The sequence below is a fragment of the Oreochromis niloticus genome, linkage group LG14 (genome assembly GCF_001858045.2).
Source record: "Oreochromis niloticus isolate F11D_XX linkage group LG14, O_niloticus_UMD_NMBU, whole genome shotgun sequence".
Lineage (NCBI taxonomy): Eukaryota > Metazoa > Chordata > Actinopteri > Cichliformes > Cichlidae > Oreochromis > Oreochromis niloticus.
This window is the reverse complement of record NC_031979.2, coordinates 32,125,715-32,352,871: the sequence shown is the minus strand read 5'-3', so window position 1 is coordinate 32,352,871 and position 227,157 is coordinate 32,125,715. Positions and strand designations below refer to the sequence as shown.

Here is a 227,157-nt window from a genome sequence, read left to right as displayed (position 1 = left end):
ACTTGTTTTGATTGGGTTAGCCGCACACCGACTAAAATGTCAAACCGAAAGCGGAGCAACCTTGTTCCGAAAACAATATTTTTGGAATTTAAATTTCAAAACAGATTGGATGATTTGAAGTTAGCATGCCGTGTGTAAAGGTTGTCCCCTTGTCATTCTGAGTCAGCTTTCTCTGAAACTTACATCATACACACAAGGAGGGGGTCAAAAACAGCCTTTCAAAAAACAACCAGCCAATATCTTCATACTGCCGCTTCATGCATTCCCTACTGTCCTTCCACTTTATAAAACTTACAGAGTCAAGTATTAAATTGTCTTTGCAGCATTGTTGTTCAGGGAATCGCTTTGTGATTTAGAACTGAGCGATCCCTGTGACTTTGCTTTTGAGGCAGGTCACAGTTTAACACTCATCCTGAAATTGCCAGAGAAGAACTGCAAAGAAGGGTTCTCCAACAGATGCAGCCGCTACAGTAAGAGGTAAACTGTAATATCATACAGTAAGAGATTTTTTTCACTTAACAAAAGATCTTAAATCATACAGTTTTGGATAGATTTATCATGGGAATATGTTTGTTTTCTGAATCTTCTTTTAGGACAATTAGCAGATGCTACTAAATTGAAGAAAACATTTGGTTATTATTACAGTAGTATGTTTTTAAAGGCTTATATGTGATATAAATCTGATGTAATGAAAAATTGTATATATAAATCATTTATAAGCTGTTGAGTCTTCTTTACAGGTCACGCTGTATGTTCTGGTATTTAAATGTAAAAATATTACTCTTGGGACATCTGATTCTGCAAGCTAATTTGAATTTGTTATTCGAGGTTTCTATGATGTTTGGATTTTCAGCCTATTGGCCCCCCTGGCAGTGACAGGAATGGCAGAGAATGAGAATTAGGGAAGAATGTGAACAGAAGGATTAACGGAAGCGCTTTGTAGTGAGAGTCAACAGAAAGCATTGTATTGCATCAGTCCACTAATTATCAAAGATGTCTTTTGTCCTCTAAAATCATCCTCTTGACCATTTACTCTAAGGGAAACCAAAATGCACAGTATGTGCAATATTTTTGATCTTTACATGACATAAAATTATTTTGCTATTTTTTTCTTGCATCATAATTTATTTGTCAGATTGTTATCCTTCCTATTAGCTGTAAATTAATGTCACTTGGTTTGCCGGTCTCCAGGTTAAGTAATGTTGTTTAGATATTTGAACAAGTGTTGTTCAATTCAGAATTCAAAAACAAGTTTAGTGTATAAAGTATACTCTCTTCAGAACTAAACCCTGCCTGTGTGCTGGCAGATGGTGTACTATTAAAGGGGAACTTCTTGAAAAACGCGTTAATCTGATATACTGTGAATCCTCACTCATAAGAAATTAAAGCAAAAGGGCCCCGCAGTGAGGCCTCATTAGGGAGACACATTTAAGATTAAATCTAAGAAGAGAGAAGACAAATCCGGTTGATTAAACTTTCTTCTTGTTCTTCACGCTTTGTGTTTTTCCTCTGTTTCTACTCTAAACATTTACCACTGAAATATAGTAATGAGATATGGGAAAATGTCTGGCCCTTGCTAAATCACATGATGTCTGCCTACAAATAGTTTCCAAATATGATGTCTCATGCTGCTCAACCTAGAATTTTGCCTGCAGGTGTAATTCCTTTCAGGAAGTAAGAGTCACATATGGTGATTTGTTTATACAGATCTTGGAATTCAGCCAAATCCCTGCAGATTGGAGACGGTGGTGATTCAGTTTTGGAGATCCGAGCTACTTTTCTCAAGACCCATTGTGTGAGGAAATATAATGGGATGGATGTGTAAATCTGGGGATAAGGAAGGAGCAGGCTGTATAGGAAGATTTAAAGGTCAAGCAAGAAAGCAGTCAGCTTAGTTTAGACCTCTGCCAAGACCTTATAATCTACCCAGTTAGCAGGTACTTTCACAATTGCATTGTGCAGATAGCTGAATATATAAAAGTCGACTAAATTTGACCCAAAGGTGACACATGCATGAAGGTCAGGGGGGCACCAATTTCATAATATCTGTTTCTAAGGGAAGCAATAACATACACAATGAATTATCTGAATATAAGAGTAATGCATGACACATACATTGTTGCAATGGTCTAAGGGTAATAGTGTTCATGAGGAGTTTTGTGCAGGTTTTTCAGGACCAGTTTGAAGCTTGGTTCAAGCAGCCTGACTAAATGTATTCAGCTACACAGTTTTGTTGATCCTGAAGTATCTTAATAAGATTGTGGTTCTGTTTTCTGTTATAATTTGCTCATATCTAAAATTGGCTATAACTCTGTATGGCACACTGTCATTAAAATTTCACATTAAAAAGTAACATCGGGCAGAGGATAGGACTGATAGGAATTCAGCTATTTAATCTAGAGGCATCTCACAATATTCTTACTTACTTGTGGATTTAGCATTATCTGAAATCAAAAGCATACTCACATTATATGCCCCATAGAACTATGTTCAAGTCAATCCAGTAGGCATGCATGAAAGTACTTGACTGCCCAGCAATCATTTTATGAGCTCTTAGTTTAAACCCCAGTTATTTTATTTCTCGTTGCTTAAATAGAAATGAAAAGTAGCTTCAGAAAGACTCTCAAAAATTAGCAGAATGCCATAAAAATGTTAAGGCTAGGGAATGTAGAGTGAATCCACACGATAATATCTAATTGTATCTAAATTGCAGAACAGAAAAAGAGCAGTCATCACTTCCTTTTCAAAGAGGTAACTATTAGTAGTAGTATTTTTTTTCATTGGCCATCAATGGGCCATTCATTAAAACTACACAGGTGACATTTATTGCTGGATCTGTGGGATTATGCATGTTGAAAGTTCTACCAAAAATGATCTGAAATGTATTGTTTCCTTGTAAATTGTATGTAATTTCATTAGTATAACCTTCTGTTTTTTTGTCTAGGTTATGGGTATAATGTGCTACTTTTTTACAATCTTCATAGTAAGTAGATTCAAAGACAATACCTAATGTTTTATTCATTGCTTTTAGAATCAGATGAATCAAAGTCCTATCAGTACCTTTAATGCACTGGCTTCTTCCCTGATTGAACTGTCCTGTCCTGCCACTAAGACCTTGCTGCAGCCCCCATTCTCTATTTTCCATGACAGAAGGAGACAAAGGTAAATGTGGGGTTTATCCTTGGTCTGAAGTCTGGCTGTGCAAGAGAGCATCCAGTTCATCGCTTGGCCTTTTACTGCATCATTGCCTACTTTATAGTAAAGCCAGGTGCAGCGAACCTTTCGTGGAGCTGACATATTGCCTGATTTAAAGATTCCCTGGGTGGCAGGCCACAGTAAAACCTGGATCAGTTGAGGGAATCTGAGGGTTCCTTTAAAGTGAAACTAAGTCACAAAACAGTAAAGAGGTCACACTATTCTGCTTCTTTTTGGTATTCCTCCGTAAGTTTGAATTGGCTGGATTATCTGAAAGCTCCATATTTGCTCATTCTGCTGCTGCACTGAAACACGTGTGAATTTCCATGACTGATAGAATAAAGTTGAATCCGTGTCTGGCAGCTTCTTTCTTCATCTGGCTTGACTGAAATATATTGATTTTCAAAAGTTTCACAATGTTCAAATCTTCAGTGTACAAATTACTCATATATTCAGTTATGGAATCACTTGGGGAAGGATTTCAAATAATTTCATGTTGCACTTATTACTTCATGAGTGACTGTTAATTTCATCTGGATATTTGAAAAATGAACACCCACTACCCCTTGACTCCACCTAGAAATTCTGTCCATAAAAAAATCAGAAGAGTTCTGGCAGAGTTCAACGCCCACCAGGAACCAGCCTGACTTGTTGTTGGAAATGTGAACTAGCATCCCGATGCAGTTATATGGGGACTGCATAGCCCACAACAATAGCCCATACTCTGAAAGCAACACCTCAGGACACAGGTCAAATGCCTCCTGCATTCAAGCTTGGACTCTCCAGGTAGACTCTCCTCTTCTGTTCCCTGGCATAGACCTTCACAGGGAGGCTGAGGAGTATGAACTGCTAGAAGCTGGAACACATTCTTAAGATGAAAACCACTACCGTGGTCTGCCAATCCAAATTCCCATGCAATGTTAAAGAGGTGTGTCACAAAAAGAGGGCTCATCATCCATCCCGTGGGCTCTGCCACCATGGAGTTCTTAACTACCTCAGGGACTCTTCCCACATCCCCAGAGTCTGCTTCCTGAACGTGTAAGTGGATTTGAGGAGACCCTCAAAATATTCTTTCTAATTCCCGACTTTCCTTTCACTTGCAGTCAACAGCACATCATCCCAAATGAATATAGTGTGAGGACAGCAAAACTTCACCCCTCTGAATCACCTGACGGTTTCAGAGTCACTTTGAGGCAAAGCAAAAGTTTTGTTCCATGGCCTCAATGAACTGCTCCCACAACAAAGTTTTCAGGTTTTGTTGTTTTTTTTTTCTGTTTGCAAGCGTGCTAGCCACTCTGCCACACTTGGCTTGCAGGTACCCACCACCTGACTCTGTAGTCCCACAAGCCAACCAAGTTTTTTTTTTTTTTAAAAAGACTTCCTCTTCAGCTCGACAGCTTGATTCACTTCTGGTGGGTGTGTCCACCATCTAGTTATTGCCAGGCAAAAAAAAATTACAGTCACAGCTCAGTGCAGCAGCCTCAGCAACGGAGGTTCAGAACATGGTTCACTCAGACTGAACATCAACAGCCTCCCCCAGAGTGCTGTCCCTCAGATTTCTGCCAGAGGTTGAAGTTGAAGATATCTTGGACTGGAGTCTCTGCCAGATGCTCTCAGTCTCACTGTATATGTGGGCATACCAGGTCTGTCCAGCATCCTCCCCCACCAGCTGATCCAACTCACCACCAGGTGAGTCAGCGCATCTTTTCACCCGAGTGTCCAAGACAGAGAGTGAGAAAAATTATTTATTAGTTTAAAGTGAGTTTAAGTTCACACTTTGTATGCAGGACTTTTGTGATATCCCCCTCTGATAATTCTGCTTCCACCCAAATGAATTGGATGCTAATACATTTTGTTTGTGGTACTCGCAGTATTCAAAATCTCAGCATCAGTGCTTTAATGACAACAATGTCATGTGCTCTGGATATTTTACAGATTAAAGGTTTTTATGGGAAACAGTGTCTACTAAGAAAAGGACACACAGTCTAGTGGACCAGAACTGGCCAGCCAAAGCAACAAATCTGACCCCACTTGATGGTTTTGCAAAGTGTGAAAAGCTGCACATATTTTTTTTGTCAATAAAATGAGCTGCTGTTTCTGTTTTAATGACACCAGCTTTACTTCACAGTAATACATACATACATTTTTTCTTATGTTTTTATGGTATTGTTTACGTGTTACTGTAAAGTGACCTTGAGGGTCTGAAAGGCGCCTATAAATAAAATGTATTATTATTATTATTATTATTATTAAACATCCAGATGTCTGCAAGTTGAATAAATTTCAGTTCAATAAAGTAAAACACTATTGTTTACTTTCAAAGTACTCTACATGCGAATACTTGTGCTGTTGTAGATCATTGTGATCTAAAATATACATTTTTATCTGCAGGTAGTATCTGATCTTTATAGCGGCAAAAATTAAATTAAACTAATATAACTACAGCAGTGCGAGAGTTTATTTTAATTTAATCTACTTTGCAGAATAAAATAGCTATTGACAATCGCTGGTCATTTTGGTGTATACTTCATATGGCCTGCAGGCAATCAACATCTAAAGGGTGGCTACAACAATGATACTTGTAGAATCAATACCTGGATCAATACTGTACATAGTGCCAATACGCTCAGGGCTTAAATCATTCACCTCTGATGTCTTGCACAAGGTTCTGTCAATGCGTCTTTCCTGTATGACAGCTTCACACCATCAAAGCCCAACAGTAACCTGAGGTATAGTCCAACATGAGCGTCGACATCCTCCTAGATTTTTGAGTGAAACCACACATACGCATATGCTACAGAATCAATATACAGGGAGTGCAGCTGTTGTAAGGCCATGATAAATGAGACAGACTTGAGGTGATTGAGCATGTCTGCTCCAATGGTGGTGCATTTAAATTGGGCTGCGCGTGTAAATGTTTTCCCTTAATTGGTAGCCAGAAGAGGTTTATCACCCGAGGTGAATACAGATTTGCAACACGGCAACTGAAAAGAAATTCAATTCAGATTTAATGAGCTTAAGACTGGATATCTAAGTTCACACTGATAGGCTGAGGAGAAAGGCACGTCTTGTTTTACTGACAGTTATATATATACCTTTTCTTCTTCTTTTTTTTTTTTAACTCTGGTGATTAATTTTCTAGGTTTGACCAACTGACTTTAAGCTGAAATGAAGAAATTGCTCTTTACCCTTCATCGTGCCACATGTGTTTCCATGTGTGGTAGATTTAGCAGATTGATTTTTTTTCCCCCTTCTTCAAAACAGAAGCCAAGTTTAATTCTAAAAATGTCCTAAAAGCAGCTGTGGTGGACCATAGATCACAGCAATCACTGTTCAGGTGAACTAGACACAAAGTCTGTAGTGCTGAGGAGTTTTCTTGATTAACGTGTCCTCTCAGACAAATAGGTGCATTAGACAGCTCAGGGACTTTGGTAAGGGAAAGGCAAAAAAAACTAAAGGAAACCGGTGCAGGAATCTAGAAAGACAAGCAGAGACGAGAATTACAAGAAGCCATCAAATAATAGCGGGAGCTAAGATCTTTGCACATGGCAGCAGGCAAACTTCTCACAGTAAACGATTTTTAAAAAATGGCCATGCACAGAATGTCGATGCTGCTCATGAGAAGATATTGTTGAGAGAGCATTTGACAGTTTTAACAACTGAAAATTCTTGTCAAGAGTAGAAAAACAATTTTACTGCTAAAAGAAAAACGATTCAAGGAATTTCTCGTTATGTTAGAAAAATTGAAATAATCTGATGCTGTGGTGAAATTTAAATTATTGGGAAGGCACTGCATGGAAGCACCGACATCAAGCTCATGTACTGATAGATGGCTGCAATAAAGCGCAGCTATCATTGCATTTTTCAGCCTATGTTGATGATTCTGGAGGTAATGGGTAAAAAGGAGATTTTACATGAATGTACTTGATATCAAGAAGGCCATTTATCCTAGAAAAAACATCCACTGAAATCAATTGAGTCACTGATGTGTTTACGGTAGTGCATACTGGCATCAAATCAATATAATATGGGCTTCAGAACATCCTGCTGGACGTCTTAACTGGTGCAATTGGTGGATAATCTTCTGAGATTTCCTCTGGGTTTCTGTTTCAGCAGCTGCACAGTTTGTTTTAAAGGGTTCAGTTTCGGGGTTTTCCATGCCACCAGAGCAACTGCGTGATTACTGTGTTTTCTTCAGAGGCTCCATGTATAGCCTCCTTGGCTGCTGGAGCTAATCTCAGTTTAGCATTTCCAAACAAAAGCTGTCTTTGTGGTTAGTCAAACAATTGTAGACCAGTAGAAGCCTCTGATCACGCCGTTTGTGAAAACAAAGACATGCAGTTTTCTGTTTGACTCTTTCTCAAATGGTAGTTTATACATGTAAGCCACATCTCCCAAGTGGTCACCCGCTGGCCTGTCCCTAAGACCTAGGAACCTTTGGCATTAACACTTCCATCTTTATGAGCCAAATGTCTCACAGACATGCATCAGAATATGCAAAAGAATGAAAAAGTTTGAAGTGTTATTTGTGCATTTTAACAAAAAAAAAAATCTAAAGGAACGTTTAATAAAATTCAAGCATGCAGAAACTGTTCCCTGACCTCTCTGTCTCTGTCTTCATATTACTACTGTGCTGACTAATTCGAGCACAGGATCAGTCTGTCTGTTTCTTATGATATTATATATAAGCATATTATGAAAGATTTTTCTTTTAGATGCAGTCTGGCCTATCTACATAGATAGACCTGCTTTCTGTGTCAAAAAATCCCTAAACTGATTAAATATATTTTCACTAAAATTATATTCTAATATTACATACATCGTTACTAGATAGTATTTATAGATTTTAATAACATTTTAAATGTTTTATTTAAAATGATGAATAAAATAATTTTTAATGGAACACATAAACTGCAAGCTAATTTACCCATTCTCTGAGAAAGACAAAACTTAAAAATAATTTTAAAAAGTGGCTTCTAAGGTTGTTTATGATGTCCTGAGAAGGTAAAAAAATATAATTTAGATCTAAATAACTTTATTGCTTTGTGACATTGAGCAATGTCACATCACAGCCTGTTTACAATCTGCAGATGTTTTATGACAGAGGGATTTGTTACACCTGAGCATCCAAATATCAGATGTCCCTTCTTCCCTCCTTCCTATAATACCTTGCATTTAACAGGCAGAGATGTTTGGCAAATCACATTCCACATGAAAGCTATGGGTATAATCTGCTTTCAAGAAAAAAAGATAAGTGAGATAAAACCAGGCATACATGAGCTGAAAGTTTGGGCTGTGTTGATAGTGTGGTAACTCTGATGCCTTATCTGTGTGCAATATATGTAAACATCCAAGTGTTGAAAACAGAAGTTATTCCTACCCTTTCTTCATAGGGGTAGCAATTTTTTTTTTTTACCTTACTGTAAATAAATTTTGTTGTGAGATGCTAGTATAGAACTTGACACTATAACAGCAGAATACCTGAAGGCAACCTTTTAGAATTAGAATAAATCTTTAAAGTGGAAGCTGTCACTCACTTGGTTTGACTGACATAACTTCTGATGTGAGGCAAACGGAAAGTGGTTAGATAAGCCTTTTGTCTTTGTCTGTTAAATGCCTCGACCTTGGATTATTGAGCTTCTGTCAGCTGCAGTCTCCAATCCATGTTGCTTATTTGCCACCATTGTGCTTGTGTAAGGACATTCTGCAGAGGAGATAGATGGCACTTTTGAAAGTGTCTTTACAGACACTCAAGACAGTCATTAGTTGTGACCTCACCTGGCACGCAGGCGTAGGCTGGGAGGCTTATTTTGTGATGTTTAGTGTTATGTTTGTGAGTGTGAAAATAATAACTTGACATTTGCAAGCAGCATCTGCTGCACAGTGAGTGCTATGATGAAAAATGTGGGAATGTGGTCTTACTCGTCCATTTTGGGAAAGTGTTTTGGACACATTGAGAAATGACTCGGTCCAAATGTCACTATGGGTAGTTTACTGAAGTTATGCCTGCTTGGATACCAAACTAATTTAACTAATGTACCAAAACATGACTGTGTGCTCATAAATCTGGGGATTGTTGCAGCAGCCTGTTGGTTTCCAAGGCTGTGGAAAAAGTCCATGATCTCCAAATATTAAACACTTCATTTGCACATTGTTATAAATGGCACTACATGAAGTTTGTGTTTTAAATGTTCATTTAGATCATTTCTGCTAGGTAGTGAGTGGGTAATTTCTGCTTACATATTAGGCATTTTATTATGTTTTAAAATTTGTGTTTTTTGTTTTTTTTGGGGGGGGGGTTGCTTTTCATTGTTCATTATAAAACGATGATGTATATTAATTGCACGGACTCATTGTCATATGTATGGCGTGTCCAACTGGCTGTCAGACAAAACCTTTCATCCTGAGTGACACGGGGCAATAACCCTTTGAATTAGCAGGGCATTAAGACCAGACTGTTTAACTTTTGAGAATACACACATCCATCCAGTTTCTTAACTGCTCACCCAACTTAGCAGGACACACACATTACATTTGAATCAATAAGTAACAAAGCATTTTAGCTCAATTATGTGCACTTAGTAATTTGGCCAGTGGTGGGTAAACAGAGCAGACTTGACACAGACATTGCTTAGTTTGCTGCGTGTATTATTTGTGCTGCTGTTACATGGCATGCTTACTAATCCAGATTGTCTAATAATGACTTTTTAAAGCAACGGAATCTTTGCTATTCTTGTGTAATTACCATATTTGGCCGGTTTTACTGCTATTCTGTAAAAGTTACCTAGTCTTTATCTTTATTTATTTTATTTTTATTTTCCATTTTTCATTATGAGCATCTCAGTCTCATGTGGCCTTTGTGGCTGTGCACAATATGTTGATTTTGCATAAACACAAACATGTAACTAATGGCAGACAAAAGTACCATCCTTGAAAAGGAATTTCAGTTAGAAGTAGTATAAAGTAGTATAAGCCGTTGTTGTTGACTGCTTGGACATCATAACTGTATGCGATTAAATTTCTTTTTCCTGGGTCTCATAAAATGTCCGGAGAAGCTTGATTGCATGGCATATTGAATATGGTCTGTGAGGCACGAGTCTATGAGCCCTTGCTGAATTATATAATGGTCGATGAGGCTGGTACTGTTTTGGATGTGTTGTCTCTCATGTGTGCCAGTGCTCAGGATTTGGCCTTTCTCTCTGCTCTGTGGCAGCATTTAACCTGTCAAATGATATTCTATGCATCATGCTGATGGACTGTGAAAATCTTAACTTAATCTTAATCCATTATAACCATGGAAACGTGGGCTATATTAATATCGTTGCCGAACATAAAAACAGCAGTGACTGGTGTTCCTTTCAACCATACAGTGTTTTTAGTAGTGTGGGATCTTTTTAGGTATGACCCACACAAAGACTTTTTTTCCCTTTTCAATTACCTGGCACAAAGCTTTAAGGATCCCAGAGAGAGCAAACAAAGCTTCTATCACTCAATCACTGTGTGCTTTTAAAATGGAAAGCCACGCAGTTATTAAGCCTTTCCTTCAAAACACATTCCTCCTCGAGAAAAGTGATTTCTTCTGAGAAAGCTTTCCTCAACTCACTGGTATTTTCCAAACATGAAATTGCCCCAATAACAGTTATTCAGCCTGAACTCTACAGACATTTTTGTTTCATCTCCAATAGACAAAGATTGCCTTTATACTGAATGTGACATACACTTAGAATGTGTTGTTCGCATTTATATAGAAAATGCCTGATAACTTGGACATCTTAAACAGCGTGTTGCTATGAGGTTACAGAAGTAGTTTATCTTATGGGGAAGAAAATAAATACTCAGCAGCTCAGTGACACTCAGTGTCACCAGTTGTAACTGCTCACTTATATTTACTCACTTATATGGAGTATATTGGTTCACCGAAGAACATAATACTCCTTCTTTGCCTCTGGGATCTTGCCATATCACAGTGAGGCAATTTAAAATTTTCTAAGAATTGTTTGTGTGATTTCTCCTTTATAATACGCTCTGGGAGTTAATCTCTTTGGCCACTTTCTCCGTGTCAGCAGAAGAAATATTGGCTAGATTGAATAGAGAAACTTCAGGTGACATCGGACTAATGGGCTTTAAATTTAACCATGAGAAGTGAAGATGATTGGAAAAGTTTTTGAAGGAGGTAAAATTATAATACAGCCTCCCTGAGGATGAGTCAAAAGCATCGGAAGACCTGTGTAATTCTCTCTCTGATGACAACCCTTAATACTGATTTATCTGATCAAGAATGTCTCAACAGCTTTCTCAGTTCTGCTCATGGAATACTAATAAACCATTTAATGAAGGCTAGTACAGCAAGAACTGAACAGGACTGGGGCCTTACATACAGCTGTGACCTCTTTTCATTTTTTTCTCTGCTAAAAATGTGCTTATTTTGTAGTAACTTTAAGCCATAATTATTTCTATTAAAATAATACATACTGTGGGAAATGGTAATACCACCGCTCACATTGCAAACCTTACTTAAATTCCCTCAATCCACAAAAGTTACTAAAGCCTGGTGTTTGATGAAAAACATATAAGCCGTGGCACCATTTCCAACCAAAATGGCAATCAAACAGGATGTCTGGTCAAAAGCATTGGGTCCAGATGGAATAAGCTGCAAAGAGAAAATTATCCAGTTTTACATGCAATCTGTTGTTTTCTGGTGGGACTAGAATATTGATGGGATCCTATGCTATTTCCTCCCAGATGGTTGAAACGAATTGTCCAATAAATTACACCAGTTAGTAGATATGTCTCGGAATTTAACCATAGTTCTCTGAAAGTGCCATTTTTAAAAGTAATGAACAAGTATTTGTGATACGGGGTTTCATGTTTTGCTACAGATAGCCACTATAAAAAAAATGCAGTGGAAGAGTTGTGTTTTCATATTGTACCATTATAAAAGCTACCTCTCATTTTGACTTCTGTTTTTTTCTTTCCTACAAACAGATTTGGAGTTTTCCTGGTCAAAGGGTACGTGATAAGAATATAAAGAGCAGCGGATCCTTCATTTTTCAGTGACATATTAGATGCGAACTATTCTTCTTTGAGCTAAAATAGAATCAAAGTCTTTTCTCAGATATGGAGGAAATCAAAAGCAGCTGCCAGCACTTGAAGCTCTAACCTGCATATATCTGGTTTTAAAAATAAGAACAAAGGTTTCTCTTTAGTGTAGTAACACTAAAATCTTTTAAGTACTATTCTCTGCTCCAAAGTTTAGCCACAGATTTTCATATCCACCGTAGTGATTGTCGAGGTACCAAAACATCTTCACAGTGTGGGGCGAGATGAAGTTTTTCAAAGGGTAGTTTATTTGGCTCGATGGAGGCATGCTGCGGCTGAGAGGCTTGTTTTTTGAATATCTGCTGTTCCAAATTAAAGCCAAAGTCCCAGCGAAGCACACAAACTGTTTGCTTACAAAGCTGGTGGAGCAGCTCTTGTAATTTATCACCCAGACTTAAATTTGTGCCTGGGGTCTGCCTGGACAAGTATGACCTTATGAAGGTCAATGAGGTAAAAAATAAAACTGCTTTGCTCCCGAGAACAACCCTTCTTATGTATACTGAGAAGATTTGTAAGTCAAAAGCTACACATGCAGAGACACAGAGGCAGCTTTCATGTGTGCTGGACTGTATTTACTCTTTGGATCTAACATTTTCCAGAAGATGTGTCCTTTACCTGACACCGGATTCAACTCATATGCGACCGTGGCATTTCAAGGTAAAAAAAAAAAAAGCTTACCATCCTAGTTTTCACTGCAGAGAAAAGCAATAAATTGAATCCCTGTGGACACTCCATGCTTTAGAGATGTCTCTTTCTGTAAAGAGGAGGTAATCACGCATAACTGCTCAAACATCATATGGACACAGGAGTCATAAATGAGAGCCTGGCACTTGCCACTTTGGCAGATTGCATTGTCAGGAGGTAAACAATGGAAAGAATGAGGAAGGACTCATCTGATAGGAAATGTCAGAGCATGATTGGATTTAAAAAAAAAAACCCTTCTAAATTAGGTTCATTAATCACGAGCTAGGAAAACAGTGACAGGTCTTGTTCTCAAAAGCTCTCCTCTGGAACTAAGCTGAGTGCCACCCGGAAATTGCACAATTACCTTAATACCTGATTTAAATGAAGAGTATGCATGGTGGTGTCAATTGTTAATTGGGGAAAACAGCTCATATTATTTAGAGGTAATTGCCATCACAAGAAGTCTAGTTATCTAATCCTATCTTTTTTGCATAATTAACAAGACAGCATTGCCTTAAATTCACTCAGATCTGATGGTTCCCTTTTGTGCAGGAATGTGACTGAATGTTTTCTATAGCATAGTCATGAATGTAAACTGCATCCCAACCAGTAATACACGTCAAGTGTGACATCTTAAACTCTATCATCTCTGCACTTTCAGATGGAAAATTGAGAGCTGGGTATTGAGCAGATTTTTTTTTTTCATAGTCCTTCTCAGTTATCATATTTCACCCAATAACCCAGTTCAGTACTGCAGAGTGCACACAGCAATTAACTTGAAGCAACAGGGTTTCCACTAATGTATCACATCTCTCTGCTCACTGTGTCAATGTAACAAACTGCACCCCCGAGGGCTGCTGCTGCAGAATGATGGCACAAGAGCTGGAATTGACGGGAGCATGTTAGGACCCAACAACACCCCCCACCTCTCCCACCACAAGGAGACCAGACAACTTCTCACAGCAACTGACTATCCCGCTGTGCGATGCAGCAATATTAGAGGAAATCTAATCAGAAGGCCCCTGACTTGTGCATAATTTATTGCAGAGCTAATTCACGCTTATTCTGCATGGATTAATGATATTTGTTGTGAAATCCAAGTCTTTTTTTTCCCCATTTGATCTGCCTATTCTCAATCAGGCGACATCATTGTAGTCCTGTTTAATGCAGTGAGAAAAAAGATGAGGATGTGGGAAAAGAGTGTCTCACATATAAATTCTTTCCCCACTTGTATGATATGAGAAAGATGTCTCACTCACTAGTGTGTGCAACAAGCTTGTATTGCTCAAGCATGTGTGTTTTGTGTATGCGTGTGCAAATGCTCCAAGACTGTCCTTTAATGGTTCATAGTTGGTCTCCTTAGGTGAATTCACGGAAAACGATATGTGCACCGCCTCTCAATAGACTCATGTTGGCATGACTAATATGAATGTGCGAATGCCTTCATGAGTGAGGAGTACAGGGGCACAGTTCTCTATTGAGTCTCATCTTAATTAAACCAAATTTACCTCAAAGACTCTACAGGCGGCTATTTTAGATTGCAATTAGCCATGCTTCATACAGCTAACCACTCGTCCTCAAGTCTCCACTGGTGTGTTGTTAAGGCGGTATTTTTGACCATTTTTTTTTTTTGTGCAAGATTTCTACAAATGCAGCATATGGCTGGAAACCAGTACATATTTATCTTTATTTTTGTGGAATTACTTGTTCATTGAACCACTTGCTTTCCTACAACAATATACCAGAAAACGATTAAAGGCATTATTATAGCTAATCACATATCCCCAGGGAAACTGGGCTCCCTGGAATTTTTTGTCACATGCAAATGAAATATTTTAATGCTAGCCACAATGAGTGTTACACCTCTAAATGAATCCCTCCAGGATCATGTTGAGTTTCATTCCCAGACTTGAGATTTCATCACCGTAAATGCACACGTGTAAGGACACAGATGCTCCCACTGTTTTTGATTCCTCAGGTGCAGCCAGAGGCCAGTCCTTGCTCCAGTTCCACATGCTTGCAGCTGTTTGAGTATAACTCACTTCTGCTATAAATGAGGCATTTTCATCTGTGAGTTGCAGTCAGACGAAAGTTAACTGTCAAACCTACAGATAATCACAGGTGAAAGAGCAACCCACAGAGGGTAATAGGGATGGATCTTTTTCAGGTGGTAAAAGCTTGAACTTCTATCGCTCACCTATGGATTGTAGTGCATTGTGCACTTTAGTTGTATGGTTCTCAGTGAAAATCTTTTATATTAAAACACTGCAGCTTGCTCACATCTCAGAAACACTCGTATGTATCATTTTGAAATTGAGATTAATTATTTTTTTATCTTACTGTATTTGAAAATATAGTTTGACTACAGAGCTACTGGCCATCGCTGGAATCTGATGGTAACACACAGTAACAATTCAGCTGCAATCACATGACTTTGCCTGGAAAGGTTATCTGTCTCTGATGATTTACCTCACTGCTACCCAGAGTAAGATCAGGTGTGTTGTTAGGAACGGTTGCTAGTTAGTTACCAAGGCAGAAATGTACAAGGCCACAGGGTGAAACTTAGCAAAAGCTTGTCTCTACTTACAGAGCTCCAGTCTGCTCTTAATTTTGAAGCATTACGTTGTTATTGCTTTTTCAGTTGTGGGTTTTGATTATAGCCATTGCTGCAGTATCTGCGTCTTCATGTAGTTATTACTTTAATCTTTGCTCAGCGATAAAGCCTCTTTCTCTCCCTCTGGCAATGTAAAGCATCAAAGGTAAAAACAGTCATCCAGAGGATTTAGTGTGACTGGTGACAAAGCCTGTGCTTCACACCTACCAAGATATTTACCTGGAGTGTGAAATCATTATTGCTAACCTTTAGCATGAAGAGAATGTGACAAATTCCTGACTCCAACTAGGCTCTAGTTTAATTACTTCCATTTACCATGGTATTAGTTTAGATCCCTCTTCTTAAGCTCTCACTGATGCCAGTGAGATGCCATGGACATCTGCAGAGTTTACAGTTCACAATATTAGAAAGCAGGACCATTGGCATAATTTGACCAAAAACAGTATATTTCGTGCAGTACAAGCTTTAAGTGTGTGCTACGATATAGTAAAATAACAGAAGTGACAGGGGTCATTTAAGACATAAACTTGGATTTTTTTTAATGCAAAAGATTTGTATAGCGTTGTATAGTGTGGTTGTATCTGAGGCGAAACAAAAATTTGTTACAAAATTCTTTATACTTGCTTTATACTCCGTTTCACAATTCTTGTTTGTATTCCCACAGAAACTGAATTCAAATTTTAGCCTATACGATTTCTTTCTTTCTTCTTTCTTTTTCTTTTTCGCTTGGGATCTCCTAAACCTCACAAAGCGAACTCACAAAGTCGTCATTATTATCATTATTATTATTATTATTATTATTATTAACGTAAGTAGGAGGTTAAGTTGAAATGCAGAAATCAGTTTAATTTTTCAAAATAACTTTTTTCGATGCATAATTTAAAGATGCACCTACCACATTTGTTGTAATCTGTCCAGAATTAACCAGCAGGAGTCATACGACCACTGTTTTTTAAGGTAGCCGACAAAAAAAAGCGAAGAAAATCAAAGCGGAAGTGAGGAACTCAGCGGAGCAGGAAAAGTTTTTAGGGGGAACTTAGAAGTGGCTATTACATCGGAACTACGTGATGAAAAGTAAAAACCTTTGTATGCCTAGTTACAGAGTTTAAAAGCCAGCGTTGCCGTTGAGGGACAATGGGACTCCCCACTTTGGAGTTCAGTGACTCTTTCCTGGACAGTCCGGACTTCAGAGAGCGTCTGAAATGCCATGAAATAGAACTGGAGCGGACAAATAAATTCATCAAAGACCTCATTAAGGATGGGAATATGCTAATCACTGCGCTCAAGAGTAAGTAGCCCAGCATGGCCTTTTTTATTCTTTCAGTCCACAAATAAAACTACCTAAAACCTAGAGGCGACTTTCAATTAGCGGACACATTCATTATATCTCTTTTAAGACTTTTGTGCTAGTGTTTGAATGGTCCCGTCCCTCTTTGAACTCAAGCCACCGGGAGCTGAATAATTGTTGTCTCCTACTGGGAAACATTTATATTACTAGTGAAAAGCTTAAATCTATAAAAAATAAATAAATAAAAAAGCCACACATAATTCATTATTAAGGTTGTTGCAGTGCAAGGGATTTGTTTGCTTTGTGTCTGCTTCCCTGGCTTCAATGCATGCATGCAGAGGCTTGTCTAACAAATCCCAGTGTAAAGACCAGAGTCAGAACTGTTAGTGTCATATAAGTGAGTTTCCTCTGCTTTAATATGCAATCATAAAGCCACTTTCTGACATATGGATAACAATACTGAAAGTTAATTCATTGATAGAAAATGTTTTTTCTCTGAAGAGTCACCGCTCAGAAATAAGGAAAATACATATTGTGGGCTTTAATGTCTGCATGCGGATGTCAGTGAGGATGCCAGCATTCAATTTGAGAGGTCACTGTCCTCTCAAATTCCAAGTTAGGTCTCAGATTCCACCGTGCTGATTAAAGTCGACTTCCTGCTCTTTCCCTGTGGGGATAGGAGTTTGGTCTGTTAACGTCAGAAGTGTGTCTGTGAAATGGAGAAAGATTAGAAATATAGGTCTAATAAAAATGGAAAACAGCTGGGTTGAAATAGAATGGGAAGGGCGCAGCATTGTGCCACAGTGCGCACACTAACCCATCACTCACCACTGTATTTTTTTTCCACAGTTAAACTCAACATGGGTCCGTCAGACTTTGCTGTGAGAACGCATCATTCTTGTCACGCTCTTACTTTTTTAATCACCATTCCTATATGTTTTGCTTTTTGCTGCTCTTGTGCTTGAGGCGGCAAAGCTGAAATTGCACCTAGGCATACAAGCATTAAGCAGGGAGTAAGGTTGCAATATCCAAAATTTTACACATTTAAGGAGACCTATTACGCAATTTTCCAATTTTTATGTATTTCTTCTTGGACTCTTTTAGAGTCCAAGTGTGATTCACAGTTCAAAGTTATCTTGTACTACTTGGTGCAGACCCCAAATTCAGAATTCTTTTTTGAGAAGATTTTTACCCTTCCTTTTAGCAAACCTTCTTCTGACTAGGTGGCCCTGACAAACCGAAGGTTTGAATGGCAAGTGAGCGGTGCTCCTGTGCTCACAGCCATTGACTGTTAATATACCATACTATGGGATAGTAAGTAAAACTAGGCTTGTGTCTGCTGTGTATTGAGCACTGAACTGAATTTTAATAAAGCACATTCATGGCCTAAATTATAATAGTCCAAAACAAATTAACTTGATCTCACAAATGACACGTCTTGACTTAATTAACTCTTCTGGTCTAATCAGCCAATTTGAAAAACAGGACACTGATGCTTATAATAACCACATCTTTGTTTTTTCAGTATCTAGTCTGGCAGAATGAGTATAATGGAAATTTATATTGATATATGAACACAAAGGCATACAGTGTTTAACAAAGTGACTTTTAGGTTTAAGCTCTTTGTGGTGTTGTCCTGTATTTCTTCCTTCTGGTTTCAGTTCCATATATCTGTACTAAGCGTACATCTGATCAACAAAAGTGAGGAGCACTTAGTATTTGTATCACCCTGCCATACCGTTGTATTGCTGACTCTACTATTTCTCAGGGCAGCTGAAGGCCAAACCTATTTCATAGCTTTTTTGCAGGAAAACTGTTCCGTCAGTGGACAGGGCATCATAGGTGGACAGTAATACTCTTCTCAATGTTTTATTCATAACAGGGAGGATATGTCAAAGGCCTGCCCAAATTGTTTAATACCAAATAAGACAACACTTCAAGATAGACTATGCATGCAAGACAGTGGCAAGTGGTTTGAGACTTTGATTGCCTTTGATGGGTTTATTGATGTAGAAACACTGCATAGTTAAGGTTCTACTAGATCCCAACCTACACACCCCTCCATCTAGCTGATCTGTTGCTAAATTAAAGTTTGAAATGGGAATTACTTATTAACCAGTGTTTCGTGTTAGTGCGTCATCTTTCACAGTAAATAATCTTTAAAAATGACCACAACATTACCAGTGTTTGAGCTACTTGGAAGGAATTTTCCATTGTGTTTGTCTTTCCTCTGTAGTCATGAGTGTCTCAGTTCTTTAACTGAATGCCCAGTTTCAGTCAGGGGTAGGGAGAGAGTGCAGGAAGTGAAGAGACGGAAGTAAATTATTGATGGTCTTTAACTTGGGACGCCACAGAGGTTTATGACCCTTTATGACCTGTCATCAGCGGTGACATTACTGGAAGATATTTAATGGATCTTTTTTCCTAATAGTTATCATCTCATGTTTCACAGCTGTAAAGTATCCTATAATGTATTTTTCTTTAAATACTGTCTGAGTGAATGAGGTCTGTTTAGCCAGGTTGTTAATGTATTACCTGCAAAGTGGTTGGACATGTACTGAAACTGCACTAACTGGCTCCATATAAAGTCAAGCATATGTTTGTTATGGGTAATTAAAGGGGGTGCTTTTCTGGCTTTTAGGATTAGTAAAGAAATTTTGTGACTTACCATTGTTGCAGTAGTGAAGGAAACACTTTTGTCTGGATTCTGTGTCGTTTTCTCATTTTAGATGCACTCTATTAGTTGGGCCAAAGTTTAAGTCATTTTAAATGTTTAAATACTTACCTCACACGATATCTTTAACTTTTCATCATCAGTTGAAAATTAATTCTGTAATCTGATAACAACCCCAAACATCCAGCCAAAGTCGTAAAAAAACTATTTCTAGTCATATGTAGAACAAGAAGACTAACAGATGGTATGGCCCCCTCAGAGCTCTGGTGGTCTGGGATTACATAAAGAAACAGAAAACAGTGAGACAGAAGGACTTTGACTAGTTCTCAAAGATACTTGAAACGACATACCAGCCATATACCTTGAACTGCTTGGAAATGTGTACCTTAGTCAAAAGTTGGCTTTAAAAAACGAATCCTGTACATGTACTGACTAAATTGTGTACACACAAATGTATAATTCTACAGTCTAAATTAGGTTTTTCTCTATGTAAACCTAATTATAATATAGAAAACAATCCTAATAGACCATATTTCTTCATATTGCTTTTTATCAGGCCGCATTAAACTTGGTACAGTTACAACTGAGAACTTTTATAATTACTAATAATTTGGACATGAAATAGGAATGTGGAGCTGAACGTGTTAACTCCTTGTAGTATAGCTTATATGATTGCCAGCTATTTGCACTGATTGTTACACATATATATGTTCTGTTATTTGTAAACATTGATTTACCTGTAAATCATGAGCATAAATAGCTTAATTACTTACTTACTTATAACTTCTTTTTGCTATCTGTGGTGACCGTCTTTCACCCTTAGTTAATGGTGTAGAATGGTAAAGGCACAACAGACAGGAAATAAAAACTTTCCAGTCGCTACATCTTAATCTTTGTGATGACTGTTAAAATATACCTGTAATGTGCATATGAATGTGCAAATGTTTCATTCAGTTTTAATGCGTATGCTCAAGAACCAGCCTTGATCGTGCAGTTACTTTATGCAAATACACAGATAAAAAAACTGTACCTTTTCATGAATCAATCACCATTTAGATATTACAAATCTCGGTACCTTTGGTACTTTATATAGGCTAAGTTTCATGAAGATTGGAAAGGTTGTCTAAGCTGAGGTCAGGAACAAACATGACATGCATATGTTACGATCATTATGGTATGATATGCAAGATGCAATCAAAAGGTTCTTTGACTGTGAATATACAACTCAAAGACCTTACCAATCATCTCTAACTAGTGACTTGTTGCAGGGATACACAGCTCCCAGCACTCCAGCCACTTTTGAAGCTATTCTTGAAGTCCTGTTCGTTAAGCTCATCAAGGACAATTCGTCATAAACCCTGGATCACTTCCAATCTGACAAAATGGAAATACTTCAGCATAAATGTTATTTTGGGGCAGTCGCTGAAATCTGATGGGATATGACTGCATTGTAGGAGTCAAAAGGTTGCCATCTCACCACAATTCAGATTCCTTTAGGAGCCTGAGGACATTACAGTAAAACTTGCTGTTGATAGTTTAACTTTGTAAAACCCTGTTAATGTCCAAGAAAACAAAGTAGATTCTCGTCCTACTCCTAACCTAATGTGCCTTCAGTTTTAGAGATTGTGACTTCTTCTATTTTTAAGCTCAACTCTCGTCACTAGTAATGATTCTTGACGTCAAGGTTGTCTCAGGATCCATGCTCTATTGTGAAAAATCTGTGTTACACAAGTGGTGACATTACATTGAATACATGCTGACACATGTTGCTTGCATGTGTCAGTGCTACTCCCAGTTTATCACTAACAGAAAAAAATGTAAACTTCGTTGTCCCACTTCATATTAATACTAATGATGAAGGTTGTGGCTTAAAGATTTCTGAAACACGCTGTTTAAACAGTGTTATGTATCAACAGTAATTTGGTCAAGTGGCTGTAAGTTGCACGGTTTACACCTGTTGTAAATTACTAGTTTTTATTATTCCCTCTGCTTAACTGCATTAATTCACTAATTATCACTTTGGGGGAAGGGTGGGAGAAACCACAGAAACAAGGCAAACAATCATACATTTAACATGTGGTTGGCAAGTTTATTTTAAGGGTATAAGAGCAGAAAGCCACAGAATTGGAGGCTAGTGTCTCTTATATGAAATCTATTTGGTACCTTCTGTAACTTGTATGATGACAGTGTCTTTACTACGCAGCAAATTGTTTGATTAACACTACAAGTTCCACAACATCCTTTAAGAAAGTTGGACACAGATACTCTTGTTGTATCTTCTATAGAATGATTTAAACTGTACTGCAGTAATAGAAAAAAGTGATAAAGGTAGCATCAGTGAACCATGAATAGTTACAGTTACAGAGAACATACTCATGGTTGACAGCCTAGTGACATTTATAAATATGTATGAAGAACGTGAAAAACGATGAGCCATAGCTGGTCTTACTTTGGTAAGGGAATCTCTAGAGACCTACTTAGACATGGGCACACATTCTTTTGGGTGACAGCTTGTGTCCGTCATACATAATTTGTACGTATTTGTAACACAGTGCACAAACAGTTTGTTCCTTGCACTTAGTGTCATCAGAATGTACTTTGGTTAATTGTGCATCACCACCCATCCTCCAGATATCCACTGTTCTGGCCCGGAGCTTCGGGTTTCCAAAAGATTCAATCCAAAATTCCAGGTGTTCCAGATGCTGTCTAATGTTATCTTCCAGCAAGATAACACGTTCTAATTGAAAGCAAAAACGATTTCTAAATCTTAAGTATTAACTTTTGTGACATCTAATATGTTTTCAATGAGTGGAGACAGATGAGTTTAGTATAAAGTGGAAGACAGGGTTTTATTATGCTACCTGATAATATGTCTCTGCCACCGCCCCATAGCCATGCCTTTCAGCAGTGACGGAGTGATGCTTCCTCCTTAGGATATACAATAATGAATGGCTGACACGCACGGGGGCTGTTATTAAAAAAACAATCTGTATTTAAAAAATATGTAAACAGCAATTCTTCCAACTGTGCTTAAATAATTTAATGCTTTTATGTAACCTAATATAGCTATAATTAGTTGCTGCTATTTTATTAAATAAAAAGATGACTTGTAGGCTTTTGTCAAAAGTGATTTCACAATAGCTTTCAGCTTTGGGAACTCTAAGTGTTTGTTTGTCTGAGGACAGATGATGCTCCCAAGGCTCAGCCACAGGAAATGTCCTGTAAACATGCTTGTATAACCATCCCCCATCCTCCCTCAGATAGCATTTGGCCTGACATCATTCTGCTTCACTGTGTGGGTGTGTGTATCTGCTTTCTCAGTGTCTGTGTCTGTTGGACTGTGACTAAGGCAGACTATGTGTTGCCGGATTATGCCATTTATAATATATTGGTGCTACTTTGACTACATTGATGAATTTTAACTCATGTAATGGAAATGAAATGTAGAGGTAAATTATGCGAGTTGTTTAGCAATAAAGCTGAGAGAAGCGGTAAGCATAGCTGCTGGAGGCGTGGATATTATGTGAACAGATTTTGATAAAAGGATTAGACGTTGTATTCCTAAAAGCTGCTTCCCTTCAGACTGTGCAAGAAAATGTGTTAGACTTCATATTGAGGTCTGTTCTGAAGCACTCTGTTGTTACTCTGTCAGTCAAACTGATTGTCACAAAGAGTACACCGTTCTCAAGCTTACAGTTAGCTGACTTACATTGAATGCCAGGTATTGTGGTGCATATGTATTTCACCTCCATAACACTCAAAATTCAATAATTAATCAGTCAATAATTTTTTGTGTGTATCATCCTGCATACAGAGTGAAATGTATAAATGTATATATAATACTGTGTAAAATGTTTCCAAATCCTCACACGATTTAATATTTTGCTTGGAAAATCTGAAAGTAGGTGCAGTGATTTATTCAAATACATGGAAATACAGTATAATACAGTGAAAACAGAGTTTGTACAATTTTAGTGAGCTTGAAAGTCAATATTTGGTAGGGCAACCTTCACTCCTCAACTCAGCCTGAACTCTCTTAAACAAGCTTTCTGATAATTTCTTGAAGTAGCATTCAGGAATAGTTCTCGAGGATTCTTGAGGAAATTCAAAGCTTTTCTTTGGATGTTGGGTGCCTTTTGTTCCATTCTGTCAAGAAGGACGCACTTCGATAATTTTGTGGTGTGGGCTCTTAAGAGGCCAAGAGTAGTCATGACTGAGTGTTCCATTGGGTGTTTTTTCTATAGCAAGTGCTTTTAATGCATTAGCAGTGTGTTTGGGATCATTGTCACACTGAAAAAGGAAACCATTTGGTCACAATTTTTGTCATTCCCACTGTGTCAACTGAAATGCTGGTTTAGGGTTGAAACGCAGCCCTAAACCATTACAAAAACCACCGTGTTTTACAGATGGTTCAATCAATCAATCAGTCAAAATTTATTTCTATAGCACATTTAAAAAGACCACAGTACACCAAAGTGCTTCACACAAGTGCCGCAGTGCGGATTACAACAATAGACAAAGAAAAGAAGATACAGTAGTATTTACAGTAACAATTTCAGTTATGTAATACAAATGTAGACCGGGTGGAAGTCCGAACTAATTTGCTTCAAAGGCTAGATTGAACAGGTGAGTTTTTAAGCGTGATTTAAGCAATTCAATGGATCTAGATGGTTGTAGATACTCACTGCTACCTCTTTTATTCGTGACATTTTGAACCAAAAATATCTTCACATCATAAGACACTTTGCCATGGATTGTCATGTGTAGTTTGGTATTCTTCAGCATTTTAGCACTTCCTTTTCTTAAGACTGAGTTCTTGACCGCCACCCTTCAAGTGAGGCTGCTTCTGATGGGGCTTTGGTGAACAGTAGATCAGCTGAAGAGAGGGATACATCTCTTGGGGCCTGTGTCAGATATTTGCTGGGGGGGGTTTTCTTAAGGATTTGACTTTCAGATACTGTTCATCTGTTGTAGATAGTTTTTTAGACCTGCCATTTCAATTTCTGTCCTCTACTTGTCAAGTTTTCTCAAAATGTTTTGTCATGTTCTGAAGGACTAACTGCTCACAAATCACCTTGTTGGTGGAAAAATACTATTTTATGCCTGTGAAACTGTGCTTTCGTTGTCCTTTTTCGTAGAATGAGCTAAACAAATGGGAACCAAGTATGTTTTTTGAATAGGCTGCTTGTAACAAATTGTTTTTAAAATATAACTTAAAATTGATGCCTGTTATGTGTTGACATAACACTGGTTCATCCCTGGAGTTAGGTGTCTTTTATACGCTTGAATCGTTCATAGGTCAGTGTTTAGTGACAAGGCCTAAACTGAAAATAAGTAAAAAAATATATATATATCTAAAAATGTCCTTCGGAAAACTTAGAGGACAACTGAAGACCGCTTTAGAAAAATGGCAAGAAAGTCTGACTCCTTGGAAGCAAAATGTAAAGAAATGATGGATGGCAAATGTATTCTAAATGTGTATCAGTATATACTGACTAAAAAGATTTTTCCTTTATAATTGTGCCCAGTGGTTTGAAATAAAAGATTTTTGAAAAAACTGGCGATAAATGATTTTTTGCAAACTGAATAATCTTTCTTTAAAGTCTGTACTTAGCTGTTCTTTTACTAAATGCATGCTTTGTTAAGTCTTGTATTGTAAAAGGTCTTTGAGAACTGTTACTACTGTTACTACAAAGTAGTAATCGAGCTTATTTTATCAGAACTTTTTCTTTTTTTGAGAAATAAGTTCATCTCTGTTAGAATTTGTACCAGATGTGTTGTGTATGTGTCTTCTGAAAGAAAATCTCTCAACTCAGTCTAAAGGCAGTAGACCTGGTGATAAATGGTAGATGCTGGCCTGTCTGCTTTTCTTTTTTTTTCAATCTGGCAGAATTGCAGGGGTAATAACTCTGATCTTTTTCTTTGGCGCTTAAGAATAGGCTGTAGCATTGCGTCATCCTCACATCAAAGACTCAGTGTCAGTATCTTCCATCTTCTAAGTTGTTTTCCCCACATATTCATGCTGAAAATGATGCCAATGTGTATTCAGCATGAATATGTGGGGAAAGATGGTGTTTGTCCTCTTTCATTCTGTGAACCCTAACACATTAAATTTGTTGAAAGAATTAATTAGCCAATACTTAATAGGCATAAAAGCAGATTTTTGTATATAAGTCATTGTAAATGACAAATTCACTTTAGTGCATAAAATAATTGAGACATAACGATTGTTAGCTTCACAATAATGATGTGCAGTTCTTCTAAAAAATACTAAATTGCTGGATTAACTTTCTTTGTTTTGAAATGAGAAAACAACTGTTGTAATTGGAACACACGGGACTACCACGTGGGATTTTAACTGTGAAGTATTTTGTAGATATGCTGTTGTTTCTAAACCCAAGATTTCAAACTGAATCTCTTCCATTAGTGCTTTATACATCCATATTAAGACCTCCCATGAGTTGCTAATTTATTATCCCATCTTAAACCACATTAGGGAGTTGAATCTGCTAAAAATACTAGAGTTGCTGTGGACAAAGTTGCCTACTACAAATGCAAGGTACAGTCATTGCTGGATACGTATCGCTGACGATGTCATTAATGGCTCATGATGTCAGCATTTGAGAGGTATGTTTTTCACCATTCACCAGTAACAACAGACTATCCATGAATCCCATTTATCTCTAATGAACAGGTAAAAGTAAATAACAATCTTCTGGAAATTGGTATTGCATAGCCATGTGTTGGTGGAAATCCTAAGCTCTCTATTAGTGTTTTTACTGTTTTGTTACATAAATAAACTATTAAATTTTGGTTACAAAGCTATATGGTTAGGGAGGGTTTATTCTAAGTAGGCTAAGCTACAGCTGATTACCATGCCATGATTATGACTTAATCCAAAAAGTCCTGAACAAAAACTAGTAGTAAACACTTTAACTGCCGAACTCCAGAACTGAGTAAAACTGCCTGTTAAAGGTATTGCTTGATACTACAGCTGGATATATTAGATGAGGCTTTGTTTCGAACAACAGCTTGCGGTGGGAAAGTTTCGGTATGCTCCGTGAGTGCAAAGGACTGTCTGCTGGCTCTGATGCACTATCTCCCCTGCTGGGTGACTGACAGGCAAACGTAATAGTAAGCAGGTGGAGGAGGCCTTACCTGAAGGGCCGCTCTTCCATTACAATCCCTCCAAATGGAATCAAAGTGGCACAATGCACCCCACTGTTGCATCAAAGAGATCTCCCCATCTCTCATTAAGCTTGGTGCACAAAAGCTTTCCCCTTTGAAGACCTTCTCATCTAAAATCAGCAGTGTCTCACTGACAAGATAAAGTAGCTATGGTGTTTCTCATTGCAATGTTGATATATAGGCAAAGAGTGAGCTGTCTCTACCAAAAAAGAACATTATTGCAGATTGCTTTTTTCTGTTTGTGTGCCTCAAGGAAGGCAAAGATGTATAGCAAAGTCAAGGAATGTAGCTTGTAAATGTGACACAGAATATCTTAAACTCACTGTGAGTCATTTGGGGGAAGTGTAAACTTGTAGCTATTTAGCACAAACTGGAGACGAGTGCATAGTAAAGCTTTTTAATGGAACACATTTATTCCTGCGACTTAAGGTTTTAAAAGCTTTTCTGCATTCATTTTGCGTTAAGGTACTTCATTAAAACCCCAAAGAATTATTTAGAGGAGTGAAAGCACAACAAGGATGCTGCTGTGTAATTAGTGTTATAATGAGTATGTCAGTCACATCGTACGGTGAACCGGGAGTGCAGCAGACAGATGTTCTAATATGCCTCAACATTAGCAGGTCAATTGGATAGTTTCTAAGATTCTTTTGATATATGTTTCCTGAGCTTGCAGGGATTTTTGTTTATAGGAAGTCTCTCAACTTTAAAACTTATTTTGAACTTAGTGAGAGCTTCAGAAATGTAATAGTTTCATAACCACCATCTTTGCAATTTGGGTCTAAAAGGTTGACATACTAGGAGGAAGTTTCTTATATTAAACAAGCCCAGATCAACTAGAAATTGCTAAATGGAATTCAACTTAGTATCAGTGCATTTTACAGAAAATGAAGTAATAATGTTTGATTTCCTTTGTTTATTTTTCATGCTTTGGATACTAAAACCAAGGAGGGTGTTAATTTGGTACCTTACATATAAAAGTACCATAATCATGATAATGTGGTTTAACCAGACATAGAAACTTTATGCTTTATTGACTGAGATGTAGTTGCCACCCCAAAACTAAAAATATCTGAATTGCTCTTGCAGAACGTATGACTGCTATGACTATCCGTATTAGTCAAGTCCTAATAGTGAAATAAGCATGCAGTGTTTGCAGGAAGACTTTCAGTGTTCCAAATGCAGTGTTGTCTGTGTTTTGTCAGGCGCTGTCAGCAGATGGAATTTGGTAGTATGTGGTTGCCCTGGAGATGAGATAAAGGTTGTACCCAGGGGGTTTTGTTGTGCGATGACTGACAGCCATAGTCCTTTCTCATATCTCTCACACTGGGCACTAACTGGCGTAGCTTTTCCATCCAGTAATGTCTTGCCTGGGTGGTCAGACCTCTGCTCTTTGATTAAAACCTATACAGGATGGTACACAATACTATTGTTCCTTCACTTACCTCTTACTGCATTCCCACTCTGAGAAGAATCATTGCTGCAAGTTAAATACTGTAATAGGAAAATTCAGTGCAGACTGAGCTAAAATGTGTGCTGAGTATATAATTAGACAACAATATTTTAAGGTGCTGAATGTAATGAAGTAAAATCAGAAGTGGGTTGCTTCCTTTTTTCACCTCTCTTACTCAGGCATCAGTATTTTTTTCTTATACCAGTGTTTCACTTCATGTGGTAACACTTTCAGATTCACGCCTTATACGAGTTAGGCTTGTTCCTCTCATTACTTCTGTGAAAAAAATGTAGCACCATTTCACTACACATATTGAAAGCAGAATGCACCAAATTCCTGTTCCTGACAGAACAGGTGTATAAGAATAAGATGAAATATTAAGGGAACCACAGAGACTGTAGTTTCTATATACAATGTGTCCTTTGTTCCATATTTTCTTCTTTTCTTACAGAATGAACTACTGATGTTTAGCAACAGTGTTACATGTGATGTATATAATTATATTTTCTTGATATGGCCAATACAGAGACTGGATTGCTTTTTGGAGTTGTAAAGACTTGTATTTAGTGATAGTCCATTATGCATTGGAGGCTACAACTGCCTTAATTATTCATAGCATGCATTCAACCATGTGCTGGTAGCATTCCTTAGAGTTTTTGATACTTACTTCATGATGGATCTTGAAATATATGGTAAATGGTTGCTTTTCTACTCTACCTGAGTACTCAAAGTACTTTTTAAAACTTGTCTCATTCACCCAAGCACTTCTTTCTGTGCTTTCTAGTACTTTCTATCTAACATTCACACACATTCATACTCAGAGAGCAACTTGAGGTTAGTATCTTGCCGAAGGCATGCAAAGTAGAGCAGCCAGGGATCGGACCACCAACCTTCTGATTAGTATATGACATGCCCTACCTCCTGAGCTACATTCACCCTAATCTAGTGAGTGTGGAGGACATTTAAGTTGCAAACTCTGTTTAGACTATATGAGTTATGTGACACAGCACATTATCCTGCTGAAAGTGCCCATTAGAACATAACAACACTGTAGTTATAAAGGGATGGACACAGTCAGCAACTGCCCAGTTAGGCTGCTGTGTGTAAATGATGTTCAAAGTGACCCAAGAGGCTTAAAGTCTACCAGAAAGCAGCCCTTGCCATTATACCACTAGCAGCAGCTCGAACTGTTCAAGGTACATGTTAGGAGAGATTCGTGCTTTCTACCTCCACCATATGAATGTTACAGCACAAATCAACACCGATGCCATTACCCATATAACAAATTAACATGATTCCAATGTTCTAATACTACAGATATATATATATCCTGGCCAAAACAGACAGCATGGCGGTCTATTTACCAGGATGCCTTACCATTAGCCATTATGCAGCCAGTAGGACTACCCTGCCAATTTTGTGAGCCTGTGCCCACTGTAACCTCAATTTTTCTAATCTTAGGTGACAGCAGCCTATTGGGCACCAGTAGCTATGGAATGTTCATGAAGTCTCTTGACTGGTCTTTTAATTCTTTAGCAGGGTGGAGAAGATTTTCTTGACCATGCTGCATGCCAAATGCATTGAGTTTGCACAGGTGTAACAAATAAACTGTCCAGTGAGTCTATGCATTTAGATGCAGATTTCCAACAGTAAACATTCACATTCAAACCAATAAAGCCCCTGAACTGTATATTTCCCTGCAAATATACAGAATGTAAATCCTGGAAGATGTTATGCTGATTACACCTTTACTGTTTCCCTGAGGATAAAACAATTAAGCTGTTCATTTATCTTCCTTTATACTGATCCCCCTGCCATTTATCTTTGCTGCTGCTAGTTTCAGTGGGGCAGTTGCTTTGTAAGTGGTTGTGCTATATTTTCTGGAATATGCATTTGATGACCAGCGGGTCAAAGTTATTTGTGCTAATTCCTGATCTTAGTAAATAATGCATTTAAATAGAAAATAAATACATAATTGTTGCGCTAGCTCTCGTTTAAACATTGCCCAAAGTAAAATGTGGTACATTTGTTTTCCCATTGAGGTATAGTTATAACCGAATCTTACCAGAAAGACTCAAATCTTGTTCTTCTGCTTCTTTGAGCTGCTTCCTTTAGCGGTTGCCACAGTGGATCAATTGCCTCCATCTCACCCTATGCCTAGCATCCACCTCTGTCATACCAACCCTCTGCCTGTTCTGCTTGTCTATATCCATGAACCTCCTCAGTGGTCTTCTTCTTTTCCTCCTGCCTGGCAGCTCCTTATTCTATATTCTTTGTTCAATATATCATAATTCCCTCCCCTGCACATGTCCAAACCATCTCAGCCTTGCCTCTCTCTTTGTCTCCAAACCGCTCAACCTCAGCTGTCCCTCTGATATACTCATTTCTAACCCTGTCCGTTCTGGTCATTCCTAGTAAAAACCTTAGCTTCATCAAACCTGCTACCTCTCTGCTAGCTCAGCTTCCTGTCTTTTTGTTATTGCTACTGTCTCCAAACCATAAATCATAGCAGGCCTCACTACCATCTAGTAGAGCAGGGCGATATGACCAAAAATATTTATCACGATATACATTTGAAAATTTGCGACAACGATATAACTGACGATATATTTGACACTAGACAAAATACTTTAAAACTCCACAACTTTATTAGTGCAAAAAAAAAAAACATCAATGTATTTTCACTTAAACAAGCAGCTGTTTTTTATGTGCATTAAAGTTATATAAAAATGTAACAGTGCAAATGCAAATTCCTTGCTGACAGTTTAACCAAAAGGCATTTCCAGTGGAAATTGGCCGACATATCCTCAGCATAACCATGTATAATATCCACAAAACTTAAAAAGAGGTTATACACACACAATATGGTAATATTATGTTGAAGCACAGTACGTATCACTCCGCGAGGCGCCTGCATACGATAGCCGTAATGCTCTGACAATCCATCAAGCGGTGCGGGTTCGTAGCTTAGCAAAATCATACTGAAACATTTGACAGATTTTCGAGCGCCGTGTACCACATAAAATCGTTTCGAGGTCAGTAAGCACAACCAGAATTCATACATAAGGCACACGGGATTATAAGGGACACTGTCGATTTTCAGAAAAATCAAAGGATTGATTTTAAGTGTGCCATATTTTCCAAAAAACACTAATAACGACGGCCCGCTAGCATGCTCTACCAAAAATAGTGCTTTGTTGTGTATCTGACGGACGAAAGCTAAACCAGTTCCACACCACTGAAGTTGCAGCATTTTTACAAACCAATTCTGGTTCATCTGTTTCATTTAACGATCCCCTTTCACCCTTCTCATTCTCCGTCACCGCCATGCTTTTTCGGCCATGTGCGTATGAAAACAAAGGCACTGCACATGCACGTTTTGCCCATATTCTATCGTGATATTTCATTTTCTTATCGTTGCCCAACATTATACCGGTATTACCGTGAACGGTATAATATGGCCCAGCCCTACCATCTAGTAAACCTTCCCTTTCACACTTGCTGCTATCCCTCTGCCACAAATCACCCCTGACACTCATCTCCACCTTGCACTCTCGTCTTCCCTTCTCTTGTGCACTGTCCATCTCCACACCTTGTACCTTCATGGTTACAATTACTCATTCACACACACGTATGTATATTAAAATCTATTTTCACAAGCACATTTATAAAAATATATAATTTATTATAAGATCTAAAGTCTAAATCAATCAATCAATCTTCAGATCAATCTTCATTATATGTGGGTATAAAAAACTCAGTCACCTCACCTATAAATATAATACAGAAGTACACACAATCACACATATTACACTCTGGTTTCAAAAAGAGCAGTGAAATCAGGTTTATTATATAGACCTTCATTATTGTTTCCCTAGTCTTTACTTTCTTTGTGCCCACGTTTTTCATAACACAGCTGCAGAAAGCTGCAAGTTTGACTGCTTTGCTAGTAATAACAATAGTTTTTAGAGGATATTAATCGCCCACCAGTGGTTTCTTTTCAGTACTAATTAGAGTGAGTGAGTAATGAACAAAAGTATTGTAATTTTTATCAGCTATTCAGGAAAAGAGTGCAAAAGTATTGACCAACTTCTGAACCACTGTGCCAGCTACATAGCTCATGCATAAATAGTGTTAATGCTTATTATGGGTAATCTAGTAGTTTGAAAAAGGTTGAAATGAAGGAGATTTTTTTACCTTTTAGAAAAACCTTAAAAATTGGGAGCTGATTTATTTATTAACTTTTCTGCTCATTTGCTGAGGTATAGTTTTGAGGAGATGCTTGAATGCTAATGTTGAAAGTATCCCTTTTTGTTTCAGTTTCATAAATATATTTTTTCTACAAAGCTCATTCAACTCCCTTCTTTTTAAGAAGAGCACCCAATCTTTTTAACAGTTTAATATTTCCCATGAGCAGCCCATAACTCTGTGATTAAAGAATAGGAAATCAATACAAACTGACTCCGTCACATTTACTTTTGATAATATAAAGATTTCAAGTCTGTGCCGACTCTTTCATTTGTTATTAAGCTGAAGTCTGTGAAGTCAGCTCAAGTCAATTTATTTGTACAGGGCAAAATTACATGCAATGGTTTGCAGAGATATGAAACATAAAAATACATTAAAAACAAGAAATGAAATAGAATCATCAACATATCAAAGAGAAAAAAATGAAAAGAGAAAAAAAATAAAGTACAATGAGCTAAATAAAACCCGCTAAACAGAGACACAGAGAACAAGAGAGAGAGATGGAATGAGAAAACATGCCTGCAAATAATAGTCACTGCAGCTGCATAATTAACATTTCTCTCCACCATTATGAAACCATTGGACTGAGTAATAGAACATTACCTTTCTGAGCAATAGAAACGCCACCATTTCCTAAACCTTGAGCTCTTCTGAACCTATATTATTTGTAAATTCAGTTCTTTTGAGGAGAGAGAAGATTTATATTGTTCAAATAAAAGTACATTTGTTCTATAACTATTAAGATTACTCAAGATGTGCCTTATAGTACTAAGGCATCAATCACTTCAATTACCTGTGCAAATATTATTCAGCTATCAATATTAAGCAAAACGCTTAAAGAAGAACCTCTCTGAAAGTTTCTTTAAAGTATCCACGACTTTGCTTCCTTAATATTTTGAGGTAGACTGAGTTTCGGGGCAGATTTAATGGATGTCTACCAATTTGGCAGTAGAATATCTAAGGGTGCAGATAAGGTGATATTTTGGTAATATTGCTGAGATGAAAGGAACAATTAATGCGCGGCTTTATGCTCAGTCACTCCTAAATAAGCATGACTCTTGACGTCTGGTTTTATCCTGTATGTTTACTTGCCAAATGAGCGCCTTCCATTTCATCTAAAAGTAAAATCATTTACCTTTTATCTTCATTAACTTTTATTTATTTATTAATGCCAGTTAAATCCAGGGCTAGACTTCAGCATATATAGTTGTGTGTCATATGCGTTACTATGGCAATGAATATTGTAGCAGTAGCAGACCAGCACACCTGAATTTTTCATCACCCCAAGAAGTGCCATTAGATTCCTGATCTCCACAGCTGGAAAAGAATTTCCTACTGGAGATATTTAATCCGATCCAGGAAATAGCATCATATCAGAAAAACCTACAAGTAGTCATGATGGTGAGTAAAGTAATCAAATGACCAAAAGCTAAACATAAAATAAAAACAGCCTTAGCATCATAGTTGAGTGTTAAATCTTTAATTATTTTTTCATTTTATTTATTTTTATGTGAGGACAGGCTTGAATGCTGAGACAAAGCCTTCTGTTTAATGATTGTTGAGACAAAGAAATACAGTTAAAAAAATATACTTTAACCTGGAAAGTGAAGGTTTGCGTTTTATTTCAGCCACACAATTATATTAAACACAGGAGGGAAATTTGAGAATTGTCTTAAGTGCAGATGAAGAATGTGGTGGGGTTAATATTTTTCTGATATATATATATGATTTTCTTTTTTGTAACGGGATGGAGTATTCCTCACATTTTTCCGAGGTGTGATGTTCCTCATCTCAAGAGAACAATAGTCTAGGGTTGCCTTCGTTATCAGCAATAATTTTTCAGAAATAATTTCCTCTGGCTTTGCTGACAGCTTTGTTATAAGATGCAACACTTTCTTTACAAGCTAGAAGATGGACTTCTAATTGAGTTTTTCTCCATCTCCTCTAAGCTACTCTGCAGACCCTTTGAGCTCCTAGATAGAGGTGCTCAACCATGGGGATGATTTAACAGAACACTTTTTTCCTACTTTGATTGGCATAATTAAATCTAGTATAGTAATTAAAGTGCTATTTCTTGTTAGCCATATCATCAACTGAAGAGTTAGTATTAATTTTGATGTCTGAGAAAATGAGTTCAGATATATTAAGTTTGGTGCTGCTATAAAAGGCCCTTTACTTGATACTTTTATGTGTTTTTGACCACAAGGAAAAAATAGCACCAGAACACTGTAGAGCGGTATCAGAGAGTATGTTGTAAAACATGGATTAAAAACAGAACTGTGTGACCATGTTCAGTAGGCTCATTAAATATTAAATTAATTAAAAAAATTAAAATATCCCATGACTTTTGGTCACTTGCTTTTGCCGTAGATATAAAGCAATATCAAAAATAATTTTTTGAGGGTATTCTGATATGCAGTGAGTAGCTTTTTGGATTGTGGTTTATTAATTTTAGAAAGAGAACCTTGGTTTTGCAAATGAACTAAGAATACCAACATCGATGTTGTTAGACACAAGCTGAAGAATTAAGACAAAAGGTAAAGACCACATCCTGTAATACCAAAAATTTTGTTGTAAGTTGCATTTTCCTGGGTTTTGATAAAGGCCGTTAGGAGACATTACATTCAAGTGACTGCAACATTGGTAGGTTTTGTAAAGGTGGGGTCAGTCTGAGCATCAGAGTAAAAGATCATCCATTATTGATGGTCCTGTGGGCACACCCAGACAACTCCAGCATGGTATTGATCTGAAATCTGCAGTTTTAGAGTCAAAGTGGGAATGATAGGAGCGCATCAATGGCACAATACATTTTCTGAGTGCTGTTCATTGTAGCTTCTGCAACATTTACAAGTGGTCAGACAAACTTAGGGCGGCATCTCTTTATGAACACTTCAGTGTGTGGTCTCATTGAGAAGAAAAGCCTTGCTATTGTCTTTCTTAAATATTGAAATTGAATTATCAGTGCTGACTGTTAGGGTTAGAATAATATCAGACCTTTCAAGCAATTTCTGTTCCCGTGAAGTTTAGACCCTTTTAGTCTGTGTACTTTTAAGGCCTTTTTATTATTTTGAGGATAAGCTATTTTGTCCTGGATAGCCACTGTATCTTTTATAAACTGTCAAGCATCCTCATACAGCCAATTTTCAGTATAAAAGAAACTCAAAGGTTTGCAATTTTGTAACTTGATGGTAGTTCTTAAACTGTTTTTATTGTATTAAAGATAATTTGGATCCTTCTTAAGGAGAGAATTTAAAGCTTTTTCAAGTATAAGAACAAACTGTATGCAAGCATGTAATCATAAACCTACTTTTGCCATTTACACTTTAAACCTGTAAAACAGCTGGTACTTAATAGTACTTAATGAGTCTTTTATATTTTTAATGAGTCTATTACATAAACACAGTTTTAGTCCTATATACTGTATCTGTGTCGATTTTTTTTACTTTTGAGGGTTTTTTTAGGTAAGGACTGTTGAAGAGAGAATAATTAAGGTGAGAAGCAATTAGTGAGTCATTGTCAACAATAGATATGAGAACACTGCATACATTTGAACTGAGTGGGCTGGCAAATAAAAGGCGAAAGGCATTTTAGAGTCTTTGCCTTGTTTTGTTTTTAATTATAAATCCAAAAGAAAGTTGAAATATTCCCTTACATGCCCGATCTTCACTCATTATTAGAACTTCACCTCAGCAGGCCCACACGTTAACCTTTACATAACTGAGATATGAAACATATTAGCTTCACTTGCACAATTAAGAGTAAAAATAACAACTGCAAGCAGGAATGAGGAAACCAAGTACTTCAGCAAGGCTAATTCCCCATAACAACTTCATGTGATCATGTCAAAAGTAAGGCTTTTTCAGTTGGCTGCATAATGCTTCTAAGGCTTAACTTGAAGACTATCAGGACTAGTTATGATGGCAAGTCAATTAGGCTGACATGACTAGTTGACATATCTTGACCTTGGCACCCCCGCACTTTTACCAGATGCCAGCGCCTAATTATACGCAGAAATATTGAACATTATTTGGCAATACCTTTTTCCTCTAAAATATATAATATGATCACTTCCAATTTTCTTTGTGCTGTTTGTGCTGCTTGTTAATTTCAGTGACAGGGCTACAGTTTACCAGATTTCCTTAAATGCTTGACTTGCATGCTACTTGTTCTGGTGGGGAGCAGAGCCAAAGTTTAACATGTAATGGGTGAAGTAGATTAGATGAAAAGTTGTTGAAAAATGCAATAAACACTGCCACATATATACAGATATATGCGGCAGTGTTCATTGCCATATATGGCATACATGAGATTGCATCTAATTATAACATGGCTGTGCAGTTTAGCGCAGCTATCAGGTTCCTCCACAGTCACTAATCCTACAACACAAGGGAGTGACTGAAGTCGTTCTTTACAGAGCATATTCAAATACAAAATATTGTATTCATGTCTTTTGATTTATTTGTTCCTGTTTCATTTAGGCATTCAGTCTGAGAATTTCTTCACTGTTTTCCTACTTTTTATGGATGCACTTCCTTTTATCCTGTCTCCACTGCCTGTGTCAACCCGTGTGTAATTCCCTCCCCCCGCAGAAAGCGCAGAGTGGAGGAGTACTGGTTAATGAAAGATTTTAACCAGAAATACTTTTTATACTTAAAAGTCGACTGACTTGGGTCCACAGGAATGTCCTCAGTCTGAAGAAGATCAGATGAATGATTATTAAGTAAACCACAGAACACACAGATAGAAGTTACTGAATTCATTGAGAAGTTAAGTTTGACTTTGTAACTTGATGTGCATCTTGGCATGCTCAAGAAGTAGACATTAAAGGTGATGAAAAGAATGAAGTGACTGCCCCCAGTTGGCGTTCAAATATACAAACCAGTCAGTTTGATGGACGAGAACTGTTCTGCTGTCTATGCAGCTTCGCTACTTGGCCCACAATTATAAGTGAATCATGCACTCGGTTAGCTATATAGACGTCATCACTGTAGTTACTTTGACCCTTTCATTAAATGCAAAAAAACTGCTGCATTTCTTTCCTCCTTGTGATTTCAGTTGTAACTGTAATTAGATCTTCTCTTGAATCAAGGACCTGATTCCTACCATGTATATCATTGGTTTATACCGTACATCTGTGTTTCATTAGGCATATTAAAGATGGAAACCAGATTTCAACTGAGTACTGTTTATTTTTGTCTTGTCCAACAGTTTAAAACTCCCTGGTGTATATGTGAAGGTGTGTATGTCTTTTAATGTGTGAAAATGTGGAGAATTTTTGTGTAGCTCTCATCCAAGCTGTTATTTGAGGGAGGAAAAAAAATGAAACAATAGTCAGTTGCAAGTTGATGTTGCCTAATTGGGGAAATTAAGTACATTTTTTAATATCCTACATAAACTTTTGAAAACTGTTGACAAGGCAGGCAGAAAAATATAGATATAAAAGAGCATTAATCAGCTATTAAATAGTTCTGTGCAACTTTTTTGTAAGCAGCAACAGAAGTTAAACTCATGGTGAGGTGTCTGTCTGTTCCCATTTAGTTCTTTTCTTTATTCCATGGATCAAAGAGAAAGTGGGAGGTTTTATATAAGGCAGGTAGGGTTCAGGAAATGATAACCTAGTCATTTTTTTCCCATTGAGCGCATTAGATCAGAGACTGTTGAAGCACCTCTAATTCTTGAGTGGACATGTTACACTCTGGTTGACTCATCAATCCAAACAAAGAGAAATTGCTCTTGGCTAGTTCTGGCTCATTGCTATTAAGTCAAAGGTATAATACTTTGTATGAAGAAGACTTTACAAGCTAAGTAAACTTGTTCATAAACTTGTATTTTTATGCATACAAATTTTAGAGACACAGACAAAGAGCTTACTACTGTGCTGCCTGTGGCTGTAACAATGATTGCAGCAGGTCAGCCTTGTAACTTTCTGACTGCAGCTTGAATCAATTTTCTTTGTTATTGGATCATATTTGGACCAGTTCACGTGCTATGCTGCAGTGTTTTGTTTCTGATTGCCACATTTGTAAATATGCCTCCAATCTTTATTGGACTTTAGCTTGCTTCTATTCATCAGCAGTTATTACTAAGGCTTGTAAATACTGTTGCCATACAAAAAATTACTATGAAATTCTCCTGCTGTATTGTTAAATTCTTGTGACTCATTTAAATCTTTTAAAAAATTTCCACTGGCAGTCACATGCACTTGTGTTTTCATAGCTGGAAGGTTTTGGAGTACAAAAAATTACAGTACTCTCTGGAGGTTGTCAAAAAAGACATTTGATCACAAGTTAAACTGTAGAATACAATAAAATCACAGATTTATACCTAGCAGTGGGGAGTATCCAAGGGTGGAATTGTTCTAATGATTTGTATTTTCTGTGTGGGCTTTATCATTTTTGAGACAAAGGTTAGGCAGTTCATCTGGGCTTATTTTTTCAGATCCAGGTATTATGATCAGGCACCAGTAAATATTGCAATTGTGTGACTGTTAGTGGGTGTGTACATGGACAGACAGCAGTTCATAAAAATGCATTATTTTGTTATCTGCTGTTACAAATTATCAAGCTTTATGCTATTGTCAGTTTTCCAGTGTTTAAAAGGAAAATGTCTGTAGAATTAGTAGGGCTGCAGTGATTTATCGAATAACTTGAATAACTCAATTACAAAATATCCTTGACGCAGAGTCTTTCCTTTGGTGACTTGGAGACTTGCAGTAGAAATGTATTTAGAGGCCCTTTTTTTGCATACCAGTAAAAATGTATATGGGTCAGTAAAACTCTGAGCCACTGACCTGGGCTGTTAGGCTGGACACTGAATTATTGTTACCATTATTATTAATAAGGACACTATCAGAACACCTCTTTTCAGCAACATGAAACATTGCATCAAAGCACAGGTCAATCCTCAGTTGTTGGAATGTTAAGATGCTCACTTTTCTTAATTGAAGGCACCACATGCTATTTTAAAGGCTTACAGACCATACTTACTCATTCACTAACGCACTTCAACGTGCAGGCATATGGTATAACCATATGAAATTTCTGTCATTTGACTATCCACGCGTCAGTCTCAACTTATAGAACTTGTAGCTGTTGTCCTGGGTTCTGCTTTGTTTCCGCTTTGACAACAAGTTCTGGGAGCAAAATTTTGGCACCCTTTACCAGGTGTTGCAAAATCTATTTCCAGTTATTATGTGGGAAGGGATGGGGCACAAGGCTGTTGCTCATAATTGGCAAAAAGATCTGTTATAAGAACTGCAATAAATGCAGCAACAGAGCAGAAACCAGTAATTTGTCTCTGTGTCCACTAAACTTTTTGAATGTGGAACAGCAGAATATGTTTTGCCTGAAGTGTGTCTTGTTTTCAGCAACATGCATCTGCTTGTTCCCATTTTGTGAAAGTGGAAAAGCCAAATAAAGTAAAATCTGGTGCAAAAGCGAAGTCTGCAAATTATATATGGTTATTGTGTATAGTCCAAGGAGGTTACATTAAATTTGCATTAAATTACATTACATTTTTCTTTATAATGCACAATAAAATTTGATTCATGTGTCTTCAGTGTGCTTTTCATCTGTGGTATGCCTCATCTGATGCTCAGCCCATCTGATTTTCCAGATCTTTCTGCTGCCGTCCAGAAGTTCTCCCAGTCTCTGCAGGAGTTCCAGTTTGAGTGCCTAGGAGATGCAGAGACAGATGATGAGGTGAACATTGGTGAGTTCAGTAACAAGGCACAGGAGAGTATTCATCTCCTGCTAAAGTTTATCTCTTGCATCACATCAATCAAATTTTTTTATCTGATTTTTCTTTTGTTTTATTTTTTAGTTTCTCGTGGGAAAACAGTTGCTATGCCCACATGTATCATGTGGGCTACTGTCTTGTAAATGTCACGTGCTCAAATGATTCATTTATAGTTAACCTTTATATTAGTAAAAGTAATTAACGAAGAAAGAAAATGCTGTAACACTAATGCTGTTCATTTTTTCAAATAAAATCCAGCGTGATCTTGGAATGGGGTTTGGCTTTGTGTATGGATGTTAAGCTTGTCTGCTGTGCATGTATAATTAATGCTATTGATTTGCTTATGATGCTTTTCCTGTATCTTTTCAAGCCTATAAGAGATCAAAGGGACTAATTGTGATCAGTGTCAGAGATTAATGGAGGTGCAAACCTCCTAGCCTCCAAGAGGAATATGAAAGCAGCTGTGCAGAGGGCCTCGTTGGCTCTAATGGGCATGACTCCCAGTTTGGCCTCCTCTTCGTCTTCGTTTTTTGCACTGCTCATTATCCCCAGCTTGAGTCCTTCGCTCTGTGGAGCTGTAGACTGCTGAATTACTGTCCATCTGTGAGGGCTAGACTAGATATCGACCTCCTCTACAGGCTGTAATGTTCATCTGAATGCAAAATGAATAGTCCTTTTTTCCCTCACAAAGCTGTTGTTACTGTGTGATGGCCATGGGTGCAGGAGACCAATTATATTTATTGGAAAAATCCACATCCAAATCTAAACCTCATTAGAATCAAGCACACTTTAATTAGAGACCCTTCCCTTGACTTCCCTTGTAATTAAGAATCTGATGATCTTAGACTCAACAATGGATGTTTTAGCAGCACACCTGTAACTGAACCTTTTTGGCGATGCATGAAACTGGCACAGCAGAAATGGTTCTGATGAGAGTTTCGTGCAACGTGTTGGGAAGCATTCGTGGACTGTGTTATTTATAGATGTTGGCAAATTTGTTTGGGCAGTCTTTAATCAGGATCAAAGTAAAAATGAAAATGCAAAATAGTGTTTGTGTGATTTTGTGTCCACATCTTCAGTATCCGTCCTCGCACTCTGTGCAATACTACTCTGTTCATTCACCATCTCAGGGAGAAAAGGCCACGATTACTATTTGAGGAAAAAACAGCCTGTTGAAATCAATCTAGTCATCAATGAAACTGAACTTTCTGACTGACATAGCTAGACCCTTGTGTGAATGCCAGCCATGATCTTGATGCAGTATTGGTATAGTTCACTTTGATGCTCCTTACTTCCCCACATAACATTGGGATCCTGTATGTGCTGCCAGACAGGCTCATCTGACCTTCTATTGATTTCAGTCTATGACTTCCTGCAGTGACATTCACATTCCAAGCCAGAATGGGGCCAAAAGATTGATGTGGCTATAGAAATTTAAATCTTTAGAAAAGTTACAGCCCCAACTCTTAGAAGGTCAGTCCTTTAGTCGACAAGAACTGTTCAAATGTGGAATAAGTGAGATGAGCACAAATCCAGCTCAGAAATGTTAAATATGGAACAGAAAAAGCATCATTTTAAGCACATAAAATTGATTGCAAACATACAGCTCTTGCTGTTGTCTAGTTACAGTGTGCAGAAAAATATACATTTAAAAAGCTTATCTTCCCAATTCATCCGTTCCCAAGGTACTAAACTTTATTTAATTTAGTGATTCATCAGGTTTATTGCCTTTCCTCCACTTAGCAGTGAATGATATGCAAGTTATAACCCCACTTTGACTCCCATTTCCTTTCTTCACAGTCTAATCTTGTCCCATCAGTGGCTCCAGCTGTGCCCTTTACCCCCTGAGAGGTTTTCACCGTTGATAGAGGAGCTGGTAGCATTAATAGGAGGCCAGCCTGCCTGCAGGATCACTGGCACAAAATCATTGCTCCCCGGTCTTTAAAAGCTTTGGTGTGTAAATGGACCAAAGTGTCTAGGATGATGCATGGGTCCCCATGCCAGGCTGTCGGGGTTGATAATGATGTTACTGTGTTGGCAAGCAGAGCAGCTCGACCGCTGCTAAATGGCTAGACATAGGGTGACACAGGGGCTGACCAAGACAGGCCACGTTGTATCTGGCCTCCTATTTAATGAAGCTGTAAAGCTATCAAGGCACAATTCTGTGTCAGATAAGCCTCGATGCATTGTATGCTGAATTCATCTGGCCCTGCAAAATGTAATATAAGCCACTGAAGTATAACCCTGATGGCAGGAACATATCTCTATCACATCAGTCTCTCCTGTATTGTGACAGTATATTGCAAACCTTAGCTGTGGGAGAAAATAAAGGGAAGCAATCAGTGAGTTCCATTCAATTGAAGTATTGTTTTTTGTTGGTTTATTATTCCTTTCTTTTTACTGCTGGTCTTGGCTTAAATTGGACAGCTGCATGCTTTTATTAGGTTCTAAAATGTACTGCACTGAAAGGTCTGAAGCTGCAGTGCAAATAAACATTTTAGCATCATGCCTCTCCAGTGCTCGTAGGGTGCCAGGACCAGCTGATGTTTAACGGCTATGCCACTATTGTTTTGATTTTTTTTTCCTGCTTAAAATATTTTTTAATCATGTGACTGTGTCAACAGCCCAGTTCACTGTGTGTACTCTCTCCGCTGTGAATATATTGTGAAATGGGGACTCATACATACTGATATATATTGACCAAACATTTTAATATGCCGATATGTCTTATTCTGTTTCAGCCCAGTCATTCAAAGAGTTCTCGCAGCTGTTGAACACTGTTGAAGAGGAAAGAAGACGCTTGGTAAGAAGGCAATTTTAGACACCAAACAAAACCATAATTAAGATTTCAAACAGAAGCGCTGCAGTCTTTATTGCATCTGGTGATTGACAGCGATTTTTATAACTTGATATACAACAATAAAACAAAATCGCATTCACAAAAGCAAATATTGCCAATTATCTAGTTAATAGTTCCCTCTTATTTTATTTTGCGTGCTAAAATTACGTTTACTTTTAATCTGTTTGCTTTGCTAAATCCAAACATTTGATTTTAAACATGGATTTTGTGTCTGGAATTTATAGCAGTCAGTCAAGACAATAGAAACATCAGTGAGTTTGTGGTTAAAGTTTGGGCTCAATGGTAATGATTAGTTGATGTAGTTGTAGCTCACAAAAAGCAAAATGGAACAGTAGCTGTTTATTTTTTACCATAATGAAATCAATTTAATTTGTTACTTACACTGAGTACTTAGTAGATCCGCTGTACCCTGTTGACCAGAGCATCACAGTCTCTAGTTATACAGCTTTACTAACTTAGTTTATAAGAACATAAGCTATGACTGAATTATAGAAACTGACATTCTTTAGAGGTTTTTATTCTTGGAAGAAACATTTTTCCTATGGGTTTCAGATGACTGGAAGTCAACAGAGCATAACATAATGATTGATACAGGTAGTAATATGAAAATACATTTAAACGGCAACAGAATGGAGAAACTTTGGCAAAACAATTTAAAGCCCCACATTTTCTTTGATGGATTTTTGAACTAAGATCGTTGGCTTTTTTTTTTAGCATGGTACAAAAAGTGGCAGTTATGGCTCCGGTTGGCTGGTCTAAAGGTCAGAAAAAAAGGCTTCCAACTCCGCTGAATGCCTGCAGACAAACCAGGCATGACATAAAGGGCAAGGGCATTGGAGGGGGCTGGGGGGAGGGGCTTGTGTCCCACCTGGTGTGAGAATGTTGCAGAAATGAGCCCACACACACACACACACACACACACACACCAACAGTATGGCTTTCATTTCTTGGAGGATAAGCAGTTGACAGCAGACACAATTTTTTGTGTTTGTCATAATTTAATTATTTGGCTATTGGCAGTATAGAGATATCTGTTGAAAAGGTGTGCACAGAGTATTTGTCTGTGCACACCTCCACGTCATCTTATCCATGCATGGTTTTTCTAGTGTAGATTAGTGTAGCCTTACCCCTAAACTCCACAAACGGTTAGAAAGTACAATTGTAGAGTATAAACAGTACAGTGAAACATAAAATGCCTTGTAGTATTTTTGCTTTTACTTTTACTTTATTTGTTTTAAAGTTGCACATCTTTAAAGTTTAAGTTTTACAACTTTGTTAGTTCCCCTGAGTCGATCTTTTCGTGCAGAAAAAGAACATATCCTGTGCCTAGCATTTAAAGGTAAAAATAGCTGTTTATGAAAGTGGCACTAAGAGATGTCTCAAGGCAGCAATTACATTAGTCTACATACTTCAGCTGTACATCTGATTTAAGAGGTCTGATATGCAAATGTGACCAGCTGCAGGTTAGCAGTTATAGGTTTTGCAACTACCTCAGACATTTTCATTAGGACTGTGTTCACCGTGACGGAGGAATCTACAAACTTTATACCGCCACGTTTTTTAGACTGCAGAGAGTAAATGTTTGATACCAAAAATTTTATTTGAGATAGCTCACTGAAGTTTAAGGTACAGATCTCACATAGGTTTCCATGTCTACAATATGTGGTTACATATATACAGCTATATTGACAAGCATTCACGCTCACATTCACACCCCACTTCTCACCCTATGGTAGCTGAGATGGGCTACGAGCTACCATATCGGATAAGTGGAAGATGATGGATGGATGGATGGATGGATGGATGGATGGATCGATGGATCGATGGGCATGGCTATACTGTACCCATGCTTCTGTGTTCTTGGATAGACAATATTGCAATATTTTTCTAAAATTATGTAGAGTTTCAGTGAATGTGAATGCAAATCTCACAGCTGACATTCAAAACACAACTCAATTTTATGATGGAAATGTTAGGATGCCTGGGTCGACCCAGAGATTTTGAGTTTATTATATTATTTATCATTTCTAGTCTTTGGTTTCTTTCTTAGAGTTCTGTCTTATGGTTTATGTCTCTGTGTTCTATAGTTGCTCTGTCTCCCCTGTCGGCTGTATCCCCTTGTTAAGTTCGCGTTTCTGTGTTATGTTTCCTGTTTTACTTTGAAAGTCCGTGTTTCATGTTAGTGTATCTGGTTTTGCTTCCCTTGTCTCATTAGCCCTGATTTGCCCCAGCTGTGTTTCCCTCCTGTCTCCCATTTCCTGATTGCTCCCTCTGTGTATTTAAGCCCTGTGTTCTCATTGGTCTGTGTCGCGATCTACTCTTATTTACGGTTCATTTTGCTGTGTTTCTGTCTGTATAAGTTTACCTTGGAGTCTTAGTTTTGTTACTTTTTGGAGTTCGGCATTAAAGCTGTATTTAAGTTCACCTTTTGTCTCTGACTGTCTGCACTTTGGGTCCTATTCCTGCCTGCACACAGCCGTCACATAACAGGAAAGAGTTGCACTTTAAAGAAATGGGTCACCTCTCGTTAGACTACATACCTTTAAGGAATAGTGTGTCATCCTAATCATGTTACAAGAATAAAGGTAACATTAATAAATGTATGTCACCTGCAAAACATGTTTCTTTTTTTTTCTTTTTTTCCAAAGCTCAGATGCCTACAGATGCATTAGATCATGCGTCTTCTTCGCAGTGTGTCAATTATTGCCAATCTATTTCACTGGCATCGCCTATTTTAACCAAGGTTAACCTTTTATTTAACCAGGAAGTGAACTTTTGAGATAAAGAATCTGTTTTGCAAGCATGTCCTAGGTTGATAATGGCAACATTAAGCTAGTATGTGTTTTTGTTTGGTTTGTTTTGGGAGGGTTTTTCACTAATCTGAGCTCCCAGAAAAAAACCTGAAGAAGCACCCCAGGAGCTTCTTGCTGTGAGTCATTAGCAAAGCAACAATTGATAAATCATTATTCCATGTGCTCTTTGGATGTTGCATCAATGCAACACCCAAGGAGCATTTTCTATGCGTAAACATAATTATCATCTAATAAAGACCAGCAGGCCTTTCATTAGTGTGGTTGCCAGGCAGGCCCTGAGTCAGAAGGAGACTGTTTAAGAGCTTTGTATTTGAACTTTTCTGTATTTGAACAGTGATCGTGGAGATTTCGTCTGCTTTCTCACAACATCAAAATTCTTACTTAAGTTAATGTTCACTGTCTGGGCCCAGGATATGCTCATAGAGTTGATTCTTGCGACATTAGCTGCCTGGATAAATAATACAAATAAGCTGCTGATTCTTTTCACATTTCTAAGTACTTGGTTAGATTTAGGAGAAAAATTGGTTTAAGAAACCTACATGCTGAAGAGGGATGCTTATCTAGTGCATTTAAATGTACCATCCTTTACAAGCGTCCATACACGACAAGTTGGGAGTGCCTGACTTTTCTCACTATTGCCTTAATTGGTGTGTCATGAGCTTGTGCTTGAATAAGAGAAAGCAGTAGCTCTGACACCTGTGTCGCTCTGAGCTAGAAAGTAGTTCAGGAAGTGATGCAGAGCTTTCTAATTAAGACACCTGCGTATACAGAGCATTAATGCAATGAAGAAAGTGCCAAAGTCTTCTGTATCTTAATTTAAATTCATATACCACGGGTAGTCTTAATTGCTTGTTTGTGTGCCTGCAGCACCACTTCTAACAAACTTGATACTGAGTATGGGTGCATAGATGGTAGCATGAAATACAGCAAAATGTGTGTGTACGGTATATTAACTTGTGGGTGTGAAACACCGGTGTAACCTTAGAAATGAAAATCTTGGGCTATGATGGAACCAGTGGTGGGCATAAATGCTTCTTGCATGATTAGTTAGAAATATCTAAGGAAATAAATGCGTTTTGGATGCACTGAGAGTCTAAGGTGTGCACAGGTTATATATACAGGTTTGTCCTCTCCTGAAGAAACATGCAATGTTGTTGTTTGTTTGTTGCTTTTTGTATCTTTGTGTGTAATTCTCTTCCTCTGGGATGCTGGTGGTCATCTGGGGGCTGACAAAGAGAGTATAATTTATCTGTGCATTTATTAGGATTCAACACAAATACTAGGAAGCTGACACTAGGGCTACTGTAGACATAAAATTAAAAACTGACAGGACAGATACATTTGCATTAATATGTAAATATTATGTAGTCGTGCCATTTCAAAATGGTGAAAGAAACAAAAACAAGTCAAAATGACAAGCAGAGACAAGCTGAACTGGATAAGAGAATTTAAATGACGGCACAGCTGAGAATCCAAAGTCATAGAAGTAAATTTAATAAATCAAAGCGGCTATGACTAGGCAAAGAAGCTATGGGATGCAGCACTTCATTCATCTTTGATAGATTTAATAAGTAAAAACATATTCATAGCACACACACACACCCACTTCCCCCCCTACTTGCTTGAAAAGTATCCTCTTTGCATCATCTCGCCTCTCTTCACCTAACAGTCTTCTGTCGCCTCAGATCTCTGGAATATGCAAGAAACATGATTCTGATCTCTGCACTTTGAGCTGATTGTAATGTGATGCAGGAAGAAACGCTTTTTCTTACGGTTTTCTTTCCTTCTTTTTTTTACCTGTGTGCATTCTAAATCTCTTGGGACACAGGTGCAATGTAACTAATGCCTTAGATAAACTTTGTATTTTTTAAATCCCCATGGTGTGAAAAAGTGACTTTTTGATATCGTTTTCCAAGAAGATTATACGAGGATTTTGTTTACTTTGAACTGAATGCAGCCTTTTTTTCTCCATTGCTCCTATATATGAAATGGAAACTTTGAATGACTCACATGACTCGGGGCATAAAACTGTGAATGATGCTCCTCAGTAAGCTACAACAAGTACTTTGCTCATCGTTAAGCTAATTTTTATAGAGCCAAACTAGTTATACCCAGATCGCTAATTGATATATACTTCCTAGTTTCCACTACAATAGCATCTTGATTTGATTTGAATTACCATTCAAATGCTTTCAGAAAGCTTTGATGAGTTCAAGAATGTCATATTTGTCTTTTAATCACTCTTTTTTGTAGTAGATCAAATAAAAAACCAACTGCCCTCAAACTGTTAGCATACATCATTTTTGTACAGAGAAGGTCAAACATCCATAAATGACCACAAAACAAAAAATGAATGCTGTAGCACCCAGAAATTAAACCCCTTTCAAGTCAAGAATAAAAGCTGATTAAAAAAGGTTAATGATACCACAGAGCTTATAGAGCTTTTAAATGACTTGTTTTGCTATAAACGACATATTGGTGGCAACAAGCCACTTATTTAGGAATAAAAGAAAAAGGGTTTAATAACAAACCCTTTAGATTCTCTAAACTTGCAGTCAGTTTAGATCTCAGCTGAAAATTAATAATGAATTCATTTTTATTTGAAATGATTAAATGAATATAAAATAAAGTCCAGTTTCTACCTGATTTTTATGCTGATATCACAGCTATATAATTTTCTTGTTAGTTTCTATATGACAACTACACAGTATTTAAAAAAAAAGAGCTGGAGTGTTTTGTAAGGCTATACTCAAAAGACTGAAATAACCCATTTACATAAGCAGTCAGACCCTTCACTTCATACTTGGTTGATTCACCTTTGGCAGCAATCGCAAACTCTAGTCTTCCTTGGAATGAGCCACAAGCTTGGAACAGCTTTCTTCTGGTTTCTCCTGTTCTTGGCAGAATTCTTTTAGCTTACCTAGTTGGATGGAAAGTGTTGGTGGATAACCACCTTGAGGCCTCTCCAGAGATTCTCCTGACTCTGGCTGAGATACTCCAGGACTTTTACAGAGTTTTTGAAAAGCTGGTCCTGTGATTTCTTACTGGTATGCTTTGTTGTTGTTGAAATGTAAAATGTGTCTGACTTGCCAAACATTGGCACCGTTTTGATACTGCCTCTAAGACTATGCTTGACTATGGGGACGACTGCGAATTGTGGCCAGATTGTGAAATTATATTTTCAGCATATACGCGCTTTTCTTTTCATGGTCTGAGAGTTAGTCATGTGCCTTTTGGCAAACTTCCAGCAAGCTGTCATGTGCCTTTTTGTGATAAATGGCTTCCGCCTGGCCATTATACCAGAAGGGCCTGATTGATGGAGTGCTGCTCTAATGGTTGTCCTTCTCTAAGTTTCTCCCATTTTCCCAAAGGAAATTTTGATCTCATTTATAGCGACCATTCGGTTAATCTAGTCTGACCAAGGCCCTTTTTCCTCAGCTACTCAGTCTGGCTGCTGATCAGATCTAGTAAGTCCTTTAGTGCTTTCAAACTTCTAATATTTAAAAATAATGCACCATGTTGTTCTTTGTAGCATTTTTAGTCCTCTTGAAATTTCCCTATAGCCTTTTATGGATGTTCAGGGAGATTATATCCCTCTATCTCATTGTTTGGCTTCCCCAGCTGTGAGATCTTAAATAAACAGTTATATGACTTTCCATTTAATTGAATTAGGTAAAGGTTGAGCACAGTGAAAATCACTGATAGAAGTAGAATAAACCAGAGCCTAACTGCAATTCTAATAAAGTCTATTATAGCATTTCTAAATAGCAGACAGGCACCTCATACTGAACTACAAAGATGCAACAAAAGGTACTTAACAGCTTTTAATTCACAGTCAACTTTTCACTGTTACTGTGTGGCAATGCACAAAAAGGAAATTCCTTGAATCTCTTCCAGATCCACTGTCTCAGTTTATACATCTGACTGAGACAAACCAGGAGAAAAGTACCGATAACCAGAAAGTTTCATCTCAGTCTTTACAGCAGTTGGTCTTCAGAACTTAATTAGCACATCTCAAGCCAACACATGTTCACCAAATGTATGAAACATTTCCTAACAAGGAGACTATCCTATGCTCAAACCATGAAATATTGTGAGATATATCAGCTGAGACTTGACTCTCTGCTATTGTTAAACCACAATCACTGCCAGATGGTGTTTCTATTTTGCAGGTTTGTTTCTCCTAATAGATTACAGGAGACAGATGTGCTTGCAGCCACACATTAGTAAAAAGAATAGAAAAAAACTTGTCATGCTCAGACAGAGCAGTTGAAAACTTTCAGAAGCTGGCTGTGGGGGAAAAAAAGGAAGAACCCCTCCATCATACCTTGTACCGTTTCACATCTGGACTGAATCTGTAAGAAAAGCACAGACTGATGAGAGTGACTAAAAATGTAGATATTTCAGACTGGATATAGAGGAAATATGCATGTCTCAAATCAAGGTCCCTGTCATTTCTGGAGTATTACCTAGCGTGCTTTAAATCTAAGTTGCCTCTGGTGCTTGGACAAAACTCCTACCAGTAGCACAATTTCTGCAGGGTTTGTCAAGCATGAAGCTTTTTATTGTCTGTTGGCTCAGCAGGCAGCCAGGCCTAAAATCTTTTTGCTTTGTGGCTTGTGATTGGCTTGTCAACTACCCAAGTGTGTTATTCCTCTTGAAAACTTCCCAAATTCTATCCTGTTAAAAAGATTTCTGCTATTATTCCCCAGTTGATAACCCTCCAACCATCAGAGAAATAGTGAAAATGGTTCAAGTTCTGCATGGTTTGAGAAGGTTCAGCATTGTTGAGCATGGATGGCATTAAGGAGAAGAAGGGCAGTGCCCTGATGTTGGGGCTCTTGGAGTGATATCCATATCCCCCTGGGATAAGGCTGCGCTGAAAAACACATTGAGTTTTCATGGTGCTGTTGCTTCTGAAATGGAAGAAAAATCAGGTATATTTTTATATTTTGGTTACCTTAAGAGCAGCATAATATATTTGGGGGTTGGGAACAATTGAATTGCAGTTACTTTAAAGAACAGTCATGCGTAAACACATCAGTAGATAAATAGCCCAAATATTTTAGTCACCTTTTGCACAAATGTTCCGTTTGATTGCAGTTTGCCTTTATATTCGAAATGAAATGTTTCAGAAGATTCTGTCTCTCAACTTGTTACATACTGATGCTTCATCAGGACACCTACCAAGACAGCACAGTAACTCAAGCAGCGCAGTGGCTCAGTGTCTGCTGTCACTGCTGTGTGGAGTTTCCATGTGCTTAAGTAGTTTTCCTTTGGAAGTCTGCGTTTCTTCCACTATCAAGAACTTCCTAGGTTTATGGTTCTGTCATTGTGCCCTTTGCGAAGACACTAATCTGGAGATGGACGAATAGCAGCCAACAGACATTCACAGAAGGAGACGGGTATGTTGTGGGTAGCATAATTGCCCAACTTCCCACTGCAAGACTGGAGCTGGAGTCCTGTCTATTCTTAAATTTTCCAGACTGCAACTACTCCTCCACAGTTATTTAAAGGAGTATCAAGAGCATTAAAATGCAATGTCTACAATGTCTATACATATATATATATATTTGTGTGTGTGTGTGAGAGAGAGAAATACACTTCTCAAATTCATTTCCCCCTTTATTAATGTAAAGCATTCCCTAATAGTCCCTCAGCTGCATGTGATGCATTTATTCCCCATATTGAATTTCCTTTGGTTTACAAGTCATTCACAGACATGCAATTATACATATTTTGTGTCTTTGCCTGACATTAAATGCAAAAAGTGTGTCTGTGGTGAGCAATATGCTGCTGCTGTTTTCCCAGGATTTAACAGTACAGTAATTCTGCTATGTGGGTAGCTTGTGTGCTGGCCTGTGAACTGAGGAATGTCCCGTTGACCCTGAAACAACACAGTGAAATAAAGACAGTCATTGTTCTGAGGCACATTCGTGTGGCTTGTTTAATGAAAGTCTGAAAAGTATTTGGAGTGAACATCATCAAACCGTTGTGCTACACGCCCCAAAGCTAAAGTAAACCTCAGTTAGTATGAGCAGAAATTTCTCTGTTTATCACCCAGATACCACTCTGGTTAATACATGCTGGCATGCTATGGCTACGTTATTGGTTTAAGAAATCCTCGACATGCAGTGTTTAACTGAAATTCTTTCTTGTAATAGATAAATGTCATTTTAATTTTATATGTTTTTCTTAAATCTACTGAGGTTTATATCAAGACTTTGGGATACTTTTAGGAGATTTTCTTGGAAAAGAAAATATGTTCAAAGTAAAGAATCTGTCCTATTTCATAATTCATTTTTGTTCTTGTGACAGTCACTTTTACTTCCAAATAATGTGCTAAATAATGATAAAGCTTTAACAGCATAGCCCCCCCCCCCCCAAAACCAATTTTCTCATCAAAGCAGGCCATGTTGATTGGTACTGGTGCATGGAAGCTGTGACTTCAGATCATGCACTGAGTGACAGAAACCAGGGAAATAACCTGAAAGAGTTGAAGATTGTCACTGTTTTGAAACCAGTTCATAACACACTAGTGTGATTTCTTTCCTCTTCATTGCTCTTGTTATCTTTATGCTTTCTGCTTGTTACTGTATGTTACACTTGAGTAAAACAAGGTCACTGATTCATCTGATGGAGAGCATTTTCTCAGTGTCTGGAGACAGCTGCTTCTCGGAAAGTGTGGAAACCGAGGCAACCACCAGAAGAGCTGTTTACTGATATGATGTATTTTTCTGTTGCTGGTGTCTTTTAAGCAGACACTGAGCCTTAATTGCTTAAATGCTTCACCATGGAAAGGATTTTTGAGAGTGCAACATGCATGCAAGAATTAATACAGAATATGTTTAAAAGCTAAATGTCTGCATGTTCTTTCATTAGAAAAGTGATCTCACTGGTAAAGTATGTAATAGACACGCCAGTCCAACGTGTCAGTTTGCCTCTCCAAAGCGTGAAATGGACACACATGCAGCACCAGCAGGGAGAGAGAAGATATTTAAAGCCAAGAAGTTGGTAGTGAGCAAAAAAGTGGGAAGTACATTTCAGGCTCCTTAATCGCCAGAAACGATTAAGCTAGGCAGCTAATATGTTTTTACATGAAAATGTGTTAATAAGGTCTGTTTAAACACTTTCCTGTTGGCACGAAATAAAACATCTCCCTCTGCAGATCACCGCAACTTACTGCAACTTCTGGATGCGTGTACATTTCACACTTTGGAGAGGCAAAGCGTGAAATGGCAAAGTGTGACATGCATACGTGTCTATTACGTGTTTTGCCGTGATACTGAGATGCTCACTCAGTCATTGCCAGGTGTACTAACCTTTATAATCTTTTAAGATTTAGCATGCTAGTTAGGCTTTGACACACGGTTATTATGACGAATAAATAGTATTGCTTTTTTAATTACTAAGTAGCAATTTCTAAATTAATTTACAATAATGTATAAATAACTTTGTAAGATTTACCAAAGTGTTACAGATTTTAGCGCATTGTTTTATAAGTTCCAGGTATTGCTCATATTTCAAGGTACTGGTAAGGCCCAAATGTTACTCAGTCCTCAAGTTTTGTGATGCTGAGATGGAAAACTAGGTAAGAATATCTGTTTATCACCACTTTATAAAAATCACGAATCCAAACTTAATGCAAAAACCTTTTCCATTTTGTGGCTCTTTTAATATTGCAGCTCTTTACCTGCAGACTGTTTGATACATAGGGATAAATGTGTGCAGACAGCAATCACAGCAGCCTCAAACTCTGGTAGCAAGAAAGGTCAAGCAGTCTCTAACTGTGCTTAAAACAAACAGCAGAAAATCCTCATGGGACCCACAAACCAGCTATCTCCATTTCAGCAGTTTCTTTATATCCTTGCTTAACAGCTTACTTGCCAATCAGATGTGTAGGGCAAACGTATCACATCTAGCCTCACACTGTTGTGTTACTTTGTCTGCAGCAGGTTTGCTTTTATTTCATAGCTCATAAAAGTTAGGGAAGAATAGCTTTGCAGCTTGCTGAAGGTGCCACTGCTGCACTAGATAAAGATTTAGCTCAATGAGATTGTTACCCGCCTGACACACACACACACACCTTCTCGGCAAAACAATCTGCAGAGAGAATGACAGACACGCATATCTATTGCAGTCCCTCTTCTAATAAAGGTTGTATCCCATTGTCAGCATGAAATAGAAAGTTTTATTTTGTCATGATGATACGGGCGATAATGTTTATTATGCATTTAACGCACTGTATTAATTAGGTTTTGGGGGCTTTGCTTCCACATCTTTAATAAGTTTGACTAATTCCTTTTTGGTTGCTGCTGCTATCACTGTGGTTATTTGTGTGGTGTTATTGTTGCTGATATTTTTATTTGATGCCGCCGGGTGTTACTAGGTGTAATACGATTCAGGACAAAGAAGTACAGACGTCGAGCACGCAGTCTTTTTCATGTAAGGCACACCCACTCGTGTTATTGCATTTAAAGGCTGCGCCAGCAGTGCTTGTTAACATTCCTCAGATAGTCATCAGCACTGTTTCTCTGCTGGTTTTCATAATAAATTTGCACAATTATACATTCAAATTAGCTGCATTTTAGCCCCAAAGGCTTTAGATGACCATTTATAACTGACAGCTAAACAAAGGTGGGAACCTAAATGGGAAAATTAAATCACCTCCAAGAACGAAAGCCACTGTAAGCATGCTTAGTTAAGCCAATAACTTAATATTTATCACCAGGAGACTTATTCCTGCTACAAAGGAAGAAAGACTGCTATTCTAGCAAATAACATTATAGTATAACAAATAGATACTGACCAAAATCTGCTGATTGATATGGTTCTTTCTTATAATATATAATAAACTAATCAAACAGATTCAAATTAGGAAGTTTTTTGTATTTTTCTTGTTAGATGTTAAAAATTCTGGAAAATTGTGACCTGTTTCTGTCACAGGATTTTACTAAATTGTCACAGTTGACAGATTTTCACTTGCAAGCACCCACCGATAAAACACCTTCTTGTCAGGGCCCAGTTGGCTTTTTACAGAACTGGTTTCCCCGCCTGGAGCCACATTTTCTTGGAAAGTGTGCGTGAGGGTGAAACTGCTACAACAACAACAAACAGAAATATGCTTTTTCATTTGAAAGATAGTGCAGCACGGTGGCCGAGCAGGCTTTTATGACGCCTCTTCAGCCAGAGAAAAATGGCAAGCCCGGTGTGTATGTATGTGGGTGAGCTTGTGTGTATTCAAAAACCAAGAGATTCAGTTGATTTGCAATGAAGAAGCACGGCTTTAGGTGTATTAAGCTGGCATTTCATTGTGAGGACGCTGTCAAAACAGAACGGGCAAAAAGCCTATAAAAATTATTTACTACCCTGTTATAGACTTACATACTGAAACCAGTGAGACGGTGCAATATACAGTTTAATGCTAGAGTGATTATAAACTGCAAGTGAAATGCACCAACACAACCAAGGAACCACGACCACAAGATATGCACTTTAAGCCATTCTAGACCCTCTGAAACATAATAAATAGTATAAATATTTGCATAGAATATGAAATGGTTTTACCCAAAATGTGTTTTAGCAGCAGTTGTAAGTCATAGAGGTGAACATGAGAGGTGCTCTTCTAATAAAAGCTGACCTAAGTAATGATTATTTACAGGCTTTCTCTGCAGTAAACATAGATTAAAAAGGAAACATAAAAAAAAGTCTGATATCCAGCAGAATATTTTTATTAAGGGAAAGATGAATGATACATGATGTTTCCAAAGCATTTCAAGTCGATATTCACATTTAAACCGGTTCTAAAGATGTGTTTGAAAGGGGAAAATTTGAATTGGTACACTTCACAGTATTCAATTTGAGCTGGCCTTGGTGGCATTCTGGTCGGCCTCTGCAAATTAACCTCAGAGTAACACTTTTGATCTGCTTGATATTTAGACTGGTAAAAGCAGGAGCATGGGAAATACAGCACATTGACATTCCTCTCCCTATCTGATAATGAAATTGCTTAGCGCTATTGCATCCTTTCAAGCATCACACTGTGCTCGCTCATATGGATTTAATCCTGTTGAGAGAGGCTGTTGCTGAGGGCATTCGGCACAATGCCAGTTTGAAAGTAATCCATTGAGTCTTAAATAAGATGGCCTCTTTCAAGTTTAACTGTCTGGATCAGCTTATTGGAAGATAATAATCAAAAGTGATCGGAAATCTTGAACATTTTAAATGTATTTTCCATTGCTTTGAATGTAATATGCATTAACTGACACAAGAAGTAATCACGCTCCTATTATATCTAAATCCTGCACATAGTCAGATTTCAGGTAGCAGTCGCCTTCAAGGACAATTAAACTCAACAGTCATCGTCTCAGAAATCCAGAGAAGAACAAACTTGATATTTTTATCTTGCTTTCAGTCGCTTTCAAATATTAGATCATAATCTCAAAAGCCTGGAGTGCTGTGTATTTAATTGTCCTGTCTATTTAGCTGAACATGAAAAAAGTGTCATTCTTGCTGTTGAGACGGTAGATAACACAAAGACTTCAATACGACTGGAGGACTCTAACAGCTAAGAGGCTATATTTTTATATAACAGATCTGATGACCATCAAATGCCCTCTGTGCTTCTAGTGGAGTATTACTCGTAACCAAAGTGACTTGATTTATCTTACAGAGCTCCATTATGCTTTTAAACCCCATCTGGTGATGAATCATTTTGCAGGTTGCGCGATGATATTTTATATGTGAAGTACTTTCTACTTCAAATTTCCATCGAGCACCTGATTTTAGATGAAGGTTAAAGACTAAATAATGGGTTCAAATGTTCAATTTTGTTTTAATATAACCTGCAATTATTTCAAATCCCCCCCAAATGTTATTTGAGTCAAAAAGAGTAGTTAAAAAAACACACAAGCTCAAAATTACTGGACAATAGATTCTCAAGGTGCTCTGTGGTATCTGGCATGAAAACCTTTGCAGCAGAGACCTTAAATCCGGGCAGATGCTAGCTTGAGCCACCACAATCAGACTTATTACAGTACATCCCCCAACTCCCTTACCAGTTCATGGTTTGTCTTTCCTTCCTATTTCCAGTTGTCTCGACAAAATAATTTGGCTTACCTACTCATCCTCATCTGTTCCCTTCATGTTTAATATATGAGAGAGGGACAAGCTGTTATTCATTTATGTTTGAGTAATGACAACGTTTTGCTGGAATGCTCTATGTTGTATGAGTAATTGATTATAGTATTAAACAGTAGAAGTTTCGAGATGTTGTGGTTTTGAAGTTACGGTACTGTGCAAAAGTCTTGAGCTACTCCTCATTTGTTTATATGTTATTGGTTTCTGATTTTCTGTTTTGAAGTCTGTTCTGTTTTTGTTCTGTTTTTCAGTGTTGTTTCTATCCCCATCTTTGTTGTTTAAGCCAAAGGGGGCTGTATTTTAACAGGAGTGCTAAGTTATCAGCTAATGCTGGCAAGCTAGGTTAGAAAGCTACATCCATAAACTTATACAAATAGAGATTCCTGCTAATTACTTGCAACACAGTAACACGATAATTTCATTCAATTATTTTCAAATTAAAACACAGATTTCTCCTCTCGTTTCTTTACATTTACTGGAGGGGCAAACTGTAAAAAAAACAGCTCTGAAGCTTAACATGGGTTTCATTTGAAGCCAAGATTTGATGCCCATTTAAGAGCTGCAAAATTTGTGACTATAGTGTAATTATAGTGCATTATTACAACAAGTAAAAGTTACATATTTACTCTACAAGATTATAACATCCCACATCATAAAGGGAAAATGAAAACACTGCAGGCTAGAGAGATTGCATCTTCCTTTTCAAGTCACTCATTCTGGTTGGGTGATGGAGCTGACAGGGTTATTTTTAGACAGTGAAAATGTGCTATGATTAATGGTTCAAAACAAAAACTCCATCTCGAGAAAGTCTGTGTTCAGAGGACTGTAGCTGGGAAGCTGATAGTCAATCTGAGCTGACACCACTAAATTAGTGCTGTTATCATAGATGTATCATAGAGCCCAGCCCTTAGTTTATCACTGGACAGAATAACACCTTAAATCAACCTTAGAGGCATGTCATTTATGGCAGTGCTTCCTGTAGCGCGGCTCCACCAGTCTGATGTCATCTGGTCTCGGTGGGTGAAAGCTCATACACAGAAAATTCAGAAGTACCTTAATGGCACCTTTTTGAACTGCTCACCTGCAGTTCAACATAGACTGTAATTGACACAGTGTATCTCAGCTTTTCAGTTTCTGTCTGGAATAAAAGCGGAGTGACTCCTCCAGAGACCTTTTTTCCGGTCACAGGAGAGGTCACCAGTATGTAGAGACATACTTCAAAAATTTAAATGCATTGCAGGTTGAACTTGTAGAGCTGTGCTGCTGCGCCGTGTTGTAACTCACCAAGATTTGACAATACTGGTGCATCAAAGCTCATATAAAAAGGCTCCATTTTTGTCTGCCTTGCAAGACTATTGTTGAGTGCTTTATCTCATAGATCTGCTGCACTCATTTTGGTTCTGTGCAGTCACACATTGTTCATTGTCACTGGCTTAAGAAATATTATTAAATGTGATTGCTCTATCTTCTACGTGTATTTTCAACTGTGTTTGACTTGAGCTGAATGATTCTATAATTTCCTGTGTGGCACATTTGTAGACCAAGCCTATTGTTAAAAAAGTGAATGGCTGCCAGATTAAATTTTTCTGATATTTTTCTTTCTAATAATTCTGTTTGAAATAGTCTGAAGACTTCACTATATCTTTCCATCAAACTGACGTCTGTCTGTATCCCTGCTTTCTTTTGATTTTCATTTCAGATTCAGAATGCAGATGATGTGTTGATTACTCCTTTGGAAAAATTTCGTAAGGAGCAAATCGGCGCTGCGAAGGTAAGAGACCACCTACATGTGCAATTAGCAGCTGAACAGCGTAGGATATTTCATGTATTCTGACACGCTCACCTCCTCTCCTAACCCCCTTCGTTTTCACTACAGTATGTAAATCATTAATTAAAAGTAAAATGTGACACTACCAAGAGAAGTGCCCTGCCCCTAATTAATGAGGCTAGTAGGGGGTATAAACAAATATGTTGCTCTGCAATTGTGATCTTAAAAGGTTTTAACTCTTTTTAGTTTTCTGTAGTGGTTAGTTTATATTCATTAAAACAAGACATATTGGACATATTTATTATTTCTGTATCCAACTATGTCAGTTAACACAAACTACATTTGACAGATTCCCCATTTTGAAAACCATATTAATAATACAATACTTTATTCCATGCCATATTTCACTTCATTTTTATGTAAAAATAAACTTTTTTGTGCTGTGAAAAGGGCACTGCACGATAAAATAATAGCTGTGAACTTTAAGCATCTAATATATTTCACCTTCACCCATTTTATAATCAGATTACTTTAAACCTGATACGTATAATGCAGTCCTCACTAACCTATTGCATATAGGCTTTTGATATCAGTAGGGGTGTTGCTTGAAGGCATCCTGGTTCCACAGTGGACATGTTGTTGAGGCTGAAGCTGACTGCAAAGAACAGTGTGGGTTTGTTGCCACAAGCCATGCTTTCATTCCTGGCCAACGCAAAGGCATAAAATGAAAGTACAGCAGCTTGTTTGTGGTTATTCCCTTGGTGAGATCACACATGAACAAGCTTGTAGAATGCAAGCCTTTGCACAGCTCTCTCACACAGTTTGCGAGTTCATTCCTAACTTTATACTGAACTATGAATCATTTGCACATCTTTACACAACCCTGACCCCTGTGATGGTCAACCTAGCCTCAAAGTTAGACTCACATTTTGATTTATTTCACATGACTTGACAGCCACTGGTCTGTAAAAGCAGTCACCTTACTGTACGTCCAAAATAATGGAACAATCTCTCTTCACAGCGCTGAGGTGTGAACATAAATCATCTCCTTCTTCTGTCCAGACCAAATAACCGATGTCACTTCATGTCTTAGGCATCACATGTATCTACCATAATGAAAAAGCACATTTTGCTTCCATTTCTTTCTCTCACTTCCCCATCACAGTGTTCAGTGCAATTGCATTGACTGACTATGTTTATAAAATGGTTCCTTAAAAGCCACAGCCCCTGTCACTCCCACTGCTGCTTATTTCCTCTGACCACTTTCTCCTAATGGCTCTCTCCTCCTACGGCCTATCCCCCGCTAAACATTAGCCCAACTAGAGTGAGATAAAAGGCTGACATCACGAGTGGCTGAGCAACTTTCCACTGTTCCGAGAATCTGGAGAGATCTGCAGGCTGTCTGACCCTTCCAGTTACTGCATTTCATGTCTGAGAACATAAGGTGGACAAATTGGGAGCTCTTGCCTTATATGGGCGTGCTGCGAGTAATCCCAAAGAGGTTACGTACCACTGTATCAGCTTCTTAGGCACAAGCACAACACTTCCATAGCAGCAACTCACTAGCAGATTGACTGCAGCACTATAGGACATATTAGGCACGGTCTGCTTAGCACAAGGCTGATCCAAATGTTTGGAATGAACCCCCTCAAACTTCAGTGCAGTCTACTGTAAATACACATGCTTCCAGAACTCAAACAATCACATATTTTCACCGGAGTACCATATGCACTGGCTGCCAGACTGTGATGTAGAACTGAAATTGTTGTTACACTTCTTCTTTTTACTCTCAGGTATATGTTTCTGCTGTTTTCCCAGGTAACAAAAACAATACTTTCAGAACTGAAATAGGAATTGAGAATGATCCTAGTTTCTATTTATTTATACTGCTACAGTGACCACAGTTTACTTAATGAAGAGTAAATACGAGGAACAGTTTGCTTTGTTCACCATGTTTAGTGTTCACCTTCTAAAGCATCTGTAATATTCATTTGTGTTTAATTAATATTCATTAATATTTTATGATTTTTTTCAAAACTGGGCTTAAAGTGTCACATAGAGCTGCTGTTAAATTAGTACTAGAAAGCTTTGTGCAGATTTGGGGGGGCAATATGTGTGTATTTAGTGGTTGTCAGACCTCGAAATTTAAATAGACCCCAGGGACACTTTGTCGAGGAAATACCAGGGGGTGTCTGACTGTGGGTGGCATTCTTCCTGTCTGAAATTTTGACACTATTATATTTCCTTCAAAGATCGTCTTCAACATTAGGGGCACTGTGGGGGTCCCACACTTGCTGAGTGTGAGGAATTAGTGCAAATAGACCCAAATGGGATACAGATGGCCACCAATAATTTGCAAGGTCCTACTGTACAAAGCGTGGTTAGACATCAGATGATTCTTAACTAGATTAGATATGACATTTCCATCTATGCTGCATAATCCTAAAATTTTCTACTCAAGATGCTGCTGAGTCAAGGTATCAATTAAAGTGGCCTGGGGATACACCTGCCAGCTGTAGGCAAAACTTTTGCAATCACACAGATAGGAACAGTATATTTTTATACCTTCATTAACCTTGGAATTTTTCAATCAGTCACTAGATGTGGGTAAGTGCCTCTTTTCGTGCACTTGACTGAGAACTTTTACTTGTATCCAATAGACTTTAAATTGTATTAAAATACTGGAAAACAGAGCTGGCCCACAGACAGTATAAAAGATGAATATAGCTACAACGATGTCAACTGCTGATTTCTAAAGTCCTGTTTTTGAGCCTGAAGATAAGCGTTTTCACCGTTGGCATCTCCGTTTCAAAGAACAGGATGTAACAAAGAGGAATGGACTGACTGTAAAACTGCTTGCTCATTGGCTAATGACCTGTCAATCATAAGTAGTTAGCTAATGAGCATACCATAGACAAGTCTAAACATAGTGTGGCCAAGATTTACACAGAAGTTCTACTGAGAGCTTAAACTCATCAGATCAGTCTTCAAATCTCTTCTAGTGTAATGCAGTGTAGGATGACTTAGTGTAACGCCATAGAGTAGCCAATTATAAAGTGTTTTTTACACTAAAAATAAATTACATTTCATTTAGAGAGTTTCAAAAAAGTTCAACTTACCCCTAATTATATTAGGGATATTTGAGCTATTTAAAATCGAGAAATAGCTAGCTCCTTCCGTTAGCCATTGCTAACAACAAGCCAACAATTAGCTTTCTGTAAAAGCATGGGTTATGGCAGTGGGAAAAGATGGTGAATTCTCCTGTCAGCTCATAGTTTTGGTCCTGTCTGCCTGATTTAATCTGGCTTGCTCACCTGGCACCGGATCCCAGAATTGACAATGGAATGTTCCATGCAGTACAGCACGGAGCTGGATTTAACATGTTTTTATATTACAGACTAGACACTGTCTGGCCTTACAAGAGCCAAAGAAGACAAACTGCCTTTACTTCTACCCTGCTCTTTTAGCTCTCATCACAGCCTTGAAAATGTGAAGTGAGCATACCTCTCCCACCAGCAGAACTTTTGAAATACTTCATTTTGGGAAAAAAACATGGGTAACATAGAGTTATACAGGTTTATGTGTCACTACTTCATTAATTATTCACAACAATCAATTAGTTGAAGCACAGACAAGCTGGTCGGGAGTCAGGAGCTGTCAAACACACAAACAGATTCACAGTTTTACTGTGAAATAATTTGTTACACAGCAGCTGTCTGATCAGACAAGTCTGAATATTTTTATGTTAAAAGTCTGTTCCATTTATTAAAGTTAAAAATATTTGTTTCAGTTTCCCCCTTGAATTCAAAGTCAGTAACAGCAGTTGTGGTTATGCGGTTATATTATTGCACAGATGTTAACCATAAAGAGTGGGACCTCTCAGAATATTAGTACTTACGAAAACATGGGAGCAGGCAATCTGATAATGAACTTGTTAGGTTATTATTATTGTCTTGTTAAACTTCACAGAAGAGATGTTTCCTCTCAAACATCTAGTGTTATCTCTCTATCTGATTTATTTAAAGGGCCAGTTAATCCATTTGACCAAAGCAGACTATATTGGAAGTTGACAGGCTTCAAATATCATCATCATATCATTTCCCTCCACAGCCCACAGTAATTGTTTTTAAGTATTCTTGTAAGCCATTGTTTACTGCTTAAGTTTACACTGACCAGAATAAAGAGTAGACTATAGACTAGAGTAGCAATATAATATAAAATAAATTGGTGCCATGAGTTGGTTTTCCTTCTATCTTTAATTTTTCTGAGCCACCAGGTGCCCTTGAACCAAAGTATGATAAAATATATTTTATCATTTTCCAAAATTCTCAGGATGTTGAAGATCCCCTCCAGACTCCTTTGTTGATATTCACTTTGAATATTAATTTATGTCTGATATAGTTTTTTTTTTTTCAAATAAAAAAAATATATATAAGATATGCAGACTTCAGGTTTCCACATAGTCCCCTGGCTGTGCAAGAGTTCCCAGATCTGAATACCAGATAAGCCTGCACTTTTGTTACAGCTTGCCTGGTAAGGAAGCACCATTTTGTAGCGGTTGAACTAGCAAATTTAATAAAACCTATTAAACAATATAACGTGATTTAAATAGATGACAAAAATATAAAAATGATTGAATGTGAAAGGCAGTAGAATCTCTTGTATTGGATGTATTTGAGAGTGGATACAGTTTGTCTGAGTTGCACAAAAACAACATGAAGGAGCTAAAAAGAAAGTGAGAGGGTAAATATAGGGCAGCCAGGCGAGCCTGCCCACCTAGGTATCTAAAACACATGCCGAGTAAAGGAATGTTGAGAATAAAAACTAGGGGTCATCACAGCCTCACTCTTGTCATACTAGGACTGGACTGCAAAAGAATTTTAATGGCAGAAAGTCCTGTTTACTGGCAGAAAACTTCAGCACATCTGAGCTTCCCATTGTCAACAGAAGATTTTAAAAAGGACCTTCTGGTTTGACACAAAGTAGCAGCTAAACTCCAGATTCCAACCAAACTGTATAAACAAACACCCGAACTTACTGATGAGTATACTTTTTAATAGTTATTGAAAATGTATATTATGATAGGGTACATCAAAAGCAAGAAAACATCAAATGATGCACATAGTGACTGCAACTGATTGTTAAAGTTATAGCCAGTATATTAGCTGTTGACAGCTTAATTAATTATGCTTTGACCTTTTAACTGCATTGTGCTTATAGACTGTGGTTGTGTTTGTTCACTATACGAGAACGACAGACTCATCCCAGCTGTATTAGGTTAAAAATCCATTGTATAATCAATGAAGGAAGTGCTGTCCTAGATACTATGCATTGCATAAAAAGGTTAGCAGCCTGTCAGTTATTAGTGTAGTAGTGATTTATCAAAAAATGCACAAGGCGATAAGGTAAGAAGAACAAAACGAGCTTTGAAAACATTTCTCCTAAGAACTTGAGATGACAGCACCGCAGATGATGCAGAGACTCAAACTTTGTGGTGCAAAAAACAACAAAATGCATGAATAATGTGATGCAGATTTAACACATTTCTTTTTGTTATTCCCGTATCTGTTCCATCACTTCCCACTGTGCCCTACCCAATAAAGCAGAAACACTATTAAAACAATCTTTCTGAAAGTAATTACTTTTTCTCCTGATCATCAGAATTTCACAAGGCAGTAGACCTTGAGAGGTCGGTCTTTACCTGTTTTAAGGCAGCAGCCGTTCGCTGTAAATATATAAGATATTGCCTTTCGCAAAAGAAGTATATTAAATCAGATTATGCGCAAACAGTGACATCATCCCAAAAAAGAAGGATGCCTACAAGCAAAAAGAAAAATTTAACATGAAAGATGGCGCCGAGTGCAGCTGCTTGTCCCAGCCCATTGATAAGAAAGGCAGTAAGAGTTTGGTAATATTTTGCACTGTTATCCTGAAATACATCAGACCATCTGAGACAGTTGGCGTTGTGAAATCAACTATGTTCTTTAGTCTGAAATATTTGTAGGAGGTAACATTATATAAACTAGCAAGGCCAGGCCTGCAGTGCTTGTTTATCATGTTATTCTGCATTATATCATTGTACACAGTGTGACAGTAAACACAGCTGTTCGTAAACACAGAACAAAGTGTTTGTAACATTAGTAACTTCTTAAAATGCTAATTTGTCTAGTTTCTTCAGATTTCAATCAAACAACACCAAACAAGAATCTATGGCAGAAAAAAACAGTTTGGCATCGGCAGAGAAGATTTTGCCGAAAAGAGACGTTTTTCTTCCTGTAACCCACTTACTCAACTCTGCTGCTCAACCCACAAATGCATTTTCCTTACACATGTGGCAGCATTCAAGGGGAAATAAAAAGGCTTCCAACAGTACCCTACAATAATACATGATTCCCAACATTTCTTTCAAACATTGCATTGAATAGGGGTATTCCAATGCAAATGTCCAGATGATTCAAGTTGTTTTTCCCTATTTCTTATCTCTAGATTAGGTGGTAAGAGGAAGGCTTCACTTGACCTTGATGGGAGAGATGCCTAAGGGATCCTTGCAATACAGACCTACTGCATATTCAGGGAAAGCTTGTCAAAAGATTTTTTTTTCCAGAGTATAATAAGAAAAAGGCTTTTGCAGATATAAAGATACCAGCTTTTTTCTTGCTGCATCTTTACTCAGCCTTTAAAAGTTAGTCTGTGATATACCAAGAAAATCCCACTGTGAAACGGAAAGGCATGCATACTATATTGCGGACTCTTATTTTTATCACTTTAAAGGCCTAACTTTATATGCCAGAAAACAAAGGGACTGATGAATATTGTTTAGACTAAAGCTTTGCGTTTTGCCTCACACACAAAGGATCTTTTCTATGTTTTTTTATAAACTGTAGAAGCAGATGTTGTAATTATTTCATGCTAATTGGCCAACTTCTTGTCTTCTCAGCAGGTGGGATATCAGGTAAAGATGGAGACAATTATTTATTCATTCATTTATTTATTTTTCTGCTCTGCAAAAAAGTAACTGAACTCAGACTACAGCCATGTGATCTCTCTGTCTCTTTTGTGGACATCCAGCTCCTGTGTGGTGAAATCACACATCAAAATAACCAGCTATTGCTATTTAATCGCCATTCTGGACCCCTGGTCCAATTAGCCGTCTCTAACGAGCTCATAGAGATTTGTTTTAAAGTTTTCCCTTTCATGTCACTGCTCAGAGAATCCGTTTAAAATGAACAAGCGAAGAGATATCCTGCATGCGATTCCTCGCTAGACATTGATGTTTGTATTCTTCCAGGATGGACAGAAATGAGGAAGTGTAGAGTAACAGTGTGTGACAGCTGGGGTTCTTTCCTCTGCATACACGTGCACAGAAACGACCTCCCTTGCCGCTTGCATCTGTTACCATGGCGATGAGAGGCGTAGAAATGATGGCCCCGAGGCTCGTTAGGGCCAGTGTCAAAACTAGCGATGTGCAGCTAGTGTCCAAATATTCCTCCTGCAGTCTTTATATCTGTTCTCAGCATCCTTTCTTTAGCAAACTGAGAAGTCCTGATGACCAGAAAAAAAAAACGCCTGCAGTTTTTCCTCATCGTTTTCCTCCCTGCAATGTTACATTAGCAATTAGCAAAGTTACCCATACTACAGCTGCCATCAAAGCGCTCTTAACAGCAACATTAGACTTTGCTAGTTAGAAATTCCACTACAGAGCAATCTGCATCAGAATATTCTCTTCCTGCATCTGATTTATTCATGAGAGCGAACAAAGCAATCAGATGAGGAAATCTCCCAAGTGATAGGTTCATGTGTGTTTTGTGCACCACAGAGTGTCGGGAAGTGCTTTGACTTTATTCATTCCCAGATAGATGATTACTCTCCGATGCTGGCATTAGTTTGTGTTAGAAACTCCCACCTTGCATGTGCTTGAGGGTATACATTTATATATATATATATATATCCACCCCAATGTCTTATGCCCACATGTTGGGCTTCAAAGCCTTTTGCTTGCACTGCAACTACCTTCTCTTGAAGACTCTTTGCAATTTAAATGCTCATATTCCACTCTGATTGCACAGACATATCCAGGGGCTGGGGGGTATGATCAACACATGGACAAACCAACAAACACCTGGTGTTCTGCTAGGGTATCATTATGGTAGCACCAGTTTATACACGTCCTGCTTGGATCAAAACAAAGCAGTGCACTTTGGTGACTTAATCAGGCTGGCTCTGCCTCACATATTCACTGTAGCTCTGAGTCACTGCCTGCACTTTGTAAGTGTCAAAGAGTTAGGCCAGACATACAGAGAGAGGTTTGTTTTTTGGGGGGTTTTTTGTGAGGACTTTTCTTATGTGCTCACACTGGTCAGCAGCGCTAGGAAATTCCTGCTGTGACTGTGGGGCTCAGCTAAACCTAAAGCTCTTAATTTAATGTGATCTCCAGTGTGTGTGTGCATGTGCGTCCGTGCGTTTGTGTGCATGTTTGTGTTTGTTTTTTCCCCAGGGCTTCTGTTGTATACGTGCTCACAGAATAATGTCACATCACAGCGGCAGAGAAGACAGTCAGCTACCTTTTGTTCTCTAATAAAAAAAAACCTTAAGGGAAATTTATTTCCTGTCAGCTGACATCATTTTTAATCATATATTTATTTTCTCATCCACCTGTGTATTTTTTTCTTTGTTTCAGGAAAGAGTGCTTATATACAACAGATTTTGTTTCCCCTCCCTCATTGCAGAAGAGATTATTTCTGGGTTTGACGTGATAAGAAAGATGAAAATGAGATGCTACTATATTAAATTATCTATTGATTTGATTTGATTCTTGTTGTATGTCGAAATGTTACCATGTCTTACTGTGAATTCCTCCACAGTTTTATTTCTGAGGTTTGCTGGGGCTGAACGCTGTTCTAGGTCATATCAGTAGCTAGCAGATTAGACTTGCTAAATTTCAGGGCCATGGGAATGAAAATAAACAAGAAGGATCTGGTTACAGTGGCCGTTTCCTCACACTTTCCCCAGCCCCCGCTTATTCTGCCTCTCCGCTCCTCTTTATGAATGTTTGCATTGCGAGATGAGCTTTAAGTAGGCAAAGCTTGGTTTAGAGGTCAGACTTGCAGATGAGGCATTTGAATGTCCTCACTGAGACAGGTTTTCACTGCTTGGGCATTTTGATTAAGTACTATAAAATGGATCTTCTGTGGGGCAAAATGTTTACTTTCTTTGTTCGTATACTTTATAGATCGGCATCTCACATCAAAAGCCCATTTCCTGCGCCTTCTTCACAGTCTTCTGAAACATGCTGACTGAATTCTGGGACTTGTAACTGTTGAGACTGACTTGTGTCTGTCGGTGGAAAGCAAAGCGGAACAAGAAAAGAGATGCAAACATCAACTGGCCAGCTATGTGACAGTGCCAAATGCATTATGCTATGTGTGATTTACAGTGCTGTTGGTTTCACTGTGAAGTTATGTACCTGCCTGTGAATAACAGAATAACAGTGCATAATTCTCACATGACCTATCGATATGCCGACATTGTCTGCTCCTCTGTGCGCTTGTTATAAGCCACTTTCAAGACCTGCAATAATCTATTGACAGAAATTTTAAATTACATGTGGCAAATGGCATGAGAAACTGTAGTTAGACCTCCACCTAGTGGCAATCCATTCCCACACCCCCAGATCGGGGAATAAGTGACACATTTCTGGTAATGTTTAAGCCTTTCATGTGTCTTGTGAACCTTTTTAGGAGGGGAAGAAAAAGTTCGATAAGGAAACAGAGAAATACTACTCTACACTTGAGAGACACCTCAGCTTGTCATCGAAAAAGAAGGAAGCATATCTGCAGGAGGTAAAAAGAAAAACAAATTTTCTCATCCTGCAACATGTCTTTGAATAATGCCGTTTTATGGTCAGCTGAGTGTCTTTGGAAAATAAGCTGTTTGTGTGCTCTGCTGTGCTCCGTACCCCTCTCTCTAACAACAGACTATTTCCACGTGGTGATACAAACATTAACTCCTAGGTTGACCCTTGTCGTTGTTGTGGCACTAACCCTGGTTTGTTTGCTTGTTCTCAGGCTGACACGCAGATTGATAAGGAGAGACAACTCTTTTATGATGCGTCCCTTGAGTATGTCTTCAAGATACAAGAAGTGCAAGAAAAGAAGAAATTTGAGTTTGTCGAGCCAGTAAGTGAAGTGCCAGTTTTATATATTTCTCTGCTAAATTAGTTCTGCATTTTAAAGATGAAGTAGTACGTTTTCATTCTTTGATATATTTTATTTGTAGTCAAAATACCACCAGATCTCTGTAACTACTACTACATTTCTTTTTTTTTAATGTCTATCATCCTGGAGTGAAGGCAGGTGCATTTATACAACACTCACAGGAACATAACCGCACTTGTATATCCCACACATTTGTCATCTTCATCACAAATTCTTTGTAATATAGTTGATCCATTTGGGGAAGCTTGTGGGTAAAATTAGATGAAGTATTGGCTGTCAAACAAAAGAAGACAGAGTGCTAGTGCAAATCAAAGGCTTTATGAAAGCCCCTGCTTTATAGATATGTAGAGTCAATTTTAACATCTTTAGTGCAGATGTTACCAGGAAACATTAAACTTGCTTCCTATTAAATGTCTGGGAATGTGAGATGGGTGCAAAGTGGCTGTTTCAGACGTCCTACTCCCATTTGTTTACATCCACTGGCAACTTACCCACAACCCTGGCCCAAAAATGTAAATCTCCGGGCCCCAGGTAGTGCTCAAAATATGACAAGGCTCAACCTTGTGTGTGATGAATCTGGGCAAAGAAAAGATGGCTCATCCTTGAACATTTGATATACCAAGCCTCAGCCCAGAAATCAAATCAGTGGTTGTGTCTGAAGGTTTTACTGAAAGCAACTCCATGTTTGTGGACTACACTTGTTCACGCAAGAGATGGCATCAGTTTGTTTCTCTGTAACAGCAGATCTTTATAGCTATGCTTTATTTATGTATGTATGTATTTATTTATATATTTATATGTATCCACAATGGCCATGGATGTTTGTGTGTTCCACAGAAAACAAGATCAATATCTGTCTGCCATAAAAGCCGAAAACTTTTTTAAAATTAGATTTTTTTTCCACTAATATCCTTTTTTCAGTTTTCTGCTTGTCAGTACAAAGATGTTCAATAAATTACCAATTTAAAAATAATGAGAATCAAATTCCTTCAACATGAGATTTAAAAGTGAACATCAACAATGTAAAAAGCGTTCTGACAAAATGATTTGTAGAATAGAAAAAATGCACATATCATTGAGATGACATTATCATATTAAGTGCATCGTTATCAAATAATAATAACAATAGAAAAACAGCCGGATTACTTATATATTATAGGTAGGATATTCTATTATAAATGTTTTCGGTGTGTAGAATGGATGTTCTATTTAACAAGATGCCTTTAAAAAAATACTTGCCCATGTAAATTAGCAATCAAGTTCTTGTAATGTTTATTAACTCGATAATTCACCAATAAATATTGTTCCATTCCAGCTCCTGGCCTTTCTTCAGGGTTTGTTTACATTCTACCATGAAGGATATGAGCTGGCTCACGAATTTGAGCCGTATAAACAGCAGCTCCAGTTCAACCTACAAAACGTAAGTCTCAACACCTCGGGGGTTGTACACAAAGGCAACCAGCCACGTAATCAGATTCTGCAGCTTATCATACCCTGATATAACAAGCAGAGTTTTCACAAATGGATAGCTGTGTGATTAAATGAAATTCTTTGCTGCGCCGAGGATCGATATTTTCAGTGTTGCATTGCAGGCAGTAACTGTAGGCCATTTTATGGTGTGTCAAAAAAGACTTGGAATTGGGAGTAAAAGTCTAGTTGCTGCAGTGCCGCCTTGTTCCATCACTATGTCCTCTCTACTTAAGTCCTGAGGGTTCAAATATCTCTCTGACCCAATATGTCAGTTCTGTTGCCCTTACAGTTTCCACTCGGTAACCCTCTCTCGGATGCAGAGATCTCTAATGGTAACTGGATGAGTGGAGGCTGCTTCACCACTCTCTGAGATATTAAATGGCCCCATATTGACCTTTATGACTCCAAATAAGAGGCTGACATCTTCAAGATCGTGTTCTAATTTTAAATGACCTAAAAAGTATTATTTAAAAAGTCTAATGATAGTTTTTATTTATTTGTTCTTTGAGAAAAAATAGATGTGTTTTTATTTTGAGAGATCAGAGATAACACAATGATAACATAACCCTAAATTTCCCACACAGACACGAAACAACTTTGTGAGCACCAAGCAGGAAGTGGAGAAGCTGATGAAGAGGATAAGGTCGGCAGATCAGGACTATAAACCACCCGGCCAGTGGACGATGGAAGGCTTCTTGTATGTCCAGGAGAAACGTGAGTCTTCCTAGCTGTGCTCCCAGCCATCCAGGCCATCTCACTCCCCTTCACTTTCAAGTGAATGGTTTTACATCCATCACCATAAACATGTCTCGAGTTCTCCCAGGCCTCTGCCGAAGAGATCCACTCACACAGAACTCATAATTCATCCTGTTTACGGATTCACTTTGATGTGCTCTCAAATGGGGGAGTTACCACAAATGGTAGATTATTATCAGCAGCAATAAACAACTTTTGATTTATCACACTAAATTTGCAAATTGATTTTCAGAAGTCTTTCCAGAAGCCTGTGATTCAGTGAAAAATTATTTTGCCTCAACTAGTGTTTTCTTCTGCATTTGTTCTGTCCTAGGTCCTCTGGGATGCACTTGGACACGTCACTACTGCACTTATGAGAAAAGCAGCAAAACATTCACCATGAGCAACACAGAAAACAAGTCGGCTGGGAAACAGGTACTTTACATTCATTTTATTTCGTTTAGTTTAACGTGTGCACGATAAAAAGCTAAGAAAAGAACGAGCAGAGTGTAATCTGTGTGGAAAAAAAGAGGCTTAAAGGCATGGTTAGTCCCGGGAGGAGTAAACGGAAAAAGTCAGATTGACAAAACTGCAAATTAGGCATAGAAGACAAAAGACTCGTTACGTCAAGGCAAACAAACATGTTTTATTTTTAAATAACAAAATTAACAAACAACACCGCGGGGGAATTCAAGGAATGAAAATAGTCCGTTAAACTAAACAGTTATAGTATCTTGCTTTCTAAGTGATCTAATGAATGTGTTTACTTCCTTTGTAGGAATTTATCGCTATGACTTAATGACACTTCATGTAGATCAAATGATAACTGATAATTAGTTCACATTTTATGTATTAGATGAAAAAAAGCTTCCAACCAATATTTTTTTTTGTAAATAGTAATTGGATGATGATATGGAGTAACTTCCACAGGGAATACTGCTTAGCGCTGCTGCGTCAGGTACAAACCAATTGAAATTGTCAGCATGGTTTTGAAGTGTTTAGCTATCGCAGTTTAACCTTTTGTTATTTTTCACAAAAAAGTATTTGTAGAAATACAGGTTCCAGTGAAGATAACAAAAAGTATGTGCACTTCAATGCCACCCAGATTAAAAAATTATGAAAATATTCTTTTAAAGAACTCCAATGAACTTCAAGGGAGAAATTATGACAACAAAATATCTCCATAACTGTGAGTTTCCGTGCGTTTTTCTGCACATGTTACAGATATGGCTACATTCCGATTTACTAATGATCATGGTTTATTTTTATTTTTGAATAAAATCGAATAAAACACAGAAACCCACACACAGATGGAGAGGGAGAATATAAAGCCCAAAGCCAATGCAGGTGCAGGCGTATTTTTATCCACATATCTGGTTTGTTGCAGTTGGCTACAGTCAGTCTTACTGGCGTGCACAGGGGAGGATGTGCTGTACATGAGATATGGCTAATTCTCAGAAAGAAAAAAAAATATCCGTTCAGGAGGTAATTGAATTGGTACTTTCAGCTGACACCGAGGGCCTCTAATGGGAAATGAAAAACAAGGTCAATGATATAATGTAATTTTAAAACTATATTTTCACATGTTTAAAATCAAGATAAATGAAATAAAAGCTCTGCTTCTTGATAAGTGGATGATATGAATGCGTGCAACCAAGTAGCTCGGGCTTTGTTCGGGCTGACAGCCCAAATCAATTTTTAGGCATATGAAGATTGCATCGAGCTTGAGTTTAAAAAGTCTGAACCACCAAAAAGAAAAAACTAGAAAAACAAAAAAAAAAGAATTTTGCAAATCCAAACCACAATGGGAGATGTTTCTGTTTTTGTTGTTGTCGATGATTCAGTTTTTTTTCATTAGTTTTTCTCTTTTTTCTGTATTTCCAATCATATTTTCACAAAAGCACTGGACACTCGGCTACATAAATCTTATTCTGGTTTCAAAGTACCTTCTGTGTCTCTCACAACAAACACACAGCATACATATTAGTCATTTCAGACTTGTAGAGCTGTGCATTTGCAATTGTAAATATATTCATTTTTATTCCATATTCATTTTTCATAGTATTTTTAACTAATTAATGATGAGTGTGTTTATTTTTAGAATGGTCTTGTCGTAAATCAGCCAGAGGTGTTCAAGCTCAAGTCCTGCATTCGGAGAAAAACGGACTCCATCGACAAGCGTTTCTGCTTTGATATTGAAGTGGCGGAGAGGTCTGTGATATGTATCCCTGAAAATGTCTAATAGCTTTCATAGCCTGAAAACACATGCAGAATGTATTATGTATTGCTTTAATCACCACCTAGAGCCAAAAAGAAAAAAGAAAGTCATTGCACATCGCCTACTGAATACTCATATTAGTAAGATAGAGCAGTTGCACACACTTTTTTCTTGTTAAAACTAACTTAATATAAGAACGATGAACTGCACGTGACATTTTGTGTTATGTTGAACTCACCAATACTGGAAATTAACCCAGATTCCCCCTGGAGTACACAACGTTTGAACATGCGAGAGCTGTTCAGGTTTGATTAACATCTTCAAAGACTCGGTTTAACAGTGTTAGATGTCATCAGCTCTGTTTGTGTCCTGCATGTTTCTCGAGTCCTCTCCCCCCACTCCGTTTGCTGTATGTCTACATTATCAGTATTTTTTTTTCTATTTTTGAACCCATCCCATCTTTTCTCTGTGTTCATGTCAATGTAGAAATGACATCTGTCGTGGAACTCTTTTCAGGCCGCTTCAGTTTTTCTGTAAAGTCCGGTATGTGAACTGACCAGTGCTGCCCTTTCAGTGCAGTTGCATGTGCTGCATGTGTCCTAATCATGTTGTTCACTCAATATTAAATCCAAACCTAATGAAATCCTGCTGCTTTCTTAGCACTTCACAAAATCTGACTTGGTCACTTGGTCAAGACACATTCTTGAATTATTTCTTCTTGTCTGCAATTACTCAAGTAACACACAATATTGAACTTAGAATTAATTCCTATTTTTTTCCCTTTCTTTTCAAAGCTTTTGGCCATGTGGGAACATTCATAGTTGATTTGTTTTTAATTTTTCACTGGGAAATAGGATTACAGATTGGGCAAAGATCAGAAACCTTTAAGTAGCTGTCAGCTGATTAACACTGGCTCAATTGACCAAGCCATCCGTTATGAATGCTTGATATCAGTTCTTTATAGTGATTTGTACCCCAGAATAGAGTTAGCACATCACTGTGTGTTAATGTTGCACTGCAGCAGCAGGCTCAGCATTGCTCACACTCGGTGAGTGTTGCTGAGCATGGACAATAACTGCAATTTATTTGCAGGACAACTCATTTATCATTAACTGCGCTGCCCCAAGGTGCGTGTTCCAACCACAAGGACAATGTGGGCCAAGCTCCAGTCAGCTTCAAGCTCATCCATTAATTCCCATTATAATAAACATGCTGTTGCCCAAGTTTAATCAGGCCAGCCATCTCGGAACCTCATTTTTAACGGGTTGATTCACCCGAATTAGTAAAGAGGTATCCAGCTATGCGGATACTTTTATTTGCCCGGATTCTGAGATAGCCATCTCTGAAACATCCTCTGCCAGCCCAATAAAAAGAATTTCATTTGAGCTGCTCGTAGCAATGAAAGAAGAGTTTCATTAAAAATTTACCAGCAACGTGTCTTTCATAAGGACTTAAGGGAAAATACATCTATTAAAAAAATGATATGAGGTTGGATGAGGGTAGCAGAGATGCTGTTTTGGGAAAGAGATGTTGTTAAATGATTTGAGCGCAACACAAATATAAATATTTCCTTCTGCATTCACCTGTACGGGTTTGGAGTCTTTAATATTGGACAACTTAAGAGCTGGTGAAATAAATGCTAAACTGTCTGCATGTCAAAATAGGGGTGTCGTTAAAGGTGTAACGTTTTTTTGTATTTTGGTTGAAATGACCTTTAACACATGCAAGCTGACACAGCTCCATGCTAGTACTAACTGCCGCTACTGGGTGGGGTGAAGTTTTTTATTTGCCGCCATCATCAGATAATGTTCTATAATTGTGTTACAGCCAACTGAAGCAGTGCCACAAATCAAGGCATAATGCCCCAGATTCTCACTATGCTGCACACAGTAAGGTGAAAGCAGATAAAGCTATATGCATGTTGGGTGCAAAAATGAATCACTCTAATATTAAGAACTTGTAGCTTTTAATTGGAAGGGGAATGTGAAGCACAAAGTGAACTGAGGGCATAGATTGAAGTCAAGCCTTTGCACATGAGCTATTTTAGTTACACTAGTCCTTTTATAGTGGTCTCAGCCAATATAAACATGGTCTGTCCAGGGGCCCCAAGGAAAAGAGATCAGACTGAGACCAGCTTTTCTCTTAAATCTTTCCAGGCATGGCGTTATGACACTGCAGGCACTGTCAGAGTCCAACAGAAGACTGTGGCTCGAGGCCATGGATGGCAGGGAGCCGGTAAGGAACTCTGCCTGTTCTTCTTTGAAATATTCATTCGGTGCTGGCTGCAGTTGGTCAGGTTTTTTTTTAAAGTCCTTTGTTTGACAAGAAGACAATGCCAAAATTGAATTATTTGTCACTGGCACCCTCTTCTGGTGGCTTTCTGTAGGGTTTTTTTTGTTTCGTTTTTAGGAAACCATGACCTCACCATTTACTTGTGCTAATAATCGGACAGTCTACTCAAATTAGGTTCAGTGGGAATGACGTTTTGACATTATCCTTTTCTTTCAGCGATTTTGTTCAGTTTTCAAGCAAACCTATCCTTTATGCTATAATGATTTCTGTAAACTCTCTCTAGATTTACAACCTGCCGGCCATATTAAGCAAAAAGGAAGAGAGTGAGTATTGTTTTTATATCTTTCCAAACTCCTTCAGGATTAAAATGTATGCATTTCAGATTCTTAAAACATAAGATGAACAACATACACATATGAAAGAAATACTCGTTACCTATGACTGTACCTTTTCATTAATACTATAATTTTACATATGCCCACTCAGCAGGCATAGCACAGCCTCACAGTACAGGGCTGTGCTATTAATTTGAGCAGCGGCATAAGGGAGAGCTTATTATCCCAGATGACGGGCGGTTATCCCAGGCAGTAATTGTCCTTTCATTTCTGCTCTTGTTTTGTGTTACAGCATATCTTAATGAGGCAGGCTTCAACTTCGTAAGAAAATGCATTGACCTGGTCGAGATGAGAGGTGAGGTGCTTCAATTCCTCAGCTTTCATGTGTCAAATGATTTGAATGCAACCTGGTTGTAATCAATGATTAACAATGTGCTCGTTAGTGGGCTTGACAACACGTTGCACTGGCACGAGTCCTAAATAAACGTAAAGTCTTAGTTCCTTGTTCCAATTCATCCTTTTGCTTTTTTCACTGCCACACAGGCATAAACACAATGGGACTGTACAGAATTGGAGGCGTCAATTCTAAAGTGCAGAAGCTGATGACCACAGTCTTTTGTAAGTAACTAAAATCAAAAGTATTATCAGTGAACTAATGTACCAAGTCAAACCCCTAATTCTGTAATTCACAAGTGTCTGAATCTCCATGGTAGTGTATGAATAGTTTTCTATTGTCTTGGGTCAATAACGTGATCTTTTCCAGCAGAGTGGGGAAAGAGGTCCTCCTTGTGGTAGGACAGTGTAACAGCAATTAGGCCTTATATTATGTTGTCATTATGTTATTGAATTACCCGAGGTAGTCTCGTCTGGATATATATGAGACATTTGTACAGGAAATGTCTGAATGAGTTTGTTAAATGGCTCTAAATCTTGACCCCCATTGCTATGAGACACCACACATGTCACTATTATTTTCAATTCTCCTTTGAGTCTCTTGACACAAGAAGGAAGTATTTTCGGTCCTCGGTTGAGCAGCTTGACAGGTCATGTCATGTTGTATTGGTTTCTTAAGACAATTTGCAGCTTAAACTTACCTAGTGGTCATATAACAATAAAACATTTTTCCAATAGCATCCAAAGCACCTGTGGATATGGACCTGGACCCAGACATGTGGGACAACAAAACTATCACCAGCGGCCTGAAGAATTACCTCAGGTCAGCTCGCCCCACCATCTACCTCTCTGATGATAGTCATACATTAAGTGCTGCAACTGACTCACCAAGGATGCCAGCTGCATTCACAGGGCCTGTGTCACTCAGGAAATAAATTGCAACTGTTCTTTTTTCTTTTCCATCAGGTGTCTGTCTGAGCCTCTAATGACTTTCAAGCTCCACAAAGATTTTATCATGGCTGTCAGTAAGTTACTAACAGTTATAACATATTACATATTTTATCAAGTTCTCTATTATCCTTTCTTTTATAAAACAGATTAGGAAGATACTGGTCCAGTTCAAATCATATAGCACTAATGAATCAGGTGCATCTGATAACTAACTAATTATGTCAATTGCAAATGTTAAGCTGGATTTATGTGAAGAGATATTACATTAGAATTTTGAAAATCTTTATGAAATATTTTGAATTGATTTTAGAGATTTGAGCTTTGTGAGCACTACGTCTGGGTTATCAAAGCAGGGAAAGCAAATGAGTCAGGACGGATCTGATTAAATCATTTCTATCTGAGGAAATACTTGTATGGATCATAGTACTCTCAGGTTATCTCAAACTGTGATGTCAGAGTGACTCGAGTGTGACTTTGTTATGAGAAGAACTTTTTTTTTTTTAACTGTAAAAACCATGACCTTAAACATTTAACATGCTGATTGAGTCCCATAGAACCTCAGATGTAGGCCTTGGGTTTTGCCTTATTCTGGCATTGAGATAAATTTGCTGATATGTCCACTGCTGGGAAGATTAGCAGCTGTCCCAAATGCTTTGCAGTTTTTAACAATCTTTCTCACCTCACAGAATGATGCACATCAAATTGCAATTCTCACATTGATGGTCAGCAAAAGTTTCTTCTCGTCTTTCCTCCTTGGCACTGTTGCCAAAAATCTGAATGCTACAGACCTGCAAACTGCCAAAACGTTTATAGAAGTGGTCACATTCGCTGATGAACAGTTAATCAACTGTGTTTGATTAGCAGCTCCTGGCTGCTGCTTACCCTGTTCATTTCAATGGAAGTAGTAACGGCGTAGTTAATTGTTTACACACTACTTCTGCATTTTGGCTTAGTTTTGGGGGTTAAGTGTCAGGGTTAGAATTAGGGTTATTTTTGTTAAATAAATAATGACACAGTAATATGTCATGTATTGTTCATGTGAGGTCGTATTTACCTCATTTTAAGACCTGTGTAGGGCCAGAAGATAAAACCTTAGAATTAAAATGGGATGTACTTTCTTTTTCACACAATTACCTCTAAAATATAATTATTCCATAAGTCAGTAGTGGCCAGCATTTCTACTCTTCCCTCATTTCTATTTATTCTGTCTTTCTCAGAGTCCGATGATCAGAACTACAGAGTGCGTGCTGTCCATGCTTTGGTTCATAAGATGCCTGAAAGAAACAAGGAAATGCTGGAGTTACTAATAAAGCATCTTGTCAGGTACATGTTCTTGTAATCAATCAATTAACTTGCAGACTTAACATTACCTGAACTGCACCGCAATTGTAGGCGTCTCACCAACTCTCACTATCTCGTAGACCAAAAGATTTCACGTCATGGTTAAACATGTGAAGTATTAGAGTGGCAATAGAGGACTGCATCCTACGCTTGTATGATATGCTTGTCTTCTAAACACAGAGTTTCTGCACAAAACCAGTCCAACCTGATGACAGTGTCAAACCTGGGCGTCATCTTCGGGCCTACATTGATGCGGTCACAAGAGGAGACAGTTGCCGCCATGATGAACATTAAGTTCCAGAACATTGTGGTGGAAATACTTATTGAAAATTTCAACAAGGTGAGTCACAGTTTGACTTTGAATGGCCTGGTATGCTTTTAATTATATCTGCATCAATAAACACATTCCTCGTGCAGCAGTTTTCTGAGGTAAAATATCCATATTTCCTTATTAGAACAGATTTATAGAAAGATCTCTCATGGTGTATAATCATTTTTCATGTTTCTCAAAAAACGACACCTAGACAGCAACAGATAGCAGAAGACATAGATGAGCGACAAGAATAATGTGTTTTATAATGCTATATGAGCTTTCATATTCCAATGTTTATGTTAAATTCAATTGACATTTAGTCATGTGAATACATTGTTGCCACTAGTAGTATCATACATAAAGCACAAGCCAAAACAAATGGATGCATCGCCACTGTGTATGTGTGTCTTTCTCTGTGTGACTGTTTGCGCACGTGCGTGCATGAGTGTGTGCTCTGTGCCGTGTACTAGAGGCTCATACAGTCAAACAGTGAGCAGGGGAGAAAAAAATAGCAGAAGCTGGCACTGAGATGAAATGTAACAAGTGCTCATATATTTGTTTCATTTTTTAATTGAATTTGTTGCTTTTGAGCCAATAGCTGAAGGCACCGAGTGAGTGAAAATGATTGCATTGGCTCACAGCATTTGATGTGGCATGCATCTTTAAATACAGGATCCATGAAGAAGGTTTATTTCTTACAAGTGATGATGGTTAAGTATAATTTCAATTCAGCATAGCATAGCATAAAGACATCTGGATGGGAGTATAGGTTGCTCTAAAACCATCTATATATACCTTTCAACACTGAAAGTGTCACTCCAAAAGTGCAAGGTACCAATTCCATAGGCACTAATGCATTGCCATACTATGAAAGATGCAGACTTTTTAACTAAGTGCTTATAATATGTAATGGTTCCTCTCCTCTTTAGTCCAGTTGACATTGCAGCTGTGTTTTCCAAAAAGAATTTAGAATTTTGATTTGTCTGACCACAGTTTTCCACTTTGCTTCAGTCCATTTTCAATTACCTTTGGCCCAGAGAAGACTGCAGCATTTGTGGAGTGTGTTCAGATATGGCATCTGCTTTGATCCATAGAGCTTTAAACTGCTTTGTGGATCGCAGAGTGAACTGTGTTAAACAATAATTTCTGGGAGTGTTACTGAGCCAGTGAAGTTACTCTTAAATAACAGAATCATCCCTGATTTTAACACAGTGCTGCCTGAGGGAGAGAGTGGTATTCCCCCACCTGTTTCTTTTTTTTACCTCTTACTTTTCCAGCCTTTTGTCTCTAGCCAAACTTTTTTGAGATGTGTTGCTGGCCTCAAACTCAAAATGAGCTCATATTTTAATTAAAAGGGTATATTTTTTAAATGTTTTCTATGTTCTATAGTGAATAAAGCACAATAGACATTTACAATTGACATTTACAAATCATGCCATTCTTTTTTGTTTTTTTGTTTTTTTACACTATACGCAGTGTCCTAACTTTTTAAGAATTGAGTTTGTACAGATAGCCTGTTGAAGAGAAGCATCTCGCTGCCCCATTAAAACCACTAGGTTGGAGTAACAGGATCAAGATACACTATCAGACGTTTATATCATATCAGTTAAGAGTTCAGGACTCCTTCTATGTCAACTACCACAATATACAAAATTTTCCTCTGAAAGTGGAAAATGGTTTGACTTCCCACTGTTACCCTAAGAGCAGGTTTCATGGACCTAATTTCTCTCTCCCACACTACCCAAAATCAGGAGCATTTGGGGGATTAAAGTGAAGCTGGATTTGGGACTTTCAGGGATGGGTCATGGCTGCAAATGCATCTCTCAACTCCTTGCCTCTTCTTTAAAATTGCCACAGTTAGAAAGAAGCTCATGGGGCTCTTCTCTGCATGCAGTGAAATGTCTGAGGGACATAAGGAAACTGTCAGAATCGAACTGTAAGAATTCAACATGAGAGTATCTGGTGTTAATATTAAACATTATTCACCACAACATCCAAGTTTGATAGTTAAAGGCCCAAAACAGTCAGCGACTATGGACCAGAAGGTCAGTTTGCATAACCTCAACCTAGAAGAAGGTAAGTCAGCTACATCCTTGTTGCTATCACAGTGATTTTTTTCTTGTCTCTGGGCAGCATATGTTTCTGCAAGTAAGACATTCATACCCCTGTTTGATCTTTGATGAATCAACCTCTCACTTCTGAAGGGAGGGTGGAGGCGTCAGCATTTTTTCTTTAATTCGGTGTATGGGTTGTCTTGTGAGGTGAATAAGCAATCAGAATCAGCTGACTCACCAAGAGAAGTTGTAATGACCACCCCAACCATGTGCTCACTGTGCTCATGCTCCCTTTGAGCTTTATTGAACTATTTCAGTAGGTGTTAGGGAGAATGGATTGTTGGACCCAACAACGATGTGCAGTTAAAAGTTAGAAGTTTTAATTTATCCACAGGATAATGCTGCTCAACAAACATTGTGATGTCAGAGGTGAATGCACAGTCATTTGAAAACCTTTTCCTAGGGCATGAAGCGGGAAAAACTTGGAGGTTAACACATTTGACTTGTGGCATTTCTGTCTGTGGTCTCTCTGTGCACAGTTTAAGCTTTTCTGGCTCCCCTTCAAATCAAGATGCTTGGCTGCACCCTGAGTCAACATAGTATGCTCCATCCATCACCTAAGACAGCATAGGTATCAAAGGTCCTAATCTTGTTTCTAAGTCTTATTCTAATTACCTTTAGCGTGACTTTAGATAATATAATCTGTGGGTTCAAGTGCAACACTCTGGATGTCTGGGTTCTCTTCATTATGCCTGGATGCTGACTTTTGCATCTAAAACAAACACCTGTTTTGCACCAGAGAGTTGTGGGGAGCATGATACTGTAGTTGAGTAGGAGACCCTGTATTGGGCCCGAGGCTGCTGTACAGACTGCTGAGGTACACACTGGTATTCACACAGAGCAACGTTACTGGAAGGGTAGGTAAAGGAGAACAAATAGAGTGAGGTTTCAGTAATAATGGGTGGAGGTCAAACTGCATACAATGCGGCCATGGCCCCCTGAACTGGTGGTAACTGAAAATATGGGTCATAGGTTGGCAAACTATGCTAAGCCCCTGCAGATACAGAGGGTTGGACTTGATGGGAACATACAAAGGAACAGATTGGTGGCATTTGATCAGGAGGCAAATTATTTGGCCTTTAATGGGGACTTGAGGTGCTTGTAGAGCTGTAGATTGGCTTCTGGTATATAAGGAGAGAGAGGGTTATGTGTCAAAACTCACTTTGAAGGTGTATGAGAAGCCAATGTGGAGCTATAAGGCACACGAGGGGTAGAGACTGGATTAAATGGCACATAAGCTTTTGAGGTTTATGGTTCCTGAACCTGAGACTCCATTTGGGGGACTGCAGCAGGTCTTTTATGCTTATATGGTGCAAAGGTACAGTACCTATGACTATGAGCAGAACAGGTTTGAGCAAACTGGCAGGATTTTCCACTATCAAGAGTGGATACAGATTCAGGTCAATTTGGTTTAGATTGTATGTTCCTATAGTGAGCTTCACTACTATCATTACAGAGGCTGGTTAGATGCATATAGAATTTCTCTCTACTATCTATCTATATACTATCTCTTATTAAATCAGTCTTGACTTTCTGAAATGGGTTCTACACACTTTCTTCGTTGCTTTAGGGTCTCGCCCTGAAGTTCTACCTTTTTAGTCTCACAGATACATTGAAGGCATCCATGCTGCTCCTCATGATCCTTTGGGTTTGCTTCTGAATCCTTTCCAGCTCAAATGATCAAGAAAAAAACTACAGAGAAGATGTGCTGGTTTACTGAACACCCAGTGTCATAAGAACATTTAAACACAGAATCCCAAAGGCTGTTTTAATGACAGTTAGGTAGCTTGTTCAATGGACAAGTGATTGTTTTTCTATACATGAGATATCAAATTAAAGACAAATAAATGCAATTACAGATAAAGGGAAATTGGCAATCTTAGCAGTCCTAGCAGCCACCATCTTTATACTCATTAAGGCAACACTGTAAAGGAATCTAATATTAGATGTAACCCAGATAATGCATACATTCAGATGATCCTGAAATATGATGTAAATCAAATAGATGAAAAACTAAACAGTCTCCTTACACTTGGAAGATTCTCTTTGTTGTCTGTTTCATAATTACTTAGCCTCCTGGGTGTATCCAACAGATTGACAGATATGATGTATCATGACAGGTGTGGCGCGGTCAGAAAAGGTGAGGTTCCATCTCATCCTTTTATAAGTGTAAGTGCTAGACCGGCTATCAATACACACCGAAACACTTAGGTAATTCAACTTCAGTCGCTAATAACAGGGTTTTTTCTGGCTCTGAATGAGCCCCCGAGGGGTGGCATGAGAAGCACAATCACCCCATCTATCATAAAGGCAATGTGTCTGTCACCTTATTTAATATTTTCCTGTTTTTTTCTTACCACTTGATGAAAAAAAAAAAGTATTATTGACTAAATGAAACCTCGTTTAACAAAACTTTGTGCAAACTAAAAATTTCTCTATGTAGGATAAATATTTTACTATACTTTTACATAGCTGCTATAATTATGTTTACTTACAGAACCGTTAAACCAGAGATATAAAAAGCAAGATTTGCTAGATGTCTGGTGGTTAAGATTTGTTAGTTAGAAGTTAGTTCATCAAAATATATAAACTGAGTACTGAGAGTGTTTGAAGAGTATTGATAAAAAATCATGTTGAAATGTAAGACTGTATAGAAATACATAGTTTCTGTATTTGTATTGAGTAATCAGTGCATCTTTCTGGACCTGTAGATCTTCCTCCAGCCTCCAGATCCCAATGTGCCTCTGCCCCAGCCTCAGAGTCGACCTGGCTCTCGCAGGAGCAGGGCCATCTGTCTGTCCACAGGGCCCCGGAAACCCCGGAGCCTCTACACTCCTACACTGTGTCTTGCAGATGCAGAAAGTGAGTACCAAGGAAGTGATGAGTGTCACAATTTGTTAAACCACGCCTTTAATATCTTTTAGGAATCTTTACACACAGTCTCCTACATTTAGGCCAGCTCTCTAAAGCCAATGAATAATATAATATCGTTTAATATCGTTTTTTCTCTAAATTGCAAAGAAGCTAAAATCATTTACTTGCTAAGCAGGTTTTAATGAGGGCCTTGTGTGCCTCGTCTCTGGTCCCTGCATAGGTGATGCTTTGAGCAGCAGTCCCGACAGCACCCCCATGGGGAGTATAGAGTCTCTGTCTTCCCATTCCTCTGAGCAAAACACCTCCTCCAAAACAGCTTCCTCTAGACAGAGGACATGTCAGGACAAGTCACTCCTGGACCTCCGCCGGACACCGTCACAGCTTTCAAATGGCCCCCAGAGTGCCGTGTTTGTCAGCAGTCCCGACTCGAGCTCCAGGGAGGACACAGGACGCACAGATGGCGAGTCAGAGGATGCTCTTAGCTCATCCTCAGTCAGCACAACACCAAGGCTGTCTCCTGCACCCAAGAAAGCCCCACACTGTCGTGCTGACCTCAGGCCAGAGCTGCTGAACCGCTCCACTGCACCCTCTCTCAAATCATTGCATATATCCGAAGGTACGATAATCGTGAAGCGATGCCGTTTGAAACGTAATTTGCAGTTATTTTGACTTAAAATCAAGTCGATCAGAATCTCATGAAAGTGAAATTTCAGGACAGAATAGATAAACTGGGTAGTTTTCACTGTTATGATTTATTCTTCAAGGGCTTTCAAACACTGACAGTAGCTTGTGAAAATTTAGTTATTTCCTGATTTATTCGGTGCAGCGTGATAGCTGTTCCTTAGTGTCTGCCTTTTGTTTCTATGTGTCATTTACAAGTTATTATTTGTGTGTCGCCCTTCAGGCCACAGGAGCTGCTCTGGATCTGTCCAAAGTTTATCAACACTGGAGTCCAAAGAGAGTTTAAAGCCTACTGAGCACCCAAACCTTCCACCAAAACAAGTGATCCGCCGCAGGATGGACACTTCAGTCAGCAACGGCTACCAAAGACCTGGCTCAGTGTAAAGAGCTTTAAAAAGCATATAATTTTTCTCATCATAAGTTAGAGTTTAACATGTCTCCACAAAATAAATACAAGTCAACCAGGCTTTTACACAACTTGATTTTCTTTCAATCTCCCTTCCTCTCTGTTTGCCCTCTGACTTTTCTGCCTTCTCCTTCATCTGTTTACGAGCATCGAGAGGTTTCTAAGAACAGATGAGTGTGTGTTGTGAGATTTATGTCTTTTCTGCTCTGGTGGGAGAGCTGGCCTTAATTACATTCTGCTTGCTCTTGGGTTGCTGTGACCCAGCACCAGTCTGCACTAGATCTCTTGAGATGAATAGATAGTTTGACTTGTCGTGTCTAAGAAGCCAGTCACACTTGTCTTTCAATTAGTTTTCCCGTATAGCATCCAGCTAACTTGCCCTAGGCTCTGTTGTCCCCATGACTCTGGGGTTGTTATGTCCAGGGTCAAGTGCAGCCTTGTTATATAGTTTAACTCAGTTGAGCTTTGTGTTAAAGTTGAGTCTGCCAGAAGGAAGGAAACCTCCCATATTGTGTGGTTAAGCCTTTCATTTCATTCTCAACAATGAAAAATGCTGGCAAGAGCAAGTAAACCAACCCAGCACTGATACATTATAATAGATAACACACAGTTACAGTGTTTCATTATCTTAAAATCATCTTAACTGTCACTCATACATGTCTTTAATGGAATAATTATGGCTTGACATACTTTACACAATGAAGTGCACTGAACTCTGTTGTTTTTTTTCCGATTGTTTTCAGGGTGGCTGCCCGAGCATTGCTTTTTGAAAATGCCTCCACCCAACAGTCTGCTCCAGTTGGAAGGTGATATAAAATTACAACACCAAACAAGCCTTTGACCTAATCAATCCCACACTTATCTCCTTTACATTACTAAGCATATTTTTGTTGTCTTTACAGAGATGCCAAGGCAATGTATTCCTGCGAGGCAGAGCACAGTCATGAGCTCAGCTTCCCACAGGGGGCACACTTCTCAAACGGTGAGCAGAAAAAGCGCAAACACATACGCACATTTAACTGTATGCTTATAAGCTCACCTTCGGTTTACAGCAAAAGTGTTCGGGTTAAAGATTGCAAATGATTCGTTGAAAGGCTGATCGGAAGTGTAAATACTGTACACACAGAGGGGGTAATTTGCCTGACGTGTGCTGACAGCAAAGAGCAGGAACTTGGTGAATTTTCAGTGTTGAAATGGAAAATGTTTGCGCTTAGCGTGACACTCCCATATACATTATGAACAACCAAACAGTGCCAGGATTTTTTTTTATTGCCTCTTGCTTGTTTCCATTAAGAGATGACTTGGCCCACAAACAGTGTAGGCAGGTCACTGTAACCTGGTAATGAAAGGCACCAGTGCCAGTTTCCTCTTAGCACAGCCAGCAGAGCCAAATGCAAAAATGTCAACAAATGCTCCCCACGATTTACTAGCAGGCAGACTTTTATTGCTCTCCATTTTCTCTACATCTTAATTCAGCAAATCTCTGCTAGATTGTATTTACCGGACATTTTACAGCTGTTTCCCTTTGTTTTGGTGAATCTCCACAATAATTTAGTTTACTTTTAATGGTTTAAACTGTTTGAGTTGCTTTCACAATGGCTAAAATACAAATACTTCATAGGGACTGAATCTGAAGAGCAGGCTAGCCCAGAGCCCTCCTCAATCTAATAATAATTCATTAATTCTTGTAAATTATGCAGTCAAATATAGGCTCAGTGATTCAAATCAGCTTATTCCAGATCAGAAGTCTGAATCTGTTTTTTCTTGGTATGTTTTTCTCTCTCCTGTCCTGTAGTCTACCCCTCTGTTGAACCAGGCTGGCTCCAAGCAACATACGAAGGAAAAACAGGTTTAATCCCAGAGAATTATGTCGTCTTCCTCTGACAGGTGGTAAACGTTGCATCTTTTCATGGTATCCATGGAAAAAAAAATTCACACAATGTGCTTAAATGTCCCTATTATTATACTAATGCATATTATGCATTTTTAGCAGTTATCAAGCAGGTCAATAATTGCTTAAACAGTGCGACAAGTCCAAAGATATACCTCCCTTACTGTAACGACTATTGTGTGCTTCCGGAGAATGGACATTATTATGATTTAATTATGTTGTCTGCTGGCTGCACTGAGTGACAGCGTTCACTTACAAAATCACCAAACAATATCATATCCCATTTCACCCATTTTATTCTCAGAAAAAATATCATATTTTAACTTCCCATTATATCAGCAAAAAATATTCGTCAAGAAGTTAATGGAAATCTGCTGTCTCATAAACATTTTTACTGACTGTAATTTAACAAGCTGTGATTTAAAATGAGAAGATCTATTTGAATCTAATAGAAAAAAAAGTATAATGGGTTTGCACCTTAATTTTCATGTTTTTGTACTCTGATCATTGCTCATCCACTGAATCTCCTCACTGCTGCAGTGCACTTTCTGGTTCAGTAGCTACACGGTGCTGTAATGTACATTAAAGTTTGTAAGTCTTTTTCTCTGTAATTCCACATCAAAAGATATTTACTTCTCATGACATTATTATTTTTATTATTACTATACACTGCTCACAATAATATATATCACGTTTGTTTTATAATGTTACAAATGAATGTTACGAGAAGTGTCCTTGATACACCGGTGTACTGGTAATGACAACTAGACTAGCATCGCGTTAACAGATAAAGTTCTATTTCTGTCACAGCATTTTTCTAAAGAAATGTTTGTAATTACATAAAAAGTTAACTTCATTGATACCGTTTAAGAAAAGCATAAAAGAAAAATCAACAACAAGATCACTTTGAAGTAAAGGTTTCTCTGGCTAGCCAAATTATTTCTGGGAGTGCATTTTTAGTTTCGCTGTTGCCAAGATCAGGATGTTCTTTTCTATTCCTTTTACATGTTAGGAATGCAAAGCGGCCTTGAACAGCGACACCAGACTTGTACTCCCTTAGAGTCTGAATTTGCAGGGGCAAATTATATCACAGAAATGATATTCATATCCCAAATATGTAACATTTGGCATCCTTTTATATACTGGAAGTTTGCTGCCTTGCAGACATCTACTGTATCCTGACAGTGCATAAACATGTCTATAAATAAACTTAAGCATGATTTATTAGACCAATTGTCCAAATTTCTTTGCTATAGTTAGTGAGTGGAGATAAAGCTTTGCAGCAGTAAAGTCCTCCTCGAGGATAGCACTGTGTTCTTCCTATCCATAACGACATGACAATAAATTTTATTTTATTTTTTACATTTGGACCCTTTAATTTTGTCAAGCCAGTAATGTTTTACTTCAAGTTTGTAGCATTTCCTGGACAAAGAACTCAGAAGTTGCGATAACTCAGGAGAAAATGTGGTTATTGTCCTGAATGGTCTGGATTTCTTAACAGTGCAACATTACTGGTATTAAACATGTTTGCAGTTGTCACTTGCATCGCATTAAGATCTCATTATTTACATGTTGATGCAGATATGGATGTAAATTAAAGCTGGTGAGCTAAGTTTTGTTATGAGATTTATGGCTTTAGGTCACTTTAGTTATTTTAGTTATTTTTATTTTTTAGTTAGTTTCATCTTCCTTAAGTAGGTATAGTGAGTCACTATGCTGGTATCCTTTATTGATTAGCCTAAGTCACAAATTTCAATTTATTCTGCACCTTTCCTTGACAAATGTTAGCATTTTTGTATTTATTTTTTATTTGTTTTGAATACAAAAATATCTCTAATGGTTTTCTTAAAACCTACTATGTTCAAAGCAAGCTTTATACACAACTTGTAGGAATGGAAATGGTGGATACACCTGAATAAAACATAGGAACTTTATTGATTGATGCCTCTAAATGTATAATTTTCAAGATATGTCTCTGCTAAAAACATTTTAAGAAATGTGGTCATCCTGTTTCACCTCAAGCAAATTAGAGGCATTTTGGCAAATCAGAATGAATGAAGGCTCTGAAGAATCCAGTAACAATGGGATGAGTAATCCAGACACAAGCTGTCTTCACAGAGCTGCAGTTTCTGTGTTGGCAATGTCATTTGCTGTGGAATAAGAGGGGCCTCACCATGCCTGCAAGGACCTTGGGAAGCTGGGAGGCAATGACCTCTGACATCATCTCTGGAAACTCCACTTTCATGGCATCTGCCTGGATGAAGGTACTCAAACAGAATAGGTTGACCTTCTTTACTATCTGTTAAAAAAGAAACATCAATTTGTGTCTTGGTAGTTGTTAAAGTGGCAAAAACATATATACAGTTATACTGAGCTCTGTGGGGGAGCCTACATCATGAATGGCATCCATGAGTCTGGTGAGGTGGTAGAACCGCTGGGAACATGCCACGATGCCCTTCTCCTTCATGTGAATAGCCTTGGTCAGCTCCCGGACGTAGTTTTGTCTCATTTCATCAAATGCTGCCTGACTTTTTAATCCTTCAAGAGGCACTAAGTGCAGAGAAGATATTTGCATATTTAAAAAAAATCGGACTAAACATTTCAAAACAGTACTGTTAGAAAAAGTAAAGAAATACTGGGGAGGTGTTATGCAAGTGCCAGCCAGCAAGATTTTAAAGGTAAATGCCGTTAGTAAAACTAGGATTGATAGCAGTTGCTACATAAATCTTGTCAAGATGCACACTGCTTTTATAAAACTGTCTTTATTGTGCAGTGCAGCTGTAACTGATCATAGCTTAGTTTGTAAGTCTCCTTAACGGCGTAAGAGTCTTACCTGTGTTAAGCAATATTATGGCTTTCATGCAAAGAAACTCTTCGCGTGAAACTTGAAGATTTGCAAACTCCTGAGGAATAAACTGTATTGCTAGGCAGAGGTCGTAAATTGGAGATCTCCTCATTTGCTCCCTAATGGACAAAAGCACAAAGTGGTTTACATCTCTGGATAACCAGTAGACTCTTTCTCAACTGAAATCACTAACTTGTGGTTAAAAGAGTTCATGAGTCATCACCAACCGAAAGCCAACTTCAGTTGCCGATGACTGTGGTTACTTACTGGCTAAGAATCAGATCAGGTGCAAAGTATAAATATTCACTGGTGACATTCTGAAAGGAGCGCCACCCAAGAGAGAACACCATCAGGTTCATCCATGAGTACTGGATGAGTGTCATCTGATCATTGATGTGTAGATTACGAAAACCTAAAAAAAGAAGAACATTTCATTCATAACATTTCTTCTCATATATATATGGTTTTCCAGTAACAGTAATATTTTTGTCTCTGTAGGTGTTTACAGTCATATTAAACTATATTAAAATTTCCTGTCAAACACTTGACTCGGTGACAATATTCAAGGCATTACAAAGTCTTCTATCTTGGCGTTTAGGACTTTAGACTTCCAATAAGGCCTGCCACTAGATCCCCATGACAACAACTGCAATGGCCCTGAGTTGCAGAAAGCTGTTACCTGGGAGAGATTTTGACCACTTCACAATCCACATCAGCTGTTTCTCACACAGCCTGTTGAGACTGGTGAGCAGAAGATGGGGAACATCAGGCTGGGAGTTGTCATAACCAGAGTACACCACCTCTGGTTCGATGTTTTCAAGGATGCTGATCATTTGTTGGGAGAGTTGTAGGTCATGAATGCCTGGTATGTAAGACATGGGAGTCAAGGCTTGGCTGTCACCGGGCATGGTCAAGTGGGACCGGAACATCAGGGATGGGGTCAAACCTGTGTCTTTCAAGGCCCCAAAGCGCTTCAGTTTCCTCCCTGTGACATGAACACAAGGTCTGGTTTGATCTGATGGCAAACCACTAAATTTGTGCCAATAAGACATTTGAAAGATTAAAATATTCTGAGGGTTTTTTTTGGTTTTTTGAGTCATGATTTTCTTTTTAATCTAAACATCCAGAATATTCTCTTTGGTTTTAATCATGGTTTCTTGGGACTACATGATAAATAAAACCAAATGATACCTCCAAGCATCATTCCTGCTTGATAGCACTTTCGAAGGCGACATGCGGGGCAATTTTTTCTCCGAATTTTGTCCACAATGCAGTCATTCCGCCCAGCACAGAGATAGCTGTGATGGCCTGTTGAATGAATAGGTACAGACAATGCAAAACATTTTTAGCAGGAATGAATACTGTACTCCACACTGAGGCAGCACTCTGGCAGAAAATTAGATGTGAGGACAGAGTGACATGGCCACGGTGAGACATGGTGGCTCTAATATATCTCACACTGAAAGATAACAGGGGAAAAAAACTCCAAGTGGAAGAACAGGATGTACGCTAGTAACTGTGATACTGTTGCTAATAACTATTAACAACTACCACAAAAGGTCATTATTATTCTTTTAGCTTGTTTTTAGGAACAATTTTTAAAGATTAACATAGAAAATACATGTCTAAGTACTAAGAGAGATTTTTTATTTGCTTAAATATAGTAGTATCACATTAGTAGTACATTACGCAGCATGTTGAATGACGGACATGAGGACAGAATCAAAAGAAAGAAAAAGACACAGTAAGGAGTAAAGCAGTGAAAACAAAGTGTGAGGAATGAATATGTGCATTGAGTTCACATGATAATTTAAAGAAAAGATGGTAAAATTTGAGCTAAAATAAAAATGAAAGTAATTAAAGTGTTGTAGGCTACTTGATGACTTTACCTTTAGTAGTAGTCCAACAGAAATGTGAAGTATTTTACTGAAATACACACATATATACATATATATATATATGTGTGTGTGTGTGTGTGTGTGTGTGTGTTGACATTTGTTCAAGATTTTCTTTGCTCACCTTCAACCGCTCTTTTAAAAAATACTTTACAGCTCCCACACGTTAAGACTCCATAGTGGCAGCCAGATGCCTCATCACTACAGATCACACACAGTCTCTGGGGTGGCATACTGGGGAAAAAAGTAAATATATGTGCAGAGAAAAAATATTCAGACAAAGACTACTGAGCGCTGTGGACTCCGCATTAGATAAAATATTTTTGTTACATTCAGAAATACCTAGAAAACCGTTCGTCGCTGTAAAATGATAAAGTATTTGTTGACAGTTGTGTAATTAATTAGGCTACTTTTTGATCCTTGAGTTACACATGCCAACATTCACACCTACCCAAACTGTGTTAACAGTTTTGCGACACTGTTATGATTAATAGGATTAAGATTTTGGCGCAGTTATTGCGAGTAGTAGTTACCCGAGGAATGTGGAGAAAGGAGATGGGTTCCTCTGAGGAAGAGTCTGGGTCTGGTTCTGCATCCCATTGTAGCCACTAGTTCTGAACGGGTCCTCGTTTACCCCTGCCGACTGTCCCCAATACTGGGTCTCACCTGGAGATGCTTGCATCTGCCAACGAGGAACATCAGTCTTATATATCGACAGTTGCCCAGCTGTTTGCGCGTTGGGATCGAAGCTAATGGCAGCTTTCCCGGACAAACCACATCTGGAGTCAGCCCTTACTGGGTTCACAAGCTGGTCTGACTGGTTCAAGTCCATAAGAAAGTTTGGAGAGACCTCCAGCCCCGGTCGGGAAACTGCAGCGGCTGATGCGAAACTTGTCGATTCACCTTCGCTAAGCCCTAAGTGCTGCTTTCTGTCGGTGTCAGTATCGAGAGCAGAAATCTCGGGTGATGGATTAAAGTTCTGACAGGGGATGTCCATAATCACAGAAGGCTCCTTTTCATCTTTGATGAACTTGCAAGCCCCGGAGGTGGAGGGGAGACTTGCGCCTGGTAAACTTTCGGATGTGGCCACGTTTGTCCTCTGAACTATAACAAAATCCTCCCATGGAACACCGTCACATTTCAGATAGTCTCTGTTACGGTCATAAAAATGTTTTGCTCCAACTGAAGGCTCGAGTATGTTACAGTCTTTAAAAACTGCGCAGTCAGGGCTTGAATTAAGACCTTGGATCATTGTGTTAACGTTTCCAAAATTACGCACGGAGGACGTGCAATTTAGAGACCGTGAATCGGCCGGCAATTTTGTATTCGACCTACTGTATCCAGCTTCAATCACATCACTTAGGCTTGCTTCGGTGGAATCGGTGACCGAAGTACTGTTGGTGCCCATCTTCCCGTTTGCTTTATTCTCCATTTTGTGAACCTCTATGCGCACAACAGAGAGTGGAGAGCGCTCGGAGGTTGGAAGGTGTATGATAAACTGTGATTTGGTAACCTTCCTGTAGTCCTCCTCCCCGTGGAGAAAGGCAGTCACTTGTCTTTCTTTCACATGAGGTCTATTCCATTAATATATATCTATATTTTTTCACTTGTTTGTATAACGAAAAAAATAAAACAAAGTTTTGGCCAATGTTGATGAGAGCGCAACTCCCCAGTCGATAATCTCGGCAGATTTATAAGCATAACCTTGTGCTGGCAGTAGTCATCTTTAAAAGTCACATCGATTTTTCTATTCCTGTTTCACATATTCGCAGTATTCCTCATTCTGACTATAAACGTCCTCCAAAGGTTGCCAGGGGAAGAATCCAAGCCAAGACATCTATGTGGTTGCACTGCGCTCACACCAGACTTAAACAATAGACCAAAGAGGAGAATCAACAGTGCATCACTTCAGTGCCAAAGGTCTTTTGTCTCCGCCCTACAGTTCATGAATTAAGTAAAATATGGGGAAGGCATTATTACCAAAGGAGAAAGTACTAGAAACTCTTATCGCCATCGGAAAGACGAAAAAAAACAGTAACTCGCATTTCCAACATCACCCTTGTGATTTCTGCTAAATCACAAATAGGCCTATTTTGTTCTTGCTTTTGTCTGCTTTATTAGTTTTCTTCAAAGGAATATTTTTATGACTTTAATTGACTGTTTTCTTTTTCATATTTGATAGATTTCATAGTGCTCGGAAACTAACCCTGCGTTTAAGCATCATTTTACTGTAGACAGATGAATATAAAAAAAGACTTTGATAAAGTGAAGAATATCACCCATATTGTGTCCATCTAATGGCTAATAAAATTGCCCTTTACCTTGAATGACTTTTTTGTTTTATCTTTAGCCTTAACCTTGTTAGATATTATAGAGGGTTTTATTTTTAAAGGAAATCAGTCAAATGTGAATGTTGCTGATGCATGTCGTTATTATTCACACAAAGACCTTGGCCCCTATCTCCTGCGTCATGTTTTTGACAACATCAGAAACAATTCTCATGCTGTAATTGCTCTTCATATCTCCATAATGTGTTCTTTAATGTGCTGCAATGGCCTAGTTTTCTCACAAGTTTTTAAACTGTAAATATAGCTCCCATTGACCACCATCAGGCTTCGATAAAACCTCTCATTTAATCAAATTTCTAATATTTCAGACACATGGGTAAATTTCCTCAGAATGTTGATGTTATAGATTCTTCTGGTGGTAATTTTATCAGTTTTGCTGTTTTATAACATCCATGTCTGACCTTGGTGTAAATGCTTCACAGCTGCATTATTCACAGGCTTGACAGTTAAAGCCTGGTTGTAGTTTTTAGTCTTTCTGCCTCGCTATATGGAGGCGAGCTGGATGTCTACATGACAGGTCACACTGTTCTCAGATGCCTGACACCAAGCATGAGAGAGCACAACAGCATGTGGTGCAATGATTTTAAAAACCCATAATCTCTCATGGGATGAAGATAACCTGCAGTAACTTTAATAACATTAAATAAACATTATACTCGGGTAATTAATATTTTGACAAAGAACAGCATTTAAGAAAAACAATTTATACAGTTTTGAACATCAAGCCTGGAGTTGTGTTGATTAACTGAAGTTACATTAAAGAAAAAGCAACTACTTACCTCCAGCTACACTGAGCGCAGTTATCCAAAGAAGCTTAATTGAGTGTTGCGACTGAGACAATCAAACATATCTTTCTGTTTTATCTGAACTGCTTTCTGGTTTTCAGCACCAGATGAATTACCTCCAAAACAAATCATGCAGATGACAGCAGTCAACTCAGAACTGTAGCGTAGTCGGATCAACAGGAAAAGTTACATTACAGTTCCTTTATTGCAGCAATAAGCGAACTGTTCAGACACAGGCACAGGAATAAAAATCAAAAGACAAACAAATTCATAAGTTTACACAATGGAGAAAGCAGAATTTTTTTTATAATGAATACAAAATATGTAGTTTTATCAGCTAAGTTTTGTCTGAAAGTTGTGTGTTAAGTCTGTGTCACAGAAACATTCGGCCTTGACTGAATCCCTCATTAATGAGAACGATGGAGTGTGTCCAGTAAATACATTTCTAATCTTTATTGTTTTTAAGAAACCATATCCAGTGTATGCTTCTGCTCTTCTTTCTGCTTCACATGCATTACTTCTTCCAGCTGCCCCATGAGCTCTGTTAGTGTCTTCTTATCGTGCTTCTCCCTTTCCAGGAGCTCAAAGCGAAGACTGGAGATGTCATGTTTGATGTCTTTCAGTTCACCTGAGGAACAGCAAGTGAAAAGCATAAAATTGTGTTTTTCATGTGATCCTGCCATGAACAGTAGCCCAGAAGAACTTACCTTCATTCACTTCATCGTTATCTTTATCCCTCTGTGCTTTTAAGATGTATCTTTTAATGAGGCAATTCATTATTTTCTGTAATAAAGTAACAAAGTCATGATTATAGTTTTGTTCTGCTCTGCCAATTATTTCCCTCACAAAAGAGACAATTTGGACTGTTTGGACTGGGATGTTATAGGTCCTTACGTGTATATACAGCAAATTTTACTTTACTAAAATAAATTACAAACTTTGCATTTTTTATGTGTACTTGTTTATGTATGCAAAACTTTTATCAGGAAACACAATTTACTGACAGCTCCTGTATTAAGCAGTTAATCAGCATTCGGAGATTTAAAAAGCTTTACTTGATGACGGGTTGGACAAAGAGACGCTTCCCCAGCCAGATTATCCTGTCGTCTTAACTAAGACAAAAACAACCAAAAGAAGAAGGTTTTAACATAGGTACTTACAACCCCAACCTGTACATATTAATGTGACAAAAGAAGGCCCTGTAGACCCGCTGAGATGATATATATTCCAACTACTACATTCAACAAAATTTGTTTGGAAAACTTGATTAAAATGTTTGTTTCATCAAATGACATTGGTGGGGCCTCACATTGTTAAGCTCCATCTCATTGCGTGAATTTCTTTTGTGTCTGCCGGGAGGTACGTTCCAGATGAAATCCTTTATACTCAGCAATAGGCAAGATACTGATTTTGGGCTGGGTACAAGATTGAAGGGCACAGGCAGTGTGCCACTATGGTCAAAGTAAGAGAACCAGAGTTTAGCTCTAGCAAATTTCCACTCGACATCTGCATCATCCTGCAGCAAAAAAAAAAAAGAAGAAGAAGAAGCAACAGGTGAAAATTTAAAACGCCGATGAATTTGGCGATCGGGCTTAAAATACAGTACCAGTCAAATCAATTCTAAATTAGAAATATCAGTGATGAAGTTGTACCTCAATTTCTTGGAAAGAACTGTTAAACATGGCGATGAGCATATTCAGCAAGACGACCACCATGATGATGTTGTACACCCCGTACAGAACGTAGCCTACATTCTCAATGAACTTATGGTTGATGTCAATCACCACTGATTTCACTTCTGACAGCCCAAAGATGGCCCAAAATAATGTTTTAAAACTCTCTTCAAGCCTGGAGTAATAGAGAAATCAAAATTTAATAGTATAGTTCAACCATTGTGCCATATTTATTAGACACGGTTTGTGTCCAAAGGAAACATTTGATAATATTTTCCTAAAAACTGTATTTTTGAAATAGTTTGACACTTACGTTGTAAAGGCATTGTTGTGCTTGGCTCCAAGGTAGTATGAGTACAGATTGAACATTCCTACCATGAAAGCCACAAACACTGTTACGAAAACCACCATAAATTTAAAGATGTCTTTCACTGTCCTTCCCAGAGAGATCTGCAAAGGCCCGAAGCTCTCATTGGCGGGCAGGATGTACGCAATGCGGGAAAAACTAAGCACAACGGCAATTGCGTAAAGGCCTTCGGAAATAAGCTGCGGGTCTGAGGGCATCCAGTGGATTCGAGCTAGGAAAAAAGAGAGAGAAATGCTGCATGTGGGAACAAGTTTTATGATGTAGACTTTGCCTCTGTTATTATTATTACTTGTGTTAAGATTTCTAAATCAAATAACAACAAAGATCCTTTTTAAGTTTAATGATGAATTGGAAAAAATCTAATTGGACTATGAAGATAACACCTAAAAGTTTGTTTGTCTCTTTGTCCAGTGCAACATTAGAACAAAATAAAATCTAAGACAGGAAACTTTTTATTTTAACAATGTAAACAAATATCTAATCCTTACCCATAATACCAACAACACTTGAAATTTTTTGGTCTACACTTACCAAGCTGGAAATACTGTATTTCAAAGGGTAACGTCATGTTGGACAGGCTAGTATGGTGCTTGTCAATATAACACTGGGCTGAATATGCATGCCAAAAAGCCATTAATCTGGCAGTGAAAGACGTCATAAAAATGGTGAGGATGCTAAAGTCTAGAAGGTTCCAGGGTTCTGATATGTACTCCCGGATGTCCTGGGACCAAATGTTGTTACATTCTTCCCAGATCTTCCCTGTGGAGAAAAAAAGTGATTGGCAGTCACATTTTTGCTCTCTTATATGAAATAGTGTAATATAATCTTACCAAGTACAAATGTTATTAATAAGATTTTAATAGTATTTACATCACATAGGAATTTTTATTGCTATTATTGGTAAATCATGTTTGACATGGCTTCAGTTTGAGGGGGGATTTTCTTGGTGAATGTGGGCAATTTTTATCATAGCAGATGTGTGAAGATTAATAAATCTTGAATTATTTTGATGTTCTTACCCTGATATGCACAACAGTGTGATAATAAGAGAATTCTGACTAAAATAATGAGAAATCCATAAGTATATTGGTTTGGGGCAAAGTGTGTTTACGCTCATGACCTATGATCCAAGATATGATGAGAATCTCCATCCAGGTGAAGGGCGTGGTCTTCATACGAAAAAGCTGTGAAGGGTAATCATGGATGGTCATGTTGGGCAGCAGTGAAGTTCCCTCAAAGCGGTCTGCTGCATTCAGGACCAGTAGGCAAAGAAATATCATGAAGGAAGCTGCATGAGCCACAAACTTCAGGAAAGGGCCACCCATAAGTTTCCCTAACTGAAGCGAGAGACAATAAACAGAACAAAATTTATCAAATGTAACATGTGGAACTTTGCAGTTTTTAAAAAAATTAAAATCACATATTTTTGATATATTTCAGTGATATATTTTATACATCAAAAGCAATATAGCAGTGCTTAAGTAAGTCATAAAAACTGAAACATTGATAATCAGAAAAACTTCATAGGAAACTAAAAAAATCTGCGCGATCCTACATTACAAGTTTGTTAACTTAGTGTTACCAGAATTTGGTCGTTTAAAGTCCAGCAACATTTGTATGGCAGATAAATGTAAGCCTAAGGTTAACTCCTTTAAGCTTGGTTAAAAGTGTCTCAGATGTTTCCTAAAAGAAAAGTCTGTTATGAGGTTATGTGCAAATTTTTTTTGTAAACTAACCTTACTTGACGGTGCTATCCAGTAAATAAAAGCCAGTATAGGCAACCCAAGAGCTACACCGAGAACAAGAAGAATCTTAACTGCTGTTGTTTGCTGGTGGAGTCGAGACAGGTTTTCATACCAGATGGAGAGGAGTTGCTGTTGGCAGTTTGGATGTGCCACAAACTGCCTCATTTGAGTTTAAAGGTATGTGTTGTTTGTGTGTGTGCGTGTGCATGTGTGTGTTCATGCAAGACAAACACAGACAGAGACAGGAAGAGAAAAGGATTACTTTACACACTTTACATATTCAAACATGAGGTTGATGAATGAAGCAAGATTGATTTAAAAAGCTAAAGAGTGCTCATGTGCTTACCTTCTTAACCTCGTATTTTATTGCAAGTTTTAACCTAATCAGGTTTTGTCTGTTCGTGGTGTCTGAGCTACGATATGATTCTTTGTCCCCGTTTAAAATAGCCTCCACTTCCTCTGTGTTTCGACACAAATCCAGGAGCCCCACCACAAAGTCTTTACACTGCATGGACAGGTTCTTATAATCATTCTGTAACAGAGAACAGCAGCATATGCACTTTCATGAATGAGTGAAGCACATAAACAGATTGGAAAAACATCAATACGCCTACTGAGTGAACACTGTAATTACTGTACTTTGAACTCTTTCTCAGTGTTGGCCAGAACTGCAAGCTCATTGCTCAGTTCCAGCGCTGCCATCACAGGATCTTCACTGGAGAGACAGAGATATGCTGGGCTGGCTAGACCTTTATATGCATTGATGCGGGACTGTGAATGGCTGAAAGAGTCATGCCTCCGCTGCTCACTACAGGTCTTGCACTGACAGTAGTAGTCATGGGGTCGTTCTATCCGGGCTCCCTTGAGAAGAAGTATATGGACTATTTCATACTCTTGGCACTGGGAAGCCAGAATGATGGGAGTGATGTCATGAGAGAACCGTGTCCCATCCTCATCATAGGAGAAAAAGTCATCATGCATCTCTGCCTGGCTGGGGCTGTTAGTCAGCCTTTGACCGTCTGCAAAGGCCTCATGGCTCAGTATGGCCTCTACTATGCGAATGTAACCTTTACTGATGGCTAACAGCAAAGCATCTCCTATTCTGGCGAGGTCTTTCTTCTTTAGAAGAAGTCTGGTAAGTTCTAGATGCTCATTTGCAACAGCCAGCTGCAGTGCATTCTGTCCCATGTAGTTGACACAGTTAACATTGAGATCTGGCAGCTCCTCCAGCATCCGCCTCACTTCTGGGATATTACCATATTCTGCAGCTTCTAAAAAAACTTCCTCCTTCATAGAAAGGCAAGAGGAAGAGTGAGGATGAAATGGGTAACCGGCCCCCCAAAAAGCTTGTCTCCGGGGTTTGACCACAACTTGTCTTAGCATCGTGGCTTTCTCTTCATTGCTCCATCTAAAAACAGGTAAGTGTATTTTAGTCATATGATCTTTAACACAGGGCTACAATCACAGATTTTAGCTTTGTAAAATGTAAAATGATTTCTGTAAGCCAAAATAGACCTACCTTTTCAGCTGGTAATGCCTCCTTTGCTAAGGTAAGATTAATAATTTCTCTCAAGGAAGATAAACAATCATTCTATTGCTCTAAAGGATCAGTTTTACCTATATTTCACAAAAAGGCTGGACAATGAGACAGCAGTGATCCAACCAGTGACTGAACAACAGTGTGCACAGTGGGTCTCTGCTGATTTATAACTCACACTAAATGTGTGACACCACCCACAGATTCATCATCTGCTCTCCTTCATTTCATGGCAGGACACTGACCATTCAGTCTCTGCTGGATTCAAATGTATTTTTAATTTCGTTACTGTTAAATAATGCAAAATAGACTATACATAACACCACTTGCTGATCATGGAAAACTTAGAACGTGTTACGTCTTAACCACAGACATTAAGCTGAGGTCATACCTGATGACAGTGACTATTTTTATTGCAAATTAAATCGCCATTGTCAAAAGAGAAAATCAACTTTCTGCTCACTAATTACATTTGAATAACAAGGTTAACTGAGGAGCTAATTGCTTCAGCACAAATAACCACAATGATGACAGAAGATGACGATGTCCAGTGTATTCAGTCATAATTAGTGACATTAGTAACAAGATTTTAAGTAACTGAGCAATCCGTTAAATGCATGCAATACATGCAGAATTTGTTCTGATAGAGGGGCAGATCGTTTATGCTTTGCATGTCCTGATAAAGTATATTTGCTAATACAATATAAACTGAATATGTATCCTGCTGTTAGGCCAGGGAAGGTGAGAAAATCCTTATTTAAACCGAAGTGGTTTAAATAAGGATTTAATAAGTGAAGATGAAAATAATATTTGAAACATATTTTCTGGTGCACTTTGTTTGTTCCCTTACTATATCATCTAAAGAGCTAGATGGAGGAAACAAATGAAATGAAAGATTTCTGTAGCATCGTAAAAGTAGCAATAACATCGCTACTATGGAAATATAACAATATCAATATCTGTCATATATAGAGATAGATATTTAAAGAAAAAAACATGCTTCACTAACCTTGGAAATACTGCTCCACCAGATGACTTATTAATTGTTTAATCTTTATGACCCAAATCTGCTTCGGTAATCGAGCTCATCCTGTAGCCTCTGGACCTTCTGTCAGCGTGGCTCTAACCCTGTGATGACTCTTGAAGCTTACAGTGCTGCATTTGCACGCCCAAAGGGCGGTTTTCCTTTGGAATTTCCTTTGGAATGGGTACTGGTGTGGGAATTATATTTATCTATTATTTACTTTATTTTCAATCAATCATCCCGTAAGCCCCCTAAAGCAAGATATTAAAGGACTTTGACAAACTGAGACTTTGGATCAGCAGAATCGCTCCAGCATAACAGGTTGTGACTTAAACTGTAGCCGAGGGCAAAGGGATTATTTGTAATTGCCTGAGTGCAGGATAGCAGCAATACCATCACTATACCCATATACAGTGTTTGACAAAGTAAGAGATAAAGCAGCGCCCCACTCGTCCATAAAATGGCATACACAATCTGGAAAAAGCAGATTTTCAATAATCTTCTTAACTTCTGTTTTTATAAAAGATAAAAAGTAATACCAGCCCATCCTCATATTTTACAAGCCCTCCTCCAAGAGTAGATATAAAAGCTGAGTAAAAACATTTTTAGCTATCCCACACAAAGTTTTTAACATTAAAATGTGGATAATTTTAATTTCCAAATGTTCCTGAAGGCGGCATGCACGCCTGGAGGAGTCCTGCGCCCTCTGCTGGACATGAGAGAAACAATCACCTCTCTTGGTTGCCAAGGAGTCGCGTCCTCGGTCGCTATCATGGAGCAAGCGTACACAAACACGGCTGTGGCCGTATCAACTTATTCGGATTTTTGTTCTCACTCTTTTACATAAGAGAATGAGGCTGTTACTGGTCAGGAGAGGTCGCAACGATGTGGACATTTACGCTACAAGTTTTACCTCGCCCTGAAAATGGTTGAGTGACTTAATCCGGCGTATTGCCGACGTTAGCTAAAAAGGACAAGTTAGCAGCTGCTAGCCGATTGAACCTGTACGTCTGCTCGGTGTCAGCGAGGATCAGCAGCCTCAGAGGATGCAAGTTCTTCAAGATCACTTCTTCTACCACTCGTATCCTACATGCATGAAGTTATTTGTGTTATAGAAATGTGTGTCATGCATCCACGCCCGTTTTAAAACAAATGTAGAGTTCGGTAATGACCCAACTTGAAACTTTATTCGACCTGCTTGTATAATTCACGAGAACTTAATCATTATTGATTATTACTTTTACGCGACACATATCCTCTGACCACCATCAACAACTGCTCTCCTCAGCTGATGACTACCAGATATTCGAGGTTGAGAGATCATGCAAGTCTCGAGAAGGAGAGACAGCTTTTGGTTGAAGAGCAGAAGATATGCAAAGCCCGAGCACGCAAATTCTCCCTGGAAACCAACCGACGCAGGAAGTCAGTTGTCTAATAAATATGTATTATTTTTATTGTTAGACTAACAGCAAAGTTTCATCTAAACAACACACTTCTGTCTGATTTCTCTAACCAATAATCTATAACTCTCCCAGACACCCATTTAGAGAAATATATGCAGCCCGTTTAATTTCAGGAAAGCAGGCTGTGCTTTGCTGGTGTTCAGAATGGGCCTCTGGCTCTGTCCGTGACTTAGATACTTTACAGGATGAACGGTGCAGACAGGATTTCACAATGTAGACCCGGAAATAGATCTATGTTTCCAGAGAGGTGATTAAAGCTTGACTTCTTTGAATGCTTAAAGCTGCAAAGTTCATCCCGATGAGGTTCAGATCCCTTGCACCTTATAAGTATGTGTTTCCATAATTGGGACCTGAAGCTGAAAGGTCCTGTTTTTAAACCTAGTGCTCTAAAAGCATGTTATTGCAAGGATGGCTGTAGGCAATGGTCAGGCTTATTGTGTAACATCAAAACAAGGCGTAACCCAAGAACAAGAGGAGCCCCACAAATTAGATTTGTTCCTTTAATGGAGGGGTAAATTAAACTGTGGATTAGCTTACCCATAAACATTACATAGATTGCATGAAATACTATATCTTCACTTACAGTAATACATTTCAGTTTTATTTTTAGATAGCAGAATTGCAATCTTTAACATGATTTTTCCAACGTAAACAAAGGCAGCATAATTAGGCACAATGTTGCACATTTAAAGGACCGGTGTAACTCCAGTTCATGTATAGTTTAATGACACATTTTTGAAAATAAATTTTCAGCTACTATAAGCCTTTGTAAATACAGTAGATAGAGGTACTTCTCATGGCTATTTAATACACTACTGTTTCTGACATTTAAAAAAAAAACAAAGTGGAATTTTATTTACACTGTTACTGTTGTTATTGGCTTCACCAGTGAACCCAGGAGTGAATGGTGGCTTTAATTTATTAATGGCTCTGCTGAAAACATATCTCTAGGCAGGGACTCAGGTTTCTGTATCTAAAACATAGCCAGACTAGATTTAATAAATTAAAATGTGCCCTAGGTTCATGCTCTGCCCTTTTTCATGGCTCAGGGCTTTGGATGAAAGACGGAAGCAGTGGGATGTGCAGGAGCAACGCCTGAGAGACCGCATCCTCCAGCAACGCAGACTGCAAGTACAGGACGCAACTGAGCGTTTCCAAAGAGCACATCTACCCCCTTCTGAGAAGCGCCGACAATGTTAGTAGATTATACAGTTAGCTCCATATATATTTGGACACTGACACAAGATTTATTTTTACCTGTTTACTGAAAAATATTCCAGTTATAGTTGTTTAATGGACATGGACATAATGCGTAGACTCTCAGCTTTCATTTGAGGGTATTCACATTCAAGTTGGATGAAGGGTTTAAGAGTTTCAGCTCCTTAACACGTGCCACCTTCTATTTCACTAAACAGTCTTGATATATTTTGGTTTATTTGTATGTTTTCCTTTGTGTCTTATAGCTTTTAAAAGAAACGTTGCAAATATTGAAGATGCACTCCATCAAATTCAAGGCACCTCGAGTTCGTACACTCGGCAGTCCTCTTTCTTGTCCAGCAATATAAACATTAATAGGTAAAAAAGAAGCAGATTTAAAGTTCAACCATTCTCCTGTATTATCTTACTGCATACCAAAAATAACCAGTCACTGCTTATTTATATTCTCCGTTCTCTTTTAAAGAAGCTGCTCCCCATCTCCTAAGCCACCCACGGTTTCTAAATCCTCCCACCGCCAAGCGCTCTCTGCTGTGGAGGCCTACACAAAACTCCTCCTGGAACAGAGCAGAATAGAGAGGGAGCACGATCACAGTCCACAGGTATTTTGTTTTTGTTTGTTTTGTTTGTTTGTTTTTTTCATTTCAATGTGCAGGAAACAAAACTACTTTAGTGGGACAGCTGGGCTCAGGTGATTGGACAAATGCTTTGACACTGAGCCTCAAGTTGTTCCTGATTGCAGGTAGCTTGTTGTGTGTCTGTGTAAATACAGTACTTATGTATAAAAATATGTTATCCTTGCATATCTAACTTGACTCAACCACTTCTTCATTTAGTAGTTTTCTTTGATTTTTCAAATCTCCACTTTGGTCTTGTCTTCTGCTTTTTTCGAGGCCACAGTTTCTTTCAGTTGGCGCTTAATTGCTGTGGAAGCTGTAAGGCTTAACTTACTGCTTGTACTGCTTCTACATTTGGGTATATTTTTATTTATTAATTAAAGACAGAGTGTAATATGCCATGTATTGTAATGCTGTATTTAAATAATTGTAGAACCTGGTAAGGACTAGATTTATGACGATTTTCTTTTCATTTTTAATTTTTTTAATTTATTTATTTATTTTTAAATTAATTTTCATAATGACTGAAACTAGCACCACTGAAGGAACAATGGGCTGTTTATAAGATTGGCGAAATCTGCAGTCAGCTGAGACTGAAGAAGTCACTTGGATGGTGACAAAACGTTTCTCCCACTGAAAACGCTACCTCTAGATCAGGGGCGTCGAACTCCAGGCCTCAAGGGCCGGTGTCCTGCAGGTTTTAGAGCTCACCCTGGGCCAACACACCTGAATCGAATTATTAGTTCATTACCAGGCCTCTGGAGAACATCAAGACATGTTTAGGAGGTCATTTAGCCATTTAAATCAGCTGTGTTGGATCAAGGATACATCTAAAACCTGCAGGACACTGGCCCTCGATGCCTGGAGTTCGACACCTGTGCTCTAGATGAACAGAATCAATTTTTGGGGAGTCCACTAGGTGGCAGCATTGTAACAAACCTTTTCCTGCAGTAACAGTCCCTGTGGATGCTACAAACTGTAGCACCCTCTAGTGCAATGTGCATATATTAATAGCTGTTTCAAAATGTATATTATTTATAACAGTCTTCATTTTCATTTTGTGAGAAAAAAGATCAGTGGCAAGGACGCAGGGGAGGTCCTTCTAAGCACTGATAAGCAACAGGCATGCCTGTACAGTTGTAAAATACATTATTATTTTCCACTTATCAACTCCTCTCTGCTTCCATTTTCCAGGGTAGCCACCTGTCTGATTCTTGTCTTTCTGAGAGCCTTTCAAGTAAGGATAGTTTGGAAAATGAGGATTTCAACCACCTCACAAAAACTCTGCAGAGTTCCTATTCATCACTCTTGCTTGGCACAGAGAGGACCCATCAAGACCTAAGAAAGCAAAATGACTTGTGCCATCAAACATCAGACCTCTCAGCGATGATGCTTCTCGGTGATAACTTAGTCCAAGCAAATAAATGGCATGAACCAAACCAGAAACAACTAGATGAATCTGGCTGGTCTAATAAGAAGATAAATGTTTCTAAAGCCTCGTGGGGATTCACATCTGTTGAACAAAGACTTAAGACAGAGATCCAGCCTGCTCTGCACAACTGTAATTTATCAGCTCATAGTGAAAATGTTAGCGGTGACCTAGAGCCCTATGAGGTGAAAACTCGACAGAACAGCCCCGGTGGCAACATCATTATTGCAAATATAGCTGCTCTTGGCAACGCAGCACTCGATTCTTCCTATCCTAAACAAGAGGGCCTCTTGGCTCCCAAACAGGAGAGGATCCAAGATGACAGACAATTAAAATATCCAACTACAGAAATTCCTTTGCTTGCCAAAAATAGCAACAGCAAAGACATTTTGTTTGGGGATCCCCCAAAGCCAAATATTTTCTTGAACGACAGTACAACAGACAATTTGTCAAAAGAAGGCGATCTTCAGCAAACAGGAAAAGAAAACAGCGCTCTGTCATCTCACAAAGAATGCAGTGCTTCTACAAACAATCTCAATAAGATTACAAACTCAGAGTCCAATACTAAGAAGCCAATAAATACAAAATCCATGGAGCATACCTGCTTGTCTAATATTCAGTCAGATACATACAAGTATCTTGAATGTCCTGAGAAGGAAGTTGAGAAAATACCTTTGTCAATAGAGACGTCTGATTCTGTATGTGAGGTCAGATATAGTAAGGGAATTCTTAAAAAGCAGTCCAAATACATGGATTCCACTTGTGTGTACAGCTCAGGGAATTTGATTTTTGCAAAACAAGTAGCTTTAGCGATCAGGGATAGTGTTGAATTAGCACGGAGAAAAACAAGGGACCTGGAGGGCAATAACACTGTCAAAAAGAAGCTGCGTTGGTTTGATGAAGTGCATGTGGAAAAAGAGAAAGATAAACAGAACAAAATGAAAGGCAAATCCTCCAATCTCTGTCAACCAAAAAACAACTCGGACGACCACCAGCTAAGTCTTAGTGCGTTCTCAGAGACTCCCAAGACTGGACCCGGCATGACCCCTGCAGCCTCCACTGGTTATCAGTTTACAAAGGAAGCTTGGGCAGATGTTCAAGTCAACTTGCCCCAGCAACAAACCGATGAGGTCAAGGCACACCGCAACAGCATCAGAGCCAGTGCCCCCAAGGTCCCTCGGAAAGAGCACTTTGGCAGAGCGGGTCCTGTTTCCTCACGAACAAGAAAGGGCACGGTCATACGACCTCAGTCTGCCACCGAGGTTAGTCAGATTGCCAAAACCCAAGGGAAGGTCATGGTGCCCCGCCCACCTCCTCGGATGGAATCTGCAGAGCAAAAGACTCCTTGCATCACCAAAATTCCGTATGGCAGGGATCACGCGAGCGCCATCAACAAACAGGCCATGGCTGTTGAGCAGGTCCTGAACAAGAATAACTCAGAGGGCCATTGCTCAGCTAAAACGCATAAAGAAATAACAACAGAAAGTACTGTTTTAGACACACCACTGCCACCCTCATATGCCTCCCCACTCTCAGAAGGCATTGTGACGAGCATGCCCAGTTCAAGTCATCAGGAAACTCACCACTACAGAAGAAAGGGGGGGGATGCATGCAATGAAAAAGACTTCTGTTTAGATTGTACTCCCACAGATGAAGAAATTTCACACCTCTGGCATGGCGTCCGCAGTGCCTTAACCACAAAGGATGGTAATGTATATTTTAGCTGACAGCCCCTCACTCAGCTTAGGGTTCATTTGAGTGCCTCGAGAAATTTCAGGGTTTTTTTCTACCTGTTCAAGTTCAGATTTTACATTTTAACTTGTAAGTAGCAGCTACAGTACTTTGAGCGTAAAGAGGAACAATCTTTAATGCTAATCCAGTCCCAGGATGCTGTTTGACTGTGTTCAATAGTACAAGTATGCAGAAATAAATCTGCAGTTTTTATGACTATTTTTAATCATTATTCCACTTTTTTATTATTTGTAGTAATAGGCTGTGCTTCAAAACATCCAACTCCTGTTTTAAAATTGAAAAAAAAATTAACACGGTCTTTTAGACAGCACAGTCTGGAGCAGGGGTGGGCAATTCCAGGCCCCGAGGGCTGGTGTCCTGCAGGTTTTAGATCTCACCGTAGGTCAACACACCTGAATCACATGATTAGTTCATTACCAGGCCTCTGGAGAACTTCAGGACATGTTGAGGAGCTAGTTTAGCCATTTAAATCAGCTGTGTTGGTTCAAGGACACATCTAAAACCTGCAGGGACACTGGCCCTCGATGCCTGGTGTTGCCCACCCCTGGTCTGGAGTATGCTTGTTCATGTAGTTATGATACCGGTGCATATGTTTTCTTTCAGCAAAACCGATACTGAAAGCACCAGCCCTGGAGAGAGGGCGAGTTTTAAGGAAGCCCTGTACAGAGAAAGGCAGACAGGCTCCTGGCTCAGAGAATAAAAGACTTCATCAGATCTCTCAGGTACATGCGTGCAGTTGCGTAGTTGCCCTGTGGGGAGGTGTGAGAGTAGTTGGTAAAGATCAGTAAGTGGGTGTGTTTGAACTTGTTTTGCTGTTCCTTTTATGCTGTCCAAAGTGTTAATTTAATAATTAATGGTGCCAAAGACAAGACGTTAGGGATAGACACGAGTTAACGATACATTTTTTTGTCATCACAAATAAAATAACACTTAATTCATCTTTAGCCTGCATAAAAATTAAGGTTAATTGTAGGTCAGACTAACAGAATAAAATAGAATAGAAATCTTTGTCTTAAGCTTCCCAGACAAAGGGAACAATAACAACGAGCAGTTAGTAAAAAGCTAATAACTGATGTTGACTCAATGACAGTTCATGTGTTGTGAGTGTGTGTTGTTTTTTGCAGCAAACAAAGCAGACCGCAAAGCTGCTCAGAACGTTTTCAAGCACTTACAACTCAGCCTTTCCAAATGAAGGTATTATGTTCTCTGTTTGTGTTTACATTTATTTCATAATTAAAGCAAATGTTGAATGTATTAGTTTAAAAAATTGTAACTATTCTGTCATGTCTGATGCTTTATAAGAGCTTTCTTAACATTTTCTTTTTTGTTTTGTAGTTTTAGGAAATATATATAATGTAACTAAAAAAAAAACAGGGGGATATAGGAATTTAGAAATCTGATAGGACAGCTGCATCATCCATTGATAAGGTGAGAGTGTCTGCCTTTAATGTAATCTCAGATTTTGAGAGTGCAGCCCAGTTACACCTAGCTGAAGTGCATGCTAAAGGCCATCTGGAAGAAAAGGGTATAGTGGCTGCCATGGAGACAGTCCAAACACAGAGATCTGGAACAGTAGAGCAGTACAGCCAACAGCAGGAGCTCACCACCATTTCCTTGGAGGAGAAGAAAATTCTGCTCTGTCTGGATCGACTCAACCACCAGCTTCAATGTAAGCACTTTGTGAAGGCCGTTAAAATCAGGCCAGAATTTTTCTGACCTGTGTATGACAGAAGAGTATCAACATGATGTCGGTGCAGCGTAACCACGCCAACCTGTTACTATTTGCAGGTGTGCAGGAGCGTGTTGGGGGCAATACTAGCATGCATGGTCTTGTACTTAGTGATGCACCCTATGTAAGTATTTAGCAGGGATTTATTTCTTTCCTCAACAGAAAGGGTGACTTTGTTGAAGATAATTCATTCCTTAACTTCTGTCTCCATTTTCAGACAAGAGAAGTGAAAGCATCAAACCATAACAAACACTGTGGATCCTCAGCTAACAATCACTCTCGATACCACAAGAAGTCCTGACTTGAAGCTTGTGTTCGCCACAGCAGTCTTGAGCCCTCATCGGTGCACATTATGCTGAAACATGTTGTTGAAACAAGCACTTATTACCCCGCAAAAGGAATTTTTACAAAGTGTGTCTTTTCAAGTAACTAAGGATCTGAAATATAAACAGCCTTGAATTGCAAAGACAAAAAAACCCCATATCAGCAGCCTTAGAGCGCACGTAGCACATGGTCATAAAAGAAAAACAATTTTAAGATACTGATTATCAAGCAATTTAAGTCTGAAGTGCCTATGTAAATGAGAAAGGCTTTAATCTGTTTTTATGTTAAAAAATGCAAAGATGCTCTTGTTTCAATCAACACATGACCAGCCCTGACTACAAAATATACAAACACTATCAAATTGTATATGTTAAATGTTTAAAGTTGCACCACTCTGTATTTATTTTGTATAGTAACACTATGATTTGCTGGACTGTTTTGCAACTATATCAGCAGTGAAGTGAATAAATCTTGTTGTCAGTTTGCTGATAAACTCTGTGTTTGGCAGTGTTACAATCAGTGAATTGACCAAGGCCTGGAAATGGTTTATGAAAAGACGTTTTGCAGCGTTGAAGGTGTGTTCGTCTTTCTTTTATGGCTGTGGAACAGATGATTATGGCTACTAGACTCAACCTACTGGCTCAGCAAGCCAAGCCTCTACCAAAGAGGTTTCCACAGGTTTCTCTTAAGATTGCACCTATGCTGAATTTTATTTTTGCTTTAAGGCTTAATTTATTTAATATTGCCCTCAATCTATAGCAACATCAAAAGACAAAGGATGGTATTATTTGATACTAGTTGTTGTTTAAAGTGTATTTAATTAAAAACTTCTCTGTCTTCCTCGGCAAACAATAGGTGCATTGGGGGAAGACGCTGTAGGGATTATTGATGTGAGCTGCCCCTCCTTCTCCGGCGTGTCTGGGTTTGTCCCTCTGTCAGCCTGCTAGGACTTGTTCCAAGAGCTGAAGGAAGCCCAAGCTCATCTGAACAATGATGGGACTTTTTTATAGCTTAACTGCAGGTTTCTTTGGTGCTCCAAGAAGGAGCTATAAACAGTAATGTGACAATGGTGTCTCATTGCCACATCGAGTCGTGCATCACCTCCTTGTTAGCTTACACCAAACCTGAGAACAGCAACAGAGGGAGACAATGTATTCATTTTTAGCATATGATTATGCCCACAACAGCAGACGCACTTTGACTCATTATATGTGAAGAGATTCTCCAGTGAAACATACAAATTGTCCAATGTGGTTAATTGACAATGAGCATCAGTGTTATTTCTACCCAGTGTGCATGAGACGATTATAAAGGGAAGAAAACTACTTTTATCTGAACTGATGAATGCTGATATTTAACATATTTGAGTCCTACCTATTAACAAGAAACTGTCTAGTAATAATACTTGGACTGCCCCAATAAAAAACAACAACAACATAGGCACGCACACAAATAAACACAATCATGTAGATTAAGTGTTCATGTTCAGATAAATCACTGAAATTCTGAATATTCTGCTGTAGGTTTGCCCTGAAATCAGTTCCGTTTGGCTTGGCACCATTATTGTTCACAGTCATTATGCTATACAATGGTGAGTGTAATGAGCTTTAAGCCTTAACCAGCACAACACCCAGAAACTGAACAAGAAAAGGCAAGAGTGCTGAAAATAAGGGGAGACATTTTCACAGATGCAAGTTCAAACTTGTGCTTTGGTCTGTTGTGAAGCTTAAGCTGTCAAGTATTTTGTCTTCTTTTGTTACAGTCCATTTAACACGCAATGAATGAGTGTCTGGAAAAGCAATATTGCATGCAACGAAAAATGACTGAAACAAACCTTGACTTCTGAATCTGAATATCTTTTGTAATCAAACAATATGCACATGGATGGGAGGTTGGAAATTAAGCTTTACATGTTTAGATCAAATTTGTAATGATAACAATGGCTTAAAAGCTCAGAAAATGAGTGATAGCTAAGATTTATGCATAAAACTGAAAGACTGTAGACAATAAAAAACGTTAAAGTTGACATGCAGTATATCATTTTCATTTATTATTGACTGTATTGTACGTGGTTAGTTCATGTTTAAAGGAAGTCAGAAAGGAAGGGATAGACGCTGCAATAGTTTGGGATAAATACCGATTGTACACTGCAGGGGGCGTGCGAGCCTTCTACTCACTTGACTATAGCAACGGTGTGTCAACATATCTGTAATAGCCAAACAGAAGAGCAAAGCGCTTTACACAAAGTGGACTCATGCAGCTACACTGTAGATCACAGGTTGATTCTGGTTTATAGCGGCCATATAATCGTTTCTAGTAATATCCAATCGAGAGCAGTGAGGAGGATGGAAGGCTGACAAAAAGTGACCAAACTCGGCGTGGTGGGTGGTCCTCTTGGCGCTGCCGGGACACTGCAGTCCATCTCTTTAATGTGTCTGACTGCGTTACAATGATGTAAAAATGGCCACTTTCATTGAAACAATTGCCATTTTTTGACTGGCAGCATGTGTGCAAAGACTGTTTCCTTCATTCATCAAATTAGAGCGACTTTTAAAACAATAATCAAGTATTTCACATATATTAAAAGTTTTCTCACTGTCAGTATTTTACTAATCATTTATTAGACACATCGAAGTTTAGCAGGACAAACATGAATTCCTATCAGTACACTAGTATGGTGGATTACAGCGATGTTAAATGTTTCTAAGATTTTGAAGGTACAGCTTTGTTAAAAAGTATTATCTGTCCAAAAGCATGTGGCTTGTGACTATCAGTCTGTTAAGGAGGTTTACAGTGTCTGTGGATATTTAATAGATCTTCATAATGATGCATTCAGTGGATGTATGGGAAAAGCTGAAACAGAGCCTCTATATCCAAAGAGGGTGGATCTTGACAAAATGATTTCTCAATGGGAGAGGGGCCGCATTAGCATAACAATTGTGGGAACTGCATGGGTCTACTTTTCATGAGCACTGTAACAAAAAAAAGAGAGTGAGAGAAAGACAAAACTGTACTATTACACATAGTGATGATAGTTTTTTTTTTGTTATCTTTGCTCAGATTCTTGGAAAAGTGTTTATCTATATTGTGTCATAATGCTATAAATAAATCCTGCAAAGAAAAATGTGATCTGCCAGTGTTGCTTTAGTCAGATTTTCCGTTTGCAAATGCAATTTATTGTAAGTTATTATGAGCTTTAAGTTCAATATGAATTTGATTTTCGTTTTCTTATTTGTCCTTTAATTTCTTGTTTTTACACTAGAAAACTTTGGTAACTTTGAAAAAAAAAAAACATGTACAAAGTTGTACAAGAAAATGTCACTTTATAGCATCAAATTTGAGTTTAATTTGGTTACATTGCTGTGTTCATTCATTTTCAGTGCATCTGCAAGTTAGTTTAATGAAACTTCCTATATAGTAGTTTCTTTTTCTACGCTGCATTCAGATTTGGGCTAGCAAATGGGCCATAATTTATAAGGTGTTGCCCTGATTGTCCAGTCGAAGATTACATAAACTGTAAAGGATATTACAGTTCCATTTGCTGTCAAAATAAGTAGATGTTAACTTTAAAAGTTGTGACATGTTTTATCAAAAACGTATCTTTTGGCACATAATATTTTACTTTTAATTTCACACGTTATTTAAATTGGGGAAGGTGCCCGCTAATAAAGGGCTTGGCTTTTTCACAGTCTACCTTTAAACGCTCTTGTCCCAATCGGAGCCGTAAGTCCCGCCCTTTATTGGTCATTACGTCACTGGCGTCATAAAGTTTGATGTCTCCTCTCCAAAGTTTAGATCCGACTGGGGCTAAACTTTTTTTTTTTTTTTCTAGAAAGTGAGCTGCGGAGATTTGTACTGCTCACTATGAGCCTTGCTTAAAAGAATATCAACAACAGCTTGGACTTGGCCCGACACTCAGAAAAAGTTGGACTCTTTCACTCAACCGTTTGTGGTGTTTTTTCGTCTTTTGTGGCTGCATCTGCGTTTTTTGGGGGGACGAGAGCATAAATTCCAATGTGGAGTTTATGCGCTTTGTTACGTTAACAAGTATGCCAGCAGGAAACAACAGGAAAAGGCTGTCTTTCATTGCAGATTTCGACAGCTAACACACTTTGGAAGAATATCAAGTGCTCGACTTGTAAAGTTTAGAATGACTCCGAATAACTTTTACTGAGTGTCGTCGAGATTTTCAGATTTCTCCCGGCGTGGAAAAAAAAGTTTGGGATTGACTCACGTTTATTTTTTAACTTCCGAAGCCTAACTTTTTTGGGACATAAAGTTCGAAGACTGTTTTGGGACAATGGATCCGAGCCAGCACAACCCTCCTGCCGGACACCAAATCGTCCATGTACGGGGCGACTCTGAGACTGACCTAGAGGCGCTTTTTAACGCCGTGATGAACCCGAAAGTCAATACCGTGCCCCACTCTGTGCCCATGAGGATGAGGAAACTGCCAGACTCCTTCTTCAAACCACCAGAACCAAAGTCTCATTCCAGACAAGTAAGCCCGCCCTGGTTTTTACTGTGCCCGTACTCAGAAATCACGACTAAAAATCAGGGCCCATCTTGTCGAGCTTCGGCCTTCTGGAGCTACGTGACTGGCACTTAGTTAATAGTTACTTCATCCTTCTTCAGTGCCATTTTTAGCCTTCAGCGTTATTGTTTTATTGGTCAGTCATCTTTGAACACACTTTTTTTTTTAAAGTCTTTAAGATATAATAACTTTATTCAGGCGGACTCGTATTGACATGCTTAAATGAGTGTGCATTTCCATTGATGGGTTGTTTTTTTCCCCCCCTCAAATTTCTATTTAACACATTGCACAGCAAAAAAACAAAACAAAACATTAAAACAGTAAAGGCCGTGAGGGCTTTATAAAACGGCGGAAACATTCTCTTACAGTCTTTGGCCGTAAGTAACCAAGAAAACCGATGAATATTGCTTAGCTTAGAATAAATTGTGAATAGATAAGTGACCATGTAAAAACAATAAGGGATGGTTTGGTTAATAATTCATGTATAGCTATTTGCAGACGGATAACCGTCATGTTCGCATCATCTTAAATTTTCTTTCTAATCCGACTTTTTTATGTAAACAACTTGATTTGCTGACAGGAAATCATATGATGGTTAAATTATCCTATATTCACCCACAGCCCCTCCCCGATCCCTTCTTCCATTTCCAGCACTTCCAAGTTACCGGTCGCTCCCCATAACGCTGAGGATTTTTTGTACTAGTGCGCATGCGTGTTGGTGGCGGGCCCTGGATGCCTCCCACACCCGAATAAGTCAAAAACATGCCTTCACATGCACATGAATAGAATTTATATACACTTTAAAGTGATTATGAATTATAAGGAGTGACTCAAATATTAAATGGGTAGAAATTATTTAGACTACTACACAAGGTCATTAAATTAAGACTGTTCTGTTTTTCGTTTCTTAATCCATTATTGCACTTGTATTTGAAACGAACAAAGCCACATATATTTTTTTTATTCTTTCATAAATGTTTAGTTTGTGTTTACATTTTCGTATTGCCTTTTTTAATTATTACATGATAATTGATGTTTTGAAGTAAGGATTTTCACTCAAACTCCCCACAGAAAACTGACTCAGCTCTTGTTGTCTCTCAACCCCAACACAGGCCAGCACCGATGCTGGGAGTGGCGGAGTGCTCATCCCTCACCATGTCCGTGCACACTCATCCCCTGCTTCCTTGCAGTTAGGAGCTGTTTCTGGTGGCTCACTGTCTGGCATGGGCTCAACAGGGGCCTCTCCTCAACATCTTCGTCAGTCTTCTTATGAGATTCCTGATGACATGCCCCTACCAGATGGGTGGGAGATGGCCAAGACTGCCTCTGGCCAGAGATACTTCCTCAAGTATGTATGCTGCCATGAAGTGCATCATACAGTTTGTAAAAGTCTCAAAATGCTTGCAACCTGAAATGTTTTGAAAAGTCAGTGATATTCATTACATTACATTTTAATACCATCACAATCACAGGTTCAAAGTTTTTAGTTTGTCACAATGAAAGTTACCAAAGAATTGGTCTTGTGACAGGTCTCTATAGAGACCTCTGTACTACAAAGCAGGATTTAATCTTATCTGGGTAACTTCTGGATTACCTCTGAAGTTTAACCCTTAACCCTAACCTGCTCCGGAACAGGTTAGGTTCCTGATTAGAGATCAGCAGGTATGAAATCACCGCCTACTGACCAGGCAGTTTGTTGGAAACTGGCATCACCCTTCCTGAAAAATCCCACTGTGGGTAGAGTAGATGGTTTTTCAGTAGTGTCTAAAGTCTTTGTGTTAACCTGTTGAGCATCAGTGATAAATATAAATTCATTCCCATGTTGTCAGCAACAATCTATTCTTTGATAAGTGTTAGTCAGTAATATATGATCCTAAAACAGGACACCTATACTGCACTTTCTAACCTAATTTCAAATTTGTACATAGACTAAGCCTATATTTGAATTCTGTTGTTGTATTTTAACTTAATCTTAAATACTTAAAAGACACAGCAGCTGTAACTGTTTTATGCAAATTTGAAAATGATTGGAATACTTGATAACAGCTCATCAGGTTCTCCAATGTCTTAAGGGGATATTTTTATCGATTAACTCACACAAGTGGCTACACTTTAATAATAGCTTTCTAACCAAAGTGGATACAAATACTTACATCATTTATGTAACCTCTTCATATTTTTCTAATTTTAAAGTTTACTCTTCCTTTGTAAAATCAGCTTCTAGTACACTAATCAGTGTGATTGGTCAGACATTACCAGCACCACCTCTTTCATGTGAACTCACTCGTACCTCGATTGGGAAATCCTGGGTTAACTTAGTGAGTTAATAACCAGCTTTGTGTAACCACTTACCCCAAACGCCAGTGTTAGGGTGAGTGAATCTGGATAACGAAGGATACCCTGGGTATGCTGAACTCGCTTCGTAGTACAGGGCCCAGCTCTCGATACTACATCTCTGTTCAGCATACATTATGCTGACAGTGATTTTCAAATCTGTTACACAATAGTTGCCACTGTGTCCAGAAAGAGACAATTGCAATAGTTAAATTGTAGGTTATTAAATTTGGTGGCCTCAGCAAACAAGAGAAGTCTTTTGAGCGATGACTGCTGTATCTAGTGCTCCTTTTCTTGGTCTCAGGTTTCAGTAGAGACAATGGACCACTGTAGCTACCCCAGACAGAAAAGGACAGAGTTCTGCAAAGCTCCTCTGCTACTCAGTAGATCTTCTTCGCATTAATGATCCATAGTAATGTAGATTTCTTGTTTGCAGGTACTGTAGAGGCCCTTTAGGCTTGTCACAGGATGTATCGGTTACTTTTCAAGTTTTGAGGGGTTTTGTTCTTTAATACTTTTTTGTGCATTCGTTACCCTTTTTATCTCTTCACTGTCTGTAGCTCTGGGCAAAGACGGGTTGAATTATTCATAAAAGTGACGTGCTTGTCAACAATTTATGTTAATGTAATCTGCTCATTGTGAAGGGTTCTAAAGTTTATGAACTCTTCAGCAGCTCTTGTTTAAAAAAAGGCTTGACACTCGAAGTCCTCATTCTTTACTCTCTCAAAGGCAAAATGTTGTCAGTTCTAGGAAATGTTACACTCTGACGCGGAGTCTGGACAAACATGATAGCTTCAAACTTACTTGGATCCAAAAAAAGAGAGAGCTTTCATTACCACATGTTTTAAGGTTGCACATCTGGAGAACATCTGGCCCATTTTGTGGAGGCCAAAAAAACAATGGACAGGGAATAGGAGAATCAAAACAGTACTCTCAAAGACTCGAGATCTTTGCGGTTCTTTAGAGTATTTTACCGCAGTCCTAAAATACTGATAAAGGCAGAATAAAATATAACGTGTATAAAATTGGCAGTATAAAAGCCGCAAGTTCACAAGTCAGGTGTGTTAACTGAGAGTCTTTCTATGTACATTAGATCTCACTGGTCAGTAATAGTTTTTTTTTTTTTTAAATGCTAAACTAGCAAATTATTCATATATACCTGTTTATATAGCATATACCTGACGGCCTCTTCCTTTCAACTCGCATAAAGTTTGATGTTAACGGGATGTGAAACACATTTCTTTGCAGAGACTTAACTGTTTTTCCAACTGGCATGTTATACAACCAGAGTGAGTATAGTACACTGTGTTTGTGTTTGAGTACGGAAAACGCGAGGAGACATCTTCCATACAGATCAAAGAGCAGATATTTGATCTGGAATAAAAGCAGGCTTGCCAGAGCTGCTGGAAAAGACACTCCCCTATTTATAAACAGGGGCTGTCTGACCAAGATGTGTTGCAGAGAGAGTGAAGCAGAGCAAGAGTTTGCGTGTGTGTGAGCTAGTATGGACTAGTGGGGGTGGGGAGTTGGTCACCAGCTAGCAAAGCAGAGAGTTGGGGGTTCACATTTCACTCTGGTTGCTTGCTGTTGTCCTTAGAGATAAATGAACCCAGGGGTTGTTTTTTTTTTTTTTCAAGGTACTATTTGTTTATTAGTGCACTGCAGGATTATGCGTAACAATAACTGGCCTCTGAGTCAGTGAGTCTCCAGATTTCGATGCCTCACTCCTTCAGAAGTCATGCTCTGTTTTGGTATGAATGGAGCTGTGACTCTGTGATGGTGCCTCTCTGTGTCAATGAAGTTAAATGGCAGCCATGTGGAGATCACTAGAAGAGGGGCCAAAAGAAACTGTGCCCTCCCCCTTTGTCCCAGCAGCGAAACAGTGATCTTTATTCAGACGACGGGCCTGTTGAGACTCATGTGAGCCTTCCCGAAATAGACAAATGGCTGACATGAAGTTTGAAGATGGGGGTGAGAGAGTGGTGGCTTTGTTAAGACTTTAACCTCCTTCTTCACACCTGAAGTTCTGATTTTTTTTTTAATTTATTTATTTTTTTTTAAATTTAGTTTAATTTTGGTGTAAATACTAACCACTGATCATAAGTGACAGATTTAGCACTTTTTTTTCTCCTTTAGAGTAGCAAATGGTGTAGAAGTGATATAAATATCATTTGATAAAAGTGATGCACTTTTTAAACCAAATTTTAAAAAATGAGACATTTTTATAACTGTTGGTGGTGATCAATAGTCGCAGCCGTAATGGTAATCGGAGTCAAATAGGATGCCGTCTTTTTTTGTTGTTTTGGCTGTTACATAAAAACAAATACTGGGAGAACGTCAACAAAGTCTGTTGACCTTTCGTCTTTCTCACAGCAGTTTGCTGCGGCCTTTGATTTATGACAGCCAGGGCACAGAGGTTGGGTCACCTTGGTTGTTGGTGGGACGGGGGCAGGGATGGTCTCCAGGGGTGGGTCATAAACTAATGAAGGTTTCTAATTTAGACACACCGGTGAACTAGGAGGGGTAATCACTGTTTCCGGGCGCTTATTAAATGCAGCTTTGAAAGCGCTTTCAGTTCGTGGGAAGTCAGCTCAAAGCAGTGTAAAGCTCTGGAGGGGGGGAGGCTATTATCTGCCCTTAGGGGCAGGTAGATCTACGTGCTGATGGACACTTTTGTCTTTTCTCAACTGGGTTTTTTAAATGTTTTGATGAGCTTGGTTTCACACGAAAAGAACAGACTATGTGTCTCTCTTAAGGTTTAACTCTGCATTGGCTAAAGATGATTCATGATTAGATATGCTAGGAGATGATTATCCACTGTGAAGAACTTTGATAAATCCTTTCTTTAGTGTTATGTTTTTAAAAAAACAAATTATTTTCTGAGTTTTACACTGCTGCAGAGTCCTGGGTAATCCTAAATCGGCTAATAGTCAGCTTTTACTATACTCTGTCTGTTATTTCCTGAACATCTGTTGCACTAAATACAAGTCAGAGATTGCCTGTTTGCACAGGAAAGATGTTTACTTGGGCCTTATGCTCTTGCTGTAGTACATTATAATAACTCTGTTATGCTGATTTTAAACTATAAGATTATATTGATAAATCAATTCCAGCAGATAACATGGTAATATTTACTGCATCTAAAGCAAAAATGGCCTACTCAAGCTTTAGGCTCTCCAAACATTGCCATCAATTGAGCAAATAAAGCTGCCATTGCAGTGTTACGTTGTCTTTTAAACCATAGTCAGACTTTAACTACTTGACAGTTTTTCATCTAGTCATTAATACTGTAGTGATGTAATAAATAAAAACAATATCAATTAATTTTTAAATTCACTAACAATTTTTACCTTTATAGTTTGGCTAACACTGATCTTATAGTAAATGAAATAAATGGTATATGTAATTGTTTTGTGACTTCAAATCTCCATAGTGTTAAAGTGATAAATATGCAAATTGGATTTTATTCTAAGACGTTGTAAACTAAGACCACTTGGTCAGTCACAAATGGTGCTGGGAAGACTGGGCTGTAAGCTTGTGCAAAGCCCTCATTTGGAGCAACTTTGTGTTTGACAAACTTTTGGTTTATTGACCACACACAGACAAGAACCTTCCTGTTCAACTTTGGCCTGTCAGCTCAGTACACAAACCGGACTGTGAGAAAGTCAGACTAATGTTTACCAAAGGTTTTGATGTAACACCTCTGTTTCAGACATCAATGCCTCCACTGTCACTAAGGGCATCTCCACGGAGAAGTAGTCTCTGAGAGGTGGACCTCTCAGGTGTGATTTAGAGATCTCAAAAATACTCGGATAACCTTATTTTAATATTTATATATTATTTGACTAAAAATATGCACCTATTAATTAGTTTGCAATGTTGCCTGGTAAATGATTAAGAGAAGTGCTTACGCGGAGTACTTTGCCAGGCAAGTTTTGCTTAAACCCCACCGATTAATCTTTAATCACGACAATCCCTAAAATTACTTTCAATCTTGAAATTACTCTTAAAAAATAAACAGCAGAAAAACAGAGGAACATTCAGTCCTGGTACTTCATGAAGTAGTTTCCTCATTAATACAAACCACCCTTCAAAGGGAAACTTAAAGCCACAATGGGGTCACAAAGGTTGCCCCAATAATCTCTCTTGATGATGTCCTGCTGATAGAGAGGCAGCCAGGCATCTCCAGTCAACCAGAGTGGAGGTGGTCACCCTCAACTTAGAGGCCTGATTACATCTGGCCTCCCCCAGTGCACTCTTAAGTCATTGGCTTCAACCAACTTCCAAGCACATACTCCCAGGGTGGAGCTCCTGTGGTCTGACGATCCCATTTTTAACATTTGACAACTCAGCTGTGGGAGTGCTTCATCACTGCTGCACTTCTCATAGCTTCACTCCCCTGTATTACACCAGCGAAATGCAGCACTTGACATCTGGCTTTTAAGACATGCAATTTCAGTGGAATAAACAGTCAGCCTGGACTGAAATCGAGCTTTGATCTGGTGTTTTGAAGGTAGCAGAGGTTATTTGGAGACTTTATTTTTTTGAGTAGTAAATTCTCTACAAAGCCAGATGCAAACTGCCATAGTTTTCATGAGCATAAACAGGCAGGCTGTGTGTTTGTCATACTAGTTTATAATACTACAGTAATTCACTGCAGCTTTTGAAAAATCAAGTGGGGGAATTCAGACTTTTGCACTTGGATCTCGTAAGGGATTGTGAACCCTTTACAGTATACTCCGGAAACCTGAATCTCTTAAATCTCAGACTTTTCAGTCAGTCCTTAACGATAAGCACTTTGCATTGTATTTTTACTCCAGTTAGTCCTGAGCAGGAAACTTATAAGTCATCCCATATCATTTCAGCAAAGTACAGTTTTGCCTTCATGCCTCAGCAGGACACGGTCAAACATGACAACTTGAGCAAAAGATGGAAAGTAATGGATTGCATTTGAAAGACAGTGCTCTTGTTGGCTGCAGTACCTGGTCATTTGCAGAAGAAATGATGTGTTATAGTTTGTCTGTGATGATTCCCAGACGAACATGAGACCTTTTTTTTTTTTTTTTTTTTCTTCACCACGTTGTCCCGTCATCTAAACTAGGATTTGGGGTTGGAACACCAAAAGATGTTTGTGTTAACAAAAAAAAAAAAAAATCCCCTTAAAGGACTTAATTTGGGGGAGGACGATGTTGTTGTTTATGTAAACCATGTGACAGAAATAGAATATAGCTGCTAGTTCATTGTTTATGGATTGAAACGTGTTTAAATAGGTACATTTTTTTTGTGGCATATAGACTTACTTAATTCTGTCCATTCATGTGCTCAGTGTGTAATCACACAGCAACAGTTTGTGTGTAAAGACTCAAAAGACGCCATGTATTTTAAGCATCCTCTTAATGTTTGGGGTCGCTGCTTGATTGAGAGTTTTGAGAGCACAGTTTCACAGCTTACTTAAAAAATTGTAAACTTTTTTTTGCACTTGGATTAGGACCGACCCCAAAAATATCTTTGTGTGAGTCCGCTGCCCATCCCCGGGTATGCAGTAGGGGGCAGGGTACAAAGGCTGCCTTGCTGTGCTCGTTGTGGTGTCAGAAACATGTAAAGACAACACCGAGCAGTTGTGACTGTGGGGTTGCAGATCATCAGCAATTCCTAACAGCAACTGGTGGCCTCCAGCCGTCCCAACAGTTGCCATGACATTGTTTTGTTTTATGTTTCACCTACAGGAAGCCGTGCAGCTGACCATATATGGTTCGTGGCAGGTTCAGTGAATCGATTATCTTTTAGTTTTAAAACCTGGTGATGAATTACTGACTCTTGGTAACTCATTTACCAGTTTTCTCAGTTTCTTTTCAATATTGTTCAGCGCTATTGAACTGAAAGTAGATTTCATCACAGGCTTTTAGATCATTATTGCCTGTATTTTGAACTGAGGCTTTGTTTACAGTTGTTGTGGTTGATTGGATCAACGGAAGTTGGTAGTTCTAACTAGTCTTTGATAGAAAATTCAATATACCTTTCATCTGTGCATAACTTCAAGAATCTGGATTTTAAGGTTTTAAAGTTTTATGTTCCTATCATTTTCTTTTTTTCCCCCACTTTTAGCAGGTTTTTTTTTTTTTTGCCATTGACATGCAAGGATGTGCAGGCCTCTCATTTACAATAAACCCTCCCTTCCCTTTTACCCTAGTGCCCGTCTCCCTGCCTCCTCCCCTGTTCCCCTGTCCCCCCCCCCCCCCTCCATAACAAATGTCATAGTTTCCAGAGTGGGGAAAAAGGCAGGAAATGGGGCAGGGCGGGCACTCAGACTGTAACAGAACCACAGCAACTCACACAGCCAATGGAATTCAGGGGATTTGCTTCTGTAGATTTTTCTTTTTTTTTTTTTTAACTTTCACTTGTTTTTTTTTTTTTCTTTTCTCCAGTTATATGCCCCTCCTTTCCCTGACCTTTCTTTCTCAAGCCCCCCACCCCAGTCTGAGCAGTTCCAACTATTTTGCTTGGTTTGCGGTGCTTGTGTGGGTGTGTGTGTGTATATGTGTGTGCGTGTGAGGGCTGGGGGAGGGTTCGGTAGGGGATTTGGCAGCTCCTTTGATCAATAAAGCATAAACAAGAGGGGGCTTCAAAATGGGTTGCATTGTATCGGGGGAGGAGTGCTGAGTCAGGTCCTCTCGCTCTCTGGCCTGGGATCGAGAGCAGACAGGCAGGCTGGGATTACCGCAGAGGCCAAGAGAAACTCTCTGAATCTCTCATTTCACCCAGCTGTTCCAAAATCTGTGCTAATGGCGTTTAGGGATCAAATTAACAGTGAGTTGTAAAGAAACGCAGTGGGTGGAAGGACACCATTAGAACCTGGGGTATAATGGATAGCTGTGGGTAACATTTAGGTGCATGACAAACAAACTATTTTTGCCATGTGTGTTGAAATAACTCAGTCAAGTTACATTACAAATGCAAGATTTGTGGTGATGTATGAAACAAAAACACTTGAATTTCATGGCTTTTGGTATGAGATTAGTTTTTGTTTCTTTTTCAAAAAAAAAAGGGGATAGTTAAAAAAAAAAAAGAAAAGAAGAGAAAACAAGTGAGTAGTGGGGTTTTAGGTCGTAGCTCAGTCTGTGCCTTTGTCAAGCAGGTGAAAGCTTTGTAAATGTGGCGCCAGATTGTTAAAGCCCCTGACACTCTGTAGTGTCCGAGCCGCTTCCAGGAAAAAGGACCCCCTGCATTGAGCCCTGGGACTGACCCTCCCTCAATAGAGAGGGTCCTGCTCGGGAGAGGAGGGCTTCCTGTATTAGCTTTCCATCTTAATCAAGCAACAAGTACCAACAAAGCACTAATTATCAATGCCTTCACAGAATGAAACACAATGCCTCCTCCCCCAAGCCTCAATCCTGTTCCAGCAAAGATGAGCCAGAAAATAGATGGAGCAACATTGTTTGATGTTACAATGGGTGTTTTAAAACCAATCACAGGCCGCTACACATTTTCAAGAAGCTTTCAGCCTGACTTGACTTATTTTCATTTTTTGCAATGTGCTGTTTTTGTTTTGTCTTATTTCAAATATAATTTAATGTTTTTTCTTTTTTTCATTGTTATTCAATATACATAAATTCAGTTCCGTTACAAAAAAGTGTTCAAATCATGAATGAATGAGTAGTGTAAATCTAGAATGAATTCAAGCTGGAACACACAAAGCCAACATTGAGTTTCGCTTCCAGTAACAGTCATCATTTACAGAACGGGGGGGTAGATTCAGTGTTTTTGTCCATGAGGTTGATGAAATGGGTCTGAGTCATCATTTATGTGTTGTATTGACATAGCCCTGGTTTGACCTTACTGCTTATTAGTTCTAGTAAATCATAGATGGTCATTTCTGTGACTTATTTTTATTGGCTCTCCTATCTCCTTACAGCCACATTGATCAGACCACCACTTGGCAGGATCCACGCAAGGCCATGCTCCAGATGAACCAGCCTCCCCCTCCCAGTTCTGTGCCAGTCCAGCCGCAACCTATCATGAACCCAGCCAGTGGTGTGTATCTGTTGATTTTGTCAAATTTTGTTTTTATATCAGCTGCAGTGCATGAAATGCGTTGTGTAATTTTCAGCAGTGAATGGCAATTATTTCAGTTCTTCCTTTGCACAACGTTCATAGTGCATTTTTTTGTGTGTTCACATATGTAAAGCAAAACAAAAGAAAAAAATTATACCGCACAAGTCAGGTACAGTCTGGTTCTTACCTGTTACTACTTGGTGTACCTCAGGTCTGTCCATACAGTTGGAATTTGCCCTAGGTGAGGGAAGACTGAGGCAGAACGTTACGCGTCCTGTTTGACATGTTTGGGAACTGTGACTCAATAGCTATTTTTGCACATCACACACCGTGTGATGCCCTTTAAAGCCATGTGAGAATATAGCAGGGAATCGGTCCACTGAAATCGCAGCAAGCGAGTGAGCCTCGCATCCTTCCTCTCGCACGCTCTACCTGGCCGCCACCCCTCATCTAAACAAACAGAGTTTCCAGTATTAGAATGCATCTGAAGTGAACCATCTCAATCTGGTGCTACATGTCAGAAAGGCCAGTTTTGGACAAAGGCCAGATCAGAAACTGGGTAGAGATTAGAGATTACCGATCCGGTAACCCATTGTTATGCATCTGTCAACTGTTGACAGACAGGATTGTTTGATTTCAGTGGCTGATGGCAATCATTAATTCAGAGATGAAAGATTATGACCGTCTCTAATTCTTCTGCCTATTTATTCCTTTTGCTTTCTATATGGGAAGTTTTTGCTTTGTTTTGGTCTCTTTGTCAGCTGACTGTAAGAAGTTTAAAAAAATTATGCCGGTCAATTAAAGCACAGATTGAACCTGTAGGATCTCTTAGACTTTGTTGTTTTGGTTTTTTTTTTGGCGTCGTCCCTTTAGGACCCCTCCCTGATGGCTGGGAGCAGGCTATTACAGCAGAGGGAGAAATTTACTACATCAATCACAAGAACAAGACCACATCCTGGCTGGACCCACGACTTGAGCCACGTTATGGTGAGTTTGCCTTGGACTGTGATTGTTAGTGTTAAAGCGTGTTGTATTGATTAAATATAGGAAAGTCATTGTTAGACACCTGAAAATATAATTAAAAAATGTTCACGCTTTGGGGAGGTGTTCCTCCTTCACTTTTGGTTCAAAGTTAATGTAACCACACCAGAGTGCTTTGGGCTATCTAGACATAGCATTGGTGGTTGAAGGCAGATTTTGTGAAAACCCCCACCCTCGAAATTCACACCTAAACTTTTGTCAGCCGTTTTAGTTATGGCACAACAGCTGAGTTTGCCATTAATCCCTCGGGCCAAACTAAAGTTAGCTCCGAGTGTGTGGTGGTCGGGGTTGGTGAATTAGTGACAGAGCCAGGTACATGTGTTCGGACTACTCTGTGGCCATGGGAATAAGCTAATCCTCCCGTGTGCCAGAAAGACTTCCAGAGATGAGGGCTTATGTCACTCTGACTCATTTATTCTTCAGGTGACATGCTTTTCATCACTGAAGTGTTCCCCAGGGAACTTTACCCTGGTTCACAAAGGCAACATGTGTGAATCAGCGTGCGGCCCGCTTAAATTTAGTGTTAGTTTTTTACCGAGCATGGCCACTTAAAGGGCAATTTTTATGTAAGCAATTGTGTGTCCCTGTTCTGAAAGCAGACAGGAAAGTTCAAAACAGAGTTGTAAGGGGAGTGGGGCAGCTGGGGAGAGATGGAGGCTTTAATCGGCAAAGCTCTTTGAAGATTTATAAGTCTTGAACACACAAGGCTGCTGGGCCCCTGAAAGCGAGAGAGGGGGAGAAAGAGTGAAAGAGACAGGCTCTTAACTCATTATGTGCCATAAACATGATTTTGTTCCACATGGTATAAATTTTTTTAATAATAATTGCTAAAACGTCACATTTATACCTCTTGTATTTCTCATTTGCTTTGTACCTTCTTAGGTTTACGAAAAATTGTAAATGTTATGAACTTTGAACTGTTTTTTTAAAAAAAATTTTATTTCAAGTAGTTTTGTTTGTTATCATTTTTTTGTATGCATTTGTACTATTTAAGTAAGCTCCTGCGCTTCAGAAACCCTTATACTGCTGCTATGTAGGTCTTCAATCATAAGCCAACTGCTTTGATAATGGAGGCTAATTTGAGCTTTGAGAAGAAAAGCAGCAGAGTGCCTTTAACTGAGGGTTGTTGCCGGCTGCCTTCCCCCTGTGTGAGGCCCAGTGCAGGCACAGCCCCATTCTGCTGTAGCTCCAGACAGACTTGAATCTTTGCCAGGCCTCTTTATTCTGTGTTCCAACTCTTAATCTGTTCCAGACCTTTTCAGTCAAAGAACTCTAAAGAGGGGAGGGTATGGGAGTGGTGGAGGGGGGCAAGGCGAAAGGGGAGGAAAGAAAAACTGAGGAATAGAGAGAAAATGACGATGGGATAAACATGCATCCTGTTTAAGATCCAAAAAGGTGGTGAGCAAGCTGCGAGTCCACGGTGACGTGGGAGTTCAAAAGGGGACTGGCTAATGTGGATATCATTTCCTGTATGTGTTGCTGTGGGCACATACAGGAAATGACAGCAGAAAGACCAAAAAATTCCCCTGGGACTTCAATGTTTTCATTTGAAGACTTGGTGTAATACTGTTTGAGTACTGTCAGAGTACTAGACCAGAAAAGCTGGAACCTTTTTGAAAATGCCGCCGTCATAGGATAGTTTGGCATTTGTGATACAAACACAATTAAGAAATGTCATGTGGAAAAAGTCAGGAGCAGCTTCTTAATTCTCAAACAGCATCCCAGAGTACTTTGGATAGCTTATGTTTGAGTTTTGCCATGTTAAAAAATATTCCTTCCTATCTTTTCTTTTTTTTTATTGGTGACCGTTAAATGGAAGTGTAAGCATTAATAGATTTCTATTAGAAGTGTCAGATACAGCTGTATTATAACCTGTTAGCCTACACTCTTGATTTTCGCCTGACTTATGTTTTTTCATGCCTCTCAGAGCCAAGTCGGCACAGGCTGGTTTTAGTTTACTGAGTACAAGATGATAAAACTTTGTTTGCATCACATCCAGTCTGTTTTGCCTCTTTACTTATCTTGACGCTAGAAATACAACACCTTCCCAAGATGCCTTTTTTTTTTTTTTTTTTTTTTTCCTTTTCTTAAACTTGTTAAATCGAAAGCAGGCAAATATTTACTAAGTCTTAAAAGGGGCTGAGGCCTGGTCATATAGAGAGCTTCCCACAGCTGGCACACCCTCATCTTTACCTGCCCCAGGTGATCTTGTGGTGTAATATGCCTGCCAGTGCGATTGACTGATAAAGGGTTGTGTTGCTGGCTCGTTGTGTTGCAGGAGTGCGTGAAGAAGACAAAAGGCAGACAGCATTAACTTGTCTCTTATCTGACTGGCTCACCGACAATCACTACTTCTATGTGCTGCTTACTCAAACCACCTCTCCAAAAGTACACACACACTCTCACACACAGTCTTCTTTGCCTTGAGTGGCCTCCTTTTAAAATATCAGTCTGGCCCTGAAATGAACCTATCCTTGGCAACTATCTCACCCACAGATGTAATTCCCTTCTTTGATATCTGCATTGCTTGTGCATAGTTCCTCCAGTAACATTGGTTATTGTTGCTGTTTGGTCTGCAAAAAGAGTCCTTGACTTCACTTTGCAGCGGGAACTTTGCTCCCCTGAAGGAAACCGTTGATTTTAACTAATCACATGGTTTTGTTGTGCATAATTTACTTGGCAGAGAACTAACAAGGTTAGTAAATCTTCTGATTTTTGTAGTTTTTTTTGTAAAATTAGGCGAAACTACACGATTGTTCTGCAGGATCTTTTCACCTTGTTCTGCAAATTGGCTGGAGGAGGAGGTGATTGGAAGCTGACTTCCCTTTGGCAGTGTTCACACGAATAAAAGGTTACTGTCATAAATAGAAACTGGGGTCAAAATAAAGACCCAGGTTTTGACATTAGAACTTCTCCTTTATCTTTTGGCTTTGTGTATCAGTGGATCTCTCCATATGTGTCCCATCACTTTTACGCAACTCGTCTTCAAAGCTAAGGCCTTAACAGATCTACAGCTGCTGACATGGCCCATGCGTAGAGACTCCATCATGAGAACAGTTAATGGTGCCCCGATGGCGGAGCGCTTCAGCCACAAAAGGCTTCAATATCTGCCAAAGATAAGAAGCAGGGAGAAGTAACAGTCTCCCACGGATTCTCTTGACATGTGTGGGAGGGAAGCTGCCTACATGAGTCTGTGTGTGTGTGCTTGGGGTGGGGCTGCTGGGGAGACATTGCGGTCAGAAAGGGGAGGGGACGGTGGAAGGCAAGGCAAGGTGGGGCCTCCAAAGCTTCCCAGGGAGAGCCCTCAGCTATGGTTCATTCAGCCCCTGCAATAGTGTAAACAGACAGTGATTGAATGGTGATGAGAAAGGTGCCGGGGCGGGCAGGACAGAACAGAGAGGGCCAGACCCACATGAATATTGCGCCCCCGCCCCATTAAAGCTTTGTTTTGATTGGCGCTTCAAGCACATAAGCAAACAGCACACCTCGTTGGCTCCTTTATTGTTGGTGCAACACATTCACATTTACTCCACTGCAAATGTGTGACCTACTTTGCATGCATAGATTGCAGCATCACATTGTGCTTTACACTTATGTTTATTAGACCCACCCCCGCTACACTGAAGAATAACAAAGATTTCATTTGGGAACAGCTGTGTTTTCAGTACAAACACATTCATTCTGATATTGTAAACATGTAGTTGGCTTACAAATGCTTAATGCAGCAACATTTGTTGTGTAAAAGAGCCTTAAACATAAATTTAGAAGTGGTACTGTGTTTGCATTACCTTACATAGGCCTGTACTATATTAATGGGCACAGAGCAATCAAATTGCATGCGTTAAATCAGCTTAAGTGGACACATCAAGCCAGGGTAAGGAGGCAGTCAGTCTCGAGGGATAAGCTGCGATTTGTTTAGAAGGAAACAAAACGCACAATGAAAGGATAAGTCACGACTGATGCAATGTACAAAACTAACAAAGCTCGTCTTAGTCAGCGAGTGGGAGGAGATCAGGTCTTACAGGAATAGTGATTGTTTTAGATACTAGGTGGACAACTTGTGCTGGGACTTCCCTTGTCCTACACAACCTGCTGCACTGGATCCTCTTTTGCAATTTCACTATGTCGACAAATGCACAAGTGGTTGGTCTTGTTATGTAGTATTTAAATGCAGTGATGCATTAAAGAGGTGAGGTAGCAGGAAGTTTCTGAAGAGAGATGGGAAGATTCTAGTCTATCTAGTCTGCTAAATAGAAATCCTGTATGTTAGTTTTATTTTCCCAGTTTCTGAGAGCTGACATTGTTAAATTTGCATGTATCTCAATATAGTAAAGTCCAAAGGATAAAGGTGTCTCATAAGCACAGCACGTAAGTTTTGCTGTCAGGTCTGAATATCCCCCCGCTTTGCCTAAAAAATATTTTGAAAGTATAATGATTGTCCTCAGTATTTCCTTTACAACAAAGCAGTTAGACACCATTTTTTGCAAAGTTTATCCTTGCTGTTATAACATTTGGGGTCTTTGCATTATGTGCTTTCGACTGATATCTAAACAACCTTTATTTTGGTTTTGTAGCTCTGAACCAGCAGAGAATTTCCCAGAGCGCTCCAGTGAAACCGCCTGGGCAGCTGCCTCCCAGCATCAGTGGAGTTATGGGAAGCAACAACCAGATGAGACTTCAGCAGATCGAGAAGGAAAGACTGAGACTGAAGCAACAGGAGCTGCTTCGACAGAGACCACAGGTCAGGAATCAGAGTTAAAGCAGTTCAAAATATTTTTAAGGCCTTTTGGAAGTGCCAGGGCCTCATGGAAGAACAAATACTCTTCAGTATGTTTCCACCAGGACACTGAACCTCAAACTGTTCATTTGCTGAATGAGTGTAGCAGCAAAATGTTTACACTTTAAAATGTACAGCTTTAAAATCTTGGCAGGAATAGTGGTGGATCCTAAGCCTCTTTGATCAGTCTTTATTGTTACACCACCCTGCAGTGAAGTCTTGTGAGTCATCGTCCTTAATAATTATCACTTCCTAAGGTTGATGTGTCACAGTGGTGCCACCCACGCAGGGTGGAGCGGTAGTTTACTCAAGGCTGTGTCATAGTACCAGATTTGGCGCTTTATGATTATGAATGAGAGTGCTGGTGACTTTGTTTACCATGCCATGGGTTCAGATGGGTTGTTTAAAGTTCACTGTAGGACGTGACCTGTGTGCATGCATTGGATTATAAAGGGAAAATTATTTGAACTGTCCTTTTTAAGAGAATATGCTCTGCATGCTTATGTAACCTGGTTACTGTTGGCTTTTAAAGAAGGAGATTATGAGAGCATGATGAGCACAAACGCTTTCTTTCAGATACTTTCAACTATTAACTATTTTAAAAGTCTTAAAATCAGAATTATGACTTTATTTACAATTTGTTTTTGTTACGTGCATGACAAGTGCTCGTGAGCAAAAGTGGGACCAGGTTATTTCAGTGAAGCTGCCTGATTTCACCTAGTATCTTGTGTAGACAAACACAATTAAAATGACGGATAGAAATTCATCAGTTATGTAAGGAAACATGAGCAACTGGATTATCCAAACCTCAGACATCCACGGCCACTGGTTAAAATGGAAAATAAAATGTGGAAAGGCACTGCAGACCAGGCAAAGATATAAAGAGGGGTTCTGTCTAGCCACTAGATTCCAATAAACCCGAAACCCCTGTAACTCTGCTTTGTTTGGATTATGGTGGCTATAATTTATTTACAAATCCTGTAGTGGGTGTCAGGAGTACATTGTGTAACGTTAGGCGTGTATAGGGAGTTCAATTTTGGAGCAAAACTTGACACAAATGGTAATGTATGCACTAAGCAGTTATGTAATGAAGAATAGGTGAGTGGCCTACTTAAAACCCCTTTGTAAGGTAATTAATAGTACAGGAAATAAAATTAATTATTGATGTTGCATTGACTATGACTAGCTTATAGTTAGTCCTTCACTTATGTATGGCAACATAAATGTGAAAAACTGTAGAAATGCCACAAAACAATGTAGATTGCCTCAACTTCAAATGCAGATGAGCCATCAGACATGCCTTGCCATGTGAATTCTAGCGTGTGCTGCTCAGACAGCCGGTTTAGCTAGCTTTAGCTTTACGTGGTTTTGATAGTGTCAGCAGGTCATTTATCACACAACTGCAGCTTTTGGTTTAGCTGAAACTGTTCCAGACTTCATTGCAACAGCTGTGTGTTTGAAGAGGTAAATTTACTTTATGTACTTATTGAAAGCGTAAGCTGCTTCACTTTTGTTTCAAGGAATGCACAGATGGCAGATATCAGCAACCTATACTGCACTACATGCTACAGTGTCACTGAGCCAAGGCTATCGGTCATTGTTTGAAACTTAATGTTATTACTGACTACTTATACTTGATTTATTTTACTTGCTGATACCAAATACTAAGTAGAAAAAAAAGTATCATCAGTGCATTTCTAATAGTGTCTTTGTAGAAGTTTAATGAGAGCTGAAAATGGTGACTATGGTCAGCTCTGTTCACATCCCCTTAGAAGGAAGGGGGTGAAAAAGAAAAACATGACTTCATATCCTCAACCTTATCTGATTCCTCATGTGTAGAAAACAATTGTCTACAACTGTGGCCGGCCCCTCATGTAATATGACACCGTGCAAGGAGAGAAATGGAGACCAACATGTCTGACAGCAGACCAGCGAGGCTGTAAAAAAACGCCTCCATGAAGCTCTAGCTGTGTATAATTAGCTTTGGATGTTAAGGGAGGTGTTGACAGTGTTGCTCATGAGTTTTTGCGTCTTATTATCCGCAGGAGCTTGCTCTAAGGAACCAGCTGCCTACCAGTATGGATCAAGATGGCAGCACAAACCCTGTGTCCTCCCCTATGGCTCAAGATGCCCGGACCATGACGGCCAACAGCTCTGATCCATTCCTCAACAGGTTCGGTTCATACATAAGCCAGGCGTGTTCAGTGTGGAACAAAATAAGGAGACAATCAACCGCTACAGTCTGATTGGCACCAGCTGACTTTTGGTTCAGCCTATCAGACTTTATCCTGTTTCAGGGATCTGTGTGCATAACTTTTTGAGCTGTGGTAGTAAAAACAGAAGGCCAAACTCTGGGCCTTAACCCTGTTCACATGGTAATGACTCATTCAGAGCAGCAGATTTGTGCCTGGAGTTCAATGATGACCTCTGGTGTACAACTGCTGCAGTAAAGTCAGTCAGAGCTTAAATGGCGACGCAAGTTATGAAATAATACAAGACCACTCTTTTATTTTAAGAGTGAGACATTCCCCCCCCCCCCCCCCCCCCCCCCCCCACCTACCCCAATAAATAAATAAATAAAATAAATAAAGTAAAAATCTGCTGGTCTGAAGCTATACAGATTTGAACAACAAAGGTACAGGAAGCTTTTTATCGTGTGAATGCTGCCCCACGGTATGCTGGGAAATAATTTCTAGTAGTTCAAGCTCTAGTTCTTCTGTGAGCACACAAAGTGAGGAAAAGAGCTGAATAGCAAGCAGGCCATGAGAACATGTGGTCCAGTCAGTAGACAGGCCAACCTAATCTCCCCTCCTCCCCGTTCCCTGCACTCCTCTGCGCTCACAATGGCCTCATTCATCGTGCCTCTGCCATACTCTGCCTACATATTTTTCTGCTAATTAGTATAGGCTTGTCAAATGTCCTCTCTCTCATTTTGTCTCAGTTGCCCCTTTCATTGCTGCTCTTTGCCTATGTACTGCAATAGAGTATAGATTGGAGGAGGAAAAAAAAAAAGTGGAGCTCACTTTCAATGGTGTCACTGCAGATTAGTCATCACGTAGCCTTTCTAGAGGGTTGAACCATTCAAATGTGCATGTAGGTAGGTAAAGGGAGTTAAGGCTGCTGATTTCAACAGTTCACTTCTAAAGTAGAGTTAAGTATAGGCCATTAGAGTTCACTGGTAACAGAGCAGCGTTTCTAACCAACATTTCATCATTTCTGCGTTTCCAGCGGGACCTACCACTCCAGGGATGAGAGCACAGACAGCGGCTTAAGTATGAGCAGCTACAGTGTCCCTCGCACTCCAGATGACTTCCTGAACAGTGTGGACGAGATGGATACAGGTGAGCCACAGGGACTAATATTTTGACCAAAGTGGAATAGAAGTGCTCAATCAAAATAAACAGGCTGGAACCATCTCCTGCCGAGGGGTGCTTAAACATTTTCATTAACCAGTCAGATAAAGGTTCTTCAGTGTGAACAATTTAGCCGGATTCCTTTCTTGCCATTTGCTTCCTGCAAACTTAGACATGAGTCTTTAAAAAAATGGCAGCTTTTAATCTGAAAGGCTTCATTTTTAATATAAGAACAAAAAAGATTTTTATTGTCCTGAAAACAGAATGTCCCCCTATTAGGGAAACGGATCATACAAAGGCCTAAGAGATGAGGAGATGGACATAATGACATTTGTATCTGTTTCACATGTCATACTGTTCTGATTAAATGCTCGATGTATGTGCACATCAAAACATATTAAATCCTAAACAGATGCAAACATCTGACCTGAATTCTCGACTCTGTCGGTTTGGCTTTAATGATTTGCTCACGGCTGCTGATTATTATTGTACATATTTCTGCATTCCCTTCATAACCGAAAGCCTTTTTGTTCACAAGTCTTTACTGAAATGATTTAAAGTGAACTATTTTAATACATAATTAGCATAAGATATGCCAGTTCATTTTGGTTAAGTTACATCTAATCATACCTTCTTTTTTAACTAGCTGAAGTTGAGGTTAAAAGTGACTGGTACTGAACTGCTGTAGCCCTGAGAAACTTTTTCACACCTGTTCTGGAGCAAGTAACATCAAACAATATCGACATGTTTTGTTGGGTTTTTTTTGGTTTTTTTCCCTCTTCATCAGGGGACCCACTTGCACCCTCCATGGCAACACAGCCCAGTCGTTTCCCTGACTACCTGGATACCATTCCTGGAACAGACGTAGATCTGGGCACCCTGGAGGGGGAGAGCATGGCGGTGGAAGGCGAGGAGCTGATGCCCAGCCTGCAGGAGGCGCTGAGCTCAGACATCCTCAATGACATGGAGTCTGTGCTGGCAGCTACCAAGCTCGACAAGGAGAGCTTCCTCACATGGTTATAGAAAAGCCGAGCTGGCCACTCCTTCCTCGCTCCTCTACCTACACTCTGAACTTCTGCCTGCTCTAATCTGTGAAGGAATCATAGATGCTTTTATCAGACATTTCAGCAAGCCTCTCGGGACTTCTGTGTCTGTGTCAGCATGTAAGGCCAACCTTTTTTTTTTTTTTTTTTTTTTTTTTCTGGCAGTATTGTTCTGTTCTCTTCACTGGTTGTGTTATCTCTGTATTTTGTCTGTGTCTTCAAGGCTGGCCTATGAACAGACAATTATGCAAGGGTCCCCAAATCTTTCACAGGCCTGTCAGTGAATCTAGGGCATATTTACCCACTGGGCAGGTGCTTCCACTCTTCTGCCACGATCAGTTATCCCCTGGAGTCTCTGGAGCCTCTTTCTTGCAAAATAGCGTGACGCATCACTACTTAACTGTGTTTGGGACGTTTGCATCTAGCTAGTAGCTTTATATTTGGCCTCATGTTTTTATTCTTTTTGTTGTTGTTGTTTTTTTGTTTTGTTTTTTTCAACAAGCCTGAAAAACCAAAAATGATGTATTTGGAGCATAAAGAACAATACTGATTTGGAGTAAAGGTAACGTGAGGCCCATGTTGCTTGGGGTGGGGGTGGGAGGGGTTCGAACCTGGGGATTGACTACACCGCTGCTTGGCTGTGCCAGCAAGTCTAAGTTAAACCTTTGATAGATCAAGTGCCTTCAGTTGTATTTTTTTTTTTTTTTTTTTTTTGAGATGCGAGCGACACGAATAAATACCCACATTTCTATAATTCAGCAACAAGCACACCGCCGTTCCCATAAACGGCAGGCATATTTCCCTCTAATGTTCAATGATCAAAATTGTATGTTTGGGGTTTTGTTTTTGTTTTTTAAACAGGAGAGGGTGGTTTTAAACGCCTAGCTTCTTGCTATCTCAATTTTATCCCAGCCTGATTCACAATCCATTCATCGTTTTATCTTTTTTAGTGTTCTATTTTTAGATAACTATATATGTATGATAGTTTAGATCAAATGGCATTTTACTTTCTTTTTTTTTCCTTCTTTCATACATTGATTGATTGAATAATTTTATTTTTTTTTTAAACAGGGTCGTCTGTTATATCACAGCACGTCACTTCAATGAGATCAAACCAGCCAGGACTTAATCTTGGTGGTCTGATTCTGTTTGGACTCTTTTTAAACCCATTTATCTGATTCTCTCGTTTCTGCTTTACTGTATCCACTTTAATGTTATTGTATTTTTGATATTCACATGCAGCTTTTTTTTTTTTTTTTTTTCACTGTCTTTACTGAACATTAACCAAAAAGACAGGTCTCTTGGCTCAGAACAAAGTATAGCTCTTTGATCAATGAAACCTTATGACCACATACAGTATACAACAGTTACAATGTTGGAACCCCCCGCCCCCCGTCTATGCGACGCTGTGTTGAGTGTTTTATATGAAAGGTTTATAGACTGCAGCCAGGACAAGTTTTAGCAGGTTTAAGAGTCATGTCAAGGGGTAGAGTAGAGGATCAGTGTGTGACTGATGGTGGTGAGTTTTTCCTTTTGCCTGTTGTGTGTGTTTTTTTTTTTTTGTTTTTTTTTGTTTTTTTTGTTTTTTTTTGGTGGCATAATAAAGAAACAATCAGATATCTCAGTCAGGAATTGTTGATGCAGATTCCAAAGATGTTTTTGTAATGACACTAAAAACTTGTATTTTGCTTCTATCTTTAGAGTCCAGAAACGGTATGATTTGTAAATCAGCCTGTGTTTGAACAAACTGTATAAGCTAATAATGAGAACATGTTTTAAGTGTTAATGGGCACGTCTAGCTGAGAGAGATTCTTTTTTTTTTTTCCCCCCTCCCCTTCTGTTTGGGATGGTTGTTTCGAGTGACTAACCTTGAGATTTTTAAGGATGAGGTTTCAGAGCAGAGAAAAGAGCGATTCTTCTACAAGCACTCACATGTTTACATACTCGGCCGCAGTTGAGACAACACACTGACAATTCTCACATAATCACGTTATTTTTTTGATGTTTACACAATGACTACATATTTGCATTACTGCAGTAACCTTTGAATAATCAGCCTGCTGTGCGTGCCCTTGGTTTAGGCTTTGCAGGATGTCACACTGATTCTGTTGCCAACCAATACTAAATGGGTAGCATTTGGGGGGTTTTTTTATTCGTGAGAAACCTCTTTTTAGTTTTGATTTTACTGAATATTAAATCACGTGTTGATGGATTTTTAAGATGGATGAACAGTGTTGGTGAGAACAATGCAACTAAAATGAGTGGTACACCACAGTGCTCGTATTGCACGGCTAGTTTTCGTTTTAATGCATCAATGCATTTTGTCACACAGACCTGATTTTATGCTTAGTGTGTAATTGTCAGAGCATATTAGCTGTTGACTCTCATTGTAGCAGTAGAACTAATCACAAGTTAAAGGATTTTGTATTTAGAGTTTTCTAAATGCACATGAAATGAATTTATATTCAGTAATGATCTGTTCTGTTTTGTTTTTTTTTTGTTTTTTTTGATAGAAATGTGCATGTGTTTTAGAACAATAAATTCTGTTACAGTATATCTTTCTTCATATGATACTTTGAAATTGGCCTAAAATAAAGTATATACTTTGTGGTAATATTTCCATGTGTCATATTTTGTTTTTTATCGTTTGAAGCATGGATTCTAATTGTATTATACAGCACCCACCACATACCTCACACACATTTTTCTAAAATGTTTGGTTTCAAAAGAATTGATTGATTACTGATTCCACTGAAATATGTCAAATGTAGGGCAAACTCTGTATCCTTGAGAACATTTTAGTTTAGTTTGGCAACTATAGTTTTCCTACAATGTAGTTTGCTACCATGAAGCTGCTCTGAGGATGCAGTGTAATTCTTCAACGTGTATTAATTAGCAGGTACAAGTATGAATTAACGCGGATTTACCTTAAAATAGCGGCATCCCCGTGACCAGTAGAGGGTGACTTGACTTAAAGTACTAAACAAACCTTTTCCAACAAGTAAGTTGGAGTTTAGGCTATACCGGAAGGAACTGTTAGCCCTCTAGTGGTCAAACCGTGGAACTGTTGGGAAGCGGTACTTCCGGTAAATGTCAAAATAAAAGTCATTGTTCATACCAGTTTAGCACCGGACTAGGCACTGTGTATTTCGATTAATGAATTTGTTTAAATTTTTTATCAACTAACATTTTTATGCAGTTTACTTGAAGCTTCATACCCATTTTACTGAATCCAGTTATACATAGTGATGCCAGTTTCAAACCAATACTTCGAAGGTGGATACTCTGAAATATATAGAGAAATGCATTACTACTCTAACTAGTGAGTTATACACACTTTAAAATAATAATTACATTTTATATAAACCTATTACTATTATTAAAATGATTCAAACTACCACTGAAATTAAAGAAAAAATATAGGTTAACATTTTCAACAACAAACAATAAATTTAACTGACACAAGCAATTTTATTTCAGCATTCACCAGAAGCTGGGGGGCCTTTTTATCTTATGGCTTCATTTTCGATAGGAACAGTGAAGACTGACAGAAAAGCGGAGGAAGAAGAGGGAAAGACATGCGTCATAGGGCCGGGGATCGGACGCAAACTACACAGCGCGTTAAACCGACGCCCACCTAAAGGTTTTTGAAACTTTCACTTTCAGCCTCAAATTAAAAGCCTTGGAAGTGAACATTGAAAAGGTTAACTTGAACAGAAAGATATGTTGATTCCCTCTTGTGGTCACAGTAGGTAACTACAACGCACACCATCAACCTCAAAAACATGAGAGATCCCTGACTGCCCACGTTTAGCCCCGCCTCGAGCGGCATTATGCTGTCAGGGGTATTTTGGGAAAACACTAGCATTGTTACCAGTTATTACTTAAATAAATGCTCTTATGCTGATGTGTTGTTGAACCGCGCGGTAACCTGTATACTACACACATCAGTTTTCTATATTTCATTGTATTTATAAATGTCGATATATGAATTTTTTTTCACCAAATTAATAGTTTAGCTACTGAAACTCTGGAAAGATAAGTCTGAAAATAGCAAGACAATGACAATAAACAACAACAACAAAAATCAAAAACAAAGAATAGAGTGGACCCAAAACAATTCAAATTCCCAAGGAGGAATTGTTTGTGTTCTTTATATTATGATAATTTTTCACTGTTGATGTTCACGTCTTTCAAAGCAATCGGTAAAGTATACGTGGCTCACCTGACCGAGAGGCGGTGCCAGATACTGAACAGGACCGTTACATGCCAGTGCATCATCTTATCATAATAACATCCAATTTGGGTCTTACAGCAGGCCAAAGAGTTTAGATCAATGCATGAACCTTACACTAATTACCTCCAATGCAAAACATCTGCATAAACTCTGATGCAGAGAAAAGCCCAACAATCATATGACCCCCTTGGGGGCAGTGGAAAGGAAAAACTCTCTTTTAACAGGAAGAAATCTCTGGCAGAACCAGGCTCAGACATCTGCCGCGACCAGTTGGGGTGAGACTTACTCTCTGTAAGTTGTTCATTTTGATATATTTTTTAATTATTATATTTGTTTGTGCCTTTACTTCAGAGAAGACTTACTGTAAAGAAATTTCCAGGCTTCTCATGTTTTATTTAGTAATCATGAGCGTTATTGGCTAAAATACATAACCAGTATAATTTCTGCTGTGTAGAGTTCAATGACATTTTGTGCAAATCATCATTACATAACAATATTACAGTCCCTCAGCAACACTCGTCTGCAGGTGTAATTATCTAGAATAATGGTTGTTTCAGTTCAGCCAGTGCTGAACATTTTGTTTTAAAAGCTGATGTTTGTATTGGGGAAAAAAAATCATACAGGAATCATCACTCGCTTTCTTTTCAGTATCGCACACTTTCGCCTCACTTCTCTCAGTGTAGTACTGAGACACCCTAATAAACAATAGTCCAGAGTAGAAGGACTATGTGTATACATGCAGTATTTTTCTTTCTCTCACTCTTAGATAAGTATTGTCAAAATTAGGAACATCTTAAGATGAAAGAAGGCTGTCCTCGTTTGATTTATATGCTCAAAAATGACTTCCAGAATATCTTGTCTGTCTTTTGGGGATAAAATGAATATGCATAATCCCATTTTTGTCAGCCTGGAGAAAACAGTTTAGGTTTTGTTTGTGTGTTTAATTTGGTTCTTTGGTATTCAGTCGCTCTGCTGACTTGTTTCCATCCATCTTTCACTTTTGCTTTTACTTGCTGGTTAGCTTTAGGTACCAAAAGCTGCATGGACAGATTTGGGCAGTTACAAACAAACAATCAAGAAACTTCTTTAGTGCCTTAAATATTTTTTTTAGGCACTAAAAACTATTTGGTTAAGTTTAAGCACTGAACACTACTTGTTTATTTTTATGAGAAGGTTGCCATTTGGGTTAAAGTGTGCCATTTCAACACATTAGCCCTGTAAAGTGGGAAATTGCCTTACCTGGTGTGTTTAACAATGTAACATCAAAGCATCCTTTAAGAGTATCTACATGCGCTGAGTTGGAAGTAAGATGTAGTAAACCAAACTATTCATTATTAAATAAAGTCAACAAATGCACAACTTGAGTCAAATAAATTTTTATTAATTACATGTAATATAATGTCTAATTACTATTCCAATAATTATTAAATATAACATGAAAAAAATAATGGTTACATAATTTAAACTGTAACTACCACAGATGAAAAGGTTTGAACAAGAAGGAAGTAAAGGAGAAAAAATGCTTTTGCAAGCTCGCTTGTGTCTGGCAGCAAAACACTGGAAAAGCTAATACCACGTGATGCTAGACTTTGAAACACAAACCAGGATGAAAAGGAAAATAACGGCAATATTTTCTTTTCACAGTGTGAATTTTGTATTTTACTCTATAAGACAGCACAGAGCACAGACCACAAAAACAGTGACTGCATAGAAAAGCAATTTCTTGGCCAATACACCAGGAAGAAATACGCAGAGTACTTGGAACACAATTGATTTTCACAGTAAATACAATACAAAGCAATTCAGTATATCTGGGTAATAATAATGAGTCTATAAAAGTCCGTTTTAACATTACTTACAAACGTAATCCTTTTCACCTTACATACCTCTACGAGCTCTAAGCTGTGGGTCCATTTTTAGTCATTTGTGACCCAAATTCACGAGTGGCTACCGAGAATCTCATCCAAATTTATATCTTTCATCCAGTCATCATTTCCAGAACCCGATTTGAGCAGGGAATCTATGAAGTCTGAGTCTGCATTGATTCCCGGAACTGTGTTGTCCCCCTCTGGGAGGAAGTCAAAGGTCAGACGGTTGGTTCTGTTATTATGGTAGCTGCTAGAGCTGGGACTGGGCTCTGTAAAGTTCCCTGCTGGTATCCTCGGTTCAGGTGAGGCCTGGTTAAGGTTTCCCACGGCTGAGGGAGAACCCATCATTGCCTGACTTACTCTCTGACCTATGTCTCTTAGTGGAGGGTTTAGAGTGTGCATGCTGATGTCTGGTGCTACCTGGTTGGGAGGGGCAATGTGTCTCTGTTGGAATGGATGGTTCGGCAAGTCCTGCACACCCTGGGACTGTAGTGGGTGTAGCTGCCTAATACAGAGTCCAGGTGTCACTTGCTTGTTGGCTGAACCCCAGCCCATGTTGACATTTGTCACCAAGCCTCCGACACCCTGTCCTGGCACAGAGGGACGCAAGTGAGGTGTCGATCTCTGGTGCTGTACACCTGCCACACTGTTTATCCCAAAAGACTTTCCTTGTGTGTTTGGGCCCTGGAACCTGGGTTTACTCGGATTCAGTCGAATTTGACTGTGACTGTTTTGCTGCTGGCATTGGCTGACACAAGAACTGGGGTGACAATCTGTCCCAATAGCAAATCTGCGTTCTGATGGTGAAGCACTCATCTTTGAAGCAGAACCAACTGCAAGGTGACAAGACTGCAGGGTCTTCTCAGGGCCACTGTTAGGACACTGGGAGGAGTTTTGACCTGAGGAAACATCAAACAAAGAAAAAAAGTGTTTTTTTTTAATCAAGATTGTTTGTTAGCATATAAAGCATTCCTTAATCACTAGAAATTTAAAGTACCTGGGAAGATGTTTCCCTGCTGAACTCCAGCTATACTTCTTGACTGCTTGTAATCTGGCGGTGGTCTTGTCAGGTGACGACTAAACTGATCATGTGTGTTGTCTTTATCCTTGAAAGTAAAAACAGTGTTCTAAATATTATATACATATGATTGATCAAAACAGTCTTAATTAATCAGTGAAAACGGTATGATGTAAACGCAGCTTACTGAATTGCAGATGGTGTGCTGCGGTTGGTTGAGCTGTCTTTGCATGGCCTGTGTTTTTGGAGGCCCTTTCTGCTGGTTGTTTGGGGCCGGGGGTCGTGGCTGTGACTGGGCTGACATGACTCCTAAGCTTCCATTAGTGGGCAGCCTTGGACCAGCAGGAACACCCTTTGAAAAAGAGACAATAGGATGGTTTTACATTACTCTCAGTGAAAGCACAAAATCAAAACATTGCAACAACACAGGCATGCCACTAGGGGGCAAAACTCTACAAGACATCATATATCTGTGTCAAAGATGCTATTCAACCTCCAGAATGTGGTCAAGGCTACTCCCTCTGCAGATGAAAAAGGGAAAAATGGAGGGGGCTTTTTTTTTCTGTTCTTCTTTTTTTTGTTGGGGGTGGTGCGGGGGGGTTCAAGTCGTCCTCAAGGCCTGCCTCTCCCCTGATAATTGTGTCTAAAGAGAGTGGAAAGAATCCCTGAGACAGCAGGAAATGTGTGCCGATGGGAAGTTAAGCGCCAGCACCATGACTACCTCCATTTAATAAGCTCTCCCTTACTGATCACTGTGTTGTTTTTGGCAAGAGGCATTCCATCCTCTAGAAACCCATTTGGCTCCTGACACTATCACTGATTAAAATGTTGTGCAGGAATTGAGAGATCCAAACTAGCTTTTTGTTTAAAGTTTTGTCCTCAGTGTATGCTTTTTTGTTGTTGCAGATAATCTTTCACCATGTGAATACCATGGTGCTTAAGATGTTACAGTCCTTGCATTTCATATTTTCTTTAGCTTTTTTAGACAGCTGTGGCGACCATCCAAGCGCTCCAAATAAAACTAGCCTTTCATGTGGACACCCTCACAACACACAAGCTTGCAGCAAGTGCGAACATTTGTCATGAAGGAGGTTAATGTGCACCAAATCCAAGTCAACACATACTGTGTATACAGTGTCAGTCATTATGTTGACTTAAAATGTTTCCCAGGGTAAAATGGATTAGAAATCCAACAGTGCATTTACCAGAAGCTACTACTTAAGGACAGAGTCTTTGCAGAGAATGAATATCTACAGGGTAGTAGCTTTGTGATTTTCTGAAGAAAAAAAAGGAAGAATATGTATGTGTGTGTGTGTGTGTGTGTGTGTGCCTCCTAGTCTTAGTGAATGATAATGAATGGACTGAAATTTGGAGAACTAACGAGACAGGATTAGAGAATAAGGGAAGCCGAAACTCATCAGGAGTCACAAGCCACTTCACGTAAGCTAATATTCGCCTTCTCTGCCCGAGTTCAACCCACACAGCAAACCAAGCATGGCAATGAGGTTACACAGGGACTGAAACATCAAAACAGTGGTTTCTCCTCTTACAGTAGAAAGCAGAGTCACTGGTTTTGATTTACTTTATCCATTTACTGAGTCTATAAGAAAACGTGACCTTCAAAGACTTGTTCCCCACAGAGGTAAATTGAAGAGAGCTTGATCCATCTTTGTTGTAAGAAAAGACCCAACGAGGGGTGTTTTAGCGTGTACAACTGAGTAATCCTCTGTCATCCTGATGTGTCATAAAGCTGTTTTCCATGTTTCCCCCCCTTCCATTCTTCACAAGTTTTTTGTAAATGAATACCACATGTGGCTCGGGCTTGAGAGAAGGAGCGGAGTGATTTAGTCTCCCATCCTGCGGCAGCGCAGGCAGCTGACAGTGATCCAGGCCCAGCCTCGCCGGCTCTCACACTGCACTTCCTCCAGTCTGGTCTCAGGATGCTGTCCCTGGGGAGCGCCTCGGCATCTGGACTTGGCCGCAGCTCCCTTTCCCAGGAAACAAGTACTCCCTTCACAGCACTGCTGGAGTGACCTGGTAGGCTCAACCCCTATGGCCCCGCTCTTATCCTAACTGAAGGATCTGGTGCCACAAGATCAACAACAAAACTTGTCCTTATTTACTTTGAGTAAACCTTTATTTTTAGATGTTGCCTTAGTTTTGAGTTCTACTCCATGTTTGCCGTTACTAGACAGTTGGTGTAGTGATAAAACAGAAAGGAAATGTGGGAGACTGGTTATGACATCCAGCTCAGGTCTGCAGCCAGATTATGTGGCATGCACTGTGAGCATTCAGCTACTGTGGCTACTGGGTTCATGCATTTCAGTAAGGACAGTATTCTCCAGAAAGTTTGTGTGTAGTATTAAAATAGCAACTGGTTTTAGCCGAAACTAAACACTATGGGATGATGAAATCGCTGTCAAATGTCTTCATTTGATCTAATGCAGAGAAAATACAGATGTCGCTTTGGATAAGACTGTCTGACAAATATTTGTAACGCATGTGTACACAACTGAATTTGAAATAATAAAAAATGTAAACATAGGTCATTATATTGCTATAAAGATATCTAATATGGAAATATATTCAGTAACTATTTGACTTGAGTCATTAAGGAACTAAAAAACTTAACTTTCACTAACATAGTTTGTGCTAGATTTTTTCTTTGTTTCCCTGAAAGGTCTTACTGAAACCAAAAACTCCACACAGATCTTTTTTCTTTTTATTGAAGCAGTACTTTTTCCACTGCTGCAATATTTCAGAAATTAAAAATAATAAAGACCTGCAGGATTGCCTCATTCTTTATTAGCACTCATATTACACCCCAAAGTATTTTTTCTTTAGAAAAAACACACAACACAGCTACACAACTGGTGAAACTAGCAACACAAAATTTTGTCCTTGAGACAGCATTGCCACCAACCACAGTAACTCAGGTTTCATAATGCATTAGTGTCCTCTAGTGTATGCTGCTCCAGAATGTACTCGTATGAGTACTTTAAGTGGGTGAAGTGAATATTGTGCAACCTCAGAGGTTTATGCAGTGGTGGATTTGAATTTTGTCAGGTTTGATTCAGAAACTGATTATTAGTAAGAAGCTTCAAACATGTTTGGACGTGCATGCTTTAATAACGGTCTCCAGCTTCAGGCAGTGGAAGGAAGCCCACTGCTAGTTACTTGTGTTACACAGGGGATCAGGGCACTCTTTCAGGACCTTTATTTCTCTGGCATTACTAATTCAGTTCACTGTGGGAAGAGACTCCACTCTTTTTCTCCTCTCTATAAGCTGTCCCTCTCTCATTAGCTGGACTTTTAACCCTGTCCATGCTGGCTAAAATTTACAAAACACCATTATCAGCACTTTTTAGCTCGGCTGGAAATTATAAATAGTGTCCATAAATTATAAAGGTCTTTTTTATTATCTGCAATTCCAACCCTATCATATTCATGGAAACGTGCTGGTTATTTGGTCACATTAAAAAATAATCTCTTTGGGAAAGCTGTCTCACCAAACCCTTAACCCCTCACAAACTTTATAAAACTGTAGGTGAAAGAGATTTTACTTTAAGGAGCTCTGAAATAATGTTTAATAATTCAACAAATTCACAAGTCTTTTTCATTATTTGATATCCAGCTCTGTTAAGTGTCTTCCCCTTTTCTCTCACTGCGATCCTTTTTAAATTACATACCACATCGTACATATTTTATTAAAAATGCTTATTATCTCTAATGCAACACTAATACTACTGTCACTATTACGACAGCCAGTACATTTGCTTGAAATGATGCATTGTGTTTATAAAAAAAGATTTGAAATGTTGTGAAATGGGGTCAATCTGAGCCCAGGAAATGCTTTTTCTTTGCCTATTTAAATCATCTACCAATCTTAAAGCCCGTGTATTTCTGCCTCAAACATTTATGTAAGGCTTCTGATATCAGGAATATTTGTCAAGTAGTTTCAAGGCAACCATGAACAGCCACTGTTTAAAGTGTAAATAGCTCTAGCAGTGGTAAAACTGGTCCCGTTTTGATGTGTTGATGTAATTGTCATGATCCTACCTCGTTTACTTCCATGTCTGCATAACTCCCTCCCTCTCGCCTTCTTCCCACCCTCTCCCAGTCACCCAAGCACTTCCCTTGATCTGTAGAGGTTATGAGAGCTCTGTTGCGGGGCTCGCATTATCATTTCACACAAAGGCAGCTACAGATATTGTTGGTGCAAAAAATGAAAGAGGGGAGGGTCTAAATCTCTCCAATCATAACAAATCAGTGATTCAACCTCCGGCACTAGGCTAAGCAGATTACTGTCATTTTCCACCACTTGTCCCTTGTAGCTAACAACCTCCAATTAGCAAATCCCGCTGTGCATATCTGTGCCCTGACAGGGAGCCACCATGACAAGCAGAGAAATTAGAAGTCCTGCATGATAATCTACCATGCTCTGGCAATCTGTGTCATCGTCAAACGCACACACACAGACATTAGCAAGAACAATAAAGTCGCAGAATAAACAGAGCTGCATTGTAGTTGTTTTAGGCAGCAGGTTGGCTGCTGCAAGCAAACTGAAGATGCCAGCAGGACAACTAAATGAGTACGTTTGATTGTGCTTTGGATTATGTTACTAGACTTTCGGTAGAAAAAAAGGCAGTCTGTGCTGTTATTGACTTTGTTTATAAAGTGCAGTAAAATAGAAAAATGAAACATTCTGTGGATCAAACAGAAAATATTTGACCTTCTGATACTACATATAAGTAGCCATACTGGTCTCAGTATTTCATGGCACTAGCTATGCTTGATATGCCGCTATGGGCACATTACATCAAATCTCTTAATAGTCGAAGCCGTCCTGCTATAGAGCTAAAAAGTTAAAATTGTGTTTTCACATAAGGGCAATCGTGTGTAAAGGAATTTTGGACAGAGACCTTACCTGCCGCTGCTGTGACGGTCTGAAAGGCAGCCCTCCGTGAGCAGTCTTGGTTTGCAGACAAAGGGCTCCTGATGTGGGGATTTGTTGGTTCTGGAAATGGAGACCTGAATGTGGCTGATGTGGGCCCGGTGAAGGTGACTGTTGCTGCTGCTCTGTCTTGTTCACTGGGTTTGTCATGATAGACATGGGCTGGCTGGCAGAATGGGGTACTTTGGGGCTGAAATGCAGTGTAGGCTTGGTGCTGAGAACCTTCATGTCCAAATGATTGGAGCCATTGTGGCTGGTTGATTTGAAGAGACAGTTGTTGATCCCTTTATTGTGAGAGCCAATCCTCTGCTGGTTGAGTGGGAGTGGGCTAGAGACATTGTCTTGAGGGAAGGTGCTGGTGGAGGAGTGGGTGCTCATGGAAGGAGCCCAGCTGGTCAGGGCCACAGGTGGGGTTTGGTGGTGGTGATGGAGAAGAGAATTCGGTTGCTGCTGGTTTGCTGCCATCTGCTTTAGCTGCTCTGCGTGAGATATTTCAGGCCAGCAGGGCATCCTTGGGTGTCCTGCCTGAGTGTTAGCTTTTTGCGATGTGGTGGTTGAAGACGTGCTGGTCAATGTGAAAGTGGGCCCTGCAGAAGCCGGTCGAAGCTGTGGTGAGCCACAATGAGCCTGCCCAAAATCTGGTGAGTGCTCTGTCTTTATCGGCTTCTCCAGTGGAGAGCAGAGACTGGCAGCTGCTCCCGCCGAGCTTGGCCGTCCTAGATCCAAGCCAAATGTATCATCCTGCTTTAGCATCTTTTCAAACTCCAGGTCATTCAGTGTAGGCACCGTCTTTGTCAGCTCATCAAAGAGATCCTGGAGTTCTGGATCAATCTGACCTTCATCTTTGAAGTCAAACATCATCTCTGCATTTGACTGGTCACAAGACTGGATCTCACAGGGCTCTTTCTTCATTTCTTTCAGGGTCATGTTGAATATGTCTGACCCCAGTGCATGAGGCATCATGTAATTCTTCCTCTGCATGCCCATGGTTGAGGAGCCCTGCAGAGAATGGGACTGGGTTAAGTTGTGGTCCACACGGACCCGCTTAAAGTCTGATCCAGGGAAACCACAGGAGAGGCCATTTTGCTTTGGTATTTGTCCTGGGGCATGCCCCTCAATCTTCCTTCGCAAAGATCCATGAATCTGCAAAAAACAACATATAGAAGTTAAACCCAGAAAAAAAAATATCAAAGGCTTTTAACATTTACCCTTTTTATCACCAGGTAAGCAACCCCATCCCCTCAAAAATGACCCCAGCAGGTATGCAGTTCAGATAAACCCAGAGTTAAATGATTGTACTTGATGGAAAATTTGTCATGTGAGAGAATTTAAAGCAGTTCTGAAAATGAATACACTAGACAGACATGAAGTGGCACCATGTTTTCAAGACTAATTTCACACATATTAATTAACAAATGTTAATCTTAAAGTTAAAAAAAGCAGTGATTTTTCAAACGGTTCATTCTGGCATCAATCACAAATTAGGGTAAGACCATGCACGTCCAGATTGTGCAAAATTTGAATACACAGTTTTATTTAAACTCTTCCAATGCAGCAAGAAGGAACTGGAAAAATGTTTTGATATAATGTAGCCTGAGTGCATTGAATGGGATGAGAAGATAGTTAGGAATCTGATATAGTCGACAGACTGCAGAGAGAAGAATAAGCTCTTTGTCTGTTTCCCTCATTTGCATACATTATATTTTCATCCATTGTGCTTCGTTAGATATACAGAGTTTCTCCTTTGTGGCTGAGATTCTGCTTAACATGCTGGTGCAGATATCTGATTTCCTTTTGTCCTCTACCCATGTCTTCATTTAAGGTAATAAGAACAGAGGTGGAACTAACTAAGCACACATCAACACTCTTAACACCCTAACTGTGCATTTTACTATTCCAAAAATGAGTCATATTTTTAGGAGAAGATATCATCATGTCTACAAAACAATACAATCTCCAATATGAGTCTTTAACAACAGTGAGAAAGGCTGTCTATTAAGGAGCGATCTGTTGTGTACATGTATTCATACAAATGGCTGATTATCTGACCATGTTTTAATGCGACTCCTGCATGGAAACAAAATGGTTTTAATTGTACACCAGCCTGATCATAGGAGGAGTATCAGTGTGTTGCATATTTCACTGTGGAACAAATTTGACTCATTTCCACTAGCTGGCATTAAGATGATTCATAGCTTGAGGCTTTGGAGCGAATCCTGCAGTTCACTACATTTCTACTCTGTTCATGTCATATTATTTCTACTAATGCTCTTAACAATAGTTCATGTTAATCAAGGTACAAATATCTCTGACTCACCAAGCCTGTAAATGCTAATACATGTCCATGCGTGCTTCGACACAGTAACTGGATGATGACAATAATGCAGATGCACTTAAAAGCAGAGGGACATTGTTTTGTTTAATCGCACTGACTTTGCATTTAACTTTATCTCACTAATGTGAACCATATTTGTTAAACCACAACTGCAAAACAAAGATATCCAGGAGAAAAATTCAACATGCAAGCAGCTAACCCTTACTTTTGCTCCAGTTTATGATGAGTATGAATCCACTCAAAAAAAAAAAAAAAAAAATGCTACGGTCAGTTTTCATTCTCTTGGATGTTTGCCTCCTATTGTGCAAAATAATGTACGTTAAGAGTTTGCACTTTCAAGGTGCTTAGAAAAATCATCTGTTTTCTTCTTAATCTAAGCTCATCCAACAGCCCCAACAGGGCTTGCATGTGCAACATTTGCCACATCAAAACTCATTTGGAGGCATAACCCAGTGCAGTAGGTTGGAATCTTGAAATCTGCACTAAAGATTCTTTCAATAGTAGAAAAAAAAAAAAAAGAGTAAAAAATGTTCTCAACAGGGACAAATAAGCAAACAAAGTAGGCTGGTAAGTGATGTAATGTACGTTTTATTGGTTTGCATCTAAAATAAAAACAAATAATAATTTAAAAAGTAATGAAACAAAATAAAATGCAACCCAATACCAAACAAAAAGAGAGGCAATAATTTAAACATGCTTTGCTAGATAAAGTAACCTCAGTAGACAGTTTCTTAAAGTCTAGAGAGGAAAAAAAGCTCTTATCTTAATGACAGTCTGGCTGCTTGATTCCTGCTTAATACAGGGAACTCTGGAGTTGCATATAATTTTACACTGGAAATGCTCCACGAGTTAATCAGCCATATGAACTTTTTCCATCTTCAATGAGAGCCACACAATCTACGACATGTGATTTTCTCCAAAACCAGATGAGAACAGGCTTTTTTTAGTGTGTGCACCTCAGGTACACGTTCTCTCATTCCACAGGGCTCTTTCTGGAAAAGACAGACAGGAGTACTCCTCATGGTTCAAGGCACTGTCAGTGAAAACACATCATGAATAATGGAAAGGACAGTGCATGTGTTGCAAAAAGCCACTGTGAGAGAAGGTTGCCTCATTTCTGTTTCTGTGCCATTAAAAAAAAAAAAAAAATAGCCAGGAGTAGTGTTCAGTTCAAAATTCAAGGATGAAGTGTCTCAAGACTTGAGATTGCAGTTGAGATTTTCTCACGGCTTCAATTGGGACAAACCCCAACGTCAAGTGCAAACACTTCACAGCAAAAAAGGACCATCCTGATCACTCAACTCTCAGTACTCGGATGCAGTGGCCTCACAGCTGACCTGAAATCCTCATGACTGATCTCCTAGTGATCTCAAAATAGATTTTTTGATTAACATTTAATGAGCTCAGATGCTCTGAATCACTTTGAAAGAGATTCCTTCTGCATGAGCGGCTTAAACCTATATATTATATACTGATCATCTAAGAGAGCCATGCACAACTGCGCCATTGATTTTCTGTGTTGACAAAACGTTCAGCCACTGTCAGTCCCAAGGTTATAGTTTAGTACAGTGTGTACACCAGGATTTTATTTTTTTTTTAAATGGATTAGTACAAGCTGGAAAATCAAATTAAAAGTTCTCGCAGCTATAGTAAACAGAAAAGGAACCCAGTACGACACAGTGCAGAGCTGCTGATCCAAGCTTGGAAACAATTTTCCAAAAAATTATTTTCCTGAGGAAATTAAGAATGATAAGTTTGGTTTTGAACATATTTCGGTTCACGTTTGTTGATGATCTTTGACTGGGTCAGCGAGGAACCTGACCTTGGCCATGTCAACAGAGCCTATCTGTTCATGTGAGCTGGAAGGCTGTTGGCTTGTGTGTCAAGCTGAGCACTGCAGTGATGCTGAGCAGTGTGGATGGGGCTCCGGGTGAGCCATCACAACGGCGCAACACCAAGCCTCATGGTACCATCTGTCAGTCCAGTGGCACAGCCCTCTGAGCCATACATGCTTTAAGGGTATAGGTTTTAGAGTGTTTGCAGGTTTTGTGTCTGCGCATGTGTGAGTAAGAGAGTGTGGCTCAATGAGAGATCGAGCTTGCCAGCCTTTAATCTATTCACCAGAGCCTTGAAACATGTTGCAATCTGCTCCTAAGAGAGCTAGAGACCTCCCTCTCGGCATTTGACATGGAAAAAACAGTCCCAAAATAAAGGAATAAATACAACTATTGTGTTCCTAGGGAGACATAATATTTATGCAGTTCAGCAGGTTGCATACTGTTGCAAGAGGGGATTTCAGCTCATTTATTGCCAGATAAGAAATAAGAACCTTCAGACCAGTGCCAATGATCAGCTGTCACACAAAATTCATCTGCAGGCCCAAATGTGGAAAGTTCCGTCGAATTATAAAATTTGAACTAGCTGAATGAAGCTGCAAGCTATGATACTGTAGCCAAAAAACATCCATGATAACTGGAACATTTTCATTATTTTAAGGCTCAGACTTGGTATGTATATTCACAAGGCAGTATATAGGCAATTCAGACTGTGTGTGTGTGTGTGTGTGTGTGTGTGTGTGTGTGTGTGTGTGCGGTCATCGAAGAGGTGGGGGGATCCTTGTTTGTTTTACTCAGCACATTTCAGTGAGTAGCGAGGTAAGCAGAGTGTATTTGATACTATGCCACATAACAGAAAAAAAAAATCTCCAGGATAACGGTGATATCATAACAACCACTAGAAAACATACTCAATCACTACCCACAAGTTTGCACTTCAATTTGAATTTAAAGAGCCATCTTTGGCGTTCACACACATACAAACATTTCATTGAACAATAGGATTTGCATAGAAGTAAGAATAAAAGGAATTTAACTTTAGTAGAGGCAATAATAAGTCTTTTTATTATAATTCAAGTATGCTGCTTTTATTGGATAGTTACATTGAATTTAATTCTTATGCCGTAAGGTTACACAGGAATGTGAGCACAGGTTCATGGTGTGCTTCCCTAATCAGGCTTGTGTGTGTTGGGACGAAGCAGCACACTGCAGAGGTGGGCTACTTTTGGCTCATCAGCACTTTGCATCCCCATACTTCCTGACACAGTTGTATTAGATTGAGGATGCCCTCCAGAGAGCAGGCAGGAGAGAAGGATGAGCAGCGGCAGCAGCAGGAGGAATAAAAGAGGCAGCTTTGTGGCAGCCTCTGGGAAATGGGAAGAGATGATAAGAGCTCCTTTGAAGAGAAATCATCCATTATGTTTACTGAGGGCAGACTTTTTTTTTTTAAACAGTTACTGTATCTCAGTTCCAGCATTCCATAGAGAAACTTGCTATTTTAATCAAAAGCAGCTTGAACACTAAAAATCCTGTTAGACATTTACCTTCCAAAGAAGAGCTCTCCACTGTCCAAATCTGAAGATTACAGGGGAAGATTATAGCTAGTCCTTGCTTTGGCATGTTCACAATCCAGAAATATTTAATGCGATATCACCAAGGTTAAAGGACGGGAGAACATTCTCCAAAAACATGCAAGGACATCATAAGAACTCATATAAGACAAGCAACGCAGCTCTCTTTTCTATTACCAGGCACCCTATGTAATGAAATGCAAAACTCTGGATGAGTGGACAATACATAAAAGGTCTTTTAGTAAATCTACCATTTGTATTGATCTAAAAATACAAATTATTCTTCCCCAGGGCAGTAGTTTCGATAGCCTATATTCAATATGTATATTCTGTCAGATACAATGACAGAGTCTAAGCGCTGCGACTAAGGCATTACCGCAGCACCAGCTAGGCCGTGCCACTGCAGACGTATCACAGGTCACCGACATCGCAGTGACAAGCCGTCACATCACATCACCCATGGCCATGTGGCTCTCAGAGCTCCTGACACTGCTGTCGCCTCTCATCTATATGTCATTCTTAACCACAGAGACACTTACTGAGGAGGACTGAGGGCTCCCCAGTTTCAGGAACAATCCTATGCATCGCATCCGACTCTATTTTCTAGTAAAAGGTATCTGTGTGATAAATTTGTGCAAAGCAAGAAATTCTAGATTCAACTGTTCTGATCATAAAGTTTGTTCACAGCAAATTTAAAACACCATTAAACCTCCTTCTGTGCAGCACAGGATCCATCCATTTAACAAACCCAGAGCTGGTCAGCAGACACTGAGCTTTCCTATCAACTTGGCTAATTGCTAAGGTCCTTCAGCTTAAAGTCTCATTGGTACAATACCAAGTGCTGTAAGTGTGCAATTTACCTTACCTTTATCTTCTTTCAATAGACGTACTGCACGGTTTCTGCTTAAGGGCAGAAAGTGAGAAACAACTTTCACTCTGAGAAACAGCTTGAGGGTGTGGGTGGGTCGACATACTTTAAATCAGAACATAAAAGAAATCTTAACAGCCAAGGTTTAAACATGCGATAAGTTTTATACAATTCACCCCACCTGGGCTCAGCAGAAGCTAAATGTAACCTTGTTACTTTTCTGCAAATTGGCAGATTAGTCGACTACCAAAATAATCTCTAGTTGCTGCCCTACCATTCATGTTCCTCTACTTGTGTTTTTGATCTACACTGGACTCTTTAGCTTGTTATGTAGTTGCCATCTGTGACTCTCCATCGTTGGTTCTGTGAGAGTTGTGTACAATGGGTTTTGAGAGGTTTTCTTTTTTGGTTTAGAACGCCTATTGACACCCGTGACATTATGTGAATAGTTAACATCTGTGAATTTGTCATCTTTAAATGATCATACTATCACATTGTTTTAATAGGGTCATGTCACACATTGTTCATGTAAACACTCAATTTAAGGATAGCAATATTTGCAGACAGTAGCTCATTTTGATGCACAGCCTGTCACCACAGAAGAGATAAACCAGGACTGTGAAGCACAAAAACATAGATCTTTAAGCAGGACTGTAGTGTATATATAACTGGCTAAAACAGCTTCCATGCATTGTTTTGGTTTAGCTGTAACAGTACACAAGAATGTAACTACTGCGGAGGTGGAAATTTGGACACATGACACGGTAGATAATAAGATGTTTTTAGTTTTTCTGAAAAAAAATCTGTCCCTGAACAAGTTAAAGGCTCTTCTAGTTTGTGCTGTAACACTTGTACCCGTAAAAGGCCATTACCAAACAATTTCAAGTACCTTTTCCCCAGCAAACGCCAAACACAAAGCCTGCCTCCGGTCATGCCACAGGAAAAGGCACATAAGCAGGGAACAAGTTCCCTTCCTGTTTTCAAAGATGATTCCTATGGCATGCAGAACCGCTTCCTGCACACTAGGCTCATTTCACCATCTAAAACATCTGGCTGCTCTTTAGCATGCAGCTGCAGCACAGTGAGAGCCAACACTGCCACTACTGAGTTGAGCAACACACTCCTGTGCCATTCCAGTCATATCTCTGGCCACTACAAAGAAAACCCATTATGTAGCTTCACTGGCTAATGTGCTAACTGTGTATATTATTCAGGACCTGCAGTAAGTTTTGATGAGATAATCTTTAATTGCACCATATTTTATGCCCTGCTTATGCAATATCATTCATCTATTATGATTATGAATTCCTCGATGCTCCCTTTCAAGTGCACTGATTGCAATTCCCAATCAGGAAATAACATTTGTCAATATCTGGTGTGGCTACAGCAAAGTGCTCTTCGGCAGCATTGGTATGGCGATTTCCTAGTGAAACAAGGATCCATTTTATATCCCGTGGGAAACCTGGGCTGAGTGGTTAATGCTGTACTAATGCTGCTTCACTCAGCCAGGCCTTGATAAGCCTCATGCTTTTAGAGAGGAGAAAACACATTTAGTGTTTTAAACCGCTTCAATGGAGAAAGCTTTGAAAAATCCACTAGTTGAAAAGGGTATACTTGTTGAGTTTTGCCATCTCTCTCAGCTTTCGCTTAAATTACACACACATGCATTTGGATAGGCGAGCAGTCACACTAATCTGCACTCATGCTACGAAACAATCCTCTGCTGATTCGCTTCGAAAAGGGACTAAAAGTAAGAGGAAAAAATAAATGAGTGGGAAGCTTTGTTTCACTCCCACTCCTATCAGTTCTGTTCTGACATTCCAAATAAGGTCTGTGTAGCCCTGCGCTGGTGGAGACGGACACAGAAAACACTGCAGAGCTCACTGACTCCAACCAAGGAAAATGTGTGTGTTTTTGGGAGGGCTGGAGGTGGGTGGGGGGGCATTAGGGGATCATGGTGCAGAAAATATGTGACCGTTGCATAAATCTATCATCAGACATCTGACATTTCCCAGAAGAACAAAAACAAAACATTACTTAATACCAATATGAGACATATTAGGCTTATACCTTCAAAAAATAAAAAAGCTGTCCAATTCCAAACTGCTTTACTTGATTCATCATAACTGTGGCCATAAAAAGAGGGGGAGGGGCTTTTTTATATGTAAAAACCAAATAAAAGCATAAAAAACAAATTATTTGGAAGGACTTTTCCACAATAAATAAATACATAACTTATCTGAAATCAGCTGTAAACAACTCAAATGCAAATCTGCAAATGTTGTTATGAGCTCTATGATCAACTCAACCGCACAGACAAAAAAAAAAAAAAAGACATTAGAATTTGATAAATATCTACACTACTGAGAAAAACAATTTTAGTCTGTGAGATAACTACTGCAATGCACTGCAAACACAGGAAACAGTGGACGGCAATGAAGGAATGAAGTCGAGGCTGAAAATAAGCTAAAATGCACTTTTCTTTTGTTTGCTGAAACTTTCAGATCTTAATCCAGATATTCACTCTTAACCCTGCAGAGATTCAGTGTTCTTGCGTTGCCCATAGACAGTGGTTTTCAAGAAACAAGCTCTGATATACCTTTCTAACACCAAAATATCAGACAAATTAAGGAACTACCACTGGCGAGAAACACTTAGCAGCTAAAGCTAGACTTTTTGTGCAGTTTAGAGATGAAAGAAAGCTAAAAGGAGAGATAATACTGGAATGAAATTAGTTAAGTGCCCAAAAACAAATTCTAATGACTGCCTTTAAAGCGAATGAGGTAGAAGTGAATGTTTAAAAGAAAGACAGCCTCAGATCTCCGTTTGAGCATTTCAGGACTTTTTTTTTTTTCCAAAGGTAAACAGGAAATTGTCCTCTGTTGCTGTCCCAACTTGCAATTTAGACTAACAGTGTGCAAAATAAAACATTTCTTTGAAAGGTTGCCTAAACTGCCTTCCTATAGAGCCCTGCAGGTACTATCACTGTCTTGTGTGGTGGCTGTCACTGTGGAAGGGAGAGTTCAAGATTGCAGCAAAGCCTAGATCTCTGCGCAAGTTTCTGCATGCAAGCTGCTCTTGAATGTGTGCAGTCACAGGACTGGTCTAGTAGGCCTTGTATACCAGTGCTTTAGGTCTTGTTACAAGTCAGCGCTGGTGAGAGACAGTCTAAGGTAATCTGTCCAAGTGGGAAAAAAGTACTTTCCCATGATGTGATAGCAGAGGTTCATTCAAAAGGCAACTGTTGTGATTTTAGGCTGATTAGGCAGATTTATGCTGATTGTGACAATTGTGGGAAGCTAAAAAAAACAAACAAAAAACCCACCACTCGGCATCCTATCAATCTATTGTCAAAACAGTTCTTAGAAGTAAAATGTCTAAATCCGACTACAACTGTATACAGTACATGTTTACACAAACACAGGAGCCTGGAGACTTTCTCTTAGCCCAACTATAAATACCACTTGTCAAGCCTAATTCTAACCTTGCAACACTGTATGTCCTCACCTTACAACTCAATGATTTACATTATTAGTGGTTGCTTTTTGTCCAAATAAGTAATACCAGAAACACTTTCAGATCCTAAAAACACACAAGCTGCACCCTACAATTTTTATCTCAACGACACAGTTGATTTTCACTGTCTTAAACTGCAGGTAACTGCAGCAGTATTTGTTCTGCTTGATGGGTGACTTGTTGCATATAGAGTACATAAAAGATGGACAAGGACACTGTGGTATGACCCTTTGTTAGTTAAACCTCAACATGAGGATTTTGGTTATTGCCATCTTTTTGTTTTGAAACTGGATACGACTGACAAGGTAAGGAACATTGTGTTCCCACAGTATAGACTGATCAGTCACAAGGTAGTCTCACCTCACAACAAACCATTCTTTATCACTTATTGAACTGGGACAATAATTTACAAAATGAACATTGTGCTGTATTCATTAAAACATAAAAACTTGTGACGTGAGGTGTCCTTCCTTTCTGGCCATTAGAAAGAATGCAGGTGTAAAACATTTGCCCACTGGCTTCACTCGTTTTCATTTTCCACACGCTGAAGCTACATCCGTCACTGTCTGTGACTGGGAGTTGGAGAATCAATCCAACCAGTTCCCGCAGCAAGTGGAGAACTGGTCCCTGTGCTGCCACACCAAGCTTATGAGGGCGTCAAGATCTCTATTATGTGATAACAGACATGAGCCCATGATAGTGACACCTGAGTCTTTCTGCCAGACATGAGATTAAATAATGAAAAGCACTGAGGACTGCTGTAGCAGCGATCTGCCAAATTATTTTGTAAGCAGGAGACAGTTTGGTGGTGCAGACAAAATTCCCAAAAGCAGCAGAAATTTGAATACTGAGCCTCCAGCCTCAAGTTGAAGTGGGCTTTGGTAACAAGGCAACCACACGCACAGGTAATCATGTGATCACATGTGTTTGACTAAATCAGTGGGGAGAATTGCGAGTCAGATCGTAGAGTGAGATTCTACTCCAAAAGATCATATGATCATCCTTAGGACAGCTTGTTCTTATTCTGATGAGTGTTGCAAATTAGATTCTCGTAAAACCTACAGTTTAACTGCTACTGAAGTGGAGTTCATCAAGGGCAAATTGCTTTAAATGTTCAAGCAATATAACTAAATAGACTGAACAATAAAAAAGAAAACACCTCCAGCAAGGGAGCCATGTGGCATTTGATAAAAAGAGCTGAACAGAATCTGCTCCCTATGCCAGCTCATAGGCAATATCATAACAGAAGCTATTACGTGGAAGATAAACTAGTAAATCATAATAATGCCCTGCTACCATAAAGTTGACACTAGAAACATTTTTTGCATTGTTCCTCCTCACACAGTTATGTAAATATGTGACAATGCTGCCTATATACCTTTATATACTGCAGGTGGAAAGTGACAATCAAACAAAAGGCAATACCTACCGAGCACCAGTGTGATGAGATTTAGGATATCTCACCGTACCTTATGCTGCTGTCACATGAAATTACACCTTGATAGGTCAAGGTTGTGTGCATTGAATGATTCAAATTTCCATCACAGGATATAATATTTGGTCTGGGTGAAAGAGATTATCCTGCTTACTTGTGGATTTCACAGCTCAACTGGCAAGGCGTCCCTTCACTGACTAGACAGCTGTTTTTTCCCTCTTCACTTTGACTACTTCAGGCAAAACAGATGAGCCTGTTGGTACAAACTAAGCCAAGGCAGCACAATTGTTTGGGAAATTCCTTCTTGGCAGGGGAATTAATTCAATGGGAATGACAATGGGATAAACGCAAACAGACATGTGTGTCAGTATTTTAATCAGAGCTTTGAAAAGTAGTTCCGAGATAATGTACTACTAACAAGAGCATTAGCAAATGCAGTAATAGATCAGTGTATATAATAGTATATCAATGTATCGGTGTATAATCTGCAAGTCAGCAGTGCACCATGAGGGCTGCTTTTTTGACATTAAAAATCTGTGGTAAACAAAGACTGTATTGCGAGCAACATTTACTGTAATACGGACAAAGTATTGCATTGGTGTCATTTTATCATCCTTCAGATGTAGCTCTGCAGCTCGAGTAGAGATACATCTGAAGTTACATCTATCAGGAGGAGAGAAAGTAGCTCAACAGCACGGCCATTATGTACGAGAACATCAGCCACACAATGAACAAGACGTCCAGCAGAAGACCCCATGGACCCCTAATCCCAAAATCACATCAGAGGTCTGGGATTACGTGAAAAGATTGAAGATCCTGAGACACACTAAACCTAGAGAGGAATTGTGGTAAGGACTCCAAGACACTTAAATGAACTACCAGTGAAATAACCTGAAAAACTATGTGCAATTGTTCATTTACTTTCTATTTGCTGCCTTGTTTTTTATTTTGTGGCTGATGCCAAAACCAATTTTAAGGCAAAACAAATTCCGGTCAATATATCAGTCGATATACATATATCTTAGGATTCCATTGAAAAAGGAAAATTATGGGGTTGTTTTCTATACTGAACAGCATACACCCAGATTCCAATATCTATATTGGCCCACAATCTGACAAATACAGTAATTCATTTATTTCATAATCCCCTCCCTTTTAATACCATAAATCTGTACTGTAGCACTGTACAAGTCACATGATAGTGATTACAGAATACATTCTGCAGTAGTCGGCAAACTCTTCTGTTCTCTAAGAGTCAAAGTCAACCTTGCAAGGCTACCTAAGCAGTCTGGAGTTAAAGTTAGGAAACAGTGGTTTATTTAAAGTCAATGAATTTATTACATTTGACCATGCCTGTGTATAACTGAACCGCAGAACACCATGCTGTTAGATTATGGCATAAAAAAGGCCGGCTTTGTTGCCGGATGTGGGAAAAACATCCAATAGACTCTAAAAAAAGCACAGGAAGGAAACTGGGGGTGGGGTGGCAGCGAGTAGCGATGGGGGTGTGGTGGTAGAGAGTGGGAGTGAGAAAGGAATGTTCTCTTCACTCTCTCTTTCTCCTCCTTGTTATCGTGCATGCGCACACATAATAACCCCACTTTCTCACTATCAGCTATGAAAAGAATGCAGCATCACGGTTTTTCTCTGCAAGCAGGAGGGCAGGAGAATGAGCCTTTACTTGCTAAATGATCACTTGCCATGTTCATTTACAAGAACAATCAACCTGCCCTCCGCACAAAAGACAGAAAATGAGAGCGAGCTCATTCTAGTTATATTCTACTAAGTGAACTATTTCATGTTTTGATTTTTTAACTGTATTTGGATCACATTCTTTCATCTTATTAGAATTTGGTTTGGTATGCTCTAAAGTGGAAACAATAATACTTTGCATGTAAAACTGATCCAAAAGTTTAATAATTGATTGATTAATGATCATTCTTAGGCAGCACTTGACCTAACCTCCTGGTGCCAAATGCAGTCAGAAATATTTAAGAACTTTTTAAAATGGCACGTGTGCCTCATAAACATGTTTTGCTTTATTTGGATCTACTCTACAAATTAGTTTCAAAGCTAATCATATGGACTTACAGGATACACTTTTCCTGATTGCAATCTCATCTTCTGGAAGCAACATTCACCACCTGGCTTTACCAGATTAAATACACTTTGTAATTTTTAGAGTGAGAACGATAGGATTCAAATTCAAATTTTATTTGTCACACACATAATCATACACACTACGACATGTAGTGAAATGCTTATTGCTGTACAATGCCCGACCATTAACCTACACTACAGAAATTAAATAGATTTACAAACTTTAAAAATTTAAAATTTAGAAATTTGCAGTACAAATTTTTTTTTAATCCGCAGTTAAATAGAAAATTTAGAAATTTATAGTAAAAAAATTTACAGTTAAATAAAAAAAAGGCTAACAGAGGTAAACAATAAATTAAGAATTTAACCTAAGAAATAGAGACCAAACTAAGAGTTAAAGGTAAATTATAAAGATAAAAATAGAATGTGCATATAAACAATTTAAGAAAGAAATTATGAGAAGTGTGCAGATAAACAGAGTGTGTGAGAGTCCAGTCAAGTCCTACACCTGGTTCAGGGCCCGAATAGCCTGGGGGAAGAAGCTCTTCCTCATTCTCGCTGTTTTGGTTTTAAGCGAGCGGAAGTGCTTCCCAGACCTCAACAGTGAGAAGAGTCCATTGTTGGGATGGGAGAGGTCCATCATAATCTTCCTGGCTTTGGTCTTGCACCGTTTGGTGTAGATGGACAGCAGGTCAGGAAGCTCTGATCGAATGATGCGTTCGGCTGAGCGCACCACTCTTTGCAGATCTCGTCTGTCCTGCTTGGTGCCGTTCCCAAACCAGGTGCAGATGTTTCCCGTCAGGATGCTCTCAGTGGTGCAGGAGTAGAAGTTCTTAAGCAGCCTCAGCGGCAGATGGAAGTCTGAGTCTTCTGAGGAAGAAGAGACGCTGACGGGCTTTCTTGGCCAGGGTGTTGATGTCACATGACCATGATAGGTCCTGAGTGATGTGGACACCCAGGTATCGGAAACTGTCCACTCTCTCCACTGGTGCACCACTGATGATCAGGGGCTTGTAATTCCTCGCCTGCTTTGTACTGCAGTCCACGATCAGCTCCTTAGTTTTGCTGATGTTTAGGAGGAGGTTGTCCTCCTGGCACCTGGATCAAAGCTTTACAGGCAAATGCAGCAGCACTGGACCGTACAAAGTACCCTTATGGAGAAGAAAATGAAAATACTTGCTTAGACAGCAGGAATCCCCTTCCTGAACTTCCCCTTTTTTTAAAATTCCTTTTCATATTTCTTTAAGCAGTAAATACACCAAACTGCTGTCATATTATATATTTTGTGGAAATCAAGGCAATGGCCACAGTTATTCTACATGACTTGAGCAATTTGGCTGACATTAAGCAAAGTCCTACACAAGAATTGAAGTTTAAAGCAGATGTCCTCCAATCCATCATCAAAGTAAGGCTCTTTTATGGCCTGAGTGTCCATTTTAGTGTGAGATTCCAGTCTCTGTTCATAATCCTTCCAGTAGTCCTTTAGTGGAAAGAAAACAGATTTCACTCACTAGTTCTGCAAACAGCAGATATAAGAGTCTCTTTGGTAAACATATTATACATTTAATCCATTTTTAGAATCATCTGCCTCTGGACTAATTTTTTGTAATAGACCTACCGATGAAGCAAGTGTTTAAGGTATGTTAAAACAATACCGTGATGGCTTTGACAGGGCAGGGCAGAGAGAAATCAGAGATCCTCCCCTGGTTTCACATCTCGTGTATGCTTTAGATGCAACAGCCATGTCTGTGCGCCTCTAGGCAAGGTGGAGAGCATGCAGGCGCCAAAGCATAGCTCAGCACCGTGACACCTCACCACAGCAGAGCAATAAGGCAAACATTCCAGCTGCCACTTCTCAGCTTTATTGGTGGAGCAGAGGCAAGAAACAAGGCCATCTATGTTCCTCCTCTAAACCTTTATCTGATGTGCTAGTCAAGCTGGTCTAGCAGTCTGAGACATTGTGGGAAAGTCAAACATGTGATGGGTGTTAACAACAGAAAGTTTAGTCTTATATGTTTGTCTTTGAAATAACTGGCTAAACTTATAGGAACTAGTTTGAACTCCAAGGTTTTGGTCTTTAAATGCCGTTAGACTTTCTTTTAGCAGTTTTACGTTCCCAAAACCACATCCAAACAAAGTGTTCTCAACGATGAATAATATCCAGGGAACTTTAACCTTAATGGTCATGTTTTAAAGTTCCCACAGTAATTATACTGTTTTATCTAGCTGGTAGCTCCATAACACAGGGCGAAGTAATAATGCCAAACATAAAAATTCTCAAATAAAATCCTGCAATACCACACTGGAATGTCTTAACAAGCCAACTATCCTTTATTTCAATGCTAAAATTTAAACCATATGTATGTTTTGCTACATAACTATGATCTAAAAGAGTGTGATATTAAATAAAAGTTAAGTGCATAAGCTAAGTAACTGGTTTAACTAAAAAAGAAAATGTAGCTTTCCTTTGTTAAATTTGTTAAATATTTTTATGAAAACTACTGAGAAAAGAAAATTCACATTTTTGATTAAAATAAGGAGATAAAAATGTAATGTGCTGTTTTTTGCATGTGCCAAATTTGCTTTTAATTCTTGATATTAATATCTAACACAATGCTAACAACATCATTTAAGTTGCTGACTTTCACTTCTCGTGTATTTCACATGTATAATATTCCCCAAAGGACAGCCATAGCAAAGAACAGAACATTAGCACAATGCAAATGGAGTTGAACTATGACTTAGACCCCAGAGCACAGGAGAGTGAGGGATAGAAGAATAAGTGAACGCTTGTGCCTCTTTTCAGCACTCTGCAACTCTGGAGCCTGGGAACTTCAGCAGCTTGGCCGGGCTCTGAGAAATATCCTGAGCTGTAATGTAAACATGCCTGAACTCTGATCTAGCATGGCCCTTCCCCCTCCCAGTTTAACCCAGCATTCTGTGTAAGGGGTTTGCCAGTGACATCAGGAGCCCACTTACTCAGTTCCACAAGAGGGTAATGACCCTGGGGAGAATAGACTCTTGCTGAAAATATAGCTGTTTTGCTCCGAAAGCAACTGTTGCTTAGCAAACGAGTGAGTTTTGTTCTTTTAGTTCAGCTTCAAATGATTTCATCCAATAAACAGACTTCGTTTTAAACCTATCAAGTATTTTAAGGCTAGACTAAAGAGTTTCAGCAAGGTGAAGAAGAACATATTGTGTTAAGCTGATAACATAAATGGACTTCCACACCCAGTTCACTCATAGCAGCTGAGATAATCAGATCTGTTTACAACAGAAGCTAGAACAAGTCCAGGAAACTCTGACATATCAGGTGGCTGATTGTCAGATAAGTGTGAGAACAGTTGTAGATAAGCTCCTGTTTATCCAAACACAGAAGTGTCGACAACAAAAGCATCACGCTTGTTAAAGTTTGCTCATAATGTAACTTCCAAAAACAAATGCTAATATTACTAGGTTAAAGAATACTCTTTTATTTTTAAGCCTTGTTCTTTTGTAAACAAGGTAACAAACTACTGCTTGTGTTTCGCTTTGAATGCAATTCCTCCCCTCAATTCACTTTCAGTGCACTGCACATGAAATACACCTGAACAAGCTTGTTCCCACAGGGTTCCAGTTTCAGCACTGGGTAGCAAAGTATTGGTGGAAAGACACTCTGAGGCATTACCCCCAACCCCCTCTCTTTTTTTCCCCCCCCACTCACACAATCCTACCCTCCCTTCAATTAAGTCAAGCAGGAAAAACTTGACAAACCTCAAAGAGCTCTCTCAGCAGAAGAAATCACATCAGGCATGAACGGATACCTCTACAAGGCCCCTCTGAAGATACAAAAGCACATAAACATGGTCCTTGCCTGCTAAGTGATTGCCCTAAGCTGGATACTTACTCTTATGTCTAGATTCCAGATGATGAAAAGCTATGAAATATTTGTTTTCATGTGGATTTAATAGCTACAACGTAGCACTAATATATTAGTCCTTCTAAAATTCCCCAATGACTTCAACAGCATAGATGAGATTTTTTGTATCCCGAGGTCGGCATAATGCTTGAAATTTAAACAATGTGTTGGTAACAACTGGGAGCATGCTGAAAGCAGAACTCAACAACAAAGGGATACAGTGGGGACTCTCTAATCCAAACCCTTTGGGAATGGAGGTATTTCGACTCAGTGAAATGTTCACTTGCATGAACACAGTCAGTACCGGGGTAATTTATATTCAGAACATGGAACAAGTATCTACACAAATTCACAAGGGTCTATTGCAGAGTCTAATTTGCTGTTGACATATCAACAAGAAAAATTAAAACAACTATGAAAATGAGATCCAAAAATAGGGCAAAGTGCAGTTTATGTGAATGCATTATAATGCAAGTTATATTTTTGAATAAATATAAACATAAAAGCTGCACCAGGGCTGGGGTTAAAAGGGTGGCTCAGGGTGCCTCCGTTATATGCAGGGAAAGATATTACTTTGATTACAGAAGGAAAACAGCAAGTTTGGAGGTTTTGAAAGATGAACAGTGTTTTGCACCACTGCCACTGTTCAACTCCTTTGCTTTACATACTGCCAACAAAGGATATGTGAGATGCAGGTATTTACTTCTGTGACTAAGCAAAATTAAACATATTTACTGTTGTAATCAGACTGTATTTTATTAGTGCCATTATTTTGCTGTTAAATCTTGCGTGGCTAGACTATTATGGGGAGCTGCGTCTTCTAATGTATGTTTATTGACGTAGGAGGTCTGTACACTGAGATTATTATAACGATCTGATTTTTTTCCTCATGTGCATTTATTTGGCTTTGATTTCTAATAAAATTTACTGATTTCAACTGTTGGACCCCCCCCTCCTCCCGAGCCAAAAACAAAATCCTAGAAATGCCCCTTCTTTTGCACCAAACTGTGAATGCTGCAAAAAAAATATCCATTTAATAGTAAGATGAGACTGTGGGGGAAATTTGTCTGTTCTGAAACTTATGGGAAAGCACTGACAATTTCTGCTTAATCGATTATTTAAGCACATATGAAAAAATTACCATGGATTAGTGTTCTCTTAAATAAAATGTTCTAATTGAGTGAGATCCACACGACATCACAGCCATTTCTGTAACGTGAAATTAAGCAATAGCAAACGCTTCTACTGACTTATTATTTATTACTACTCTAAAGATAAATTAGTAGATTCAACACAACAAAAAAATATGCCACCAAGGAGCTGCAAGGGTGATGCTTATCATATATATATATACACATATATATATATATATATATATATATATATATAAATTCTACACTGTTTGCATGGTGACTGAAGGTAATCATGTTACCTTGCAAGCTCTTCTTGACACTGGGGGCCACTTCCAAGGACAGGAAGCACATGTCTATGGAGGAAAGGCTTTTAACCAGCAATGGTTCCATTACAAATAAAGGATACATTTATCCTAAAAGGTCAGACATTTATGAATCTCAAACAGCAACCTGGCCTACCTGGACTTTGAATGGAGCATGTTCTTCTGAGCATGTACACACTTACATTGAATCAACCATTGAAAAGGATGAGATGGATTTAGTACATGATTTCTGCAGCACTCTTCAAAGACAGGCACAGCCTTCCATAGGCTGCTGAATAAAACATAAGGACGCGTGCAGCAGAGTGGGTTTTGTTTGTGTGTGTATTTGTGTGTCAGTGAGTGTGAGTGGAAGTATGTAGGAGAAGGGGAGTGGGACGAGATAGCGAGAGTGAAGTTCGCTTAAGACACTGCTCCTAGAGATGCTGCATAACCCATGAGCCATAAATTTCTTTGATCTGACACACATCCTGGCTGCCCCGCTAGGTATTTGGAAACTTCTTCCTTTCTTTATCGATAATGTTTTTTTGTTTTTTTCTTCTTATTATTTTTATTTTCTGTGTGCTCTCTGGTAGCATGGAACTGGATAACAAAGTATAAATTAGTCCAGAAAAAAATAAAAGTGTGCTCATTTAAAGAGTAGAAGGTGCTGCAAATGTTGCCAGGTACAGAGATGTCCCAGATTTACACGCAACTATTTCCAGCACTTTGCTGCTGCATGATACCAAGATTCGGTGAGCCTTCTCTTGTTTTTAAATCTAATTATACTTGATTTTTCCCCCTGTTTTAACACATCATCTAATCAATGGGAAGCATAAAGGAATTTTCAGTTACTCATTTATGGTAATAGTCAGGTCATGGTAACAAAAACAAGTTGAATTCTGACCAAACTCTGAAAACCTCTTAAAAATGACAAGTTTTTACCTTTCACCTTTCTCTCACACTAAAGGAAGTAGGAAAGGGATCTGATACATATGCCAAACACGAAAGTCTCCTTTTTGTTTGTTCCTCATCACTTCCCATCTTTACCATTACAAATATCACCTTTTTCTCTATATCTGCACTGAACAACTTAAAGTGATTTGGTTGAAATGTTCACTGCTCTTCACAATTATCTGACACGCTAGCAACTTACACTCAGCTCACTCAGCTTTTACTGCATCTGTTGTCATAAAAACCTGAGTGTCTCATAGGGCCTTTCTGGGAAAAATCCACTGGTGCACAGGAAGTGATGCATGTTTTCTGGCATTAACAAGATTATTTGAAGCTGGGTAGTCAGCAACAGCTACCATGGCTCAACACACCAGATAGAGCAAGCAAAAAAAAAACAAACCCCAAAATACTACTAGATCTCCTGGAGGCAGTGACAAATCCACTACAAAAACTGCTTAGCACTTAACACAAAATTGGATGTCTTGGACATCCACTTAAAATTTCATTTGACATATCCAGACATCATCATACTAGAACTAGAGATGTGCTGAATATCTTGACATCATGACACTGTAAGATATTAAAATCTGCAGCTCATAAGGCTAGAAAGAGTCTTCAATAAATACACTCACAAAATCAAAGGGATTAATAAATAAAGCTCCTCTGAGAAATGACACTCATCTGTGAACTTTCTTTGTGCCACTTAGAAATCCGGTGTCTCCATGGTCTACCAGAACAGGAACTTGTTGACGCTTGTATCCCGCTCTCCCTTGAGGACATAGCAATCACGATCACAAAATTTATGAGTTGAAAGTTGTTTAGAATGTTTGTAAGCTGATGTTATCCTAAAATATTACTGCAGACTTTAATCTCATGCACAATTTAACCAAAAGATGATACACTAGCTATTAACTATAAATATAACTACAAATGTCCTATATTAATACCCCCCAAAAATGGGAAGCCACAGCATTAGCCTTGTTTGACATTAACATACCACATCCCACTTCCTTGAGGACAAGATGTGCCTAAGTACCTCTACTTAGTGCTGAAAATTTATGAACGGTGCTCTGGAGTGTCCAGAACATAGTGTTACATGTCTGAACTTTTATTACATAAGACAGTAAATCTGACTGTTTGACTGTAAAAAGGCTGTTTTAATATTTTTCTATGCAAAAACGTGGTGATCTCTTCTGTACAAGAAGAAACAACACATAAACTTATATAGGTCATACATTTGAAAAGACATTACTGTCTGTAATGAATCGGGAAACATTTGAGCATATCAAACTCAGCAATACAAGTATATCACTTTCTACTCATTCTTTCTTTGTTAGATTAAGCTTTTACATCAACCCAAAATTCCAAAACCTTTCAATCCTCCAAGTTTTTTAGCATTTAAACAATAAAAAGGTACATTACCAATTTGTTAAATAAATAACATAACTACTCAGTAAACACCCCACTGACTAAACTGCTTTGTCTATCTTTTAAGAGCATAATAAACATTCTAAAGATAGGCATTTCTTGTAGCAACAAAAAAAAATGTAATAATAGAACATTTTTAATATATTTTTAAGTATTACACATAAGTAGAATTGAACCACAAGTTGGACGGATGACTAATCCCAAATAGAAAGAGGAGATTAACAGATGGCTTTACTACAGTATATGGAGGCCTATCTTAATGTCTTTTAATCAGAGCACTATGAGATGCTCAACTCATCTAGCAGCTAACGGTCTGCACAATGAGACAAGCGTAATCACATCAGGCTTAAAGTGTAGCCGTGCTGTCAATAAACAGCACCCACAGAATTTCCATTCTGCTCTGCAGGGGACTTAAAGTAATTCACCATTCAGACCAACTGGCAACAAGCTATTTCTAAAAGAAGACTGTAACCTATCCATGACAACATGGAAGTGATCTGTGGGATGAACACGGATCCCTTTCTGCATCCACAGAGTTGGGTAGAGCTGTGGGCTTCACAGTGGGTGGCCCCCATGGACCTGGGCTAATTGTTTCACATCACTGCCGAGCCAGGCTGAGATCAGACCACCGGCATCTGATTCAGGCTGTTCAACAGCCAAACAGGGTATGCCAGGAAACACAGCACACACCCCACCCCACATTCACACACATGCACACACTATCCACTCCATCATACATGACCACAAATAAGTGCAAGGTATTCCTTTTCTGTGGGATTTTTTTTTTAGCAAGCTGTCAATCCACTGCCCCTCCAGAAGTTGTGGTCTTGTGTGTCCGTGAGAGATGGTAAGACAATATTTAAGCTTTCGCAACTCAATAAATTATAATAGTAAACTCGTAAATTTTAATTCTGACCCATGTAATAGTGCACTAGTAAAATAGGCGAGAAACAATTTCGCTGCAAAACCTTCGATTGGCATTCGTGATATCCTAGATGATGAAGTCAAAAGCGCAGTGTTACGCAAGCATTTGCGCAAAAGCTACATTAGTTCAAAGCCTAAGAGAGCAAACAAAATTTTGATTAGTACTTTTTTCCCCTTTCCTGTCCTATTAATCACTCTCCAATCCTTCAGATTAACCTTGCAGCCTCTTTGAGGGGGCGTCGATCTTCAAGTTAAGAACATCATGAAAAGTGCAAACAACCAGTCTTTCCAACCTCTACCCAGCATTCCAATAAGCCCTCATGTTTGCTATTTTCATAGTAAAAGGGTTTCCCTGAGAGCGGAAATTAGCTTCCTTTCCAAGCTTTAAAAATGTCCAAATGACATGGTTTCTCATACCCCTCTATCTTGTAGAATAAATGTCATAAATTTAAAAGTCCAAACAACTACAACTGCCAATTTTTATTCAGTTTGCCAAAGCAATTGTGCCAAATTAGCACACAAAACCAAAATAATATTTTGGCATTTTGCCTTTATTACAGGACTCCCAGTACACAGTCACAGGAAATTGATAGATAACCAGCACTCATTGGCTAGATCTGGCAGTGGTTACATGATTTATGTTTCAAACCACTAACTGACCAGTATGACTCAGGCTACAGTTTTTACAAAAGACCTGTATGGTAGACAAACAGGGTCACAAGTGCTTAAAATAATAGGAAAACAGCTCAGCATATGAGCACTTTGTGTGCATGCTGCTCTATGAGTATACTTCCCAGATCTGTCACTACAAGACTGAGTAATAACAAAATCCTCCCTGTGCACATAGCGCTGTTAATCACCAGGCATCCTTCGCCTACTGCTTTTTCAAGGCCTGTTTGACTTAAAGTAAACACATGCAGGAAATGTATTCAGTGGCTCTAAACATTTATATGGGGACCTTGTGGTTCAAACAGTTTCATGGCCGGCAAATCTATCAAGAAGGTGCTTAGTGAGCCATTTGTTAAACACATGATAATATAACATGGCAATACATGGCATGCTAGTATGCTTCGAGGCTGTATCGTTGTTTGTTAAGCCTTTCATTTTTGTGCTCACTATCTGTATCGTTGACAGACAATGTAAGATGATTGTTGGATCCTGATCTGATGAAACTGAATGTCTGTTCATTGTAATATGGGGCTAATGTTTTGTAAGCTCTACTGTGTGACCTATTTCTGTGCTGAATACATTTTCTGATACAGGTATGAAGGGAACGATTGAAAAACTGGCCATGAAAAGAAACAATCTAAAATATGAATATCCAAAAGCTTTCAATGAGTTCATCCACGCATTAAGGAAAACGATTTTCCGAGTCGATAAGTATGCTCTCGTCTCTTCCTTCAAATTTCTCCAATTTCATCTAAAAGAATATCCTTTGTTAATCTGGTCTCAATGAGCACTGTTGTTAAGTGCTACTGCTCACTCTGCACTCCCAAGCAGTCATAATCCATTGTGCTGTTTGCCCCTAACTCGGTATACATTTCCATTGCAAATTCCAATGTGAACACTCAATAACACGCACAGATGTGGTCATTTGAGAGGTCTTACTTTTTAATTCTGAAGAATGAATTATGGTGAACTCTGCAGAACCCCCATACATATTTGAAGCAGCTTTCAGTTATTATAACCAAAGATGATAATAAATTTAAAAAAATTTTGGTTGCAAGAGTTATAGGGATATATATAGACTACTGTATACATGTAACATATTGGCATTAAACAGGATTTCTGCAAGAGCTGCTGTTGTGCTTCACCCGATCATTATAAGTTGCGAAAACATTAACCTCAGGGTTGATATAAACTTGTACGCCAGGACTTCATTTCCTCCTCACCATCTTGCTGCACTCATCAGTTTTAAATAGAACATGTTACTCCAGAGTCAAGATCAGTAAAAATGAAACGGTACATGATAATGATGTACCCTGACCTCTTTTAGACAGCCAGTATAATCCATGAAGTTGTGTCTTGTCTCTCATCGTGTTCCACTGCCATCGCTCTAGTGAACCTAACAGCATGAAAATGTAAAAGCTGAGAGGTAAACTGCATTTTAAACTAACTCTATAAACCACGGAGAATCTGCTTTTCTTGTACGTGAAACATTAATGCTTTTTATATTTTTGTTGGTAAAAAATAAATAAAATATTATATGTATGAAATATTGTTTATTTCATCACATCTAGAAAAAGAACGTCTGCAAGCTTTCACCCTTTGACATTATTGCTTGGGAAGTAATAGGCTAGAAGCTAAACTCCCCCATGCCCAGTGAAAGAAAACAACTAAATAAATCTCACATCTCAGTGACTGCTCCCTTAACAGATGCCATACAGGAAGACAGTCCTATCAGCACTACCAGGCACACAGAAAGCACAGTTAAGTTTTCCTATCCTGCCTACCTATGTCCTTTGTGAAGCTTTGCTGTTAGGGGAGAAAACACTGTCCTGTACCCCCATGGCCCACAAGGTCATGCAACTACTCAGTTCTCAATCTCAATAGAATAACTCAGAAACAAAAACAATTTTTAAAAAATGACATAACAGTGCATATTAAATGGGTTAAACAAACCACAAAATGCATCCGCATCCCTCTGTTTGGATCAGCTGCACAGTTGTGATGTTGTCAAGGTTTGCAGTAAATGCAAAACATCCCCATGGCCCAATGACCCCAAAACCATTTCCTCAAAATGGATTGCTTTGCAAACAAGCGTAACGCTTCTGTATCATGTCATCTACCTTAAGGGCCCCCTTAATCAGGAACTTAAGAGTTTTAGAACACTTCCTGACTGTTTTTGACATGCATTTGGCTGCCATCTAATTTTGGAAAAAGCTTGGACTTTTTGTACATGGATAGTGACAGCAGAGTTATTAATGTAGAAACATTTACTGATCCATTATCGCCAAGGAAAGCTCCCAGCTGATTTTTCACATAGCATTAAAAAAAAATCTCATAGTCTCAATGTTGTGGTCCTTGAGTATGGCCATAACTTTAGGCGTTTGACCCCCATTACAACATATTGGTACCCTCATCATTGTTACCATTTTGTCATCGCTGCCACAAGCTTCATTGTAATAGTCCTAATTATTTATGTTAAAAAACAAACAACACAATGATATCAGCAGTCAAGGAGCCTGGAAAGAAAAGCGTCTGGACTTCTTTAGGTTTCCTTGAAGACATTTCTGGACGCTGAGGATGCCAATGTTCACATTTTGGACAGAGAAACCAAATGGTTTGAAAGAGGAGTGAAAGAAGCCATCTATGTCCACTGTGAACAGTCATCTTTGAACATAGGCGCTGGCTTACCAAACCAACTGTCTGTCATCTATAATCCAGTTTTGAGATCCCTTCCCAGACGCCTTAATGCCCACTCACATCCTGGGCCATTTGACCTCAGTAAATCACATGATAGGGTGGGGCGAGGTTTCACATTGGGTTCACCCGAAACATTGGCTGATTGTGGCCCACACCCGTTTTCACACCTTGGCTCGTGTGATTAGGTAGAGGATCAATAGGCGCTCCATGACCCATGTCCCCAGGACACTCCCGTCTGGCTTAAAATCTGGGACAATCCACCAGTTGCTCGTAGAACTGATGAAGCTTCTCGGATGAGAGGTGAAACGTCTTCAAGGAAACTTAAAGAAGTCCAGAAGCTTTTCTTTCCAAGCTCCGTAAACTACGATGACCTGGATGACTGAGAACCTTCACAGACAACATTAACAGCAACTCACCGCTATGCGTGTGGGGATCTTCTGCTCGCCATCTGACCCCTTTTGCTCTCCGTTAGCCCTGCTGTAGTCTGGAGGTTGCTGGTTCGATCCCCGGCTACCTTTTGCTTTACGGTTCCCAGGACCTTGGTGGACTATGCTGAGCAGCTGAAGCGTACTCTCGTGCTCCCGGTCTGTGCTCTCGGCCTGACCTCTCTGATAGCGGTCCGCGCAGGTAGAATGGTGCCTCCTGCACGTCTCTAACCGGGCGCGTAAACGCTCAACTATGGCGTTGTGCAGCTGTGGCACTGTGGAGCTCCTCGAGCTGGCCACCACCGGCCCGTTGCTGACCCCACCGGGCATAGCTCCTAAACCAACACCCAACATGGGTACGTATGTCCCTGCAGCAGACTGAGCGGGGGTCGCTTCTCCCATGCCCGCAGGTCCCTGATAAGTTTATAGACTGAGGTCCACTGTGCTTACAGTGGACCACAGAACGGGCATGGAAGAAAACAAGAAAACGTACTAAAGACTTGCAATGATCCCATGTGAAAAAGAAAAATACTTGGCTGTAGTCTCTGGAGAGAGGGAGCCACTATGGCCTATGATATGTGTTGAAATGTGAGCCAATTATCTTGTCAAACTGGGACTATGATATTATATGATATAAAAGATTAAAGTAAGATACTCTCCATATAAAATCATGCTATGCTCCACGTGGATTAAAAACATGCATTAAAAGTCTCAAAGTTACAGAATTGTACTAGTTTTTCCTCGGGGGATAGGCTCTGTCAGCTTATAATTAAACGTGAAATGATTTACAAACATAAAAGGCTCCGCAGCTGGAATGAATCCGCTCTTGCTTAACGTCTGGAGCTCTGCTCACAGATAAATAGGTTATATTCAATATGAATCCCTTAGATAATTCAAACCCACGGCACGCACAACTTCGGTTTCAGTGGTGATACATTCCGAGTAGCTACATTTTCAGCCTACTTTATCTAAATATTGTACCACTCTCGTTAAAGCCGAGTCCAAGAGTACACTATCGACTATAAATTGAGTGAGAGCAACCGGCTGCAAAAATAGAAGAACCGACAAACACACGAAATCCACTAAACTTCAAGACTCACGGCATTTTTTTGTTTGTTTCGAAATGAGTCCTTTTCTTTGTTGCTTTCCTTTCAATCCGGATAGGAATCTGGTTGCAAACAAGTAAAAAAAAAAACCCAGACCCCCTAAACGCAGGCAGCCGTCGCAGAAGCCGACTGAAATCCGTCTCAAATAGTCCATTGACAATCGTTTGTCCGTGTGGTACACGAAGGCAATAGCGGAGCTACTTACACAGACCCTTATTGTGCGAACATTCTGCTTTTGACATGAACTCGTATGATTAAAAAAGGGGGTCCAGTGGCACACTCTAGTGGAGAAAAGCCTGAACTTGTCTTGCAAGATGTGAACGGTGACAGGAAGGAAGGAATCTTATTAATGTATTTTAAATTTGAACACTGTTGTCTAACCGAAGGAGCACTGAAGGTTCAACCTGTCTGCCAGCTGGTCAAGCTAATCAACTAACACATGTTACCGAACATCTATTCATCCTCTATTTAAAGACACAATAAATCAAAAACATATTCACATCATTAACTAAAGCATGAAAAGAATAGTTAAATCCGGAACTATTCTTTGATCTTTTTTGAGTTAACACGCAGAGTAATTAACCAAGCGAGCCTACAGAACCACTCAAATGAGCCGATTGGCTGCTGACATGTTCCTATACTGTTGTCTTATGTGTCTAGGCCGCGCTGCGTCAAATCTTTGGTAACTTTCAGCTTTCTGTAAATCTTAAAAGTTGGGTAAATGTACTCAGTAGCTTTCAAATATAACAATCACAAAAGTGAATTCGACTATATTTGCTTTGATTTTACACCTTCTCAAAGCAATTTATTGCACTTTCATTCATTAACCGGCTGTTGTTTGAAGTTAATCGTATCTGGTTCAGGCGGAACGAGATATAGGAGATTAAGATACAGCCACAGAATCACGCAGAAACTTGCTCACACAGGATACATGTTTCTGTAAAGCAGAAGGAAGCTGCTCGAGCACCCAGAGGAAAACCACACAAATATGGGGAGATCGTGCAAAGTCCACACAGAGTTCAAGAAGAAATCAATTCCGTTCAACACTGAAGCCTTTTCCAAGTATAATTAGTATAATAAATTGACTATTTGTCTTTGGGGCTGCTTTGATAGCGGAAGACTATAAGACTAGCGGCCACCAACTTGTTAACCCATACGCATATGATTAAAACCTAAGACACTCTCTCACGAATCTGCCAACCCACACTCTCCCCTCCCTTTTAGGCCCTTCTTTATGATGGATATTTCATTAGCTATATGTATAGATGCCTCCCTCAGTCATTCAGTTAACCAATCTTCATCAGGCTCTTGGCTGACTAAGAAATGTTTTGCTTATTAATCATTTTTATTCTCTTTATGGGAAATGGCATGGCCACCCAGTGGTCATTACTGGAAAATGATCCTGAAGCATAATAACAGTCATTATTTAATAAGTAGCAGGCTTATTAAATGACGAGGAATACTGTAGAAACACTTTAAAAAATGATCTGTATTTCAGTACGATAATCTGCGTTTTCCAATTTTGTTCCAAATGCAGCTTTGGGCATAACCCAAAGGAGCTTGTCATCTAATGTTTTATTAGTACTTGACTGCAGCTGCTTTCTTTAACAACAGAGGACAGCATACATTTAACTTCTGTATATTCTGTTTTGGAAGATGTGCTAAGGTATTTTATTTTGGTATTGGTAGCAATTCAAGATGCTAGTGAGTTCTGCTGTGATTTATGATTTGGAGATAGTGGCACACACAAAAGGAGGTAAAGCTGGAGGTGTGAGAGTTGAAGATGCTAATTTCATTGGGAGTGACCAAGCTGGACTTGCCTTTTACAGTGAAAGCATAGTGGACATATTGGACAAAGGACATTGAAAATGGAGCTGCTGGGGAGGAGGAAACAAGGAAGAGGACAGAGAAGGTTCACGGAAGCAGTGAAAGAGGACATGCAGGCGGTTGGTGTGATAGCAGAGATAAGGTGAGATGGAGACAGATAATCCACTGTGGTGACCTCCTAAAGGGAGCAGCCACAGTTTACTGTTTGTGGACAGTAAGATCTCCACCACCGTGTTCAGTTTACAACTAAATGAGAAAGTGTGGTTGAAAGATGAGCTTTGGTTTATATTTAAAGAAGAACTTTAACACCAAGCTTTCACTTCTTGCTTTATTCTACGTCCACATTGTAAGCCTACCATTATACAGGAATAACAAAGTATGGTATTTTTGTGTATTCCAATTTAACTGTACCACAATACCACTGTCATTGTTTTTCTCATATTGCTTCAAAAATCAAGACAGTTTGTATACATCAGTGTTAGTAGAGAGAAGATTCCTTGTTTGATGGTTGTTTTTTTCTTTTTTTTACAATTATCAGCTAAAAAAAACCCACACACACACAATAAATTAATAAATTAACACAAGCAATCTGCTTTACAGTAGTAGCAATAATAGTGGTTAAAAAAAAAATCTTTACAAGTACAGTACGTCAACCCAGTGACAGCCTGACAGTATCTGAACAGTACGTCAACCCAGTCAGGCTGTCATTTAACATACTACAGCTTACAATCTACCACAACACATACACAACTCTTCTGCTTACACATGATCTCTCTAGATAATAAATTACACATCCATTTCATTAACAAAAAAAAAAAAAGACAGACAGGGAGACAGGCTTTTCTTCACTCTTTCCTTTCCTCTCTTGCTCTTTGTGAATCACAGTTCACCTGGGATTTGCCAGTCCAACTTACACTGGCAGCCTTTGCCTTTTTATGATTAGATCATAAAAAATGAAATTTGGGAATTTAAAGAAGAATAATACACTAAACAAACTTAGTTGACTTTAGCCTGTTCCTGTCATAATGCATAACACTTGCTTACATGTATCAGTAAAAAATAATGATTAAAAAGAATATAAAAAAGCTGTAAAAATGGTAGAAAAACATTAAGAAGTAAATCTTAATGAAATAATCCATACCATCTAGCACTCCATGGCCACGCTATTCTTATTAAGGTCAAGAATGGATTCTGTGGTTCCAGCCCACAATGAAATACTGGACTTGAGTTGAACTAGAAACTGATCATTCAGTTGTCCTTACTATAATATGATTCTTCCTGTTTATTCTAAGAATATTGTGAACATTTCTTCAAGGCAAAATGTACGGTCTAAACCGAAATGAAAATATAAGGCAAATTGATCAACAAAAGAAATTTAGTAAACAATATTTCTCAACTGTTGTATAGTGACTACGATCACTGGCAAATATCCACTGTGGCAGATTTCCTTTGCATTCAAAGCACTATGTTACATTATTGTAGTGCTCTTTATGCCTCATACAAGTGCATCAAATTTCTAACAGTCAAAAAGATGCACTGCAATATGTACATCTATTAATAATTTACATACAGGAACAAAAGTACTCCTCAGGGACAAAGCTGTAGTGTGTGGCATTTCAAAGCCTAAAGGCAGAAATCAGTGAATGGAGAGTTCTGGAAAACAGAAATATGCTACTCTTTATCTACTAGACTTTTGTTAATGGTCTCGAGAGACAGAGTACTTGTAAACTACACCTCTTGTCTTATTTCTATTTTTTAATCAGCACAACACAATAATTTTGTTTTTTTCAGTGCACGTTTACATTGAAAATCCATTTGAATATTAACTCAAGTCAAATGTAACGAGGTTTTGTCATCTTGCCTTTCCCATCTTCTTCATTTCACAGATTTGGATGTAACCGACTTTGTTCCTGCATTGAAATAATTGGCCTGCCATCATGCCTGACAGCTTTTAAATATAGTTTGGGCTCATGTTTAATAGAAACCCAGGCAACAGTCATGTACGGTTATCATTAGGGGTTCTGACACAGGCCTTTGCATATTTGTATGGCTATATTTTTTCCCTCTCCTCTTACCAGACATGCACTGCTAAGCTGAAATGATTGCCCGCAGTGAAAATAATCTCTTCACTGCTTCTGCAAGACTCAGCACAAATGATAGATTAAAGTGAAAAGAGAAAGTCAGCCTGCATGCCAAAATTGAAGTGCATCTTGGCATTCCTGAGACCAGCAAGCATACTCTTACAGTATATTAATATGGTTATTGACCAGTTAGCCTCTGCTGCTCTTAAATGGCAAAAACGAAATAAATTGGCAACTAGATGCAAACAAAATTAACTGCTGCAGAGGGTTGAATGGAACTGTGATCAAACAGTGCACTTATAAATAACAGTTTGACAGTAAGGATGATATTATTATCTATTCACTGTTCTAACAGTCTGCGTGAGGAGCTTTGGCAGGGAACTTCACCTGTATGGCCTGATATTCTGCATGCTTGCAGTACACTCTAGTAATAATCATCACAAAGAACAGGCATAAATTAGTTATGGCTTTAGGCCCAAATATTTTAGTTTTAAGCAAGCTCATCCAGTATCCATGGTAATGGTGGCAGAAACGTGACACTGGAGATGGCTGACCTAAAGTGCCCCTACTATGCTTTAAGTTTTTCCTCAACTCTTTAATCTGTTACACAGCCTTTTGTGCATGTAAAAGGTCTGGAAACTTTCAAAGGCCAAACTTTCACTTGTAGCCAAATGAAAGCAAAATCTCTGCTGCTGTAATGTCTGGAATACATTTTTTACACTGCAGGGTTTTTTCTGTATTGCTACTTAGTTATGTCACTGTGACACAATGTTATGAAGTTCATGTAATTGGTTGGTTTGACATGCTCGCTAATAAAGAATGAGGAGCAGCCTTAATTCAATTTAGATGTAGTCAGTTGCTTTATTTCCTATTAAAGTCACTTCTACGAACTCTATAATTCCTTTGCTGTGAGGAACACACACCTACTGCTTTACTGTTGAGTCTTTGGGCACTTCCTGGATCTGAGGAAGTGACCAAGTAAAGTACTTTTAGTTTTTCATAGCAATGTCCCCACAACAATAGGAATATTCTTAAATCTTTAGTGTTAGCACTATGCTAATATGGCTAACTTCACCATCTGTTAGCTTCCCTCCTATAAAAGGAGCAGCTGCAGCAGAATTATGTGAATGTGTGGTGTCTTTCTAGCATGTCTAAAGCTAAAACTGCTACAACTGGGTTAAAAGCTAGGCGAAAAAACAAAACACCCAAAACAAAAAAACCCAACCCAATATCCAGACATGGTATTCAGAGGCGGACAGTGGGTGCTGGAGAGCGTTACAGTATGTTTTGGGTGTGTATATATGTGAGTGGCAGTTTGCTAGGATTTCTGCATAAATAAATGATTTAATATAAAATAACCTTTTTTTTAAATTAAATGTTAATTCAACTATTTCATGCAAAACGTATGTAGCAAACCAGTGGACAAAAGAATTAAACTCTTTAAGGTCCTTAATTCAGCAGGAAAACCTGGTAACACTATCTTGGAGGACTACGATTATACATCTGTGATCAAGGATGTCTTCCTTTTGTCAACTTTTTGGGGAAGTGCTGTAATGGAACCTGTTAGAGGGTGAAAAGAAGTGTCACAGCAATGAGAATCAGAAAACTGCTTGTTGTATTAGAGTTTAATCTATTTTAATTGACTCCCCGAATAAAATGATGAACCTGCATAATAGGGACACTTTAAGGCTTGTTTGTGATGCATAGGTCAGTGTCAGGACTTGACCCCCTTGGCAGGTTCAGTAGACTGTCGCACATCAGTCCATTCCTGCATTGTGTTTTGCAGAGCTTGAGTCTTTTCCTTGTCGACTTGGACATAATCCACCTTCTCGTCCGATGTCACAGAGGACGTAGAGGGCTGTGGAACAATAAATAAAGTTTAATTGCATAATGATAGAAATGAGAAAAGTTAATTTAGTCTATAAAATCCTCTGCTTACTTTTCTGTGTGGGTTGGGTGTCCCAGGCTGGAATTCCAGTGCTAGGTAGTCCACGTTGCCACACTTCCTAGGGGCTGGGCTGCTGGTGCCACTCACGGCTGGGGAGGTAGACGCTGGGTTCTGCTAATGTAATAGGAGGGAGGTTTCACTCACACAGTATGCAGTGAGTTAGCGGTGCATACAAATAAGTGAATCGTTAAAACAAAGAACACAATGTACTCTCCCCAGTCTCCCCATCCAGCTCGCTGGACCTACCATAGCCACATAATTCTCTTCACTGTCTGCAGAGTCGGTGCTGGTGATGCTTTGTGTAGAGATGGGTCTACAGTGCTGGGAGGATGTGCAGTTCATAGCAGGCCTAAAGAAACATAAGGGGGAAAAAAATCTGTAACATCTGTACTGCCTGCTATGTAATGATTCTTGACTGTGTGTGTGGAATCCACTGATATAAGACTCACATGGGTCGTGTCCAGGACATAGTGACTGGACTCTTAAATGGCAGCTCATCAATGATCCCATTGTTCTTCAAATCAAGAGGTGTTGGCTTTGCTGCAGAAAAACAAGAACAGATGTTATTAAAAAAAACATCATGGTCTTCAACAATTTACAACAGATTTTAGAGCTGATTTGAAGCATGCTCTTAGTGAGAAGTGAGAAGCTAAGTGTCAAAATCTCACATTTTCTGTCAGGTTTGAGGTCGCGATAGATAGGCGGTGGTGTAACATCACTGAGACGACTGGGCCTGTGGCACAAGGAGGCACTGCTCGCCTTACGGGCAGGTAAAGTTGCAGAGAATCCTGGGAAATCAAAGTGATGCGGCCCTGGGCTCATAGGAATGTAGATATTCTTAGGACTGTCAGCCTGGCAAGCGCTGAGTGGTGAGGAGCCAGGATTCATGGGCACGTAGTTGTCATCTGAATTGCCGCTGTCTGAGCGAGTCAGTGGTGTCTGTCTCTGCCATCAAAAGAGACAGAGGGCAAATGACTCTCACAATCTCTCTGGACTTGCAGGAAAACTGAGGCACTCAGTTGGAATAAATATAGAAGTATTTCCTTTTCTATCTCTGCAGTTTATGATTGACTGCTGACAGGATCTATCTGAGGAGGCAGTGCAGTTCAAGGGAGGGTTACTCACCAGGTAAGAGCTGAATCCATCATTGACTGACTCCATAGACTGGCCTGAGTGGTTGAAATGGATGAAACGATGTTGATTGTTAGTTTCAAAGGAGGATCCTGTGGAGAAGGGTGAAGGAAATGATCAATATTTACCACTGTCAGAAATTTTGAAAGCGAAAATGCTGCCCGAGTGTAAAAGTAACATTCCATGCCTACATGACTTAAATACTGTATAACAATGCAATAGAGATCAATTTATATGTAGGAAGGGCCTTTTTAATATTTAAAAACAGTGGTCACACATCAGCTCTTGTTTCTACCTATATGATGGCTAAGGATGGACTTTGCAAAGCAATAACCACAGCAAGCTAAGAAGCCATGCATTGTGTCTACGGAAGCTTTTTTCACATGGCAGAAAAAAGCCTGGAATGAAACACTCTGGAGCAGGCTGTATGGCTTGAATTTCATTAGCATTGCAACAGGACAGAGTTTGCCAGACTGGGCTGCTTGTTTCTGCTTAGTTGCTAACTTTAAATCACCAAAATGAAAAGCAGAAGAAAGAGTCAGTGAAAGAGAAGCAGGTGAGTGATGCAAAAAGTGTTTGCTATTTGTCAAAAACAGAGAAGAAGTGAAAACGTATTAGCAAAGCACTCATAGCACTAATTGTTTCCTGCGTACCTCTGTGCAGTCTGATGTTCTCGACAGCAGGGAGAGTATTTCTGCGTGGGATGACTGACACTGCAGACATTACCTCTTCATTCTGGCTCCCTACTGACTGAGGACTCCCCCACTGACCCTCAGACCCTTGACTGGGTTTAGGGGGTCTGGGAGGAGGATTATATGAGGATTCAGAGCTAGAGGGTGTCAAGGCGTTGTGATTTTTATCAAATGTCCTGGGGATCTGATAGAAGGAGCCAGGTGGTGTAGGCAGATCATAGTTATCAGGCAAGCGTTCATTGCTGTGCATTGTGGCAAGGGCATTGCAAGGCGTTTTGAAAGTGTAGACCTCCTCATTCTCAAGCTCAGGATCACCTAGACCACTGTGAGCTGGCGCCTCGGAGCTGTAACCCCTTGGAAGAACGTAGCAGGCCTCCTGGTTCGAGTCATCGTGCACTGGCATCTGGTGTTTTCCTGGCTTGGGAAGGCTGTAAAAGCCATGCAGCTGCGCACTCTTGCTTCGTGTGGACTGGGAGAAACTGGCACTTCTGCAGCACAGAGAGGATACACACAAACACACACACAAGTTTTTTATTCTGGAAACTTTCTTGCTGCTTTTCCTTTATCTACCTTTCTTTTTCTCGTGTCTTGAATTAAGTACTGCGCCAGCCTATCTAAACAAAAATGAACCATCATCTCTTCTATTACAGTGTTTACTGTCACTTTAGTGTAATCACCAAAATAGCCACTAGATGGTACCATGGCACTACAGAGGGAACTTTACCTTTATAAACATTAAGCACACAATTAAAGAACAATATACTTGATATCCAGTTAATGATACCTATGGAGCTAAAATACCTTATTTAGTGATTTAGTTATTTTTTAGATGGCTCAATGAACAATACAAGTATTGTATCCAATGCCACAGGCAACATTTTTGCCTCTAATGCCTGGGGGGACGGGCTTTTTTGAATTCAGTATTTTTAATCATTCTTTGAAAAGCTTCTTTATTTTTATGTTTTCAGCATTGACAAAAGAGGGTTTCCCTGTCAAGGGAGGGGGAGGGGGAACTCTATGACTTTCCCAGAGTTTCTCAGTCTCGGTTAGGCACCCTAGGGACATGCCTCATTTAGTCTGGCTCCTTTGAAGGGCTTGACCTTGAGAGAAAACCAAAGCAACGCTACTCCTTAGAAATTTCGGTCTAGTTAGTGGAGCAATGCAACTGAAAGTTATCCTCAGTTAGTTGTTTCTGTATGTTTGCTGAGGAGGCTGTGTGCAAATATGCAATTTAAATTGCAGGCTTCTAATGGTTACATGAACTCTTTATTGCAATAAGAGATAATGCATTAATGCCACACCATTAATATTGACATAACATTTTGCTCTCTCTAATCTAATTTCTTTTTCATGTCAAATAACACACTTTGTGCCATCAATTCTTCTTCTTCTGTCTCCTGTGGATTTTCATAATCAATCAATAATTTTGCTCATTGCTCGGTATTCCATCATTGTGGCTGATTTGTGGGCTTTTTACACAGATTAATTCTAGTCAGACCCATGGAGTTTCATTCTGACATGAATCATACCCTGCCACCAGATGCCTGTCTTAATTAGCACAATCGTGAAACAGAAGCTAGCGACATAAATATCTGCATAAAGCTGATGAGATGGATTGTGAGGTTTGATTTCCTGGGTTTTGCAGAGGTCCAATGCAGCAGATTTATGTGCAAATCGTGTGGCTGAGAGGGCAGTTCTTCCCTGGGTGAGTTTAAACCTATAGGAGTGATGAATTGCTGCCTCAACCTCATTGATCATCTACTGTGCCGGCTATCTGCTGAATGGCATCATTATTAAAGCTGACTTTTGATTCTTAAAAAATGGGCACGAAGGCGGTAGAAAGCGAGGTGCATGCAGATGCAAAACACAAGAGCGCATTTAATACAAATGCCTGGTCCCTTTTTTTCTCCTGCTCAGCATATAGCTGACGCAGGCATTTATGTGCCTACTTCTAGTTACCCCACATGTATTCACACCTCTGCATTTGTTCACATTTTGTTTTACAACCACAAAGCTAGGGCGTTATCACATGTTACAAAATCATATAAAGTCTAGCATGCTGTTGTATTTTTTAGATAAACACGTATTGACCTTTAATTTAAGGCAAGCAACATGTTTCAAAAAAGGTTGAAATAGAGCAACAAAAGACTGTAAATGCATAACATGGAGAAAAAAAATACACCTAGTGGAATAACTACTTTGTTTAATTAATAACAGGACATCCTAGAGTGGCTGAGACTTACGCAAGTGTAGATGGTGAGGGTCTGCTCCTATAAGAAAGACCTTATGGGCAAATCGCTCAGCATTTTAAAAATAATGGTTCTTAATTTAATGCTGTCAAAAATATGGAGATCAGGATCTATGATGCATATTATTAAAAAGAATTCAGCGAATTATGATAAATGTCTATTAGACACATATTAATCTGTAATGGAAATCCCTGAATAGCACTTTGCAAGAGGATTTTAAGTGAATGCATTTTATCACTACATTTGCAAGTATATTTTAAACCATGAAAAGAAAAAATAAATCAATACGACAATACAACCAACAGCAGGCTCTGGTTGCAAAAAATGGCCTGCCTGCAGTCCAGACCTGTAAACCCACTGAAACATTTGGCACATCATGAAATGCAACAAAGAAAGCTGAAATCTGTTGAGCAGCTGGATCCTCTATCAGCCTAGAGTCTGAACATTTTCGGCTTTCAAAAACTGCAGCAATTGTTCTCTTCAGTGTTTACAGACAGTTAAAAGAAAAGATGATGCAGTACTCTGACAAATATATCCATGTACCAATTTTTTTAGATGATTAAATTAAAATTTGGCAAAAATCAAAAAGAAATTAAAATGTATCACTTTCAACATTTGGCAATTTGTCTTTGTAGTACTTTCAATGAAACACTTGATTAAAGAAATTTGCAACTAACTGCATTCAATGTTTGTCATTTTTCAAATGACTGATTAAGATAATTAAACACAAGCCTGGGTCATGGCTGGATCTTGTTTAGAGCCTTTTTGCATTAATGTGACAAAATACTTTCATTTTTATAGTATTTGCTACACTGAATAAACCAAAAAGATCCAACATCTGATTGTTTATTCTAATAATTATCAGCACAGCAAACCAAATGTTTATACCATGTTACAAAATGCAATCCACTATACTTTTTCTCATTTTCAAATTGGATATAATTTCAGTGAATAATGAATACCTTCTTTGTTTATACTGTTTGGTTATGCTTCATCATATGCGCTTCCACAGCACATGCGGCACTCACACGAACACACACACACACACACACACTTGGTGACATCACAATTCTCAACCCTACGATGTTACTTCTAACCCTCAGAGGCTTCTAAGCTGAGGAAACGCTGTAAACCTGTACGTTGACCTGCATTAACGGAAAACAGGAAACTAACACAGGACGCCTGAAGGTCGTGACCTTTACCGTGCACTTTCTGTCTTCCTGCTAATGCACTGGTGGAGGAGGAGGTAGTCCTGGGGAGCGCTGTTGGACATGGAGTTATGGTGTGTGTGGCGCACAGGCACATCAAATGTGAAGAGCACTGGCTGGCTGGAATGGACGGGGGCAGAGGACTTGCGTTCTCCGGTCAAAGGAGCCATTGAGCTGGTGACATCTGCTCCAACAGAACGGGGCATATGGTGTAACCTGCCATCTGCAGAGAGGAGACATTGGAATAATTGATTATTTCACTTAGGTTAGTTTTCTGTTGAAGTGATATGTTGCACAGTATTATGCTTTAGAAATTATGAGCTTAGTAATCATCCCTTACAAATTTCACTTCTGCTGTCAAAATCTTTGCACTAAAGGGTGAAAGGGTTCTAGGTCTTCAGATGACCTAGTCTTGTAGTTAGGCGCAATCAGTCTACACTCAAATCAATAGAGAACAGGGATTTATCTCTAGGGAAGACAGAAAATCGTATCCTCTTGCCTTTTGGGATGCAGAGAACAAGCAGTTGAACAGCACATGATCCTTTTTGACCAAGGTCAATGTGCCTGTTTTTTATTTTTATGGAGCAACCTACTGTTTTGCACAGTGGGACTATGTGAACAACATGATCTCACAATCTTATTGCTTCTGTGTGACATCCCTGATATTTTCCACTGAAAGACTATAAAGAAAAGACAAATCTGAGATGGGGATGCTGGAAATAGACTGGGCAGAAAGCCAAAATGAGGAGGTGCACACTGAGCAGAAGGAGTAGTGAGTAGGCAGCCCACTGAAACATCGACCTATGGTGCATTGTGCAACACTAGCTGATAGGCGAAAGAGAAAAAATCTCAGCTACTGCTGACAGTAATCTCTTTCTTTCACTGTACAGTAAATGAAAGATTTTGCATAAGCAAGAATCTTTGAAGCTTAAAAAGAGAAAATAATGCCTGACAACAGTCTTGAACCAAAACATATAAACGAGGACAAAAAGAAAATCTTTCCCTTTTTAGAAGCAGGAGGGAGTGTAAAAATCAACTTTCCCGTCAGACAAATGACTAGTATTGCTTTTCACTTTTTCGTTGAATTTGTCTGTCCACTGTGACTCTCCTCAATCTTTATCAGGCCTTTACAAAGCAAGCTATGGGTCAAACTGCCCTTTAAGAAGAAGGCAATGTTCTGTGAGTCATAATATGTGCTGAGAAACAGATACAAATGTGGTGTGTGAGCATGTGTGTATGCATGTTGGACAGTTGGAGGGTGGGGGTTTTCTGGAGTCCAATTTGCTGAATGAGGTCACATCCATGCCTGAGGGGAAAAAAGGGCTATGCTATGAGGACTCCAAGCTAGTGGACACAAGCGAGATGCCCAGGCCCACAGCAACACAGGCGGGGACTCTCCCCAGTGATCCTCAATTACACCATTGTTCTGAGCAATTCCATTCTCCCTAGGCTGGTTAGGCATCATCTCCTTTCTCCACAAAAAGCTTTGTAAAAGCTTTCATCCAGTGCGGTGAGTACTAGGCCCATGAATATGGGTAGATATATTGATTTGTTGTCGAAAAATAGCCCCCCCCCCTCGCGCGCACTAGAGCGGAGAGATGCAATGAAAAAAACAGAAGCAGGCTTGATGACTTTGATCCTGCGGAGACAACAAAACTTCAACTAAAGAGTAACATGTGACCGCTGCACAAGATAATGTTTTTCTCTATGTTCTGAGAGATTTTTGATTAACTGCACATATCACTGTCAGAATCAGAACAACATGAAGGATGACTGCTTCAGTGTGCTGATGGAACAGCCTATATGGCTCATCACTGACACTAATGGACCTAATGATGTATGTTGCCACTGGAAAGCAATTCCAGCAACACAGAACAAAGCCGCAAAACAGAAACAGAGAGAAGAGCAGAAAATAAAAACACTCATATGTCCCAACAGATGCTCCTACAAATTTTTCGCTACACTAGCTAATGTACTGGGACGCTCAAAGTAAGGTGGAAAAATGCTTATTATTTACCAGAGTCGTATAAATAACAATACCACAGCTTAAAAAGTAAGCCAATAAAACTATGAGGAAGGAGTCAAATAAAATAAGAGGTTAGTAGTGATTTTTGTTTCTTTTTTTCTTCGGTTTTTAGTTTTGAGGCTGATTTCATTACCCAAAACGGTTTCTTTTCACTGAATTCAAACAGAAGCACCAACATCAAAGGCAGTTTAAAAAGACAAAGAGTTCTTTCCATGCTTGAAACAAATATCAGACCATCAACAGCAATGCATTGAAGGACCCTTTTGGTCGGTGAATGACACATGGCTTTGCTGGGTCAAAGAGCTCCTAAGTTCATGAGCAATTTTCCAATTATGTTCTATAATACATCACCTACTGTCTCATTGAGTCTGTGGCCATAATCTAATATAAGCTGGCTGCTGCTCAGAGGGCCAAAATTAGAACCATGCTGGATCACTCATGACAAGAAGGTCTTTGTAGCGTGCTCATTTCCTCCCAGTCCAACCAGAATAAGACATAGACATATGATAATTTAATATGAAATTAGAAATAAAAATAGAAAGTACCACTGACCTATTGAATTGAAATATACAGGAAGCAGCTGAATTTTTCATCAGCGTTGCAACTGCAACCCTTAAATACTGCATAAAAGATAATGATTTAAGGTACACTCTAAACACATGCCTTGAATGTAAGTACTTCAAAATTATTTCCTTAATGGTTGTTGTCAGAGATTGCACTTAACAATACCATCTTGTGGCTCAAACAGCTGCAGTAAGTACTGCACATTAACCTCAGATACATCAAGAGTCTACACAAAGGCCTGGCAGTGGTCTTGGTTTTGGTGGTGGTGCTGATGATTGTGGGGGTTGTTGTGTGTGTCTGTGTGCGAGACACAATAAGGTGACACAATATGTCTGAGGTCTGTGTGCCCTTGAAAAGGAGACCACTACTTTTGGACGTTCATCTGAAAATGTATTCGTTACATGAGCACTAAACTGTTTCTACTGCTGAGTCCAAGTGCTGAACATAGCTACATTATTTGTTGTCCAAATCTGCTTGGCAGTCTATAAAAAAGCACTGTGTCCCAGTAGGCTACATACTGGGTCCATTTGGATGTGTGGTTGCTGAGGGTATGGGATGTTTCCATGACAGTGATATAATTGGATGAAGAAGAAACTAACACCAGCAGTGAAGAGAGATGTTTGCATGGCATTCTTACTCTGCTAGAGCAAGGTTTCCCTTGAAAATAGTTCACAAGAGTATTACGCAGACTAAACACGCAGGAGCTGATCACATTACCCCCCGTGCCCACTCAATACCATGTGAGCATCACCATCTGACCCCACAGTAACATCAGTTCTCCCTCAAAACACTGCACTCATCAATCAATTAAATGGCTTGTGCTATTCTGGGCCGCTGAATTATAGAGTCTGGCTAAATTATAAAACTGAAAATAATTTTCAATCTCATGATCCACTTCTATAAGGTGATGGATAGATATAAAAAGAAATAAATAGATATAAATAGACTGTAAATAAAAGATAGACACAGCCGCTGGGTTTTTGGATTCCTCTTTCAAAACCTTGAGTTTGGCATTTTAATTGTCAACATTTTTTTAAACCAAACACCAAAAGAGGGCTATGGATCTAGGAGACATGGAGAGCACTGCATACAGCAGCATCTTATAAATCACAAGGTAGCAAAGCTCTAATTTGTATCCTACCATATTGAATTTTACCTTAAAAATATAAAATATTAACATCATGCCGCATCAATAAAGACATAAGACAGGCAAACTGAGATGAGCAGGCGTTACTTTTTCATAGACTTCTATACGGTAGAACTGAATTTCTTTTTACAACCATAAGGAGTCGCCCCAAAGCTTTTAACATAAATGCACATTTAGGGGTCCAACTTATAAAGAGTGTGTATATTGCTCTTGTCGCTAGTCATCTTAAAAACTCGTTACATCCATTTTTAACAAGTGTATATACTATGTACTGTTAGATCTAATAATTCTTGACAAATACAGCTTTACAGTATAGAAAATGGATAAACTTGCAAAAAAAATTTTTTCCATGAGGTCTCCATTTGTACTGTTCACAAGTTTCTCTAAAATGAAACTTGTAAATCAACAGTCACATGGTGCTAATGAAAAATTGCAAGGCAGAAGGGGGAAAAGGAAATGGTCAGACACTAATACAGGATGAATATAACTTGTTCTGATTTTCTGCTTAAAAAACATATACCTAATAAATGCATGTGCCACTTTTTCCTAATTGCTGTTTAGAAAAAGTGTAGGCATGAGAGTTATGCAGCTTCTCCTAAGCAAGGTTTGAGCAGAATATCAGTGCAGCAAAGATTGCACTGTGGCTCATGTGATTATTCTGATTCATCTATGCATTTGAATTAATTTGTAAAATGATACTCCTTTAGTAGTAGCTTGCCACCACTGTTTCTATAAATGCGCACATCATCCCGTCTGTTTTATTTGAACGTATTTTGATTTCATAAGGACAAGAAAATGCAAAGATTATCTTGGTTTCATAACTTTCACTACTGCTTTCAGTTTGCTGCAATAAGTTAAATTCCTGTCTTGAAATGGAGCTTTACGTCTTGCCATTTCCTGCCACAGCATAACTGACTTTTCACGTTTTTTTTTTTTTTTCACGGTTAATGTGCAAGAAAAAAAACAAAACAATGACCAATATTTTTTTTTTTTTATCTTTATATCTTTAAGCAGGTTCCTAGTACAAAATCTCTGCCTTTATTTATGAATGACCAAATGGGGAAGTTTCAAGTAGATCACAATATTCCCTCGACAGTAACAGTTGCATTATTCTTTTCAAAACTGGCCACATCCCTCCATTCATCCATTTTAATGCCTCTACAATTCAAGCTGCTGCATTTACAGTTATTAATAGATTTTTTTCATTTCATGGCTGCTAACATGATCCATCAAAAAACAAAAGAATGAGTCTTATCATGTAAAAGATGGACCAAAAAAAGTACTGCTCACAAGAAAGAAAAAAAAAATCACCCCTAACTGGAGATTATCCTTGTCTCTGAGTTCAAACAGCCAGCCGAGAGCAGAACAAAGCCCATGATTGACGAGACGATGTTCCATTCATTAGATTGTGCTCGGGGGTGGGTCTCCCCGGGTGCAGGCACACGCCACACACCCAGCCATCAGCATCTGATAACAACAACACTCATCAACAGATTGGAAAAACATGCAATTTGGGATGTGTCTATGTAAGGAAATCAGTTTCAAAATTACTCTTTAGTAATCCTCACTTTTGTCTAGTTAACAACAAATTGGTGTTGGACATCAATACTTGTTCAAAATGAAAATATTAACTGTAACATGCTTGTAACTGAAAACAACCACTAAAGTGAAAACGATTCTTTCTTTATGCATCTTTGAACATCCCAAAGCTGCTGAAATTCTTTATTTTACAAACAGAAAAGTCAGCCCCTTCTATAACAATTTTGATGACGAGTGTGTACAATACATTCTCAAGTCTCTGGTTTTCAGAAATGCTGCCACTGATATTGTGGTTTGCATGGCATTGGCAGCAACAGAAACCTGTCCTCAGACTGCTCTTTGGCAGCAGAAACCTGACCTTCCAGAGCCATGGAGTCTCATTGTTTCAACAAAAATCAATGCAGATGAAGGGCACTTTGGGAGGGGAGAAGGCAGAAATGCATTTAGAGATTGTAAGACATGAAACAGGGACTGTGAAATATGGTTTGCATAATATTTAAGCATATATATATATATGTGTGTGTGAGACGTGAGCATGGCCCGTCTCTCTCTCTCTCTCTCTACATATATATATATATATATATAAATATATATATTTAGAGAGATATTTACAGAGCAACAGCGAGAGCAGTAGAGCAGTCTGCTCTTAGAGTAACAAAACTTTAAGGATATTACATAACTGAAAAATATATTTGCACAGTAGTTCCTCTAAAGAAGAACAATACTAAGAGTGTTAGCACAAGTAATGTGCCAAATGCCATACTGGAACTGACTGGAAAATGTATGAATGCAAGTGTGAGAAAGTGTGCATATGAAAGGGAAACAGAAAAACAATGAGTCACATTACAAGATAGCGAGACAACAAGAGGGTTGTGTAACAATGAACTGTTAAGTGCTACAATTGGCCATCCTTCCTAATAGTTTTGACTTGAGCTGCAGCTTACTTCTGGCAGATAAAGCCAACTCTGACTGACAAAAGGTAACTTCAAATCAAGGTACTGATATAAGAGATCCTGCCAAAAATTCACAAATATACAGAAATAGAAACACTTAAGCTTTCCTTGACAAACTATTTTCTAGCTAAAACTACTTATGCTGTTCGTGATTATTGTAGAATTCACACTGACAGTGTAGCAAGAACAAGAAGTGTGACACTTTGCACAATCTGTAATATTGAGTTCTTGCTGTTACTGGACTGCAACAGTTGTTGAAAAACTAAAATATGGAAGCTGATTTAATCAAGTCTCTGTATGACACGAAACATGATATCTGCATAATTAAGTATTTGTGTTTGTATGTATCTGTCACATTATGCAATTTCCATAAGAGGAAGCAACTTCTTATTTGTTTTCCAGCCTAGCTTGTTTTCTTTCAAAGAGGGAATTCCCAGTCTGTTAGATGACACACACGTCATTGCTGCAGCTGCCTGCTAAGAGAAGAACCCATAAAATATCTTTATAGCTAAAATATGTTTATCATATTTGATTTTCTGTTAGCTTCAGTGAGCATCCACAAATGCCAGCACCTTCATGAAAATATAATCACAAAACACACAAATGAAAGATTGAGCAACCGATCAAATTTCAGCAATTAACAACAGTTGATTTGTTGCATGGTTAAATGGCTCACCCCCACAAGTGCTATGTGTTCATGGGCGACTGAGATCAGAGAGGTTGCAGGAAGAATACTGATGCAGGCACGAGGTCACAGGGTTGCATCGTTACTGCACGCCTCCTCGTCCCATACACTTCTCTTACTAACAAACATTTGCTCAGTGACCTCAACGTTTGCATGCAGCCCATCACTGACAGGCAGTTTCTTCCAGCTGGAATGTGCTAAAAGAAAGAACTACCACACGGCAGGACTGTGTTGTCAGAACGGTACTGAAACATTTCAACAGCAGTTTTGGTTATTAGCTAAAATATAATTCAGACTACCTACATCCTTTTTTGACCATAATTACTGGCACTTCTGTTGGCAGTCAATTATCTGTGGTTGATAAAAGCCCAGCTGGGGTCACTAATGGCAAAGATACTTCCGGCTGCTCCTTTATTCACATAAAGAAGCCATAGGGGCTAGCTCCTAATTTTTTTTTACAAAGTATTATATATAAAAAAAATACTGCTTTACACTACTTACTACATTACTTTTGCATTACAGCAGAAATGTCCAGTTTCATGTATTATTAACTTGAATGAAGGTTTGCAACCTTTTAGAAAAAGGTTCATATTTTCCCCACTTAAAGAGAATTTCACAAAAAATGTTGTGGTGACGGTGGTTATGTTGTTGAAATACGCAACATTTCCTCTTCAGATGCTACGAGACAAAATGTGGTGGCAGCACTGGTGAGTTTTTCTGATATTCTGGACTGGGTGCAGTTTGTACTTTGCAGTTAAATTTTTATCAGAGCAAAAAATTCAAAATAATGCGCCTATCTGAACTCTTCTAAAGCTCTAGGCCATACTACTATTCTTGACTCTTCATCTACTACATGACCTAAAGTCAGGCAGTTGTTCAAGGATTTATGAGTAGGCACATTTGATGGTTTTTGCATTTAAAAAAACATGATTACTGACTTTACAAATAGTAATAAAATAGTAATGTGCTTTTTTTTATTACTATGTGATGTCAGTAATGCAATACTGTTTTGTAACGCATTACACAAAAGATTCAAATGTAATCTTTAAACAAATAAAACCTCTGGATATAGGGTTTGTAGAGCTTTTAAAGCCCTTTAAGGAAAACTTTAGATTTTGCTCTGCATAAATGAAGGACTTTACAGGGTACATTACTGGATCTTAGTTTTTTTCCCACATTGAGTCGGAATTCTTTACTAATTGTATCAACATGCCTTTGCTTTTTCAACAGGACAGCAGTACTGAAAGGCAAAATGTGCACCACTAGCTAACTGCACATTGGGCGAGTGTTGATAGATGCAGTTGAAGATGTGATCATTTATTTTCACTGAGACACTGAGAACAAGCTGATAGCAAACAAGGCACCAGGCAGGCGGTACTACCAGGAAGGGAAGGATGGATCTGCATGAAAGTCAACAACTTACTCCCTGGAAAATTATGACCTGTGCACGAAACTCTTGTGTAAAGCTAGTTTTACAAGGAAGTTAAATATTACGTGGACTGATCTTGAGATGTGTGTGGTGATAAATTCTTATATCTAGTAACAGATGGGAAAGAGACCAGGATGAAGAGGCAATGCTTTTTAATTAAAAAAGAACCCAATAGATTTAGCTTGTCTGGGTGGGGGAGGAGTGATATACAAAATATTTTAATCTTCAAAAAAGATTCATTTTATATCACACATAGCTACAACACCTATTCTATTGTTACGCTCTATTTTAGCCCCTATTTGTCCCTCCCAGCACGTCAGCACGCACGATAATTAGCCAATATCAGTTATTTATGTAACCACGGTAACCCTTTGAAGTACTGTCAACTAAGAATAACCTGCAGCCACAGGTGGCTACTAACATTTAGAGTGGTTATTTTACATTTAAATATTGCTGAACTAAAGTAACATGCTAAGCTTTAACTCATGTAAATGATTATTTTTGTTGTCATAAAATCTTCACTTTAGTGGCTTTTATTTCACCACTTTAGGCTCCTATAGTAATTTTGTCATCTCCACCAGTACTGCTGTGAAAACAAGCCAGAAGCATGACTGTATTAAGTCCCATGACCATTTTTTTCATGGTAATCAAATTTTGCTCGTTGTTGTCAATTATCACCCCATCCAGTCATACACTGAACATGACTTCCACATAGCTAGCCAAACCAAATATGGTCACTTTCAGTTCAGAAACAATACCAAAACACAGGACAGCAATGACCAAAATGCCAAATGCAAAGCTTAAAAATAGTAGCCGACAAACTGTACTGTCATGAAGGGGAACCATGCATGGGAGCACAAGAATTTTTAAGAAAGATGAATTGGATAAAATCCCCCGAACAAACATTTTTAATGCCCATCTCCAGCATTAAAACACTTGAAGTACTTATTAGTTCTAGTTTGCCATGCTAATTAAAATCAGAGTTTATCTGAAGATGAAAACCCTCAAGCACAAACAATACCAGGAATCAAGATTTCTTCAAGTGGCTTTTCAGAGAATTCACTTAGACAAAAAAGGATGTTAAATTACAATTCATCATCTAATAGTATAAAAATAGAACCTGACTGTCACTGACTAAATAGTTCTGTGAATACAACAAAATAGTTACTTCCCTGTGAAAAGGCTGATGTGGCGTGCACACTAAAGAGGCTGTACTCACTAAAGCAGTTGTCATGACATACGCACTTTCCAAACCCAGTCCCTTAGCCTTACTCTGCTGGCCATAGTTGATACAATTTCAAATTCATCACAGGACTTTCATAATTATTGAACGTGAACCAAAGAGCTCTCCGCATGATGTGAGGATTATTACACTCTTCCTAGTTGTTTTTAATTCCACACCTGGTCATATTGCATGTTACACATGATCAACCATGTGCACAAAGACTAACGTCCACCAGCTGCCAGATGGCGGGAAAACAACAGCAAGAATATAATCTGGATAGGTTGGAATAAAAATAATAAAAATGGCAAGCATCATGAGCTAGAGTAACTGTAGCTACATATTTATTTTAATGTTCCTATGGAGATATTTTTACATACACCAAAAATCTTGATCTATGGATTGTTATCTATAAAGGCAATACATTCACATGCACAATGGATCATAATTTAAGCGGTACCAAAATCTATATCAAAAACAAACTTTTAAAAAAGTCATTCTGGATATAAAAAAGTAGAGGGATGACCATTTCTTAAAAAAAAAATCTATCAGTCTCAGACAATGTGTCTATTTATTTGACAGAAATGTTGCCATTGACATTATGTGGTTAAATCTCTGTTCATATTTAACAATAAAAGGTTCAAATAACATGCAAAAGTACAACAGGGGATTCATAAAAGGCAGATGACAATATTCTGCTTTATAAAACTGTAGTGTTTATTTATTAAAAGCATTAGGTGATATTTTTAAGCTTTCCTAAAAACACAGAAAAGAAGCAATGCATCCTTTTAACACCTTAAGTGAGTTGTTTTTTGGTTATTTTGGTCTGTAAAAGATTTTTTGAAAATTTGAATTCAAGGCAGACCAAATAACAGACCAAAGGGAAATTAATTGTCTTGGCTAGCCCAAAAGATAATACATGGAAATACAAAGTAAAATTCGCAGAGATTTCCTTCAGTGAATTAAAGATTTTAAAAAGAGGATAGAAGAAAGACAAACAGAAACCGAGGCTGATAGATGAGCAACTGTGTTTCTGTTCCCTACCGTGGCTTTCGTCCGACTGGTTGAAACCACACAGGTGGCAGATGGAGCGGACCCACTTGTTCATCTCTTCCTCAGTCTCAGCTACAAGATAGAAAGTGCGGTCTACAGTCTTGATGTCAAATACATAGCTGTCCTGGAACTCCTTCCTCTTAAAGGTCAGGCCTGCATCGACCTGCTCACAGCACTGCAGGTCGATCACCCGAATGGGCTTCTTAGAGTGATCATTCTTGTAGTACTCCAGAACGTCAGGGTCACCACTCATGCGGCCACTGCGAAGTATAAACCAGCGTTTCTTCCATGCCTGGAAATGAGATTGAAAATGTAAGAACGTGAATCCAGAACAAAACAAAGCAAAACAAAACACAAATACCAAATTATACAAAAGTTTTATTAAAAAATATATATATACAGATATATATACAAAAATATATACATTGTCATATATACATGTGTATAATTTTATAAACACACACACAATATATAGTTGGCCTGTAAGTGTTGCACAAAAAGACAAAAGCTATTTCTGCACATACGTGGTTGTGTGTGGTTTGTATGTGTGTTAGACACTGTGGGGTGAGGGGGCAGCAGGTGTTTGCTCTCTCCCAACGTATTTCCTGTGCCGATATCCCTCCTTAAGCTGAGACTAGCAGCGCTCCTCTATGACAGCTTCAGACTGCAGCCTCCTGCCACCTTAAAAAACTGGTAATTCACACTTCTTCGTCCAATCAAAATCATGCCACTCCTGCAAACCATCATGTCAACAGATTTTTGCCCGAGTGTAAATAAGCATCGTGCAGCGTAACCACACGAAAAGCAGCAAAAGGTTCATATTTGATAAGGCAAACAGCTATAATAGCAAGAGAACTACAATGTCACACGTTTCACACCATTAACATTGTTGTATGTATCAAATGGAAACGAGTAAAGGAAGAACGATGGCCTTCAATACAACAGTTCAATGTAGTTTTCCAGTGGCTGTCTAAAGGGACTCTGTGTTCTCTATGTTCAGAAACAAAAGAGGAAGATAGACCAGGAAGGCAAAGGAGGAGTAAAGGAGGGTTGGGGAGAGTAGGGGGAGACTTTTGGACATTTGCCATGATGCACTTCTGCAAGGCAATGTCTCACGTTCAGGCTGCTGACACACAGGATTCTGCAGGCACTCTCTCTCTCTCCATCAACACAGACACTGCCGCAAGGCTAACACCTCCCCCCAAACAGACAGACAGACAGACAAACAGACACACACACACACACACACACACACACACACACACACACAGGGCAGAAAAATGGATTGTACTGATGTCTCTAGTGCCTTTCAGAGAGATTCCTATCCTCCTTGGAAAATAAGTATGCTAAATGTTTTATTTAGTAAGACCATTACTTCTGTGATGCAGAGGTCAAATTAATGGATGAAATAGCTTTGATATCTTTACCCTGCCCATGAAAACAAGCCTCAAATGCCCAAATCCTTATCTTCAAGATGGAAGACACCTCCTACATTCTAGATAGCAAATTAAAAAGCAAAAAAAGCATGAAGTAGTTAAGCATTTTGGTGATGTGAGAAATAAAGAGAGAAAAAAGAATACATGTATGGATAGCAGAAGCAACAGGGACCCATAAAGAGATTAGACCTGTTAGTTTTATGAAAAGGTGGTTGCCAATGAAAAGTAAAACTTAGGAGAGAGCTGCTGCAATGCCGGCCTACATGCCTGGCCCAACAAAATGACCTAGACTGAATACTACTAAGATGAACAATCAATCACAGGCCGTTTGAGAGACCTGGAAAAAATCCAACATGATATTCCTTCTCGGCTTCTCTAAGAGGCGTTAAAGCAGGCTGCATGTTCTTGATGCCATTTAGCACCTTTAGCCAAAAAGCTTAGATGCTGAAAAACCAGCAGCACGCCCACAAAGTAGGAAAAAAAAACACTTCAAAAGGCAAAACCAAAACTACATGTAGAAAATAGCAACTAGTGCAGCTGTTCCAATACCTCCACCCCAACTCACTGAAAGTAAGACACAGTCAGGCATTGAAGTACTTTGTGTTTGAGGCAAATGGCCATGGGGTGATAACTGACTTGCAAAAGGTAACCAATGTTATCAAGCTTTTGAGACCAAGAGAGAAAGTACTACTAATTTAGCAAAGCACCAAAAACACCAGCACCCAGATCTGCTCGAACAGTTCAAGGTGGATGAGTTTCAGTAACAACAACTAAAGTATTATCCTACTTTGACATTACCATCGTGAAATGAAGTATGTCCCATGGGCTAAAATGTTTGCAATAGCTAAACGATTAAGCTAATGTAATATAACTAATATCACAACTTGTAGTAACATTAGTAGGCCAACATTTCATTCTGTGCCCTGTCAACAAAGTATAATGTCAACACTTTAAATAAATACATTTTTAAGCACATGGGATAATAATAATTTTGTTGTGGTATCAAAATGAGTATTGAGAACTGTATAATTCCACGCTTATTGGTTCCACCTACTACATTTGTGTCATGATCTTCCTAGAGCATAGTCATACTACCTTTCTTTGATCAGATGCACAACTGACACCTCCAAATTTATTTCAAAGATATCTTTCTAAAGAGATTTAACCAAATGCATCACTTAGATTTGCTATTTTATGTATTTGCTGTGAGCTGTTCCCATTTCTTTTGTAATATGTACTTTCTAAAATGTTTCACAAAATAATGTGTTAAACAGTGGTGTTTAATTACAATAAATTACATAAGCAATGACATGTTATAATTCACTTTCTGAGACAAGCGTCATCATACCAATCATTATTTTGACATGTTCTGTTGAACACATACTCTTTTCTGTTTTTTCCAGGAAGTGCAGATCGTTATCTTATATTCGGCGTCTAACAAGTTCTCCTGAGGTACTAGTTTGCAATACTTTCTGTTTATTTTCTTTCAGACTGATAAACTGATAAAAGCTATAGGCAGTATGATGTTAATAGTCTTGATAGTACAGCTGTGTTGCTGTACCACTAACCCCATATTCAGGAAGTAGAAAGAAGTGTGAACATAATCAACAGCATCTTCATGAAATGTAATGCTGTGAAATATGTATTAGGTCATTTCTTGCTATGCGATGTTTTTTTAATGTTTACTGATACTGATAATAATAACAATGGTTGTGTGGAAACTGTCAGCAGTGATACTCCTCAAATTTGCACCTAAATGCTTTTTCTGGCGTATGAAGTTATTTCACAGAAATAGAAACACAGGGGAGTCATCAGACTCCTCCAAAAGAACCAAGCAGAGCACCATTTAAAGAAAAAAACCCCACAAACAAAAAGAAAGTTCCGCAAAGCTCTTTGATTCAATGCTATTACAGTGCATTAAAAAAATCTCCATAACTCTTGCGAACCCCATTTAAATATTTTTGCCTTTTCTGGAAAGACAGAGCATCATTTAATTGAGACCTGGAGAACTGCCCAGTTTCAAAAGGTCAGTGCAACCCAGTTGGGTTATTCCTGGTATCCCTCGGTTGCAACCAGCACATTAAAACAGGACAGCTCTCAAGAAAATGTATTTAGAAATCTTTATACTAATAAGAACATTACTCAGTTGTTGTGAAATGAAGCTGTTGCTTAAAAACAAATCACAACTTGCATCAAATAAAGGGGAAGACTAAAAACAACAGTTACACTTCATGTTAAGCTTCCCATGAAATGCAACATTATCTTAATAATTCAACTGGCACTGCAGCCTCTTTCCCAGTGAACTGAATCATAAGGGAATAAGACACAAGAAAACGAGCATACCCACCCCACTGCCTGTACTACAGAGCATGTCTAAGCACATCAATCACACTGTAAGTAGTGGGAAACAAGGCCTGAAGCTGTAAAAGTAGTCTGTATTCTCCCATCTCTCTAAGATGGATGAGAGATGTGTTTAAGCTGCATCAGTGTTTAGCAAAAAAAAGGGGGGTGGGGGGGGGGTCTCAGCACAGAAATAATGCCCTTGTTAACAACTAGACTGGGTAGTTCATGGGACCAGTGAGAGAGCTCTAGGCCAGGCCACTGATCACACTCAAAACTAACATGGTGACAGAGAGTTGCACCATTGTCTGAGCAATGTACTGGAAACTATACAGGACATGTGCCATCTGCCATGTACTAGTATTATTTCTTCAAGTCAAAGTCTAATAAAGAAGAAGCAGAAAACAGGACAACAGTTTGTGTAAAGCATAACAGAAAAATCTTAATGCTAGTGAAAGTTTAGGATCCCCCCCCACTTGAAGGTTTCCAAGAACAAGGGCAGTCCCTTCAGTCTTATTCAATCATCCAATAAAAGCTTGATATTACCTTGTTTCAACAGTGTCGTTTGTCCTGTGCTGATGGCAGCCGGCTACAGATACAGAAACAGCAGCGGCATACAAAGGACAATGTGTGCATGTACTGTAGATGGATAGGAAGGAAAACACTCGATACCAAAACCATACAAAACAATTCTATGACTGTGGTTGCATCTAAAAATAGGACTAAAACTAGCTAATATTGCCGGCTTCTTTTGTTATTTAGGATGTTTTTTTTGGCAGACTTTGAAACCAATTGTGTGGGAAAACAAACCAACTCAGAAATAAGCTCCCACTTCACAGAAATAGAAGGACGCAGTTATCTGGTATGTGTTTTATATCAAACTTAGCATCATAAATACAGTGTCATCCAAAAATGTATTGTACTGGCTCGTCTACTGTAAAACACAGTAAAAACAGGCTCTGTCTGATGTACGTGAACAAATAGAGCCTCGCAGTGCCAATTACACAGTCTAATGAACTTGGAGATGGCCGTGGCCCAAACAATTATCTAAGGTGTGCCTTTTACAACACTAGGGCAATACATAGTGTGTGGTTAGTAGTAGGCTGTGTCAACAGGCTGGATGGCGTACATCAGTCAACATGTTTTTAAATGTGCATGAGCAAACAGTCATGACAAACTATGCTATCCAAGCTAGGGGTTAGAATAGTCTTGTTTACATCTGGTACTATTCAAGGAGTGAAAGAAGAGACAACAGGTTGTGTTTCTTTGACTGTACCTCCTCTGGTTTACCGAATGCTGTAGTACACACACACACACTACACAGCTGCACAAACACTGGCACTGTAGAGCTGCAGCAGACCCTCTGTAATCACCCTGTGTGTCTTTGTGTACATTTTCTAATCTACTACCAGCTTTTATTATGGTCACGTTGTGGAAAAGGGAATTACATCATGTCATCTTTACTTGGTTTAAGCTGAATTGGACACCTTGGCCGGCGTGCCCTCGTTTAATAGCGCTCACACACTAAAAACACCTGTGAGACGGCACGAAAACAAACAGGTGCTTGGTCATTGCCAGTGAAGTAAAGTAAAAACAGGATTCGCTGATCACTTTTACCTGCCATGAAAACTTATTTGTGAAATTTATTAATAATACTAGGCAACAAGGAGTGCTCATACAGTGTTAGCATGATGTAGCTTTGCATTTCACTCATCCTCAGCAACTGTCAATTATAGTAGCCCTCCTACAAAAAAACATATTTATCCTATAACAGTGAAATGAAGGAGGAATGTTTAATACTTTAATTTTTGTGCCGGTTATATGCTGCTTGATTATGGTTTAAAAGAAAAATCTTTCAACAAAAGAACAGTGAGGACGACATTGCAACATGTGGATTAGGAAGGACAATGGTTAAAATGACCGTGACTCTGTGAGTAAATGCCTAAACACTTGTGATTCCAGTTTATGCGAGAGGAGACAAAGCTGGATACACAATGACAACAGAGCCCTGATTATCTAGTCCCAATCAATAGCAGGTCACACATAACAACACATTGTAGGAGCAGGCTGGAGTTTGAGCAAGTGAGGGAATGTGATCGAGATTAAGCTGAAGAATATCACCCGGCCATCTACACAGCATAAAAACACAGTGTAATCTGAATTGTGAAGATTCTTCTTGAAAACTCCAAGAAAACAAAACAATGAGATAATCAATCTGCAAGAAAGGAGAAAGATAATCCACTAAAAGTAAGTTTGTCTTGTCTGTGCTTAAAAGGTACCATTTATCTGTATTTATCTATACGACATCCGTTTATATAATCTTACATAAGCCGCAAATGGTTCTTTGGAAGCTGTAGAGTTCACATAGGGTTCTACATTGGCTCTGAGTAAGATGTTAAGCAGACAAAGTTTATAAAAGACATTCTGGAGCACTTGCAATAAATTCAGGTTACAAACAAAATGTGCCAACAGTATGCATCGTTAGCCGCTACATTTACTGAGTGGAGAAGAGTGGGACGCAGCTTTGTCCCGGCCTTGTGCCCAGTAAGGTAAACATGAAAAAATGTTAAACAGAAGAGTTTCTGCGAATATAAACTACTGGGGAATATAGCAAATGCATTAGAGCACTCCTGCAATTTAAATCAAACCACTCTGGTTTCCCAATAGTCAAAACACTAGCCTTGGAAGGACAGCAGCTGGAATACATAACACATAAAGATAAGACCTAAACATGCCCATAAATTCTCGTGAGTTAATAAAAAAGGTCAGAGGTGAGCTAGAGGCTGCAAATACAAACTAGGTCCTCTGAACACAACTTCATATGCAGAGTAGAGCCTCATACCTTTGAGCTTTCATAACATTTTAGCAAATAGGATTCCAAATACCACGCCATCACATCACTATGACAGACAGCCTCATCGCACAGGTGTGACGATGATCAAGAGGGATGCAACATTTGGTACCTACTGCTCTCATTCACTCGCTTCACGGGGGCGATGATCTGCAAAATCTGCAACACAGCCTTTGAAAAACAACCTCTAAAAAGCTCTCAGTAGATATAATCAGCTTCAATTGATGGTTGAACAGTTGCATCATTATGAAAATGAGTAATCGCTCGCCATGTCTCCGTATCAGAAAAAGGCTGGGCTTATTTAGATGAGCCCACCCTGACAGTTTAACTAACGGGAAGCATTATCTTTAATCAGAACTCTTTGTGTTGCTTCCTCTGCCATCTGCGTCAGCTTGTACACATCTACGCGAATGTGCTGTGAACATCTCCTGATCTTTCTAATTCCTTGCAAGGTGGTTTTATATGTCTTATTTATAGTGAATTAGACACCTCTGGAGTGGAAGTGGTCCTAGAGCAGAAACATTTACATACAAGGAGAAAATCTGACCACAGCGAGGTTTTTGTTGGAGAATCACTCAAATGGATTTGCAAGCTACATGTCTATGAGGCCATGTGCATCACTGAAGTCAGCCACTGAATGTTTTGTGTACACCACATAGTAGATATATTTTTTCTTTGTTTTGTTTGAGAATAAGATGATCAAATAAATTAGCATTTTAATTTCATGATGCTGCTTTTTAATGACCAAGAAAAAATTTACATTTTTACAAGTTTTACAAGTTCTTTTATTATTTTTATGTGCTCATGGTCCAGCTCACAACTGACTTCTTTTGCCTTAATGGTAGAAATTTCTTTTTGGATGAATCAAAAACATATAGCCACTTTGCCATGTTGCTATAATTTGTGGTGTGAAATAGCGTTTGGATTTTTAAATTCGGGAGAATCAACCTTTACGACTGGACAAAACCTGAATATGAACTTTACTTCATATTCAGGTTTTGCAGCAGACAGATGATTTGCAAAATATCATTAATTAAGCCATAATTTAAAGAGACACCAATGTAGTACATTTAATAAGTGGCACATTTAATGAACATTTTACAACTTAAAATGAATAAATGTAGTTGTTAAATTAGATTTACAAGGCACCAATTCCCAACATCCCAGCTAACTTTACATTATTAGGTAAACCTCTCCTCCTCAATATTACACAGAGAAAATCAATGAGTCCTTCTGAGCAAGCACAATGACTGTGGGGAGAACATTTTCCTCTCACATGAAGAGACCTCCAGCAGAGCCAGACCCAGAGAGGTGGCCCTCTGCCTGGACACGTTGGGAAAGTGAAGAGAGAAAAGAAAAGCACAGAGAGATGAAAACAGACAAAAATAAAATAAACACTTGGCAGGTTTCTGGGTCCAGCAATAGCAAATCAGGGACAGACCTGATCCAGAGCTATCAATGACTATATTAAAAGACATATACTATTTAAAGTTAGGTGCTAAATACTTAACATTTGCTTTATCATCTTGACTTGTGCCAGAAATAATCATGGTGAAGATAATATACAACGTTCCAGTGACATAAAAGTTACTGACATGATGAAAGAGTTTCTATTTATAGGGTTTAGAATGACAACATTCAAATCTCTAACACTGTAAAGATCCTCACTATAAGAGCATCTTTCCATATCAGAATCAGAATCAGAATACTTTATTAATCCCTAAGGAAATGATGTGGTTGCTCCAGTAACAGACTGAACAGAATTACATAATACAATATATTACAAAGTTACAAAAATAAGAAATAGCTCTAATATATACTAATAGCTCAATTATAAATATGCATAATATTAAAGAAATTATATATATATATATATATATGTAGAAAACTGTAAAACTGTTAATTTCACTGTAGATGATGTGCAAAAAGGGTGTAACTATTGCAGTGTGCACTGTGCATTAGATGGAGGCGTTGTACAGGGAGATAGCTACTGGCAGGAATGATTTCCTGTGTCGTTTAGTGGTGCATTTAGGTAATCTCCGTCTCTCACTGAACATGCTCCTGTGACTGGACAGCACGCCATAGAGTCATCATGGACGTCATATCATTATCCACGTCGTCTTTTGTGTAAGCATGAACAAGAAACGGAACCAGTGGGAACCAAACACATGTTTTCAGCAACACTGAGATAACAAATAAATACAATTTCTGGATTTTTCAACAAAATGCCAAACTAAAGATAATAAGAGGAGATATTCAGAATTAACTGCCCCATCAAAAACAAAACAGAACGAGCTCAGGGACGGGGTATCGACCAAGCCTCCAGATTCCAAGATCTCAATCCGATCGAGCATCAGCTAATGCACCTGAACAGGCCCAAACTGTGGAAGCCCCAAAACATAACCGGCAGTCAATGTCCCTGCGCCAGACACCACAGGGTATTCCCAGAAGACACATGTCCATGTCTCAACTGATTAAAGCTTTTTTTGGCAGCATGAAGGAGACCTAGAAAATATTAGGCATCAGGTTTTAATGGTAGCTGTGGTGTAGTGCCCTAGAAGTCTATATTTATACACTGGTTACAAACATTACTCATTAGTTTATTCTTATCTAAACTCAGTTGTTGGAAATTTCAGTTCCCATAACTGGCATGCAATGACTCATCCGTGTCTAGATGTTCGTATGAAAGGAATGCCTAAGTGAGGTGCAGTTGTAGCGATGATGATGTAAAAGCCCAAGCTTAATTGATTTATTCACATATTAATCTTTTGTCTTTCTGTCTTTAACTCTTTTAGCATGTGACCTAGAATGATGTGAAAACCATCTATTATTAAAAAAGCATTATTATCAATAAAACGTGTTAAACTCCTCCATACAAGTAGCCAGAATTAGAACACATGTGATCTTATCATTTCATGGAAAAATACATAAATATAAGACAAAACACTTGTTTTTTCCAGTGTATTACAATGTCCTGAAGCAAAATATTTACCAATGCCATATACAGAAACGTATGCATGCTTGTCACTGTTTTCATTATGACTGCCACAACCACCTGCACCACAACCTCAACCAAAAGTCACTTTGTTTTTACATTTCCAACTCCTACAAAGTACTGCTGAAAGGCACTCACATAAAACAGAGACACAAGAGTCTGTGTTTTGGCATATTTAAAGCATTTACTACACTTACATTTCATGGTATAAACACATAACAACTCCTACGAAACTTTCTTAACTGGTAACACGGTTTGGCCAGTGCCCTCCCACCGTTTTTCCACACATGGGTGCATTCCTCGAAGCTCATTCGAACTATCAACCACACTAATTTCTCGAAGATATTTCATATTGAAATTTCAGCGAACAACACCTTTAAGATCCCAGAGTCTGATGAACATCCAAAGAAGTGTGATAATATCAAAAACAAGCTGCTGTTATTAAAAAAAAAAGCAAAAAAAAAAAAAAAAAAGCAACCACCTACTTATTTGCTTGCTGACTCAAATGTATGCTAGAAATACACATTTTCCCATCCTACCTTAATCTCAGTTTGTGGTATTGATAATCAGATCATTTTACTGAATGTTAAAAATATTCTAACTTGTGGGCGTAACTCGAATTATACTTAGATGTATGCCTCCGTTTGCTGGTGACTGCAGCATGACAGCTCACTTGCTTCAGGAGGACGATCTAATGATAGTCATATGACATCTACGTTTGAACTAATCGCGTGATTTGTGTCAATTATTCTACATTTGGATTTAATCAGTACAGAAACTAGATTCCTCTAAATGGAGAAAAAACTCCACACGTGGGTGAACATGAAACTAACCAGCATAAAGTTTATGCATGCACAACTTGCAGATGACGTCAGCGCATTTTTTTCCTAGACTGCTTTTACCACTTAGGTCAAAAATGAAAACAGAATAACCACGGGAGTTGTTTAAGTCAGCTGTTTATGATGAAAGTTGTTGTAGTCTGACGCATTTTTATTTGAAGCACCATTATATTAAACCATGTGCGCTTTCTTAAATGTCATCAAAAAAGCATAAACGATCTCACTGCTAGTCCAAATCACAAAAGGAAAAAAAATCAATAGGCTCTAATTTCCTTCAGAAGGACACTATTTTAAGCTCAGCTCTTAATGCTTTCATAAATAGAAACGCATTTATGTACGACTCACCAATTTAATTACTATTCCTGTCATGGGACTTTTCGCAATACTTCCTGCAGGTACCATCCAAAGGAAGTCTGGCATCTGCTATTGGTAGAATTACATTTCGCATCAAAAACACAACGAGCTCATGGCAAAGCAGAGTATGGCATAACAAAGTTTCAAATCAGACCATGAAAAAATAAATACATATTTATAATCTGCATTCAGTTCATTTCGTGGACTGCCAATATACTGCTGAAAGAACACCAGACAAAATATATAAAAGAATAATCAGTATAACCCACCAAGCAAAACCAAAAATAATAAACAGATTATAAAGCAACAAAAAAAGTCAAAGGTCAAACACAAGAATCCTTTTAAGTGAACATATCTAAGGATTTTAGCAAAAAATAAAAGAATCTCAATAGTGTCACTTAAAGCCACCCCAGTGTTGTGGGGGAAAAGGCCCACAGATGAGATGGAACAAGGAAAATGTCTGTGGAGTGCTGGTTGTCTGTCAAAGCAGGAACTGGGAGGTGTTTGGAGTTGACCTCTAAGGGCAAGGACTTCCCAAAGCCCCTCTGCAAAACAACAGCAGACCCGGCAGCTGACAGTGGGACACAGCCTGCTGCTCTGCTATGCCTGCCTTCAAACCTCACTGACTCCCCTCATCTCTCTTCCTCTCTTCTCCAGCGTGCCATCCACAAGGGAAAGAGTGCACAGCCTTTTAAAAGGGCAGGAGGGAGAAAGAAGACGCAAAAGATATCACCTTGCCGATATGATCTGTCTGGAATGTAGCAGCGCTTTACTGTATTTGAACAAACATGTCTGTGATGTCAGATACAACAACGGACAGATGGGGAGAGTTTAGCAAACAGCAGCTTGATCAACCGGCGAGCAAGAAAGACAGTTTTTAATGTATGCAGTGTGAGTCACACTGTGCGTGATTAATATAGATAACTTATCGTGACACATGTCAATACTGAAAGTATCTATTTCGGAAGAAACTAATGAGGAAGAAGCCAAAAAAGATTTTTTTCTTCTTTACAACAAGCCAAGAAAAACTAGTGCAAACTTTAGTGTTATTATTTGCAATATATTGATTTTATAATGGGAAGATTGTTTAGTAGACAGCAGCGACACGTAGAAGATTGTTTGCAGCTTCATATAGCAGACATGATTAAGCTCACTGTCTGACCACGAATGATGAGTAAAAATTACCTCAGCCGAACTATGCAAGAGGAACTGGGAACACACTGGATTCGTCAGTTGTTTTCATGTTCTTTCTGCTTATTCTGGACGTTGTTCAAAAAAAGCAGCTGGGCCACTCCCACCCCCAGCATTAAAACACTGCCCACCTCTGGAACCTCAATCAGCCCCAAAGAGGAGATAAACTCCAACCAAGTGATTTACATTTAGACCATGACTTTTTTTGGTGGGAAAGAAGTGAAAATTAACCACACGCCTGCAAAGCCACTGTCACATGTTTGAGATGGGCTGCATTTGTGGAGTGAGGAGCTGTTGTACAGTAAGTAAGTCACTGTGGCGAGTGATTCACATATACAATTAGAAAACCTTAAACTATGACTCGTCATTACATTGCATAAACATGCTGTCTCCTGTCTTCTCCACTAGTTGCATCCACGCTTTAACTGGCAGTGTTTTGCTTTGCACATGATTTGCATGTCAGGCCTGCAGTGGTAGTACCAGTTTTTACTCTCGCCCTACACTCGAGCAGATTCTACAGCGAGCTATGTGGCATATTTTCAGAAATCATCTGTGGAAGGTCGCGGGAGACGATAAATACAATGACCAACTATTTCATCAGCTAACTACTGATTAACAAACACAGGCCTCAGCTGGTTTGGGAAGGGCACGGTGGTACAAATGGTTGAATATTGACAGGGAAATTGTTGTTAAGGATTAAGATATATTTTCATAAATAATCCCCTCTGATTGGCATGACTGAACTGAACATTTTAACATACATGGCAGTTACAGCTCTAAAACAACACATTCCTTACACCTCTACTACTGACCGATCAAAGCTGCTACCATGTTCTCAAACACAGCACACCTTCAGGAATGTCTGGAGTATTGTATCTGAAAATATCCCGCTACATTCACGTAATTGCATCAGATGACAGCAATACTGGTAAATAAATGGCCCTGATTGTCCATATAGCCTGACTTTAAGTGGAAGGAATGTCAGATGGACAGATGATCGCATTCACAAGTCTGCCTGTTCTGGACACTCCATCTCATGACTCTGTTTTCTGGCTGAAACAGTGTTTGTGTAGTTGTTTATAGGTTATTTTTCAGGGTGAGAAGCAGTGTGAGAAGGGCTCCGAGGCTGCTCCCTGCTTTCTTGCTTGCAGTCCATTATGTGGGCTCTATCTTGCCTTGGGAGTTTTTTTTCTCTCTGGTTGTTTATATAGTACTGTAACCAAGCAAATTTTTTTCCTCTGTAGTATTGCAGCTGCTGTTCCATACTGTGGATGGTGGTCTCTGTGTAAACATTAGCCAGCTTTAAGTGGAAGACAATGAGGAAATGACAGGACAGCATCTGAAGACATTCAAGGATGGATTTCCAGATGAAACAGAGAGATGACATCATGGCAAAATCAGCTAGCAGGAACACGGAGAGGCCTGGTAACGCTACACCATACAAAAACAGTGGACAGCTGTATTTATAGGAGATTGTCTCATGGCTCTATCTGCCTTCATAAATCCTATTATCTGATTTGTAGCCATTCCCCTGCCTAGCATCCAGCAAGAGACCAGCAGCTTTGGCTTATATAGACTTATCAAAGCACTCAAGTGTTGTGACATTAGTTGACTTGGCTAGGATGAAAACTGGTCACATCAGTTGTTGATTAGACATTACCTCATCATATTTGGATAAAACCAAACGACAGTTTGCGTGCATCTCAGCTCTTTAGCCAAAATTATAGACAGCTGTCATCTATTGCACAGGCTTACCTCCATGTTATTATCATACATCCCAGCGGGTGGCCTTTCATGTAAAATCTGCTGTCTTTTCATGCTTTTAGTGGACTCCACATCAAAATTAGGACTACAAGACTAAAGCACAATTTCCATCACCATTTCCTACTAAATGATGTTAGTTTAATAAAATATTGCAAATTGCCTGCTGTTCACAATACAGAAGCAGTTAAGTGAGGGTTTAACATCAAGTGGACCTTGATGGGATAGTTCAGTAAATCCTGCATAGAATCAATAATGTAATGCTCAGTATCCTCTTGTTTTGGTTTGTCTATATCTATGTTAGATGCACACACACACACACACACACACACACACACACACACACACACAACTGTACAGTCAGAAAGAGTGAAAAGATCACAGGAAACACAGAATACTGTCTCATCTGTGGGACATGAAGGTTTTAAAACGTTGCCCTTTACACGCTCTGTATTCACTGTTCTGCCTTCAGGCTTACTCTATAGACCACCAAAGATCAGTAATCATTACAAACATTCGTTTGTTCACTGTGCAATCGGATTAAACCCAGAAAATCTTTTTGAATTTATTGTCATTTGTTGTTGTTGTAGATTAGTCGTTTCTTTTATTATGCGGGCGTGATGCTGTAACTAAACTGTCTTTATGAGATCTTTACGAGTTAGAAAAAGGATGCACCGGCTACAAGTAAACTATACGAGTTTGACAGCAGTTAATATCAAATGACATGAACACAAAGAGTCACTTTGGCAGAGTGAGAAAGCAGACAAATCGGGTAACTTCTGTACCGATCAAACTTCTAAACGTAGACAAACTAAACGGAAGTGCATTCACTTACATATCTTCTGAGTTTTTTCTCCGGTGGTGATTTTCTCAGCCAGCCTTGGAAGATGATTTCTCCGCCGCTCATGTTTGTCAGTGTCTGCTGTTTCTTCTCGCTCTGAAACTGCGGTTTGCCACTAGTACATGATGGCTCCTTAGGGCTTGCCTGTTCAAAGTGCTGTCGGGGTTTGGCTCTCCCTGCTGCTGTCTGCTCCCCCCATTTGATAAAAATCAAAGTAGTGATGGTCGGAGATTTAGATAGTCGCTTCAAATGGTACCGTGTGAAACAAGAGGTGTGCAAAACGGTGCGATTCTGCTCTTAGGCAATTACGCACAACCGGCTGACGAGGAGCCGCGGCCAAACTCAACTGATGCAGGGTGAGGAAGTATCATAGGGTGTCTGCAGTTTGTTTTCCTTAGATACCACGCCCACCGTGAATAGAGGGATGGGCTGCACTGGGATGAACAGGATGGGGGAAGATCTGCTACTAAACAGCTCCCCAAGCGACTCCAGATAAAACAAAATCCATTTGACTCTAACACAAGCAGATCTAGAAGCGATTCTCTATTATTGCAAACCCCGTACATTATTTTTCTCTAAATAATTCAAACAAATGTGTTATATGAGCCCGTAATGTGATCCAAGTATAGTTAGATATTATGACAGACAGAAGGCAGTTTCTTAACTTTCTGCGTTTTGGAAAAACAGATAATATGGATCCAGGCAACAAATTCAACTTGGCAAAAAATTGGAATTTTCACACTAGTTGAAATGGGAAAAGGCACCATCTGGTGGGATGTTAACATCTTGCTCTTAAAACCAACCTTGTTTGAAAAGTGAACCAGAAAATTAAAGTAACCAAGTAACAGTTCCCTAGGAAATATTAGGAAGTATTGCTCACGTCATCAAGTATTCCTTGAAAACTAAAATATATCAATTCAAATTCCTGCAATGAGTAATTCCCATTATAGAAGCAGACACAGAAATAAACAAAATTAAAACAATCCTGAATATTACATTTATTTAATGTTTCCCAGACATACATAATTTTTTTAACATATCCAAAATGCTTGAATTGTTTTTTCACAGAAGACAAGAATGAGAAAATCTTGGGAAAGGAATGACATCTTTTATGTTGTCGACACCAAGAATGCATTGCAAATATCGCTCAAATCCCAGTCCGAAGCCGCCATGAGGGACAGAGCCAAAACGCCTCAAGTCCAGATACCTGCAAAATTCACAAATGTTTTTAGACTTCTTTTAATGTCCACTAAAATATCATAAATATACAGATTTTTTTTTACTATTATTACTTTACCAACTATAGACGTCTTCCAAGCCAGCCCTGGAAAAAAGTACAATAATTGACATGAGATCAAGTTCTACAATAAATGCATGATTTCAATGGTTTTTGTCCACTGCTGCATGAAAGTGCCACACAAATGCTCCACATTTTGCACAGTACAATATTTTCTTTTTTTGGTTACAAACATCTAAATTCATTTATATAAATTACAGGAGATGTGATTAAAAAGTTACAAGACTCCACCCATGAAAATAGAAAAACAACATTTATGTAAAGCTGTCTGAATTCACCCATCAAGGTCACCTTCTTGTTAAACTCTGGACCACTTGCAGCACTGCTTCTAATTTTATTTTGCTCCCGAGATGTCCTGTTCTGACCAACTGCACACCTGAATTTTCAACATGAACCTTAAACTTGTGCAAACATCAACTTCCGTGACACAATATTTATGCCAAGTATTCTCATTTGTAATGGTAGCTAGATCTCTGGGTGAGACCCAGCGACACACAGGAGATTTTAGCGGATGTGCATGCAGTGTCGATGTCTGAAAATGATCTATTAGGTCAGGAGTGCGAGAGCAGGCAAGGTGTTTTTTGATTTATTTATTTATTTTAATTCATGTGCGAGTTGAATTCCTCCCCCAGGGTCAGAATAGCAATGCAGAGTTCTACAGTAACATCCTGAGACATCTGAGAGAGGAAATCCAGCTAAAATTACTTCAACTTCAATGCCATAATGTACCTTCACATAGTGCAATGAAACATTTTGTTTGGCCACAGAAACGCAGGTGCAGCGATATTCGTTCACCTCTACTTGCCAGATTTGCCCCTCTGCAACTTTGTTCTCTTCCCAAAAATGAAATTCAAGTTAAAAGGTCACCATTTACCATATCAAGGGAGATCTTTTAAAAAAAAGCAGCCGGGCTGCACAGACACAACGTTGAACAGGAGATCAATCAAATTTAGATCAGGTATGGTATCTTGATTTTTATGGGCAGAGTCATATAACTTTATGATCAAACTTCAGAAATAGCATGCAATAAAAGTTTCCTTTCAGTGTAATATCTTTAATGGGCAGTGAGGTAAAACACTAAGCCATGCAAACTAGATGCTAACCCATCTAGTCTGATACAACAAGATGTGTCAGAGATGAGGGAGGGGTGGGGTTGGGGGGATAGAGCATTTTCTTTATTTTAATCAGCCTCCGCAAGACTTAAACTGCACCAGCTGGCCCAGAGTCTCACAGGCAGGATTATGACTGCTCTGAATGCATTCAAGAAAAATTCTAAAGCAATTGAGGATAAATTGAAAAATGTAGTCTAAATCTTTTAGCATAAGCCTTCCTATACTCGTGGAGTATGAATTCTTACTCTTCCAGCCGAGCACTCAGCAGATTCAGCCTCTCCTCTCTTAGGGAGCCCCCACAGAGCTCTCCAACTCCTGGCACAAGAAGGTCCACCGCAGCTGCCTGCACAACAGTCAAAATCAGCTCAGATATGCAAATTACTGACATACCCTAACTGACATTACAAAGAAGGAAATGAGAGGTTACATCATTCATTCACCCTGTTATACAGTATAACTGACTCTTACTGTACGCTCAGGATGATCCTGGTTGTCTCTTGCATAAAAAGGCTTCAGATCATAAGGATAATCAGTGACAAAGACTGGAATGTTGCCACAATGTTTCACCAGGTACTTCTCGTGTTCTGTCTTAAGGTCACAGCCCCACTGTACAAAAAGAAGAGCCATGTGGAATAAACTTGTTGTTAGCAAGCAGAGGGTAGAGGAATAGATCTAGTTTGCAATATCACCATAAAAATGTAATCATTGCCACTCACATCTGTTGGGAAGGCAAATCTCTCTGAACTGCGGCGCAGGATGTCTATAGCTTCTCTGTAGGTAATCCTTAGAAAAGACATCAAATATTCCTTCAACTTTTGTCTCCACATTATTTATGTGATCCACTTTTAAATGTGATATACAGAAAAGGAAGAGACTTACACAGGAAAGCTATTCTTTAGCATAGCATCTACAGTGTCCTTGAGATATATGAATGCAAGAGGAAACACGTAAGTTGAGCTAATAATGAAGTCAGACACAGTCATGGCTGGAACCAGGTTATGTCCCCAAGTGTCCTTCAGGACTTACCCTGTGCCCAGGAGTCACATGCTTGTGAAACAAATCCACATCCTCCACACAGTGAGCCAATACATGCTCTGTGGCAAATCTGAACATGTCCTCCATAACCTAAGGAGCAGGCCAAGTTTAATAATTAAAGCTTTCCCAGGCAACTGTGTACAAGGGCAACTTTAAAAGTCACATGGGGAATTTGCAAAATTTGAAGTTCAGTACACAGAAATTATATGATGACATCAGTTCAGTTTATTTTAGATGCTTTTCTAATCTTACTGATCACACAGAGCACTTAATACTACAAGCCACAATTAACCACACATTCATACAGCGGTTTATTCTATACCTTTTTAACACTTTATTTACCTTAAATCACAACCACTAACCTAGCAAGCATGTCTTTAGACTTTGGCCTAATATGGGATGCAAACTTTAAAACAAAAACTGACAAACAGAACAGCAGACATCTGTGAATTTGAAATAATGGAAGTCTGAATTAATCTATAACCAGTACAGAAATATGTAGTATAGAATAAAAAGTTAACAGGCTGAAACATGTTATCCTATGTCCTGTTTCACTGACAAATAGCATTTTGTATCTGAGGTTGAATACAGGTCAAATATGACAAAGCTAACCTTAGTGAGATCCTCTAAGGACTGTGTGAAGGAGATCTCTGCCTCTACCATGTAAAACTCAGCCAGGTGGCGTCTGCTTTGGGAGTTCTCTGCACGGAAAGTTGGCCCAAATGTGTAGGCTTTAGAAAAAGCCCTACAAGAGTATGAGTTATAAGCAGAAACATACTTTAGTGTACATCGCTGTATACAAGTGATATGACTATGTAAACTTTAGAATGTGGAGAAATTGATTTACATAAGTAAAATGAGGGTAAAAAAACAATACAATTAAGCACTTAACATCCAATAGTTATGTGACAACAACGTAAAGCAAGTTGATTTCTCCTGTAATTTGTCAACTTTCTGTAGTTTACCTCACCCTGACACCACTTCCAAATGAAGTTGTCCAGACACAGTCAAGTAGGCTGGTACAGAGAAAAAGTTCTCTCCATCTGCATGATCTGGGCCTGATGGCTGTGGTAAAAGCGGGGATTTCAAGTTTTCAAACAGTGTCATAATTCTGCTCAGACTAAAGCACGAGGCTTTAACTTAAAAAAAACAGTGCTGTTAGTGTGTTTAGATGCTCACCTCAACCTGAAAGAGCTCCCCTGCCCCTTCGCAGTCATTTGACGTGATGATTGGAGTGTTAATCTCTACAAAGCCATTGTCCTGGAGGAAAAAAGGTAAACAATAAAAACAAAACCTCTTGCTCCTCATTTTTTAAGAAACTCCTCTCCTGATGTTCTCACCTTGAAATATGAGTGAATTGCTGCAGTGGCCTCACTTCGTATCCTCAACAGGGAGCTAAAAGCATTTGTTCTGCACCTGAGATGAGGAAATTGGCGAATATACTCAAGGCCATGCCGCTCTTTGATTTTAAAGGGAAAATCCTTAAAAAGAAGAATATAAAACAAAATACAATAAAACCATGATTCCTATAGCAATCATATAAACAGTTACAAAATGTGTATGAGACATTTGTTCTTACCACAGGGTTACATTCTCCAACTACATTGATTTGCTTAGCATCAAGTTCAACTGGTTGTTTTTGGTGTGGACTTTTCTTAAGAATGCCCGTGACTTCAACGGCACTACCAAATGTGAGCAACCTAAATTTGTGAGAAAAACAAAAGAATATTCTAAGCATGCACTTTTCATGTCAGAAACTGTGTGGCAGGAGGATTGTCTATAGGGAGTAATGCCGAAATGCTTACGGATCATTCAGCTCTGAACTTGCGATAACCTGCAATGACTGCAAGGAGCTCCCGTCATTCACATGGAGAAAGACATTGGCTTTCTGAGCTCTAACCGAGCGAACCCATCCCTAAAACAAAGACACAGAACAAACTACACTCAGCTATTCCATCTGGTAAAACAAAATGTGCACATTTTGCTTACATAATCAGGATGTTGGTAATTTGAGAACTCACTGCTTGTTCTTTCTCAACATGGCACATAAATGCATAGAATGTGGTACGATATTATTTGAAAGTAAGTGAGAAAGTGCAGCATTAGGCATCAGGGTATGGGTGTTGTGATGTACCGGTACTAACAATAACCATAATCGTTTCAAATGGAATTCTGAGATCATCAAATTGAATAATGAATTAATAATATTGCACTTAAGGAGATTATTTAAGGATTTTGTTTACATCCAATATGTGGAAGTGACCTTGGGCAACATATTGTAAAAAGAAAACCCTCTATGAATGTGTGAGTGGTCAATAAAACTAGAAAGATGCTACAAAAAAGCAGCTCATTTATGTTTATACAGTTATTTTTATGGACTCTTTCTCTCCACCTAATAATACACTTGCTTTGAGTGTAACTTAGAGGCAAAACAAGATGTTTTACTACAGTCGCATAACGGCATAGTGAAAATATGATAATGTGGTGATATAACAAATTTTCAGCTAGTGATGGCTGGGAGTCAGCAAAAAATTATTTAGAGTTAGCAGTGGTTAACTTTTACAAATGCCAGTTTAGTTTGTCGCTAACTAAGCTCCACGCATGCACTCAGGCAAATTAGCATAAAGTGGTTTTTACAAAAATTGTTATTTACTTACTATTTACAAGTTTCAGCAGGATTTGCATAAGGCTTAAGATTTTTTCAGCAGATTCTTAGCAATCACATATAACAAGCCACCATTGTTGTGAGTTTAGCTGCAAATGAGCTGAAGTTCCTGCGGCAGGTTTGATCGCACAAATAAGCGCAGTTACCAGAAAATACTAACCAATAAACAGAACTTACCTGAACTTTAATGTTAGATCCCAATTCTGCCCCAGACAGAGCTTGGGACACTCTTAGTTTAGTTGGTGTATTCTTACAATAATGTCGAATACCTGCCGCTATTCCCCGAGATACTGAGGTGGCTGATGCAAAAGAAAGGACTTTAGCTGCCGACTGCAACATTGTAACAAATGCTGTTGTTTCCGACGCAGAACCCGCTAAAAGCACAACATGCTACAATCACAATCTGAAGACTTGGAAGACAATATATTTAACAGTTTTATTATATGCACCGCATTTTGTCTGGAGTTGACTGTCAGATTTCACGTTGTCTGAGAGTGAATGCAACGCTTCCTGTTTAGGTCTTTCACCATTCGTCCAATCCAGTCACGTGGTTTATTAAAATCCAATCAGATTTCTGTTTCTTGCTGCAGGGAGTTGTAGTGTTATTTAAAGACGAACCTATAAAAAATACCCAGGAGGGTCGGGATTATTTTTTTTTTTCACAGTCATTTTTATTAACATTTGATTTTTTTTTATTAACAGTATAATTTACATTGTTTAGTCGTATTTATTTATTTATTTATTTATTTTCTAACAGGGGAAATCATAAAACATGAAAATACTATACACTGTTCAAAGGTTTGTAAGAACCTTTGCTGTAATGCCCTTCTTACTCCCTATATCAGTAATGACAATGCGTAGATGGATTTTGTGATCTTGGATGTAAAAATGTGTCAAATGTCCCATTACCTGCTGGAAAAAAAGAAGGGGAAAAAAACATCTCTTCGGGTAGATTGGGGTGAAGAGTTCATGCAAATGTCAGTCAACCCCGCTAACTTCCAAAATTTCCAAAACATTTTCGGCTGTAAAGCGAACACATGTGGAGTGAGTCAGGAGTGTAACGAAGCAAGCCGAACACCTATCACAGCCACGTGGAAATGTTCTTTAATCTTTCGTGATGTATCTGCCGTCAGTGTGGGGTTCATTTGCGCGTAAACCTCGTTAATTCAATACCCACAACGACACTGGGTCTCTTCCCACCATTTGCTGCTGGAGTAAATCAGATCACGCCAGCAATATAATAAGATGCCATGGACTATTATTCACCTGGTCTCGCCTGTCAGCTTTGGAGCCCCTGACCAGAGCCGGGTGTCTCCACCTCCGGCTGCTTATGACATATCATCATTAAACTCAACATGATACATTTGAAACGTTAGCAAGGTCATTGATATTAATTATCTCCAGCCTGGATGGAGCAGTTATGTACATGGCCTTATTTTAACAGGAAGCAGAACAATTCTATTTTTTTGATTAATTGACAAAAAGCATGTAAAATGCTTCTTTTTTTTTTGTCATTTTTGGCATCGACTCTGGGTTTGAAACCCGGTGAAAATCCGCCCCTCTCAATACACCAAAATTAACTGTATGAACTGTATGTATCCTCCTGTCAGAATAATGAACTGGTCCCCGTTTAGTGTAATGTCGCGCAATATCTTACTCTACCACAAGGTAGTGCTGTAGCTCTATGATATTTTCTTCTCCCTTTAAAAATCCCCACCTAGTGTAGATTTATTCATTTACCCCCGAGTTGCTTCCAATATATTATTCATTTGCAGCTCCGAGCCCTACTGAAATGAAAGCAAGCTGGCATTGTTATGTTCTCTCTGCAGTTCTACCAACCACAATGCAAAGGACCTGCTGGCTTTGGTTGGCAGCGGATAGTCCAGCGCACAGTCAGTTCAGGTTGCATCCAAAACTGTTTTCTCCGCATCAACAGGAACAGCGAGGTTGCAGTGCCCACAGTGCAAAGCTCTGATTGATTTGAATTTTTTTCCGTGACAACTTGCACGTGGGAGAGATACTTGATGGGTTGTCGCATTTTTTTTTTATTTCCACAGATTCTCATCCTCCCACAAGAACCACAAAACAATATATGCACGAAACTAGGTAAACACAGTATGGGTACGACTTTAAAACTGTTGCATAACTACGGAAAAAAATGAGAAGAAAAGGGGAGAAAAAAGCCAAGTAAAACGCTATTCCTCCTATAACAAGAAAAGAATTAAATAGTTCTCCCTGTTAGAACTGTAGCTCCTGCTTCTTTTAGCCTCTACAGGTAGAAGAGTTGTTTGGCAGCGGTCTGACAACTGCAATAGAGCTTAACAACTTGTTAAAATCAATACAAGATTAGTCAGCAAAACAAAGGATTTTGCTGTAAAAGCTTTGATCTCAGGAGGATCACTGAACTTGGAGGGCAAGTGCATCCCCTGCTCTCAGTAGGCATGCTTGTCCAATGGTTGCGGCACCCTATTGACAGCCTCCCCTGCCCCCTTTCACAAGCCTTCAGCTGCCCCTCCAAATATTCTGCATTCTCAAAAGGAAGGGTGCATTGATTTTATGTAACATGGGTCGTTAAGTGCTGATTAGACCATTATAGTGATGTGATTTCGGGGAATGGGTTTTGGTGACAGGCAGCCAAACACAAATCAAAAGGAACTAACAACCCTTACTAAAAGAGATTTGGGCTGCTGCACTGCTTTACCTATGACTTACTACTACAATACTCTGTTTGTGTGGGTTTATATGTAATGTGCCAGTTTGAGCAATCTCCAACTGAGCGAAAATACCCATTAAGTAAACTGCTCAAGATATTCACTCTGAAAATTATACTAACCATCACAGATAGATCATTTTTACTTTGTAAAATAAAAATGGTGTATTTGTCCTAGTGCTTAGATAGTCCATCGATTATTCCTTTAAAACAGAAAATTCGGACAAACTCTTTATAGTATTTTATAAAGCAAAAATGCAACGGCTGCTGTTTCTCAGTGCTCACTGTTTGTCTACAGAGTGGATATATTTTGATAGAAATATACACTAGTAACACTATTATTTACACTATTTTAGATGTTCCATCTAATTTGCTTGTAAAGTAACATTTATGAGCATCTTTTGAAAGCTGTGTCTAGAAAATTCTGCAAAGAAAAGAAAAGACTATCTGACATCATGTTAGGCTTTCCCTCTCAAAGTGGAATAAATTAATCATGTGTAGGAGAAATAACTGCCATTGTTACTGTGGGGTTGTCCCCTGTCAGACCAACCACGATGATTACATTCATCCTTTTCTGTTTTTACTCAGTGTGTACTTTGTGTTAAATGTGTTCCATACAGGGTCTATTTTTTTTCTCGCTAGCTATATCAAAGACAACTTTAATGGCAATCACCTTGTGAACACTGTGTTTTATAAAGTTCTTGCTAACTTATCTTAAAAAAAGATCTTCTGGGTCAAATTTGACAGGTTCCCGTGGAGCTAAGCATCTTGCCCTGCTCAGAAGTCTCCTTATAATTCCCTCCCTGGCTCAAGGTTGGCAAGGAAGAGCAATAAAGTTGCATCTCTGATTGCACTATTTTTCTCATCCTGTGCCTCACAATGTGTCACAGGATTTCTGCATTGCTTTTTATGATATATTGTAGCAGAGAACCATCAAGTCAGTTCCTGGTCAATAAGTTTACTTTTTGGAAGCAACAATCCTATGGATAAGAGGGTGGTGACTACTGTGTGCCAAGTTACTAAATGTGCGTCAAAATCTACATATATTCTAATATAGAATGTTTTAATTCTGAAGTGACAGGAAATTCCCCCTTGTGTACAGAAGAGACAGTATCACAGACAAGAAAGTTGGACCATTTACAATATAGCTTTAAACTTCAACAGTGTCTTTAACAATTTGTCATTTCAACCCTTTCTTTTCTTTCACTGGAAGCAGTCAAAGACCAGGCTCTCCTGAGATAGTTAAGAATAGACGATGAAAAATAGAAAAGCAGAGCGGTGATATCACAGTATTGTTACATATTACACATAGGCCAAAGTCAAATGAAACAATTCATTCTTATCCGCTTCACGGCAGCATCACATGTCGGTTTTGGCTTTATGAGGACATAGTGTGGGCTCTGCTTCATTTCCCCAGGTTCCTTAATTTAACTTCTCAAGAGCTGGACGCGGCTCCCTTATCCTCATTTACAGGATAATTTGCAGAAATCATCCTAAATGGTAACTCTTAATTGTGATGCAGGAATTCTAGTTTTATCTATGTAACACCACAGGATTTATTTTCTTAACTTGTTGGGGGTGTAGCTTGAGAATGCCTGTCTAGGGATACTCACATAGCACATCAGTGGGATGTTTTTATAATCCATTGCTAAACCCAATGTCTTTCAGGATATTCAGCTACTCTTCAGGATATTTTACTGTTATAAAATGCAGCTACGTTGCTGCTATGCTCAGTTATTCACTTCTCCATAGCAAAAGGAAAGAAAAAGAAAAAAGAAGAATTTTGCCAAATTCTGTTCTCCACTATTTTTTCAGCACACATATGTCCTATTTTAAGAATACAAGCTAAATAGTTAACGCTTTACCAACAGCAAACCACATATGAGCAGTGAAAATAGCTCTTTTCAGCTTGTGTGGGAGCATTACTCAGCAGTAGCATAAACGTGTCCTTCCCCTGCTGATATATTTCATTTACCTTACAGGGGAAGAAAACTGGTTTCATTTCTGTGAGCAAAACATTATTCCTTTATATAGTAAAAATAACTTATTAGCCTTGAAAAAATCATGTAATTTGAGTTGTGAGGCTTCAGCAGGTCCAGGGCAACACCGTCTATTCTGTATTTCGAGACATGTACATTTAATCACAAAGGTCAGAGTGCTGAAGTAAATGGTGTGATACCCCTGGGGCTGTTGTGTGTCTTTGCCAAGGGCAGTTTTGAAAAGTCAGTTCTACAGTGTTATAATGTTCTCCTACATTATAACACTTCCGCTCACGCCGGCACACATCCATCTGTCCTTGTTGTGCCCTACTGTCCTGCTCAGGTGATCTGAAATTAAATATATTTTATTATAACACGTAAGCCAGCAGCCTTATTTTCTTTGAATCTCTTACATATGCAACCATGTGAGCAAATGCTCTATCAGCACATAACAACATAAATCTAAGACTAATTATGTTATTTTATCCAGACACAGCAACTACCCTCTAATTAGCCAAACAATAAATGGTAATGTCTTGCTCTTCCATGTGGCCATTTGAGTTAAACTCAGTGCAGTAAACTGGATATGTAGCATTTTCTATTTTTCAGTCACTTATATACACAATGGCCTATGACCATGTGCTATTAATTATAAAACAGTTAACATTTACCAAAATTTGGCATCTCTTCACATCTACATTAACGAGAAGGTTTGAATTTTGTACAATAGAATGACAAAGAAGCGCACTTAAATACACAGAGAGGAAAAAGCAAACAAATATATTTTTTAATAGCATCTCTGCTGCACCACAACACTGTCCTCCAGATGCCTCTGATTTGTGCATCTGATTTATTCATGCAGTCAATTCCAATTCAAGCACCTTTGTTGTAGAGCAACAGAAACACTGGAAAATCATCATTTTTTATTTGATAAAACAAAACAATGCAATGTAAGCTGGGAGTTGGGACTGTAGCTGCACACCTTCTGAAACATTATGTCATGATGAAAAGAGCTGGTATTGTGTATATTCAGCAAACACTGTTTTCTGGAAAGTCTCTTTCTGTGGCAAATTCTGCTTTTTGAAATAAACCTTTTTGTGAATCTGTTCCAGTATTTCCCATTATATTTCCCATTTCCTCTCAGATTGCTCATCAGTGACATGAATTAAAAAGATGAACTGATCTTTTCATTACAATTAAGTTTTGATTGTTTTTTATATCTGGTTGATATTTCACAGCGACATTTTATTAAAATAAATATGTTATTTATGTTTACACATGTTGTTTAGTAGCTACAGTGATGATAGTGATGGAAACTGAAGGAATACAAAGCTGCTCCGATAAGCAATCTATAAAAACTCCACATAAGGAGGATCATAGAAATATGACTCATTCGGTAAAACTGTGCTTCCGTGTGTGTGTGTTTGTGTATATGTCTGAGTGTGTATGTGGCCTTTCTGTTTCAAATCTCAACAGTGTTGAGTATGCCACACACAGGCATCCTTCAAAATATTTCAAAAAGATCTTTCAAAAAGAAAGCGATTGAAAATCCTGAGGTTAAAAACATTTTTCCCCTGACGGAAATAGTAATATTGTTTTCATTCTTTTCCCCTGCAAAATGGTTGCGTGTATGGTGTGTGTGCAGCTGTGGAAGGGGGTCAGCAATTTTACACAATCTACATTTTAAGAAAATTCGATAGAAAAAAAAATATGAAAGAGAACAAGACTAATTTCCACAACCTTAAATTTGGACTGGCAGGCTTTTTTGTATGGTAAATGAAATGAGAGGCCTGGTGTCACACAATTCAAATGCACAACGTGGAAATAAATTTCCCAAGGCTGATCTACATAATAGTATTCGTAATGGGCCCAACAAATCTGTAACCAAAACAATTCTGTCAGACTGACTTCAGGCTTTGTATTTCAGACAGCAATGCACACAATCCTACTTTCAAAAACGAACATAGGAAACAAAACATCTGATTTCTGGGTGTTGTTATTTTGGGGGGTTTTTTAAATAAGAGAGGGATAATTTGCTGAGAACCTCTATTGTCCTGTGGAAAGTGCAAAACAATTTCTACTAATCACTATCTCTAATATTTAAAGATTTATTGATCCAAAAGTACGCAGATGTTTCTTGCATTTATTGACAGACATTTCATTTAATACAAACTGTTCTTGTGTGGGTGTCATACAGACCATGCACCTAAAAAAGTGTGACTGAGGTTAGCAAAGCACTTGTTAGAAATCTGTCTAAAGCTAGAGATTTGTTGTAACTAACTAGGACCTAACTAACTCTTCACTTAGTGCCGTGCATAAAATTCCCACCTCTGACTAAAGCAACTAAAGCTAGCACAAGCTAAACTCAAACAACTCCAGTCCTCAGCTTTTTTGTCAATAAACAGGTCTGTTGTTTCTTTGATAAATTGTAGCTCTAAAGCCTTCATGTGTTTTTCAGCCATCTCAGCTGAAAAGCACATGAAGCTCATTTAAACTAACAAAACTCTACTTCCAAAGTATATTGGAAGAAGCATCAGAGGTTTTAGAAAAAGAAGGATTTGAACACTGATATACTAACATAACCTACTGACCAAAAGAAAGCGGACTCATTTAAAGAATACGCAACCTTTTCTACAGCTTTATATATTTTTAATACGTCTGTGCCACTAAATGTTTTGCAGCAGCTCAATCCTATTAAATATACATAAGCCTTGTTTCAGCCCTGACAGCAGATTATCTCCACTGAGAATGAAAATTACATTGCCTTTCTGGTTTCTCTTTGCATCTGCCTATGATTAACATGTTCTCAGTTTCAACACACATTTATATGATGGAGAGAGCTGGTTCTCTGGACGCTCTAAAATATCTTGCAGGGTAATGTTTGCATCCTACGTTCATGAAACTTTTTAAAAACACTTTTCATACCGTTGCCTTTACTTTTTATCCCCGCTGTCTTACTAAACGAAAAGGAGAGCCTCTGACTGATCATTTCTGGTGCTCACGTCATAGACAAAAATTAATAACAACTATTTTTTCATGGGTATAAAGTACTACATGATAAGCTGTCTTAAAACATTAAGCATTTGCTAACCTTTCAGTCAACCCAACTGCTTCCAGACACTGGGTTTGAGTGTGTCCTGATCCTGTGCTACGGACAGATTTGACCTCAGGCATAATTAGCCTAATAAAAGCATTAGTTATGCTGTCAATATGATTTGCATAATGTGCCAAGGCAGTTTCATTCCTGAATGCAAGCGGTGTCCGAGTGACTTAAAAATGCTGCAGTGACATTTCTTTGGGTCCTTTGTTCACACCTGTCAGGGGAAATGTGATGGGAGATGGCGGACGCAGCTGTGGCTTCCGCCTCCAGTGAGTCCACAAAGATCCCGAAGTCCAGTATACATCAACCAAACAGCAGCAAACATTTCTAAAGCAGAAATACAAGAGTTTCATCTTATGCTGACAGGATTCATTTCTTACAACATTGACTCTAGCATAATCCATGAAGGTCAGGATGAAACTGAGCAGTGATATAATCTTAGTAAACCAACGAGAAAATACATAAAATAGCACAACTGACTTTCATTATATAATTTTTCAGAAAAAGTAAAGCATTTTCTAAGATATGCAAATGCATTTCTCTCTTTAATACATACAGCGGTAAAGGAATCTAATTGTAGCACTCTGCAGTCACTGTGCTCCCACTAAGAAACCCCACATAGAGCAGTGACTTTGAGAGGACCAGCTTTGATATTACTCCACCTCACAGGTTATCAATTGTCTTGACTATGTGTGTCTCCGTCAAAATGACTTCAATACCAAAAGCTGTGTTATGAGTCATTTACACTAGTTCAAAAGTCAGAATGTTAGGTTATGTTGCCCTAGAGTAGGGCAGTACAGGCTATCTTACAGGGCTCTTTAGTCTCATTTTTAGGAAAATAATGCCTCTCATATTACAAGCATGCAGCACTGTACTGTTTAGGGTGCTAGTACTGCACATTTTCCATTTCCCTTTGCAGCATGAGAGGCAACAATGGCCTTTGGTTGACCCGTGGAAATATGACACTTTGAAAACCATCATGTCTTTCTTATTTCCAGAGTTCGACTTCGCTGTCTACTTCTGCTGCTGCTGTGTTTTGTCATCAAGGTGGGCATTCACATGAGACCTAAACCTTGAGGAAAATTCAGTCTCACCTCTCTATGGCCAGTTGGTTTACCATTTCTTGCCCCATTAATTTTTAGGATTGGTCCACCATTTGCATAACTGGTAGAGAAGGGAATGTGAACCTGAATGATTAAAGACAGAATAAGAGGCAGTCCTGTTCAGTCAGGCATATGGTGTTACGGGGCTACACAGCAGATGTGGACCATCATACCAACATTTTTTTTATGGATGTTGGGAAAACTCGAACAAGTGTAGCCAGTCATGGAAAGGTGGTGCTCTTTGCCAACTACATTGCTGATCTGAACAAAATAGATGCAGCTGTCTGTCATGTAATAACAGCACCTGAGACTGACAGGCAAAAGAAAACAAGAGACAGCAGGTGTTTCATTTTCGTAGTTCTTTTCAGACTAAGAAACTGATTCATTGAGGGAATGGATGGCTGGTCCTCAGCATGAATCAACCTTTTACTGATTTTAACAGCAAATACCTTTGGCAGTGTTTATCCAACTCAGGTCCAGAGTGGTAAAATTATCAGTGAGAGGAAAACAGATGAAGTGTGAAAGCAATGTGAAGATAGGACTCAGCATAGGTAATGAGAAATACGACAGTTCATGCATGAGTTATAGAGAAATGCTTTTCCTCCACTGGTTATACTGATATTAACGTCATGCAAAAATCACAGCTGTGTTCTTGGTTGGTCAAAGAAGCAGTGGTAGATGTAAAGTGGGATCAAACCCACAGTTTGGCTACATCCCCGAGCAATGGTGGAGACTCATCTTACAAATTTAGTTCCTGCCCATCCAGCTGTTGACAACAAAGACACAAAGGAAGAGCACAAAGGAAACATGTCAACAAAAGGAGCTGAAATGATGTTTCTTTGTTTGATTAACACAAGCTTTTGTGTACCCATTTTAAAACAGACACTGATATCGTGTTGGAGCTGAGTCGTACTAATATCAAAAGATCATTTTTCATATTTGCTGCCATCAGATATATAGCTTTAACTGATTTAAAGTGCAGATTCTGTATACCCTGCCACACAAATGGCAACAGCAAATTTGTGAGGTTTTAACAAAGCTATTAATCAGTATCAGCAGTGATGCAGTCCTTACTGCTGGCACATAGTCTGCTGTTTTCCTCACCCTTTTTTTTTTACTTTAAATTTTTAGCCACAGTTGCTCATGGCATTATTATTAATCTTACAGATATATTTTTAGATTAGAAAAAATCGACTCGTCCATCATTGAGGTGTATTGTAGCAATTATTGCGGAGGTGAAAGTACTGTTATTATGATTCTACCAAAGAATAAGGTTCTGTAAGTTAAAGGACACTCTGCCTCTCCGCAACAGCAGAATTCATCCTGCACGTGCTCTCTGCTAGCAGGACTCTCTGTTCACTGTAAAGAAATCCTCTTTGCCAAAGGCATGTGAGGCTCAAGGCTCAGGCTATCTCAAGAAAAATGAGAGTCACAGATTTGAAATTTCCTTTTGGTCAGACGAGGTGAAGCAACCATCAGAGTGTGATCATTTCTTGTGATGCTGGGAGATCAGCAGTTTCCTTGGCTCATATTAATGCTAAGTGAATAAGAACAAATGTGCCTGCTTACGTAAAACGGGCCGTCTTGCTTTCTTCTGGGCAGCGAGCTCAGCTCTGCCTGCAGTGAGTGTAAATGTTCTAGGTTCCCTTGCTGCCAC

At 38.9% G+C, this 227,157-nt stretch overlaps 8 protein-coding genes across 19 annotated transcripts; 3 read left to right on the top strand and 5 right to left on the bottom strand.

The window, feature by feature from the left end:
* The first annotated feature begins 16,583 nt into the window (after window positions 1-16,583).
* On the top strand, window positions 16,584-88,212 carry arhgap42b (Rho GTPase activating protein 42b). 4 transcript variants are annotated; one of them, XM_005455072.4, is made up of 25 exons: window positions 16,584-16,880; window positions 40,055-40,150; window positions 42,919-42,980; window positions 58,689-58,760; window positions 68,495-68,596; window positions 68,822-68,932; window positions 70,287-70,391; window positions 71,026-71,155; window positions 71,511-71,611; window positions 73,278-73,387; window positions 73,881-73,937; window positions 75,551-75,629; window positions 75,970-76,009; window positions 76,314-76,376; window positions 76,565-76,639; window positions 77,153-77,237; window positions 77,381-77,439; window positions 78,583-78,688; window positions 78,887-79,046; window positions 83,845-83,995; window positions 84,228-84,623; window positions 84,912-85,068; window positions 85,838-85,900; window positions 85,997-86,076; window positions 86,890-88,212. In XM_005455072.4, the coding sequence occupies exons 1-25, from the start codon at window positions 16,727-16,729 to the stop codon at window positions 86,976-86,978; spliced, it is 2,703 nt and encodes a 900-aa protein (XP_005455129.1). In that variant the 5' UTR covers window positions 16,584-16,726; the 3' UTR covers window positions 86,979-88,212. The 4 variants fall into 4 exon arrangements, with proteins under 4 accessions (XP_005455129.1, XP_013129843.1, XP_013129844.1 ...); XM_013274389.3 differs by having other exon boundaries at window positions 84,216-84,623; XM_013274390.3 differs by lacking the exon at window positions 73,881-73,937 and having other exon boundaries at window positions 84,216-84,623.
* pgr (progesterone receptor) lies at window positions 87,625-93,823 on the bottom strand. Its single transcript, XM_005455073.4, has 8 exons — window positions 92,259-93,823; window positions 91,850-91,959; window positions 91,022-91,138; window positions 90,510-90,815; window positions 90,098-90,242; window positions 89,819-89,949; window positions 89,378-89,535; window positions 87,625-89,284 (listed from the first exon to the last, which is right to left on the bottom strand). The coding sequence occupies exons 1-8, from the start codon at window positions 93,155-93,157 to the stop codon at window positions 89,129-89,131; spliced, it is 2,022 nt and encodes a 673-aa protein (XP_005455130.1). The 5' UTR covers window positions 93,158-93,823; the 3' UTR covers window positions 87,625-89,128.
* A 421-nt stretch (window positions 93,824-94,244) lies between these two features.
* trpc6b (transient receptor potential cation channel, subfamily C, member 6b) lies at window positions 94,245-101,860 on the bottom strand. Of its 2 annotated transcripts, XM_013274351.3 has the most exons (12): window positions 101,190-101,860; window positions 99,283-100,051; window positions 98,990-99,175; window positions 98,635-98,799; window positions 98,019-98,235; window positions 97,430-97,657; window positions 96,845-97,109; window positions 96,511-96,706; window positions 96,168-96,374; window positions 95,914-95,970; window positions 95,566-95,641; window positions 94,245-95,486 (listed from the first exon to the last, which is right to left on the bottom strand). In XM_013274351.3, exons 2-12 carry the CDS (start codon window positions 100,024-100,026, stop codon window positions 95,320-95,322), a joined length of 2,508 nt encoding a protein of 835 aa, XP_013129805.1. In that variant the 5' UTR covers window positions 100,027-100,051; window positions 101,190-101,860; the 3' UTR covers window positions 94,245-95,319. The 2 variants fall into 2 exon arrangements, with proteins under 2 accessions (XP_013129805.1, XP_025753927.1); XM_025898142.1 differs by having other exon boundaries at window positions 99,283-101,860.
* A 100-nt stretch (window positions 101,861-101,960) lies between these two features.
* cep126 (centrosomal protein 126) lies at window positions 101,961-111,759 on the top strand. 5 transcript variants are annotated; one of them, XR_003213789.1, is made up of 12 exons: window positions 101,962-102,285; window positions 102,507-102,626; window positions 103,717-103,862; window positions 104,131-104,242; window positions 104,349-104,484; window positions 105,694-107,635; window positions 108,284-108,402; window positions 108,805-108,874; window positions 109,140-109,349; window positions 109,469-109,533; window positions 109,627-110,401; window positions 110,589-111,759. XR_003213789.1 is itself a non-coding variant. In XM_005455071.3 (11 exons), exons 1-11 carry the CDS (start codon window positions 102,251-102,253, stop codon window positions 109,708-109,710), a joined length of 3,036 nt encoding a protein of 1,011 aa, XP_005455128.1. In that variant the 5' UTR covers window positions 101,961-102,250; the 3' UTR covers window positions 109,711-111,759. The 5 variants fall into 5 exon arrangements, 3 of the variants coding, with proteins under 3 accessions (XP_005455128.1, XP_005455127.1, XP_013129849.1); XR_266570.3 differs by having other exon boundaries at window positions 109,627-110,411; XM_005455071.3 differs by having other exon boundaries at window positions 101,961-102,285; window positions 104,352-104,484; window positions 109,627-111,759.
* Window positions 111,760-113,500: 1,741 nt separating this feature from the next.
* Window positions 113,501-137,485, top strand: yap1 (Yes1 associated transcriptional regulator). The gene is made up of 8 exons (XM_003450159.5): window positions 113,501-114,234; window positions 115,380-115,615; window positions 124,514-124,632; window positions 125,527-125,640; window positions 130,269-130,435; window positions 132,517-132,644; window positions 133,700-133,812; window positions 134,612-137,485. Exons 1-8 carry the CDS (start codon window positions 114,034-114,036, stop codon window positions 134,845-134,847), a joined length of 1,314 nt encoding a protein of 437 aa, XP_003450207.1. The 5' UTR covers window positions 113,501-114,033; the 3' UTR covers window positions 134,848-137,485.
* Window positions 137,486-140,464: 2,979 nt separating this feature from the next.
* maml2 (mastermind like transcriptional coactivator 2) lies at window positions 140,465-174,385 on the bottom strand. The gene is made up of 5 exons (XM_005455069.4): window positions 173,023-174,385; window positions 146,918-148,087; window positions 142,178-142,342; window positions 141,970-142,078; window positions 140,465-141,871 (listed from the first exon to the last, which is right to left on the bottom strand). The coding sequence occupies exons 1-5, from the start codon at window positions 173,431-173,433 to the stop codon at window positions 141,042-141,044; spliced, it is 2,685 nt and encodes an 894-aa protein (XP_005455126.1). The 5' UTR covers window positions 173,434-174,385; the 3' UTR covers window positions 140,465-141,041.
* A 1,893-nt stretch (window positions 174,386-176,278) lies between these two features.
* On the bottom strand, window positions 176,279-210,891 carry gab2 (GRB2-associated binding protein 2). 4 transcript variants are annotated; one of them, XM_005455068.4, is made up of 10 exons: window positions 210,494-210,891; window positions 195,883-196,183; window positions 185,268-185,496; window positions 181,778-182,304; window positions 181,119-181,216; window positions 180,662-180,938; window positions 180,443-180,533; window positions 180,240-180,342; window positions 179,985-180,104; window positions 176,279-179,903 (listed from the first exon to the last, which is right to left on the bottom strand). In XM_005455068.4, the coding sequence occupies exons 1-10, from the start codon at window positions 210,563-210,565 to the stop codon at window positions 179,760-179,762; spliced, it is 1,962 nt and encodes a 653-aa protein (XP_005455125.1). In that variant the 5' UTR covers window positions 210,566-210,891; the 3' UTR covers window positions 176,279-179,759. The 4 variants fall into 4 exon arrangements, with proteins under 4 accessions (XP_005455125.1, XP_005455124.1, XP_025753901.1 ...); XM_005455067.4 differs by having other exon boundaries at window positions 179,985-180,107; window positions 210,494-210,890; XM_025898116.1 differs by having other exon boundaries at window positions 179,985-180,107; window positions 182,132-182,304; window positions 210,494-210,890.
* Window positions 210,892-211,473: 582 nt separating this feature from the next.
* nars2 (asparaginyl-tRNA synthetase 2, mitochondrial) lies at window positions 211,474-217,129 on the bottom strand. The gene is made up of 14 exons (XM_003450158.4): window positions 216,786-217,129; window positions 215,749-215,858; window positions 215,523-215,643; window positions 215,284-215,424; window positions 215,123-215,203; window positions 214,914-215,008; window positions 214,556-214,688; window positions 213,935-214,033; window positions 213,788-213,825; window positions 213,625-213,691; window positions 213,377-213,514; window positions 213,154-213,251; window positions 211,797-211,823; window positions 211,474-211,706 (listed from the first exon to the last, which is right to left on the bottom strand). Exons 1-14 carry the CDS (start codon window positions 216,945-216,947, stop codon window positions 211,562-211,564), a joined length of 1,455 nt encoding a protein of 484 aa, XP_003450206.1. The 5' UTR covers window positions 216,948-217,129; the 3' UTR covers window positions 211,474-211,561.
* Window positions 217,130-227,157: the final 10,028 nt, after the last annotated feature.

Coding starts and splice junctions, on each gene's coding strand:
- arhgap42b (XM_013274389.3), top strand. CDS start 16,727: ATGGGACTCCCCACTTTGGAGTTCAGTGACTCTTTCCTGGACAGTCCG. Junction 58,761..68,494: donor AGCAAATCGGCGCTGCGAAG/GTAAGAGACCAC, acceptor GAACCTTTTTAG/GAGGGGAAGAAAAAGTTCGA. Junction 85,069..85,837: donor TACCAAAGACCTGGCTCAGT/GTAAAGAGCTTT, acceptor GATTGTTTTCAG/GGTGGCTGCCCGAGCATTGC.
- pgr (XM_005455073.4), bottom strand. CDS start 93,157: ATGGAGAATAAAGCAAACGGGAAGATGGGCACCAACAGTACTTCGGTC. Junction 91,960..92,258: donor CCTTTCTCCACATTCCTCGG/GTAACTACTACT, acceptor TTTTTTCCCCAG/TATGCCACCCCAGAGACTGT. Junction 89,285..89,377: donor TCATGGATGCCATTCATGAT/GTAGGCTCCCCC, acceptor CTTTTTTAACAG/ATAGTAAAGAAGGTCAACCT.
- trpc6b (XM_025898142.1), bottom strand. CDS start 100,080: ATGACTAAAATACACTTACCTGTTTTTAGATGGAGCAATGAAGAGAAA. Junction 96,375..96,510: donor GTTCTTTCCAAGAAATTGAG/GTACAACTTCAT, acceptor TTTTTGCTGCAG/GATGATGCAGATGTCGAGTG. Junction 95,971..96,167: donor ATGAGATGGAGCTTAACAAT/GTGAGGCCCCAC, acceptor TTTTTGTCTTAG/TTAAGACGACAGGATAATCT.
- cep126 (XM_005455070.3), top strand. CDS start 102,251: ATGCAAGTTCTTCAAGATCACTTCTTCTACCACTC. Junction 102,286..102,506: donor GATCACTTCTTCTACCACTC/GTATCCTACATG, acceptor GATGACTACCAG/ATATTCGAGGTTGAGAGATC. Junction 108,403..108,804: donor GACTTCATCAGATCTCTCAG/GTACATGCGTGC, acceptor TGTTTTTTGCAG/CAAACAAAGCAGACCGCAAA.
- yap1 (XM_003450159.5), top strand. CDS start 114,034: ATGGATCCGAGCCAGCACAACCCTCCTGCCGGACACCAAATCGTCCAT. Junction 115,616..124,513: donor GGCCAGAGATACTTCCTCAA/GTATGTATGCTG, acceptor ATCTCCTTACAG/CCACATTGATCAGACCACCA. Junction 133,813..134,611: donor TGTGGACGAGATGGATACAG/GTGAGCCACAGG, acceptor CCTCTTCATCAG/GGGACCCACTTGCACCCTCC.
- maml2 (XM_005455069.4), bottom strand. CDS start 173,433: ATGGGAGAAGCGACCCCCGCTCAGTCTGCTGCAGGGACATACGTACCC. Junction 148,088..173,022: donor AGATCCCCACACGCATAGCG/GTGAGTTGCTGT, acceptor TGTTTTTTGCAG/ATTCATGGATCTTTGCGAAG. Junction 141,872..141,969: donor GCAGGGAAACATCTTCCCAG/GTACTTTAAATT, acceptor ATGTTTCCTCAG/GTCAAAACTCCTCCCAGTGT.
- gab2 (XM_005455067.4), bottom strand. CDS start 210,565: ATGAGCGGCGGAGAAATCATCTTCCAAGGCTGGCTGAGAAAATCACCA. Junction 180,939..181,118: donor ATGGATTCAGCTCTTACCTG/GTGAGTAACCCT, acceptor TTTTGATGGCAG/AGACAGACACCACTGACTCG. Junction 180,534..180,661: donor CCTCAAACCTGACAGAAAAT/GTGAGATTTTGA, acceptor GTTTTTCTGCAG/CAAAGCCAACACCTCTTGAT.
- nars2 (XM_003450158.4), bottom strand. CDS start 216,947: ATGTTGCAGTCGGCAGCTAAAGTCCTTTCTTTTGCATCAGCCACCTCA. Junction 215,859..216,785: donor GATCTAACATTAAAGTTCAG/GTAAGTTCTGTT, acceptor TCTTTGTTTTAG/GGATGGGTTCGCTCGGTTAG. Junction 214,689..214,913: donor CATTTGGAAGTGGTGTCAGG/GTGAGGTAAACT, acceptor ATACTCTTGTAG/GGCTTTTTCTAAAGCCTACA.